General features: G+C 37.6%; 4 protein-coding genes across 24 annotated transcripts; 1 reads left to right on the top strand and 3 right to left on the bottom strand.

Annotated features, from left to right (window-relative positions):
- Window positions 1-580: 580 nt before the first annotated feature.
- On the top strand, window positions 581-63,119 carry LOC306863936 (serine/threonine-protein kinase DCLK1-like; the record flags this gene model as incomplete). Of its 5 annotated transcripts, XM_079407542.1 has the most annotated exons (17): window positions 581-692; window positions 1,557-1,934; window positions 4,211-4,554; window positions 32,045-32,144; window positions 34,888-34,995; window positions 47,557-47,651; window positions 54,465-54,549; window positions 55,377-55,552; window positions 55,657-55,776; window positions 56,790-56,936; window positions 58,619-58,752; window positions 58,943-59,020; window positions 59,376-59,472; window positions 59,655-59,735; window positions 60,452-60,565; window positions 60,802-60,875; window positions 61,914-63,119. In XM_079407542.1, 16 exons carry the CDS (start codon window positions 1,577-1,579, stop codon window positions 61,969-61,971), a joined length of 2,169 nt encoding a protein of 722 aa, XP_079263668.1. In that variant the 3' UTR covers window positions 61,972-63,119. The 5 variants fall into 5 exon arrangements, with proteins under 5 accessions (XP_079263668.1, XP_079263667.1, XP_079263669.1 ...); XM_079407541.1 differs by lacking the exons at window positions 581-692; window positions 60,802-60,875 and having other exon boundaries at window positions 1,577-1,934; window positions 61,914-63,118; XM_079407543.1 differs by lacking the exons at window positions 581-692; window positions 1,557-1,934; window positions 4,211-4,554 and adding an exon at window positions 28,830-29,185 and having other exon boundaries at window positions 61,914-63,118.
- On the bottom strand, window positions 28,159-64,628 carry LOC306863938 (uncharacterized protein). Of its 2 annotated transcripts, XM_079407548.1 has the most exons (5): window positions 64,583-64,628; window positions 63,609-63,768; window positions 63,462-63,507; window positions 49,742-49,936; window positions 28,159-29,173 (listed from the first exon to the last, which is right to left on the bottom strand). In XM_079407548.1, exon 5 carries the CDS (start codon window positions 28,932-28,934, stop codon window positions 28,281-28,283), a length of 654 nt encoding a protein of 217 aa, XP_079263674.1. In that variant the 5' UTR covers window positions 28,935-29,173; window positions 49,742-49,936; window positions 63,462-63,507; window positions 63,609-63,768; window positions 64,583-64,628; the 3' UTR covers window positions 28,159-28,280. The 2 variants fall into 2 exon arrangements, 1 of the variants encoding a protein (XP_079263674.1); XR_013783728.1 differs by lacking the exons at window positions 28,159-29,173; window positions 49,742-49,936; window positions 64,583-64,628 and adding exons at window positions 52,087-55,516; window positions 55,744-55,820 and having other exon boundaries at window positions 63,609-63,951.
- A 2,454-nt stretch (window positions 64,629-67,082) lies between these two features.
- Window positions 67,083-195,659, bottom strand: LOC306863735 (neurobeachin-like; the record flags this gene model as incomplete). 7 transcript variants are annotated; one of them, XM_079407255.1, is made up of 59 exons in its annotated part: window positions 195,078-195,659; window positions 134,368-134,599; window positions 132,396-132,496; window positions 131,877-131,972; window positions 130,762-130,883; window positions 129,030-129,156; window positions 125,293-125,412; window positions 124,708-124,854; window positions 117,883-118,080; window positions 117,035-117,168; window positions 113,487-113,595; window positions 112,085-112,237; window positions 107,345-107,513; window positions 103,952-104,031; window positions 102,015-102,077; window positions 101,513-101,610; window positions 100,886-100,978; window positions 98,646-98,754; window positions 96,520-96,601; window positions 96,268-96,391; window positions 94,634-94,826; window positions 93,309-94,328; window positions 91,861-92,078; window positions 91,425-91,578; window positions 90,815-90,838; window positions 89,968-90,051; window positions 89,051-89,231; window positions 88,131-88,255; window positions 87,794-87,901; window positions 87,539-87,707; window positions 86,085-86,562; window positions 84,644-84,798; window positions 83,166-83,292; window positions 82,550-82,669; window positions 80,869-81,002; window positions 79,510-79,571; window positions 77,137-77,201; window positions 76,798-76,906; window positions 76,525-76,691; window positions 76,298-76,422; window positions 75,519-75,665; window positions 74,428-74,564; window positions 73,710-73,827; window positions 73,523-73,625; window positions 73,261-73,376; window positions 73,029-73,141; window positions 72,474-72,614; window positions 72,214-72,333; window positions 71,975-72,127; window positions 71,562-71,729; window positions 70,490-70,579; window positions 69,718-69,910; window positions 69,524-69,595; window positions 68,887-69,042; window positions 68,591-68,761; window positions 67,968-68,069; window positions 67,662-67,858; window positions 67,422-67,573; window positions 67,083-67,173 (listed from the first exon to the last, which is right to left on the bottom strand). In XM_079407255.1, exons 1-59 carry the CDS (start codon window positions 195,357-195,359, stop codon window positions 67,083-67,085), a joined length of 8,997 nt encoding a protein of 2,998 aa, XP_079263381.1. In that variant the 5' UTR covers window positions 195,360-195,659. The 7 variants fall into 7 exon arrangements, with proteins under 7 accessions (XP_079263381.1, XP_079263382.1, XP_079263384.1 ...); XM_079407256.1 differs by lacking the exon at window positions 89,968-90,051 and having other exon boundaries at window positions 76,280-76,422; XM_079407258.1 differs by lacking the exon at window positions 89,968-90,051.
- Window positions 195,660-206,539: 10,880 nt separating this feature from the next.
- Window positions 206,540-237,382, bottom strand: LOC306864518 (stAR-related lipid transfer protein 13-like). 10 transcript variants are annotated; one of them, XM_079408573.1, is made up of 15 exons: window positions 236,904-237,327; window positions 221,079-221,150; window positions 220,108-220,728; window positions 219,836-219,917; window positions 217,941-218,004; window positions 215,046-216,376; window positions 214,130-214,300; window positions 213,404-213,563; window positions 212,437-212,635; window positions 212,133-212,346; window positions 211,496-211,610; window positions 210,694-210,939; window positions 210,049-210,266; window positions 209,284-209,460; window positions 206,540-208,022 (listed from the first exon to the last, which is right to left on the bottom strand). In XM_079408573.1, exons 5-15 carry the CDS (start codon window positions 217,971-217,973, stop codon window positions 207,905-207,907), a joined length of 2,982 nt encoding a protein of 993 aa, XP_079264699.1. In that variant the 5' UTR covers window positions 217,974-218,004; window positions 219,836-219,917; window positions 220,108-220,728; window positions 221,079-221,150; window positions 236,904-237,327; the 3' UTR covers window positions 206,540-207,904. The 10 variants fall into 10 exon arrangements, with proteins under 10 accessions (XP_079264699.1, XP_079264700.1, XP_079264698.1 ...); XM_079408574.1 differs by lacking the exon at window positions 236,904-237,327 and adding an exon at window positions 233,755-234,131; XM_079408572.1 differs by lacking the exon at window positions 236,904-237,327 and adding an exon at window positions 228,489-228,654.
- Between the last annotated feature and the right edge of the window lie 6,411 nt (window positions 237,383-243,793).

Here is a 243,793-nt window from a genome sequence, read left to right as displayed (position 1 = left end):
AAAAGCGGGACAAAAAGGACATAACTACAACCTTTAAGATAATTACTTTCAGGCATCTGATGCCAGACTATGGTCCAATGGTTTAAAGCTGGCTCACAGCTGCCTCTATTCCTTTGGGTTCTCTGAAATCTGAGGGAAGCAACTCGTTTGGGGGGGCACGGCCCGCGAGTAACCCCCCCTCCCCACCTTGGCGCCGGCCCTGGTGTCACCTTGCTGGGATTTTTATTGCATGCTCCTATGAAGAGTCAAGGTGTATTTTATATAATTATGTATTTAAGACTAATTGATGTAGTTAATGTTATTAGAATGATCATAGCGAATTTGAGCATGTGTACAAACACATGTTCGCACTGAGTCGTGAGGGAGCTTCGAGAAAGAGACTTTGTGGAGCAGCCTCACCGGAGAGGAACGGGGCGGGGTGTGTGAGTGTGTGTGGGGAAGGAGGGATGTGGCTGTGGCAGGTCTGCGGTGCGGAGCTGAATCTAAATGAGAAAGCGGCCAATGTAAATCACTGCAAGACACGGAAGAGAGAGAGAGAGAGAACAGCAGCTGCCGACCGACCGACCAGCCTCCTCTGCGGGACAACAAAGGAGGTGCCGGGCTCACATCACGACTCCTGTCAGCAGCACTCAACATCTGAATCGTGACTATTACGAAGAAACCTTGAATATTCCCTAAATCTACACCTTTAGGCAAGTAGAAAGGTCTGTTTCTTTTCTGTAAGTAGAAATAAAGCAAATAGTTTTAAGCAAATATTAATAGTTCAGCTTCAGTTAGGCTATAAGCTATCACTGTTAAATGGTCAGCGACGTGTCCGGATCTATTAAACTGAAACAAAAATGACGTGATCATGTTTTCAGTTTAAGGATCAAAGTAATTTTCCTATGTTTGCGCGACTGTCAAACTATTATTGTTGGGGAAATGTAGTAGCTTATTCGACATAATCTTTTATTATTTATTTTAAAATATAAATATTTGTGTCAGTGTCACTCTTTTTTTGTGTCAGTAGCCTACATTTGAAAATATTTTATTCATATAGTTTGAGCTTTTTATAAAATGTTTTTCCATGAAATATGTTTTAAAACTTTTTTTTTGAAAACGTATTTTTTACTTGACAGTTAAACCACTTTGAGAGTTTTTAACCTATGCTAGCTGTACAAATTATATAAATATTTTTCAAATATGAAAGCAATATCTCATTCTAAGAACTTGGCACGTTTTGAATTCGGTCAAAGATTTTTAACATCTTATTGGACACTGATCCTGAAACACAAATAACTATCAATCAATTATTAATGTATAGGCTACTAAATAAATTACAGGCTTTTGAGCACGTTTTCAGATGTCAAACGTTAGTATTTGCCATGTCAAAGTGACGCTGTCAACAACAAGATGACAGATGCAGGATTTAATTAGCTCTAAGAAACATGTAAGCTGTCATTAAGGCTATTTTCAGACCAGACATTAATTGACACCCATGTCACAGTGTTGAAGGATTAAACCTACACGGTTAGTTTGGTAACTTCTCTTTTCCACTTTTAATTTTTACGCTTTAGATCTAATCTGATTGGACGACATGGAGGAACACTTTGACGAGAGGGACAAAGTGCATCGCAACAGCCGAAGCGCAGGCCGGGCGAACGGGCTCCTCAGCCCCACTCACAGCGCCCACTGCAGCCTGTACCGGACGCGCACTCTCAAAGCTCTGAGCCAGGAGAAGAAGGCGAAGAAAGTGCGCTTTTACCGCAATGGTGACAAGTACTTCAACGGCATAGTGTACGCCATCTCATCGGACCGGATAAGAACCTTTGACGCTTTGCTGGCCGACCTGACCCGAACCCTCTCTGACAACGTCAACCTGCCCCAAGGGGTGCGAATCATCTACACAATAGATGGTTCCCAAAAAGTCACCAGTATAGATCAGCTAGTGGAAGGTAAGAAGTTGTCTAATGCCGCCCAAACACTATACACGTCAGATTGTTGTTCTTCTCACTACACAGTTGTCATTTTCAGTCAAACACACTTCACGATATGAGTTGGATCGCAGACAGACCAAGATAATTAACCTGCTATATGTACTAGCCTATATATATATATATATATATATATATATATATATATATATATATATATATATATATATATATAAAAATATCTCTCGGGCATTCTTGGATGCGTCTTTTATAATTTAAACATGGCGATCGTCACTCAAATGATAACGCACTGATTTGCCTCCGATTCTTTCTTTTTTTGCCTCCAAAAATAAAATATAAAAAAAGTTTAGACCTTAGAGTGGGCGGAGCGTATGTCGCAAGTGTCGGGTTTAGGGGCGGGGTTAGGTATGGACCTTCCGATTCGAGCGAAAATCAGGGCTAAAATCCTACCCGATCTCATGAATGTGAGTGTAAATAGTACGCCAAATAAAAACGAAAACTCGTGGTATCAATACGCAAAAATGGACTTTGGCTTGTATATGCTACGCGATGGGTAGGGTTCGGGTTATGGGGCAGATGTACACGGAAACTATATGCACGCCAACAAATTTCGTAACGTATGCATGCGAAAACTGCGTATTATATGCACGCCAAACACGCGCTTGTCATATATACGCCAAAGTCCATTTTTGCTATCAATACCACGAGTTTTCGTTTTTATTTTGGCCTGCTATTTATACGCATTTTCATGAGACCAGGCTGCTAAAATCGTGTAGTTTGTGGGCGGTATAAGTAGAACGTATTTTTGTTTCACCGCACTGCTTTTTAATGTTATTTTTTTATGTGAATGTGCTAGACAGACATAATTTTGGCGCTGCATTGCATCTCGCTGCTTTTTCAGCATCTTGCACAAGAACGCAGTGTTTTTATCATGTAACATTCAAAGCATTTTAACTTTTAAAAATGCATCCTGAAATGATCTCATGAGAACAGCAGATTGTACAAAAGCGCACAAATGAGTTTGCGTGAATTTTGTATAAATTCATACAAATAAGGTGACCACTTCACAGGGACAAGTTCTGCCCAGGATTTCTAAATTGCCTAAAATGTCCTGTTTGCACTGTGCCGATCAATCGTTGTATGACATACTTTCGAATCGCTCTCGCGCTCTTGCACAGAGCAAACAACCAAAACCTGGGACATGTTCAAGCTCAGACCGGTGACCAACGTTTTGCTATGGTTTCATAAACTTTTCTGTACTCCTCTGATTATATAATGGAAAATATTACAATATCATAGCACAACAACAGTGATCAGCAATAATGATAAGCCTAATACTCAAAATAAAAATAATAAGGTCATATAGATCATAACACAGTCTCGGAGGTAAGAAGTGGATTATCCTTCACTTGAAATGTTTGTCTTTTCATTCTGAAATGCGAGGCAAATGTTGGATCACAATAATTAGGAACCACAGTTTCCACAAATCTCTTCACACGATGTTCTCTTTTATTCTGGACGGCAAGGGCAGTGATTGTAACATCGAACGTATTAAACATGTATTTATACCGATTTCATCAGGCTCCGAAAATTCTTCAAAAAAACCCCACCAAGAACGGCCTTCTCAGCTGCCATAGTTGCAACTCTTGCGTCATCAGGACAGGGTGTTCAAGGCACCACCGTTTCCGTTTAATAAACGTTTTGCACTGGTTTGTTGGGGCTGAACGCAGCCCTGGTTATTTTAGGCAATATAGAAATCCTGGGCAGAATTGTCCCTGGGAAGTGGCACATCTGGTCACCTTAATACAAATTCTAATTGTAAAATAGTTTCATATTGCCGTGGAAATGCATAGAAAATTACTTTTCTATTTTGTTGTTTGCTGTGTTGCATTAAAAACAGCAACAACAAAGCGCAATGTATTCTGTGTGAACGGCTTTTTAGTCTATCATATGATTTAATTTTAATAGCATATTGTTTTATGAGATGCTCTAAAAATGCCATAGCTTGGTGCCTTGGATGCTTTTGGATTCTCTTTTCAAAATTAGAGCAGTAGAAGTGGCGACAAGGATACAGAATTAGGGCACTCAATGATGAGCATTTAAGTCTGCATGGCTTTACTTTAAATCAATGCATTTTAATAGAGATGACAGCTCAATCGACAGCTCAATCACCAGTCACTGCCTCAGGTCTTTTACCCTAAAATGCACTCATTCTTTTCATAGAAAATGTGTAAAATCTCACACATTTTATGTCACTGTTATCTCTGTAATTTTAGGTGAGAGTTACGTGTGTGGCTCCACCGAAGCCTTTAAAAAAGTTGACTACTCCAACAATGTCAACCCTAACTGGTCTGTGAATGTGAGGGCCTTGGGCTCCAGCAAATGCCCCACGTCTCTAGCCAGCCCGAAATCAGGACCGCAGTTCAGAGAGAGCAAAGACTTCATCAGACCCAAACTGGTCACTGTCATCCGCAGTGGGGTGAAGCCGCGGAAGGCAGTTCGCATCCTGCTCAACAAGAAGACGGCTCACTCCTTTGAGCAAGTCCTTACTGACATTACAGATGCTATAAAGCTTGATTCTGGCATTGTCAAGAGGATCTACACCCTTGAGGGAAAACAGGTAAGACTGCCTGTTTATGAATGGAAATCTTGATACTGCTGCCATAATTTAGCCAATTCTCTGCTGCCATTCCAGAGTCTGAAAGGAGAATCTGTTTTGTGTTGTATCATGATGGAACTTTATGTAAAGTTGATTCATATGATTTTACCTCAGACAACTAATGAATTTCATAATAGCTTTGGTTGTGTAAGCTCACCCTTTGAAATGGCACGGAAAACTTGAAAGCGTACTGAGATTGCACATTGGGAGTCCCGGATAATTGAGTGGTTGTGAAATAGAAATGTTAGAAATGATTCAGTCATCAACAGCAGAATTCCTCTTATGTTATTGTTATCAGTTGACTCTGATACTGTATAGAGCTAAAAGTGTTTCAAATTGTTCTTCTGTTGTAAAACCCACAAGAAATATCCTAGAAGTAGGGGACTCAACATCCAAACAATGTGGCTTTTGTTTTTTAACCTCTGAAATGAATTCATCCCACAAGCCTTGAATTATAAATAATGAAGTCTCATTATTTCAAATGCTACAGCAGAAATCTCCCCCTAACCTGCAGCAAGATTTATGGCTAGATCTAGTGTAGTTTATGAATGGTAATCTGTGTCTTTGCCCACACACACTCAACATGAGAGAACTGGTGGCTCAGAGCATACAGAAATAACTTGGGCTTCTGTTCTCATTTAAATTCCTCCCACCTTTTCGTGCCGCTCTGAAACAGCTGTGCCACCCCACACATGCAGAATGACAGAAGGGCACATGCGTGCATGACGTGCTTTGAAGTACGTTTAAAAAATATTTGATCATTGTAAGACATGCAGTTCAAAAATTGACTTGTGAAAGGGCTTTTTTCATTTTTCTAATTTAATGTACGGTTTTCATAGCATTAAATTATTAGGATAAAAAGTTTAGTGAAAATTGGAATTTAAAAAAATTGCATGTTTATTTACATTCATTTTATATTTTAATTTGGTGTGTCCCCTTTTGCAGTAAAAAAAGGCAGCTGTAAAACTGCATAAACATCTGATCCAAAGAGCATTGTGTGCTTCAGGAAGGAAATTTGACCTTTTGTTACATGACTAATGTTGCAAATTTGCTTAGTAACCTAAGAATCTTAAATATTTCTAAATCATTTTACATAATTGTTTCTTAAAATGTTATGTTTATTTCCAGATTTAATTCTGAATCAATATTTTAGTATTTCAATGAGATACCATGATACTTTTTATTAATATTTTGAATTAGTTTTCTGTTTCCAGTTTAATTTATTGTAAGTTTCAGTATAATTTGTTATTATATTATTATTATTATTATTATTAAATATGTGCATGTGCAGGTTTTTTTTTTTTTTTAAATTTTTTGTTATTTTAATACATAAAGATTAACTAAATGCAAATGAGAAATGCTGCCTTGTCAACTAGGTGAAATAAAATAAGTTAAAGGTTTTTAATTTTATTTTATTTCATTTAACAAAAACATTTTATGGTTTTAGTTTTAGTTACCTATTATAACCCTGTTTTGAATCCAAGAATGTGGACTTTTGAATGTCACTGTACATACTCCTCTTCCAATGTGCCTCGTCTCAGCCAGGTAAAATGTGCAAATAAGCAGACGCCATTTGGCTGAAATTCATTAAACTCTAACTGATCTGTGCACAGACTTCTCTCCATTGATCTCTGTGCTGGTGGCTCTGCCAGTGTCTCAGATCTTCAGACTTGGTCTTTTCTATTTGAAAAGCCCTCTAAATCACCTTGAATGTGGAAAACCGGAGCACTTCATATCATGTGCAGTCGTGCATAAGACTGCCTTTTTAAAGTAGCTATTGAGCAACAAATATGTATTTTGAATGAAATGTGATTCATAAAAGCCTTCCTCCCACTGTGTGGGTCTGATATCAGAGGTTACACAGCACAGCATCAAAGCCCTGGTCACCATCCCGGTAAAGTAAGAGCATTATGGGTAGCGCTAAATTTAGAACAGGGATCGATTGGGCCTGAGGGAGCTGTCTAATGAACAAGCCTGGCCTGCACAGTTACAGCACACCATTTTGTCCTGATAGAATTATGAACAAAAGCATCAGAAACCAGGAAGGCGAGACAGAGAGAGAAAATAAAAGGAGATAATAAAAGAATCTATCTGGGTTAGAGAAAAAAAAACATTTGAACGCATTACTGAAATGAAATGGGAGGTTGAGAAGTTCAGGTGCACAATTAACAAAGCAATAAAAGTACATATTCCTGTTTATTGTCCAGTTTGAATGCAGGATCCAGGTGAGGAAGCAGCTTATGCCAATATTATTGTTGCTGTGCTTGTTTGATGTATTACAAAAGAAAATCTGACTGTGTAGGTGATTAATGGAATTTCTAAAGCAATTTTTAGTTAAGTTCTGTGTTGTTGAGTCATGAGGTAGTTCATTATCTTTTACATAACATGATTGTCTTTTTGGTATTATGTCATTGCAGCCATTTTTCACTAGGCTCCTATTGGTTTTGAAAAGTTTGCAAAAAGAAAAAACTTAAGAAAATCCATGTAAATTCAATTTCATCTGCTGAGAGAGAGTTCAATAAGAGAGCTGAGCCAGGATATTATTCAATAGACCAAAAGTTTTAGCCTTTTTCTGCTACGTTAATGTATGTAAATGAACCTGTCTGTGCCTTATGAAAGAAAAATATGGATTTCTGCTTTGTCAGTGAATAAAATTTCAGTTTATTGCCTGCCTTGGTGGAGTCTAATGTAAAATGTGCTCCAAACAGAAAATGTTTATGGTGTATCACCAGGGCTGGGGTGTAACGAAATACATGTAGCCTAACGGCGTTACGTATTTAAAATATGAGTAACTGTATTTCATTATAATTTTAAATAGGTGTTAATCAAATTACAGTTACATCCGAAAAGTATTTTAGATTACCAAAGTGATTACTTTAAATTTTAATGTAATTTCTGTAAGGTCCACACATTTGGCCCAAAGTAGGTATCCAATGTGGATGAAGGTTTCCTGCGTGTTCGGTCTTTCCAGTGTGCAAAGTTCTTCAATTTAAGTTAAACTCTAATTTGACTCCAATTTATGATTTAATCTGACTCCATTTTATTATGACCTCGTATTTAGCTTGAAATGCAAATTGATTGCTTGTCTATTTCTAATTAGTATTCTTCTGATATTTGATTATTCTAGTTAACTCTTGACTTTATATTTACTCGTTCATTCGGTTGCTCATGTCTTTAACAAGGATACAACGTAATCTACTAGAGTCAATAATAGAGTAAAACAGAATAAGGTCAAATGTAACAATATATTATCAGTCAGGTAAATACTGTATGTATTATGTCAATTACAATTGCCAATTCAAAGAGATCAAATCATATCAATACAAGAATTCTCAAAGATAAATCTACGAGTAAAGGATGCATACCTGACTTTATAGAAATACATAGTGTGAAGTATTGAGACACACCACACACTACGGGCTTCTGGCTACAGAATCGCCCCGATCCTTTTGCAACATTTCCTTAAGTACTTCAGACCAAGATAAACATCCCCCGAAATGGAGACAGGAACTAACAATTGGAATCTGCTTTGATCAAGTCGAGTTAACACCTTTTGGGACAGAAGGTAATTTGCATGAAAGGTACTGGGAACTGACCCACCCTCTACAGTGTGCAATACATCTCTAAACTTTTAGGATCTGTATTATCTTTTAGTTTACTTCTTGTAAGAATGAGACCATTGTACCAGACTCATATTTTGAGTGTTGAATGGTTATCATTACGTTTCATATTTCTAAGAATTTAATTGACAAATGACACCGAATTCTCCTATAATTCACACTTTGCATTCAGTTAACAGATCCATACGAATCACGCATGCAACAAAAGTTTATAAAGTCAAACGATAGCTTCGTGTGCTTTACAGATGAACTTGAAGTCTTTATTCATTAGAAATGTTCAAGAATAGATCATCTTTGGTGCAGTAATGCGAGTGCATGATTCGATTCGTGAACAGATGATTCTTTTGAATCAATCTTTTAAATGAATAATTTATTTCGTTTACTGTAACGAAACCAGTGTGAATGGACTGGTTCACATTAAACTGGATAGATCTGGGTAATGTTTCCCAAAAGCATCGTTAGCGAACTGTGGTTGTTAAATTGCATTAAACTATAACAACATTATACTTGCGACCGTAGTTGCTTTGGGAAACGAGCCCTGTCAATTTTGACTCAGCGATTCTTTTGTGACGATCGCTTCTTCATAGAGAGGATTATGAAGTATACTTAAAGTTTGGTCCATTCATTAAACAAATTGGTTACATAACTTTGAGAACTGTGCCTGTTGTTACACTGTAAAAAAAAATCCGTCAAATTTACGGTAAAAAACTGGCAGCTGTGGTTGCCAGAATTCTACCGTAAAAAATACGGTAGCAACATTTTAGGTTTTACGGTTTTAGCTTAAATTTACATTTAAATACCGTAATGTTTTTAACTGATATAATCTTAATATGCCAACCTATTAAAGTACTGAAATCTGTTTTGTTCCTTTGAAATACATGGATAACCACCAAATGCAGATGATGATGATGAGAAAGTCACATGATGAGCCAAAGCCCATCACAAGCAACTTTTAAACAATAGCATATACAGAAGGTGCACAGTGTCATTCACACAAACACTAAACACCATCATGGTGAGACTCCTTAAAATGAAATATGCTATAAACATTAATTTAACAACATTAGATGTAACATACAACCCTAATAAACATAACTGATAAGAAAAAACTAAGAAGCAACATAGTTATTTCAAAGAAAAAACATCAAATTCAAACAGAATTTGAAATGGAACGCAGGGAATTCTGGGAACGTCAGTTTACGTTTTTTCCCTGTAAATTTTACAGGAACTTTCCGTTAACCATGTAACAGGTTTTTACCGTAGCATTTTCACAGTTTTTTACAGTTAAAATCACGATCATTTTTTACAGTGTAGCCAGTTGGCTACTTTTATGATATGATTGGTTTGTTTGGATTCGTTTTGAAGCTTGGAATGCTGCATGAAATAGAAATGGCACGGAATCCCATTCATTGTATTCAAATTGAATTTATATTGATTTGTAGATTTAAATGACATAACTTTTTTTTTTTTTTTTTCATAGAAATGCTATGGAAAACTGATGTTAAAAACATGCAAAGAAAACAAATCTTATGACTGGAAGATGTCACTTTTATTTAGAGTTGGAAAACATAAAAACAAGACATCGAGTTAATATGTTCCTTTGTGTTACATAGGTTAAATTATTCAAAGTATTATAAAGTATTTAGATTAAGTTACTAAACCTGAGTAATCTAACGAAATACATTACTGATTACTTTTTAAAGCATGTATTTTGTAATCTGTAGTGAAATACATGTTAAAAGTAACCTTCCCAGCCCTGTGTATCACACATTGTATGCATCTTTCAGGGAAAGCAGAGTGAAATTCAGCCAGTTTGTCTATTAGTAAAAAAGCTAATTATAGGGAGATGGATTGCAAACTGATTACTCATAAGGGAGTATGAAAGTGATTATGCCAAGTGTAAATGTATGCTTTTCTTCAAGCTACAGGTCCTGCCAGTTACTTGAGTATCATATGGCTTGGTAGAGATGTGTGTTCCTTCTGTTCATGCGAGGCTGAATTCATACAAGATCAAATGTCTAATGCCACTAAACAGTTGTTTTTGGTGCAAATAATGGTGTATTTCACTCTCCTACACTTGCAAAGCCGACAATGGAACCAACATCTGCCTCTAGCTCTGATGTCTGTAGAACCTGACGTAATTTTAAAAATAGACGTCAGTTGCTAGCATGCATGTGAGATGCATGCAGCCACCGTCTCTGTGTGGAAATGAAATGTGAATGAATCAAAAAGCTCATGATCACAAGAGAGATCTAGGTTTTTGGGTCTTTGCGTGAGTCTCATGGCACCTTTCTGATTACCTGTATAATGAAGTCAGAGACAGTAGATCAAGGCCTTATTCCATCTTCCTATATATCGTGAGGCTTTTTTCTGGAGTGTTACTGTAGGATGTGAAGAATAGATTGTCTAAGGTTTTATGATGGGGAAAAAAAAATATTGTGATGCTGTACTAGAAAAGAACAATTACTACAGCTCTGTATAGATGGGAGTACTGATGCTGAGTTACCAGGCCATTCTTTTTTTTTTTACTGTTTATTGAATTTTATTCTGTGGAACAGTATAACAAAGCAAAAAGCAGCTGTACAAATTTAGAACCCACCTCAACCCATCTCACCCCCTGGACTTAAAAAAAAAAAAAAAAAAAAAAAAAAGTATGAATAATAAAAATATATTAATTAATACTAATAGATAAACAAATAACAATCAAATAATTTTTTACAAAGATTTTAGAAAAGAAGACACAACATTAAAAGCTGAATGCCATGAATTAACAGTTTTCACATTAGATCCATGTATACGAGAAGTAGAGAGTTCCATCGAGATAATGTCCAACACCGTCCAGGTTCGTCTGTCCATTGTGTGAGGAGGATTCCAATGGTTGACCAGCTATTTTTTTTTTTGCTGCTGTGAGAGCAGTTAACAGTTAAGATCTTTGATGGACTGACAAGGGGAAGTCCCAAGAGTCATTCATGAAAAAATGGCGTGGAGTCAAACATATCTCAGTACCCAACAAATATGATCAGTCCAGTGAGAGCTGAGTCCAAAAAGGTGAGAGAGAGGGGCACTCCCAAAAAAAATGCAAAAACATGCCTAAAACTCCTTGGAAACAGAGGTTACACTTAGGAGAAGATGACGACTCCAATTAAACATTTTTATATGAATCTAAGTAAACCCTATGCAGCAATTTCCAATGAATCATTTGGTGATTTAGGGTTTTTAGAAGACAATTTAAACATACCCCATACCTGATCCGAAAATAAAACATGCACATCCTCATTAAGATTCTTAGCCCAAACAGTAGGAATAGATAAAGGTTTGTATGAATGCTCAAGAAGAAAGAGATAGATGGCTGAAGCAGAGGAGGGAGATTCCTCAGAAGGAAGGATCAGTTTGTGCAAAGGGTGAACAGGCAGTTGAGAGTTGCAAGGCACCCCATACGCCCGTAGGGCCGATCTAATGCGCCAATACATAAAAAAGGAGGTGCCTGGCAGTTATATTGAGTTTCAAGATACTGGAAGGATTTTAAACCAAACATATGGTTTATATCACGCTAACGGCGCTAGCAGTGCTAACTGCATGCACGCTGAGGAAGCCGGTGAGGACAACGTATTCACCATCACGGAGCATGACGTGAGGAGGGCATTCAAGAGAGTGAACACCAGGAAGGCAGCAGGACCAGATGGCATCACAGGTCGGGTTCTGAAGGCCTGCGCTGACCAGCTAGCACCGGTGTTCACCGAGATCTTCAACCTCTCCCTGGAACAGTCCATAGTCCCCTCATGCTTTAAGCAGTCCACCATTGTTCCTGTCCCCAAGAAACCGCAGCCCACCTGCCTAAACGACTATCGCCCTGTAGCCCTCACATCAGTGGTGATGAAGTGCTTTGAGAGACTGGTCAGAGACTTCATCATTGCATCACTACCAGATACACTGGATCCACTACAGTTTGCATACAGACATAACCGCTCCACGGAGGATGCCATCTCACACCTCCTCCACACCACAACAAGTCACCTGGACTGCAGAAAAGGGAATTATGTAAAAATGCTGTTTGTGGACTACAGTTCAGCGTTTAACACCATAATTCCCTCCACACTCACCTCCAAGTTGGAGGTCCTTGGTCTCAGCACATCCTTGTGCCAATGGATCTCCAGCTTCCTGAAGGACAGACAGCAAGCCGTACGGATGGGTAAACACACCTCATCCTCCATCACCCTAAGCACCGGAGCCCCTCAAGGTTGTGTTCTGAGCCCCCTGCTGTACTCACTGTACACTTATGACTGTGTGGCCACTTCCAACTCCACCACCATCATCAAGTTTGCTGATGACACTGTTGTGTTGGGCCTGATCTCAGACAACGACGAGACGGCCTACATACAGGAGATTAAGAACCTGGAGAGTTGGTGCCAGGTGAATAGTCTACACCTGAACATCAGCAAAACTAAGGAGCTGATAGTGGACTTCAGTACGAAGCAGGAGCGGTCGTACCAGCCGATCACGATCAGCGGGACTCCAGTGGAGAGAGTGGACAGCTTCAGATACCTGGGTGTTCACATCACGCAGGACTTGACTTGGTCCTGTCATACCAGCACCCTGGTGAAGAAGGCCAGGCAGCGTCTGTACCATCTGAGACGCTTAAAGGACTTTAGACTTCCCTCTCGGGTGCTTAAGACTTTTTACACCTGCACCATCGAGAGCGTCCTGACGGGCAGCATCACTTCCTGGTTCGGGAACTGCACTATGCAGGACAGACGAGCCCTCCAGAGGGTGGTGCGTTCAGCGGAACGTACCATTCACACCGAGCTCCCTAACCTGCAGGACATCTACAGCAAGCGGTGCCTGACCAGGGCCAGGAAGATAGTGAAGGACCTCAGCCATCCCAACAATGGACTCTTTTCTCTGCTGCGTTCAGGGAGACGCTTCCGCTCCATGAAGGCGAACACAGAGAGAATGAGGAGGAGCTTCTTCCCGCAGGCCATTCGGAGTCTAAACCACTCTCCACTCTCTCCACTCTAATCACATCACCCCACACTTCCACTTTGCACATTTTTCAAGTACAATCTGCACTAATTTGTAGAAGGTTACGAAAGGATAAATGAGTGGGACTTACATACCATTTGTCTTTGTCTTTAGTATCCTTTTACTCACTTATACACTTTACTGCACTGCACAGCACAGCACACGGACACTTTATCACTGACATACACTTTACTTTTTATAGAATCTATATAGAATCATATTCTATTTTTTATTCTCATATCTATTTGTTATTTTATTTTATTGCTAGTTTATTCTGTATATATGTTTACTGTACTTTTTCTATTTGTATTTTTGTAAACTTGAGGTTTTTCTAATTTTGTTGGACAATTTGTTGGACAGTCGTACAATACATTTCACTACATGTCGTACTACGTATGTATATGTATGTGACAAATAAAATTTGAATTTGAATTTGAATTTGAAACCACTATCATCCTAGATATCTCCCAGAGTGTTTACTTTACTATGAGTCCATTGCAGACAATGAAACGGAGTACTGCCTGACAAAAGGTTATTATTGTGGAAAATAGGCGTTATCATTAGGAAAAATGCCTATGCCATTTTGTAGCTAGTTGTGAAAGTCTTTCAACATCCCTCCATGTGGAGAGGAGATGGGTTACAATGAGACCAAACCGAGATTTACACTGCCTAAGCGGAACTCCCAAAAAAACAAGATGCATCAATTTATACGGATAAACAATAGATTCCTCAATTGCTCTCCAAGACACAGAAGTGTCAGGATCAAACCAAACTGCTAAAGGGCGGAGGGAAAAGGCTTGAGCATACAGTCTAAAATTAGGGAAAGAAAGACCTCTATGTAATCAACATCGTTGTAAGGTAGTCAGTTTAATACGAGGACGTTTCCCATCCCATATATACCATGAAGCACATGCATCTAGTTTGTTCCAGTAGCCAACCGGTGGAGTGAGAGGAATCATGGAAGAAAAAAAATTGATACGTGGCAGAACATTAATTTTAATCACCGATATACGGGCCTGAAAAGAAGTAGGAAGACGAGACCAATTTTCCAAATCTGAGGATACTTTGGCTAGAATACCATTTTAGTTTTTGAGACGATTTCCTGCAGGGAAGGAACAACATCTATCCTGAAGTACTTAAAGTTTTGAACCAATGGAATAGATATAGAATAGATATATTTTGAACCAATATTATAGATATAAAATGGAATCAATTTTAGAATTGAGGGGAAGTAAACATGACTTACTCCAATCAGTGGCGTAACTTTGCTTTGAAAAGTGGTGGGGACACCGCACAAAACGTTTTGCTATTTGTTTATTTAATAACCGAATTTACTTGGGGACTGAGTTCAGAGTTGGAAATGCACTTAATTTCCACACATGCATCACATTCACAAATATGTCTATAAACATCCAAATAAGCAAAACGTAACATTCACAATGTGGAACAACTTGCTAAAAGGACAACTTGCTAAAAGTAGGTGTGATCAATGCACGCGCTGAACGAAGAATCAACATTACGTCAAGAGTCAAGACAAGCCCACAAAATGTTTCCTCATCCAATCAAATAATTTAACCAATCCTGAACTACGCAAAACCTTGTCTAAAACATGAATGAGAGTTCATTTGTGTTTGAAATAGTTAAACTACCTTTATTAATTAAATAATTAAATAAATGAAATTGTTTTGACGAATCTTTTTTTTATGACGTTTTTATAAAAGCTCTATTTTTTCCTCCCCCACCCCACATGTAAAGGCTAGTTAACGGTAAATGTTGCTACCTATAGCATAAATGTTAAAACATCAACAAAATGTCCAAAAGAAAGTGTGGAAGTGATATAAGAAGCTTTTTAGTGAAGCAGCCACGCACAGTAAAGGCCATTGCACACTGAGTCCGAATTTTTCGTCCGAAATTTTCGCACGTTGAAAAATAAATACGACCTCACGTTGTCAATCACGTTTGCACACTGCCTCCGAAATAGTCGTCCGTCAAAAAAAATCGGATCGGGTTCGATTTTTTGCGTTTTTCGCATCCGTATAAAGCATTTTGAGATGCTTTGAGAAGGTGTTTTGACCATTCAGAGCCACCGTACAAGCGAAAGCCAAAATCCAAAATGGTGTCAGACAAATTAATACACTTCGTCTTGCAGCACAGAGCACTTTATGACAAACAAATTGCGGAATACAAAGATACAGAATATAAAGAACTGCTGTTGCCTATTTTTTTATGCCTGGCGCGCACCTTTCCGATGCCGCAGTTCGGGGGGTGTGTGTGTGTGTGTATGTCTGTGTGTCTGTGGGTGTATCCATACCTCAGACAGTCTCTGTTCAGGATAAATTGGTTCACGGAAATTGGTGGTCTTCTTTTTAATATGTGGATTCAGTATCGCTAGCAAAGTATCAAACTGAGGCACTGACATCCTGAAATAAACTTTGAATCTCTCGGGATAATCCCGCAGCTCTTTGATAAGGAGGTGGAACTCTCCTTCCTCTCTGCGCAATCTAAGGATTGGATGGACCCAATATTTCCTTTTTCTTTTTCTTTTTTTTAAAAAGAGAGAGGACAACAAAATCATCCTCACTGTTTGAAGACGTTTTGTATAGTTTTGCGAATTCTTTCGCAACGGATTAATTAAAACGCATTGGACTGTGTGCAAGGTCTCTGTGCGTGACGAATTTTTAAGATTGCGAATGCGAAAAAACGCATGCGAAAATTTCGGACTCAGTGTGCAGAGACCTTAAGACTAAAATACAGTATTAACATTGTAGACTACAAATAAATTTTAAAAGAGGTACAGGATCTGTAGACTAATTAATTATAGGGAAAGGAAACTACATATCCCATGACGCATATCGCGTATCTCGCGATAGTTTCACAACGAGACTTAATATTCATCTTTGAGGATGTTGAAAAGCTTCTGACCGGCGGAAAAAAATTGTTAAATGAATGAATTAGATTATGAAGAGTGACGATTTGTAGATGGTGCTTTTCCTTTAATACATACCTTACGCAATCTATTTTTCAGTTACTTTTTAAAAGTGGTGGGGACAATATCGAGCCTGGTAAAAAGTGGTGGGGACATGTCCCACCCGTAAATTACGCCTATGACTCCAATTAATTTTAAACCCTGAGAGAGATTCAAAATGGTGAAATAAATTCAGCACATGAGGAATAGAATGTGATTCTCCAAAAACAATAAGATATCATCAGCAAACAAAGAAATATGATGATGAGTATTCCTTATATTTATGGGAGAAATAGTTTCAGATTGTCGGACCGCTTGAGCTAAGGGTTCCAAGGATAGGGCAAATAACAGAGGAGAAAGCGGGCAACCCTGACGAGTACCTCGATGTATAAAGAATGGGTTAGAGTGAACAGCTCCTGTGAGAACAGTGGCTGCTGGATTGGCATACAGAACTTTTATCATATTTATGAAACTCGATCCTAGACCCAGATGCTGTAGAACCGCCCATAAATAGTTCCATTCTAGCTGGTCAAAAGCTTTCATCGTATCTAGAGATAATACTGCACAAGGAGAGGACAAACTATTCTTTGAATTAATAATATATAACCTGCGTAAGTTATCCAAAGCTGAGCGAAATTTAATGAATGCTGTTTGGTCATGATGAACTAGCCTATTCATAAATTTTTCTAGACGGCGCTTTCACTGCAGAAATGGCAGCGCTCGTTTATTTGTTAGTGTTTTAGTTGGTTAGGTTTGTATTTCGTTATGTTTTGCACAGCTTGTTACTGAGGAAACCGATTTGTTTCTGCAGTGAAAGCGCCTCCTGCTGACCAATGACGGAAATTTTACCAAATGCGAAAATTAACCCATGTTTTGACGCTGCAAACACGCAGAGTTGTAAATGTGAACAGTTGGATCGACAAGAAGATAATGCATTATAAAAATCTAAACAAGTAAGACATGCATTACTTTTATATTGTTATTTAATTAATGTAATGATTAATAATAATTGCTTAAATTAATATAATTGACACAACTCAAAGTGATGCTTTTTAAAGTCATTTTACGGTTTAATATGTTACCAGTCATTGCCCTACTACGCTCATATGATATTTTATTTGTGCAGGTCTCAACAAATTTCTTAAGTCTTACATTTAAGCTTAAAAATCTTATACTGAGTTTAAGGTGACTTAAGGGAGCTGTTTTGGTCCCTTAAATTTTGTAGCAACGCTTAAGGGAACACTTAGATAATTAAGGGGAATACTTAATGACAGCCTTAAGGTTCCTTAAGTTGACCCTTAGGATTTTTCTTTCAACCCATGTTCACTAAGGGTTCCCTTAACCTCATAACTAAGGGCTTCAATGCAACCGGGCCCAGCTCTTTTGACTTGATGTTTAGCCAACCATAGTGACTCCTCAGGCCCACAAATCAACACCCTACCAACTATGCAGTGCACCCTAGTATCATAGTGGCAAGTTTTTCATGGCAAAGCACCACTAGTTTTATTGATTTGAAATATCTATATGCAAAGCGCCTGAATCAGAGTTAGAAAAGTTTTCTGTGCCACATCTGATTCAGTTCCCCTCAGATGGCCACTGACCTGGATCCAGTCCCCATGTGATCTCCAGAAATTTCCGGTAATGCTGAGTGCAGGCTTATATTTTTGCTTGTGATGCTGGAGGACACTGCTGACAGATGGGAGCAAAGAGGGCATGCAGCTGAAATTCATAATTAAACGTGCCAGAACTGTCTTAAAACCCAATTAACGTCATCTGCAACCATGCACGGACCCTGGCTTGGAGCTTTCTGTCTGTCTCTGACATTCTGACACATATGTAGAGTATCACAGTAGTGGTTGTCTTTCCTCACAAAGGACAGGACTTTGGACATGAGGTAATTTTATCCATGGTTGTTGCTCCCTCATGATCTCTCCTTCCAAAGAAACTAATCAACCCCCCCCTTTCAACAGTTTCTATGACGATGTGATTCAGTTGCTTAGTAACGGCCTGAGCCTTTGTGGCGTCACCGTGGGCAGTAGTGTGTGTCGGAGTGTGTGGGGAGAGAGAGGTAGACGTACGATAAGTGGTTTAGGCCGCGGACATGGCTCTCTTGTTCTTATCCGTTAAGCCTATATTTACACACACAGACACACACAGGACATAAAGCTACACAAAGACACAGCTTTCAAATAGTTAACACACACACACACACACACACACACACACATAAATAACCAGACAGACGTGTCCTGCATACTGCAACTGATTCTTAATGACCTCTGGCATATGCTTCGGGCCGAGACAGAGACATAGCAGGCGTGTAATCGGCAATCATTCATGTGTTTGCTCTTCTTTGCCGTATGGACATAACTGATTTTCCACCCCATTGCATCCACACACCATGCTTAATTAGCCATGTCTTTCAGTCTCTAACAGTCTTCCATTGTCTGGAGGGCCATTTATCCCCTCTTGAGCTCTCCTCACCTCTCGTTCCCCTCCTGTCCAATAAAATGGCCAGATATTCTGCCTTTGCCATATGGTCACGCTCTCCCCAGATATTGTAGTCAGCAGAATTTCTTTGTTTCCTGGTGAGTTAAATCCATATTAAAATCCAAATCTGGATTAGCAACTCAATCTAAGATTGAAGTTTAATCTGGGTTTCAGTAATGTTTTAATATATTGGATTTAGTGAAAAATAAGGAGGCAAATTGCGCCACTTTTGTACATGGTGATAAAGTGCTGCTGTAGCGCTGTGTTGTATTAAATTAGGGGTGTTTATATCTGTCTTGTTTACGTAAGCACCCCACTTGTAAATAGAACATTACTTTACATGATTGTTTGTTTTCTTTTGTTAAATTTTTCTCTAGATGACTATAAATGATTAAATGATTAAATTAAATAAATGATTTTTTTTTTTTTTTTTTTTAGTTTTACGCAAGAAAACTGATTTGTTTTATTTTACTCTAGATGATTGTTTAGTTTGGTTTTACTCTAGAAAACCTTTTGTTTTACTCTAGATGACTGTTTTGCTTTGTAGTCTTATTCTAGATGAGTTTTTTGTTTCTTTGTTTTACTCTAGATGACTGTTTTGCTTTAGTTTTACTCTGGATGACTTTGTTTTTGTTTTGTTTTTCTCTAGTTGACAGTTTTTTTGTTTTATTCTAGATTACTTTTTTGTTTTGTTTTAGTTTTACTTTAGATTACTTTTTTTGCTCTAGATGATTGTTTTGTTTTCATTTAGTTTGCATTAAGTAAAAAATTAAGGGGCAAATTACCCCACTTTAGTAGGCCTATTTGGTGCTAAATGCATGGCATTAGCGTCGAAAATGAAGTCATTGTCAACACCCTTCTTTTCTATGTAAATTAGACTCATTATAGATTGTGGCAGAACAGCATTGAGTTTTGTGAATAAGCAACAACAAAGAAAAACAGAAACTTTTGTGCATATTTTCTATTGATCATGTAGTAATTCATCAAATAATGATCAAATGACAGATTAAAAATGCGCATATATCCAGAAAAGCCATGCAGTCTTTTAGCATTTAAAAGAGCTGATTCCGATGCCTTTGACTGTAGTGTTTTAAGTCAAAAGGGGCTGTTCACACAGAATGCATTTTTGCATTCTTTTTTCTTTGAGCATTGCATATTGTGTAAGTGTTGCTGCATTAAATATTCTTAGATTATTTTGAAAATGTTCACTTTGAGAAACACATATAATTAATTCATCATCATTATCATACCCATATCGTTTAATGTGTGCTGTAATAATTTGTGGCATCTTGTGCATGACACGCTGTTCTAAAAATGCGACTCTCAGCTGAAAAAAGGCCATCTCTAGACCTTGCTTTTTTTCATTTGAGTGCCCTGCATCTTAGTTCTTAAACATGCACTGTGTGAATGGCCCCTTAGGCTGCTGAGTATTAGAAGGCCATATCATGCACAGAATGCTGCAAAAACATGAGCAAAATGATGAAAAATGTCTGTCTAGCCCATGTTTACATAGAAATGGAAAACCAAAGCAGTGGAATGCAAAAAAAAAAAACATGTTCCGTGGAATACGCTGGTGGTAGTCTGCTGCATTGTCTGGTAACCTTGCACTCAGAACTCACAAGATTGAGAATTGTGTTGAGCAGATTGCTTTCAACACAGATTGCGTGAACATGTTTGCGTTGCCCGATTTGCAAAATTCATTTCATGAACCGGGCACTATAACAAGACAGACAGCACTTGCAAATAAACAGCAGTGAATTTCCATAAAAAAACTGCAGTTGTTCCTTTGCTTTGTATTTTAGCTCATCCATCCTCATTTATTCTGAGTGCGCTGTAGCGTGTTAGACAGCAGGTATCTGGAGATCAGATTTTAGTTAGTCTGCTGCTTTTGCTGAGTCACTCCTACCAGGTGTGTGTGTGTATGAAGGAGTGTGTGTTTGTATGAGAACTTTTGTGTCGACAGCTTGTGTTTGCACATAAAAGCACTGTGTGTGTGTGTGTGCACAGCAAATGAGCTTTCCATGCAAATCACTTTAATTTGCGTCTGCTGCCAAAACCACACACAATGAAAATAAGGGGCATTTATATCTGTCTAGTTAACTGAAGCACCCCTATTTACTTGTAAACATAACACTGCTCTAGATTACTGTTTTTTTTTTTTTTTTTTTTTTGTCTGTTTCAGTTTTTGTTTTGCATTTATCTATTTATCTTTATTTCTCTTCTCATTTTCTTTAAGTGCTACATATTGCGTAAGTGCTGCTGCATTGAATGTTCTTAGATGACTTTGAAAATAATCTGAGAAACACTCATAATTAATTCATCATCATACCCTTATCTTTTAATGTTTGCTGTAATAACGTCCACACTGAACTTTCTAATGAGAGCAGTGTCTGGTGAGATTATCATCAAAGAGAGAGTGAGTGAAATGGAGAGAACAGTCTGAAGCTACATCTTTTCCTGCAGTTTTTTTCTCGAGGGACGTGATTTTTATCGCTCGCTGCAGTTCTGTAATAATAAAATGATTCCTAATCTCCACCCACTTCTGGCATAGAATATGTTTTATGTAATTGAGATCTTATGTAACCGCTCTTGTAGTCTGCACGGCATTTAGCAGGCCTGATTTAGGAGATCAAGATGGCAGCTAATTCATCTGAAGAAGCGCCACATTACAGCAGACAGTGACATTATTAGGTCTCAGTTCCCTTGACTCCTGGTGCTCTTAAAGGGGCAGTGCATCCAAAAAAGAAAATTCTGTCATTATTTTCTTGTCATCCCAAAGATACATGATTTTTTCCCTTCTCTGTGATATTAAGTCAAATGTCTAGGCTGCTCTTTTTTTAAAAACAGCTTCATAAATATACCTCAAAAGATGTCGGTGCAACTTCTTAAGTCATACAACTGCTTTGTATGGGAAACAGACTGAAAATGACACTTTTTTTTTTGTTGGATTCTTTGATGAATGGAAAGCTCTAAGAAACACTATTTGTTTGAAATAGAAATTGTAACATTCTGTAATATTGTAAATGTCTTTTCTTGACAGTTTTGATTAATTTAAGGCATTCCTGCTGAATAAAACTAACAATTTCTTCATAGCGCATCTTAAAGTGTCATATTATTTATGAAATCTGTCATATGAATTCAGCAGTCTTAGAATATAGTTCACAAGTTATATAGACAAGTTTAATGGTGCTTTTATGATGCTATTTTGTCCTTTTTCGAGTATTAAAGGTCACTAAATATTTTCATCAAGTGGAAAAAGTGCAACTTCCTGCCTATAACATCTTTTGTGTTCCTCAGAAAGAAATTCCTGAACCTAAAAGATATTGTTTAAACTTTAACGTACCCCACGATGTCAGCTAATTCAAATTTGACATTATGAAATGTCAGGGCGTCAGAGTTCATCTTGTGTTTCATCTCAACCGAATGCAAAACAAGCTAAAGACAGCAGTTATTTTGAACACTTTGTGCAGAGGCTTGAGGAACACTCAGATGGAGGTGGGCAATAATTCAATCTGTTGTCTGATGGGCTTCTTCTGTTGAAGGACCAGTCTGTTTTGATGAGACATGAGCCTCCCACGATCATAATGCTATCAAACCGCCTCATTTTGTGGGGCCTTATTTTCTTCCCTCACTCCCTCTACGCACATTTACACACACACACACCCACATGAACATGCACATATGGGTGTAGGATGGCTGTATGTGAGCTTGTGGTGTGATGTTCTACAGTTCTACCCCTACAGACTCCCTGCTGTTTTACACACGCATGCATGTGCAGGTCGGTGGGCCGAGGATGAGTGTGAAAGCATGAGCTGGCATTGATGACCTCACCAATGCATTTGTATCTGCCCTCTTGACAGGGACAACTATTCTGGGTCCAATCACCTGATACTAACTAGATTAACCATCAGCCTGGCTACTCAAGACTTGCACTTTGACCCTGTGAATGAGGCCCTTTAGCCTTTGTTTTGGTTTGTTGTCAAAGGCTGCACTTTTTGAGGCACTTGTTATGTCTCTTCACATTTGAGAGAACTGCAAACATAGCTTGTCTCTTGTCAGTGAACACATGGTATAAACATCTTGTGGGAGTATTCTCTTTGGCAATGGGAGAAATGTCTCTGTTGCAGTGCTAGACTCTCAGCACCAAGGACAGCGCCACTCTCTCTGACTTGCTGCAGTGTTTAAAGTTTTCCATGTTTAATACTTTCTACTTTTCCTGGTTTAATATGCAGATCTAACTGACAATAATCTATTTGTAGGTTCCCTGATAAGTAAAATCCCTGGCTCTGTTTGTTTGATCAGCCTGACACAGCAACACTGGCTCAACCAATGGCATGAGTTTGGGGTGGGGCTTTCTATTTGTCCAACCAATGACTGTTTTGCTGCTGCTCTCACAAAAATGTACATATTTCAGCCTCTCACAAACATATACACATTTCAGTTTGAAAATCAAAAAATTATTTTACTGTTCAGGCGATTAATAAATAGTGTTTAAGGTCAACACGACTTAAAAATGCTATTTCTTAATGCATATTCCTGTTCTTAATCTGGACCGATGTTGTTTATTAGTATTATTTATATACTATTATAGTATGTATTCATATTTGAAGTAGATTTTATTTTATTTGCAATTTTAATCTATTTTCAGTTCTCATTGTAATTTTTATTAATTTAGTTAATTTTCTGATTTTTCTAAATATTTCTATATAACTTTTTTTATTTTTAGTCCAGTCTTAGTTTCAGTAATTTTAGTGCTTCTTCATTTTAAACATATTTCATTTCAATTAGTTGCCAGAGCAACATTTTTAATTCTTAATTTTTCATTTAATATTTTATTTAATTTCAGCTTCAATTCAATTAACAAAAACATTTTGAATAGTTTTAGATTTAGTTAACAATAACAACACTGTTGTGGACTAATCAGTGCACTTTATTTTAAAGAAAATATTTTTGATCCAAATGCAACTGGCATGGATATAAAATGACTTAACGTTTTAGAAATGCCCATTTAGGCATTGTATAAAATAAAATTTTATTTTGGCAGTAGGCGATGCAGTAATTCATGTTCATTTTAACTTCATTAATTTAAAATTTTGAGATTACCAAGATTTGTTGTAATACTACTAGTAGTAGCAATAGTTCTATATGTCTCTCTTTTAGTCACCAGTCAGTCACTCACTGAACTCACTGAACTGGGTCACTATAGAGTCTGAGAACAAAGAAACAGACAGGGATGCAGAGTTTGCTATCAGTTCCTCTGGTTCACACTGTCATGCTGTCAGAAACCTAACTTGTTGTTTATGCAACACTTTCCTCCTGAAGCAGGACAAATGCTGTTTTTATCCTCCCTGAGAACAGAGGTGCACAATTTTAACCCTGTTAAGAGGCTCTCTGCATTTGTTCTGGGTCATTATGCACATAAGAGTGCGTTTTGTCACAGAGATGTTAACACATCTGTTCAGACCATGAGATGCTCATACAAAAATAATATAATATGAAATGGAAATGTTGATTTCACAATAGCCTTGTTCAGGGTTAAAGCAAATATTTTTTGTCCTTCATTTTGTCCTCTTTTTTTTTATGACGGCATAGTTTACCTGTGAAGCCATATATAACCCCACTAGCCTCACTTTCTGTTCACATCCTCAAGTAGTTTAAAACATTTTGTACAGACTTCTGTTCCTCTATGAAACTTCCCTGAGAGTTATAAAAATAGCATCTTACAGTTTTTTTCCTTTTCTTGCTGAATTAGCAGAGCCGTGGGTGAGAACAAGATGGAGCATCTGTACTGCAGCAAAACACTGCCTTGAAGAGAGATTTCATTTGTTTAACATAATACAATGAGACAGTTCATTTGTACCAAGAGACCTTTTAGTCCTCCAGGCTTCAAAATATTTGCAAGCAGCACAAAGTATTGCAAAATACAAAATGTAGTTAGATTTATATGCTGGGGTCTAAAAGTATGCAAGTGCATTTTCCTAATCTGTTGCAAATTATATTAGATCAGCATTTTGTGTTTTTGTTGCAAAGAACATCTTAACTTCACATGATTAGAATTTGCTATTTGCTTAGTCAAGTCAAGTCAAGTCACCTTTATTTATATAGCGCTTTTAACAATGTAAATTGTGTCAAAGCAACTGCACAATATCAAACATATCACAATATCAATATCAAACATATCACAATATCAATATCAAACATTGGCCTCTGGCCAACAAACCAGCAGTTCAATTTAACTGCAGCAAAGTCAGATTGTAAGGTCTCAACTAGTTCCAGTGGTCATTTGGTAATTCTGTATGTTGTCTGAGCGTTGGCATCCTCTGAGGGGTTGGCATTATCTTTTCTCAGGTGTTCGGTCATCTCAGATCATTTAGGGGTTGGATCCAGACTGAAGCTTCTGTCATTCCTAATTACCACGGGATGTTAATCCCGTGGCAGAAACAGAGACAAATAGAAACATAATTAGCGTAGCTGCTGTTCCATCCCAAGCTAAAGAATAATAATAATGTACATTTGATCAGATATACTACAGTACAAGATTATAAAATGCATTATGTGAATGCTTGGCTAAAGAGATGTGTCTTTAATCTAGATTTAAACATAGAGAGTGTGTCTGAACCCCGAACGTTATCAGGAAGGCTATTCCAGAGTTTGGGAGCCAAATGTGAAAAAGCTCTACCTCCTTTAGTGGACTTTGCTATCCTAGGTACTACCAAAAGTCCAGAGTTTTGTGACCTTAGGGAGCGGGTTGGATTGTAGCGTGGTAGAAGACAAGTTAGGTACGCAGGAGCTAAACCATTTAGGGCCTTATAGGCAAGTAATAATATTTTGTAAATGATACGGAACTGAATAGGTAGCCAGTGCAGAGACTGTAAAATTGGGGTAATATGATCATATTTTCTTGACCTTGTAAGAACTCTAGCCGCTGCATTTTGGACTATCTGTAGCTTGTTTATTGAAGATGCAGGACAACCAGCTAGCAGTGCATTACAATAGTCCAGTCTAGAGGTCATGAATGCATGAACTAGCTTTTCTGCATCAGAAACAGGTAGCATGTTTCGAAGCTTGGCAATGTTTCTAAGATGGAAGAATGCTGTTTTTGTAACATGGGAAATATGATTTTTAAAGGACAAGTTGCTGTCTAATATAACACCCAGATTTTTGACTTTAGAGGATGTGACAGTGCATCCGTCAAGTTGTAAATTGTAATCCAAGAGATTCTGTGTATTGTTTTTTGGTCCAATAAGTAATATCTCTGTCTTATCTGAATTTAATAGGAGGAAATTATTGGTCATCCAATCTTTTAAATTTTTTACACAATCTATTATCTTAGATAGTTTAGAAGTTTCACCTGGTTTTGTTGAGATATATAGTTGAGTATCATCAGCATAGCAATGAAAACTAATCCCGTATTTTCTAATAATATTACCAAGAGGCAACATGTATATTGAAAATAGAAGAGGACCTAGGACTGATCCTTGTGGTACTCCATACTTTACTGGTGATAATTGTGATGACTCTCCATTTAAATGAACAAAGTGGTAGCGATCGGACAGGTATGATTTAAACCATCTTAAAGCCTGCCCTTGAATACCAATATGGTTTTGTAGTCGATCTATGAGTATATCATGGTCTATAGTGTCAAACGCAGCACTAAGATCAAGTAATACTAGCAATGAGATGCAGCCTTGATCTGAAGCAAGAAGCAAGTCATTTGTAATTTTAACAAGTGCAGTTTCTGTGCTATGGTGAGGCCTGAAACCTGACTGAAATTCCTCATAGAGATCATTTTTTTGCAAGAAGGAGCACAATTGAGCAGACACAACTTTTTCTAAAATTTTTGACATAAACGGAAGATTTGAAATGGGTCTGTAATTTGCCAGTTCATTAGAATCTAGTTGTGGTTTCTTAATAAGAGGCTTAATAACCGCCAGCTTGAATGGTTTTGGGACGTGACCTAAGGCTAACGATGAGTTAATAATATTGAGAAGCGGTTCTTCTGCTACGGGTAACAACTCTTTCAGTAGTTTAGTGGGTACAGGATCTAATAAACACGTTGTTGGTTTAGATGTACTGATAAGTTTGTTTAGCTCTTCCTGTCCTATAGTTGTAAAGCACTGCAGTTTTTCTTTAGGTGCGATGAATGAAGCTGAAATACTAGACGCAGTAGAATCTACATTTGTTATTGTATTTCTGATGTTATCTATTTTATCAGTAAAGAAATTCATAAAATCATTACTATTAAATTGTGAGGGAATATTTAGATCGGGCGGTGTCTGTTTATTTGTTAGTCTAGCCACTGTGCTAAATAAGAACCTTGGATTGTTTTGGTTATTATCTATGAGTTTGCGGATATGCTCTACCCTGGCAGCTTTTAGAGCCTGTCTATAGCTGGACATACTGTTTTTCCACGCAATTCTAAAAACTTCCAAGTTAGTTTTTCTCCATTTGCGCTCAAGAATACGAGTTTCTTTCTTGAGAGAATGGGTATAACTGTTGTACCATGGCGCAGTACATTTTTCTCTAATCTTTTTCAATTTGAGGGGGGCAACAGCTTCTAATGTATTAGAGAAGATAGTGCCCATGTTGCTAGTTATTTCGTCTAGTTCATGTGTATTTATGGGTACACAGAGCAGTTGAGATAAATCAGGCAGGTTATTTGTGAATCTGTCTTTGGTGGCTGGAACAATAGTTCTGCCCAGACGATAACGCGGAGCCATATAATTAATATCAGTAATACGCAGCATGCACGATACAAGGAAATGATCAGTAACATCATCACTTTGAGGTATGATATCTATATCGGTAAGATCAAGTCCATGCGATATAATTAAATCTAGCGTATGATTAAAACGATGAGTGGGCCCGGTGACGTTTTGCTTGACTCCAAAAGAGTTTATTAGGTCAGTAAACGCAAGTCCTAGCACATCATTTGTATTATCAACGTGAATGTTAAAATCTCCGACAATTAGCAGTTTATCAACATTAACCAATAGATCTGAGAGGAAATCTGCAAATTCTTTTAGGAAATCTGTATATGGCCCTGGCGGTCTATACACAGTAGCCAGAGCAAGAGATAAGAGAGATTTATTTTGCATATCTAACAGTGTAACATTAAGCAGAAGTATTTCGAATGACTTAAACCTCCTGTATCCTGTTTTCTGAGTAACATTGAGAATATCACTATATATTGTTGCCACACCGCCGCCACGGCCAGTCTGACGGGGCTCATGTTTATAACAGTAGCTCGGTGGAGTAGACTCATTTAGACCAAAATATTCATTTGGTTTCAGCCAGGTTTCAGTCAGGCAGAGTACATCAAAATTATTATCTGTGATCATTTCATTTACAATAACTGCTTTGGGTGCAAGTGATCTAATATTTAGGAGCCCAAGCTTCAAAAATTGTTTTTGTTCATTTATTTTGTGTTTTTCTGGTTTAATCACGATCAGATTTTTTCTAGATCCTGCATTAAATTTATATTTTGACCTCGCTATTCGGGGGACAGACACAGTCTGTATAGATTGGACAACGCGGGTACTTCTATCATTTAAGTGGGTAGAACAAAAGTCATTTGAGAATTGGCTTACTAGTCAGATGGAGCGTAGCGTCCTGGAGATGTTGTCCGACAGGAGTTCCGCTCCGACTCTGCTGGGGTGCAGGCCATCAGCACGGAAAAGCCTAGGACGCTCCCAGAAAAGATTCCAATTATTTACAAAGAGCAGTTTCTGTTCTTTACACCATGACAATAACCATTCGTTTAAAGCAAACAGTCTACTGAACCTTTCGTGTCCTCGTCGATACGTCGGAAGTGGACCTGACACGATGATCTTCGCCGCGGGCGATGTGCTGCGTACCGTCTCGATCAGGCTCCTGTAGTCCCTCTTCAGTGTCTCCGTCTGCCGCAGCTTGATGTCGTTAGTCCCCACGTGCAGCACGACAGCCCCGATGCTCTCATCGCCCTTCAGGATCGCGGGTATCTGCGCAGAAACATCGAGAACACGAGCACCGGGTAAACAGTGTGTGTGCACTTTACCTTCAGCTAGCGTAGCACGGACGTGCCGGACGATGGAGCTTCCGACGATCACAGCGTCGCGTTCCGTCTCGCGGAGGGGAGCGAAGCGGTTCCGGGTGGAGATCTCGAAGACCGGAGGCGGCGAGGTTGTCCCCCAGGGCCTGGCTCGCGTCTTCCGCTGCTGTTTTTGCACCCAGGGTCCGTGGCGTCCCGGCGCCGGAGTGAAGGACATCTGTGAAGACCGCGTCCTGGGTGCACAGTGTCTGTATAGAGAAACGCACGGAGTAGAGGTGGTGGGAGTGTTAGCAGCGTGCTGTATACTTACCCCGGACTTGTGAGCTTCAGCCCGGGATGTTTCCAGCGCGGCTCTCCTCTCTTTCAGCTGGGCCTGCTTCTCCACCAGGTCGCGGATCTGCTTCTCCACGGCCTCCAGCTCCAGCTGCACCGAATGCAGCTCGAACGTGTCCTCACCTGCACTCAAAGGTAGACACAAATCCGCCATTTAAGCAAATAAGAGTGAGACAAAGGCAATGTGTGTGAATAGAGTATTAGCAGCGTAAGCTAGATTAGCGGCAGGCACGCTGCCTATGCTAACGGGCTATAAGCTAATAGCAAACACGAGAAATCAAAATAAAACTAGTGATAACAAGGCGCTCCGATTGTTTTTGTTTTAGAATGCTATTGTGGATATATTCACACGTTATAAAAACGAAAAAGATAGTGTATAAAATAGTTTTAAGATAAAAAATAGACGATAAAGAATCAACTTGACAGAGCTCAAACTCAAAACACGTAGTCACAAATCAGCGCAAGTTCTGCTTAGTGACCTGGACTTGCACTTACATCTTTATATATATATATATAAATATTGTAACAGAGACAGAAAGAGTGATGGAAAGTATGTGTGGTTTATTGCTGTCATAAGTTCAATCAAGGCATTTCAATTAGATTTTCTTGTAAAAAATATTGCCATTCTTGTTTTCCATATGCTTTGGCTTAGTGCATGTAAACAGCGACACCCAGTGGTTTCATAAATCATTTAGGGAAATATTCTATTAATTCTATTAATATGGTCAAATATGGCAGTGGAAGGAAATTGATATGGATATGAATCTAACCCTTACATATTCGTAGTAAATAATAAACATTTAATGATTTAATTGCTCTACAAATGGACCACATCAACAAGAGAAAGGACAAATCTATCATGCACTGCCCCAGATTTTCCTCTAGATGGCGGAATTGTAGCATCGCTCCACTGGAACTTCCTTTCTAGTCACCTCTGTGGCGTCTGTGCCCATCTAAGACACTACTAATTAACTACTAATTTATTGTTTACGCTGTTCTTTCAGGGAAAACAGAAAAAGGTACAATTTACCTTTTTACTTTAAATCTCAGAATTAAGAATTGTTTTTGTACCCTAAATGTAAAATGTAACTAAACAGATTTAATGTGTTGTCCTTGACTGAATGTTTCTCTGAATGTTTAACTTCTTTATGTAATTATGCAGCTCTTCGCCATCGGCCTCATCTCCATCAAAGCCAGTCTTCAGAAATAATCCATGTTATAAGCATTTAATCTTTGGACAGTTCTGCAGTTTATTTTGCCAGCTTGATCGCTTTGTCTGTTCCACTTACAGAGACAGAGAACTTCTGATCACAGTCTTGCATAACCAAACTTGTTTTTACATTTCATTTTCACATCAAAGCTACTTTTTTGTTCTGGGAGACCGCTATCTCTGTCAGCCTGAGTTTGACGCTTTGCTGCTTTGATTCTCTCTCGCCTCATTTGGTGCATCACCTTCATCCCAGTGGTCTTTTCTAAGCCGTGCCCTTATGTAGAACTGTTTTTCTTTTGTTTTTTAATCGCCGCTTGATGAGAAACATCAGAAATATTCTCATCCTTAAGGCCGGAGCTCCTGGTGTTTTCGACGCAAAGTTCTCAAAACAGAGCCTTTTATCCTCCTCCTCTTCTTTTTCTCGTTACTTAGTACACATGTTGCAGACTGTGCCATGCCAGTTAGCTAATAGTGTTTGTGCCTGAAAATACCATAAGCTGATGCCATCACCATTGTAAGAAATTAGACATACAATTTGTGAAAACTTCCAATAGACTTTGAAAGTGGGATCTGAGCCATATCTAGGGACCAGCGTATATTGTATCTAGGCATTGTTGACGTTCAAACAGCCAGAACATCCCTACAACCACCTAGCAATGCCCTAGTAACCTCCAAAACACCCTAGCAACTGCCTAGTAACATGCTTAAACCATTCACTCACAGCACAGTAACTTCCTAACAACATGCTAAAACCATTCAGAACACCTTAGAAACTGCCTAGCAACATGCTTAAACCATTCCGAACACTTTAGCAACTGCCTACCGATCTACTAAAACACTCGGAACACCTTAACAACTGTCTAGTGATGTGTTAAAACACCCAGAATTGAGAATGCTGGAGCAATTTCCAAGTGATGTGCTTAATTCAGAACACCTTAGCAACTGCCAAGAAATATGCTTAAACCATTCAGAGCAACTGTCTAGTTAAAAAAAACTACTTGACCAACTGAGTAGAAACATGCTTTAACCACTGAGAACACCTTAGCAACTGACAACTTCAGAAAAAGCAAAAATCAAGTTATCATTTATTTCCATTTAAATAATTGTATGATAAATGGAATGCCATAGCAAACAAAAGTGCAATCTCAATGTCAGTTTCCAGCCCCCATGAATAAAATCAAATCAATAAACTTAAATTAAGTTTTTTTTTGCCCTCTCCCTTCATTGCAAAAAATCTCTGTCTGGCTAATGAAAAATCACGCATTCTCTTCATTGGTGCTTTAGGGGGCTAGAAATCATACTTGGTCAAAAAAACAGGAATAATTTCCTGGTTGTTCTCTGAAAAGGTCCTCTGTGTGTTTTGTGCTGTGCTCAAGGCTGATTATACATGCATTTGTTTGCTTGTTGTCCCCTTGATTCATTGTTTGAAATGATCAATTTATAAAAAGGTTCTCAATGCAGCGTCCCCAAAGATGGCCACAGGGCTGATGGGAAATGATGCTTGGCAGGTAGATCTAACTTCTTGATTTTGGGCAATCAACAGTAACGTGGCTGGTGGTTACTCATCTTAAAAAGACATTAGAGATGGGCTCAGTAAAGCCTTCAAAGCCTTCTGGGTGGTGATCACGATCAAACCATCTCATTGGTTTTTTGAAGAAGAGAGGCTGGATCTGCAATTTGGGCTCTTTAATAATGGCTTCAGGATAGAAAACCTAATGATCAAAGAGACGTTCAGATGCTCTAATGGATCTAATGCTGCTGATGTTCTCTCTTTCCAATCGCAGGTCGTGTGCCTTCAAGATTTCTTTGGAGAGGAGGACATCTTCATCGCATGCGGCCCGGAGAAGTTCCGTTACCAGGATGACTTTATGTTGGATGAAAGCGGTAAAGAGCCTTTCGGTAGTTGCCTTTGTATTCATTTGAGTGAAAAAAACACTACTTGTCATGATCTCATCAGCAGAAGGTCAATGTGGATGTCATCTTCCACAGAAATGTTCTCTTTGTCCCGTCTTGAATGAATAACATCCTGTTACAAATTAGTTCATAAGAAGCTTATGAATGAGTCCATTAAAGTTTCATTCCACAAATGTGGAATATAAAATAAAGGCTCATTCCCCCTTAACGCCTACACCAGCCACTTCTCTAATGGGTTTCTGCCTTTGCCACTTGTCCTAGATGGATAGACCTCCTCTCCTCGTCTCTCTCCTCCATGTTGTTCTTGTTGCATTGTTGTTGTCAGGAAATGAGAATCTGTATGTATCTGTGTCTGGTTACCTTTCATTAATGATGTGGAGAGACAAAGGCTGTTTGCCGTTTGGCTCCTCATCTGTGCTGATGTGAGCTCAGTGAAGAGCCGGCGTCCCAGTTTCTGAAGTGTATTTGGAAGAGCTCTTTAATAGAGGAGACTTCTCATCCATCCGTCCGTCCGTCCGTCCGTCTGTCTGTCTGTCTGTCTTCAATTAAATTCACTTCAATTCACGTGAGCTTTATTGGCATGAATTGCACAGTATTGCCAAAGCATTGATCTTTGCATGAATAAAGAAGAAATAATGATTATATAATGCATAAACAAAAGAGGAATAGATGTATAATTCAGCAAGTAGATAATAACATTAAAACATTAAGATATTGTCTTGAAAAAACTCTGTAAAACGTGTAGATGTAAAAAAAAAGATCTTACTGTTTGTCTGTCTATCTATCTTGTATGTATCTATCTATCTGTCTGTCAGTGTGTCTGCCTATTTATCCGTCCATCCGTCCATCCATCCATCCATCCATCCATCCATCGCTCTCTTTCTTCATTCAATTCAAATGAGTTTTATTGGCATGACTTGCACAGTATTGCCAAAGCATTGACTATTGCATGAGCAAAGAACAAATATCATACATAGACAAAACAAGAATAGATCTATAAATCATTAAGTAGATAATTACATGAATATTTTTTTTAATAAATAAGAAAATAGTTAAGATCTCTCTCTCTCTCTCGGTCTGTCTGTCTGACAGATAAACTGATAATTCTTTTGAGTTGTTACCAATGGCTGCACTGTTACAGCTGCACTGTACCGAACACATTTAATGAATGTTGGATGATTTATCACATTGAATTAGAGCGAGAGCAGCCAGCCATGAGTAGTTTAATTACACAGGCACTAGTAGAAGAACACGTGCCGCTCTAATGAGTTCTGATCAGAGCCGAGAGGAACATATGAAGCATGCCGATGGCGAGATGGATGGAGCCAAAATGGCAGCCTTTGACGACAATGATTTCCCTGGAGGATGCATTTTTAATATGAGCAGAATGGTTGCCCATAACAGCACACTGGCTGTGATATGCCATGTAAATTTTCATTTGATACATAATATAAATAGTTATGAAATCGTTGTTGATGAAGATTATGTAAGACTGTTATTAACAATTGTGAGAGAGCATATTTTTAAAACTGGACTGTGTATTATAAAAGACATTGATTTGTTAGTACTGAAGAGTTAAGTGCTGGAACTTGCTCTCTATATGTAACTCCATGGAGATGGAGAGTGGAGTGGCGTCCTGCACTTCAAGAAATCCTGCCTTAATAGACTGTGGCATTTACTGTCATACCTGGTGTCACAGTCTTATTGCTCTCTTAATGCATCATGTACACAGGGTTATTGCAGCAAAAGCAAAAATGTGCTAGATAAACACGGAGCATGCGAGAATCTGAGCAACACTTCATCTGTAGAGAATGTAATTTAATCTTCTTGATCTGTATTTAGGGTTAAGGCCTTTTCCTCACTTGTAGCGATGCCATCTTTTTGATCACGCTTGTAACAAGCAGACTGTTTTTAAAAGAGGATTAATTTAGTTTAAGGATGATCTTCGGGCAAAGTTTGAGTTTTAGAAGATTTTTAAAGAGGATTTGAGATGGCAATCAAACTAGGTAGTCATTTGGTGGTCTCGTATGCAGTAGTAAAACTGTATAAATAATGAAAATTAAGCAATCAGCTTCATATAACATTTACTACTGATGTAAAAAAAATTATTCATTACTCGAGCACAATACGTTTAACATAATATTTAATCACCCATATTTAATGGAAGCACTATTTACTTCATAATCCTGATGTCATTCCAGACTTTTCTTTCTTTCTTTCTTTGGATAGTTCACCTCAAATGAAAATATTTAGTTTTTTATCTTTGAAACACAAGTTAAGACAATGTAATTATTGCTGAGAGCTTTCTGCACCTCCATTAAAAGTTCAGGTAACCAAAACTTAAAAGATCCAAAAAGCTCATAAAAACATCATAAAATAAATCAAACAGTTTGATCCAAATCTTGTGAAGAGATGAGATCACTTTATATGATGAAAAGATTTAATTTAGACTCGTAAACACACATGCATAGAGAGCATCTCATATGGTAAACATCTCATATGGAAGCTCATGTGACATGATAGAACAAATCTCATTTGAGCTTCCATGTTTACCATGCTATGTGCTATGAGTGTGGATCATTGTTTAGATGCAACATACCAAATTCTAAAAATAGTTGAAATGCATTCATTTTTGAACTGCCAAATAGAAGTCATTTCATTAGTGCCTCAGACTTTTGCACCTCACAATCTATCTAATGTGATTTTGGGACAGAGTGCCGAGTGGTGAAATCAACATCCTATGGGAAGATGGGGTCTTTAAACAGAAGCTCTCCCAGAAGTCTCACCCTTTCCAGACGCAGCAAGTCTCCTTCTGGATCAGGTATAACGTTCACACGTGCATGCATGTGTGTGTTTATGCAACAGCAAATGCTACTCTGAATAGTTTCCTGTGTACACGTGAACCCTCTTCTCAAACATTCACTCGCTGTTGACTGAAAAATGGTAATTAACTTTTCGCATTAGATAATAATCAAACTAATAGGAAGTCATGCGTGTGTGACAGCTCTCCGAACAATAAAGCACCCCTCGGTGCCTGTGCCTGGAGCGGAGTGTGTTTGCTGGCTTCTAGGTGCAGTTGTGTTCAGCTGTCTGATTCACAAGGGCGCATCCCGATGGAGAGGAGTCAAAGACGAGAGATACAAGATATTGAGGCATGGGGGAGGGAGGTAGATGGGGTGATGAGAGAGAAAGAGAGAGAGATGGAGGGGGGGTAGTGTGACTCAGTCTTGCAGATCCACATCAACTGTTTTGCAATGAATACAGTTGTGTGTGATCTGAATTATAGGCACTATGCAGACTGCTTTTGTGCCCGTGTGTATTGGTAATACCATGATGCTTTGATATATGCCATTATGACCATACTTATGCCGTACCATGTATGGAATATAAGCATTATGGTAATATATGGATTCAATCCAGAGTCTATATTGTACTATAAACAAGACTGTGCAACTGCTACCTGCTCGTTTAGTTTTTCTAGCTGTACAGATTTGACTGAGTCTGTCTTCTTATGAATAAAAAGTAAAAAGAATGTTCTAAAAACACATGTAGCACTTCCTTGATGGTTTTTTCCTTGTGTGTTATGCCCTAGTTTTCCCACAAAGCCCGCCTTTGCGTCTTCACCTCTTTAAGATGTGTGACACAGACTTCTAGAAGCTGGTGGTTTATATTTTTTCCTCCAGCCTGTCTGCTATATGATTGGTTTAAATCGTACCAGCTGAATTTCTATGAGTAGAGGTTTGGCTGAGAGTTCTATCCGGTCGTCATGGAGACTCCAGCTAAGGGAACTGTGCCTTGGAGACAATAGAGTTGCCCATATATGGGCGTCCCTTCCTGTTTGGCAAGCTTAGCAAAAGCAGGCTCATCACTTGTAGTCAGGCGGCTGCTTCTCAGCAGACGCTCGCAGACGTGGACCATAAAAGTGTGGAAACGGTTTCGCTTCGAGTACTTGGTGTGCCAGTCATTCATTTTCACCATTCAGCCCGTTAATCCTGTAAGAAACCCCACGGTGAGGGAGAATATGCCAGGTTGACTCATGTTTGCAAAGGTTTCTTTGCCCGCTCTGGTTTTAGGATAAATTCACTGCAGTGTGCAAGGATTGATGATGGTTTCGAAATAAAGTTCCAAGAAATTAAAGTTACTGACATTATACTTTCTATGCTGATCTTACAGTTTCCAGGGTTTTCTGTCAAGGGTCCATAAGGGTCCTGGGGAGGATAGGCTGGATAAAACAGAATTTTCTTGAATTTGAATGCCACTTTTAACTATTGTCTATTTTAGTGTGTCAGTTTTAGTTCATTTTCTAAACCTTTTAAAGTCTACTCTATCATATTCTATATGGAAATGCCTCTAAATTATCAATATGAATAACAAAACTTTGCTGAAAATCTATACTCTACTCTAAAACCTTTACTTATTTTTATAAAGTAAATGTAATAATGAATGTTATACTGTAAGAAATACTTCAAGATGGACATGGACTGAAGCAACTGAGGTTTACTAAAAATGATGCTTGGATAATTGTTAGAATTGAGTAACAAATATGATGCATCATTTGTTCATCTCTCAGTCATCATTGCAAACTTTCATCATTTACGCTGCTGCCATTCCAAACCTGCATGAATTTCCTTCTTCTATGGAACACACAATTTTGAAGCATGTTGAAAGATTTTTTTCTTCTTCAAAAGTCTGTGGGCTCCAGTGTTGTTTTGTTCACTCTATTGAACAAAAACAGTTGGAACATTCTTCAAAATAACTTCTTTTATGTTCCAAAGAAGAAAAAGTCATACAGGTTTGGAACGACATGAAGGTGAGAAAATTATGATAGAAAAATAATTTGTAGGTATCTCTCTATTAAACGATCTGTTATTATTTTTTTTATAATTATTCCTATTTTTTATTTCAAATGGAAATGCCAGTTAATGTTCTTCATGGAAATTATTATTAAGTGTGGATGAGAAAAACTTTTTAAAATTATTTAGTTTATTTTTTATTTAATTTAGTCGCCACCTGAACCTAAAGCATACAAACACACGCCTTACATCGTACGTCTTTATTTCTCGCTCTCCTACTAGAAGTCCCACACTGGCGTGGGCAGGTGTGTACATAATGGAGGCGTCCTGTACTTTCTCAGCAAGACACAACTGGTGGATGGAAATGATTGCAATTGCAATTTTGTAGCTGTTGCATTGCATTTTAGTTGTTGCTGCTTCTGGGTTGCAATCAATGCAATTTTATTCACATCTACCGGAAGAGCCAGTGGTCAATTTATATACCATTGAAAGGCTCAAACAGACCAGCTGATAAACAGACATCCGCCTTGTAATCTGTGAGACAGCGTAGGTCAAATGTGCTATATTTCTTGTGATGAATCAGATTAGCGATTTCCAGAAAGGTCTAGCTGTGCTTACTTTAGAGAGCCGATTGATGAAGCCGCTCGCTGTATGAGAGCTGTTTATATAATACACCTTGTCAAGCTAAGTATAGCACATTGATTTCTGGTTGAGAGTGGCCTGCACACCTTTAAACACACATGAACGCACTTTACCTGATGATTTTCTGCACAAATGGCACTGATGTACTGTTTGTGTACAGTTACGAGAAGCCTTTTGTTTTTTAACACAACGAAAAAGCGAAGCCCATGTCATCCTACGGATTATTCACAGTTTGAGCGGCACGATCAAGTGTAGAGCTTGACAACACATTTAGAGGTGCTTTAACAAAGGAGACATAGCAAGACAGACATAAACAGCCTCTCGCTGTCATATTTATCAACAGCTGTGTGGGCCGACGGAGATGGTGCTCATCTGTGCCGTTCACATTACAGACTGTCTCGTTCTCTGCCAGGCCTATTTACTGAAGGCATCCTTCCAATGGATTTCTGATCTATAATCTTAGGTCATTCGCCTCATGAATTTCTGCTAAGCTTTCCTTTGAATTTGCAGATGAGCTTGGCCTCGTAGTGGACTGAATTTTTGCCTGAGCGATTTATCCAGAGAGCAATCTTTAATTAGAGCACCAGAGAGTAATCTCTAATCAGCTCCAAACACCGCTGGCTGACTGTCCTCAGGAAATGCAGAACTGCTCGTGTCACTCAAATCCAGGAACCTTGTTATTATTCTCACTGTGTAATCCGGCCAGTCGCACAGCTCATTACTGACAAACACACAAACAGCTCATTAACCTATTAGCATGTGCCCTACTGCAGGAAAACTGGCTTTTTGTTAATGCGTGTTCCTGGTCTTATTGTGTATGACTCATCTGTGCACGTTATTCCAAAGATAAAAAGTTAGTCATTTTTATATTTTCAATTAGTGAATTAACTTGTTTCACCTTGTTCCAAGATATGACTTAAAGGGGTCATATGATGCTTTTTTTAAAGATAATTATTTTGTGAATTTGGTGTAACAGAATATGTTGGCATGCTTTAATGTTAAGTCCCTCCTTCCGACAAGCGCAGCCTGCTCTGATTGGCCAACTGACACAGTGCATTGTGATTGGCTGAACACCGCAAGCACTAGTCTGAAATTTAACGCCCCTTTCCATAATCGCGAGCTTCATCTTTCAAAATAAATGTAAAGACAGTTAATAATGTCCTTAGTTACCATCATTTCAAGCCCGAAAGGGGAACAGAGTCACATGACAGACACGTTGATGATGCTCGTATGTATTTGCAGTATACAAGCTGCGGTTAAGAAAGCTGACTCCACTGTGATGTGACCCTGTCTCTCTCTCTCTCTCACACACACGTGCACGCACACATACACACACATACACATAACGCGCAAAACTCTGCATTTGAACAGTCAATAGCAAATTCAAAGTCAGAATTACCTCCTCTCCTAGGTTCACGAAACGGTAGTCCATAAAATGCGTTGCTGTTCTGTTGTAAGTAATCTTAATGATTCCTAAATGCATCTACTTTCGGAAGGCCAAATAAAGTGCTTTTGCTTTTGCCTAGAAACACACAGCGTCTCCCTGACACGGCTGCATCATTACTACTGCGGTTACTGAAACCAAGCCTTCTTTCTTTGCTTGAACATTTGGGCGGCATTACGCAAATATTTCCACATTGTGACGTAGACAGGTGGGGCGCGTTTGAATGAGCCGTTTTAGGATGGTGTGGCAGTCTTAACTTTTATAAAGAATATATCTTTGGTTTTGAGACTTTAGTCTTTGCAACTTTAGGGATCTCATCTATGCACAAACAGCTTGTAACACTCCAAAGAGAAAGGAAAACTTGAAATGGCATCATATGACACTGCTGTCTTGTTAGAGCTATTTAGATTTGTCTCATATATGATGAAGTTTGCAGCATTGATTCTGTTATTTTTCTGTGCATTACCGGGAAACTGATTTGAATCAAGCTGTATTGTATAATACATTTATTTGACCCTCTAACTCTAGCACTCTCTATTCCAATTCTATTTTATCTATCTGTCTTCTTTGTATCTATTAGTCGTCTTTATCTTTCTGACCCTCTAACACTAGCTTTCTTTTTTTTCTCAATTCTATCTACTTGTGTTCTTAAAAAAACAATAACAACCTTGCTATGTGTACTGTATTAGGCTAACCGAGACTCATCATAGCACTTGCATATTGTTGCTCTTTTGTTGGTTTTGATTGCTTCTTTTGTCTTCATTTGTAAGTTGCTTTGGATAGAAGCGTCTGCTAAATGACTAAAAGTAAAGTAAAGTATAAAGCACTATGCAAATAAAGGTGACCTGACTTATTTAACAAGCTATAATAAGCTTTATTTAGCTTAATTTAAAAAAAAAGTTAATAAAATAACAACATACTGTGTCATGGGTTTACGAACTATAGTGTATTGATTTTTCATAGGTGTATATGGTTAAAGAAAATGTGCGTAAACTTAAAGGGATAGTTCACCCAAAAATTCTGTCATTAGTTACTCACACGGAAAACTGACACGGAAGAGAAGAAATTGTTGTTTTCTTTGCACACAGTGTTCTCATAGGTTCATAAAATAAAGGTTGAACTGCCGATGTCACATGGACTATTTTAACGATGTCCTTACCACCTTTCTGGGTCTTGAACGTGTCAGTTGCGTTGCTATTTATGCAGGGTCAGAAAGCTCTCGGATTTCATCAAAATATCTTAATTTGTGTTCCGAAGATGAACAGAGGTCTCACGGGTTTGGAACGGCACGAGGGTAAATAATTAATGACAGAATTCTCATTTTTGGGTGAACTATGCCTTTTAACACATTATATCCTGGCAGAAAATTACCAGTACCTTTTCTGTTATTATATGGACTTTTTTCTCAGAGTGTAAATTTCACACTGGTTAACATCTATACTTTTGGCATTTTTTTTTAATTCATAGTGACTAGTATTGAATTCTGCATTGCACACATTTGATCAGTTTATGCATTGCCTGGGAATTAAACCCATGACCTTGGTGTTACTAGCACCATGCACTTCTACAGGAAGATTTCAGGCTACTGTTGTCAGTAATGATTGTTTTTAGTCACAGTACTTAGTACTCTAATTAAATGTTGCTTAGTCAACGTCATCAATTTTATGGGGTAACACCACTGATCTATATATAATGTTCTCCATTATAGATCAGTGGGTAACATCCACTTTTTCAATCCTGTCAATTCCCAATGGATAAAATAAAGTCCCCCCTCACATATTTTGTTTTTCTCAGTGAAGATTGTTTTACTTAAAAATATTTCCTTATGAAATGTGAATGTTTTTTAGACCTGCACTGTCTATATGCACAATATATCAGCAGTATTCTAAACAACCTTTTGAACAATGGGATATTTCTTGGATGTTAAAGGTTCTTTATGAATCAGTGCCAATAAAGAATAGTATATAATGTGAACTCTGATTTTGTAGAAATTTAAATTGTAGATTGGAGCCCACAATGGGAATGCTATTTAAAAAGAAAAAAATCAAAACAGTTTAGATGTGTAATATTGGCCATAATATAAAGATAATTATCAGCTACTGTAGCTGTGTGTATTACTCTTTGCAATAAAAACAGTATGAAAAGTCGTGTTTATTTGTCAGTGATAAAATTAACTTTTCATAGCCCTTATTGCACAGAGACTGATAAAATTCTGTATCCTGGTCCACTTTGTCTGGCTCCTCTCTGAAACCCTGTCGTGCATATCACATAGATGCACCGTAAATAGAAATTCCATTAAAAATTATATCCACTGTGAGGCAGATGTGCTTGCTTGAATGTACTCAGAGCAGGATGCTCTGCTCCCAGAATGGAGCTCTGAGCGCCCAAAAGGACAGGCACAATCACTATCTGGAAGCTTCATATATTTTAATGATGCAGAAGTGTATTTATATATAGTGTATTACGTAATTTGTGTGTAAACCTATAAAGTCTTAGTTTTAATGCCATGCACTGTATATACATTACATATTTAATTCCTGTAATTACAGGTTTATTTTTTATTTGTTTCCACTATAATTAATCATTATCATTACATCAATAATTCATTACATAAATAATCATTATTTTGAACATTTTATAATTGATTTATTGATTTAAAGGAATAATTCACCCAAAATTGAAAATTTACTGAAAATGTACACTCCTCTCAGGCCATCGAAGATTATAGATAGGTTTGTTGCTTCACCACAACAGATCTGGAGAAATTTAACATTACATAGCTCATAAGTGGATCCTCTGCAGTGAATGGGTGCCATCAGAATGAGAGTCCAAACAGCTGATAAAAACATCACAATAATTAATGTCTTGTGATGTGAAAATCTACTTATCTGTGGGAAACAAATCCATCATTAAGGCATTTTTACTGTAAACCGTTGCTTCTGGCCAAAATATGAGCCCATAATCCATAATAATGCTTCCTCCAGTGAAAGAGTCCATCCAAACTCTCACATCAAAATTCACCAACATAATTGTTTAGAACAGTTTAGACTAAATTTACTTGTAAATGGTGCTTGATCTGTGCCTATTTCACCCCTGAAGATGAGATGACTTTTTCACTGAAGAAAGCAATATTATGGATAGAGGACTCGTTTGAAGTAAAAAACGTCTTAATGATGGATTTGTTTATTGCAAAGATGCAGCTTTGCAATGCGATAATTGATGGCATTGTGAAAGAAACTCATCTGCATCTTGGATGTCCTGAGGGTGAGTAAATTGTCAGCAACTTTTTGGAGTGAACTATTTCTTTAAAAAGCATTTTTTGGGGGGAATGTCTATTCATTGATTTCCCCCTCTTTGAATTGTCATTTTACCAAATGACAATTTGGATTTAATTTACCAAAACTTTGATCGATTAACAGCCCTAAAAACATAATCTTCTCTTCTGTGACGGATCATAAGTCATTCATATTCACACATACGTTATTTCTGCTCAGCTGTAGTGGGAGTGTTAGATCAGGGCAAGGGTATATCAGGGGAGGACACTGTGCCTCAGTCTCTTTTGGATCATATCATCGTTTTGAATTAAGGACTAAGGGTCAGATGCAAACAGCGGACCAAACTGCACCTGGTGCGAAAAAGAGAGAAGTAAACAGCAGAGAGAGATAGAGAAAGGAGGAGAGAAGAGAGGTCACATCACTGGATCCATCCTCCCACAGCTGAGCATGTTACACAAGAGCAAACTCAGAGTCATTTCTCTCTTTTTAGTGTCTAAATTTATGTTTGTGTTATAAACCATGCTGAACTCATATCCCATACATAAAATATGGCCATTCTCCCAGCGGTCTCCTGCAGTGCTGTAACATAGTCTATAGCTGCAGTCGTTTATGTTTGTGTATTTATGAAGGGAGTGGGGAATAGATTCAACCTAAGGTTTGGTTCAATCAGGCCTGCAGCTGTGAAAACAGATTTATGTTTGAGCTGTCAAACCTTCTTACGCTTGTCACAAAATCATCCGTTATTGTTCAAGGTGTGATTAATATGAGGAATATTGATAAAAATCTATTATTTTGAAAACTTATACATAGTTCCCAACAGGGTCAAAAATTAACAGGGCTTAGGGCAAAAATGCTTCAAGATAAGGGGGCAAAAAATGCCCCTGCAGAATTAAGCTATTATGACTGTCACAATTTGTCAAATGTGAAATGAATGAAAAGTGTCAATTGCAGCATTAAATTTACAGTAGATTTGCTCATGAGTTCTTGTGAAAGTGCATACCTTACATTAGACTGAAGTCTAATTGGACTGTTACATGTACATGTTTTTCCTCTGCAGTGAATGGGTGCCATCAGAATGAGAGTCCAAACAGCTGATAAAAACATCATAACAATCCACAAGTAATCCATATGACTCCAGTCCATCAATTAATGTCTTGTGATGTGAAAATCTACTTATCTGTGGGAAACAAATCCATCATTAAGGCATTTTTACTGTAAACCGTTGCTTCTGGCCAAAATATGAACAAAAAACATCAACGCCATGTCAGATGCATCTTATGTTCCACCTTTGCACTGTAAAGATAGCTTTTGTTGATTTTGATTGGTAACAGACAGTTTAAAAATATTGTCATTAACTGAAGTAATTGGTTGAACTGAAGTATTTTACAGCTGACATAACAGATACATTTTAAAAAGTAATTATGAAAATTACTCTTACAAAGGTAAAAATGCCCCTCAAAAGCAATTCCAGGGTGCAAATATTGCCCCTATAATAGAAAAGTTCATTTCTGATGCTGCTCCCAATCCAGTTCTGAATAGCCTATTCTGTATCTTTGCTTTAGACATTCTGTGATCTCCCCAAAAGGGGTTTAAGGATATTTGGACGCTTGTGTGAGGGGGTGGCTAAGCTTTTTGCCATTTCTGACAGAGAACTTTGAGAACATGTTGGAGAACTAACCCCAAAATAAAACAGTGATGTGTCTATTTGTGAAGCATCACTCGCATCAAATTAATGAAGCACCACAGATGGTGCTAATGACTGTAGCCTAGGCCTACACCCCCCCCCCCCCCCCCCAGTCTGACACACACACACACATTAGTGAATATATCTCATATTAAAGGCATAGTTCACCCAAAAATGAAAATTCTGTCATCATTTACTCACCCTCAAGTGTATGAACCTGTACAAACCTGTATGAATGTTCTGCTGAACACAAAGGAAGATATTCTGAATAATGTGGGAAACAGCAGTTATGGGGCACCATTGACTTCCATAGTATTTTTTTTTTTCTTACTATGGAAGTCAATGGTGCCCCAAAACAGCCTGGTTACAAACTTTCTTCAAAATATCTTCCTTTGTGTTCGGCAGAACAAAGAAATTCATACAGGTTTGGAACTAATACTTGAGTAAATGATGACAGAATTTTCATTTTTGGGTGACCTATCCCTTTAAGTGGCTTTCATATAGCTGAAAATTTGGCCCTCATACAAACCTCTTGATAGCCTATTTAAAACAAAATCATTTGGATTATTTTGAGGCTTTTAAGTAGTGACAGACCTCTTCAAACATCTTCACATGTCATTTTTAGACACGTTTCACTAGCCTATATGTATGGTGGCCGAGAGAGCTCAACGCGCTGCAACTTCAGAAAACACATGCAAATAGAAAAAGCACCAGCAAATCAAGAAAACATCTTCATCAATTTGACAGCAGGTGCTGCAAATGCTCACAACACAAACAAATAAAGAAATGCACTGCAAATGCTCACAACACAACCAAATAATGAATTTTATTTGCAGTGCGTTTCTTTATTTGTTTGTGTTGTGAGCATTTGCAGCACGTGTGTTGTAAAATTGACTAAAGCCCTATTCGCACGGGATTAGTATTACCTGGTGACCTCCAGTCATTTGTAATAATTGCGGAGGTTGTCTGTGATCTTAATCCCGTGCGGATCGGCCATGTCTGTAATTTGTAAAGTAAAAATTCCCCCGCAAATGACCTACCATATTTCGCCGAACACCGAGGTCCTGTGATAATTTTAGTCCCGTGCGAATCGACATCTCTGTGATTTGGCCAGCATTTGGCGGGTCGTATATCATTTTTTTCCTGTGCGCCTTTTTATCCATCTTTCGCAAAGAATGGAGCTGCAATGGAGTGTTTGATAATATTTTGGGTGCTGTCATATCGCTACACCATACAATTTGCAGAAAGAGAAAGCTGAAAAGGTTTAATGCGTCACAAATAAATCAAGCATAAAGCTTGAGATATTATTTTAACCTGGTGAAATGTAAATGACACTGGGCACAAAACTATATTAGTTTCTTTCTTTTTTTATCCATCTGGACCATAGAACGGAACTCTCAAAGTCTTGATATTCGGGTATTCGGAGATAAGTCAGTAATTTCGAGTAAAATCACAGGCTTCGCTTATCCCGTGCGAATGCACTACACGAAATTCAGATGTGGGGGGTAATTTCAGAATCACACATGGTCCCCAGATAATACTAATCCCGTGCGAATAGGGCTTAAATTGTTTTCTTAATTTGCAGGCGTTGAGATCTCTCGGCCACCGTATATATGTATGAGGAAACTGTTCAAGACTTTAACCTCACAAGTGTATCAAAACCTGTAAACACTCACAAACACCGTCACTCAGCATTTCAAAGGGAACTTGGTGAACTGAAAAACGCCCAAATTGAACTTAGCTTTTTTGTTGTTTTGTTATTGGCAGGGAGCTAGATTTAAATTTAATCACGTTCAATAATAATAAACTGAACTCTAAAAGTATTGACATCAAAAAAGCTATAATTGATCTTTGTCCGTTTCCTGTAAACACCGCATTATCACAGGGTCATGTTGAACTGCTTTTATAGAGAAGCGCTTTTTATAGGCTTTTAAAACGGTTCACCTGCAAGCTAATGGTATTCAGAAACCAAGTAAATGAATGAATAAATAAGGCTACCTGAGATCGAATAACGTTAGAAATCACCTATTTATATTGATCATTAAATATATTTTTTTCAGAGACCTTAGAAATCACTGTCTCGTGTTAAAATACGGTAATGTTTATGTTTATATCTGGCCGTGGTTCGAGTGCCATTAAAGGTCTGTCAGTGGGAAAATTCGCCGCGTTTCCACCATTACCTCAGCCGTCCGCGCCTCCCACTACCGTACCGCACCGGCCGGCCTCGCGTCACAGCTACGCAGGCAGACGGCAAGCCAATGAGCGATCAGCGGCTCACGCTCTGTTCTCCGCTCCGCTCTCTGCTGCTCCATTCATTGGAATCCGCGCTCAGCGAGTGCTGCTGCTTTCTGCCTCCTGGAATAGCACTGTGTCTCAAGATGCTGCAATACGAAGGTAGGAGAGGCGGATTCACTGCTCTTTTGCGGATACACGAGAAACTGGCTTTTACTTTTTTAGGACGGAATTTAATAGTGAGGCTTATTCAGCTGGAATTGACGCCAGAAGGATTTTATTTGATGTGAATTCATATGCGATTCAGTAGGTTTTTCATTCAGTAGGAGAGACCGAGGAGTGTTGTAACACAATTTATGTCTTTATTTTTTTTATTTTGCGCTATGTGTTTTAAACTTTGATATGATATTCACATATTTGTCTGTTACAAAATAAAAGTTTAGAATTCTACAATTTATCACTAGTCTGTGTAAATGAATGAACCAATATGGGTTGTAATACGCTGTGCATTAAATTATTGTGGTAATTGAATTCAATTCTCGGAAAGAATTCTTCTGTCATCCCTCATGTAATATGCATGTTTTTTTTTACAATGGCTTTTGACATAATTAGTTTGGTCTAGTTCATATATGATATCTAATCATTTTATGTATTATACAGATTCAATGCAGTCATGAAACACATTGGTTTATTTCTGTTATAACTTTTCCATTCAGAGCTGCTGCTTTATTCAGTTTCAGAAGTGAATTAAAATGGATATGGTGCAGTTAAAAATATAATGCTTATTTTTGCTGCTTATTTAAATTTTGATGTTCTGTATAAATCACAGTTTTGGCGATGGATGTTTCACTTTTGTTTGTCCTGTAACATATGAGAAAGTGTAAAACTGTCAAGGGATAATTCCTAATCTGTATCAGCAAATAGAGGCAGCCGCCTGTGAATATGAATCAGCCTGGTGTTGACAGAGTTCGGATCTTCTCAGTGGTGTGTTGTGCAGTCCTACCATGACTGATGGGCCTTGGAAGATGAGGTTGTAGAAATGGAGGGATTTGTGCCACTGGGTGTGTGGCGCTCTATCCGAAGAGGATTTGTTTAGGGATGTAAGTGTGGGAAGCAGGAGCAGCTGTGTGGGCGAATATTTTTTTTTTTTTTTTTCTCTTCTTATTCACTGACAGGCTTTTGAAAAGCTCGCTCTTTGAATATAAGAGCACTGGCAGCCTCCTGGGGGCTCTTGAAGTATTTGCTGAGCTTCATTCACAAACTTTGTAAAAAATTTTGTGAACTCAGACATTTTTCCACTTTTTCTTTGTAGTGAATGGGACCCCGGCCAGTCAGCTGTCCACACCCCATTCTGCAAAATCGCCCAGTCCATCTCCCACCAGCCCAGGGAGCTTGAAGAAACGCAGGGTAAGGCAACATTCTCTCCACAATCACCCTAACACACACACACGGTTTATACACTAGCTCATACACCTGCCCAAACATAAACCTCAGATCTTTTACTGTCCACCTGGTTCATTTGATATCATGTATCCTCTAAATCCAATTCTGTTGTGTCAAATAGTGTCCTTTATGTAGTGTTTATCCAGTATATCGTGTGGTTTTAGTGTCCAGATCCTTCTCCACTTAGAACATTCTGTTGCCCTCCTTCGCCATCTTGGGCTCTCTATAACGCGCTCCTTCTATGTTCTCAGGAAATGGACAAGGCCATCATTGACAGCACAGCTTAACTTCCCCACTTCTTCAAAGTGGCACTAAGATCCACTGTCAATCCTTAGTCTGGGCCACTACATTTGGAAACTTTCGGTCTCTAACGTTTCGTTAAATGTGAAAGTCAACTATTGTCAGCCATGGAAAATGACTTCTGCTTGTAGTAGAGCAGCAATCATGAATATACATTGAAATTGGGGTCCAGAATTAACTTTTGCCATTAATCTGCCAATGGCGATAATTTGAGAAAATAAATACCATATTTTTTGTACCTGCCATGAAGCTGTATTTTTCATGATTTGCAAGTTGTGTAATTTGCTGCATCATATATAAGGTGATATATTTTCTATATATATCTATATATATATATATATATATATATATATATATATATATATATATATATATATATATATATACAGTTCGTATAGGTTCACTTACATCAGTGAGGATATGACCGACTATACATATAAATCATGTACTATACTGCAGTTTCTAATAATATTACCTGCCAACGAGGAAATAATGTTTTTTTTATTTACTCACCAAAACCAATTTTTACTCACATTTGGTGCTTGGCCAGTGCTAATTTTGGACCCTGATTGAAGCATTGATTAAGAGAAATGGCATGATACATGCTGTTGAAGGAGCATGCAACTCACCAGGAAGTGTTTATTTATTCACTTTTTTTCTCCAAGAAACACATTACTATTTGGTTTCTGAGGAAAGTTTGTGTACGATTGGTAGGAGTTTGTGCGCTTTTGACCCGGTCAAACTATCTTTAATCCTGCAGTTGATAGACTAACGCAAAGAGGTTTTAACTTCTCCTTTCCAGTCCAGAGTTTCTCTCAGGTTATAATATGAGCCTTAAACCCCAGTGATTACTCTGGCTTCTCTCTCTCTTAAGAGTCAAGAGTCTCTCTGTCTTCCAATCTTTCTGAGTGTCTGTCTATTCCTCTTTCTTAGTTCTCCATGACTAACATGTACTAGAGCATTCAATCACTGAGGATATTGCACTCCATTCCAAATGATCAAAATGTTAAGCTTTTGGGACACATCAAATCCAGCTGCAGGCAGTTAAAGTGCTGTTCTACAGCCAGCGAAATCACGTGCTAATATTGACCCAAAATAGATTAATCAGAAACTGTTGGCCACTACCCAACCGGAGCTTTACTGACCTTAAACCAGTTCATAGTGAAACATCTGGTTTATGTTCTCAATGCCTTTTTATTAGTTAGTCCTTAGTTAGTCCTAAAAGTGCACTCCTATTATTGTTAACCCCTGAAATATTTTTTAAATCATGTACTCCTGCAAAAAAAAAAAAAAAAATTCCCAATCATATCTGAAACCAAGACAATGCTATTAGTATAATAAGTTATTTTACATGGTTTGCCATATGGGGGCCACCATGTATAGATCACATGACTAGCAATTTTTTTTCTTGGTTAATGGTTGACTGAATTAATGGTTGACTGCAAATAAGGCATTTCTTCAATAGCATTGCAACTGAACATTTTTGCTTTTATATGATGTTAAAAGCTAAATGTAATTGACTGCACCTCTGAGAAAAAGTATAGACATGTTCAACTTTTTATATTCTAAATTGATTCAGATTGCATTAGAAGTGGCTAAACTTACTCTTGAGGAAGAGTCTGACTTTTAATGATTGTAGATGCGATTCGGTCGACGTGCCGGCTGAGAGACAGAGATGCCAAGCACTTTGTGTTCGCCCTCCACCCACTAGCAAAGACTCTCAGATTCTCGTCATTCTTTCACTTATCTCTTACCGCAGCCTGAGCTCTTGAAGTTGGATGATCTCTATGCGGTTTGATTCTGTCAGATGGCTTTGCTCTCAGCTCATTGCTGTTGCTGAATGAGAATTTGGGACAGTCAGATCTGCCCAAAGCAGAGACGCATCTCAGCGTCTTTACAACCATCTCCTGCATAAGTGGGTCAGGCTTTGAAAACTCCCCAGTGGAGTTCTGTGAATGAAGGAAGGAGAAAAAAACATTTACATAAATACGATACAAATGCAAAAGAACTGAATGTTCTCTCAAAATGCTTCCAAAGAATCAGGCACTTCTTTATCTGGCTTATGAATTTATATGAGTCTCTGAATGTTGTTATTGCGGCTCTGTGGCTTGGTTAGTCAATTAGTTTGCAGTGTGCGCTAATACATTGCTTAATGTGTGTGATTACAGCAGTACTCCGCTAGGAATACATTCCAATGTATTACTAGCGGAGTACTGCTGTAATATATATATATATATACACACACACTGCCCTCCAAAAGTTTGGAAACACCCCTGGCAAAGTGTGGTTTTGGACGATATCAGCATAAATCCTTATCCTTTTTTGGTTCAAATACATTAAAGTAGCTTGACATTATCATTGAAGACCAGCAATAAAACATAAAAATGGCAATATATATACATGTCAAAGTAAGACATGCCCCTTTGCCAGCTGTGATGCCTGGTTACTGGTTTAAACTTGACCCAGGTTTTTAAAAGATTTTTGGGTCAGCACACTTTAATACTGTAGCTTCAACAATTGATTGTCAATTCAAAGTCAATGTTTGAATAAACTGACAGCTCAGATACCCAGATTATGCAGAGCTGTAATAGCTGCTAATGGTGGATATTCTGATGAATCGAAAATTTTAGTTTTTTCTATGTATAAACTACGGAAGTTCTAAGCGGCCATGCATTATTATAATTTTTCTGTCTTGTTTTCTTGTGATCACGACTTAATTTTCTCGTTATCTCGACATAACGAAAGTTGTTGATCTCAACGTAAAAAACGTTTTCTCACGACGTAATTGTAGCTATCGTGAGAAAATCAGGGTCGCTATATTGTCTTCGATGATAAAGTTGCAGACCCGACAGCCTCCTTCTCCAGTGTCGAACACTTATGTGTAAGTCGTCAATCACTGACAGACACAGAGCTATTTCAGTTTGAGTGAGTCCCTGATCAAAGTAAAAGCGAATACGATCATCCATGATGCTGCTTCTATAGCATTTTCTCATGCCGAATACACAGAGAAAATTAAGTCGTGATAACGACAAAAGACAAATTATAATAATGCATGGCCGCTTAGAACTTCCGTAATAAACTGTTTATGTAATAAAATATGTTTTCGTAGTTTGTGTTGTCCCTTATCAGTGCAAAATTATCACAAATTAAAAAGGCCAATTATTGCCAATATTGTCCAAAACCCCACTTTTCTAGGGCGTTTCCAAACTTTTGGAGGGCAGTGTGTATATATATATATATATATATATATATATATATATATATATATATATATATATATATACTCCTTCCAAGTGAATGAATTAAACACTGATCATTACTACTGACTATTATTAATTAGCTTTACTGCTCAAGCCCGGGCTGTGGATTACATTCAAAGCATGACCCACTTTTAGAAACGAGCTACACAAGAGTGCCGGATCTATACTGGGAATATCTACATGTGTGAGTGTGTGTGTGTGTGTGTGGCCTCTGTGTCCTCAGGCATATCCCCTCCATCATTTCTCTTTCTTTCCACAAGATCTCAGTTCCTCTGGGGAAAAATATGGAACACATACGCATTTAATGCTATGGCGACAAATACATTTTTAATCTGTGTCAAAACATATAAAATAGGGATGTTGTTTCCAAGTCTGCTAATCCACCTCAATCTGGTTTAAACGAGGATGAATAGAGGTAAATGAGGTTACAATTTAAATCGTATCATCGTAGTTGTGAGATTAAATACATTTTTTCAGTCATCTTTTATGGGTGGTTAACTAGCTAGGATGAGTGCTTTGTGTGTTGCATAACATGGAAAGTGAGGCCACCAAGCTCAGCATCACACCTGTCTCTAAAATAGTTGAGTGCTGTTTAGGATTGAACTGAAAATGCACCTGTTCAATTCCTGAGTTTTAGCTGGATTCGAGGTAGCATTACACTTTTGATTTGTTGTTGAGATGGACAAAGTAAATTCTGTGGATGTGTTCAGTTTAATTTAAATTGCATAAAAACACATTCTTTATCATCTCCATTAAATGATGTCCCTCAAACTGTCTGTTGGGTTGTATGCTCTTCACATTTTCCTTTGGCGTTTTTACACCTGTATTTTTTCTTTTATGGTGTTTAAATGACATTGTGTTTGTGTGCATGTGATGTGATGATTCATTTCATGAACATTGATTTAAAAATGAATGGTAGCGTCTTCCAAGTATGATATCATTACACATGGATGTTTAAAAGGAAGTCTGACTTTTGCATGTATTTGTGTTTCTGTTTATTGTAGATGAGCAAAATAATGGCTTTTTTAAAGGGATAGTTCACCCAAAAATTAAAATTCTGTCATCATTTACTCACCTTTGTCATTCCAAACCTAGTCTTTTGTGAAACAGAAAAGGAGTGATTTTGCAAAACGTGCTTGCATGGAGATTTTAATTTTGCTCACTTCATATTCATTCAAAAATAGACACTTTGCATATTGTATGATACCATGTAAAGATCATCACTTTCTGTCTCTTCTCTTTCTGTCTCCGCAGTAGTTTTCAGTCATCTTGTGTTCCATTGGTTTTCATTGTTTTGCTGTTTTCACCTTTTTGTTTTCGACTCTGCTTAGTTATATCGTCCTGTATACCTTTGCTTTCAAGCCATTGTCAATCATGTAGTTATCTTTGTTTTTGTATTAGTGTTGTATCATAATCTCTCATTTTTAGTTGTTTTTATGTGTAGAAAAAAAGACTGCCATTTTCTGGTCTAATGCATTGTCTGTTTGCCACAAAGCATGTCATTAAACATTTTCATCACGTATGTATGATTGAAGATGCTAAATGCATTAAACAGTAAGTCTCTTTATCTAGTAGAAACTCAACGGGGTGTTCTTTACTAAATCTTTTGGGTGCTCTTCTGTTTATATGGGACAGTTTGGCTCAGAGCTCCTTTAATCACATTTTATTTGTCCCAGACTTTGCAGAATTTATTTTGAATTTTTTTACTTCACAATCATTAGCGTTAATGACGGCTATGCATTTCAAAAACAAATTAATGCAGCAAGTCATGGAATAAGATTATTGTGATTATAAGTGACTCTTGTGAGATTTTCTCACATTGGTCTTAATGGAGTTGCAGCTAAGAGGTCTAGCATCTCTACAGCTATTCCCAAAAATCTCTGAGTAATAGCGATCCTGATGAGAACAGTGGGATCCTGTCTGGCCATTGGATTAAATTTCCCCACGGCATCCGCATCTCCACAAAACAAAATCATCTCAGGCATTAAATCAGTCATTCGAGCCATTATGCAATTAGTCTGCAACAAAATTACAAGAGTGACCTTAAAATGCAATAATGCGGCATTGTTATTGATACTGAGCCTGTTAATTGTTTTATTTTTAAAGGATGATTTGATAGTGTTCCAGCGACACTACATTAGGGATCACTGAGGTAAATTTGCGTTATCAGCATCATAATTGCACAGACTGTTATGCAACGGAGTACTTACATTTGCATGTGAACACATGGATTCAACATGATTGATCAGTGGAGAGGCAAATACTTACTGCATGGTTTATTCTGTTTTTTTTCGGTCTTGAGAAAAAGCACAGAAATCCAACTTGTTTGGAGTGATTTGACCTAGCATTCAGCCAGGAAACAGGAATATGCCTTATATGGGCTAGTCTCTGGCTGCTTCCTGTCTGGCAGAGGGAAAATATTATTAGTACACTCCAACAGTTTCCATGGTAACAAGAGTTTTGATAGTGCCAGGACAAACTGTGATCTGAATGAAATAGAAAAAGGATGCGGAAACACACACACACTCTCGAGTGAAAACTGTTTCTGATGACACTTGAACAACCCTACCTTGGCCGTCTCATATGCATCCACTCAAACTGCCATTATCAAACAGTGCGTGTAGGTGTGCTGACCCTCCGTGACCCACCCATCCACTGTTTCGTCTTTGTAGATTTGCGCTTCGTTCTCGCCATTAGCAGCCCCTCTGAGGTGCGTCTGGGGCCGTCGTCGCACGCCACTACCGTCCAATCAAATCCATTCGAGCGCCGGGAGAGCGCAGTGCTCCCGGAGACATCATTCCAATTACTCTCCACGCGAACCTGAAAGGGTCCCTGCACCCTGACTGCCGGTAACCGGGAGCAAAAACCAATTTACAGCACAGCCAGTAACTTCGCTCACACTTGCTGCTGCCATGGCAACCAGCAAAGAAACACCGATCACTGGCTTTATCTTAACGCTGTGCTGTGTTTAAAAGTGAGAATGAGGATTGTGTCCCGAGTGTGCCGACCGTCCTGATGGGAATAGTAACACGGGGCAGCTTGAGGATATCCAGTAAAGGTAGAAAGACAGAATACCCCAGTGATCTGCTTCACTGTGTCCATATATTTGAAGTTATGTGGTTGTCGGTGGTTTTTGGAGTTAAACTTCTCATACACACTGGCCATGTACTACTATGTAGTCGGTTTCTGGTTTAATTGGATCTTTTCTTCCTCACAGGAATCCCAGCACAGCGGTTCCTCTCTGTCTCTGGCCTCTACCAAAGTCTGCAGTATGGATGAGGAGGAAGGGCCCATTCGTGATGGTAAGAAATCAAACATTTTAGGCTGGTTTAGACAGTCTTATTTTAGTATTATTCATATACTGTTATAGGTTTTTTTTTTTTTATTTAAATGGGTTTTTTTGGGGGGGGGTCAGTTTTCATTTTAATTGTAGTTTAGTAATTGTATGTGCTTTTCATTTTATTAGTTATATTATATTTTACTACTTACACTTATTTCAGTTAGTTGCTTTTATATATTTCATCTGAGATTTATATTTTATTTTATTTCAGTTTTATTTCAACAACCAAAACTAATTTTATAGTTTTATAGTAAAACAAAACTGTTTAAGTTTGGCAGTAACTTGACCTTTTCTAAACCCATGCATTATGATTGCATTCAAACATATTGCATTCAGACTTTCTTACAAAGAGCTCTGCAACTCTTTGATCTTATGCAGATATAGGAGGTTTTGAATTTATTAACGAGAAGGCCCTTTATTAATCAAAGAAGCTTTATAGTTGCTCAGTGCCACCAAGTAAAGATGCTTATCTCAAGAGTATGTCTGCAGTGGAGGTCAACAACAAACGCTTCATTTGAAGGCTTTGCGTAGATGTTCATTATACAATCATTTCCACTTCAGTGTACACGCTGTAGCTGACTGTAATGCACTAATGAAAGAATCTGTGAGGTGTGAACCGAATGCAGGGTTATCGTCTTGTTCTCTGAGCTGCATTCAAAGAGATTCTCAGACTAGAAATGTTGGTTGAGAATCAAATTTCTCCACTGCCTACAGAGATTTCAGTCATAAAACAGATTCTGAATGAGGCCCACTCAGTCTTGCTCTAATTTTCTTCCTTACCGTATGCAGCCGAGCCCTTGGAGGAGACGCCGATACCCACAGTCCCGAGCTCCATTTCAGATCGGTACAAAGTGGGCCGAATGATCGGAGATGGGAACTTTGCGGTGGTCCATGAGTGTGTAGAGCACTCGACTGACAGGGCGTACGCTCTGAAGATCATCAACAAAGGCAAATGCAGAGGAAAGGTGAGATGCATTATGATATTGTCAATAAAATGCTTGTATTTTTAATTTTTTTTATGGCAATTTGTACAATATATTTTTATTCTGAATCTCTTTCTCCTGCACAGGAGCATATGATCCAGAATGAGGTGGCTATCCTCAGAAGAGTGAAACATCCAAACATTGTGTTGCTGATTGAGGAAATGGACACTTACAGTGAACTCTACCTGGTCATGGAGCTTGTTAAGGTGTGTACTACAGCAAGCTGTCATTTTAATGCACCTGTTCAAACCTAAGGTGGAAACAAATACAGATCAATAGACATGAAGATTCACAAAAATCCAGTCACAGCTGGTTTATACATCTTGTGGAGATCCAGATGAATTTTAGCGCTTGGTGGGTCCTTGTAATGGCTGCCCTGTGCAGTTGTGCTGGCTCTGTTGAACTGAACGTTATTTTAAGCTGCTGTTCCACTTACTCGACTCTTTGAGGGGATTTCTACCATGTGAACAGCAAACCAGGCCACCATGAACTTTCTGCCTGCTTTGTATAAACAACTTGACCTCAAGAAAACTCTTGTGATGTCGATCAGTTTGTGTACATGCAATTACCAACATGCTTGGAAGCAAAATGCAACAATGTAACCATTCCATTCACACACCTAGCAGTAGTCAAATGTCAAAGATACCTCAGACTAGCTGAGCGGAAGACAATATGAAGCGTCTATCCACAGATTTTTTGTTGTATTTTGTGTATCATGGAATACACAATATTCTGATTTTAACACGATTAAGACAATACTTTGATTAAGAATTTACCATGTAAACAGAGATTTTTGATCACCTTAATCCGGCTAAAGTCATACTCGTAGTAAACACAAATCGAATTAAGACATGTAGAGTATTCCCTTTTTTAGCCACATTATCGAGGTGCAGTATAGACATGTACACAGTTTAATCACACTATTACCTTCGTGTAGGACTTTTCGCTGCATTTTGCGACAGGATACACAGTCAACTGTTTAACGGCAAACAAAAGAGTATGGCTTCAACAACGCCATTGTCTGTTTGCACGTATAGCATGACAAATAATTAACTGCACTTGAAGCTTTCGTAATATGAAAAATGAAACACCCAAAACTGTATATGGCACCATAACGAAGACAAATTGTGTGTTGATACATGAAATTCTGGAGGGGACGTCGGATGGCGTCACGTTCGGATGTAATAATTGTAATTTGGATCTTTGATCTTATTTTTAGGGAGGAGATCTTTTTGATGCTATCACCTCCACAAACAGATACACTGAGCGGGATGCCAGTGGCATGCTGTACAACCTGGCCAATGCTATCAAGTACATACACAGCCTTAACATCGTCCACAGGGACATCAAACCAGAGAACCTTTTGGTAAGTTATCAACACACCATCCTTCCTTCTTTTCCAAAACGCAAGTCATCCATGACATATCTGATACATGTCACAGGTACAAGTGCAACGCTTATCACATCCTAAAGTGGCGCTGTTTGATCACCAGCCTCCACAGCCATGTGTTCCTTTATGTACTTGCCGAGGAAAGGAACGGATGAAACTCATAGGTCTTGTGGGCTGGAACTACATAAGTGTGTTTGGAGAAAGAGAGATGATTGCTGCGAGCTCTTTGACTGAGTCTAGACCAGCCACCTACTGACTGACTGTATACGTGTGATATCACTTCTGCAGCGGAAGAACTGAGATGTGACTCACACATTGACAGTTCAGACTGTACTGTTCTCCAAGGCTGCTCTCGTATGAACCTTTTACCAGACATCATTTATGAATCAATGGCCCCTTCCTCTGCTGATTCAAGACGGAAATGTTGTTTATGAAGCCCTGTTTATGAGCCGGGGGATTTGTCTAGAAATGCTGCAGATCTTCTAATTGAAAATGTGACCTGCTAACAGTGAATAAAACCGTCTGTTTATCAAACGCACTCCAGTGAGCTAGAGAAAAACGTGCCTGGCTCACATATGCTCTTGGTCGCTTTCTGCGTGTCAAAGATAATTGCTTGTGGCTGGAAGCATGCATGTCAAATGCACCTTGCAGTGCAGAATGAGGCTTTTTCAAAACGCATCACTTTACATATTATATAACGCCAAACACAAAGCCAGCCAAGCTTATGCTCCTGTTTCTTTTTAGCATCATTGGATTTTAGGTTAAAGACATTAAATGCACAAATATCTGTTTATTTGAAGCCAGTGCATATTTTTGACACTGATCCGCACATGTTCATCTTGGGAATTGAGAGCCGGATATGTCATTTTCATAGATTGCTTTGAAGAGACGAGGTTGTTTATGGTCAGTGTTGGGGAGTAACTAATTACATGTAACAGAATTACGTAATTTAATTACAAAATAAATGTAATTAATCAGTTACAGTTACTGAGATTTTTTTTTTAATAAATGAGTTACTTTTGAAAATTACGAAGGGGGTTACATCTCCCACATACAGATTTAATTGATTTCTTTCATAAATTGCATTGACTGCTCTAAAATATGAGACTTATATGCTTATTCAGTAACTGTTTTATTTCTTTTTTTTTTTCATTTTATTAATGTATTTGCTTTATTTTTTATGATTAACTTTTTTTTCTAAGCTATTGTTAGATGCCAGTGTTTCCTGTCATAACTATGCAAAGATTTGATTTCAGAAACATTAGCATAGCTATTAAACTATTTTTTGTTATGGTTTTAAATCTTTATTTAACCTCAGAATGATCTCAAAGAAAGTCATATTTTGTAGTGGCTGTGCTTTAAAATTAAATTATTATAATCTTAATCTAAAGTGATGAAGGATTTCGAAAGTCTGACAGTGTTGAGTACTACTGTAAGGTTAACCCTGCCTGGTTTTCATGTTTTAAAAAGATTTAAAAATGACATTAGAAAACATTAGAAAAGTAATGAGTTACATTACTTTAATAAAGTAATTGAAAAGGTACAGTACTTATTACATTTTAAGTAGGATAACTTGTAATCTGTAACCTATTACACTTCCAAGGTAACCTTCCCAACACTGATTATGGTCTAATGTTGTTTTTGGCTTTGATTCACAGGTGTATGAGCATCAAGATGGAAGCAAATCCCTGAAGCTAGGCGACTTTGGCTTGGCGACCGTGGTAGACGGACCTCTGTACACTGTCTGTGGAACACCCACATATGTAGCACCAGAGATTATCGCAGAGACCGGGTGAATATTTTAACACGTTTGCACAAATCTGGGTTATTGAATGTGTGATTTTTTTTTTTTTTTTTTTCCCCATGGACTCGTGTGATGTTAAGCACAGTGCTGTGATTAGTTATGATCATATTAAATGAGTTTAAAGATCAAATCTAATTAAGCCAATAATACTAAAACAACACCTTTTGTTTGCTGTCAGGTATGGCCTTCAGGTAGATATCTGGGCCGCTGGAGTCATCACATTTATTCTCCTCTGTGGCTTTCCTCCATTTCGTGGGTAAGTTCAGTGTTTATAAAAAAAAACATGGCTTATGTCAGAGGATCTTTTTTTTTTTTTTTTTTAGCTTTTTGCATATTGCATTTCAAAAGTAGTTTTAAAAATCCCATAAATACAATCAAAACGATTAATTTATCCAGTAGAAAAATGGTCCACATGTCGAAGATTCATTCTTAAATACATTCTAGCTGTGTATGTAGTGCAGCTTGGAGTAATGTATTGTAATGTAATCAAATCTGCAAGGTTATGTAAGATGTTACTGCGCCGCCCTGTGGCTATTTGTTGTATATCAATGACCGTAGTGAAACGAGCTCCCCCTGTTGATGCATATCTGAAGTTGCATTCTTTATTTCAGGAGCACTGATGATCAAGAAGCTCTGTTTGACCAGATACTGCTGGGACAGTTAGAATTCCCTCTTCCGTACTGGGACAATGTATCAGACTCAGCTAAAGTAAGTGAAATATGTGTGGATCAAATAATAAATATGTGGGATGAAAAAATATAATAAAAAGATTCATGTTAATATCAACATGCTATTATTATTAAACTGTAAGTCATTGTATTGACCAATTTAAGGTCATGATTGGCATTAGGGTTTGGCACTAACTCTCTCTGTCCCGTCTGTCTCCTCAGGAGCTGATAGTGTCTATGCTGCAGGTGGAAGTGGATCAGAGATACACAGCGCTGCAGGTGCTGGAACATCCCTGGGTCACTGTGAGTAATTCAAACTGATACACCAGTGGTTCTCAAACCTGTCCTGGAGTACCCTCAGCCCAGCACATTTTCCCTGCATTCCATTCGGAAGGGCTCATCCCTATGCCCTAATCCCTTCAAAGGGTTTACCCTCCGGAGTGAGAGCTTCGAAGGGTTGAAGGGTGTAGGGGACCAAACAACTGTTTCTTGAAGTGCCCTTCTGCGTCATCATCCCATGGCCACACGGAGGTGCCGTCATCATCCAAAGAATCTGCACAAAGGATCATGGGAGCCCGAAGTGTCCATCAGTTGTACCCTTCGAAATCCTTCTTTCTGAAGGGCCCTTTGAAGTGGCCAGTTTTGAGCACTTCGGTTTGGAACAACCCTTCAATATGGCAGCCATGATTGTTTTCACTCCGAAGTGCCCTTCGGAGAGCGATATATCCTGTTTGGAACGCACCGCCTGTATGTCTCCCTCATCTATCACACCTGATTCAACTCATCAGCTCATTAGTGGAGACTGCAGGATGTGTCAGGGTGTGTCAGATATAGGGAGACATACAAAATGTACAGTGCTGGGGGTACTTCATAGAGAGGTTTGAAAACCACTGCATTACACTATACTATGTACGAATCTCTATTGCTAAATTATAGGATTGACACAGTCTTAATACTTTTTAGTCCTCTTGTTTCATAACTATAGTAACTGACTGGCTTCATTTCAATGGCTGTTTCAGAATGACAGTCTATCAGAAAACGAGCACCAGCTGTCAGTGGCAGGAAAGATCAAGAAGCACTTTAACACTGGGCCCAAGCCCAGCAACAACACCCCGGGAGTGTCTGTGATGACGGTAAGCCCACACTGACTGTCAAAGCCTGAAGTTAAGAATCAGACGCCAAACAAACATTAAAGAGCCAGTGAGTGGAGTACCAGACAACATGTGTGATGGACACTTTTATGCGAGGCCAAAGAGTTCAAACACCATAATACTTTGAAATTATTTTCTTTACTAACAGTTCAAATGGATTTACAGCTGATGATTTCTGAGCATTGTGCACTGAGCTCCACTGATTTCTCTTCGCTTAGCTCGACCATGACTTTTCCATCCAGAGATCAGGGTCGTTGGATTTCTATCAGAACCCGGGCATGTTTTGGATAAGGTAACGCCATGTGTCCACTGAAGCACGCCAGCCCCTGTCTTGTTGAACCCTAATGTGGGCACTAATACCTGCTTATACCATGATCAAAAACTGCTGCTGTGGTCATTCATGTGTGTGAAAGTTTTCAGGTGGAGAGAATGTGCATGATTTGCTTCAGCATCATGGTAACAGGCATATTTTATGTGCTTTTCCGTCAGTGTGCTGCTTGTGTCACTGTCCTGCTTCTAACCAGCTTCTCATGATCTTGAACCTTGTGCAGAAATAAAATGCTCAGCAGTCAGTCCCACTATTGTCCCGAATGTTTGTTTGTTTAATAGAAACTCACTTTTAATAAAGAAACATAGTAAATATATTATTAGCATTAAATATACACTATAAATGACAAGTTTGGGGTCAGTAACGTTTTTTTGGATAAGAATTATTAATTTTTTTTGCAAGGATGCAAATGAATACTGATTTTTTTTTTATAATGGTTTAAAAAATAAAAAAATAGTTTTAAAAAAAAAACATTAATAATAATAACAACAATAATAATAAAAAGGTTCTTAAGCACTAAATCGGCATATTACAATTTCTGAAGGACCCTGTGAAAATGAAGACTGATTAATGTCTGCTGAAAATTACATTTTAAAATGTATTAAAATATAAATTGCCTATTTTAAATCATATTTCATAGTATTATAGTTAGTACTGTTTATTTTATAAAATAAATGCAGCCTTGGTGAGCATAAGACTTCTTTCAAAAACATTAAAAAACTCTTAAGTGACCCCAAACTTTTGAACTATAGTGTATTTACATTTAATTTATTTTAACGATTTTTTTATTAAATAATTTTTTTTTTAATGTATTTATTTGCTATTAGATTATTTTTTTTCATATAATTTTAATAAATATTTAAGAAATAATTGTAATTAAAGGGATAGTTCACCCAAAACTGTATTTTGGCAACTTCTGGGAGTGGCTTTATTTGGAGTATTTTATTTTGCTCTCATGCTCGTGTTCTATCACATGACTAAAATTCCCCCTTCTTCCATCAGACCACCGCTCTTGATAAGGAGAGGCAGATTCTCCGACGAGGATGCCACCAGAATGTGAGCGCAGCTCCCTGGAGCACCCAGCCAACCTGTAGCCTCCACATCCCAGCCTTTACTCCCAGTCTGCACCTCGACCCCATGTCCCAGCCGCCCAATGGACTTCTCGCTCCAGCCCTTATCCCCAGTCCATGTCCCTCTACCACCACCGCCACCACCACGCCCGAGTCTGAAGACTTTTCCGCCTGCTCCACGGAGACCGTTCGCTCCCTCTTCTCCCCTTTCTAGCATCGAAAGGGAAGGGAACGAGTGGAAAGGGCACTAAAAGAGAAGAAGGGTTTATGAGGATTCGGAATGCGGCCGAGTGGACCGATGAACTGAACCATTTTGTAATCTGATCACATAAAGGTGCAGGGAAAATGATGACCGTCAAGAAGGGGGTTTCTTGTTTATTTATGGTCATTATAATAACTTTTATTTATACATAATAAATTTTCTTTTTTATTCAAGTTCAAAAATGTCTTTTTCTGTTGAAGCACCTTAGAAATGTGATGTTTTTATGGGTCCGGTATTGTTCATATGTTTCAGAAGGAAACTGTTAGGACTTTTAGCTAATTTGATTACTGGTAATTAGTACCCTTTGTTCCCAAAAACCTTTCTAAGCAGATAGAAAATGATTTGAATTGCCGATACATCTTCAGAGATAAACTTGTATGCGGATTTTCTTTCTATTGTGGTCGCACAGTGCTTGTTCATATGCGAGATGGGGACCTTTTTTGTAATCAGTGTAAATAATATAATTTCAATTATTTTGATATTGACAATATATTTCTTTATCTTAACTAGAAAATGTAAGTCACATTGAACCATTTTTGCAGTTTTTAGGAATATGGAACATAAGCACAAATGCATTGTGGGAAAGACAAGCAACATTCCTTAATACAGGGTCAGCTCTTGGGACTACAAATGCCTATGGTTCGTTCTGATGAATGCAGGACATTGATTCAGTGGTACCTCTGTGTCATGAGAAGCGCTGCTGTTAGTGTCAGGAGGTCAGACTGGGGTTGAGTGTTTCTGAAGTGCAGTAAGAGGTGTAGTAACTCATAGCCCTGCTTACTGTGTCATTGTATTCTCTCATTAGTGCATGGAATACAGAGCGGCTCTTACATTATCATTTGAGACATTATCTTATTAAAAAATATATTATAACCATTTTATTGTTGCTTATTGATGCTGACTGACCCAGGCTTTCCATTTATCACTTGAGAATGTAATAACCACCAGACCAGCAATCACCAGAAAAAAAAAAAAAGCTATTAGTTAATAGTTTGACAAACACCTCAAAATTGGTAACCTGACAGGAACTTGATAACACAATAATCAGTGATACAAGCGAGGCTTTTCATAATTCTGTTCTCATATCATAGACAAGTTGTAGTCTCAAAACCACAACATATTTTTCTCGAAAAACGTCAAGTCCCAGTCACATGATTACCAAGAGAATGTATGGCCAAACATATATTTTAAACAGTTTAAATTCGCGAAAAAACTCACCGTTTCGAAGCGCTGAAACTCCGTCTGATAAAGCCATGTCAAAACGCTGGAAAAAGTATTCAGTGACATTCTATCAGTAAATGCTATTAAACAGCCTGAGTAAAAAAATAAATAGATAAATGTAGTTTTTCAGACATTTCAACTCACGTTTCGTCCACACGAAACCGGCGTTTTCGAAGAGTGAAACCGATCATTTTTGAAACCGGGTCCCAGGGTGGATAAATTTGAAAACGCCGTTTTCATGTTTTCGTATATTTTCTGAAACGATGATGTCATCAGCCCAAGTCTCGCCCCTAATCAGACACCGCTGCGTCACATAACAGCGACAACAACAACAACAATGTCAGACTACGTGCCTGTGTTCGTGCTGCAGAACCTACTGAGCTCATTAGTTTTATTAAAGCAAAATCTTCTGCTTTGTGTGTTAGTTTGTATTCAGCGCGCAAGGTTTACGCACATGGTCCAAGTCTTCTTCTCTGTTTTTTTGTGTATCTCTGTGACAGAATTACAGCGCCACATATTGGTCTGGCATGTGTACTACATCGTTTTCAGTGATTCCGTGTGGACAGATATTTCCTGAGACTGAGACGACTCCGTGTTTACGGAATTTGAGGCAAAAAAAAAAAGATCGGATACGGAGAAATCTATGGAATTATTTTTGTGTCTTTATTATTCAAACAAAAATTCTGTATTTGAGAGCAAAACTAATTATTTTGCAATTAAAAAAATAAAAGTTTGCAAAAAAGTCTTCTTAAGGTTCAAAATTAAAGTAATTGAACACAAAATAATTTGCAGTGCGTGTAAATCTTTAAAAAATATATATTTTTCTTTGTGCACTTCAAAAACTTTTCATCACTAATCCACAAATGGTGCTCTCTTTCCTGCCTTCTTTTTTTGCGGGTCTAAAACTTTTGTTTGCGAGTTGAAAAGTTTTGCTTGCGAGTCAAGCTGTGTGTCAGTGGGCGGTCTCTACGCACCATGATGAAAGGCCCTTTTCTATTGGCCATCACCAACTACAGACAAGCTTAGCTAACGTTATGTATTTAGGTGGGGGAGCATGAGAAGAGAAACAATTCAGTTCACTAGTCACTGAACTTAAGATGTTAAATTAGTTAACTTACCCAGTAAAGGAGCGGTTGCTGGCCATTGCTGCTCTTCTGTCAGACTGGCGTCAGTGGCGTGAAAGCGTAGTGGGCGTGGTCAACCTGTCACTTCAATCGAGAGTGGCCAATAGAAAAGGGCCTTTCATCCTGGTGCGTAGAGACCGCCCACTGACACACAGCTTGACTCGCAAGCAAAACTTTTCAACTCGCAAACAAAAGTTTTAGACCCGCAAAAAAAGAAGTCAGGAAAGAGAGCAACATTTGTGGATTAGTGATGAAAAGTTTTTGAAGTGCACAAAGAAAAATATATATTTTTTAAAGATTTACACGCACTGCAAATTATTTTTTCTTCAATTACTTTAATTTTGAACCTTAAGAAGACTTTTTTTTTGCAAACTTTTAATTTTTAATTACAAAATAATTAGTTTTGCTCTCAAATACAGAATTTTTGTTTGAATAATAAAGACACAAAAATAATTCCATAGAAATCTGGCTTCGTGTGGACGTAGCCTGAGAAGCGGGTTTAGGACTGCGCATGCGCACTGGCTGGTCTATCCTGGAAAATAAGCGTTTTTAACGCTGAGCAAAATAAACATTTATGGTGCAGTTGTTGTCAGATTTCACTGGTGATTTCAAATATGAAATTTAATCGAACAGATTTGAAGAATTTTGTTTCCGCATTCAAAGAGAAAGCACTTGCATGTCCGAGGGGCGTTTCAAAGATGGCATAGACATTCAGATCTAGTTATTTAAAGAAAAACACACCAGTACTTCAAAAAGATGTTTTGGTTTGTTTTATTGTAAATACGACAAAAAGGAAACAATTTTATTTTACAGTTATTGATCTATATATTGGCATGAATTAATATTTAAACATTTTAAGAGACACCTGTGAGATTCTGGCTTATTCAAGTTGCAGCAAATGCATGAAACAGCAGGTGGGGACTGAATTTAAAAATTACATCTGAATCTAAATAAATCATCCATTATTTCCTTCCTGCCCAAAACTATTCCTCTCCTCTCCACAAACGATGCAGACATATAAAATAAAATAATATGCAATCATCATGATCAGATACACCTTGCAAAATAAATGAACAAAAGATAATTAGCAAATGTACAAATCAAATCAAATATACAGTACTGACCACTCACCTACACAGAGACAGACCTGCACGTTATGTATGCACTGTCTCATGTATAATTCACATCCAATGGCCAATGAAAAGGCAGATCAACAAATTATTTGCATAATTTATTCATGTTTTCATTTCTGAACTCAGTCTTCGCTTTCAGCTGACTAGTAATTACACCTCTGTAGTAAAACGACGATATTCAGTATCAGTGTTGTTGATTGAAAAATATCCTTCTCACTCTTTTCTCTCACACTTTTTAAAGAGGGGGATGAAAAATGTCTCAGTATTCGTGTATGTGGATTTCAAACATCCCAATCCACATATTAAACCTCATTTCTGCAGTCATTCTCGGCTACAAGGATATTGCTTACTGTGGCTGTGGTTGTACAACGTAATCATCACATATGATTATAATATTATTTAAATACAACAAACATCAATGCACAAATTATACAATGGAGAATGGGCCTAAAATGTGGTAGAAGACCAAAAAAAAAAAAAATCCTTATACGCTGATAAATTATGGGTTGTTACCGGTGCAATGTGTCTGATACAAACATCAACATTAATAATTGTTCTTTTTTTTCATAAATAATGAAATGTGTGAGTGAGGGAGGGTTTCTTTTTCTCTTTTTTTTGTTGCTTTTTTCTCCTCTATTATGTTTTTATGGCCCGCTTACATGCCTGGCTTTCCTAACCATCACAATATTTACATATATGACAAAACAATTACCAAATATACAAAGAGGAAAGAGAAGCTTGTTTCCTGTCTGAGCAGTTCACTTCCTCCCTGTGAATCGGCAGGCCTTCATCTATAATCATCCAAATCATCATCATCATTTCGTTGGAACTACACAATATCTTACAGCAAGTCATTAATAAATTAAAGGATTATGGGAGCGAGGGGGAAGTTTGATTTTTATCCCCTTGTAGTGAAGAACTGCACCGTTTCAGTTTGTATTTACAAAGACTAAATTCACCGCTGCGTCTTAATCCCACCCCAGACCCATTCCCTCCCTCCCTCCCTCCCAAAAAATCGGTTTGTTGGTGGTTTATCTCTAAGCCTCTTCTGCTGGGAACTGCGGTACAGTCCATCCAGTCCTGCTGTCCTCCTGGCTTCGATCTTGTACGATGATCTTCGCAGACAAAAGGACATTAGGCAACTCATCATAGTATGTGGGGAGTAAAGGACAACCCTAAAGGTCTAAGTAACGTTAGCGATATGTCTTGTGTTTTCAGCCAGGTTTAACTCCACCCTGAACTTAGAGGGACACCATCATCTGTCAAGCAGGAAATGAACTCCACCTTTCTCACTGCTTCAACTGCGGGCCCTAAACAAGGTCCCTCTCTCTCCTCCTGACTCTGTCTCTCTTTGCTCTGTCTCAGTATCTGTTCTGATGTTCGTAGTGCCATCGATTGAAATCAATGTTAAACGCCACAATGCTGCCTGACGCCATCCCAGTGATCAAAGTCCTGCAAATATATAGAAAAAGTAATAAATGAATAAGAAAAATGTCCATAATATAAATGTTTATATAGTACCAAGTCATGTAACAAATATATACATTTTTTATAATTAAAAGCACGAAATTATGTTAAAATGACTGCCCTAATGCCCATGTGTGTAACTATATATACACATTATAACAAAAATAAAAACATTGTTAAAATGACTGTTCAATGTATATGCATATTATTATTTTTAGGTCAGGTGTGCTAACCTCTGGTCATGGGATAAGTCCATAGCCCTGATGCCTGCATCACAGCCAGGGTAAATATACAGCTGCTTAAAATCACAGGCCTGCCAGACTTCAACAACACCGTTATCACCTCCTGTTACCAAGTTCTGACCGTCGCTGCTCAACAGAATGGCCTGGGGGAAAACAAAAGCAGATTAAATACAGAGATTGTTTGGATTAATGTGTATTTGTTTCTGTTCCAACATGTTTGTCTCGTCTTACACGTGTGGAGTCACTGATCTCCATCTGTGCCAGGAGTTTGCCATTAATGCTGAAGTTACAGAAGTGTCCTCTCTCATAGTAGATGATACAATGGCCCTCACTGGACACAGAGATCAGACGGGGCTGGAGACAGTTCTCGGGGCCCTCCAGGGCCCGCAGTAAATCTCCTGTGATGGTGTGGACCAAACATGGCCCCTCTGTAAAACAAGACAACAGCAAGAACCTCTCAATTCTGTCATTACACAGCAAGCGGAGACATAAGGAAATAATAACAATGAACAATGAAATGCTTCCTCTCAGACTGACCTTTGGCCCCACTGATGACAAGTCCCAGTTCAGCACACACTGACACACACACCACCTCATGGTCATGGCCTGTCAGAACCGCTCTAGGTGCCGGATAATCACCTACAATACAACAGAAGGTCAGCTTCTGGAATCCTAAAAATCTTATTTTTTTGCCACAGAACAAAAACATATTACCACACAAAAGTTTTAATTTTTACGTTTGTGTGGTAATGAGTTTTAGTGAGAAGATATGTTAGGAACGAGGTAAGCAGGCGATAAAAAATTCCTCTATTTTTCTCTTTCTATTCCTCTAAGAATCTTGAAAAAAAAAACGTTTCCACAAAGAATATTAAATAGTACTGATTCAATATTGATAATAATCAGAAATGTTTCTTAAGCACCAAATCAGCATATTGAATGATTTCTGAAGGATCATGTGACACTAAAGACTGGAGTAATGGCTGCTAAAAAAAATAAATTACAATAAAAACAGGTATTTTAAATTATACTAATATTTCACAATATTACTGTTTTACAGAGTTTTGGATTAAATGTATGCAGCCTTGTTGAGCATGGATTTATGTAAATGAAAGCAATACTCGAATGAAACAGGTCATTTGGTTTAAAAATATTGTTCTCACTGTTGTTGGGATTGTCTCCGATGATGTGGTGTCGTCCGCTCCAGTACCACAGCAGAAGGGTTGCATCTCGTGAGCCTGAGACAATGTAGCAATCACCTCCAATGTAGGACTCGGATCGTGCAAGACAGGTCACCACATCCCAGTGACCAAACACGATCTGAGTGAGTTTCCCTGAATGAAGAGAGAGCAGATGAGCATGTGTGCACATAGACGTTTTATTTGTAGTAAAGAAAGAAAGTCTTTTATATGTACAAGTTGGCATACAAATGGCAAAAAACCAAAAAAGACACAAGCACCTGTCTCAGTGGAGTAAACACGGAAACTCTTGTCCCAGAAACCACATGCCAGGATGTAGCGGTTGTCGGCTGTCACCACAAAGCAGTGCGTGTTGATCTGAATGCTTTGATCCACCAAATCTGTGATCTGCCTTTTACTAATGCCAGAGTTATTGGCTGGGAAAGAAAACACAGACCAGGTGTGAATATTGGAAAAATATCCAGTTTGAGTCTGAAGATACAGCCAAGTTTCATCAGACTTTTAAAAGGACAGTCCACACAAAAATGAATATTCTCTCATAATTTACTCACCCTCATGTCGTTCCAAACCTGTGTGCATTTCTTACTTCTGCAGAACATAGAAGATATTTTGAAGAAAGTTGGTAACCAAACAGTTTCGGTTCCCATTGACTTTCATTTAATGGAGCAAAAAATACAATGGAAGACAATGGGCACCGAAACCATTTGGTTACCTACATTCTTCTAAATATCTTCTTCTAATATGTTGAACAGAGGAAAGATATATAGGTTTGGACATGAATGGGAATAAATCATGTCAGAATTCACATTTTTGGGTGAACATCTTTAACTGAAGCGATATCAGCCTTAGTGACAAGCTAATGGCTATACACATGGTCACATGATCTGAGGAACTCACCAATCAGAGAGTCCATCTCAATAGGAAGGTGATGAGACTGTTCTAATGAGTATCCTGGAGCACCTCTGAGACCTAAACAAAACATATCGCTGATATTATAAATAAACTTGCACCAAACATTAAAATTGGTGGCTTGAAAACCTCAGATTTGTTCAACTGTTATGTCTGAGAAAGTTGCAAATGGTACTGCTCACCGACTGTGTTGTGCCAGCGGTTGACGGCAAACAGCCGGCTGCATGTGACCGTGACCGCAGCGGGAATGCTGAGGTGAGGCAGCGTGTTGGCCGCCACGTGCGTGACGGGAGAGTTGGAGGGGAATTTTAGCACCATGATTACATCTTGCTGCATTTGGTCCTTGAACATCAGAGGACTCTGAGGAAGGAAACACTAATGAGCAGAAGAGAGAAAGAGGAGGAGGAAGAGGAAAGGAAGGAAGAAGAGGAACAATTGGGAAGAAAAAGGAGAAAGGAATTAGGAAGGTAAATTACAATGGAGCAAACAAGGTGAAAACCACAGGGTGGGATTCTGGGTAAGGATATAGTTTAGGATGAGTTTTGGGTTGGTTTGGACTGTCAGGATGGGGTAGGCTGGGTGATATGCGTTACATCCAACCATAGACAGCCTTCTAGGTTTTAAATCAGTGTACAAACTAGCTAAATATAAAATTGTATGTACTACCGGACTGTCATTTTGTCGCTTTGTGGCACCACTTTGCATTTAAGATACAGACAAATTAACAAAATTTGGTCCATCACAACTAGTTGCAATTCTGAGCTACATAAAATGAAAGTAATAAAGACAAATCATGATAAAAGATGTAATAAATCAAATAACAAGAGACAATATTGATCTATTTAAAAGAGATCTAATATAGCTAACTGATAAAAAAGAAAAAATGTAATCTAGATCACAATAAGTAGAAATGTTTTGAAAAGACATAATAAAGGAGATATAATAAAGTCTCACCAGGTGCATGGCGGAGCTGCGTGGAGGGTGAGGCTCTATTAGCAGCTGTGATGGAGCCTGTCCAAATGACTGAATCTGAGCCTCCGTAGACTAAAAAAGATGACAAAGAGACAAAACAAGCTGTTAAATCTTTAGCTGACAGACCCCTGAGCTGCCTTCATATCTGACAGAAATTTACAGACGGACAATGCTGAACACTGCTGTCAACATACTGCGCTTAGAAATGAAATAAACATATTCTCTCATTTTGGACAGAGAGAGAACTGACAGGAAACATCATTAAAGATTAAAGATTAAGCTTATCATGTAAGATTTAATTTTTTGACCTTTGGCCACACTCTTGTGTGTTAAACAGGAAACAATGGTGTTTACAGTATTCAATATTTTAATTATAATAATGTCATACTTTAATTAAATTTGTGTAAATTGTTTTTAATTGTTTAATAAATTATTAGACCTTTCGAGATGTAAAAAAATTGGATTAACTATTAAGATATTAAGCGTTTTGTCAATAATATTTACTGCCAATAATAATTCATCCTAATTATGGACATGAAGTATTTTAATATTACTATTATTTATTAAAAACTTTAAATGTTTTGTTGTCTTATTTAATAATTAAGAGTTTTTGAGATGTTACTAAAATGCTTCACATTAAGATGATTAATTATTTAATTAGTTTAAGATTATTATATTGACATTAAGCATTTAGAGATTATTGTTTACATTCTGCGTTTTGAGATTAATTGTTATTATTGCAATGTTGAATATGCAATAATCAATGTTATTAATAACTTTGAATATGTTTTTTTTGTCGTCTTAGTTATTTGAGTAAAAATAAAACAAAATAATGAAGCATTTCATTCTGCATATTTTATTGACACATGTAAAGATGTCAATAAAAAAAATGTATTGAAAAAATCAGTATCATAAAAAAAACAACATTGGTCAATGTCTAATAGAAATTCACCAAAAACACAGCTTAACGTGATTCACACAAGCAGGACAAGTTCCTAGATCGATATCTTCCGCTGAATCAATATTCACTGACCTCTCTGGTGAGGGGTCTTACCTCTCTGAGCTGGGGGTCGGTGATGGTGTCCAAATTCACTGATCCCTCGTAAGACAGGTAATGGAAAACATTGAGAGCCCTAATGGCCTCCGGTCCTCTCTGCTTGTAGCCGAAGATGAGATCGATCCACTGGTGCAACTGACAGGACACAAATTCACTCTCCAGCGCCTGAGACAGGCAGAAGACAACAGGGTTAACACGAGGACCAATCAGGGCTTCAAAAAGAAATTACTAGCCTCGTAAAGGCTGTGTGAGGTTCAAAGTTTATTTCTTTTTTTTCTACGAACTAGAGCTGCTTTTGATTCTTGAAACACTGGGTGAATTGGACTATTAATCCTAATGGCAGCTGAAATTGCGCACTAATGTGGACCGAACAAAGGTGTTTAGACGCACATAATCTTTCCATCCCTCACCATCCTGTTGATGCGAACAAAGTCCTCTGGTTTTTTGGCCCAGACTGGTAGTTCCACATCACACACGGCTGTCCTGTCCTCTCTCACCCCCAGGTCATATCCGCTGCTGTTCATGAACATCTCAGGGAGGTAGTAGAACTCAGGGATCAGCTCCTGTTATACAAACAGACATGTTGATATGTCTGTTTGTGTCTGTTTGTGAGCTACAGAATCGTTTTACCTCACAAAATTTTGCTCACCCTAACATCTGATGTATCCCTTTGGCAACTTCGCCAAGAGCGTGCAATGCCAGAAAACGTCCGATCGGGATGGTCGAACTTGTCGTTATTACAATTCAAGAAAAATGTGGTGAAGGGTTCCTGTGGGATGAAGGAAGTGGCACACAATTTCTGATTAAAAAACTTTCATAAGAGCTTTTCTTAAAAGCAGAATTTTGAGATTTTCAAGTTCTGAGCGATAATACAATATATGGACTATTTGGACTATAGTGAAGACTTACTATCCTGACGAGCCAGAAGAGAGTGGATGCTGCAGTTGAGTACAGTGATGCATAATGATGGGGCGGAGTTCCATCATCTTCCCACGTCTCATAGCGTTCGGCATAGAACACAGCTCGCTTTGGATTCAGGGCTCCGATTGGCTATATTATCAAACAGGAAGGAGAAAAAGGGATTCTGCATATAATACTAACCAAATTAATAAAATACTTACATTTACATTTAGCAGACTCTTTTATCCAAAGCGACTTACAATTGGGGAATACATCAAGCGATTCATCTTAAAGAGGCAAATAGTGCTCGTAATAGCAAGTTTCAAGCATTGTTCAAATAAGTACAAGCTAGACCGGGAAAGATTAAAGAAAAGAGTGGAGTCTTTTTTTAATTTATTTTTTTAGGATAAGTCCTAAATTTAAATGATAAAACCAAACAGTGGGGTCCAAAAAAATAAGACCACATTGAAAATCTGAAATTTAAAAACAGTTATTTTAAAAAATCCAGGATGATTTATGTAGCTCTAAATGGGTAATGGCAAAAGACTTTCAGGACTAGCATACCTTTGAGAGATCCCGGAAATTCCCAGGCAAGGTAAGATCCAAGTCCTCTGACTCATAGTTAGTCAGGACCCAAGGGAAGACAGGATACTGGTTCAGATCATTATAGGTCCTCCCTGTAAACAAATAGCAACAGACAATGTTGTGTGTGAGCATGTAACTTATATCCCAATGTGATTCATTATATCGCTTGTAGTGATAAAACTATTAGTTGCAATCGTAGGAATCATCTTACCTGCAACGGTGTTGAGGAACATGAGGTACTCAAAATTTGAAATCTCCCTCCTCTGCCATCTCTGAGTCATATTAGATGACTTAAAGAGCTGCCTTGGTGTTGCCAGAGAGATCCGTCTATGGAAGGAACAGCACAATAACAAGACAATCGATTAGCTTTGGCTAATAACATATTACATGTTAATTAATGTTTAGTCACATAACAACCGATCTCACATCACAGAACCAGTTCAATATTAAAAAGCCTACACCAAAGACCTTACCTTGCCTGAGGGAGGCCATAGCTGGTGCCAACGCCGACCCGAGGTAAACTGTACACTACCTTCTTTACTGTGGCCTGATCAGGGAAGTTGAACATGACAGATGCTGTAGAGATAATGAAATAGTGCCATTAAAAACCTTGAACTAAACATCAATTTGACATTGTTGTTAAGCATGTTGGTATCTTACTCCTGTTGGCCATGAAGACCTCTAATCCAGTGTTTTGGAGCAGGTAGCGTCTGGAAAAAACTGCTCTGATCTCACTGAACATCCATTTCCCATGCAGACCCTCAGTATATGCCAACACCTGACAAACAAAGCAAAGCATTTAAATACAATCAGAGGAACGGTGGTTAGATGAAGTCAGCAATACCAATGCATGATCCTGTAATTCTGACTGGATGATATTCTCGTTAACTAAACGCATTTTGCAAATAAAGTCCTCCAAACGCATCAAAAAAGTCATGTGACTTTGCGCTATGAGACGGGATAACTTGACTAGCAGCGGACTGATCTCGTTCCACAGCATCTGAAATGTTGTTATGGTCGTTCTGAAATGCCTGAGCAAAGTCTGTCATCAAAGTATTTCTGTATAATTGTCTAACACGACTTGTGTTCCCAAACAGCAGCATCCACCTCTGAAAGCAATGACATTTATTGTGTTTCATCTGCTCGCTCTCAGGCGCAATTAATTGTTCATATATGAAAATTATTATATTCTGTAGCTTATCCTAGTTTTCTATAGGCTATTTAGTGCCAGTTTACCAGGAAGTGACGATTTTGTTCTCTTTGACTCGTTGGACGGAAACGGTGCTCGTTCGCAAATGTTTTATGTGATATTCCAATTTTGCGCTCAAGTTAAATTTGCAACTTTGGTTGGAAACCTGGCTAGTGACACATACAGTACCTTTGAATCAATCTTTTTGAATGTTGGATCATCCTCATCCACCTCAAAATAGATCTCTGTTGTGGTGATCGACAACGTGCCTCTAGCAATGATCACAGGAGCAACAAGCTGGGCCGGTGTGCTCAAAACCACCGGACCTGAAAGAAACCATGCCACAGAATGAGAAACTTAACATTTTATAAGCCCTGAGTCCTGGATTAGTCAAGTGATTATAGTTGGATTTTCCAATAATTTAGGATTTCAAGACCAGTTCTACAGAATTAATTAATCTTTTTGAAAATGTAATATTTAATAAACACAAAATCTACAACGTCTGGTTCTAAAAAAGCATCTTTCACCATTACCAATCCTTAAAAATGAGCATTTTAGTGGTTCCATCAGCTGATTTCTGTTATCAGGATGTTTTTTTTACCAAGGCTCAGTGATTCATCACATAGCATTTATAGCTCATGTTTTTGAAAACTGAAAGCATGATCAAATGATCAAAGACATCAGATTTCAAACCACAAAGAGATGACTAAGAAATTAGTTAGGAAAAAACTAAAATCTGAGGAAATAAGCTAATTAGTTTAATTTAATAATGATTAAATAGCCACAGTATGTTAAATACAGTCAGCGACTCATTAGGATAATGAATAAGTGGCTACTTTGATAAGCGTTAATTAGTTAATTTAGTGATTCAGACATTCAATGTCAAAATCAGATGTAGCACTTAAGCTCATAATCACACTCTTGTGCGGATTCAGCTGAGATTTGCATCAAAAGGCAGAAGGGCTGGATCTTGTTCTGGGCTAAAACACTAATTAGCATACTTGTTTACTGAAGGACCAAACTTGCCTCTTGAGATAAATACCCTCGGACGAAAAGCCACTGGGAATAAAGTACAGTTGCATACATTAGCACATGCATCAACAATACATCAAAGAATCACCACACTAATGGTTCCTATATAAGCAGCTAGAGTGGCGTTGTTGGTGCAGGCTGGCACTTAAGACTAATTTGTTTAATAGTGCCATGGCACCCTTACAATGGGATTTCAGGAGGCTGCTTGTAAATAATAGCCTCCTGAGTGCAGCAGAAACCCTGAATACCTGCAAGGTTGTCGATCTCTTTCTCCTGCAGCAGACTGACGGCGTCATCATCTCCTTCCAGCATCAGTTCCGTCTCAGGGTTCTGATTGACCACCGAATGACTACGGAATGACTTCTTTGACTTCATGCCCTCTTCTTCCTCAGGGCCTGCCCATACAAAAAAAAAATATATTTACAATCATTACTCTAAACAATCCATGCAAAAAATTAAACAAAATATATAAAGAAAGAAAAATTTTAAAAAATGACAATAAAAATAAAATAAATGTATGGAAGCCTGTTTCCGCCACTGAATAAAAAATAAAAAAAGATAATTGTGACTTTTTATCTCACAATTCTGATGTTTTTTTCTCAGAATTGCGTGATATAAACTCTCAATTGCAAGTTAAAAAGTGTGAGATATAAACTCGCAATTCTGAGAACATATTTGAGAACATATCTTTCCTCCCCTCCTCAAAATTGGGACAATTGCAAGTTTATATCACACAATTCTGTGGAAAAATTATGAGATAAAAAAAAATAAAAATAATAATTCGCAATAACCTTTTTTTATTATTATAATTAAGTGGCAGAAACTGGTTTCCATATAAATGAATAAATATAATAAAAATAAATAATATATACATTTTAATTTTGTATTTATTTTTTCCCTGACAAAAATAATGTTCTGTATTTGGATATGTATAATGTCTGGACACACATCACTTTAATATAATGTCTCTGAGACATATTTGGGCACTGTAAATTAGACTGAGTTGTACGGATGTGTTGTGGCTGACCGTATTCCTCTAGAGATTTGAGAGCCACATCCGAGTGGATGGAGCCAAAGGCATTGCGTACAAATCTCCGTCTCCTGCGCAAGTCATCCTCCCAGTAGTCCAAACGCCAGAAATCATGCAGCTGACTGAGGTGGGAAATATATAGAGAGAACGAAGAGCTGATGGCCAGAAAACAAGAAACAGAATTCCAGCAGCAAAGGTTAAGAATAAACTATGAGTTTGTGAACCTCTGTGACATGGTTCCCCATGCTCCATGCTTATTGGTTAAAATGTTGAGGATCTTCTGTTTCAGCTGGTTTGCAGTCACGTGATCTCTGTGCTTGGCGGCACTGATGAGGTGATCACACATCTTTTCCTCTTCTCTCCTGTCTGCAGCGTACTGGGCACAGTTGGACTATGAAAAGAAAGAGCAAAGGACATGATTTTCATATCATACCTTACTTATGATAAGTTTAAACTGTAAACCCATGACAGTGATGCACACTGGCTGGCTGACTGACCTCAAACTCAGCATGTTTGTGCACATCTTCTGCTCTCTGCCTGTTGAGGATGAACTCAGCCTCATTGGCGACACGGACAATGTGATCCTTCATGGCGTGACACAGAAGCCTGAGCATAGCGAAATATGTCAATGACATGAATTGTTTGCATTATAACAGAGTCAATCTGAAATTATTCCTTTTATTTTTGAAAAAAGAAAAGTTCCTTTCTATCTATTGCACCAGATCTCACAAAAACATACGGAGGGAGTGTGAACATCGTTTTTGGTGTGAAATATGACTTTAAAAATCATAACATAATGCCAGCTGATAAGGAATTTTAATGAGTATACAACATACCTCCCCTCATTAATAAGTTCGATGAATGCAAGTCCTGCGTTCTTTTGTATGGAGTTCTGCCACTCCTGAAACCACACATAACAACCATTATGGACCTTATTGAATGTCATAATTAAAACATTTGAATGTGCCAAAGGCAAAAGCATCAATGAAACTATGTATTTGCAAGGAGTAAAATGCAGAAATTTTATTGTTTTCTGCTTATTTTTATAGGGCTGTCAAACGAATAATCGCATCCAAAATTTGTTTGTTTAAATTATATAAATGTGTGTACTGTGTATATTTATTATGTATACAGTTGAATGCGAAAGTTTGGGAACCCCTTGCAGAATCTGTGAAAATGTGAATAATTTTAACAAAATAAGAGAGATCATACAAAATGCACATTCAATTTGTATTTAGTGCTGTCCTGAATAAGATATTTTACATAAAATATGTTTACATTTAGTCCACAAGACAAAAAAATTGCTGAAATTATTAAAATAACCCCATTCAAAAGTTTGGGAACCCTTGGTTCTTAATACTGTGTGTGGTTACCTGGATGATCTACGACTGTTTTTTTGTTTTGTGATGGTTGTTCACGAGTCCCTTGTTTGTTCTGAACAGTTAAACCGAGCACTGTTCTTCAGAAAAATCCTCCAAGTTCTGCAGAATCTTCAGTTTTCTAGCATCTTTTGCATATTTGAACCCTTTCCAGCAGTGACCGTATGATTTTGAGATCCATCTTTTCACACTGAGGACGATTGAGGGACTCAAACACAACAATTAAAAAAAGGTTCAAACATTCACTGATGCTCCAGAAGGAAACGCGATACATTAAGAAAACTTTTGAACAGGATGAAGATGTCCACATTTTTCTTTTGTAGAAATATATATATTTTTTTTTCCATTTAGTACTGCCCTTCGGAAGCAACAGAAGATACTTGCATGTTTCCCGAAAGACAAATTGAGTACAATTTACCTTGATCTTCAAATTCAAAAAGTTTTCACCCCCCCGGCTCTTAATGCATCGTGTTTCCTTCAGGAGCATCAGTGAATGTTTGAACCTTTTTTAATAGATGTGTTTGAGTCCCTCAATTGTCCTCAGTGTGAAAAGATGGATCTGTGTGTAATTATATATACATAATGAATATACACCGTACACACACATTCAAACACAAACTTTTATGTTGGATGCTATTAATCATTTGACAGCCCTATAATAAAAACAATGTTTGTGTCTTGTTTCAGTGTGGATGATTTAGGCGCCTGATGTGGTTGCTAAAGAGACGCACTGATGATCTTTCCTGATTGGCTCTTTGCCACATAAGCGAGAGTGATTATTGAGAAAGAGAGGCAGAATGCACTTAGCATCCACTGCAGATGCTTCTAGAAGGACACATCACAGGCAGCTCCCATTACCTTCTGCTTCCTGCCAATCAATATTTAGGGTACGGTTTCGTCCCCTGAGCCATTAATGGAGGGTCTGGAGCTTCAGTAATACTATATGTGCTGATGGAGGGATGACGGGAAATAGAGGAGGGAGGGGAGAGGAAGATGAGAGGGCATCAAACACTGGATGGGCCACTGCTACACCCCAAAGCTCCTAAACCTGACTCCAACTCCGAAGGCAGAAGGACCCTGCTGAGATGCAGTAGTCTGAAATCTTCAAAGAGGTTCAGTGGGGTTCCTAGTATAAGATACTGACATCCAGATGTAATTGTATGATAATTCTGCTTTGAAATGTTTGATTAGTGGTAAGAAAATACATTTCTTCTCATGTGGCTTGAAGGCAAAGCATATTATGGAGCAGTGATGGATTTTCAATGGAGTGTCTTAAAGGTAAGTGAAAATTCTTCACCTCTAAACAGACACTATTGTTTAATCAATTCTACGTAAGGACTGTGAAAAACAACAGGAATACTTTCAGAATGTGAATATGTAGTTTAGTGGCATTATTGGAAGCAAAAGCCGCATTACTGTAGCTCTCAAACAGTTGAGGCGTAGTGCTAGCAAAGGTCTTGGGTTTGATTCCCTCAGAATGAATGAACTGATAAAATGTGAAAGTATTTTGCTTTGGAAGTTCAGAAGTATGCAGTGCTACTTTGATACCCACACTGGCTTCAGCGTAATGTAGGGTGGGTCTGAAATCGGATCCTGTTTAGGTCAAGCACAAAGCTTCAAAAGAGGCTCAAAAGATTGATGAAATGTTGCCACACTGCAGTACTGTGACCTTTTCCAAGATTTTAAGTGCAGTTTCAATGCAGTTTATGAAGGCTGAAATATGAATGTAACTTGTGCGGTGATAGAAAATACAGAAGCTTAGTGAATTACGAAATAACGTTAAATTGAATTATTCAAAACAAATTATTAGAGAATAAAGAGAAATCTCACCTGTGAGCACAAGAGCATCACAAGCTCCACAACCGATGTGCTGGACTTCATACAAACTAAGCCTGTGGCAGTGCATTGACAGAAAACAGATTTTAGCATGCGCATGTCTAAAAGATGAATATAAACCTCAGTGGTTCCAAAAGACTGACAACACTATTGAAAATCTTCAGAATCTTAAATATGAATTTTAATTTTCTAAGTTTAGTGCATTTCCAGGTTTAACTTACATAAAATTACCTAATGTAATTGGCTCAAAACTTTAAAGTGATACATCCATTTTCTAATGTACACACAGTTCTGCTTTATTTCAAACAACAAAAACAGACAAACATTAAACTGTGAAGAGGTCAAGACAAGGTGAGAGCACAGACATTAAAGCCTGACAGGACAACGGGGAGGGAGGGAGGGAGAGGATTCGATAACGGGGTGAAGAAGAGAGAAAGGAAATATAAGGAGACAAAAGACAGTGGTGGAACAAGAAGCAAAAGTGATTCACTCTAGATCTGGATCTTCAGATTTAGGTTTCTTTTGATTTCTGATGAAATGAAGAGAGGATGTTCTCTCAGGACTCAATAATAAAGATTGTTTGATAGGCCGGGCCCAGTGTGAGCAAGTTTTGGGCCAGTTGATGGAACTGTCACTTGCCATACCAGCTATTATCACAAATTAAAAAACTCATTGTTTGTATGTGTTTATTTGTTTCATACATTTTTTTTCTTTCTTTCTGGTAAAGATTTTATATATAAATCAGAAAGTTTATATATAAATATATATAAAAAGTGCTGAACTTCTTAACTGGTAAAACATGTATGTGTTGAATCACCCAATAATAAAATGTGACATTCTGTATTTTTGTCTCATATTCATCTTTTAATCATATTTGTAAATGTCTTGACTCCACAGCCAACAGAGCAATTTTATCTTTACTGTTCCAATACTTTTGGAGGAGACTGTATAAGTTATTTATGCATATTTTAATTAAAAAAATTATTCTGGCAAATTAATGAAATATATATATATATATATATATATATATATATATATATATATATATATATATATATATATATATATTTTTTTTTTTTTTTTTTTTTTTTTTTTTGACATCCTTAGGCATCTCTTAAATCACTTCATCAAAGTTTAGCATGCAATTTGTCCCTCAGTTCCTTCAGGTGTAGTAAATCTAAATTTTTTTGAACATCCTTTCATCCTAAACAGTTCCGTTTTTCTCATACCTGCTCTGGGTCCATGCACTCGCACAATTGTGTGTATGAGGCAGCCAGTGGACACACACACAGCAGACAGTGAGGGACTCCACAGAGACACCAGGTAGAGAGGAAAAGGAGCACTATACAGCACCTGTACCTTCTATGAGCAACTCCTGCCCATGACTGCCCAGCAGAGTCCGCGAAAGGAAGGGGGCGAAATCCACAAAGATCTCCCTCAGCAAGGGGGCCACTTTCTCTAAGGCGCGCTCCAATTTAGTCGTGATACTACGGGTGGAAAATGAAAGACAGAGATAGAGAGAAATACTCCAGTTAGCTCCAAAATACAGAGACCAGTTCAAAAATCACACTTCCTTTTAATTCCAGCTGATTAGTATGTGACAAATTCTATGGCGTTACTGCTGGGTTAAAGCCAGCCAACAGGAATTCAACCACAGGGAGGCAGAAAGAGCAAATGCTTAACGCTTAATCACCCTGTTATATTGCACACATCACCCTTAAGTGCCATTGAGCTTAGCACAAGCGGAGTTAACCTGCGCTAAGACTACAACTTCAGCGCCAGGGATGCAAATGACGTCAGACTAGGGTGAGTGTGAAAGAAAAAGAAATAAGGACATCCAGTGTGGTGCAAACAAGGAATGACTTGATATGATTAATGACAATGTCTCTACTGAAACGGTGAGCTAGCAGGGTTGATTCTGTCAAGTTCTTTGTAAACATTACTGCTGATTAGGAGTGTATATGCTTTTTATGGACTATCAATGTGTTTGTTAGGCATTTCGCAGCATTTCAGTAACAAACACTAGCTCAAGTCACTGAGACTAAATCCTAACCAGGTGTGATGCAAAAACTGGAAATTACAGCCAATCAGATCATATTTGATGTCTATGCTGCATTCACATCACATTTGCGTATTAAGTTGGCGGCTAGTAAAAAAACGTTCACTTTGTTGAAATTGTCATGTAAAAACAACGAAAATGGCAGCAGCTTCATCAGTTAAGGGCAGTTAAGTAGCAACCTACTTTGATATACCATTTTATTACAGCCATTCTTATGTGGCGCGCTTTCTTTGGTCAGTTTATATGCTGTCGGGCTGTCTGTAAACAACAAATATATTTGTGTTAAACACTGCACCAAAGAAACAAATGACTTGATCTGTGCCTGAGAAAAGCTCAAAAGTAGAATCTCTTGTCATCTTGTAATTACAGTAAATAAACATGATGTGAAGGCAGCATAAAAATACAGATAAGACAGTGGGCGGGGCTACCCAGAATAATGAAATGGAAATAGAAACCACTAAAACAAACTATTAAAAAGATTATGTTGGTAACTAAAATAAAGCTAAAATTACTAAAACTGAAATAAAAATAAAGTGAAATAGAAATATATATATAAAAAACAACAACTAATAAACATGAAAAAAAAAAAAATGACAAAAACGTACACAAATTAAAATACAAATTAAAAAATACAGAAAGTTAATAAAAAAAAATGATAAAATAACACTGGCACTCTTTAATTTTTTTTTAACAAATTAAAATCAAAGAGATGTGATTTTTATGCTTAAACCTTTATGGCGTCATACCTTGTTTACACAATGTAAATAATGTGAAAAAGAGACAGAATCAAATCTAGCAGAACCGTTACAAATCAAAGCAACAGCGGTGGTGTAGCTGGCCAGCTTGAAAACTCACAACCACCAGGAAAAAAAGAGGCAGAAAAAGAGAGAAAAAAAGACAGAGAGAAAGAAGGGAAGGAAAGGGAATGTTAAGCTGGTAGCACTGGGTAAGGGGGGCCAGTTCAAGCTTCCTTGCCTAAGAAACTGTCCTGCATCTCTGGGGGCTGTTTGGAATCCTGTCAGCGAACTAAAGGATTTGAGTTCAGGAGGCGTCAGCCTGGTTCGCAGTGGACACTGGTCCACTTCACAAAAGGCACTGCAATACAAATGGGCACAAACAGACAGTAATGACTGTACAGGCATTCACTGCAGCTCTCAGTCTAATGTGTGACGTAATCCCTGTGTGTGGATCTGTGCCAAATCAAAGGATGATTGAGCCTCAAAGCTTCCGTGTCGTACATGCAAAGAGACAAAAATGAAGAAAATCAATTCTGTTGCATTCAAATTAGAACAGATGTACCCAACCATGTTTGGCAGGAAATACATTTCGGACTATCAGTACCTCAAAGTGCATTTTTAAAAATGCACAGAGACCTCAGTATGTGTCTGTGAGGGAATCTGTGGCTACAAAGATACACGGATAGGAAGTGTAGAGAGGAGACAGATGTAAAGTAAAGAAACTAATGGATTATGGGAATCATAGGAAGAAGTAAGACTGCCAAAAAAAGAGGATGAGCACAGGAAGTGAGAATGCATGATTTAAGGTCTTAAGCGTGTGGATAACTGGATAAAGTGAGTGTGTGTGTGTGTACCTCATGTTTTCCACTGTGTCTTCAGGCATGGGTGCAACGGTTTGCACCGCTGGGAGGTTTTTACTTGTGGCACCGTTCACAAAACTTGATGAAGAAGAGGATGAGGAAGAGGCAGAGTCAGTAGCACCTGTGAGACATAATGGACGAGATGGATTAAGCACAAGGAAAGCTGACTATCCTAAAGAAAAAAAGGTTTGTTTATAGAGCTACAAAGGATGCTTAAATGTCTAAAACGGTCACTATGGTATTAGGGCTTACACTTTTCTAACCGTAGTAGGGCTGGGCGATATATCGCATGCAATTGTAATGCGCATCTCGTCAGTAAAGCCGGTTTAGTGATTAGCTCTAAATCTCCATCACCTGTTTTCAAATGGAGAGGCATTTAATACACAAGCTAAGCAATATCGTGTTCATTATCGCCTTCGATAATGAACACGATATTTTGTAGCTTGTCAGTGATCTACGGCTCTGTGTAGTAAATGCCGCTCCATTTGAAAGCAGGTGATGGAGATTTACCGCTAATCACGGAACCGGCTTTACTGACGAGATGCGCATGATCATCGCGTTCAATATATCGCCCAGCCCTACTACGGTTAGAAAAGTATCTAAACTTATGAAACAAAATGTATATGAAGAGTTTGTTTGCAAAAACCGATAACTTTTTCAGAAATCACGTTTTTTTATTGCGCATTCCAAGCAATATCAATCAAACTGCAGTTGGGTTGTTTTGATTAAGTAATAATCAAAATACAGGCAATTTACAAAATTAAAGTTCATTGAAAGTATGTTTTTTTTCATATTAAAAGTTTGTTTTATAGCAAAAGCAGATAACTCTACATTTCATGTTTTAGAGTAAAAAAAAAAAAACACTCGTTTAATCTTTGTAATCTCCTCAGATGACAATGTAGATGCCTGACAAACGTTGCTGTTGTTGTGATCATAGATTTATGGATGTGATTACACGCAATACACAGAGTTTTTCCCTCATCATTGCAACGCACTGCTTTTTCAAGGTTCCATGAAAACGTTTCAGCTTTTATTTTCCTTTTTACGCCCTGAAGAAGATATTACAGGCTCATCAAGTTCATCGAAATTATCCATCCTCGATCACTTTTAGTCAGCTTTGACGAAACTCCTCTCAGCTAGCACGTCTTTTCAAAGTGAAAGTAGCCTTGTCACCTGACCTGAATACAGTGTGCTGATTCGCTAAAATGGAGTTATCGGCTTCTGGTCAAAAACAACAAGGGCGCTTGTCGGCTTCTGCAGTAAAACGTGAACTCGCGATGCCTTGAAAGTGGACAATACAAGCTTTTTTGACAAAATGTGTTTATAGGGTTCAGATCGCACTATATGTGGAGAATAATGCGCGGCAATCAGCTATTTTTTTTTTTTTAAAGTGGCGTTTATCGGTTTTTGCAAATTAACTCTTCATATGTTCATGGGACTGTAAGATAATGGAAATATTCAGGACGACTCGCCTGTTGTGTTGATCATGCTTTTAGGTGTTGCTGTGGCAGCAGCAAAGATATTGGGCGTACTTCCTGAAGAGGGCACTCCACTGGTGGTGGGTGTTCCTACTGTGTTCACAGCCAGGCTTCCTGGAGGGGGCTTCTTAACAGGCACCACCACGCTCCTGAGAGTGTACACACAATAAATATAAACTTAATAAATATAGAAATAATAAATAAATTCAATAAAATAAATATTATTTAATTTGATTAAAAAATATTTTAAAAACAAAAGGAACATTTTTTTTTGTGAAATATTATTACAATTTAAAATAACACTTTCTGTTAGATATATCAAAATATTATTTATTCCTGTGATTTCAAATCTGAATTTTCAGCATCATTACTCCAGTCTTCAGTGTGATATGATCCTTCAGAAATCATTCTAATATGCTGATTTGGTGCTAAGTAAAATAAAATGAACAAAAAAACATTTCATCCCACCCCATGGTGAAAAAAGAGTGTATGATAAAATATTCACCCGACCTGATGAATTATTAACATTCAAGAAGCCTGTGAATGATTAACAGCATAACCTTATGTATAATTTATTCATCAGGTTTTCTTAATTGGGAAGAACAAAGAGGATTGATGTTCAGAGGGGCTTTAGTTTGTATTGTAGAGTATCAATGGATCCCACGCACTAAGCCAGTCAGTCTCTTGAGCCCTGAGCACACTATTGCACAGAGCCACTGGCATTTCTGCAGACGCCTGTGCAGTAATGAGAAGCTAGACACAGAGAAATGGACTGCATTAAAAATGAGGGGAAGTCCTTGCGCTTGCATATGCGTAATTAAGGTGTTCTTTACTTCATTTGTTCTCCAAAAGTCTTGACAGACCACATGTAAGTGTAACTGCATTGATTCATGAATGATTTATTGGTTCAATCGCTCCGTTTCAAAATCCATTTTAAGACAACAAAAGTGCACGCCCAAAGCAAAAGCTGTTCCAAAAGGCAGGCAGCATAAGATATTTCATTTTGCTTAACTTAACTTTATATAATTAACTTAACAAATATATGTATGATTAAACTATATAACATTATATTAGATTACATTGATTTTTATTTTTTGTATTATTTTTAAAATGAAATAGAAATTACATTGACATCGATTGTTTTTTAGAGAAGCATATCATTGTTTATTAACCTCAGTGTATTGTGAGTCTGTACTGAAAGGTTGATATTATTAAATGTTAACCTAAGTGAAATATGTCTATATTTTAAGTATTAAATGTTAAAATATAATATTAGAATTTACTATATTATATACTTAAGCTCGATGTGTTCAGCTCTCTGGGTCTTGGGTTTAATACTTTTAATTTTTAACAATTATTTTAATAATATTGCCTGTTAATAAGGTTGGTCTGAACCATAACAGCACATATATATTAAGTGTTATTTATTGCCCACCTGTCAAATGAGTGGAACTGCATGGGCAGCATAGCAGCAGCTTCCCTCTTCAGGGCAGGGTCGGGGTGGTACGGCTGGGGCTCGGGCCCTGCCTCCGCCAGCTCCACCGGTGCTGCCACTAAACTCTTCAGGATCTCCTTCACATTGATTCCTTTTCTGGCCTGGCTGATGCTGGAGATCGACGCAGCTGGTTTCAGAACCTCCACGCCAGGAGGCGACTCCAGCAGGGACTCGCGGGACTTCCTCACCTCGGATGACAGTGTGCACAGCAACTCGCTCATGGCATCCGGGCCTCCAGAGCTCACACCAAATCCGCTGGAGTCTGCGCCCAGCTCGGAGCCATTGAAAGCACTGGTGACCTGCTCCTCCCCGATGCCGGAGTCAGTGTGAGGCAGTGAGCCCTCCAGGGGAAGATCATCCAGAGAGGTGACGGCTTGGCGGTCTCCACGTACACCATCCGAGTAGGAGGATGGGTTTTCTGAAATTTGCACACATAAATTAGTGGTCAAAAGTTTTGAATAATTATGTTTTTTTATGTCTTTGAAATAAGTCTATTGTGTTCACCAAGCCTGCATTTATTTGACAAAAAAATACAGTAAAACCAGTAATATTCTAAAATATAATTATAATAAAAAATTTATGTTTTCTGATTTGATATATTTTAAAATGCAATTTATTCATGCAATGGCAAAATAGATTTTTCAGCATCATTACTACAGCCTTCAGTGTCACATGATCCTTCAGAAACTATTCTTATATGTGACCAGGTATTATATTGAGGTTTCCACAAAATATTAAGCAGCAAAAACTTTTTTTTCACATTTATATTAATAAGAAATGTTTCTTGAGCATCAAATCAGCATATCAGAATGATTCCTGAAGGATCAAGTGACACTGAAAACTGGAGTAATGGCTGTATAAAATTCAGCTTTGTCATCACAGGAATAAATTACATTTTAAAATATATCAAAATAAAAAAACTTATTTTAAATTGTAATAATTGTCCACAATATTACTATTTTAACTTTATTATTTAACAAATAGATGCAATCTTGGTGAACATAAGAGTCAGAGATAAGAGCAGAGATTCAGTCATTAAAGAAGCATTTCAGAGCTGCTTCTGTAATAGATACAGTTTGTGTAGTTCACGGCAACCTATGCCAAGCAGTTCTTTTCCACCTTTTTTTATTAATTCAATATTGCACTCAGATAAAGCTTTGCAATAATGCCTTGCACACTTAAGTTGATGAAATCCTCCCTGCGGGGAGTAACTAAATGACTATATAGCAGAGATGATCAGAGACAGTTAAGAAATGTCGGAGTGGAAGGTGTCTGAGTGCCTTTAAACACTTAGCATTTGTGGGGTGTTTAAGTGGTAAATGACTAGAGATACACATCTATTGAGTAAAATCAAGGTCACGTGCTCATAATGACACTGCAGATGCCAAGTTCACCTGTGCTGGTGGGTGAATTAATCTCTTGTCGGATGCTTCTCCCTGATATGCTGCTGGACCTGCCGATCTCCCGTTGTGGCTCCAGGATGTCCCGGTATTTGGACACCATAAGGACAGAGATGAAGTAGACCACAGCCAGAGCCAGGAACTGAGCCTGTTTACTGTCATCCTGTTGAACAAAGAGTATGATTAACAATCATTCCGTTCATGTTAACATACACACTTTGCTCCAGCACAGGTAAGTGAGTGTCTCACCACGTCTCTGAAAACGACAGCTCGGAGACGATTGATGTCCACATCCTGCAGCAGTCTGTCTGGGTCTTTGATGGGAGAAAGGTTACGCGGGACGTTCTGTATGACAGTCTGCGGTAAAGAGGATGAAAGAATCATACATTAAACCACAGAACACACACACACATGGACATACACTGCTTTAATTATGTAAACAATTTTATAGTAAAAATCTATTGATTTTTGTTCTGATTCTGTGTTTCTAATGTGCATTTGATGAGTTTTCAGAGACACTTTATTATGTGTTTGTGTGCATAGGTGTCTGTTCTCTTGTATTTGTGCAGGTGTGTGAGTGTATAACCTTGCTGGCGGACGCTGCAGTCTGTAGGTTCTCCTGGGTCTTGCTGATTGGCAGCGAGGTTTTGCTTCCTCTGTCTCTCTGCCTTTGCCTGCATTCCAGACAGTTCCTCACTGCTACACAACATACTGAAAAGAGACAAACAGTTTACTAGAACATCTGGCTTGATATTCACATCACACCACACAGACACACAGCTACACTACTGTTCAAAAGTGGGTCGGTAAGATTTTTTAACTTTTATGAAATAAGTCTCTTATGCTCATCAAAGCTGCATTTATTTGATCAAAAATACAATAAAAACAGTAATATTGTAAAAATAAAAAAAATAAAAAAAAATTAAATTTTTTTCTATTTTAATATATTTTAAAATGTTTGCCTGTGATGGCAAAGCTGAATTTTCAGAAATCATTCTAATATGATTTTTGTGGAAGCGGTGATAGCGTGTTTTCAAAATTCTCTGATGAATAGAAAGCTAAAAAAAAATAATAATAATGTAAAAGTCTTTCATGTTACTTGTGATTTATTTAATGCCTCCTTCCTAAATAAAAATATAATTTTCTTTTTTATATAATATAAAAAGTCCTTTTGAATGGTAGTGTACATACATAGCTGCACATTATAGCTATTTACTTGTGGTTCAAACCCCTTTTAAGGGTGAAATGTGTATTTTATTAATGTCTAAATACTTTCTTCTATCCCATATTAATAATGGGGAGAGAAGTGAGTCATTTGAGGAATGTAAACACTGCGGGTCTTGTTTGATTGGCCTCATATATTAACTTTTTAACCAGTGGTTTTGTTGCCACATAAATTAAATACAGTACTTCACCAAGGTACAAAAACCTTATATATTTAGTCAAAGACCATGCAGTATACAAAAAAATGACGTATTTGAAATTGGTAAGATACATCACACATACCTAATCGTAGACACTGGCGCATTAGTCCCCCTGACGACATGTTCTTTTCAGCCTCAATCTCGCTGAAATTGAGAGAACTGGCAAACACGAGCACATCCACCATGGCCATCAGCCGGCTCAGAAATGTGACCGCTGTTTCTGATGACATGCCCTGGGTCGCCTCCACATTCTCAAGCTCCGTCTGGGAGGACACACATACATATAACCAAAGACCAGAAGTTTAGAAATACATCCTGATACGTTTTGAAAAAAAACACGCACACACGCACGCACGCACATGCACGCGCACGCACGCACACACACACACAGAGTAATGCTCACATCAATACAGGATCATACTACTGACAATGTGCTGACAAACAAACAAATGTGTGATAGCAGCAAATCAATAACACCAGGCCAACTTCACATGAAACATGCCTCTCGAAAACATTTGGTTGGGGGGGGGTTTGGGTGCTTGGAAAACCTCACACCACTAGAAGGAAGTGTGTTCAAACCAGTGTGACACCCATTTGAGTGTGAACAGGCAGTGCTGCAGTGCCGTGTGTGCTTAATCTTTGCGATGGTCAGGAAACACGGCACCATTTTGCAACAACAATTTCAAAAGTTCAATGTAATTACATGGTGTTCTACAAAAAACAAACCTTTTTGCAAAGCAAAATAAATAAAAAGACCCACTGTGGAGTCTTTCAAGCAGAGGCAGAAATACTTTTAAATTCTTTTTAAAGCCTCTTGTGAAAAATATGGGGTGATGGAGATATGAACCGCTATTTTAAAACCCACAGCTGAGTGCTGAAAATAACAATTGATGTTGAAAACTGGGAACATGCTTGTTGCTAGGAGACATAATAGTGGCGAATAAGAGGTCACGCAGTGGTGCATTGTGGGTATGTACAGGGGCGATAGCTCGGACCCACCTCTGCCCCTGTGCCAGAGCTTCCTGGCAGGCTATTAACTTCATTGCTTTTTGTCCCTTTCTGTAAGCAAGAACCTCCTCGTGTCTTTATGACCAACACAGAGGGGAACAAGTGAAGGTGACATTTAATAAAGACCCTTATAAATGGACCAATAGAGCCGGGGGGCTCATCACTGCACCATGGTGTGCACCAATTTATTTAAAGCAATTTAATATCAGTATCTGTCTGTTTGAAGGTTTTCCATGAACCACAGACGATTATGATGAAGGTCTGATAAGATACTTCATCAGATACAACCACTTAAACTGATCATATAACAGAATAATACTGGTAAGTTTGCATTTTAATACATCCATAATTCTCATATTTAAAGGTGCACTCAGTTTGTTTTACTAATTAAAAGAGTTCTATGCATGAAGAAAAAAAATATACTTCTGAAAATATAAAATCATGTTCACTTACTTTTTACATGGGGAAGGCTGCCTTGTGGGGGCTGCCATTTCAAAATCATACATCAGCCAGATACTACTCACTACTTACTGGACACTTTTACATAGATAATAAATTTAGCATGATGCACTTATACCAAATCCAAGACGGCTGGAACATTGTTCAGCTTAAGATGAACATGAATTACTGAGTGCAACTTTGGCGTGCAATACATAAATCTTTTATGAATAAATTGAATGAATGTACACATAGTCTGAGGCTGAAAGGACAGAAAAGATGGAAATGATCTGAAATGGATCATATATTCTGAACTGTGGCATTAATGATATTAAAATATAACGTTAAAAAATAAACTAAACTGTGAATGTTAGAGAAGAATAAATAAATTGGAACTTACAGGGTTTGCACTAACCTTAGAACTCTGTACATGCAAAAGAAACAAAAAAAGAAAAAAAAGAAGAAGAGAGAAACAGGGAAGGGGAAGAAGGAATTAGAGGCAATACGGACAACAAAAGGATACAAAGGCACAAAAAAGCTGGTTAATAAACAGTCAGTCAGAAAAAAATTCAGAAAAAGCTGTAAGAATGTTTGCCAGAAATAAAAAGGTTAAAATGTCAAAAAACAAAGGAGAAGAGAGAGGCAAAATTAGAGATTGTGTTCATATTTAAGATCTCAGGGTAAAAGCACTGACAGAGGATGAAATTTGACATCAGTAGCACTCAAGGATGTTTATGTGTGTACGCAAAAAATACTGATCTGGATTCAGCACTCTTATTCTTGAAATCTGTATAAGATCAGACATGTTTTGTCGCCATTCAGTGCCAATATAACATTCAGTGATATTCGGGAAATAGAAACAGGAACGTTTTTCTTCTATAAGATTCTAAATAATTCCATTACAGCCCTTCCAAACAAAAAAACAGCCACTAGATTAGAAAGTGGTTTTATAATTCAAGGATGCTGTATTGATGTGAATATCCACTAGGGGCCACTCAAGAGCCACTTACAGATGGGGAGGTGGCAGCAGAGAGCAGGGGAAGGATCCCGCCACACGCTATAATGATGTTATCAACCATCTGAGAAATGAGGTGGATGGTGTTGTGGACAAATATAATGTTCTCGTTACTGTTTACAAAGTCCATGACCGATTTCGTAGAGTGGCTGAGAGAAAGAGAAAAAAAGAAGACAGTAGTGAAGCAAGACCATGTAAAAGCATAACATGTTCATCTTTTCAGAGTTTTACTGTCAAGTAACACAAAAGAAGTTAAAGAAAACTAGAGTATAACATCCTTGTTGGTCCTAGAACAACCAATCTGACTTTACAGAAGAGTAAGGCTAGGGTTGGGGATCAGAGGGTCAGAAAAGCTGTTCCAGGACAACAGAAGACGTTCATCCGAGTAGATGTCTTAGCTGGTAATTTCTGAAGGCCAAAAACTCTCATACCTCCTCCACATGTGTACGTCACTTTCCAGAGCGAACAACAGGTCAGTGAGAAGGCGCTGATGCATGGGTGACCATTTGAATTCTGGGATACGGAACATGGTAGTTCGAGGGCCGGGGCTAAACTGCCGGCGCTGTTCCTCTGTCATCGGCATGCCCCTGAAGCCCAGATCCACACGGAGGTCCCTCTCCATCTGACCCGACATACGACCATGAAGAGCCTGCAGAAAAGCACCAATTTAATAATTTGTCCAAGCCATCAGATTTGATTGCTTGCTAGTTCATTACAGCATTCATTTATTTAATTTTCCTGATTCAAAACCAGACTGAGACTGAGTGGCAACTCATAAAGGTCTATCCTTGGTCGAACACAAAAGGAGATGCTTTATAGAATGCAAGTTATTTCATAACTACTTTGTTACTTCCTTGAAACATTGTCCTCAGCCAGAGATTTTAAATCTCATTTGTGTCAATGAATATTCCAGTGTTGTCCAATCCTGCTCCTAGAGGGCCACCTTCCAGCAGAGTTTAGCTCCAGCCCCAGTTAAACACACCTGAACCAGCTAATCAAGGTCTTCAGACTCACTAGAAACTTCCAGGCAGGTGTGTTGGAGCTAAACTGGTGGTCCTTAAAAAGAGCAGGATTGGACAACCCTGATATATTCAAAAATACCACAGTAAGACACGTTAAGAAGAGTTTGACAACAATGATGCCTAAGGACAAATTCTCAGATGCCTCTTAACCAAATGCAATGCACCAGTTTTGAAAAGTAATTTAAATGTAAATTTTAATAAAAGTTTCAGAAAACTGATGAGAAAAGTCATATGGACAACTTTACTCTTTTTTGGAGCTTAACAGCATCTGTCCCCATTCTCTTTCATCTATGGAAAAGGGCAGCATAAAGATTCTTCCAAACAACTATTTTTGTATTTCACAGAAGAAAATATGCCCTGTTTAGACTAGTGCATTTTCGTTTCGTTTTTCCTGCGTTTCAGAAACAATCTCCGTTCACACTACACAACCAAAAACACCTCATATGACCATTCATGCACACTGGGCATGTGTTAAAAGTGTAAACAGAAAGTTGGTTGCTATTCACTGGCAGGTGGGCATGATGTTATTTACACGGCCGTTAAGATATGCAGAACGAATGTAGGCAGCCACGCCATCATTTTCAAAAGTCTCAGATTTGGCTTGTTTACACTGAAACGCAACCCTGGACTTTTCAAACTAAAACAAGGTCTGCAACATTTTCGGAAGGGTCAAAAACGCTGGAGTAGTGTAAATGACAGGCGTAACCTTTCGTAAACGAAAATGCACTAGTGTAAACAGCCCAGGTCATACAGGTTTGGCACAACATGAGGATGAGTAAACATTTCCGACAGTTACCATCAGTGGGCAAACGCAACAAATAATAAATCAAATCAATGACAGAATGAGTGATTCGCACCTGCGTGGTGGCTGTAGTCTGAATCTTCTTCATTTCCTTGTCCTTTCCATCGTCGGATCTCTCTGTGTCTGAAGTGGTGCTGGCTGCATCGCCTCCGCTCTTTCCTGCCCTGGCCTCCCCAACCTCTTGCTCCAAACACTCTGCTGTCCTGGCTGCAGCCTGGGCCTCGGCTTCTGCCAGTGTGCTGATGTCCGCCAAGGAGCTCTGCAACTTAAATCCATCATCTTCTGTTAGGCCACTTGGGGTTTGAACCAGATCTGAACCACAAGAAGTCATGTGGGCTAGCAGGCTGAGGTCGTCACTGGCGCTTGAAGTGTGTGGAGTTGTTGGACAAGGGGGCTGTTCAGGGCTGGGCAGCACCAGGGGTTCCGTCGAAGCCAATGAGGGAAGCAGCTTCTCATCCACCTTGGGGAATAGGAAGCCATTGTTGCTGGGAACACTGTCCTTCTCATCTGCGAGTGTGATTAGAGGACCCATGTTCCCATCATCTTCAGTCAAACCCACCACAACGCTCTCCTCCTCTTTGGGGACAAGGCTCCCATTGAGCTTGTGAACTGCTGCACAGTAGGCGCTGTCCAACAACGAGTCTACTTCCACCAAGGGACCATTCTCCATGCCACCTCCTCCTCCAAGAACCTCCGGGGACAGATCCAGATCATCTAATTTAACCTCTGTAGCCTCCACCTTCTCGGCTTTGATGTCTACCAGCAAGTCATGGACTTCCACACGAACCCCTGCGGCCGACCGTTCGGCTTCGCCCTCTGGACCTTTGGTCTCAGCCAGCAGATTCCGTGAGTCTGCGTTTTCTCCATAGTCTGCCTCGCTCTCTGGTGTCTGCGTCTGAGATGTGTCATCGATCTCACGGATCTCCAGGTTTCCGTTGACAGTGGTGGGTTGGGCAGAAAGACCAGATATTGTGCTGACGGAACCTTTCTTTCCTTTCTTGATGTTCTCTTCCTCTTGTCGTTGGTACTCCTCGTACATCTTTGCCAAGTACTCTTTGTGCGCCTCGTAGGTCACCTAAAGAGGTGGGTAGCAGTGTTGTGAGTCTACTTTCCATGTAGATTTTTATTTTATCATCTCCACCATTAGATGGATTCAATTGGATCATTGCAACGCTTATCCAATTAGGAAAAAAAGACTTAGTCAAATACTATTACTGTTAGCATGACCAAAAGACAAGGCCAAAGAGTGGAGATGGTAAAAATAAAAACTCTTTCATCCATCACTGACATAAGGAATGCATTAAAAATCATGAAATGTGATATTACGAAACTAAATATATCAAGAAAAGCGCTAAGAGCTGCAGATCGGCTTGCTCTAACCTTGGAGTGGGCGATGGAGAGTGTGTCCACCCACACGCGCCAGCCTCCCCACTCATACTTGATGGCATGGTAAAGCAGGATACGGAATATGTTGTAGACCATTTCGGTGATCTTCTGCTCCTCTGGGTTCTTTGGGTTAATGTAGCCCAGAGAGAACATCCAGTCCTGCCACACTGAACACTGCAGCAGACACCTACACACATTACAATGACACCATGATGCCAATTTAGATAGAATGGACTAATTATTCACTCAAGCAGAATGTTTGCTGATTAATTAAAAGCTCTGGTGCTAAATTTCACGCCACCTGTTTTTAACAGTGACTCTATGCTAGCTTTCAAAAGATACTGAAATGTGCATACTCATTTCCTCCATTTTTGCATCCTTTAAGTCATCTAATGCTCATTTGAAGTTAATCTTCCAAAACCCTATAACTTTAATAACACTGTTACATGTAATCTTTTGTATACTTAAAAATAAATATCCATGTCAATTTTTCATATTCAACATTAATGTTGTGATTTTATTTTGTACTGTATTTCTATTTTTTAATAGTTAAATAATAACAGTAGTAAGCTATATTATAGTCGCATGACCTAATTATTACCCCATGTTTAATTCGTTCCAGTAATGGAAACCTAGAAACCTTTACTCACCATAATCAGAACTAAATCAAATCTAAACTTAGAGAATCACTCTGTAAACAAAGGCTGAACGTAACAGAACCACATACAAACAAACAGCCTACGCAAAGTACTAAGGAGGGAGCGCTTTATGATTGCTGGAACCTGCTGGAAATACTCCTTCACTCTTGTCATCTTAGATTCCAGACACGTTTGCTCACTTCAGAATGCCGGGCTTGTTATGGAATACAGAAACAAGCAGTCCACTTCACCACTGCTAAAACATGCATTGTGATTTTGGTATGCAGTTGTAACCATGGCAGCAGCTGACTGAGTGGGCCTGGGTGCATGGTGCACCGTGGGCTTGTTTAGGATAGAAGTGTGCAGACACACACACACACACACACACACACACACTCAATGTACCTAATCTCACTAATGAGCATATAAAGCAAACCTGAATCCAACAGGTGACAGTCAGGCTTAGCCTCCGCAGGAGCCCACGAAACGGAACAATGCACTTCAAATCTTCATTCCTCAATGCATTAATTATGACGCTAATTGATTTAATAGGAGGGGAGCATCTTTCCAACTGAGAGGGAGACACTAAATGCTTCTGATGTTTGCATACATCTTGCATGCATTCAATTATTGTAGTGTCTGCATATGTCCTGATTTCTGTGTGCATGTTTGTATGTAAGAGGGGATTTGTATGGTTGTTTGATTCATCTTGTAAAATAATTTTCTATGTTTATCTATAAATATTAAGGATTGTTTGTATGCGTGTCAGGTGTTTTCTCAGAGAAGGTTAGAGAGGAAATGCCTTTTTACTCAACAGTAAAAAGCTATGAATTGCTTATGAATTTGCCTACTGATATTATAAAGCTAAATTGTTTTCAATTGGCCATAACATGAAACAAGTGTGTATATCAAATGGAAAAAGAATTTACTTTAGACAAGAAACCCAAACACAGATTTAGTATTCACCACTAGTGTGTACAAACAGCTTACCGTCTGTTCTCTCTGCTGTTGCTGAAGAGTTTGATCATGTCGGACAGGAAGAGGCGTCGTACTTCCATCAGCTCAGCGCTGGGGGAGGAACTTTTAAGCAGCGTAGCCACAACCTTCAGAATCACTGAGAAAAATCAAAAAGAAAAAAGAGAGAGAAATGGAAAAAGGAATGAGAGCTTAGACATTGATCTGGTGTGTGTTGAAACTGATCTGATAAAATAACTAGAAATGAAATGAATAAAAGACACTTACTTGGGTTTTGGATCTTGACTGTAGAATCGGGTTCTGGGTGAGGCTTGTGCACCACCTGAGTGCAGACCTGTTCTGTTAAGATCTACATTAGACAAAATTCAGTTTGATTAGACCAGAAATCTGTTTTATTTACATGTTATTCAAATAAACAATCATCATTCTTATAAATATATTAAAGATAAGATTTCAGAGAGAACACTTTCTATGAAGCATTCTATATAATGTGGTATAAAAATATATACAGTCCCCTCCATAAGTATTGGAACAGTAAAGACAAAATTGCTCTGTTGGCTGTGGAGTCAAGACATTTGCAAATATGATTAAAAGATGAATATGAGATAAAACTACAGAAGGTCACATTTTATTATTAGTCATTTCAACACATACATGTTTTACCAAATAAAAAGAACAGCACTTTTAGAGTTCATCTCACTCATTGATGTGAGCATAAGTATTGGGACAGTTGAACATAAGGCAGATATAAAAGATTAAAAGCTATTATTTAGTTGCAGATCCCTTGCGCATAATCCCAGCAGTGAGTCTGTGACCCATAGACATCACCAGACTCTTGGTCTCATCCTTTGAAATACTTTTCCCAGCCTTTAATGCAGCCAATTCCAATTGTTGCTTGTTTTGGGAAGTTTCTGCCTTTACTCTCCTCTCCAGCTGGTGAAATTCATGTTCAATCAGATTTAAATCTGGAGATTGACTTGGGCAATCTAAGACTTTCCATTTCTTTGCCCTTATAAATTCCTTGACTGAACTGGCAGGGTGTTTTGGGTCATTGTCCTGATGCAATATGAAGCACTTCCCAATGAATCTGGTGGCATTTTCTTGAATATTGGTAGGCAAGATGGTTTTGTACCCTTCCAAATTCATTCTGCTACTGTCATCATACATTAAGTCATCAGTAAAGTTGAGAGGGCCTGTTACAGAGGCAGCCATGCATGCCCATGCCATGACACCACCTCCACCATGCTTTACAGATGAGGCTGTATGCTTGGGATCATTGCAGTTCCCTTTTTTCTCCACATTTTTGCTTTCCCATCACTTAAATAAAGGTTCATCTTTGTCTCATCGATCCATAAACACTGTTCCAAAACTCTTCTGGCTCACCTTTGTGCTTTTTTGCAAACTCTAATCTTGCCTTTCTATTTTTGGTGCTGGTCAGAGGTTTGCATCTTGCTGTGTAGCATCTGTAATTCTGTGTCAAAGTCTCCGGAGGACAGTAAATTGTCAGAGCATCACCCCAGCTTTCTGGAAGTTGTTGGTGATTTTACAGACATGTCTTTTAGGATTCATTTTCACAGCTTTTATGATTTGTCTGTCATCAACTACTGTTGTTTTCTCAGCTGATCGGGTCTTTGTTGGTTGCTGGTGGTTTCCAAACTCTTGATTTCTCCATGCCCTTTGTTTTTGCTAGAGCTCTAACTGACTTCTTTATTTTTAGCATCCAAATTGTTTGCTTTTCTCTCAAAGTCAGCTCCCTCATCTTCATCCCGGTTTGTGTGTGTCATCATCGAATGCAAGATTCAGAATGCAGAAGTAATGGATATAACTGATACGACACATTCCCTGCATTTAATATCTGAAGAATTAATGCAACAGGACACAGCTGATCACTTAGAAAGACCTGTGAGGCAACTGTTCCAATACTTATGCTCACATCAGATAGAGGGATGAAACTCTAAAAGTGCTGAACTTCTTAGCTGGTAAAACATCTATGTGTTGAATCACCCAATAATAAAATGTGACATTCTGTAGTTTTGTCTCATATTCATCTTTTGATCATATTTGTAAATGTCTTGACTCCACAGCCAACAGAGCAATTTTTTTCTTTACTGTTCCAATACTTATGGAGGGGACTGTATGAAAATAAGTAATTAATACTTTTGCTAACACATTATTTAATATATTCTATTTTAATACAGCAGTTTCCTAAATTGCCTGGAACTTGGATATTATCATTTAATTAATAAATATTTATGAATAGATAAATGATTACAATGGTTATAATAAGCAAAACATACTGTGTGGACCTTTAGAAATACCTTTATAATGCATTACTGTATACTGTATATAGAAAGTGTTTAACCTAGAACCGTTATGTGTAGACGAGTGGATACCTCATAGAGTGTGTTGTAGGTGGTGATGGTCACAGTGCTGGTGTGCATCATTAGTCGCTCTCCGAGCAACGTGAAGAGGCTGTGTGTGTGCATGATCTCCACCTTCCTCCTGTACACACACACACAGACAGAGGGAAGTGAGATAAGAGGCGCACGTGTCATGTTGTTTACGGTGACATTGACAATGCAAAGGCAGGTATAAACTCACTCACTCACTGGTTCAATTTTACCCCACAACCTTTCACACCATTAAGATCAATGAGGAGACGCATGCTACTGGCAAACTGATGCGATTAGAAGTGACACCGCACTCCTCAAGGGCACACACACACATACACAAACACACAGCTGTCAGTGGCCCTCTTACAGCCTTTTGGAGACATCAGTGTTCCCGAGCACGTCAGTCAGGGGGAGGGGACGTGACAGCACAAAGTCTAGCGGTCAAATGCATTTAATTCACCTCTCAGACAAAGCTAAAGATGCGTATGACAAATTAATATGCAACTTAATGACACTCACAGTTCTGCAATTCTAACATAAATCTACATTTCCAAAATATCTGTAATAACTGAAATATGAAAATCGGGCTACACTTTATTTTAAGGTGTCCTAGTTACAGTGTAATTATACATTTAAGTACTGAGTAATATTAATTAACTACATGTACTCACTATATGGTTAGGTTTAGGATTAGGGTTTGGCTTAGGTTTACTTGCATGCAATTATGCATAATTTATTGTTATTATAATAGTAAGTACATGTAACGCGTAACAAGGACAGTAAACTAAAGTGTTACCCAAAACTGATGCTTTCTTCTTTATTTCATTCTTTCTTTCTTTTTTATTTAACCCTTTATGCACTTACATTTTTGGCTTTTTGCCCGTTTTACTCCAAGAACAGTTGACAAAACAGGAAAAATTGGAGGAAAACAACTTTGGAAAATAACACACTAACACTAACCAGATTTTATTTTATATTCTATTTGAAGATTTTTATTTTTTTTTAATCTGATTTTATTTTTAAGCAGGAAAGTGATGGATGTCTGAATAATGATGGATAACATTAATACTAATGATGGATAACATTAATACTAATAATTGATATTTACTAGTAATTTCTGAGTGAAAATTGATTTTAAATCGAATTGTTTTCTTTGTAGCATCTTGTCTAAAGCTCTGCCTTGCCGGACACATGAACTGTCAGAACAATTATTCCAGCAGTAGCCCATGCGTTTAACACTTCCTGTCAGCTACAGAACACTCATTCTCTAAATGTGCTCTCTTCCCTTGCTGAAAGGGCAGGTACACGTAGCCGGGTCATTTCTCTCTATGCTGTACCTTTTGAACTCCTAAAATGTTGTAATCAAAGAGACTATTTTTATAACGACTTTCATAAATACGCACTGCATAAGCTCAAGAAATTGCAATTAAAAAAACTTAACATGACAATTAAAGGCTGGGACACACCAAGCCGACTTCAAAGAACTAGCGGCGACGTAAGCCGACGGGTGTTGTCGCCTCGCGTCGGACACACCGCACAGACTACAGCCGATGGAAAACTAACATGTGTGTTCTGCGCATGCGTGAGATGAATTAATTGTCTATATCAGCAGCTATCAATAGTATATATTTGTCATTCAAAAGGAGAAACTGAAACAAAGATATACAAGATAAACTCAGATATACGAAAGGTAAACAAAGCAGCGCTTGCTTACCATTCTGAATATCAGTAACGTTGATAAATTTAATAATTTTAAGCGGCTCATGTTGTTATGAAAACATTCGCATATTAGAATGATTGGGCGGACTGGCCATCTGGATGTTCTGGAGAAGTCCAGAACGGCCGTCCATCCAGCGGCCGTTGGCCATTTAAACAGCCTTCTGTCTGTGCCGCCTTCATTTACGTGCGTTTTCATCACTTTCGCTGTAATTCTCAGGCACCGACTCATTCGCAAAACTGAACATCCAATCAGAGTTCTCCCTCTCGCTGGCGGTCCCGACGCCGATTCAACGCAAACTGCCGCCGATGAGAGCCGACGAGTGCAACACACCAAACAAACTAGCTCGACCGTCGCTCGCCATCAGGCCGGCGTTGGCCGACCATCGGCTTGGTGTGTCCCGGCCTTAACCGCACAGTAGGAATGACCCAGCCAAGGTTTCTTTGCGTGCCAACATACCAAATACAACTTTGTATTCTCATATACTGGTTTTCACACAAATGTTTTGATTATTAACACTCACTTGTGTCCCAGATGTTTCAGGAAGTAGCCGAGAACTTTAAGAGCTTGGACTCGTATACTCTCGCTTTTGGAGGCAAGGAGCTTGTAGATGACTCTGAAAAGTAATGGAGACACATAAATTGTGGGAAAAGTGGTTACATTATTGAATAACTGCAGATTTATATTCTGTGTTTACACTTGCTGTGCAGTTTGAGAAATATAGAGGGTTTTTCAACCCACCCTCATATCATTTCAAACCTTATAAAATTTTTTTTTTTTTTTTCACAAAACTTTTTTTTGAGGAATAAGAAAATATTTCTAGTTCTCATTGACTTCCATTGTATTTTTTGTCCATACAATGTAAGTCTACAGGAATCAAAGTTGTTTTTGTCTTCTACTGAAGAAAAAGGTAATTTAGAACAACAATGTTGACTATATATTTGAATTGATTGACAGCCCTAATAATAAAATATCATAAAGATACCCAGAGGGTGTGAATTCATGGGGAGGGCAGTTCAAACAAGCACTTAAGTCACTTGTGATGGGTTGTGAGGCGAGAGGGAATGTGATTGATGCAGCTGTGACAGCCCAAATCTATTTCAGTTATGTAACCGGACTACGCAAGAGCCGTTTGTCCCCGAAGCCTCACCGTATTCCATTCCTCTGGTCGAAGGCAGGGATCATGGAGGCGGGGTGCTCAGACATGAGCGCGACCAAGAGCTGGAGCACATCATGGATGTTTTCATCCTACAGGAGAGAAAAATGAACAAACAGACATTGAACCGCACAACAGTAGACTGTAATGATCCACCAGATACCCTTAAAATGTCTGGGTGTTATATAAGGCTGCACTTAACTAGCAGTTTTCAGGATTCATTTGGTGTTTTCAATCAAATGGCTGCAGAGATGGTGCATTACTGCAATTTCATGGGACTCAATCAAAGCATTAATGCAGCTTTCAGGATAATACTAGTGCCTTCTTGATGGACTCAAATACTTCTGCCCTTCTGACACCTGAGGTGAATATTTCAGCCTTGAAGACAGATTTAAGCTGCTTGTTTTTCATTAAGAACACGGAACAAAGTTTGTTTAATAAAGGCTAAAGAAAATTAGACCACAAGACATTTGCTCCGTTTATTGGTCAGTTTTACCTCATGCATGGTTAGCAGGTAGTTTAATATGCTCTGCAACTCATCTTCCTTCACTCCTCGGTCCTAAAAGGAAAAGGAGAGCACACAATATAAACAGGCTTACATTGTAATTTTTCTAGCTCTAATTTTTACACAGATTTATAATTACTTTTGATAAAAACTGTACTTTAAATGTGGTCAATATGAGTTTATTTTTTATGTTCATTTAATTCAGACTAAAATGGCATAAAAAACACAAATGTAACAGACAAAAACAAAGATTTCAATCTGCAACAGAATAAATTTGAAGCAAAATTTCAAAATGTTAAAAGAAATGGAAACGTGTATCAACATAAAAAATAAACATAAAATACAAAAAAAACAGGAGTTCTGTTGTGAATTATTAATAATTTAAAGATGTCTATTAATTATGAAATTAATAATAATAATAATAAATTACAATAATAAAATTCAAATTTTTCTAATGCTTGATGCTTGAGTTAAAGGTTTTAAAGGCACCTGATTCTGAGGTCTTGCAATGTATTTTTTGCATGTTATGGATATTGGTTTTAAAACGTTTTGACTGAGGAAATACTTTGGGACTTACAAAACTGATGCTTAATTGATACTTAAGTTGGGTATTTCAAGGTTCTGAATGAAAAGGGTAGCATTTGATGTTGCGGGTAGCTGCTTTACATTGTGTAAGTGTGAATGAGTTTCATTGCTTGTTTGGTGAAGTGAAGGGCATTTATGATGGATTGGGGCCACTATTACAAGCCGTTCACAATGCTAATAACTGCACGAAAAGCGAGGAAATGCGGAAAGGGGGCAGAACATAACAGGAATGAAACAAAAAGGCAGTGGCTAAATGAAAAAACGTGCTGCTTGGCAACCACATCATGCTTCACTGTGCAGTGTGTACGTAACACACATTGCTTTGCGTCAAGCGATGATACTTAATGCAATTTTCTCTGTGTTGGCCCCATCAAGCCGTCTGTATTGTTTTTAAATAAAAGCAAATAAACAAATTTCTGCACGACTGCCTTTCAAACTGGATAAAATTTCAGAGAAAAATGTGGATAAATTATGTTATTTTAAAGCAGACGCGTCTTCTCGCTGTCACTGCTTAGGAACTAATGCATTTTATTCAGGCTGCCCGAATCATTGCAATGACATGTCAAATAAAATCAGTTTTGAAAAACAAAGTGCTGATGCATATAACAAGGCAGAGCAGAAATAACATGGAATATGTTACCACATGTGACAAAGATGTTTTATTATAAAGTCTACTTTTGATATTTTTTTCTTTCTGATATAGTCTTTGATCAATGGATCAATCACATTTGAAATAAATGTATATATATATATATATATATATATACATATATATATATATACATACATATACACACACATACACAGGACACTATAGTTAATTTATGTAAGTGAGGATAGCTAAATAAAGTAAACTGTGACATATTATACCCAAAACTTCTTCATACAGTGGACTACCAGTAGAATTTGATAAAAGTTTGGGACCAAAAATAATTCAAGACACTGACCTGACCATGTTTTGCTTAAGTGTTGTTCTTTAATTGCTAAAGCGACCTTTTTACACCACAGACTGAGCAGAATTACGCATTGCTTGGTAATCGGTTGACCTAAATTGCTATTATCTAATTGTGTACTTAAATTTAACAGCTGACAGCTTTTCAACCTAATTCATTACATACCTTTCTATCAAAGTGATCTGACATTATCAAGATGAATTTGTTCTGACACAGTTTAAAATATGTTCTTGTTATATTTTATTACCATTTTCTAAACTATAGTGAATAAATTGTGATAATGTGAGAAATTTTGAAGGTGTCTGAATAAATTTTGGTTTGACTGTATATACACACACACACACACACACAGATATATTTAACAACTATAATGATTTTGTACTGCCTCACCTTGAGAATGAGTTGTTTGAGGAAAAGAAGCATGAACGCCCGCAGGGATATAATCTCCTTCTGAGAGGGCCGTGGACCATCTGTAAGAAAACACAGTGATTTACAACGATTACATGGGTTGCACACATCTAAACTCTTAATAAACACCTGCGTATGGCAATTAAATATATGAGAGATCCTTAATATATGCTATTAATCATCATCAATGAACCGAAAAATTAACATAATGCCTTATGCCATTTTGATTTTGTTTAATCTAATGTTGGAAAAACAGATTTAGCAGGCTATATCACTCTCTTTGAATATTTGACAAAACTAACAGCTAAAAATCACAGTGATTTTCATCTAACCCAGCTATTAATGAACAAACTAAAAATAAAAAATAAACATTTCAGGGACGAGGGAAAAGCTGCAGCTCAAAGCTGCAGGTTTCTTGCGATGGGTTCCAATAGAATTCAATACAGCGACACAAAACACAAGAAAAACAAAAACAGCACTTAAGACACAGCTTAGGGAATACAAACCCCTAAACGACACACCAACCCCATTTCTCTCTCTCTTGCCATCTCCTTTTTACAATCCCAAACTATCTTTCTCAAATAGACACACATGCATACTCCTCATCTTTTATTGAATGCACAGCGCCCAGACATTACAAAGCTGCCATGAAAAATTCAAATCACTTTCTGTATGGTAAGCCCAAGTGTAACGGAAAGCTCAGTGGACGTGTGTGATGTAATGAAGCAGGTCAGCGTTTTCCCCATCTCCAGCCATGTTCATCCAAACATCAGTTGTGTGACGCCATTGCCCTGAGGTTCAGCAGTCTGTGTGTAGTTACACACACACAAGCGCTCTGCCGCGTACTGCATTTGTACGCTATGAACGTGGTCAAGGTATATTTGTAGCCATGTACATCCCTTGACCTTTCCCAGCTGCAATGATTTGGTGCAGTGAGAGAACTGATGAGCGGGTGTAGACTGAGATCTGGAGGAAGAGATTTGTCTTGGATCAGTGCATGTGCGTCTCGTAGTGTTAAGCATCACAAGGGTCAAAACAAAGCCAGGTGAGATGATCAATCAATGCCTGTTATCATCACAGATCCGTTGCATATGCAAAAATATAACAAAATATTTGTCATCGGCTCGTGTAAGACAAAATGTACTTACAGAAATGCAAATGAATGCTTTGTGAAATGCAATTAGAATTAGTTTAATGCTGTTTTTGTTGGCCAAAAGTTTGTTAATTTACATATTTAAATCATTTGACTTTAAATCCAATTAAGAGTAAACATAAATTAAAGGAAGTCTAAACTAACACTACGTTACACTGGAAACAAACACACCCGTTCTACAATGTGACAGACCCATGCAGCATCATGGGAAGGGCAACAGGGTTGCTATGGTGACACGAGCTCTGCATCTAACAGAGATAAGCAGGCAGGAGTCGCAGTGTTATCTGAAGTACACAGAGACGGGAAGATGAAATGCAGGCTTGTGTAACGGACAAGTACATCCACTATAGAATATAATTGACAACATACAAAAACTGTAGCACATGCACAGCTTTTACGACCCAGCAGATCAAAGAAAATGTGCACATTCATATCCTGTTTTTAAATGACCTATTATATCTTATGTTCACTTAAAGTACATCTTTAAACAATCTAAATGTAATCATTGGTAATTCTCCAAATTAATATATTCTCATACTGTACTTTATAACGTTGCATAAATTCACTTGTAGCATTTACAAAATGCATTTTATTAATTATTTATAGTGTTTTGCTTTTTAATTTAATATACTAGGCAAAATTGGCCAGAAGTTCCTTTTTTAATTTAACTATTTAATTAACTAAGAAGAAAGCACACAAATGATGAAATAGTGACAGGAAAGACTTTCAAATAGTTACAATTACAAATTTCAATGTTACAAAATTCTATTTCAAATGAATCATGTTCCTTTGAACTCTCTCTTCAACAAACCTTTCAACATTGATAAAAATGATAACAATTAGAAATGTTCCTTAAGCACCAAATCAGCATATTAGAATGATTTCTGAAGGGTAATGTGACACTGAAGACTGTAGTAATTCAGCTTTGCCATGAGAGAAATAAATAACCTTTTAAAATATATTGAAATAGAAATTGTAATAATCATTCACAATTTTACTGGTTTGCTGTATTTCTGATCAAATAAATGCAGCCTTCCATGTCAAATTTTGAACAGTAGTGTACCTTTGCTGTCATAATGTGATGGCTAAATTTAATTGCAGCATTTAGCTGATTTTATTGATACTGTATAATATATATATATAACAGTATTAATTTAATATTTACCATTTATTCAGAATCAGCGAGAACATTTGTATTGGCCAGAATTAAATAAATGCATTTTATATATATATATATATATATATATATATATATATATATATATATATATATATATATATATATATATATATATATATATATATATATATATATATATATATATATATATATATATATATATATATATATATATATATATATATATATATATATATATTAGCTATGCTGGTTTTCTAAATATATTTAAAACATTCTTTATTTAAATTTCACATGTAAACTGGGGCTAATGAGCAATGTTTATAAGCATGTCAGATCATTACTGCTCACAGCCGACTCCGTGAAACACATCATGAGGCTGTTATAGATGTTGGATGCTACAAACATTCACTTCAGACTTTAAAGCATCACTATAGCATCTATCTAACGCAGAGACTCACCTCTGGGAATGACAGGCCAGGATGGAGAAAAAGAGAGATGGCAAACAGATGGAAGAGCTGACAGATTTTGCATGTGGCATTTGGGAAAACAGCAAGAAGGAAGGAGAAACGCATGAAAGAAGAACTACAGCGGGCAAGAGAATGAGAAAAATAAATACGAATAATAAAATGGGGAAGGGCGAGGAAACTGGAAAACACTGAAGAGCCAGACAGAGAGAAAGTCATCTTGAGAGGAAACCAGGTTTAGAATGAAGATGAGCACCAAGAGAGAACAAAAGTCTGAGGAACAAAAGTGCACAGGATACAAAAATAGGCCGAGACAGAGGGGGGAAAAGAGCAGGCAGTGTTTCAAGATTCATTCATGCTTAATATTGCTGGCTGTCTTTATCTAGACACACACTCCACCCTAACACGACAAGGATAGCGTGTGTGAGGACTTCTGAACCGCTCAGCTGTTCCCAGAACATGTTTATTTGAGATCTCACTGTCTAGGGATTTCATTTAGGCAAATTTCACTACCTGATTCTGTCAACAATGTGCAATTATTCAGCACAGTTTGATGTGAAGGTAAAAGATTCTTGTGAGGTGGTAAATTCTACCAACAGACATTTTTGAAGACTCACCCAGGCCTTTAGGGGTGATACTGCTACTTTCCAGGGGGTTGCTGGCCCAGTAGTAGTACTTGAGGGTGTGCATGAGCTGCAGGACGGTGCCCACTCGACGGATGGTGCTGTAGATGGTGGCGGTGCCAATGAATTCTGCTGACAGGTATGTGTAGAGGGAAAGCTGAACCTGAGAAATGGGAAACACACAGTGGATTACATGATTCTGGTCCTAGTGAAGTGACATTCAGCCAAGTATGGTGACCCATACTCGGAATTCGTGCTCTGCATTTAACCCATCCAACGTGCACACACACAGCAGTGAACACACACACACAGCAGTGAACACACACACACCGTGAACATACACCCGGAGCAGTGGGCAGCCATTTTATGCTGCAGCGCCCGGGGAGCAGTTGGGGGTTCGGTGCCTTGCTCAAGGGCACCTCAGTCGTGGTATTGAGGGTGGAGAGAGCGCTGGACATTCACTCCCCCCACCTACAATTCCTGCCGGCCGGGGACTCGAACCCGCAACCTTTGGATTACAAGTCCGACTCTCTAACCATTAGGCCACGACTTCCCCAAAGTAGATTCTGATTGGCCAATATAGACTCGATGCCATGCTTATATACATAGTACAGTTAGTTTACATGTCAAGGAATTCTATTTATTCTATTTATAACATTTTAAAATGTAATTTATTCCTGTTATGTATTAAGCTGAATTTTCAGTAGCCATTATTCCAGTCTTCAGTCTAAAATGGTCCTTCAATCATTCTACACTGAACAAAATTATAAACGCAACACTTTTGTTTTTGCCCCCATTTTTCATGAGCTGAACTCAAAGATCTAAGACTTTTTATATGTACAAAAAAGGCCTATTTCTCTCAAATATTGTTCACAAATCTGTCTAAATCTGTGTTAGTGAGCACTTCTCCTTTGCCGAGATAATCCATCCACCTCACAGGTGTGGCATAACAACATGCTGATTAGACAGCATGATTATTGCACAGGTGTGCCTTAAGCTGGCCACAATAAAAGGCCACTCTAAAATGTGCAGTTTTATCACACAGCACAATGCCACAGATGACGCAAGTTTTGAGGGAGCGTGCAGTTGGCATGCTGACTGCAGGAATATCCACCAGAGCTGTTGCCCGTGAATTGAATGTTCATCTCTCTACCATAAGCCGTCTCCAAAGGCATTTCAGAGAATTTGGCAGTACATCCAACCGGCCTCACAACCGCAGACCACGTGTAACCACACCAACCGAGGACCTCCACATCCAGCATCTTCACCTCCAAGATCGTCTGAGACCAGCCACCCGGACAGCTGCTGCAACAATCGGTTTGCATAACCAAAGAATTTCTGCACAAACTGTCAGAAACCGTCTCAGGGAAGCTCGTGGCGTTGTGTGGGTAAGCGGTTTTCTGATGTCAACGTTGTGGATCGAGTGGCCCATGGTGGGACTGGGGTTATGGTATGGGCAGGAGTATGTTATGGACAACGAACACAGGTGCATTTTATAGATGACATTTTGAATGCACAGAAATACCGTGACGAGATCCTGAGGCCCATTGTTGTGCCATTCATCCACGACCATCGCCTCGTGTTGCAGCATGATAATGCACGGCCCCATGTTGCAAGGATCTGTACACAATTCCTGGAAGCTGAAAACATCCCAGTTCTTACACGGCCAGCATACTCATCGGACATGTCACCCATTGAGCATGTTTTGAATGCTCTGGATCAGCGTATACGACAGCGTGTTCCAGTTCCTGCCAATATCCAGCAACTTCGCACAGCCATTGGAGAGGTGTGGACAACCTGATCAACTCTATGCGAAGGAGATGTGTTGCACTGCGTGATGAAAATGGTGGTCACACCAGATAATGACTGGTTTTCAGACCCCCCCGGACCCCCAATACAGTAAAACTGCACATTTTAGAGTGGCCTTTTATTGTGGCCAGCCTAAGGCACACCTGTGCAATAATCATGCTGTCTAATCAGAATCTTGATATGCCACACCTGTGAGGTGGATGGATTATCTTGGCAAAGGAGAAGTGCTCACTAACACAGATTTAGACAGATTTGTGAACAATATTTGAGAGAAATAGGCCTTTTGTTTACATATAAAAAGTCTTAGATCTTTGAGTTCAGCTCATGAAAAATGGGGGCAAAAACAAAAGTGCTGCGTTTATAATTTTGTTCAGTGTAATATGCTGATTTGGTCCTCAATAAATATTTATTATTATTGACAGATAAAAACAGTTGTGCTGCTTAATATTTTTGTGGAAACCACAATGAATTTTTTTAATTATTCTAAAAAAGTTGCCTTTTTTTGTAACACTATGAATGTCTTTACTGTCACTTGATCAAATAAAGACTTTCTTGGTAAATAAAAATAATTTATAAAAAAATCTCTGACCTCAAACTTCTAAATGTTAGTGCATATTATGCTACTGTTCCTTCAGCTGAAGCAACTGACAAACCTTTCACAAGCCAATGAATAAATAAATATGAAAAACACAGCACATCTGAGATATATTTTTCCCTTTTACAAAGTTTTCCTGTGAAAAAAACGTTCCTGTGTTTCTGTATAAAAAGCCATTTTTCTGAAGCCGTCCCTGTGGGACCCTCACACATACACACAGACATGTGTATTCCACATTTACACACAGCCATTTCTTACGCTGATCAACATGGACATGCTAATTAGGCTCAGGCTTAATGAGGCTGCTTTGGAAACCAAGTTTTATCAGTGCATTTAATCTCTTGTTTGACCCAGCTTGCTGATTCAGGTCAATATCATGGGGACATTTCCCCCCTAAACAAATTACAGCTTTATACGCAAGCAGGTCAAAGATAAAGCAAGAAAACCAGGACCTCACAATGACGAGTTGAATCCACTAAGCTTTTTAAATTTTCTTATGAAAATGTAAGCAGTGCCTGAGCAAATCTCACTGCCATGTGTTTGCTAAGGTGTTATGAGTGCTTTTTTAAGGAAGGAAGAACACTGAAAAATGTTATTTCACATATCTGCTTCCTGTACTCAAGCCTTCACTTCATCTCTCTTTTTCATTCCCTCTGGATGTTTCTTCATTCTCTCTATCATAAAGGGCTGTGGTCGCTGCAGGGATATTCACTCCTCTGCGTCGACGGGCGAGGGAACAAAAGCAGGCGATCGTTTCTTCCTGCAGTCATGTTTCCTAGGTCATTATCCAATAATTGAGCCTCACTGCTTTTGTAGAGGAATAGCACTTTTTCCCAAATTTGTGGATCAAGTGCCTTTGGATGCAAAGCTCACTCACACACTTCACACCTCGTAAACTTGACGGATAAAAATATCTAGAAGCATATGCTTTGTGCAATCAAGTACACAAGTTCTGCATGCATAATATAAGCTGACCTGCTTGGGTTACATTTACATTTATGCATTTAGCAGACGCTTTTATCCAAAGCGACTTACATTGCATTCAAGTTACAGTTTTTACATTTTTATCAGCTCTTGCTTTCCCTGGGAATCGAACCCATGATCTTGGCGTTCCTAGTGCCATGCTCTACTATTTGAGCTACAGGAAAGTTAGAATTTTAGGGTTAGGGTTAGAATTTCATTAACACTTATACTCCTTTGGTGGTGGTTTCATGGGGTACGGTACAGTACGGTATCAAGACTACACTGTAAAAAATGACCGTGATTTTAACGATAAAAAACTGTGAAAATGCTACAGTAAAAACCTGTTAAATGGATAACGGTAAGTTCCTGTAAAATTTACCGGGAAAAACCCATAAACTGACGCATTTCAAATTTTGTTTGAATTTGATGTTTTTTCTTTGAAATAACTATGTTTCTTCTTAGTTTTTTCTTATCAGTTATGTTTATTAGGGTTGTATGTTACATCTAATGTTCTAATAAATGTTTATTGCATATTTCAGTTTAATGAGTCTCACCATGAAGGTGTTTAGTGCTTGTGTGAATAACACTGTGCACCTTCTATATATGTTATTATTTAAAAGCTGCTTGTGATGGGCTTTAGTTCATCATGTGACTTTGTCATCACCACCTGCATTTGGTGGTTATCAGGGTATTTCAAAGGTACAAAGCAGATTTCGGTACTTTAATAGGTTGGTATATTAACATTATATCAATTAACAAAATTATGAAATTAATTATTTAACTGTAAATTTAAGTTAAAACCGTAAAACCAAAAATGTAGTAACCGTAAAAAGATTTAGATTTCAAATAAATATTTTTCCATTCAAAGAATTCCGTAAAATGTATCAGTTTCCACAAAATTATTAAGCAGCACAACATTGATAATAAGAAATGTTTTTTTGAGCACCAAATCAGCATATTAGTATGATTTCTCAAGGATCACGTGCCACTGAAGTAATGATTCTCAAAATTCAGCTTTGCCATCACAGGAATAAATTTAATTTTAAAAAATATATTAAAGCAGAAAACAGTTTATTTTAAATTGCAATGATATTTCACAATATGACCAAATAAATGCAGCTTTGGTGAGCGTAAGAGATATTTCAAAAACATGGAAAAATCGTACTGACTTTTGAAAGTTATTGTAAAACACTAATACTTAGAAATGTTATTTCAAAATCACATTATTATATTTTGAAATTACATTATCATTATCTAGTATTACATAAAATAACAATAACAGCTAAGGACACTGAAACATTTAACAACAGTGGACAGATGTGAAATGTGACTTTTATTTTGACCTTTAGCATGTGGGACGAACTCACCTTAGCTGGTGTATGGATCCAGATGGCAGCATTAAACAAAACGTGATCACACAGCTGCTTCAGTAAAGGAGCTCCATGAGTCAACCCATCTAGATACTTGGCAAATGACAGAAACTGTTCCAAAACTGCCCTGGTGATGTGTACCCGAGAAGACTAATGACGAGAGAGAGAGAGACAGGTGTCAGAAAGACAAAGTGAGAGAGACAGTATAGAGCGAGTTTCAGGTTTTTGACAATTTTTATTAACAGAAACTCTACATGAAAGCTGGATTCAATCCTGCATCTCCTGAGCAAGTGTTGTATCAGTGTGTCTAGAGCATGTGTGTTACCCAATAAACCATGAAAATGTACAAAATGCTGTCACTGGGGGTGGTATCTTTTCAAAAGGTATACCTCTGTACCTTATTTACCCCTAAAAGTTGCATATTAGTACCTCAAGTGCACATATTAGTATCTTAAAGGGATAGTTCACACAAAAATTTTAAATCTGTGATTAATTACTCACCCTCATGTTGTTACAAAACCATAAGACCTTCGATCATCTTCGGAACACAAATTAAGACATTTTTCACGAAATTTGAGACAGGAAAGGTCCTACCACGATCAAGGTCCAGAAAGGTAGTAAGGACAACATAAAAATAGTCCATGTGACATCAGGGGTTCAACCGTAATTTTATAATGCTACGAGAATACTTTTTTGTGTGCATAGAAAATAAAAATAACGACTTTATTCAACAATTTCTTCTCTTCCGTGTCAGTCGCCTTGTTTACAAGCAGAAGACGACGCACGCTGTACATAAAACAGTCTAAGTAAACATGTCTGAAAATTTTGACAGAGGATGACTTGCAAATTTTTTGCCCAGCCTTACTTTTTAGAACCAGAACAGGCGATAAACTAAGAGAGATCGACATTCTACATCAGAAGACCTATGTCGTGATACTCTTGTGAATGCGCATCGAAGGCTGACACGGAAAAGAAATTGTTGAATAAAGTCATTATTTTTGTTTTGTTTGCGCACAAAAATATTCTGGTTGCTTCATAAAATAAAGGTTGAACCACTGATGTCACATGGACTATTTTAACGATGTCCTTACTACCTTTCTGGGCCTTGAACGTGGTAGTTGCGTTGCTGTCTATGGAGGGTCAGAAAGCTCTCGGATTTCATCAAAAATATCTTAATTTGTGTTCTGAAAATAAACAAAGGTCGTACGGGTTTGGAACAACATGAGGGGCATTTTTGGGTGAATTACTCCCTTTATTTCAATTCAGATAATTAAAATGATAGTCATCGTCTGCAACTTCTGCGAATCTGACACTATGTATCTATTTTACAATTATAATTTATAATAAACTGATTTTTATCACCGGTAATTAGAAAAATAATAATGAATATCTGTCTTACCTTCTCAAGTAAATATCCAATAACCAAGAAGCCTTTTCCGCCCAACATCTGCTCTTGCATGGCTACTGAACTCTTCAACAACTCCACTAGGAAAGCTAGGAGAGTGGCACTGCAAGCAGAAATGAAAAAATACATTTAAATATGTAGCATTTGTGAGAGAACAGGATCAGGATACAATGCATAAGGGGTTTGACCTGCATTTCTAACATGAGCACCAAGGCTCAACATATTTGCAGGACATTGTCCAACCACTAAACCACAACTCCAACATTGAATACACTCTTAAAAGCAAAGGTTTCAAATGAAGGTTGCAGATCAGTTCTTCAAAGAACCATTTTTTCTTAGTGTGAAGAACATTTTAAAATTTAAAGAATGGTTTTTCCAAGGTTCTATTGATGTTAAAGGTTCTTCTTGGAAACATCAATGCCAAAAAAGAGCCTTTATTTTTAAAAGTGCACATTTCTTACGGTATCTCAATGAGCAGTATAAATTGAAAAATGTACACACACATGCACATAATGATGGCTTCCCTTCCTAGAAGCAATATCATCATTCCAGCAAATACGAATTATGTCTTAGCTTCTTAAATGACGTAGTTGAGGCAGTGAGATTGCAGATGAAATCCTCAGAGTGTCTCTTTCTCTTTCTAAAGTGCCATAAGTCGACGGATGGGCCAGTGACCTCACCCATCTCCCCACAGACAGTAAACCCCAGTGGGGAACATTACCACTGATCGATACCTCACAGATCTCTGCTCCGCTGATTATGCCTGCCAGCTCACTGCTGATCTCTAATCTACTCGCCATGCCTGCAAGCTCACCATGCAGAACCAAGCAATGACCTGAGAAATGAGGGTATGACCATACCAGCCTCTCATCCCTCTTTGAGCTAGCCTCTCAATCTCATTCCTAGTGTCTATGTGAACATGAATGGCACGAATCCCTCAAAATCCCACGCTCTCTCCGTCATGCTCTATTTCTATCCGAGAATGACAGATTCCATATATAATTCATGGCAGACGTCCCTGACAGTGACTGACTTGAGTTTTAGTCTACATTATGGCAGCAACTTATTATTATCAAATACAAAACTAGGACTTGGGGCCTAGGGAGGTCCATGCAGACACTACTTTGACATTTACTAAAAAGATAACTACTGTTTTCAAACAGGTATCTCAAAAACTCAGAGTCTCACATTGGTTGGATAAACAGATAGCAGTGCGAAGTCCGTCCAAATTCACGCAATTGGTTGATCCAGTGTTGCCATGTCTGTGTGGTTTAGGTGCTCAAAATTAAAAAAATTAATAAATACCCAAAACAAACAAACAATTTTAAAAAATGGTTTACTTCTATGTTTACACTACCATTCAAAAGTGTTTTTATGTTTTCGAAAGAAATCTCTTATGCTCATCAAGGTTGCATTTATTTGATTAAAAATACAGTATTCAGTAATATTGTGAGATATCATTTCAACTTAAAATAACCATTTTCTATTTTAATATATTTTAAAATGTAATTTATTCCTGTGATTGAAAGCTGAATTTTTAGCATCATTACTCCAGTCTTCAGTGTCAATTGATCCTTCAGAAATTGTTATAACATGCTGATTTGATGATTAACAAACATTTCTTATTACTCTCAATGTTAAAAAACAGTTGTGCTGCTTAATGTTTTTGTGGAAACCGTGATGTATATGTTTTTCATGATTCTTTGATGAACACAAAGTTAAAAAAAGAATAGCATTCAAACTAGGGGTGTGCGATATGACGATTTTTGATCGTGGACGATAAAAATGTCTCCACGATCTGCTTTTTAAGAAATATCGTAGTATCGTGCTACAGCGCACATTGTGTCAAATACAGTTCTGGCGCCTCTATATACTGTACAACACGACATACAGCAGTAGAGTTGGGGTGGTGATGGCGCAGTGGATAAGACACATGCCTTTGGTGTGAGAGACCCGGGTTCGAATCCACTGTGAGACACCAATGTGTCCCTGAGCAAGACACTTAACCCCTAGTTGCTCCAGAGGCGTGCGACCTCTGACATATATAGCAATGTAAGTCGCTTTGGATAAAAGCGTCAGCTAAATGAATAAATGTAAATGTAGAGTTACTCTGACAGGACACTGCACTTATTCGCGATCGCAAAAGTACATTATTTGCATACAAGCCTTGCTGGTTAAATGTTTAATTCGCACGCTGGTCTGACGTGCGTTTTTTCTGAGCGCATGCACCTGAAGCACGCGCACTAAAAGCCTGCCTAACGGCGCCTGATTACTCAACTAACTTATTTTTTTGCGCTAATACTGTCAAAACACACAAGGTTTACATACAGACTCAGTTGGTTATCTCTAAAATGAAAGTAAATAGTTAAGAGAGAAACAGATGCGTGCCTGTATATTAGATGCGTGCAGCTCTTAAAGGGACAGGACACTAAACATGCTGTCGACTGTCATTAAAGGGATAGTTCACCCTAAAATTTTATTTCTGTCATTATTTACTCACTCACATGTTGTCCCAAACCTCTATTAATTTCTTGTGCTGAACCCAAAATAAGATATTTTGAAGAACGAGGGTAACCAAACAGCTGCTGGTCCACATTGACTTTGATAGTAGGAAAGAACAATCCTGTGGAAGTCACCGAGGACCAGCAACTGTTTGGTTTTCCACCTTCTTCAAAATAGCATTTATGTTCAGCAGAAGAAAGAAACTCATTCAGGTTTAAAACAACTTTTGACTAAATGATGGTATAAAAATAAAACATTATGACAGAATTAACAGACAGATGACAGAATATATATTTTTGAGGGAACTATTCATTTAACGTTAACAAAACGCAATGAGAAAAATCACTCACTATTCTTGACTGAAAAACTTTAATACAGTTGCTTTAGGAATCAGTCTGTCTAGTGTTTTATTTTTATATTTGTTCATTCATTTCATTGAATGCTCTGCTAAATACACCTATTGTACCTGAAAATAAAGCACTGTTTGTTTTATTTGTATATTATGTGTATTTGTAATGTGTATCTTTGTTCTTATTTTTTAATAAGAAAAATAAAATAATGACAAAGATTTTTTTTATCTTTGCCCACTTTGGCCTAAATATCTGCCATGCATCTTTGCCTTTCTAGTTTGGCTGTAATGCTCAGACAACTTGTAAAACCAAAATAGTAAAACTATCATGACAAAGAATCATGATAAAATCGTGAATCGTGATATTTCTAAAAAAAATCGTGATATGATATTTTTCCCATATCGCCCACCCCTAATTCAAACTGAAATCTTTTGTAACATTATAAATAGCTTTACTGTTACTGAATAAAAGCTTTGATTCCTTTAAAAAATAAAATACCCCAAACTTTTGAATGGTGGTAGTTTCTGTATGTTAACTTGGGATAGAAAAGAGCAGTGTAGCAAACATAAAGGTAGAATATTCTCTTATAAATGGCATATGATAATTTAAAATTGAAGATTTAATGAACCCTGAGAGTTGCAATAGTAAATTTAGCTCTGTGGATCTGCAGTCTGTATGGTCAATACTCACCAGACGGTCGTCTCCACAGGGCTGTCGTTGGGTTGCCTGTAGTCCAGCTGTGAGAAGAGCGGGAAGAGAACTTGGATTCCTCCAATAGAGTGGATGGCGCTGTGGATGGAGTGAGTGACGATGGCCTTCACATCCTGTATACACAAGCAAAAATGCACACTTGCTTGAAAACTGGGTAGGAAACTGTCATAGGTCATAATGCAATATATATGGGTAGTTGACAAATAAAAATTGGACTGTGTCCTATGGTGTGACATAGCAAAAATGTTGAAAAAAAACTTAACATACAAATAACATGAGAAAAATGTATCTTAATTCTTAGAGTTACAAATAGCATGAGAGAGGTTTATCTTCGAAGTTTTTTTTTTTACATTTTTCCGTCACACCATAGGACACATTGATACGGCAACTACCCGTATACAGTATACGATCAGTTGTATGATGATAATAAGCTGCATGTTGTGCTTTCAGCTTCATAATGTGTGCTTATATTTTCTGTTACATCCATGATATGTCAACGTCATCCCCCTTATTATGAAGATATTAGCTGGGATTTTTTGATAAGTTGCCTTATTTTAAGTAGGTAATGAAAAAAATTCTAATTCATTTAATACATGTATGATTAAAACAGAATATGGTTCTTTCTACATCAAAACACACTTTTCACATTTAAAAAAAAATTACCGTAAGCTAAATTGAAACTTAACTATTTAATCAAAAACATTTCCTCTCAACATATTATTATTTTCTTTTCAGTTTTGTAGCCTGTTTTTTCCCCCCAGCACTCAAGAATCAGTAAAAAAAATCAGAGATAAACATATGTTGTGTGTGTGAGAGTAAAAACTGACCTGCAGCATCAGGGCATGTGGCGAGTGCACAAATATGGAGGGGTTTTCCCTGGGCGAGGACTCCAGGCACAGCTGTGCGTCGGTGGCTTTAGCGTTGTAGGTGAAGGCTATGCTGCTAGCCAACTTCCCATCATACAGAACCTGCTTATGGTGCTCGGCCAGGTGGATGTCGCTTTCCGACTTGAACTTAAATGTGCTCTGTGAAGACAGAGAAATACATAAATCAGTAACATACTTCAAATGAAGTTCTCTCACATTTTATTTCTCTCTTGGCAGCAGACTTGTGGAAAGCACCAGGGACTGGGCCGCATCCCAGAGGACTGATAATGGTAATAATAATAATAATAATAAAAAGCTTTAATTTCTGAGGCACAGAGCAGCCACACACACAGGTGTACATTATCTTAATGAAGCTCTGGCTGCAGAAATGTGCCATTTCACTAATGGCTCTTAACGTAAGTGTGAGTCTGTATGAGAATATGTGTGTGAATATGTATGTATCTGCAAAATCTCTCTCATGTAAAGCACTTTGTGCCACTAGTCATCTACTCAACTGAGGGAGTGAATGAGAGACTTACATAAGATCATGCAGAATTTCCTCACCGTGCATGACAGGACTTTCAACTCCAGATTTTATATATTTATATATTTAGATAGATGACCAATTTAAAGACATATAACATAACATCAAATTCGACCCTATTTACTTTCATAAGTATTTTTTTTTTTGTATTTTTACATATTTTTATGAATAAATAAATGGATAAATAAATAAAATAAAATTACAATAATAAATGCACAATAAATAAAATAGAAAGTAATAAATAAATAAATATAATTAATTAATAAATACACAAATTAAATATATTTATTTATTTAGTCATTTAGAAGATGCTTTTATCCAAAGCGACTTACAAATGAGGACATAAGAAGCATATTTTATAAACTTATAAACTTATTTTATTTATAAACTTGTAAATAAATAAATTCATATATAAATAATTACCTACATTACACTGCTGGTTATACTCTGTATAATTGTGTATGTGACAAATAAAACTCTTGAATCTTGAAATAAGTAAATTTCATCTTTTCTTTGCTGATGAAGTAACTAAGGTCAAGTAAGAAGGAAAAAATATTAACCAGTAATATAAATCTAAAATGCCTCTCCTTCCACTTGTCATCCAAAAACCAATCTAATCCCAATGTATAAAAATCCCATCCCATCCCCCTTTATGTCTCTCAGAATATTCTGTTTTATTTTGCCTTAATAACCTGTATTTAGATTTGATTAAATATTGTGTTTAAAATACATTGAAAACCACAGTATAAAAGTATACAGGACTGAATATTATGCATAATTGGTATGCACATAATCAATAAAATCTTCAACATCTAACTGCCTCATGAAGTCTACAGCAGCACATCTAAACAGAAAGGAGAGATGCATTAGTAATGAGAGAAGCATAAACACAGTCACACTCAATGAGCAATTCTTCAAAAAACAGTACGATGCAAATAAGCCCTTGCACTGGCACTGTGATTCACTGCAGTATCCCCAGGCCTGCTGCCAATGTGTCCACTTAGCAACACACTGACTGGCACTGAACGCAGCATCAAAACTTATCTACCAGACTCTGTTCACACACCCTGCCTCACACCCGACCAATGCTCCATAATAAACTAAGAAATAAATTTACATTTTGCAGCATTTTTTATCCAAAAGCAAGTCAAAGAGTCAACAATATTCAAAAGCTAATTCATAATGCCAGGTTTATTAGACAACTAGATTATAAATAAATAAATAAATAAATAAATAACAATAACTATAAAAACTAATAATACAACTATAATAAAACTGAACAAATACGTTGACGTTTTTCTCAAATACAACTTTCTTTGCTGATGATGAAACCAAGGCCAGGTAAGAGGGGAAAATATTAACCAATAATCAATATTATTATTATTATTTGGCCTTTTTCATGCTTTTTCGTGACCAGAGGTACAGTTGCACTGTATGTCTGTGTGCTAACCACTAGGCTATCAGCACCGACACCAATAATTCATATTAATCTAAAATAATAACCAAGTATGCTGTTAGCATACAAAATAAAGCATCAAAACTAAAACAAGTTTTTAATTCAGATTTAATGAATAAATGCATCTCTCTAGATAATATATAATATAAAAAACTAAAACTAAGCACACAATAAATAAACAAACAGTATATAAATATACAGTAGTCAATTGACTAGCCGGTTGTTTTATGACCATCAAATCCACCAACATGACTCATCTCTATTTTAACCACTTTTCCCTGAGAACATCCTAAAAAGGAAGTTCTATCAGATTCATCTAACTTCTGCAGACATACTGCATAAAACTTGTACCAAAAATGCAGTTCAGAATCTCAAACACTTTGTAAAAGAGAAAGAGACCATTAATAGGATCACGCAGTCAGTCGGCGTGAGCACAATATGTAATCTGGCCCAGTGTTTCGGCACGTTCACATGGCATTCATCTTCTCCGTCACGCAGGGCACAGGAGCACCGGCAAACTCAAGCAGCTGTCTGGGAATCGGGTCACTGCTTCAACACACCCTATGGCTGATAGCCCATGCTGCAAAGCTAGCACGCGTTTTCCTTACAGCCTCTCTCTCTCTCTTTTGCTCCTCACAATCCCATGAGAGGACAGCTGCACCAGCAGCAGCGACAAAGACTAACAGCACTGGAATTAAGCAGAGCCATCATACACTCTGATGATCTATATAGCTTACAAACACACACACACAAAGTCGCCGGTCCAGACAGCTCTCTTTGCGACAATGCCAAGTGCCCCATACCTCACATGCTAATTACCACGGCAATGCACAGCCAGAGAGCAGCTTGTTGGCTGTCACATGCTGACCAGACATCTGGACTTCCTCTGGTATTAGGGACCACATCAACCGGCTGCAGCAGCAACAACACACACTCACATCCAGACTCTCACAGACAAACTGACAGATAAGGACACAAATGAGCAACAGATATATGAGCACACACACATACTAGCCTCCAATTTCCAGATAAATTATGTTACAGTATATGCATATTATAATCGGCTTCATATGACTGCATGACATGCTATCATTCTATTAATGCTAGCTTTGTATTATGCATGTGTACTATGCAGAACCTGGGCATTTTATGTATGCATGAACGCCCTGCTACAATTGCAAAAATGTGCAATATATATGCAGCAAACAGAGCATACTCTACACTAAATCCCAGAATGCAATGCACTGTACTTCCTTTGACCTTTATTTCAAGAGTGACCAATCAATAATTCCTACTATCCCTCACACATTATTTGATCAGATTTCCAAAAGTTGACATTTTCTCATTAAATTCAATTGACAATGCAAGATGGTGTTTGTCCCATCATGCAATCTACTGAGGTCATGTGACAACAGTGTTGCATACTACTTCTTGAAATTTCATCTTTGCATAATTCATACGGTTTCATACACAAGAGGTTAGCCTGAACATACAATGAGGTCATGTGACAGTAATATTGCATATTACTTCTAGTATCTATGACCTTTATTGCTATATGTTGCATATACTTTCTTTTTTCCCCCCAAGACGTTAATACTTTTATTCAGCAAGGATGCATTAAATTGATCCAAAGTGACAGTAAAGACATTTATAATCTCCAAATATGCATATTAGAATGATTTCTGAAGGATCATGTGACACTGAAAACTGGAGTAATGATGCAAAAAATTCAGCTTTGCCATCACAGGAATAAATTACATATTAAAATATATTAAAACAGTTATTTGAAATTCTAACTATATTTTATAATAATAATGTTTTAGTGTATTTTAATCAAATAAATGCAGCCTAGGTGAGCTTAATAATGTTTTTTTCTATCAAACATTTTTTGTACCCCTCGTTGATGATCTGGGCCTGTGTTGGCTAACTGTGAATCACATGACTTCATTTGCATGTTTTCAATATAGTGACAGCAGAAGGCTGATTCTACACAGACATAAGGTAACTTGTCCTAGTGGACTAGTAAAAATAAAGCAGTGACCTGTAAAAAGATGCTTGCATTAAAATATCAATAATGTAAAACATTCATTGCATACATCAGGTCTCTTAAGGCATCTTCATGATAGATCGTCAAAGTGTCACACACACACACACACACACACACACAGCCCATGAATAATCCACACTCTCTGTTCTCTTGATTTTTCTTCTATAGTTGGAGTGAGCTGCAATCAGGCGCCGAGGAACTTTTAGCCACGTGGGTACAAGGATTAATAATTAAAAATTCCTCAATAATCCAGATGCAGAGACAGAGAGGGAGAGTATGACATGCTTTCATTTTTAATTCTCCGATTTACTGAAGAGACTTTCTGTCTTATCCTGGTTTAACTTGACACTAAACAGTGCCTAATGAACTCAGGTTACATGTAACAGGTTCATAATCTCTCTTTAACACAACCTGCTGGTTGGGCTAATAATCACAATCTTGTTCACACCCTGACGATCCTAAAAGGCTGAATGACTGGATGATAAATATTTTAAAAGAATCTAAATATTTTGCTGTTTTATTTGATGATTATATTCAATATATTTAGATACATTTTAAACAATTTTACATAAAATTAATCAACAAGCACATTGCAATATATACCATGTGGCTTAATTTTATAATCATTGTGAATATTTAATCGCTCAGTCTTACAAAGCAGCAGCCTAAATAAGCTGTGCTTTGCCTGATGCAAAAAACAATGCCGAGATCAGCACTGAGAGATGTGGTTAATCATGTCCATTTAGCAGAAATGTACAACAACATCATCTGACCTCAAGTAAACAAAAGCTGCTTATAATCGTCAGATCATCTGACCCGGGTAAACAAGCCCTGTCCGCATGCTTCCGAAGAGCTTTAGCTTAAATTAGGGAGTCTCGTGCTTGGCTGGAGAGAAAGATTCTGTGAGAAAAATCTAACTTGACAGCCTGGATTTCCCCTCAATGCTCTTCTCTGAAACAGCTATTAATTGGTCAACCAGAAAGACAAGCCAGCGGTTAACATTACTCATCTATCCTCTCCTCTTCGTTTCTGTACTGAGAAGAGATTTTTTTTAAGAGTTCATCTATGTCAAGTGCTGCTTTGGCTTACACACTTCAGCCGATGAAGCAGAAGCAGCTATCAGCTCCCACATGCGTACAGACCCAAGAGACAAGCCTGTCTGAGAGGTGAGAGTCCGGTTAATGAACGAGAAAGAGAGAAGAGAGAACATCAGGTGTTATTAACAGACCTGCCAGGGAAATGTAGAGCCGGTGTAATGAGAAAGTACTTTAGCACGGCCCATGTTTCAGGAAGGGTTGTCTCAGTCTAACACGCTCCGTTCACTGAACTACTCACAAAAAACTGGAATGCAACACAACTACCAGGGTGTACAGCTTTTTATCAATCAACCAAGCTCTAGCTCATGACAGCTTTTCTAAAAGTTTGGCAAAAGATAACAATCACAAAGAATAATTTCTAGTCAAAAACATGAGTATAACTAGAAATGACCTCACATTTTTGAGCTTATCCTAGTGGAAAAAAAACAACCTTAAAATGTATTGTAACTACAAATACATTTACATATTTAGGAGCTTAATAAATATACCCTGCAATTATTATACTTTTGGTATACTAAACTAGTATACTTAAATTAGAAAAACTAATTTGGGGCTTAATGCACTTTAATTTAATTGAAGTCCAACTAAAGATATTCTTATGTATATTTGATTGTGCTAAAGTGGAACTATAGCAAGTTTACTTCAGCTACACTTATATCATACAATCCTTATTAATAGTGATATTAAAACACATTTTAGGCATAATATTAACAAATGTGCATTGTGCAATAAAGAAATACTCCAAATAAAGTTTAATTATAATTTTATATCAGTAAGTCTTTATATGTCAATAAATATGTTAATGGCTTTGAAGTATAATTAGTATGAAATAAATGTATTTTATATAAATTATGGCACAGGATTTTTTTTTATTACTGTATGAAATCCTGAAATCAGCACTGCATGTATCCTTTGCAGATAAAGCAGTCCCAGAATGCACTGCGTTAAACAAATGAACCTTTATACTGCTTTCAATACTGACAAGTAACAGTATATGATAGCTCCATCAATTTATTTTTATTTATTTAAATGCATAATTAGTCTAGCAATATGGGCACATGCCAAACTCTAATGAAACATCCCAGTATTATTTTAGCATTATTACTATTTAGTAATATATTTAATTAGCTTTTATTTTTAGTTTTTTATTTTATTTTTAGTAATTTTGTTATGTGCTTTGTGAAACAAGTGTTTCAACTAGTAGTTATGATTTATTTTATTTCAGCTTTACTTCAGTTAACAAAACCGATTTTAATCGTTTTAGCTGTAGTTAATAAAAACAACACTAAATCAGACTCATCTGAGATGCCACATTCAAGTGGCGTGTGTGTGACTATTGCTGCCCATGTAGATCATTTCAAATTTAATTTTAGCACATACACTACTGCAGAGAATAAGTGTCTGTTTAGATGGCAGACAGTGAGGTTGAGTTTAGGAAAAGAGCTTTTATGTTACACCGCCTGTCAGTTTCAGAACTAATCCATCTGAATGTTCTCAGCACAGAGTTTAATTACGGCACTAAATATTCAGTCAAACACAAAACGCCCACTTTGTACTGCAACAATCGAGCAGCAAAGAGTATCCCACAGCTGCACAGCTGCACAGCACCCTGCTCTCTCAAAAGTGATCTTGGGGTTTATACCTTATACCCGGGTCCGAGCTGATGAATGGCAAAGATCTGTGCAGGGTTCAGCGCCTCACTGAAGACGTAAATGGCTCCGAGCTGCCCACAGAACACCCGGTTAGCATCCGCAGTCTCTGAAGAGCCCAGGAAACATTTATCATAACTCTGCAGGAAGGGAGAGAGGAAGAGGAGATAATCAAGATAAAGGAATAATAAAACAAAAAACAATAAGAAAGATACCAAAAGTGGAAAACTGCTTTTTATCAGTTCGACGGCTTGACAGTTTTCAGAAAAGTCCTTCTGGAGCTGTTTACTTGCAATCTTCTGGTCATCTTGTTCTCAATTACTTCAGCTAGTCTATACGTAATATACTATAAAGATTTGCCTAAGGGAAAAAGGTGTATGGATAATCTATATCCCTTTGATCCAAAGAGACAACCGCTTATCTAATCAAATGTCATTTGGACCCTATAGGTGCAATATTTTCCAAAGCAGAAGAAATAGAAGTTGATTTTGGCAATGCTGAGATGTTTATGTGCTTCTTGAGGCTGTGTATGAAAAAGAATGAGAATGTAAAAGCACTGGAAAAGCACAAACACTTACATCATTGGTGTTAACGTGCCATGCCATGTCGCCGTAGGAAACCAGCTGGCCGTTGACATAGCAACGGATCTCACTATTCCTCCAACGGTTGTAGATGTGGACTATGCTGATCATGTACCACTGTAGGAAGTAAAATTATAAGTATTCAATATTCACACAGCTCACTCAGCCAAGCATATGTAAAAGGTACAGTAGTAAACACAGTGTTCTTTATGGAAGCCCCTTTTCCACCACAGAAGAAAAAAAAAATCCAAAAAGGTAATTGCGACTTTTTATCACACAATTCTAACTCTATTTCTTATGATTCTGAGTTTATATCTTGCAGATCTGACTTTATTTCTTGTAATTATAAGTCTCTATCTCCCCATCTCAAACATTTTCCTCAAAATTGCAAATTCTTATCACACAATTCTGACTTTATTTCTCATAATTACAAGTTTATATCTTGGAAATTTGAGTTAACATCACGCAATTCAGATTTATCTCAGAATTGCTCATTTTTAGCACATAATTCTGACTTTATTTCTCACAATTACGATTCAACAGCTCACAGTTTTTAATTATCATGTCATAATTGCAGGTTAATATCTTGCAATTTTGACTTTCTCAGAACTGCAAATTTATAGCACACAATTCTCATGTTATTTCTCATAATTATGAGTTTATATCTCACAATTTTGAATAAACATCTCACAATTTAGACATTTTTTCCTCTGAATTTCATGGATGAAAGGATCGATCTGTATCATGAAATACTCCTGTTTTGTTACATTTAATTTTGTATGCATATAAATTCATAAATCATGCATTTCATGATCCAGACAGACCATTTCGTCCACAAAATTATGAAGGCCACTAGGTTCGGACTGGTTATCAGAGCACTTGGAGAAATCCCATTGGATTAGCTACTCATTTGACCTTTTGGCCCACTTATTTTCATTTATTTATTTACTTATTTATTATTATATTATATTATTGCCTGTCCAATGCAACTAAGTGATTTCTAAATTCGGCATTCAATATTAAATTGATAATAAATAATGTACTAGTCTTGACAGCATCAATTACCACAAAATTGTATTATTTGCAAAAACATGCAAATTAAATAGAAAACACTTTAACAAAAGAAAAACCCTCAGTAATGCCTTGTCTCACTGCCGTCCACTACTGTTAACGCAATGGAACGAGGGAATTTATTTTCTGTGGTAACTGATGGCATGCTACATATAGAGCTTAAATTATACTGAACCAATCTTTCAAGCTTTGGACCACGAAAATTCTGCGGAAATGACCCGCCCCCAAAATTAAAATGGTTCAATTTTTAGATCAAGCACATAAAACATCATCTCATTACATGCTTCTAAACCGAGAGCTAAATTTACTGAAACAGACTCATTCTGTTTGATGGTAGCAATGCTAAAAGCTGTTTTGGCATATGAATTAAAGATCAGAGCCCTGACATTTGAAAGCGCTCCAGTGAGGAATGCGACAACATGGATCACGCAAAAGTGTCAACCATATATCTGTAATTCAAACAAAAAACTGAGCTCTTGTAGGGTGGAGTCCATATGGATGAGCTCTGGAAATTAGAGTGGCCCGTCAGAAATTGGGAGATTTAGTGCAAACTTCCTCAAAAGACCTAATTTCCCAAATATCCTCTCCACCTTCCTAGCATCTTATGAAAACGTAAGGCGATATTAGCTGGGGTGACAGCGGGGAAAAAAGGATAAGCTAAAATCTGCTAGACCAAAAATCCATCCCGTAACTGAGATTTCAAAGCTTTTAATGCCAGTTAAGATTTTACATAAAACACATGAAAGGGTCATCTTCGTCTAGACGGGGCTTTGGATTTCCCAAAAACACAGCCCTAGAGTAGTCCTCCATTTCCAAACTTTTCTTCTGAGCTGCTGGTCTCCATTGACCAATAACAATTACACCATTTAAGTTCTGGATAGATCTTTTAGCTCAGTTCAATTCAATTACTTTTCTTATTGTTCACATCTCCAATCCTCCCTGATCCCCTGTTTTGATCTATTCTTTCCCTCTTTAATATCCAAGGAAGTTTAATATAAATCTAAGTCACTAACAAAGTAGTTGATTAAAATCCAGCCCCTTTGTCCCACCACACACAGTTTCAATAGCAGAACAGAGTGCTGACTAATTGGGTGAGCTGTGAGGTTCATTGTTAGGCCGAGTACACATTTTCTCACACTAGCGAGTGTGTATCTGGGCGAAGGGGTATAGCTTGAATTCTAATTGGCACACCACCCTCCCTTGTCGTCCTCTTCTGTGAGCAGACAGGATGAGGTATCATATTCAAACATCCCTTGCCAAACTTATTTTCATTTGTCGTTTAACAACACGTGCGACTGAGCCGAATCCATCCCACTGGGACAATAAAAGGAGCCAAGTTATCAAAAACCAGATGTTGCTGTATCAGCCCATTCTGAGTGAGAGGAAAAAAAAAAAGAAAAACTGAAAGAAAGAGCGCTAAATAGACAGATCCTGAGTACTAAAAAGGAATAAGGTGTTTTGGGAATAAATCCCCCTGGAATTCCCTTTGTTTCTTTTGTGCACAAGCTAACAATTTAGAAGGGCTTCGAGTAGGGCTGACTCGGTGGAGACATCAAATTTGTGCAAAGATAAAGACAGAGAGAGACAGACAGGTGAAAGTCTGTCGTTTCCCTAGAAGAACGAGTTATGGTATTTTTATTTTTTTTATTTTAATTACAAGGTCAATAATTTTTTTTTTTCTTTTTTAAACTTATGCAAGAGTGAATCGTTTGCAATAAGATCAATATTGCTTCAAAATAGTGTGAACTTCCATTTTATGGCATCATAAATGGGTATGCACTATTAAAATGACACAATTGTCCAAGAAAAGATATCTAGATTTCTATGCAGTTGCTAAGGTTTTCAAGTGTTATTCATGCATAGCTATGTGGCTGCTAGGTTTACTGGCATCTACTCAACAAAATTTGTTTTTGAAAAGATCTTCAAAAACAAAGTTAGTTCAAAATCAAACCCCCTAAAAAAATAAAATAAATAAAAAAACTGTCATTTTGATGTCACCAATAAAGGCAAAGACCATATATTAAAGGAGTCATATGACAGGATCTCATGTTTTCTTTTGTCTTTGGAGTGTTAAAAGCTGTTTGTGCATATATATAAGATCCATAAGTCACAAAGATGTCTCAAACCCAAAGATATATTCTTTCTTAAAGTTAAAACTCATCCACACCTTCCTAAAATGTCTCATTCAAACACGCCCCCACAAATCTACATCACTTTGTTGGAAGATTTGCATAACACTGCCTAAATGTATACACAAAGAAAGGCATAACTTTTATTCTTGCTGTAGTATTGTTACCGTTGCCGCCATGTCATGGAGACGCTGTGTGTTTCCAAATATGGTAAGGGGCGTAACATTTCCGTCACATGCTTGAAATATTTGGCCAGTCACAATGCACTGGATAGGAGGCCAATCAGAGCACACCGTGCTTTACAGAACGATGAGCTTAGTAAAAAAACAACGTGTTTCAGAAATGCGGGGCAGAGAGGAGCAACAATAATGTACGGAAGGTGGAAAATAATGAACCTTAAACTGCGTAAACATTGCATTACACCAAATAATGTTCTTTTTAGCAATGTCATATGACCCCTTTAACTCTGTTCAACCTTCCACTGTACTCTAGTTACTCTAGTCTACTCGTATGTGTAGACAGGTTGAAACTCACCTTCCTAGGCTGGAAGTCGTACTTCACGCAGTGTTGAAAGCCTTTCCCCTTTGACTTCAGTGATGTCACAATTAAACAGTTCCCCACAAAGTGTGCTGAGTAGCCAATTCCTTTGCTGGTTCGAAAACTAGGGGACAAAAAAAAAAAAAGAGAAAGAACTGATTTTATGAAACAAAAGAGAAAGAATGCAAAAACTGGCTATATGAAACAATATTTTAACATTTTAATGCCAACTTGCCCACTCAACAGGCTTTCTTTTAATATGAGTCAACAAAAGCCACCCCATCCTCTATTTTCAATCTTATTTCATCTTCTATTTGCCCTGCCTCAAGCAACTCAAACACTTTATTATTCAGACCATGCTACAGAACAATCTGATTTCAACACGTTTTCCACGTTTCAGATGTGAAAACATGGAGGGAGAATGTCAGGCTTTATTCTTGGTGGGAAAACAAACATGGCTGACAGAGTCACTGGCAGCAGAGATTGCTGGGAGCGCTGGCTGCTGTCGATAAGGTGACTGGCTATCAGTCGGACCTCAAAGCGGTGCTGTTTCTCTCGCTCTGTGCCTACACGGCTACATAATTCTATGCTAAGCTCACCACGGTAACATAGAAACAGGATTACATGCTGATTTAAGCGAGGTCAGTGGCCCTCAGACTTCTGAAGTGGTAATCTGTACCTTCAGTGTCTCTTCCTTCAATAGTGTGCAAACGCTGCTACCCCAACATAGAGGATATACTTTATTAGCAGTTACAAATATTCAAAAAGGCCTCCTGGTGATACAAGTGATGTTGTAGAACCATGTGTGTGAAAATTCATTTCTTTTGAAGAACTGTTGCTAGAGCCATGCGGTTATTCATTTTAATCGTATTACATGTAATTATTCAGGGCATCCTTAAAGCCAATATATTCAGGGTATTCAAGTCAATTCAAATACATTTACAGTATGTCTCTTTCCTGGGAATCAAACTCGTGACCTTGGCAAAGTTGAGCTACAGGAAATTTGCATGTAAAATTAAATTACATCTATGTATACTAATAACTCATTTTGCTGGACTTGTCTGCAACCTTCAACACAGTAAACCAACAGATCATCCTATCTGTTCCCTTGACAGCAAGCATAACTGCACTCCACAAGTACTGTAGGTCCTTGGGGGTCTGTTAAAGGGGATTACGAGTGTTTTTTTGCATGAAACCCTGACTAACATCAAAACCAGACCAAAGAATGAAATGCTACAGAAGTGTAAAATACGGCATTAAAGTGTAGCACTGACATTCAATTAAAGGTCAAAACTAACAAGGCATCTCCAGTTTACGACGCTGGTTTATTTTCAAAAACAACCAGAGGTTCTTTAGAGAATCTCCTATGACATTTAGGAATTTTGTGAATTTATCTAGTTTGCCCTCTGGTACGGCAGGCTTTTTTGGTAACTGGAAAATAGGGCAGGGCTCATCACTCCTAAATTAGCAGTCTCTTCTTGTGGGCCAGCCCTGTAGAGACATTTACCACTTCAAACAGAAATGGTAATATAATATTTCATATGCACAGATCTCCCATGTTTCCACCACGCTGAGAGGCTTGAGGCTCACAGGTGTTGGTCTAGGTCGCTCAGAGCTTCTGCTCTGAAATCAGTCCTGGCATTTATATTTTAATGACTGGCGACTGGTCAGCATTAAGCTGTACCATTACCTCTGCACAACCTTAATGTGTCACATACATTATACTCACCAGTATAAGTATGGTTTATCCTTGTCTACATTGATATTATTGAGTGGGTCCATTCGGAACCATGTGTTGAGAGTGAATCCGTTCTGGTAAGGCCACTTAGCAATGGGCGGCAAAGCAATGGCCTGCGGGGGCAAAACACAAGGAAATTAGAAGATGCAAATTTGCACAATCATAGGAACAATGAAAATCACATTTGCAGAATAAGCTGATATATATAATCAACTGACCATTTTGTACAAATTCGACCTTGGTATAGTGGTTAATACTCTGGGTTAAATACAATTTGCGCTCTAATAACAGCATTTGTGGCATAGCGTTGATTATATTTTCAGATAATTTGAGATAATAACTCTCTCAGTTTGTACAAAACAAAAACATTTATGGCCTTGCAGTGAAAGGCTACGGGAAACCATGCGGATGGTAGAGGGCAGAAATGTGAGGCATGTATTGTAACATGAATTATTCAGTAAAAATTATGTATAAATATAAATGATACACTACTTTTTAAAAAGCCTGTTAGGATCTTTTAATGTTTTTGAAAAGCAAGACTGCATTTATTTGATCAAAACTGTGTACTATTTTAATATATTTTAAAATGTAATTTATTAATATGACAGCAAAGCTGAATTTTCAGCATCATTACTCATGTCTTTAGTGTCACATGATCCTTCAGAAATCTTATCTTATATGCTAATTTGGTGCTTAAGAAACATTTCTTATTATTAATGTTGAAATCAGGAGTGCTGCTTAATATTTTTGTGATTTTTTTTTACAGGATACTATTATGAATAGAATGTTCAAAATAACAACATTTATTTGAAATAGAAATCTTTTGTAACAAACATCTTTACTGTCACTTTTGATCAATTGAATGCGGCCTTTGCTGAATAAAAGTACTAATTTCCTTAAATTCTTGCATGCAAAATGCATATTAACCTGACAAAGTGTAGCAAAAAAGTAGAATATTTAGAATACTCTCTTTGAGATATAAATGCCATATGATAAGTGATTATTATTGTTGTTGGAGTTCTATAATTCTGAAACGAGTCTCATGCTCATACCTATAAAGCCTGGAATGCATACGTTTTATAGTAAAATGTGTGGGAGATTCTCACCGCCGCACTGCGTCCTGGGAAGTTGAAGAAGGTGTCAGGGCCGTGCCGCTGAGGCATCTGATTCAGCACAGATAGGAGCTTAATGGCGTGTCTTGGCTATAGGCACAGGACACATGGAGGAAGGGAACAATTAAGAGAGGACATTGTAATTAGTGAGAGAGAGGGATGAAAGGAAACGTGTTATAATGAGAGAAGACAGAGAAAAAGATACAGAAGTCAAAAATTAATTATTTTAATAGTAACCATTATCAACGACCCAACAAAACAACCACTACTTGAGCCAATCAATAACCTGTCCATCAGCCTTAACCACGGCAGCACAGCTGAAATCGATACACGGCCATGGGGAGGACTGGCAGACAGGAGATCATTGGCTGGGCTTGCTGGAGGTCTAGCTAATGATCTGCAGATTTTATGAGCTTCAAAACATATTTTAGCATTCAAAGTAGCTCCTTGTTTTTAACAGCCACCGAAGCCACAGCATCCAGGGGCAAGAGTCTGTGGTGCAAGAAAACTCACCCACACGCCTCCGTCGCCCCTCAGCATGCTGAACAACAGCTTCAGTTCCTTGACTGTGATACTATAGCTGGCCAAAACCCCCAGCATGTCCACTAAGAGATCTGAGGAAGACAGAAAGAAGAGAACAAAATGACTCAGCATTATCGGTGCACTGGACTGCCGACTCATGAGGATGATGTCACTTGGGGCAAGAAGCCAATCGTTATCTTTCGGCTGGAACATTATCTACCGCATGTTCTCCTGAGGCTCCTTTAGTCATCAGATCACATGGAAACGAAAGTCTATTCATTCACATATTGGCCGTAATGGCTCGGTGTCAAAGCGTCTGCTGATGTAATTTGCGAAACATCTGCGTTATGAATTTAGAAGCTCTTTAAAGTGCTGTGCGAGACATGAAATAATCTAATTTCGAGAAAAATAACAACCCCCTCAGCAGTGATGTTTGTCGTGGCATAATATCATTGTAATTTGATTTTGAAAATAAACCAGTTATACGCCGTTCACTCAAAGGCCACAAATTTGGTCAAAAATGGACAGAAGCTGGAAGCGTATGAGAACTAATAGTCTGATTAGCAGCGGCATTTTCTAACACGCGGATCTGTCTAAAGAACGGTAAGAGAGGAGCTTTCTCCCAAATGTGCTCACAGAGCCAATTTTACACATTACCCCTGCAATAAACGACGGCCATGGTCCACTGATCGTAATTACACAGAAATATTGGACACAGAATGCACAATGAGGGGTTTAGCGAGACAGTGAAACCTATTTTTCTGAAACGTAACGGAGCCAAATCATAGAGGATTGGAACATATGGACGGGAATGTGATACAACAAAGATTACCACAGAAATTACTGATTCTTTTCTCTTTGGTGAATTGGATTTTTATTTGACTGAATAATTTGAACTGAAAGCATTGGTGTAAACAGTAGACGTGTTCAGAACCAAAGTGCCTTGAAATCAGGGGTCCCAGGACTAAATGTGGGGTCTTTGCACTGCAACAAAAAGTGCCTTAGAATAGGCATATACTGTATACTATGAAAAGGCTTATATACAAAGACGTGGCATAAACACTATAAGACAGGGAGCAGAATTGTGGAAAACAATAAACTTCAAATCACTGCACACCTAAAACATAATTATTAATTGTGACGCACAAACTGACAGAAAATAAATCAAACACTGGCTGACAAAGGCAGAGTTTAAGACTTAAGCCAAAACCACCAAAATATACTAAAATACTGTAAAAATGCTATTATTATATTTATTATAAATATGATTTATTTTTCAGAATAATGTGTATCATTAATAGCATAATAATAATAATAATAATAGATATCTTCTGTAATATTTATATTTATATTTATCATATTTACTGTTTTTATAATAATAATAATATAAAAGAATGTTTATTAATAATAATAACAACAATAAATTAAAAACTATAAAAAATTATATTGTAATTACATTGTATATTTTATTGTAACAGTTATACTATTCATAATTGTACTATTTAATATTCTTTAAAATAGTTTTGAAAATAGATTAATTATTATTGCTAATATTAAAAATACTACTGCTAATACAAAAATATTATAATAATATATATCTTCTGTAATATTTACTTTTTATTTTTTAATAATAATAAAATATTGTTTATTATTATTATTATTATAATAATAGCCTTATATAAATGTAAATATTTTCAAAATATATGATGTATGTGTGTGTCTTTATATATACACATAATAAATATACACAGTACACAAACAAAACTTTTTTTTTTCACTATTCACTGTTCCCAGGACAATGTTCCTGGTTCCAGGTTATCCTATCTGTTGAGGGCCCTGGGCAGATATTCTTTTTATTTATAACAGTTTATTTGAATTTACAATTTATTATTATTTGACTTTTCACAGGATCCATGTTTGGATTCTGTGAAAGCATCTCGCGACGCTTTACTTTAGAGCTCACCTGCAATCATGTCGTCGACAGAGCTCATCTTCTGCAGCACCTGCTGGATGAGCCCCACCTCGGTGCTGGTTTGTAGGTTGCGAACGCTCTTCCGCAGGATTGCAGTGAACATGCTCCAGATCTCTGCCTGGCAGGTGACGTCACAGTGCTCCAGCAGCTCCACCATGCAGGCAATGCTTTCCGCATCCTGGATGATAAAGTTCATCTCCAGGTCGAACTCTCCGCCCACCAGCTGAGAAAGAAAGACAGAGCTAGTATTAGTCACAAATGAAGTTACTGAGGAAAATGTTTACACTGACGAACGGTATATTTTCAATCAACCATAATGAAAAAGAAAAACACAAATCATGGTGATGCAAATAAATAAATGGTAAATAATTAGATGGATGGATGGGAATAGGTCAAGTTTATTTACAGAGCATTTTATACAATACAGATAAAACAGATAAAAATAGCTTTATGGTAATAAACAGGAAAAAAGCATCAGTGACACGAAATTCAAACAGGAATAAAATCATTTCAGTTATAATTACAATTAATTTTCGACTGTACAGCAGCTCTACAGAAGACAAAACGGTGTCATTAATCACCACAATTTAATTCAATTATTCAGTCATCTTATTCAATAGGCATGGGGGAGATTGACGTAGGACACAAGGTGGATGAGATGAACAGACCAAGGTAATAAGGACATAAAAAATTATGAAATTATAGAATAAGTTAATTTGAACAGAAAAGCCAATTGGAAAGGTCTTGTGAGTGCAGTAAATGTGGGAAGAAGAGCAAAGGAAATAATACAGAGAGAATTATTAAAGGAGTAGTTTTTGAGGTTGCTTCCGTAGAGAGCAGCACTCTCAGCCTGACAAACAATGACTGCGATTTGAGAGGGTCATTTAATGTCAGGGTAAAAAGAACATAATGACCTCACACACATTAATGTACCCTCTACCTCTCAAACAACACACTTGAGAGGAAAGGAAAGGAAAGGAGAAACCAATCAGAGCTTGTTCCTGCTCTGCAGCAAACAATAATCAATGGCATCGGTCTTGGAGTTCAACAGGCATGAAATTGGCCAGCTCCTAGCCATGCAAATGCCAAACCCCTAAGTAAATAAGCAGGTGATTTGGAAAATAAAGGCTGAAATGCCTGTAAACTACATTTCGGTGTGAAGCCGAGGTGCAGAACTTCCTTAAGGGTGCAGTGGGAGAACTATTGATTTTCACACTTCATCCAATACAGTCAGATTGGGAACGCTCTGGCGCTTTAGAACCTTTTGTAATTGGGCCGTCGATAACCTTAGCACATGTAATTGCCCCATGCCACTCACCTTAACCGAACATTCACCTTGATTATTTCTATTACCCATGTGAGGACCTTACACATGACTTTACCATTATCGAGTAAAGCAGGGGTCTTTTTTTTATTCAGACCATCAAGATCACATTGTGAGATCCACTACTGCTTTTATTCACCATAAACTAGCCTTAAAAAGTCTTCTCTGCAAGCATGTGAATGCTTCTGGCGATGCAAATTTGATTTCATGCGTCACTGTGTTCAAACGTGTCAGAATGCATTAATTGTGCTCTCAGTGCCGCAGGGTTCGTCAGCATTAGCATAAACTGTCTTCTATGGTCATTTTTCTCCTTTAGGTCAACAACTGTCATTATGGAGAAACAGAAACTTGCTAGTTAACTTTAGTTCACAATGTGTTGGGCGATATGCTCCATATCATCCTATTGTTAGCCCGTGAAATCGCCAATACACAATATTATCATGCTAATTTATTTAATTATTTACTTGTTTTATATCTGGAGAGTGAACCAACTCCAGGGTAAGGCTAAAAGCAGCTTAATGTTAGTGTAATTTATTCATTGACAGATCAGAGCAATCTTTTATTTACTAATTCAACATGAAATCGTCAAATTGCTACTCGATATCAATCGCATACAACGAAAACACAGAATAATTCGAAAAATAATTTACGCACAATAAATAACAGAGCGTCATATCTATACACATTTTCCCAGAACTGTCTTGTGACCCGGTAGAAATTCTTCCACGGCCCGGTAGTGGGTCGCAACCCGGTGTTTGGGGACCTCTGGTTTAGATTAATCGAAATAAAAAGTCGTTAATGGCAGCCCTACTTTGGAATGCAGCGAAATGTGAAAATTTTCGCATAAGCATGCGTTTCCGGTCTGACGCATTTGTGTGCGTATGAATGGAAGTACGGAAAAACAGGCCGCTGTAATGCTGAGCACTTTTTTTTTGCTTTTACCTGTTAAAAAGGGAAGTCGTGGCCTAATGGTTAGAGAGTCGGACTCGTAATCCAAAGGTTGCGGGTTCGAGTCTCGGGCCGGCAGGGATTGTAGGTGGGGGGAGTGAATGTCCAGCGCTCTCTCCACCCTCAATACCATGACTGAGGTGCCCTTGAGCAAGGCACCGAACCCCCAACTGCTCCCCGGGCGCCGCAGCATAAAAATGGCTGGGTGTGTGTTCACGGTGTGTGTGTGTGTTCACTGCTGTGTGTGTGCACGTTGGATGGGTTAAATGCAGAGCACGAATTCCGAGTATGGGTCACCATACTTGGCAGTATGTCACTTCACTATCACTATTAAATGCACTTTGATATTTTTCATACTTTTTTTTTTAACTCAGTCTTTTAAGTGGTCATTTTGTAGCCAAAGAAATGTAAAAAAAATCATTTTTTGGCATATTTGCCTTAGTGATTGCAGTTGACGAGTGGGAAGGGAATAAAATGGCGCTGAAAAAATAGCCCAGGGCTCAACGCTAAGGATTTTTTTCAGTGGTTCAAATTATTACTTGCCCTGTTAGTATTTTCACTAGCCTTGCCACAAGAAAACTAAAATAAATAAATAAAATAAAATAGTTGCTGTTATCAATTTTGTTTTATCTATGTTACCTTGTATTCTAATAAATAAACTTATGATGCCAATATTTTAGATACCTGTCACTAATCCTATCCATGCACTTCTGTTTGCTCACCACCAGAGATCACCCGCTCACTACTATAAACTCTTGCACCACACTTGCATCAACTGTTGCACTTCACCCCGGACTACATTTCCCATCATCCATTGCACTGATTACACCAACAGCTGTAACCAATCACACACACTCTACATAAGCCATGGACGACTTATTTCTCACTGCCAAGTATTGTTTAGCGTTTATCACAGTATTAGCACTTATCCCTATTGATAGCTACTCTACAGAGCCTTTCCTAATTTTCTAAGTCAGTCTAGTCCTTTTCATTCCCCGTTACCTGATCATTGGTCTGTCATGGATTTTCCCTTTGTCTTGCCGTTTTGGCAAGTTTTGTTTGTACCTTGCCTGGACTCTCGCTTGTTATTCAATTGCCCCTCTTGTCAAGCCCTCTGATTGAAGACCCACGCTTGCTCTAGGAATACTCTTGTGTCTTCTCCTCAACATATCTGTTTGCTGGTGTTCGACCCTGCCTGTTTTTCACCATGTCTATGAATAAAGCTTCGCATTTGGATCCGCTCGCCTCACATCTCGTTCACTCCGGGCCTGTTGTGGCCTAATGACCTAATGGTTAGAGATTTGGCTCGTAATCCGAAGGTTGCGGGTTCGAGTCTCGGGCTGGCAGGGATTGTAGGTGTGGGGGGGGTAAGGCCCAGCGCTCTCTCCACCCTCAAAACCACGACTGATGCCCTTGAGCAAAGCACCGAACCCCCAACTGCTCCCCGGGCGCTGCAGCATAAATGGAGTATTCAGAGTATATGGGTCACCATACTTGGCCATACTTGATGTCACGTCACTTTCATAGATTTAGCACAAGTAAGGTAATGCGTATTTGACGTGATGTGTGGGGTATAATGTAGTGTAATGTAGAGCTCCTCCTACTTCCTATCGATTGCTTCAGTCTGTCCCTGTCTGTTGTGCTGCTGAGAGGTTTGCGTTTTCCTATTATATTGAATCTTTACTTTACTTTCACTCTCTGTTGTTTAAAGTGATAATATATAACTTAATTCCCACCATATTTCTGGTATTATCTATCAAACTAATCTAACTAATTTGATTGTTCGCTTTTTAAAACCGGGAGTGCAGCGCATCAGCTGGTTAGCTTGTTATTCGCGTTTCCATTCGCGTTTCTATTCGCGCCTATTATTGTTTTCTTTTTTCTCGCTCCGTTTTCATTTCTCTCTCGCTCCGTTTTTCATGAGTTCATCAAACAACAGTGGTAAATGGTAAGTTAAGTTGGTATCATTCATCAGTCACAGTGAGTAATGGCTTCTTCTCCTGCTATTGTTGTTTGCACTTCATGTCACATGTATAGTTTATCTCTCTCTGTCGGCGACGAGGGATTCACATGTGATAAATGCAGGGAAATAGTTAGGCTGACAGAGAAGGTTTCAGAATTAGAGACACGCATCCAAACTTTAGTTGAGGATAGTAAGAGTGTGAGGGCTGTAGATACTGCTTTGGATGCGACCAGCTCAGGGAGTCCTGTACATTGTTCGGTTGCGGTTGAGCCCGTGCAGCAGGGCAGCTGGGTGACTGTGAGGCGGCCTAGTCGCGGGTCAAAACACCGCTCTTCCGTTCCGATCAGAACATCAAACAGGTTCTCCCCACTCAGTGACGCACCCACTGAGAAACCTGATGAAAGTGCTCTAGTTATTGGCGATTCTATTGTACGGAACGTGAAAATAGAGACACCAGCCACCATAGTCCAATGTTTACCGGGAGCCAGAGCGCCTGCCATCTTGGCAAATTTAAAAGTGCTGGCTAATGCTAAACGTAAATTCAGTAAGATTGTTATCCACGTCGGCGCTAATGATGTTCGACAGAGCAAGTGCGCGCTCTTCACACAGAACACACGAGCACTGAATGGAGTTGACAAACAAAAATCCCTGATATTCCATGACTTGGACAAAAAAAACAAACAAAAAAATTCCCTGACTTTCGATGTCTGGAATAGACCTTTTAAAATTCCATGATATTCCAGAAATTCCATGATCCGTGGGAACCCTGTTTCGTCAAAGGCATCAGCCATAGGCGATATCTTGTTGAGGAGATTAAGATGGTACGATCGGTTTTACCAGACAGTTGAGACAGGAATTGTTCGCAAATGTTTCCACGGTATCATACCATTCAACTATTTACAATCCATATAGTGCACACAGAAGGACAGCAGGGATGACAATCCTATTGATTTGTCATGGTTCATCACTCCCTGAGGCCTTTAGAGAATAGATGATTAATTACGAGATGTTTACTCATCAATAATTGCCTTTGAAACCCAGAGATATCATGGGTAGTGTAGTGAGCAACAAAAAACGCAATTAAGCTTTCAAGGGAACAGGGAAACAAAATAAACACTTTTGGGGGGTGGGGGGGGGGGGGGGTGGGGGGGTTGGTGTTCACAAAGTTAGATAACCCAAAATAAAGTCTTCAACTCCATACTCTAAAATTTTGTACATAATCAGTACTCTTCACACGAGGATGCAGTATAAAAAGAATAGACTTGTTTGCCTCCTACACATGACGCTTATGAGATCAAACAGACCAGTTTCTTTTTGACCCTTGAACACAGACAGAGGTGTCAAACACTATTTTTAAGCAACAGCAGAATGCAGGAGCTGTAAGAAAGAGATCAGACAGAGAGCGGTACAGCCTCCAGCACATTAGCTCACAATCTCCTCACCACTTCGGTCATGTTTTATTACAGTGGGAACAGACTTTATCTGTTTAAGTTAATCATGGCAGATATGGCGGATGGGATCGGAAAACAATCCGAGCCAGATGCGCTACACGCCAGGCCACATCTCTGACCGATGTGTCGATTTTATCTGGAAAATTGCATTTTTAGAACATTTGCTCATCCGCAATACAGCGCCGAGGCATTCCCTGTCTGATGTTAAAACATCATTCAGCAGATGCTCTGAGACATTTATGATTTCACATGTTTCTCTCAATTTGCTGTTTAAAAAAAATGTTTATACATTAATATAAAAAATATTAAATAATAATAATAAAAAAAGAAATGAATGTTAGCTGTAAGAGCACCCAAGAAAAAAACATGCACTTAAGCATTAAAATAAAGCAAAGAAACGTTCAAACAAACAGAGCAATGCAGCAGGGAATATTTGAGGGGAAAACTATGAATGACTGACTTAAAGTACTTGAATACTTATAGTTGTCTCTGCACATTAAACATAAAAAATAAAATACAAAACACTTCAGCATTAAAATCAATAAAATGAGCATTTAAATCCAGCATAAAAAAGAGCGATGTAGCAAGGAAGATTTGTGTTGGAAAAATGGCTATAAATGACCTTAAAGTATATTAACAGTTGCCTTTGCACATTGAAAAATAAAATATAATACAATAAATCTAAAAAACAAACAAATAAATAAATAAATTTAGCTTAACAATATACAAATAAACAATATAATATATAAAAAATGTTAAAATATTAAAATTAACATAGAATTTTAAAAGGAAAATTGGGAAAATTAATGCCTGATTTACTGTTGTTTCTGTTTGTACATTTGTTTCTGCATATCAAGTCTCTATGGTACACAATATGATATTAATGAGGAAAAAAATTACTTGATGTTTTTCCTGCTTAAAATCGTACACTATAACAATACCAATAAACATTTTAATTCATTTAAAATATATTTATTTATTAAAAGTTTAATAAATACATGGACAAACTGAACTATTTGGCCTTTTCATGCAGAAAAAATTTAATATATTTAATGAAAATATGCATTTCTTTAACCAAACATATTTACAGTATTATATATAATAATATTTATTACAACATGTTTTAGATAACACACTGTCTCACAGTCATCCCAAAACGTACACGATGTGCTAACAGGGAAAGGCTGATTTTCAGCCCCCAGAGCTTTAGCTCTATGCTAATATATGACATGCTAACTCATTGTCAGATTACATTCCGTGCAGCACTAAAGCAGTTAGCAACACATTATTTTTCCACAGGGCGCCTTCCTCTACTCCCACCCACTCAAAATAATCAATTACTATCCAGACAGACAGTTGTGTTTGGAAGCAAGCTAATTCATCTCGAAACGAAACAAGCCACAAGCCCAATAATGAAAGGGGGGAATGTGATTTGCACAAGGTTTTTTTTTCCAAGCTGAAAAACAACTGTGGGCAAATGAACCAAATCACAAGTGTTCTTAAGTGCTAAATTACTCAACAGATAAAGCGATGAATGTAGTAAACCGCATGCCAGCGACAGATGAATGTCTCCGGGTTGGTGGTTAATCAATTGATTGATTTTTCTTCAGGTTGGGGGACGGTTTTTGTACTTAATTTGGTATAGATCAAATTATTCAAAAAAACGACACGTTTGAAAGTGAACTAATCTTTGCTTGCCCACATATTCACACAAAGGCAGGGCCAGTTCATGAGCATCGATCGCCGCCATACAGAATCCATTAGCCGAAATTAGGCCAAAGCCTTAAGGTAGCAAGAATTAATTCTCCTTCTATTGAATTTCTCTTTCCCATCGAGGATCCCAATTAGAGCACAGGACACCTTACGAGCGAATATTTCAACGTCTTCATTTCTCCTGGTGTATCTGAGGAAGATGAGACCATTTCAAATCACTGTATTAAAAACTACCGACACACTCTTTAATTAGGCACTGTGATTACACGCTGACAAATACAATCATAGAAGGGGCAACTGTGAGCGACTGAAAATAACTGATGCTACAAAGCCTAACATATCAGGTTGCCTGGCAACCATCTATTCTACAATTCACCATGACGTCCAAGTCCATTTTGAGAATGTGAGTGCCACGCTAAACATACGACATGGCAGCAAGAAAGGAGAGCAGGTACAGATCAAGACTGAAGAACAGAGCGCTCACTGTATACAACTGGAGAAATCTGCTGTAGGAGATACGTGGGTCTTGAGCTAGTGCAAGAATGTTTAACCGTGACACTGGATATGACGCAAACACACAGCAATCTGACGAGAGGGAGACAGAGAGGGGAGAACATTTCTAAGATTTCTGTACACAAAGAAATATTGCTAAGCCGCCCCACAACCAGCCCTCCACTATTTTTTGACACAAAGCCTGTATGTTCTCACATAAGGGACACTGGCATTGTTTTTCAATCCAAACTGCTCTACTCTGAAGAAGACCAAGATCTATAATCCTGAAAAAAGTCACTCAGTACAGAGGCATGAATGTATATTTTGGGATAAGCCAACTACAAAAGTGTGGAAGGACTAGTTCACTTACAAAAAATAAAAAATAAAAACAACTTCTTGAAAATTTACTCACCCATATCATCCAAGATGTTCATATCTTTCTTTCCTCAGTCGAAAAGAAATTATGGCTTTTGAGGAAAACATTCCAGGATTTTTCTCTATATTGTGGACACTAACAGAGACAAATGAGCATTTGTGGTTAAAAAGTATATAAATCTGTATTTTCTTTGAAAATAGCAGATCGTTTCACTAGATAAGACCCTTATCCTCGGCTGGGATCATGTAGAGCCCTTTGGAGCGGCATTGAAACTGCAATTTGGACCTTCAGCCCGTCAGCTCTCATTTGAAGTCCACTATATGGAGAAAAATCCTGGATTTTCCTCAAAAACCTTAATTTCTTTTCGACTGAAGAAAGAAAGATATGAACATTTTAGATGACATGGGAGTGAGTAAATTATTAGGAAATTGAAAACTGAAAGTGAACTAATTCTTTAAAATAGATATTATGGATATTATTATTATGTATATAATTATTATGGATATAAACTAATGTTCAAAAGTTTGGGGTTAGTAAGGTGTTTACTTATTTGTTTTATTTGTTTTTATAGAAATTAATACTTTTATTCAGGAACAACATTAATCTTATCAAAAAGTGACAGCAAAAATTAATGGTGTTCTTTTGAACTTTCTATTCAAAGAAACCTGAAAAATTATGAAAAAAAAAAAAAAAATCCCAAAAATACTAGGCAGCACAACTGTTTGCAACTTTGATATCAATAAATAAATAAATAATGTATATAAATAAATAAGTATATACTGTATAAGAGTAATGTCTGCTGAACATTCCGCTTTGCCATCACATGAATTAATTACATTTTAAAACATTACATTAACATTAAAATTAAAGTTACAATAAAAAAATTATTTAAATTTGAATTAATATTTCACAATGTTACTGTTGTTACCGTATTTTTGATCATATAAGCTTTGGTGAGAATCAGACTTCTTTCAGAAAAAAATAAATAACTTACGACCCCTAACTTTTGAACAATAGTGTTTCTACTTAAATACTAAAAACCTGTATCATGAAAAAAAAAAATATTATTATTAATAAAAGAACCCTATTCAACACAATAATATTAACATTAATAATAAAACACCAAATGAAATTAAAAGTACTTGAATATGACTACGGCATCTTAATTTTGGATGAGGGACTGCTGTAGTAATCTTTAATCCTGTTTTTCTAAATACACACCGTGTACACAGGAAGGTAATTGGTTTTGTGACATGACATGTGACATGTGACATCCGGATGACTTGCACATATCATGTAGCAAACAGCAGGAGATCTTCATCTGCCATGTAACTACCACACTTGAGTCACTCTTGCACTTTTACCACAAGCATTTCAACACCACATGGAAAAAAAAATTGGTAAATGCATGTACCATACTGCCGTATCTAATTGGATTTAAGAATCTTCTGATATATTGTTGAAGAATGCATGAAGCTCCTAATTACAGCATAGCTTCTAACTTAACTTTTAACTCTCTCTTGCTTGCTATGAATGTTTTGAGAGATTTGCAAATCTTACGGACACTATTTGTGCAGCCATCTGCTTTCTTGAGGCAGGACTGTCCCTGCTCACACCCAGCACACACAACCGCTGCAATTAGCACTGCGGTCTGTGGAAGAGAGGCATAAACTGCCCGCGGCACTGGCAGGGACAGCCTCACTTCACAGCTGGCCAGGCTGTTGAGCACACTCTGCTTTCTTCTGACAGTGAATGATGTTCACAGAGCTAACAGCACCACGCTTCCCTCGAGTGCATAAGGCAAGCCTCACTATTACAATCGCTCAAAATTAAGGACAAATTTCATCATATAACTCAACCCAGTCAAATTTACATTGGAGGGATCCAAGCCATATCTAGGGATCAGAGCATGAGACGGAGCATGCAATCAAATCCTAATATTTATATTCTTAAATATTCCATATTTACAACTGAACATCTTTAGATGGAGCAATTAAGAATCTCTGACAAGAAAAAAAATGGAACAGGGAGTTATGTAAGTGTATTGCATCCTGATGACTCCTGGAGTTTAATTGACTGCCATACTCAGAAAAGATACTTCATTTGGTGAAAGCGAATGAAGGTGTGAGGAAACCTGTTCCAATAGACCACTGAGCAAGTAATTATGCACTTGCTAGCCTAGCAATCCTCTCACAAAGGCCTGAGCCAAAAGAGGCGAAGGCGGCAATTGGCAAGGGCTTCTCTAGGTTTTGGCACAAAGTTCTGCGTTGGCGTAATCGCTGGAACGCTGCAGTCTCCCGCCATTAGACTGAACAAGGATAGGGATTCTGTGACCTTACTGAGAAAACGCTACCTCTGACATTCGCTTAGGTCATTTCTGAATTTACTCAGGGTTATGTTAGTATCACTGAGATACTATTATAGTTTATAATAATATTTGTAATATTTAATAAATATTGTTAATTAATCTTTATTTTTACATATTACTTTTGTGTTTTTGCTATTTTTATTAGTTTTTTTTATATGTCTATGTGTGTGCTTTTGTTAATTTTTTCTTCAATTTTAGTTTTAGTAGATCAAGTTACACTAAATGAATATATAAATACTGCCTTGGCAACTAACAGAAACAATACATTTAAGTTTTTATATTTGATTTCATTTCAGTTAAACTTTATCTCATTTTTTGAACTTTTTTTTATGTTTTTAGATTTTATTAACTATAATAACCCTGGTTCTTACATAACTGCTCAATTACATAATCGCTCAAATGAGAACATTTTATTTCAGTTAAATGAGTACTGTAGTTCATCCAAAAACCTAAATCGTTTGACGTTTCTGTAATTGTTTTCTTCTGCAGAACACAAAAGATGATATTTTGAATAATGTTTCAACTGTTTTTGTCCACACAAGGAAAGACCTTCAGTTTATGGCCAAAAAATAACATGGAGACATTTTTCAAAAACATGAGGGTCAGTAAACAGTGACAGAATTGTCATTTTTAGGTGAGCTATCTCTTTATGAAAAAATGACAAAGATGTGCCACTTAATAATAAGATGTGGCATGTTTATTTCAGCATGGTAAACCGAGGGACTTTCTAGTCTCAGAAACATACTATAATCCTCCCATTAATATTCTTAAATTGCCATTTTTCATTTGGTGGCTCCAGCCAAGGCGCAAGTTCAAACAAATATTCCTAAAGTAGGAAAAGCAAAAATAATGAGGCTGTAAACATTACAGATCAGAGTGATTTATCTTCTGCTAGTCTGGAGGTCTTATCTGAGTTTGTTTACTTGCGCTGTGGCTGAGCGATATCCTTCAGTAGAGCAGCCACCACGAGGCCACTCATTTTCAGATTCAGTTTTCTCATTGCGTTTTTCAATTGCTTGCACTTGAGATCTTAGAAGGATTACTGCGGCCTTACCATCTGTTGTGCAGTGCAGCCGTTTTGGTTTTACACTCTCTCCCTCTTGGCCACTCGCAGAATGCATTCGTTATTTTATATAATGCGCTGTTCGAGATTGTGGCTTCCCTGCCATGGCCCCATCGTGCCAGGTCAGCCTCTCTTTATCACAGCCCGCCACAAAGGTTACCAATCGATTCCTCTGGGTTAGGCGTTAAATGTAAATTATCCAAGGCTGGTCCTGATAGGTGGCACACACGGTTTTGGAGAATGGGAAGAGAATTTCTATAGAGATGAATGTGTGATATCTATGTTCGGAAGGCTGGGACAGAGTGATGAGAGAGAGTCGAGAGTGGAAACGGTGACTTGGAGTCAGTAGAATGCACTCTGCGGAAAGAATATGTAATTTCAGCTCAGCAGGACGGAGGACTTCAGAGATAAAAAGATGCCAGAGCAAGGTGATTTAATGAAGCATTCTGAATGAATAAACTTGAACGTTGATAAATCATCGGAGAGGGAGGAATACAGAATTTGTGTGTAAACAAGAAATCCCATGCTGAGAGGACAGCTGTCAGTGGAGTGACAGCTTTAATAATAAACAAACACGCTTGTCTTCAGACTAACTTCCTGCAGAAGCACCACGAATGACAATGAGGGACAACAGACATATGGGAAAGAGTCATATGTTCCATGCATTTACAATGGCCTTCCCTTCCACATTCAAGAATGCTTAAGAGTTCAAAATAAATAAATATAAAATGTTATTTATATAAAATATAATTATAAATAAAAGGTTCGAGAGCCGGGACTCGAACTTGGGACATCCAAAGTGCAACAGCACTATATGTCAGCACGCTGTCCACAAAGCTATTGGCAACAGCAACTAAAATTTAAAGAACCAGTGAACAAAACAAAATTACAACAAAACTAAAATAACCAAACGGAAAATGAACATTAAAAATAAAAATACATGTAGAGACAAAGAACCTGTAAACTAAAAATAAAATTTTTAATTTAAAAGAAATTAAAACAAACCAAAATGCCAAAAATACATATGAAATACTTATTTAGAGGCAAACATGTAAACCAAACAAAAAACACCAAATTAAATATAAAAAATAAGCATTATATAGATACACACATTAATATTACATAAAATTTAAAAAAGGACACAAAAACAAAACTTAAAAAAAAAAACTAAGTAAAAATGCAAAAAAAAAAAACCTTGAAAAACCTTAAACACAAACCAAAAAATAATGAAATGCAAAATAAACATAACAAATAAACAGTTTTTTAGAGGCAGAAAATATGTGAGCAAAACAAAAAAGAAATACTGAATACTTAAAAACAAACAAGAAAAAAACCCTAAAAAACGGACAAAGACAAACAAAACTGAATATAAAAAATAAATTACATAAAATACAAATAAAATATTTGAAAATATTTCTTTAGACGCAAAAAAACTGTAAACAAAAGGGACCAAAAAACTGTATGTAAAACTATAATGTAGCGGGCCATGCTGATTATAATGTTCTAGTCTTTGCTAAAATCTGTGAATACCTGTTGTGTTAACTCAGTTCAAGTGATCCAGTAAGTGTGGGCATTCAGAGATGAGAGGACACCAGTATACGGCTGGTTAGCCATTAGCAAGCATTAGCCTGTGGATGGGACAAAGGCCCATTGAAGGGCTGCATTATTAATCTAGGCCTTCAAAGGCCCGAGCAGCTGAGTGTCAAGGTAGAGTGGGCTAATTTCGTATTCGTTTGCCTGGGGTAATTTGCACCCATTGTGCTGTTCAGGCTGAATCAAGACATGAGATCACAGATTAAACACTTAACGCCACAGAGGAGAAGAGCTGTTCAGAGCCGTGGTGCAGGAGGAGGAGGAAAACCAGACAGGGTGAGAAAGTATGAGGGGTTATGAGTGCTTCAGATGAATAATAAAGACTTTATTTGGTTTGGTCCAACTATATTGCACATCAAGGTTTTTTATTGGTGTTTGAGGTCTGCACTGAGACTAGACACATCATTTTTCTTCAAGAAAATCAGAGAGTTGCCATTAAAAAGTCATGAAGCATGGGTGTTGTGGGTGGCTGCAAGGGCACTGCTACACAACTGGCTTTTCCGTATCAATTGGAAAAAAGAACTACAGGGTCTGAGCAGACGGCGCTCAGACAGACCAGAGGTTAAAGGATGACTAGAAGGCCAAGATACCATATGGCTAGTGATGGACTGAAATTAATATTTTACAAATACACAGAAACCAAAATGGAAGTTTTCATTTAGCCAAAAAGTAAAACTGAAAATAAGGCAATTTCTTCATCAATTTATATCAACTTTATCAACTTTTAATGCTATAACTATCTTTTTACAACAATTCCATGTTAAAATACAAACATTTAAATAGTGGCTATGATAAAAAAATAAATAAAAAAAACTATATACTATACTACTATAACTTGTAGTAAACTGGAAGAGATGATCGGTTCAAGTGCGCTCCATCACAGCTGTCTGTTGTACCACGTTAGAAAGCGGCAAAATGATATTTATTGTTAGAATTTTGTGATAAAATTTACACAAGTTGAATGCAGAGACTTTGGTTCTTAACAAAAGTAACAAAGCACAAAGCTTATTGCGATTAATGAATGGCAAGCACACTATTACATTTATCAAAGTTTTGTTTTGTGTTCAATAGAAAACAGTGAAGACTAAAAGATCAATCTTGGGATTCAAGAATCAATACCAGTTCATCAAAATGAAGACTGAGAAATTGACAAATCGATATTGTCAACCCAGTCCTAGCGTCTGCACAACTGACATGTTTACTTGGTACGCAACTTATGTTGTGCACATAAAATAGACGTTGACACGGTCAAAACTAATTAAACGTCACTGTTTGGAAAATGATTCAACTCTACAAATGTTTTTTTTTTTGCTTTTTCAGCCAAGTATTATTGAAATTTCTGAGTCTCACTACATATGGCTCAATCATTTGTCATGTATCTCTGAAAACCGCCATGTAGGACACAAGCATGAGAGCAGACAATTCATGGTTAATGATACATAACCTAATTTCCTGTTCTTTTTTGTGCGTGTGTTTGTACTGGACTAACTCTGTTTGCCTGGCTGATCGTACGTCCCTCGCCATATCTTCCAGTAAGACATCTTTTCCCTTCTCTGCCAGTGCAAATCCATCTCTTTGCGCTCTTCACAGCTGCCCAGCCCAACAGATAACCTCTTGGCCTGTCACAGGGGGACGGCGTATTTCTGTCTGAACCATTCCCTGGCTCTCCATTTGGTCCCTTGGCACCTCCTGCAAACGCAGAGTGTCAACACGCGCAAGCCGTCAGAGGCCGAGGACAAACAGAGGAGCCAATCTCCTGCTGTCAGGGCAACACACACATGTGCACAGACACAAACGCTCTGATCAATGAGAAAGGTGTCTTTGTTATATGTGATTAGATTTTCATGAGCAGAAGCCGCATCCTGTCTGGATGACCATCTGGTCATTTAATCGCTCTCAAAGCGCCCTGGGAAATGCAGTCCTTGCACCCTTTCTGCTTCGCTTTCAAGTATAGCCGCAGTCAATCAATATGCCACAGTTGATCATCGTCATCATGTGAGTGAAGGAGAGTGGGCAGCTAAATCTAGGAATGAGCATTTTTCATTCACAAACAAACCTGGAAATGACCAGTCAGGTACAATATTTTGGTTTTTAGAGGAGTAATCATGACTTAGGTATTACTACTGCAAATATATAAGGTTACTTAATTATTTACTCACCCTCATGTAGGTTGCAAACCTGAATACAGTATAATTTTAGTATTATTTATAGTTTTTATTAATATTTGGAATACTTTTGGAATACTTTGTTCATTTTTAGTAATTTTATGTGCTTTTGTAATTTTTAGATTTAAATCTGCTTTTGTCAGATTGAGATTTATTTCAATTTTAGTTGAATTTCCAGACGGTAATTCTAGTCTTTTAACTTTAAACATTTTACACAGTTGACAAGGCAGCATTTATATTTTTCGTTTAGTTTAAGTTTTTCATCTAACATTTGTATTTTTTTTTTCTGCTTCATTTCAATTGACTTAATGTTTTTAATCATTTTAGTTTTTCATAACGATGCCCGAGTAATTTTAGTTTTTGATAAAGTGCCTTTCATTTTTCTTGGAATATATTCTGACGAATGTGTTTTTTTAAGTATATATTTATTTATTTGTACAATGAAAGTCAAAGAGGTCAAATGTTGTTTGGGTCCCAACATTCTTCAAAAAAAATGTTCTTTTGTGTTTCACAGAAGAAAGAAATGCATACAGATTTAGAAAGGAGTATTTGATGACAATTTTTAACTCCCTTACCCTAAGCATATCTTTAAATTGTAACTTTAAAAATCCCACACATATCTAACTACATTAGCATCGTGGCCATGTTATTTTTTCTCTTTTACATGACGGGCAAGTTTTGTGCAGGCTAACGCAACTCGTACAAATTCAGAATTTTAATTTAAAAACCTACTTGAAGACAAACTAAAAACAATACATTGTACCCAGCCCAAAAAAGGGAAAAATGCCAAAACTCAGCAGGCAAGCTATCCTTGTTATACCCCTGTTAGTTTGCTTTCAATGTAATAGAAACCACTCTCACCTCAAACCTCAAGTAGAGTGTGCCCCAACATAAAGGTTAATTACCTCAGTCTCTAACGCTCTGCTTTTGAGGTTTTATGAGTGTCTGCCCTGCACCTTCATCTGCTCTGTATTAACAAAATTATGAGAAGGCCTAGAAGCAAACAAACATACAATGCTTCTGCTGCTGCGTCAACGTTTCTCAGATTAAGAGGAAAGAATATCCTTCCTGATCGCTGAATACCGCAGTAATATATCAGCAGGGGACAGGAAGAAATCACTGAGAAGGAAAGACAGAGAGAGGAATCCCCAATAGAAATGTGTTTATGAGACTGCAGTATTCAGTTACAGAGAATGCTGCATATGAGCCTGCAAGCATTTATTATAAAATCCAGCTTGGTTTAATCAGCATGCAAAATTTCACAAGCAAAAAATGTCCATTGTTCATTGTCAGCAGTGTAGCGATGTATGAAGCAGAGCTCACAGTGAAGTCACTTTCAAACCTGTCAATCCTGCAATCCATGTGACCAACTTGAACTAGTTGGGAAATCTACATTGGGTAATTTTTCACCCCCCAAAAAAGTTCCTGATTGCAGGGATTCTATTGAAATGACTGGATTTTGCGTGCAAGTGTTTGTCAAACAATGCTAATGGGGCCAATTCTCACTGTACTCACAGTTTCTTTAGTACACGATAGCCAAAAGATATCAACATTATGAGTGTGTAAAGAAAGAAATATTGAAGTTCTTACAGAAGTATGAACATAAGTGCTTATGTAAGATTATAAGATACACATTTCTGTTAATAAATCCTCCAAAGGTTGGCCCAACTGACTTCTAATGAAAGTGCCTCAAGATTTTTGCGTTAACAACTTTTTTATTAAATTTTCTTCCTGAAACCGCAGTACCAAGCAAAAAACAACTGTGCAAATTCAGAACCTACCCCAACCCACAGTAAAATAATGTTCACATGGATTCCAGAAAAGATGACATCAAACGCTGAATGGCACAAACTTATAGTTTCCACATTAGATCCATGTTCCATCGAGACAATGTCCAACAAACACACAGTCCAGGTTCGTCCGTCCATTGTGTGAGGAGGACTCCAACGGTTGACTAGCAGTTTTTTGCTGCTGTGAGAGCAGCTAACAGTAAACATCTTTGTTGGACGGACAAGGTGAAGTCCCAAAAGTCAATCATGAAAAAAAAACACTATATCAATCTTTCTTCTTCGCAAAAGATCCAGAAAACCTGTATGTTTGTGAGGGCCATTTAGCCCATTAATATTACAACTCAGAGTATTAAGGTCAGCCATAGGTATCAAACAGAATTACTGCATAATAAGACAAAATACAAGTTTGAAAATAAAACCAGTTGAGTCTACCATTAAACCCCCCCCCCCCCACCCTTCCCATCACTATTAAAAAATTATATAAATACATTTCCATGAACTATGGCAGATCAAACCAAGAACAAACCTTGATCTGCCAGCACCCCTTAATATGGTCCGTGGCGTCAACAAAACCCTGCTCATTACTGTAGCACCAACATTTGGCCCCATAGTCACATATTGACTCTTCATTTTTTCTTTTTTTTTTTTTTTTCTTTTTTTAAGAAAACCTGAAATCATAATTTTTTTGTGGTAATCAACACAAAGGCCACAAAGGTTATCCAGTACTATATAATCGACTCTAGCAACAGTGATGAAACACATTTCTGCAAAAACAGATACTCAAGCTGTTTGTAGACAGAAGCAGGTGATATTCTCTCTCTCTCTCTCTGTAATTGGTCTTCTGAGTTTCCCAGAGGCGGGTCATGTATATTAAGCACACTTGTTCATTACATCTGCAGTGGGGCTGTTGAGTTCAGCATGCAGAATAAGAACACATTGCACCCATCGCACAGTAATTACTGAATATTCACGCAGCATGGCCCACACGCTTCAGCATGAACACCAATACATGTGCACACATTTTTCTGTCAGGTGTACAGACATCCTTACACAAAGACTCTTCCAGTGTTATTCCAAACAACCAAAAGGTGTCAGTCTAATATTCTTCAAATAAAAGGGTGACATCACAGTTGAGTGGCATTATAGAGCTCATCTCACATCATATTATTCTAAAGCTAGATGCTTCAGAAGGAAAACCGATGCATTAAGAGCCGGGGGGTGTAAACTGTTTGAGCTCAGGGTAAATTCAACAAATTGTGTCTTCTGGGAAACATGTAAGTATCTTCTGTAGCTTCTGAAGTAGCTTCACTAGCTTCACAGTAGTAAATGAAAAAAATTTTGATATTTAGGCAAAATAAGAAAAATATACACATCTCCATTCTGTTCAAATGTTTTCACCCCCTGGCTCTTAATGCATGGTTTTTCCTTCTGGAGAATCTCAAAAATCATACAGTCATTGTTGGAAAGAGTTCAAATACACAAAAATGCAGGAAAAATCAAATAATTTGTGGGACCTGAAGGATTTTTCTGAAGAACAGCAGGAAGTTTAACTTTTCAGGACAAACAAGGGACTCATGAACAACTATCACTAAACAAAATAAAAACACAGCTGTGGATCATTCAGGTAGCAACACAGTATTAGGAATCAAGTGTATGTAAACTTTTGAACGGGGTCATTTTTATAAATTTGTCTATTATTTTCTCTTGTGGACTATATGTTAAATTTTTTTATGTGAAATATCTTATTCAGGTCAGTACTAAATAAACAATAACATGAATTTTGTATGATCCCTCTTATTTTGATAAAATAATTAACATTATTCTGCAAGGCATATTTAAACTTTTGACTTCAACTGTATATTATACTGAAAATATTTTAATATATTAGATTATTTTATTATTCGATAGTTTTTAAATGATGGAGTCCAAAGTAACACTAAAATCATTTTTAATGTTATTTTCTTAATAAAATAAAATATATTTCACAAATATTAAAAATAATTATTTTAATAATGATAATTTACAATAATAGTAATAATAATATTATAATATTTTTTTTATAATTTGATAGTTTTTTAATAATAATAGTGTTGTTGATTTTTGGACATAGCACTGTTAGTTTGTTTAAGTGGTCTACAAGCTGAAGAAAGCAGAAATAGTTCTTTATTGCACATTTCACATAACGGCATCAATAACTTACATACTGACTTTTGTGATGTATTTACAATGCTGGCGGAAATCTTCAAAGGAGAATTCTCTGCACAAGCACACATTCGCTCACCCACAAACACATATCTATAAATCCTTTTTGAAGAGGAAAGCATGAAATAACAGTAGATACGTTGGACAGAAAACAGAGGAATGCATGAGGATGACACACTAAGATGAAGAAGAAGAAGAGAAGGAGAGAAAGAGAGAGAGACGGAGAGAAAAGGCCAAGAGGATCTACCCACACACTCTTTTATCACCAGCAGGCAAAGCCACTACCGGCCCCAATCAGGCCTGATTACACACCGAGCACAGGGCGTCTGCTCTCCAGGCATGAGAACACACCTGTCAATCAAACCCGAGACCCCAAACCGAGCCAGGCATGCAGAACTGAACACAGATCTACATGGAGATAGAGAGAGAAGGTTTACTGCACAGCTCCTACACAATTTACAGAATTTTATATAATTAAGAGGGGTCAAAAAATCCTTTTAGTTCTTCTGTAACGAAGCTATTACACAAAACAATATGTTACATACATTCCATGTATCCAGTGCAAAAGTTACATAACCCTTCTCTGATGTGGTACAGTAAGTTCCCAGCATACTGTCCTCATCTGAGGTCTTCCCCAGAGTGACTATGAGATTTTGAGATATAAACTGCAATAGAGATCCTGTAACTTGCAATTGCAAGTTTATAAGAATTGTGAGATTTAAACTCAGAATTCAGTGGAAAAGTCAGAATTGTGAAAAGTAAACTCAGAAAGGGTTTATATCTCTTCGGACTTTTTTTCCCGTCAAAATTTAGTTTTCTCACTATTTTTTTCTTAGAATCGCAAGATTTTTTTTTTTTTATTGTCTTTTTTCATTTTTTAATTCCGTGGCAAAAAGAGGCGTCCATAAAACACTGGTAGTAAGGAGGCAACAAATAACATTAGGAAGCAAGAGTATGTACTGTAAACTTTTTAAAAGATTATCTGTCTTTGGAATATATTTAAATATATAACATGTCTTGTGGAATATACTTAAAAATCCATTATGCAGCTTCTTCGGTGGAGTTAAAAAATAAAATAAAAAATACATTTAAATGCTAAACATCTCAGATTCTCCAAGGGGTATGTAAACTTATGACCATTGTATATAAAAATGGATGTGACTGTATTTGTGGATGTGTACGCATACTTAAAAGACCTGCAGACAAGACACTTGATTGTGTATATACTGTACTGTATGTGTGTGTTTATCCATTATGCAAAGAAATGGCATTCTAGATTAAGAACATCACACTGAGCTGCATAACCTTCATACTATGGTAATTTTATTTGAGGATGTGGGCCTGGTGAGAAAAAAAAATAGGAGAGAAAAAGATGAGGCAAGAGAGAGGGGGCGATAGAATGAAAGAAAGAGAGGGGAATGTGTACCTTGATGCATTGTATAAATTTCCATTCATTAAGGCCCCAAACCGCAAGCTCCAGTCATTCCTTTAATGCACCACAGTAATCGGAACCCTCACCCTAAAACTACCCACAAACCTCTTTTAATAAAGTGCGAGATATAGAAATTGTGATGCAGATCAAAAACATAATAAAATTAAATGTAATATAATTGTATAAAATAAACACCCTGCTCTCAAATAAATCAGCATTAGGCATCCAAAAATTTAAAATAAAAATAAAATATTTGGTCAACCAGAAGAGTTTTTAAGTGATAGACACAATTGCTGTGTGGGTTTTTCTTTTACTCTAAACCAGTAATGTCAGGGTTGTCAACCTCTCTCAGGTTATGACAAATGGCAGAAAACATGGGTATTGTGGTGTACGTGGTCGTAGAGTGAGACAAATCACCTGCTAAATGTTTAGGTGAAGGACAAGGGGGGAAAAGTCTTCCAAAATGTCAAACAGTTTGTAAGGACACAATCCAAAGTCTCAATCTTTGGTTTCATATTCTATCACTGTGCTTAACAGACATTATTAGCAAGTTAGCCAGAATAGGATATACCTTCATTTTGACTTTATTTGATAGACACGACTGTTGTGAAATATGGTTGTCAATCACCGAATGTGCGAATTTAGCCAGTTTGATGTCAATCTGTCAGCATGTAACCTTTTCAAGACATCAAAGAAAGTGCACATCCTCCAGCCAATTAGAACAGACTATGGCTAAAAGATTAAGAAATAATAACTCACTTCCTGTAAATACGTGCTACTAAAGCCCCGCCTATATACCCGTAGTCTCCATGCTTAGGTGTCTGTGCAACGTGCAGCTGGATCTATTTGGAGACATAATTAAACCGTAAATTGCTCGTTATCACCCAGTGGGGCTAGCAGGTCGCTTGCCGCAGAAGGTCGATTGCGATGCTCTCCTTTTTTCCCCGATTACATGCATTATTGAGCTTCCTCTGAGACTGCAGCGAAGCAGCGTCTCTCTCTCTCACCCACACACACAACTCTTACTTTTACACATCTGTCAGTCCCAATTCTCTCTTCCAAACAAAATTCTAGCTTCTTCTCTTCCTCTCCTTTGGGTCCTGAGGCTGTTTGCTCTGTCGCCTGGATGTGATCTCTCAGTGTGTCAGCAGGAACACACGGAGCGACAGAACACAGGTGAAACCACATCACATCAGCTGCAGCGGTGGAACACCGGTCTCGCTGAAACACACCCACACAAGGAAAGCAAAGCTGGTCTTTTCGCACAGCTCCTTCTGTACGGTAGGGCTTTTAGGCACTGGCGAGCTCTTTCAAGCTCTGGATCAAAGGTGCTCCAAAAAAAGCAAGCTCCTGAGATGTGGTAAAACATCAAAGGAGTCTTGTAGGGCTGTGAATGGACTATAAGAGGGACGTGGGAAGATTCTGGATGGAGCTTCCGCTGCTCGTCGTCTTGATACTCGACTGGGGCCTCAGCTGTGGAAACAACTAATGGCTTGGGGCAATTTACTGCAGAGAAATTGCACAATTAGTAAATTATGAATTTTTGGAGGCTTTAATGAATGTATGAGTGTTGTTAACTATTAAAAATAATTTTTTAATTGAAATAAAATAATAAAAAAGTAATAAAATAAAATTTAAATATATGAACAACTAGAAATAGATGAAATGTTGCCTTGGTAATAAAATGATTATATAATAAATTAATTCTAAGTATTATATCTAAGTAGCTAAACGGAAATATTAAACAAACTAATAAAAATGACAATCACATAACAGAAATAATAAATTAAAATTAAAACAAAAAGAAAAGTTCATTCAAAATATTAATATATACAATCATGGTATATAAATGTACAGACACTAAATAAACTATAATGAAATATGCTTGTCGACCAATATAGGTTCCTCAGTATTATCTATTCTAGAGTGTTAATATGGCCATTGTATTAGGAAATGACTTGGAAACACAATAACGGCTCTCTTTTTGAACCTCAAAACATAAGTTCAATAATGCACACCCACATGCCAAAAAGGGGCTTGATTTTTAATACTTTGATTAGTTCAACTGTGGTTTTCAGTGGTACATTGTGGTCCAATTTTATCAGAGAGCAATTTGTACTGACACTGAATACAGTGACTTTCAATCCAAGTAAGTGACAGCACTCAACACTCAAAAGCGGATTATACAGCATTCAGACAGGACGTCACCTTCCTTACAAGAACAGGTACATGGAGCGTAACTGAATAGAACAGAACACAGGGGTCTACAGAAGTGTTTTAAAAGAACTATTTCAACCTGACAATGTACCATGAATGGCTGAGACTGCAGGCATTTGGCAAAACTCATGGAGTGATGCACAGTACAATGGCGTAGATCAATAAATTAACAAAGAGAAGAAATTGCTCCCCTTAAATTGGATAAAATAATCTCTAATTGTAATTACTGTGTAAATTAATTTTTGGTGGTGTAATTCATATAATACAAGAGCCAAAGTCGGAGTCAGAGTTTTACAGCCATTAGAGCTTAGCTGATATAAGGATGCTGCATAGATGCTTTAAATATAAAATAAATATAAATATAAAACATAAAAATGAAATGAAATAAAAATACTACATTTATTTCTACATTTAAAATAATAATAATTATAATAATCCTCAATCAAATCATAAAAATGTTCTCTCTCTCTCTCTCTGTGTGTATATATATATATATATATATATATATATATGTATATATATATATATATATATATATATATATATATATATATATATATATATATATATATATAAAAAAATAAAAATAAACAAACATAAACATATATATACATATATTTTTTAAAATTATATATATATATACACACACACATTGTAATACACACATGTATTTTTGAGTTATATTGATATATGGCCTCTCTCTCGCTCTCGAGACACACACACACACACAAAATTAAAGTGCCTGCGATTGGCTGTTGTTTACAGAGATCTTTTTTTTTGCAACCCTTTTTTATTGTGTTAGCCACAATCAAATCATGAGCATCTAAAGAGCGAGTGGAATTAGCACAAATGACGCAACCGCCTGTAGAAAGCCTCCTCCAGTTCTTAACCCCCGTCCCCCTCCACCCCATCTAGCTCAGAGCCGCCGCTGTAACCATGGTGACAGGGCAGTGAAGGGCTAGAAGAAGTTTCAAGGTGAGCTAGTGTGCAGCAGTGAACTGTGGAGAGATGGATGGCGGTGACTCCAGCGTGTTTACGTGCCTGGGAACACATGCAGGTGCACAGACACTAGACATGGCGGAGAGTACAGCAGGTGGAGTGATGGGGCTTCAGATGTGGAGCAGCTTCCCAAATCCCTGCTGTTGGGTTGTGACAGGAAGCTGATTACTGTGATTCCAGCTCCTGCCTCGGGACAGAGGAGCCTAGTAAAACCACGTCCTTTATAACAGAGCGAGGCAGTAAAACGGAGTACGGAGCGCTCGCTCGTTTTACGGTTTCTGAGGCAGGGAACGGTAATTTTCTCTCTCATAAGGGAGTTCTAGAATTTCAAACTGTGTAAAGGTTAGTTAATGCTCGCTTCCTCTTCATGTTCATGTACTAAAAAGACCTGTTCTGCTACATTGCACAGTGCAATACGGAACCCGTCTCTTTTCTATGCTTTAATTATTTTTATGAAGACAAAACATTACCTTATAGCGTCCTTGAGCATCGTACACACTGCTGCAGGCAAATAATGTGACAAAACGTGAATTACTGACTGATTACAGAGGCATTGCCCTGAATACAAAACGCTACTGCGTGGTTGTTAAATGACCCTATAATTAAACCTCACATACCTTGCTTACACCTGAGGGGGGAATGTCTAGGAACTACAACTAATTACCCAAGCAAACAATAAATAAATGAATTTGCGATAAGGATAAGGTTCCAGGTGAAAGCGAATGCCATGATGGGAGTTGGCTATAAACAAGTGCCTTGCGATTTTTAGGCTGGTTTGGTCATTCTCGTCCTGAGCAAAAGCCACTGTTAATTTAAAAAATACAAAAAACTTTTCATTTCAAATATGGTGGCAGTTGCCAAATAAAAAAATAAATAATAATGAAATAAAAATTACACCCATACAGTCTGAAATAATTTTCTTTCTTTCTTTATGAAGTCATTATTCATTAAATAATAATAAAAAAAACACTTTTTTAAATCAAATATTGTGTCATTTGTCAAAACTAAAAAAGTTCTACTCATAAGGTCTGGATTTTTTTTATTTTACCGTAATATAAACTTGTTTAAAAATGAGAAGCTAAACGGTCATGTGATAGCTCTGCATAAATAAAATAAAATACATTTTCTATTCATTTCTATTCATTGTGTTTGAAAGAAGCTTTTTTACCTACATTTGCACTTGTTGAAAAATTAGATGTTAAATGGCCAAGTTGCACACACACAAGCACAAGCACACAGAGTATCTCGACACCCACGCTTCCATCTTGTGCCCTTTATAAAACCATGAAGGGCAAGCAGAAAATCCATCTTGCTATTTTAGCATTGAAAATGTTGAAGGAAGCCAATGAAATTTATGGGAGCCAACAAAACAGCCGATTGCCACTTGTCGTCTCCATTAGACAGTAAACGAGGTCCGTGTATCCTTGAGCAGAGACGTGGCAGTGAAGCCGACATCTGCTGAGAAACCAAAAATATATTTCAGCCATTTAAAACTCGTTCAAACGAATACCTGGCCACTATATCAAAACAACGCCGCAGTACATCACTAAGTGGCTTGTCATTTTCTTACAAATAAAAAAAAATAACAAAAAGTCTGGTACAATTACAACAGAGAGAAAGACCTCAAGGCAAGCTCTTTAAAATGTCAAGCTGTCTGTCTACAACCTACAGTGATAGTAATCTGGTAAGAAAGGGTTTTATAAGATCTTAGCATCTATCATCATTAAAGCTTCAGGCCTAAATGCCAATTTAGATCATATTTAATTGACTTCTATAAGTACGGCAGGTTAATAAATAGTGATAAGAGTGCTGCCTCAGGCTGACAGTGCACAGGACTGAAGATCACCTTGTGAAGGGAGTTTGATCCCGAAGCCCTTCTTATATTGTTATTAAATTTGCATTCATTATTGCGCTCATTGTAGGGTGTCCACCTTTCCACTAAAGCTCTTTGGGGGATTTGTCATTGGCGTCAGTGATGCACTGTAAAGCAGCAACACAATGTGAACTGATGGGTGCTATAAATCAATGCAGTTCTATTTCTATGCAGCTGATTCTAATGCGGCCTACTTTATCCACGTTAAAAATAGATGGAGTGATATAAATGGCTTCAAACAAACCGTGATGAAAGCAATGTAGCATAATTGTGCCAGTTAAGAAAAATAAAAACAACAGTATACTAATAATAGAATAGTCTTTAAAAAGACTGAGACTGAGATCCAGACTGAGAGGAAAAAACAAAATTACCATCCAGACAGGTTTCTCTGAAAGATTGCATAACTTGGACTTGACGTGCATAAATAGGGCATCCCATAAAAAGTTTTGTTTGTCTTAAAAATGTAAATAAAATTTAGACAAACTAACATTTTGAAATTACTTATTTCAAAAAGACCACCTAATTACCAAAACCAGGATCATTCAAGGAGAGAGAGAGTGGTAAACCAAATAATAACTGCTGTAAAAAATTAAATTAAATAAAAATCATTATTAATTTACTTATTTTAGTTTTCAAATTTTTTGAATTTTCAAATCATAATAAAAATTTCAATCATAATTCAAACACCCATTTTAAATTAAATTATTAAATTAAATGTATTATAAATTGCTGAATATGAATAAATATTATCTATATAAAGTCTGCTTTCTTAGAACCACAACAGCTCCACTCAAGCTGCATGACTTGAGGTCTAATTCATATTCTGCACAAACAATGCAGAATAAGTTACGCTCCAAAGTTAAACACAGTAAATGGGGTTATTTAAACTCTTAACCCTAATTATGAGCACTAATAATAGAGAACAGCATAACAGCAACACTAAAAGTGATGCTTGCCTTAGCAACAACTACTAATGATTAAACCTTTGCCACCTTGTGGTTAGAGAGCAATTTACATAAGAAAAAGAAAGAGAGACAGAGAGAGACCATGATGATAATAAGAAGTTTGTTATTCATTATTATTTACTTCAGGTATAACTACAGTTTCTATTCAGGAAAAACACACATGTTTGCTCCAGGCATTTGCTCAAGGCACCAACCCACATGACTCAGAGACTTGTAAAAAAGCAGAAAGAGGTAAACAACCTCTTCAAAGACTCTATAGCTAGTTGCCTAATCATTATAGAGATGTAAAAAAACAAAGCAGCTAAAGAGGCCCCAAGACTCTCAACCGACAGATCTGAACTTTTTCAAAAAGAGAAAAAAAACGACAAAAAAATCAACATGATCCAGAGGCCAGCCTTGGTTTCAGGACCTTGGAGAGCGCACAGTCCATATCCCCCCCTTTCCAAAAAAATAGTGTCTGTAAACATGTCTGCTCAGTTCAAATGATGTATGGATTTGGGGGGAAACAATGACATATCTAGAGCACTTAGTCTTCAGGGGCCCTTTTCCCCCTTCCTGTGGTCCCGTACTCCACCTCTCTTTGGATTTACCTGTGCGTATTCCAGCCACAGTGGAAATTAGAGGCACGTGTGGTGGTGTTCCTCATTCAGTGATATGTGATTATGGGCAGAGCAGTGGCTTCAGCCAATCAAATTACAGCAGAACAAGGAGAGGAACAAAGGAGCTTGTGTTCTAAACTCTAAATGCACTTCAAAGCCGCCAAGCCCGCCATGCAGGACAGACCCCAGCACTGTCAGAAAGGGGGATGGTGAGTGGAAAAAGACCGATTGAGATGAAAAGAACAAAGGAAGCTCTTGAGGCAGCGGAGAGATAACGGATAGATGGAGAATGGAACAGAGACATAGCGGTCTAATCATCTGCAAGCATTAAAAAAAAGAAGTCGATAACAGCCTTATTACAGACCATTGACGGGTATATCCTCTGTGATAAAACTGGAGCTCTTCTGGAGAGATCAGATTGGGCCTTAATTAAGACTAAAAGCAGTGCTAAGTCTAAAAGCTCAAACCAACATCACAGACTCATGCTTTTAGCAGTAGACTCTAAATGGCTCTGGGCAGCTACTGGGTATATGGGTTGTACAGCTAAAAGTATATGAACCTGTCAACCAGTTAATTAATGTATAGTTCACCCAAAAATGAAAGTTTGCTAAAAAAAAATGCACTCATCTACATTTTTGCATTACTTCACTCGTGAATGGGTACCATCAGAATGAGAGCTGATAAAACATTACAATAACCCACAAGCATGGGCGACATTAGGGGCAGGGGGGGTGGGGGGTGGGGGTAATTGCCCCCTGTATCGTCAGTCATGGAATCCCTGATGTCAGCCCAGGTCCGGTTGTACGGGGGTACTGGGCGGTGCCAAATACCCTCAAACAAAGGCAAAAGCACTTAAAAGATCTAGCAAACTATCCAACGTGTTTTTGCAGAGTTGAGCAATTTAGCCAATCAAAGACATATGTTGATTTCAACGCAATGGCCAATCAGAAACGTTGCAGTTTTTCAGAATTCACTCACCGCTGAAAGCGCCGGAGTTTTTCATGCTCGTGAATCATCTTATAAGTGCAGACTTTATGTATATAAGAGATTCATTGTGTAGTGTAGAGAGCTTGATTATAATGGAACTTTGTGAGATCGCGATGAACTTTGATGAGTGATGCTTATAGTGATAATAAAGGGAGCGCGCTTTGTGTGTTTTCTAGGCTATAATCCATTCAGAATTTGAATGATGCTTCGGACATGTACATGCTGCAAAGTATCAGAAATAATTCTGGATTCATTCTCGAGATATCAGTGATAAGCAATGGACGGGACAAAAATGCCTCAGTGATTTATTCTGGAACCGGTCCTGACCAAACTTCCACACAGACAGCGCGAGTTCTGAGCGAGATCCAGTTACCGGACTTAAAGTGTGTGTAAAAAGATCAGTACATATCAACCAGTAATTTCATATCCAGTAACGGACGGTAGAAAGTTCAGAAATGAATGGTATGCCATTTATGACAGAATAGTCCCACAATTGATCGTTAATTTTTTCCTCACGTGTCTCACCACAATGATTCAAAACGGGCACATTTCAAGTGACACAGGAAAAAGACACGGAAAACTTAAGTGAACATCAGAAAAGCAGCGCGTACATTTCTGGTTAAAAAATTTTTTGTTTGTTTTTTGTAAGGCTCAATCTCTCCAAATATGTTCCCATGAAGAAACAATTTTTTTTTTTATTCCTTTAAATAACTTGGTTTGTAAAGTACTTCTTTAAAGTAATGGTTTGACAGTAAGACTAGGCCAGAATGCAGGATAAAGGGAAAGATTGATCAAGATGAAGGATTCTAACATGGGACACATACCTGTAGGTCTACTCTATCTAACTAGACAACGAAAGGAAGGTGATGTAATACACAGCAAGCCTTAGTCATACTCACAAATTCACAGCACATTCTGGAGAGCCAAGTCCCAGCCTCAAACCCCAAATCCAATTCAAGACACACATCAAAAATAGTCTACTATTAGTGTGGGATATTTTTCCTATACATAGATTTCCTATATTGATGATAACAATACTTTCATTTAAAAAGGATGCATTAAATTGATCATTTATGATCAAGTGACTAACGACATTTACAGTACAATATGGCAAAAGATTCCTTTGAACTTTCTATTCATCAAATAATCACGGTTTCCACAAAAATATTACGTAGCACACCAAAACCAGCATATTAGAATGATTTCTAGAAGTACATTTGTCACTGAAGCCTGGAGTAATGGCTGCTGAAATAGCCGATGGCATTTTACCAGATAGTCTCAAAGAGTTAACGTCTCAAGAATGGACCATAAGCCCAATCACATGCCTTGTAGCCAACAAATGAAATAAACTGTTTCTCTCTCTCTTCTGCCCCCTCCAGACACATGACTAGGCTTTTCTCTCTGCTGCACTGCGAGACTCAAACTCTCTCGAGATTCCTGCCCCCTCTGCAGTGGAAAACAAAACAGTTGCCATCTCAGACCAATGAATAATGAACACATATACACAAAACCTCAAAAAATATCACAAAAGGTTATAATTAATTGATGCATTTTACAAAGCTCTGGCCTTTTTTTAACCAAGCAACATGGCTCTTTAAAGGGATAGCTCACCCAAAACACCACTATGAGAAAGAGCCGCCTGAACATGCTGCTTAATAATATAGGTTTGGAATAATATGGGAGTTAGCTTTCATTTTTGGGTGAACTATCCCTTTAAATGAGGTTAACTTCAGAGCCATTAAAACATCTAGAGAGTTGTAGGGGAAACCCAATTTATGCCGCCACCAAAAAAGGAAGAAAGGAAAACTTCACAAATGGAAGACCACCGTGTCTTCCAACAGCTGTGAGATGTGACTGTGGCTCATGAAACGATACAATACAAATACCGTATGAGGAATATGATCCCGCAAATAAACTCATGTAAAAGGTTTGTTTGTTTGTCTATGTATCCTTTGAGGTACGGTCGGAGCTGCAAGGAGCTGAGATAACGATCTGTTCGAGCTTGTTAAACTGAATGCCATTGTCTCCGCTCAGCCTGCAGCTTGCTCTAGGTCATAACCAATGACCTCTGATTTAAATGAGGGTTTTATTCTGCAGCTAAATTTAAGCTTCATTAAAAGGAGAAGGACTCATGCCACAAAAACACACAAGTCAAATGAACACCAACAAGTCGCATTTGTGGATTTCATGTCAATGAGATTGATCAGCGTCAAATACTTTTTATGGAATTAAAATTTTGCTCATTTGTGGAATTCATAAAGCTCATTGACTCATATCCTTATCCTTGTTTTAAACACATCACAGGTCTGCCAACAATATTAAAAATGACACCTACGTTTTTATTTGATGTTCCAATCTTTGTAGTAGAAACTAACTGAAACTGCCAAAAATGTCTAGGTAAAATAAATATTATATCATTAAATAATTTTAATAAAATTCAGTTTTTTTAATCTTAATTTTAAAATGTTATATTAAATAAATGCACATACACAATGTAACAAATGTATGTGTGTGTGTGTATATACACAAACATATATACATACACACACACACACATACACACAAATGCACAAAAATGTTAGATATTGAAATTACCAAAAACATCTAGGCAAACCAAATATTGTTAACATTAAGATAAATAAACAATTTTAATAAATTCTCAATTTTTACACAAATTTAATGCATTTGTGATCTATCAAAGGTTTAATAAATGTAACATTAACATATACAATCATTTATATCTATGCAAATGTAAACACACACACACTATTTATAAGTATAAAATCTTATGTAAATCTATGCAAATATAAAGAAATGTCACACACACACATACATATACATATACATATATACACATATACATATATATATACATATATACATATATACATATATACATATATATATATATATATATATATTTGATAAAAAAAACAAAAAAAAAACATAAATTTTAATTTTCCAGCTATATTTCAACTACCCTATTCAAGTGCCCATTATTTAGAGTAAATAAGAGAGAGAGTGAGAGAGAGACTCATTCAAATGTGAAATCTCCATCAGTCTCTGAATCAGACACAAAGGAAATAAAGGCATGGTACATTAAATGAGACTCAGAATCAGACACCCACCAGACACAGCTAAATATACACACACACACACACACGTGCTGCACACGTACAGACACACACAGTCATCAGTAATGAATGCATCTTAGAGCTGCGCTTTCCTGTGTGAGTCTGAGAGTACACGCAGAGCTTCAATTGTCTTCTCTCAGCGTCAGCAGAACTCTTGTACCACGCGTCTCTGTAATCCTCCCCCTGATTTTCTCTTTCTCTGTATTTCACTCCAGTACGCAGACCTACAGCAGAGAACTAAGATGGAACCTTTCCTGCCTGATCTCCACAGAGACAGAAATACTCCCCAAAACCGCTGGGGTCCAAGCACACCGAGGGGAAGAAAGAATATGTCACTGGACTGACAACTAAGCTAGATTCTAGTAGGAAATGATTCACAGGTTCTTTTACACATCTCATAATGTATTTCTGCATTTTATTCTTGCATGTACCAGTGCCGTTAGATCCCAAAACAATTCTAAACTATAAATAATCAGTTAAGCAGGAGTATTGGTATGAACCACAGTCAAGTAAAGACTCTATTACTCATATTAAATATTAAATGTAATTAATATTTCTTTAAGCCAAAAAAAAAAAAAGGTTTAATACTTTTATCTTTGATCCTCACTGTTTTTGAGGTAGATAAATACTGCTGCGATTTTTTTAAAGGTAAATTGTGTGCATTCTGTGCATGCTGCATTGAAGACACAATTTCAACAATATCAATGTCCTAAAACGTCTGCCATTGGTCAGCCAGTCAAATAGCCACGCCCCCAAACAGTTAATAAGGCTCGTCAGAATGCTGAAATAAACAGTTAAACAAATTTATGCAGTTTTTATGCAAATGGCTGAGAGTTGTGTTTTCATATTTAACTGGATTAACAGAAAATGTAAAATGAATAATAAAAAAAACTTGATAAATATATCTGTATATTCTACACTCTAAAAAATGCTGGGTTAAATACAACCCAATACTGGGTAAATAGAGGACAGAACAAATGCTGGTTTGTTTTCAACCAACAGTTGGGTTAAATGTTTAACCCAACCATCTGGGCAGTAACCCAACCGCTGGGTCTAAACAACCCAATCGCTGGGTTCGTCCATATTTTGCCCAGCGCTGGGTTGTATTTAACCCAGCATTTTTTTTTTTTTTGAGTGTATACAGTGGGGAAAAAAATTATTTGATCCCCTGCTGATTTTGTACGTTTGCCCACTGACAAAGAAATGATCAGTCTATAATTTTAATGGTAGGTTTATTTGAACAGTGAGAGACAGAATAACCAGAAAAAATCCAGAAAAACTGTTAGAAATTGATTTGCATTATAATGAGTGAAATAAGTATTTGATCACCTATCAATCAGCAAGATTTCTGGCTCCCAGGTGTCTTTTATACAGGTAAAGAGCTGAGATTAGGAGCACTCTCTTAAAGGGACTGCTCCTAATCTCATCTTGTTACCTGTGTAAAAGACACCTGTCCACAGAAGCAATCAATCAGTCAGATTCCAAACTCTCCACCATGGCCAAGACCAAAGAGCTGTCCAAGGATGTCAGGGACAAGAATGTAGACCTACACAAGGCTGGACTGGGCTACAAGACCATCGCCAAGCAGCTTGGTGAGAAGGTGACAACAGTTCGTGTGATTATTCGCAAATGGAAGAAACACAAAATAACTGTCAATCTCAATCGGACAGGGGGTCCATGCAAGATCTCACCTCGTGGAGTTTCAATGATCATGAGAATGGTGAGGAATCAGCCCAGAACTACACGGGAGGATCTTGTCAATGATCTCAAGGCAGCTGGGATCATAGTCACCAAGAAAACAATTGGTAACACACTACGCCATGAAGGACTGAAATCCTGCAGCGCCCGCAATGTCCCCTGCTCAAGGAATGTACAGGCCCGTCTGAAGTTTGCCAATGAACATCTGAATGATTCAGAGGAGAACTGGGTGAAAGTGTTGTGGTCAGATGAGATCAAAATCCAGCTCTTTGGCATCAACTCAATTCGCCGTGTTTGGTGGAGGAGGAATGTTGCCTATGACCACAAGAACACCATCCCCACCGTCAAACATGGAGGTGGAAACATTATGCTTTGGGGGTTTTTTTGTGGGTTTTTCTGCTAAGGGGACTGGACAACTGCACCGCATCAAAGGGACGATGGACGGGGCCATGTACCGTCAGGGCCAGGGCATTGAAAATGGGTCGTGGATGGGTCTTCCAGCATGACAATGACCCAAAACACACAGCCAAGGCAACAAAGAAGAAGCACATTAAGATCCTGGAGTGGCCTAGCCAGTCTCCAGACCTTAATCCCATAGAAAATCTGTGGAGGGAGCTGAAGGTTCGAGTTGCCAAACATCAGCCTCAAAACCTTAATGACTTGGAGAAGATCTGCAAAGAGGAGTGGGACAAAAACCCTGCAAACCTGGTGGCCAACTACAAGAAACGTCTGACCTCTGTGATTGCCAACAAGGGTTTTGCCATCAAGTACTAAGTTGCAAAGTCATGTTTTGCAAAGGGGTCAAATACTTATTTGACTCATTAAAATGCAAATCAATTTATAACTTTTTTTAAAATGTGTTTTTCTGGATTTTTGTTGTTGTTATTCTGTCTCTCAGTGATCAAACAAACTTACCATTAAAATTATAGACTGATAATTTCTTTGTCAGTGGGCAAACGTACAAAATCAGCAGGAGATCAAATAATTTTTTCCCCCACTGTATATAACTTTCTATAAATCTATTGATTAATAAAATAAAATAATAAAAACTTTCAATTACTTATATAATCTGAAAGTCACATAATTAAAATATTTATTATAAACTACAAAAACATACAAATAAAAATATTGCTAAAAACTACAATAAAATGCAATAAAACATGAAATAAAATATAATAAAATAAAAACACACTTTACCTTTAAATTAATTTTATAATTTGAGTCATAATTAAAATATTTTTTTATAAAATAAAATACAAAAAATAGAATAAAAATAAAATAAAACTTTATGAAATAAAATGCAATAAAATAAATCTTAATTATTTATATATTTATTTAATAAATTTTAATTAACACTGTGAGTATATAATGAGGATTCATTCCCTGCTTCTAAAACCAAGCCTACAGTTTCAAGCCTACAGATGTGACAAAATTAATGAAGACCTGTCATTACAGATGCAACAGTGTGGGCTGCTAAAGTGCATCCCATTCGGCTCACTGAATTAGCAGAGAACGTCTAACCCTTTATGCAACAGTGCATGTGTCAATACATGGAGCACCACTCAGGAAAAATGTGCCTGTGGAAATAGTGAATCCTGTCGGACGCTAATGAGCATTGCTAAGGGCTAACGAGACCGTGTGAGATAAAAACACCTACACGCTGGAACAAACACTCCAGCACGCTACAAATCCTGTGCCTGGGGAAACAGAACTGTACTGTTCTCTGTTGTTGAACGTCTAAGAGCGAAAGCGGTAACAATTACTTTCTAAAAATAGTGAAAAAGAGCTCAGTTTCACGAAAGGAGAAAAACAGCAACACCAGTGGACTTCATCAAGGATAGGCCCATTTGAAATGTGTAAACAAAGACACACTTTGTGACCAAGCACACACACACACAGCAAACAAGCTGAGGATGGTGTGACAGGAACTTGGCAATGAAGAGAATGGAGTGGCAGAAGTTTGACAATTTTCCATCTGTGGCGATCCATCTGCGGAATTAAGCGTCCATTACCGTTCCCTTAAACACAAACTACAAGCAGCATCATGGAAATTTCTGTAACCCCGGGAACGGTGACTCGTAAATAAGCAATTATGGCTGAAGTTGATGAAGATTTCCACAGCTAGTTTCTAAAATAGTGACAAACTGATCTATCAGGACCTGAAATTACATAGAAAATCTTTGTGGACTGGGCATGGCACTTTCTTGCACACAGCTTGACCAGCTCCAGCGGGTATGGCCTGTTTTTGGGGGGTTTTTTCAGCCGGGTGCACATTATCTGAACACAACTGGCATCATATGGTGTTTGTGGCAGTGACAGGGATGATGAGGCCCATTTTCAACTGTGCACTTTCTTTCCACGATAACAAAGAAAAAGACGACAACGGTTCATCAGACTAGCAAAGCTGACGCTTCAAATGTCAGGGTGCAGCTGTGAACCTCCAGTCTCTGTTGACTCATCTGCAGTTGCTACGGTGAGTAATATAACTGAGATCCGTCAAAAGACATAACACAGCCAACACTAACGGCTTGAGGATGTTTTCTATTCAAAAGAACTTCATGTAGCTTCTGTAAACATAAACAGACCCAGACAAAACGTTCTTTGTGCAGGTGTGTATAAACAAATGCATAAATAAATTATAAATTTGATAAGATATTAAACTTTTTTTTATATATAACTATTTTATATATAAAAAATAAACAGCCTTTTAAAAGTTGTTTGTAAATCTCCCATTATGCTATATTATCCTCAATTCTTGGATTCAATCATATTTGTCAACCTGTTTTCTTTTAATTACTACAAGTTTTGTATTTCTTTTTGGAACTGACTGGTCGTAGGCCTCATTGATCTGAGCTTATACACCAAAAATGCTCATCAAGGCTGCATTTTTTTTAATCAAAAATACAGAAAAAAAAAATGATATTGTGAAATATTTTTATTTAAAAAATTATATTTTAATGTACTGTAAAATATTATTTATTCCAGTGTTGTAATGCTGAATTTTCAGAATCATTACTACAGTCTTCAATGCCACATGATCTTTTATAAATCATTCTAATATGCTGATTTATTATTGATAGGTAACTGATCCAACTTAATTTATTGTCAACAATTACATCTTACATTATAATGAAGCAGTGATGACGCCAAACGATGCCTTTTTCACTCCAGAACTGAAGTGCCTACGACCAATCACTTCCGAAATAAAAGCCATTTTCAAAAGGCCAGTCATTTTTGACCCGGAAAGTTTTTTTTTAGCACTGCACTAAGGGGTTAATATTAGGGGTGTGCGATATTGAAAAAAAAAGATCTCTCGATATTTTTGGGGATTTTTTTCGATAACGATAATTAGACAATATTTTGCAGAGTGTGTTATTGTGCTGATATTTGACTACCGTGGACAGCTGCAATTTTTGATTTTCTTCATATTCTGTGTGGTCAGTTCACATCAGTGATTAATTAATCTTTTCATTTAAGTTTAAATAGATTTTTACCTTTAATAAAGCTATTTTTTTCTAAAAGTGTACATCTTTTGAGTCAAATTGTTACATTTAATCAGATAATACACATTTAGGCACAAATAAAACCAGTATCATCAAAATGAATCTTTGCAGAAGTTGCATCTGAAGTGGATTGTAAAACCTGTTATTTTATAAACATGCATTCTAAGCATGTTTATAAAAATGACTTAAATGTCCTAATTGAACTATGGTCTAATCCTGGTTTAGTCTAAGCCCTGTCTGTTAAACCGGGCCTTAAACTACTTTTCTTACGTTATCACAAACTTACCATTGACCGAAACATACTTTAATTATATGCATTTATGGTGTTATTACTACATTTTCGTGTCAATCCATGTTACTGCAAACAATGAGCTGTTACGCCTGTTTCACACATGCCCCGTCTGCAGTGCGTATGCAGTCCGTGTGCGTTACTTATGCGGTGCAGAAGCAGCACAGACTCATTGTGCTTTCACACAGAACGCGTTTGCAGTCCGCTCCTGATCCGTGGCTGTTTACCACAAACACAACATTTATCTATTATTTTCATCCAAACATTGTTAGCCTATACTGAAAGTGCTTTTTCAGTATTGTGATCCTCTTTTATCACAGTAGGCTACAGTTACGCAATCTATCATAGACATATTCACATTTAAACTCAATTAATATAAACAACGTATTAAATGCATTTGGCTATAGATTTGTATATTAAGATGCTAAAGCAAGTGAAAACACATTTAAACACAGCATATATCCCACATTGTGTGAGGCTATCACAAATATTTTAAATTAAAACTTACCACTGACAGAAACAGTCGGCTCTTGTGCCTTTTACATTTAAATCTTTATTACAAACAGTCCCGCGGGTCTTAAAGAACTTTGTTTTTCTACCTCCACAAGACAAGTGCATATGTTGCCTTCTTCATCTAAAAGTGCACTTTTCTTTGTTTTAAACCTAGCCAAAAAGCCTGTGAAACACAGTAGACTTTAATTATATCGATTTATTGTGAAATTACTACATTTTGGTGTCAATCCATGTTCATTTTTACCGCGAACAAAGAGCTGTCACTTTAATTCAGCGCGTGCAGCACAGCAAAAATAGACGATCGCTATAACGCTATAACGAATACGTATCAACTCGCACACTTGCAGAGTAATTACAATGCAGCAGTATTTTCTGTCACAATGGATTTTAAGGAACACTTAATAAAAAGGACTCTAGGAAGCGAAGTCCATCCCGCTTTTTAATTCAAGTGGCTCGCTGATTGGCAGAGGCCTGTAACACAGACTGTGGTGAGCAGTTGCTGTTTCCCTAATTTAGTTTTTTCTATTTAAAAGATACCTATTATGCCCCTTTTTACAACATGTAATATGCATCCATCTCAGTTGTTCCCAGAATGAAGATTCAGCTCAAATGACCCCACAGACCATTTTTTATATAACTTTGAAAATGCCTATTTTGAATGGAAGCAGAAACATGCTGTTTTCGTGCATGTATCTTTAAATGCAAATGAGCTGCTGCTCTCCACCCCCTTTTCCAGAATAGCTCGTTTATAGCTCATACCTCAGATACTCTGCTAAAAAACATCTGTTTGGTTTTGATTATGTTTATCACGCTGAAATCGTGCGCTTTAAAGCCATATCAGTTTAAACGTCTGATATACAGTTTTCTGTGTGCACACATCCAAAGCAAACGCTTTGGAAAAAGTGGCTGTCACATGGCATCTGAATACTAAACTAAGCTCTCTTTTATGTCTTATTGCGCTTAAACTGTCAAATACACACAAGTTTATGTTAAAAACGCATGAGTTAAAAAAACAGTCAGTTTTGTAGTCTGGTATTGTTTTTATGTAGCACTGTGGTACAGCAGGAAAATTGCTTTGTTTTACTGTGTAGCTACATGCTGTATATCGTTGAAATGACAATAAAGCCACTCTGATTTTGAGCAGCAAGAACGAGTCCCTACTGGCTGAGCCGAAGGACCTCAAGGGCACAGCCACACAGCTCTGGATCAATGAAAAACACACTGGCATCAGTCCAGCCATGACTCTGGGACTTCAAAAGCTGTAGGACCCAAAATCAAGGTTCTTTTTTCCTTTGCTTGTTGTGTCACGAGCACACACACATGTAATATAGGAATACACACAGTTATTAACATTACTGCCCTGACCTTGAGACTCAAGTAATATTTGTATGACAGCAGTATAAGCCAACCAACATCAGAGCCTCAGAAACCACAGTAAATGAAGGTTATTGCACAGTGGGAGGTCATCTCCGGGTTCCTATGGAAACAGGTGAGCGGGCTATCAGGCTATTAAAGCTGAAGCGCAGGTACATTAGCTCAAATGAGTCAAGAGCTTTGTAATGCTGCTTCCTGTCATTTCAAAGGGAAGTTTTGTTAGGGAGCACAAAAAAAGCATATCAAAACAATTTCATTCAGCATGGAAAAAGAAATTAGGAGGACATAAACAACACCCAAACAGCATCTGTAAATATTCCCCTCTGAAGATGACTACGATGGACAGAGAAAGAGGAAATGCTGGTGAATGCATGTCTGTGAAGCATCTCTGCTACTGCACCAGTAATTTATTTCTAAATCAAGATAAACATTTTTAGGTCAAGTAAATCTAATACATAATAAAGTTTGCAATTACTTATATTAAAATGCATGTAAAATCTGTATCCATTTGAAATGAATTTTTTAATTAACAAATGTTACATTACAAAAGGTTTTAAAAAACAACCTAAACATTTCTTTTGAATAATAATAATTATTATTAATATTATTATTATTATTGATATTGATAATAATCATAAAAACTTCAAATGTAAATAATAATAAAAATAATAATTATTATTATTAATGTATTAATAAACCTTCACATTTAAAAAAAGTAAAAATAAATTTAATTAAATACTAATATTAAATAATGTTAAATTACATTTTTTAACAATGATTTTATTAATGCAATTTTTTCTAAAAGAACACCCACCCACACATATCAATATATATATACAATTTTATTTATGTCTGTGATGTAAAGCTGAATTTTCAGTATCATTACTCCAGTCTTCAGTATCACATGATCTTTCAGAAATCATGCTGATATATTATTAACAGGTAATTCATACAATTTGTTTTTAAATTGACAATTATGTCTTATATTATGATGGTTGAAGCAGTGAAAGAGTGAGCAGAGAAGCTTTATTCTTCTTCAGCTTCTCGAAAATAAGAAATATGCTCTGCCATCACAGAGGTCACAGGGACACATTGATACCGGTCTGATAAACTACCATGTTTCTCATAGTGCTTTGCTAGAATCTCACCCGCTGGGATGCATTACTCTAACAAGAACCAAATAGACCAATAAGAACTGAAATACTGCCACACTCGGATGCAGCTGACAGCACACACAATCATCTCTCAACACCTCAAAGTCACATAATCCACACCGGCACACCAGCAATTATCACGCATTCAGATGTAACGGTGAAAAGGGATTCAGTAGGAAAGTATCTCTCATTGGTGCATACAGCAGGCAAAGCCACAAAGGAAAATCTATTTGCGTATTTTAAATAGTGTTTTCACCAGTACATCCGTACTACACACCTCAATGCTCTCAAAACTCTCACGTTGTCTTTATTGTGTCAAGGTCGACCTTAAGCCTCTTCTACCTTCCTGACCTTTTATTTATTTTCTTCTAACTTCCGTTCCCCAGCGCAGTGCCTTGAGCACATGGCCTGACAAACAATACCCACTTGTGTTACCGAGAAAAACAACAATCGGGTAAGCTGGAGCAATCCAGCATCACAAGACTGCTAAGGCTGCATGATGCAAGGGCTTGACCTTTGACCCTGGATCCTGCACACCGCATGCCGTAACCCATTCAGAAAGCCAAACCATCAGAATCACTCAATTCACCTTAAATGTCAGTGTATCTACTTCAGTATAAAGCTAAATGATGTGTATATTCATAACGACACATGTAAAGTACGAATGATTCATAGGAGTGGCCTTTGAAAATACATTTATGGCATTATGTCATATTAAACACAAATTAAAGAACAATATAATATTAATTAATGCCAGAAAAGCCATTAGCTTCCACTAATGAGGTGAGCTGGATCACGCTGTGCCCATTGTGTTAACCATCAATTAAAAACAGACACCAGTAACCGCCACACAAAGGACGTTACACAACTTTAAAAAGGGCACTTGAGGGCTCTGAAAGGCTCTTAGCCTCTCTCACATACACAAAGACTGGAGTGCTCAAGCAAGAACTTTGTCCTATCGACCTTCGCCAGGGTAGACGGCATATTTATCTGCACACAAAACATCTATAATACATAAAAAAACTCCAGACCTTCAGAGTCAGCATCAACAATATACAGGAAATGTCTTTGGGTCACAATACACCAGTTGAGAAAGTTATATACCACTCATAAATACTGCACCATATTAGCCTTTCATAACTTAAATAGACTTTTAGTGTTAAATCTGCGTCTCTAAACCAGTGTTTCCCAACCGTTTTCTGTCGCAGCCACTGTGCATTAAAAAAAAAAAAAAAGATAGAAATGGATTAATAAATGCAGTTAATCGCATTACGTTTTCATAAAGTTTATTGTAGCTATATGGGTGCTCAGTTTCTCTTGTTCTTTATTTACCCTTAAATTGTGAAAAAGAAGATGTCTGCCTTCAAACTGGGGTTATGAGGTTTAACTGACAATTTGAGGATCCAATGGTGTTACGAGGTTTAGTCACAAGCTCTTTTGAGTGCTTTTCATTGGTGAAATATTTGTAAAAACCCACAAACAGACACAACGATGACCAATAACACTGATTTAAAATAATAACGAAATATAATAGAGATAAGGAAGTTTTTGATAATTTTACACTGCACATCCGACAACCTAGTGTGCCGCGGCACAGTGGTTGGGAAACACTGCTCTAAACCAATGTTTCCTGGAGCAAGCAACATGCGTTTTTCCACTTTTCACTGACCAGTGGCATGAGATAAACATGGGTTTAAATTTAGAATATAAACAAATAGATGTTTTGCTGTTTAAATAAACAGCTTTGGCAACCGTATAAATAGGTCTTGTTTGGACATGCAAAATAACATCTAAACAGTGTTATTATTTATGAACCATTATAGCTTTTTAATATTTAAATGAGCTGTTATTTTTATATTTTTCATAATTTTAGTTTAGGTTTTAGTAATTTTCTTGCTGTAAAATTGATTTATTGCGATTAATCACATCCAAAAAAAAAAGTTTCTGCTTACATAATACATGTGTGTGTATACTGTGTATATTTAAGTACACATAAATATGTACACATATATTCATATTTATATATGATTTGTTATATATGAATATAAATATATATTACATATATCTGTTATATATATATATACACATGTTTGAGTTGCTGTTACTTTGGATGCAATTAATCACAATTAATCAATTTGACAGCACTTTTTCTATTTTTTATTAAGCTAATAATTCAGACTGAAAACCAGTCTTATATTTTACATTATATTTTTTATGTGAAAAGCATGAAATAATGCATTATATATTTTTTTCTCGTTCATTACAGTTCTAGTGGTTATTTATTAATTGAGTTATCTGCAGTCTGTAACTTTTGCCTCTTTGTCGCCATCTGTTTGAAAACCTGGAATTGCAGTTTCTTGCTGAATTATCATCCGGTGTTCCGGCACGGCTCCAGAGCGGATGAATCTAATGTTTTGAGGTGAATGTATAGTTGTCAGTAGAGATTGACCGATATATCGGTTTACCGATATTTTCCCAATATTTAAGCATTTTCCATAATCGGATATCGGTTTTGTAGTATCGGATTCACCAATAAATGCCGCCATCTTGTGGGTGTTTTGAGAATTGCGCGCAGGATCGCAATTGCAGCGCATCTGAGGGGAGACGAGACAAGAACAACGGCGTGCAGGTACTTGATTTGCTGTAGTTAGTAAACTATTTAATATTACAGTCATTAATGCACAAATTAGATGTATTACATAAATGCCTGATATGTAGTTTATGCAACTTGGCTCTAAGAAATATGATAAATAAGAAACTCTGTCAAGCCCTGTCCCTATAAAGATATAACTTTGCCTGAAATAACACAGCCATGAATGAGCGCATGTTGGAAATAAAAGCGCTGAATTTAATTCTCTCTCTGTGGTCTATTAGTCTCGTGAAGTCGGAGTCACGTAGATAATCCGTCAAGTCCTCTCCCAATAAAGACGTAATTTTGCATGAATTAACAGCTATGAATGATTGCATGTTGGAAATAAAAGCATTGAATTTAATTCTCTCTCTGTTGTCTATATGCTCATCATTAGTTTCGTGAAGACGATTGCAGTTCACTCAGTGGGTTGATGCTCAAGAAATGCTCAGCACGGCCACTGCATGTAACTTTTAACAAGATTCACTTTTTTGAAGCACCCTAAATTGTATTAACACTTACAATATAACCATTATTTAGTTTATAAACATCTAAATTAATACAACTCTATGGAAATTAATTATTTATTATCTCTGCAATCGATCGCAGTTTGAGTAGCCTATAGTTCTGTGTAAAGGCATATAAACCGCGCTGTCAGCAGCATAATTTAGAGCATGCCAGTTGAGAAATGCAATAAAATACAATGCTTGTTATATTCCAATATTCCAGAGAATATTATTCCGTGAATTAACATTATAAATAAATAAATAAATAAATAAATAAATAAATAAATAAATAAATAAATAAATATATATATATTTTTTTTTTTTTTTTTTTTTACTGCACATTTACATTTTTCACCTAAATAAATTCTGGTAAATAATATTTCTGGTAAATACTCCTTTAAAAAGTGTTTTTTGATTATAATTTTATTATTAGTAGACTAGAACACGTGGCTATGTTGTCATTCTTACACTATAATACTGAACTTTGATTTCAGTGATTTGGACTATTAGATAGATACTTGCTTCTTGCACTCTATGTTGCACTTTACTTTTGCTTTAAAAAAAGGATTTCATAGAAATTTAGATTTCATTTGGTTTAATAAAATATTCTTAAGTAAAATTGTGCAGGAAATTAATCGTCTAGATTAATCGATTAATCAATAAATTAGTCGATAGATTAATCGAAATAAAAATAGTGGTTAGTGGCAGCCCTAGTAATATACTCTGTATATAAGACAGCATGTGATGTGTCTTATGCCATGCCTCGTCTTATTCGTTTTTGTTGATAAATGTTATGTAAGCTAGTTTGTCATTGTCAACGTACTGTTTTATTGTTGTTGTGCTTTTTAATTAAGAATAACTATGAATCCATCTTTTGTTTTAGTCTTAAAAAGTGAAAGGTGTAGATATAAGCAAAACAGACAATTACCTTTTCTTGTAAAATGTGACACCAAGATGCAAATTTGAAAGTGAAAGTGCACGAAAAAAGGAATTCCTGTTCACTAAATTTAAATCACAAATAATACCGATGAAAAAGAACGAGTTGAATGTTGAACACATTCATTACCATATAACTATAAACTATGATAAAAGTTCATCAGCATGCATTGGTTAATCAAATGCTATTTGATTGTAGCTAAAACAAAAAAAGTTTGTAGCTAAAACAAAAAAACAAACAAACAAATTGTACCCAAATTATGTTCTCGTGCGACCAACTGAGAAAGTTAGTCGCAAAAGTGAGATCAGTGGGAAGAATGAGTCTAGAACCCTGCATGAAAGACTGCTAATTCTCAAAACATTTTTTGTTAAGATGACTGAAAGGAGGAAAAACCAAAGTGAAGTATGGACTTACTTCACGCAGTCATTTATTTACTTTATAACAGTAAATAAATATCGGTTCGATTCTAGCCTATGAATATATAACCCAAATAAGAATTTTCACCATATATTGCCATCTGATCAAGTAAGCAACAAGTCTGCCACGTTTGTTCTGACCAACTGAGGAAAAAAGCATTACAATAAATCGCGCTACCAATGGTGATTTAATCTAAAGATCAGTTAGCTCATATCACATCAAACTGTGCAAAGTATTATCATTGTTATACTTTGTTCTCAAATTATTCATGTTAAAAACATCAGCATTACGTGACTATGGGTATAGTGTGTATTAGCGTGTAGATTTCAATTTCTGTACAGTCTAATCTAATTGTCATACCATTCAAATTTTATAATTTAATTTAAAATATTATTTTAACCCAAAAAGCAAATTATGCTCCCTTCGAACTGTTTTACTTTAAAATACAAATCTTGTGTAACGCCAGGCTATCTGTAATCAGAAGCACATTTAAAAGTGGAATATAATTTAATTTCATTCACATGTGTTTCATAAACACATAATCTTTCTGGATTACTATCCACCATCAAAATGATACATTTGATTATTCTAGCTGCTGAACGATAGGCTAAACGATCTGGCACCTGCAGGATCCTCACATGCGATAGCCTACTAGCCGGGACAACTTCTTTATGTTTACAGACGTGACGTAATGATGCAGTGCCATGCTCGAACCTCCCGCAAAAACCTACCCATACCACTCAAATTAGAAAACATTATTATAAGCTAACCGTTGTGAATCGGGTTAAAGTAAGGTGATAGATTTGAACACTGGCTGGTGATTTACTTGCTCAAATATTGATTTTGGATCATTTTTAACCAAAAAAAAGTTACGGACTGCAACTTTAAGTTTTAGTAATTTTTTGCAGTCTAACTGAAAGAATTGTGCTTTTGTAATTTTAAATTTATTTGTTTTTTCTATTTCCATTTGGCTATTACTATTAATTTATTATTATTATTATTCATTATTAGATTTAATAAATCGAATACTTAAATTAAAATTAGAAATGTTGCCTTTGCAACTAGCTGAAAATAAGTTCAAGTTATTTATACACATTTTTCAGCTTTATTTCAATTAACAAACAGTTTTCACTTATTTCAGTTTTAGCTAACAATAATTTAATTTTAAATTAATAATTTTAGCCCACAACACTGTGCTCTAAGTGACCTTGATATCCAATCTGCATGTTAAAAAAAAGAAATACCATTAACTGCATGTTTGACATTAGGCCAGATTTTCAGGCATATCTTTGTGTTTTACATACTAATCTTGGAATGAAAAACTAAACACTAAGAGACACAAAGTCAGACATTGTGCTTCCGCCAAATGTGTTTGCCAGAAATCGTCCTTCTTGGGAGCCACACTGGAATGTTTGAAGATCTGCAATATGGGCTCGATGTGAGCCCTACACATTTTCTGAACAAGAAAACAAGCTGAACATAACATTTTTCTGTAATACACTTACCCAAGACTATAGATCAGATACCCGTGGTATCTGTGGCAACAACACTTTTTACCCTTAATCGATGTGGAATTAAACGCTAGGTTGGTTTGTAGTGAGTGAAGACAGGAAGCCAGAATAAATTTGAGGTGAATCAAAGAACATGACTGATGAAAATCTGCACTAGAGGACATTCACCACTGTTGACGGCGAATAATTCAAACCGAAAACCAGTCTTGCGTTAATGTCAAAGGCATAAAAATGATCACGCATTTTCTCTCTCTCTTCTATAACAGTTCTAATGGTTAATAATGCAGTTATCAAAGAGGCTAAGCACCTGGGTGCTCTGAGACACTGTTGTTTAGTCAAGCAACAGAGGTTCAAATCTATCTAAAACCTACAGTGGTAAAAATACCAAAATAAAGCTTGTGCTAGGAACTGACTCAACAAATCTACTTTTTTTGTGAATCGTCCATTCAATGGGGTGAAAACATGACCACAAATCCCCAGCAAATGTAGCGACACTTCAAATGTAACAAGTGATAATGAGTCAAAGATCAGCATTCCAGCCCACAAAGCCGACTCAAATCCTCTTGTGTGGCTTATCTTTCCCTTCCAACCCACAGGCCTGTGCTCTCCACACCAGAACCAACATAATGTGGGTCCTAAGTAACCCTCTTGATCTGTTTATTCCCCCAGCATGCAGCACAATGGCACTGTGGTGCTGGAAACAAGAGTCTGAAAGCTTTTCCTCTTCTCCGCTGCCTCTGTTCTTCACTCTTGTTCTCTCTCCTAAACCCTCCCCTTTCTGTGTCTCTCTACTGCCCTCCCTTTTTCAATCTAACGCCAGACGAAGAGTGAGTCAGAGCGCCGAATACGCCAGAGGGCATGTTGGAGGACAGACTCTTCACCAGGCCAGACTGAGCTGGAGCCCACTGCGAGACCTTGTGGCGGTCAAAGGGGATTTGCATGAACTCTGAAGGGGAATTTAGCGGGTTGGTCCAACTTCCCCCAACTGAAGGGGGGAGAATTACAAAAAAGAAACACCGCATGTGGCCAAAAAGGGGGAAACAAAAGAGGGAAAGACAGATTCATGATGTATTTTTGTAGGCCAACCCGGAAGTTAGCATCACTTTGGTTCTCTCCACAAAAAGCCAATAGGATTTTCCATTAATCTTTGGATTATTACAGAAAATAAACTCTGTAACCAGAAGAACTCTATGATTCTTAAAGGTTTTCATCATCAAGACAATCTTCACAAATTAACATAACTTTTATGAATAGTGAAGATGAATGCATTGAGATGTAAAAACTAAAGTTAGGCCATCTACACTATGGTCACCATCGCTAAGCTTCCAAAACTCTTTTAATCTTTAAAATTTACACGTTGGAAAGTTTAAGTTTGCAAGAGTGGGAGTATAAACATACTTACAGTCACTTGTTAGCAACCACTTTGATGCTTAAAAGCGTAAAAAATAAAATCACAAGTTGGTTATTACTGATGGTTTTATGTTGTAAAATGTTTTATTTTGTTAACCGTAGACCTTAATTCAGGCATTTAACAAAAACCTACTCAAAATATCCATAAACTTCAGGATGAAGTGCAATGTGAACCAAAAATACTACATTTCTAACTCATTTCCTGCAGCAATTCATAAAAAATATACAGATTGTTCCATATTATAATGTGTTTTTTAAGTATCACATAACACAACAGAACAGCAGAAATCACACAGAATTTTTATTTTATTTCTAAATACCTGCTATGCAAACTGCTGGTGCTATCTTGTATCTTTACAAATTCAAATATTCAAAAGATTCAATTGTGATTGTGTCATGATAATATTGGTCTTATAAAGTTATTACACAGCCTTTACCAACTGCAGAGCTAAAAATAATCCCTGCCCAAAAAACTACATAAAATGATGTAAAAAGATGACCAATTTCCTGCAATTTCCAAATCCTGTCAATAAGCACTGTAGATCACTTATCTTAGATATTACCCCAAAAGTATTGCGGGTTAAATTCTTGCAAGATCCACTAAATTGCACCTCAGAAAAGAATATAAGCTGCATTGTACTGTATTGGATGACTATTTACCTCAAGTTTGAAAGACCTAGATAATACACTACCCTCTTATCGAACCACTTTATAAAACAGATCGATTCCATCTGCAGAAAGCATTTATATTTTTTCTAACATAACAATATTTTTCAGGCTAACACAGTCACATAGACCCCCATAAACCAGTCTTTAGATGAAAACAAAACTGCCAGCCGAGGTGAAACGTCATTGGAGCCTGTTTAATTCTGTCCACATAGCATACCATGCTGCTTTTAGCGGGTGCAGGCAGCGGGCAGGCAAAAAACTAGGCCAACATGAATTTCATATGACTCTCACCAAGTACAAGAAAGATGTACTGTGTGTGTGTGTGTGTGTGTGTGTGTGTGTGCGGTGGGGGGTTGGGGCGGGTGGAGCGAAAAATCGGCAAATCTGACATCACATGCAGTGTGGTGGAGAATGCAGTTGGCTGTCTGCAGCATAAAAAGGCAGTGTGTGTTTGTGTGTGTGTGTGTGTGTGTGTGTGTGTGTGTCCGACCCAGACTCTAGTATCAGTGAAACTCTTTGCAGGAGAAAGACAGAGCGTGTGCATGATCAGAGCAGGCATGTTACCGCCCCTCACCCTGGTCTCGTTCCCAAACAGAGACACATATTAGCGTCTACATACGTGTGCAGATCACACAATGAACCCGAGCGCCTGGCTTCTCTCTCCGATAGCATCTCCCTACACACACGCTTGTCATTTATTGTGTACATGTGCCACTGGTTAGGCGTGTAACAGAAAAATCACTCTACCAGCAGCGCAAGCATCTATTCTAGACACATGAATGTGAGCTCTTTTCTTTGAGCAGTTTGACAGAGGGACCTAAAAACATATTTTTTCCTTGCTGCCCTTTTCAATAATAGATCTGGTTACTGTCTGGAACAGGCTGATGGAGAAACAAACCTCTTTTTTTGAAAAGAACAGAATTAAAGAAATATGACCTTTTAGCAATGCTTCTGAGGAGATGGACATCTAGTCGTGCCTGTGCTGATGTGTTTTGATATTACACAAACTACACAGACACTCACAAGAGATAGAAAAACGAGACAATTTGCATCAAATGCCTTTGTGTTAATGTAATAAGAGAGGTAGATGTGTGTATCCTAGAGGCGTTTGTTGTTTTGGTGGGGTGTCTGAAAAGGAGGGTGTGGTATGTTAAGATGCTGTAAAGCTCTGAGATTAGAGTTGGGTAAAAATATACATTTTATGACTAAATGTGATTAATTTTAACAATCTTGAAACCAATAATTAAAATCACAAAATGTTCAGAGTGGCATGAAGTGTTGAAGCGTGTTCAATTCACAAGCTAGTGTAGTCTGACTCATGAACAAATGACTTTTTGATACAGTCCTTTTAATAATTCATTCAAAAAGACACCTTTGAATTCACCGATTAGTTAGAAGGTCCCTTTATAATTTACAGCAATAGCTGAAAGAGAATTTATTTCATATATAAGCAATCCTAAATGATAAGCTAAGATTTTTTTTTTTAAATAATACTTTTATTCGGCAGGATGCATTAAATTGATCAAGTGACAGTAAAGACTACTGACTTTTAAAAAATAATATTAATTAAATGCTGTTCTTATCAACTTTCTACTCAAAGAATCCTGAAATATGTATCATGTTTCCACAAAAAAAAAAAAAAAAAAAAAAAAGAACAACTGTTTTTATCATAATTATAAGTAATTAAAAATGTTTCTTGAGCAAATCAGCATATTATAATTATTTCTGAAGGATCTTGTGACACTGAAGACTGGAGTAAAAATTCAGCTTTGCCATGACAGGAATAAATGACATTTTAAAATAGATTATATATAGAAAATACAATTAAAATGCATCAATATTCACAATATTTTTTTTATAAAAAACAAAAAACAGCAGCTTTGAGCATAAAGCTGCAATTTTGAGAGTTGTTTACAGCTATATGAAGTGTATTTTGAGCTCTGATTTTCTTCTCAAGAACATCTCATTTGGTGCAGAACAGTTTATCCGACTCATACCTGCTGATCACAGCTTCCAAGAGGCTTGTAATGTGTGGAAGTACATGATATTCCTGCCAAATCTGGATGTCTGAGCTAAATAGTGACAACTTTGTTCACTATCTGGGACAAGAAAGAGTTTTATCCAACTTATCTGGAGATTTGATTGTGACATTGCAGTTTCGCATTCCCACATTCAAAAAATAACAACCAAACACTGTTATGTTTCTTTCACAGCGCAACAGCAGTTAATTCAAAAATGAAAACGTGAACAGCTACAACAATGAACACACTACAATATAAGCATTTCTATTTGTTTTTCCTATTATTGTTCCCAAACTAAACTGATTTGCCGCTGAAAACCATCAAATCTATTTTCAATTTCAATCATTTCAGCAGAAGCAGGAGTTTATCATATTTTCAGAGAAATGGCATGACAAAGACTGTCTACTCAATCATTCCATTCTATTCAGTTTATCATTTTATTTTTTGATTGTTTTTTTTAAAGCTTACTCCAAACATTTGTGCCTTGTGTCTAGCCAAAAAGAGATTCTGATTATTCACAAAGAAATTGGGCGCCAAGTGGTACACAGAGTACATATCTAACCCATTACATTGCCTTTAGTAAAAAATAGTTCAACTACAAAAAGGTTCAAACAGGTCTGTTCTTTACCATCATATTGTCTGGCCTCTGAATCTGTTCTGACCTTGCAGCAAACACTCCCAGGGGAACCACATGAAGAAACACCTTTCCTGATCTATAGCTTACAGTCCAAATATAATATATAGATTGCAATACATAACTTCCACAGACAGAAAAACTTTCGGATTTATTCACCTTTGATTTGGGTGCTAAACCTCAAACACCTCATCAAACCAGTAAAGGAAGGCTAAATAACTACCAATGGAGTTGTAGATTAATTTGACTAACTTTATTTTCCAATGGACAGCTGTCAGCGACAAAGAAGCGTGGAATGATTCAGTTGAAATACGCTCTATATGGTACATGTTTCACTTACGCCGAGGTTAGAGTTCTGCTGCCTTCAAACACAAGCAAATTTATGATCGCCTCCAACTCAAAAATCTAACTCCAGTGTCAGATTCTAAATAATGGCACACAATCCAGAAAGATTGGGGATTCTGGAGAGAATCGTTCCCAGTGTGGAGAAGCTTGACGATAGACAATACCAACTTATCTGTTTTGAAATAGCATACAGATTAAATTCATAGAGACTCTCATTAGCAGAAAGAAGAGTCGCGCCAATGAAGCTTCGTAAAGAACACTGAAGCACCGCCTGAACCACGTCACAATGGGACACTGGCTCCAAAATTGGCAGGGAAATGATAGACTGGCCCGATCTAGAATCACGCTAGAGTTCTCTTCTTAAACCCTCTTCTTTCATAACAGCCTCTCAATATGAAAAGCTCTTATGAAAGGGGGTACTGCCCAAGTTGCCACCTTATCAAGTGGAATATGGCAGCCATTTGAAATCCAAACAAAAGGTCAAGATGAAATCCGTGGGAAAGGAGTAAGGATGATGTTTGTGTATCTAGCCCAGACCGAGGAGAAATCTGCTGACATTTTTAGCATTTTCTGCACTGAAATCTGAGACTAGCCCAAAGGCACATTCACACTAAGAACGATAACTGCATTCACATCCACACCAATTATAAGCGAGCTATTTAAGATCAGATGGATGCTTCTTTCACTGATTTTATCATTCATCAGCTGGAAAAAAATATTCTGAAAGTGATTCCAATGTTATCATACCACAGTTTCGTTGTCGGTATAGTTATGGTGTGGACTTGAATTAGAATGATTATTAAAACTTTGTGGTTATAGTTATCATCCTTGGTGAATCACCCTTAACATAACGTCATATCCAGGCACAATGTGACAAAAAATGATAAATCCCATCTGTTCCATATTAATATGGGAACAAGGCAAAAAACAAGGCACAGCAAAATCTCGAAATAGCACACATTTGGCAAAAACATTACAGTGCAGAGCTGTGACACCACTAATAGTTCAGCTTTTGAGAAAACGTTGGATGCAAATGTCAGCGACCATGGTGTCGACAGGAAGTGCTAAAAGCCCCCAGTCGTGCTCACCATGGGCGGCTAACAGGACATTGCTTTAACAGGAAACATGTCAAAATAAGCATGATGGTGGTGAGGTTTTGAGGGAAAACAGTTCATATAAAAACAGTTCATAACAGAAAGTGTTCATATAAAATATATATACCACATATATCACACCTAAAGGAAAATGGGATCGTGGGAAGTACATACAACAGTCTTTTGAACTACAATCAATAAAAATGTTATAGCTCAAGGTAATAAATATTGTAGTAAACCTGCGCATCAGGCATCGTCATGTAGTGCAACGTGATTTTTATCAATGCCTGTGTCCTTGCTTTATGTCCATCTGCCCGAGGATAAAATATGGACACAGCAAGCTGTGAGACCCGTCGATGCTCAGCCATCGTCCTTCCCAACAAATCAGATGCATACTGAGTGATGCTATGCATATCTTTACAGACAGAAACCATGACTTTGTGTGTGTTCCTAAACAAACTTTTTGTGAATGCATTTTAATGCTGATTATAGTATAGGGGTTACCACACATACTTCAGACATGTTGAGCTCTGATATTTATTTAGGTAATCCCAAATAAATTTCTATCTAGCAATGCACTGGCGATAAAAAGCAATCCTTCTGCTTGTACTTGGACTGATCAATTTTACATCAAAACAGTACTGATTATCTGACTTACTGCATACATAAAATTCTTTACAGAACTGCCAAGTGATGAATTGTGTGCCTGAATACGATTTATAAAGCACTTCTGTTCAAGAAAAGAGTGGCGCTTGCACCTTGTTATGAATGCAATCTATCATTATACATAGCTCACAAAGCATTCTTCATGTCAGACTGAAAGTATGGATCATTTCCATCTACATAACTAATGATTGAAGTCAATGATGACGAATGCCAGGAGCTAAACCCTGCCTGTATGCACTTTGGCTCTAATGAAACCGCCAGGTTTAATTAAATTCCTGTCTCAAGGTCTTTACAAAGACAGATGTTACAATTCAAACTTAAGCAATTTGCATTTAAACAGTAAATTTGGGCATACTCAATGACAATTTTTTTTTGTTACAGCAATAGCTTCTAGTTACGCCATAGCGATTTTAAAAGTCTTCTCATTCCAGGACGCATCTGATTGGACAAAACTCTTTGTAGTGCAAGATGAGCCAACGATATTTTTGATGCAGTTTTCTGAAGACATTTAAATGCATGCACAGCTGTTCAAATGTTTGCTTGTTGGTTGTTTTTTTAAAGAAATTAATATTTTATTCAGCAAAGAGATAAGTTAAATTGACAGTGACAGTAATTATATTTATAATGTTACAAAATATTTTATTTCAAATAGCTTTTTTTTACTTTCCTGAAAAAAAGGTATCATGGTTTCCATAAAAATATTCATCAGCATAACCATTTTCAACACTGATAATACTAAAAGACGTAAGCCATAAGCACCAAATCAGCATATTACAATAATTTCTGAAGGATCATGTGACACTGAAAACTGGAGTAATGATGCTGAAAATTCAGCTTTGCATTGGATGAACAAATTACATTCTAAAAAAAATATTAAAATAGAAACCGTTTTTTTAAATTGCACTGATTTTTAACAAGTTTTTTCTGTATTTTTGGTCAAATAAATGCAGCCTTGTTCAGCATAAGAGACTTCTTTCAAAAACATCCCACAATTTTAAGTGGTGTAGTGTACATCTCTTAAAAGTGTATTTTCTCAATGTTTCAGGGAATACTAGCACACACACAACCTCAAAGCTACTATGCATGCACTAAAAGCCACAAACTACAATTTACATTTTGCAAGGCCTTTAACTCAACTAGCAGAAGCAGAGAGCACACATCTCCTGCTCTCTGAAAGCTTTCAGCGTTGAACGATGACGCAGCACTGTCACAGGTTAATGCAGGCACTTTCATTAAAGCAAGAGATCAGTCTTACAGTAGGAGGTAAAGAAGATTATCACGGCTTTGTTCACATATTCATTAGCTACTGTCACATCTGCTGGATCTCTGAAATATAAATGTACTGTAAACGATCAATTAATTGATTATGCAGCTTATCCGATTGTGAGGGCCTGATTTTATATCCACTTCTATATTGTTGTTTAGTTCTGTAGACAAACAAAGTGATCCTATAAGCTACCTGCGCTGTGCCATTTCACGCTCCCCTGTGCTCTTCTGACCTTAGAGATTACAGATCCTGTGGAAGAAAGGTTTGCATGCTTATTGTGTTACGCTGTGCTATATCATACCGTTCTGTGCATGGCTACGTCCTGAATGAGCGATATAGAACTGTGCTGCCATCTCTGTGGCCAACAAGGACTGTTTGTGCTGACTGCGCACAGCATCCTGACCTTGGAGATTCTGCAGAGTGGATGTGAATAATGAGATGATCCTTTTGGATGGACAACAGCTCAGCCACAAGAGAGCGAAAGAGAAAGACAGAGAGAGCGAGAGATGCTCCTAATGTGTATTTAAGGTACAAAGAGACACCTCAAAGCGGTGCCACAATTGTTATAACATTTAGCATCAGGTCTTGTAAAAAACATGTAGAAAAGAAAAGAAGAAAAATCACATTCCAACCATAAGATCTCTTTAGTTAAAGGTGACATATCATGAACATTTGACTTTTTCTGTGTTTAAGTGCTATAATCGGATCCATCTACCAACCCAGAAAACGTGAAAAAGAACAACCCAGTAAATTTCTTTTGGTAAACCTTTCTCTGCAAGCTTGTGAAAAAAATGAGCCACTAAGATTTCACTCCCCCCATGATATAGAAAGGGGATCTTATATTACCGCCCCTTAATCTGCAAGTTTCCACCCACAGTGTTTTCGCAAGTGACAACGGTTCTAACACCGTGGCAAAAGTTTGAGCAAAGCATGCTAACTGTTCTGTCTTTGGCTGCACTGATGAGCACAGAACACTATTTAGAGTCCCAACCTCAGAGGAGACAAGTGGATTTATTGATTTATTTACTGTATATAACGCTGCTGCCACATAGAACTAATATAAACATGCGATCTTTCCCAGCTGTTTACCTTCACACTGTTTTTGTAACTGTTTTTATCAAAAACTTGTGTGTATTTGATAGTTTAAGTGCAATAAGACATGAAAGAGCACTTAGTTTAGTTCTCAGAGTGTTTAGTGCTCAGAAAACCGTCAATCAGGAGTTTAAACTAATACAGTTTAAAACACTTGATTTTAGCACAATAGATATGATAATCAAAACCAAACAGATGTTTCTTAGCAGAGTTACGAGCTGTAAAGGCACAGTCCTATTCTGACATGCACGAAAACAGCATGTTTCTGCTTCCACTCAAAATAAGCATTTTCAAAATGATTTAATAAATGATCTGTGGAGTATTTTGAGCTGAAACTTCACAGACACATTATGGGGACACCTGAGACTTATATTACATATTACATTGTAAAAGGGGGCATAATAGGTCTCCTTTAAAAAATCCTGCTACTAATACTCTACCTGTCAAATGTTAGAGGTCAATAGGATTTTTTTTTTAGTAATGAATACTTTTGAGCAAGGATGCATTATATTGATCAAAATTGACATTTTAATCTTAGCATGCATTTAGATTTCAAATCAATGATGTTCTTTTGAACTTTCTATTCATCAAGGAATCCTGAAAAATCTATGATAGTTTCCACAAGAATAATGAATAGTTCTGTTTTTAATATGAGATTAATGCAAAATCTTTCTTGAAAATTAAATCACCATATTAGACTAATTTCAGAATGATCATGACACTTGGTGGCTGCTGAAATTCAGCTTTGCCACAAAAGGAATAACTTCATTTTAAATTGTAATAGTACTTCAAAATATTACTGCTTTTGATAGTAAAATTCTTACAACCCAAAACTTTTAAACAGAACTGTAACGGTGTAATAAACAAAAATATATATAGTATTACACAGCATTTTCATTTTGGACAGACAAAGATGAATTTTAATGCACTAATTTGTTTGGTTTAAAACATTTACTACTTTTACACACCAGTAGCTTTAGTGTCAAACAAACTACTGTGTAAATTCTCCTGTCCAGATCACAAAGCTGATACAGTTGGCTGGGAAGAGATGATAACAGTTGGTATGGTGGGAAGCAAGCAGCAAAATCCCATGGTGCCGTTTCCATGGCAACTATGATGCTTTGCTAATGGCAAGGGAGTCTAAACGCCAGGCCCTCTGTGGCAGTCTGTGCATGTGTGTTACGTGAGGAGAGAGAAAGAAAAGGAGAGGGGGAAAAAACGACAGACAGTGAGCAGATTGGCTCAGTGTGCCTCTCACAGGAGAAACTGAATGGCGGGAGGTGAAGGACGACCACGCATCAAAGAAAGGCAAATAAAATTACCATATCATAAACAACATTGCAACACCCTCGCCGTGCACCCAAATTGCCACTAATATTATAATTGCAGCCTACATACTTCCAGTAACCATGTAAAGTAAACTGGAATTAATGTAATACAGTAGAAGCAGCAAAAAGACAAAGCCCATTTCCTGATTTATCTGAGGGTGAACTCCGCAAGATTGCAGCTGTGACTACAATAGTAACTATGTCAGTTCCACAGGGAGCTGTGAGCTCTGCATACAGTCAGGGAAGTCTTCGTGTGATCCACGCTAAATAAAAGACGCTCTGACCCTACATACATAAACAGAAGGGCTTTGAAAATAGACCAGCAGTAGGATTACTGTAAGAAATTGGGACTTAAAATACATCTGGTAGCTAGGCTGCTTGTAATATTCTAGAGCATGTGTGTTTTAAAGCACATTTGCATGCTAGCGTGTTGTCTGGCACATTAGCCACAACTGCAGAAACTGCCCTCATGAAGAGGGTCACACACTCTTAAAAATAAAGGTTGTTTATTGGCATCTACGGTTCCATGAAGAACCTTTAACATTCATAGAATCTTTCCATTGTACTTAATTATTTTTCACACTAAGAAAAAATGGTACTGTTCACTGAAAGGTCTTTTGGGGAACCCAAAATGACTCTTCTGATGCATCCCTGTTAAAACGCTCTTTTGAAACCTTTATTTTTAATAGTGCAGGACGCTCTTTCATCCCTCCGCCAGATCAAGACCAGTCATCTCTTTTCCAACACCTCCTGCGTGTGTCATTTGTTCTGAAGCCGGGTGGTGGGATGTCTGGCATAGCACTGTAAGGCCACGAGGTTGAGGACGAGTCTAATTACATTCAGGGTCTAACAGCAGTGCTCCACAACATGTGTTCTCTGGTCTGAATTTCTATTGCAAGTAGAGACAGACGGTGAAAAAAAATCGGCTTTCGAATCTAGCACACTTAAATTAGGCCTCAGCGTTGAGAAACTGCCAGGAACGAGGCCTACAGAAACAATCCATCATATGCAAACTCTTCAAATGCTTTCAAAAGGAGAGCAACCAAACCAAAGGCGAATCTTTTTTCCTGAAACGAATGAGATCTCTCCCAAGACCTTTTGTGGAATCGCCAATTAATTAAGGTGATCGGTACATCTGCTCTGCTAAATGGCATTCAGCATCAATCGATATTGGCTGTACTCTGGCACAAGCCGTGGTTTCAGACGAAGCTGAATAATACATAGGCTCTACCACACCTACAGCTGTGTATCGGCATTGTGCCAAACGCCATGCAATCCTTCTCTAGTGAACAATGTTATATGCTTTATGAGAAGCATTCTCTCTTACAAAACTACTTTTTTGCATCAAATTAATAGAATTAAGAATTTCCCTTTAGTGATTATTAATGACTGATGGATTATGGTGACTTGCAGTATAACAATAATCTTAGTCACTATAGTATTTTGAAACTATTGCTGTGCATTTCACAAAGAAATCTCCATTTAGACTGAAGCAGTCAATATGTGGTCCACAAAGAACATCATCAAAATCAATCCATTCCTCCCCACTTATGCAAATCAATTTGTTGCAGTACACCATGTTTAGGAGAGTACTGTGGTGTTTTTGTTGAGTTAGTGTTTCACGATAAAAGTAGTTACATCCAAAGGGCCTTTAGCCCCATTGTACTCCATCAGAACTTTATTTGGTTCAAATTTGATTAATGGAATAATGTTAAAATGATAATAGGCCTACTGAAAGGCCAGAATTTGTTATACACAAACTGGTCTAATAAAGAACACAAATATTAGATTTTTAAAAAGATCTATTTCGTTATAAATAATAAAAAAAATGTTCCATTGCGATTACTTTGGATTTAAGACAATGTCACAAAGGCCCCAAACACATAAATGCCCATTTCTATACTTAAAATGAGTGTCCAAAACAACAAAAGAGTTGAATGGCTGGTAATAGACCCGTTTAAAATTTTCAGCGTCCATTCATTTTCATGTTCTCTAAAGAGAAGCATAGCATACAGTAAAATTCGCGTTAGTATTTCATACCGAACTAAAACACCTAACTCTATGGAGTCACGTGACCGGCAGCATCTCCAGCCGGGGAGAGATGGAAGCGGCTCTCCGCTGTGCTGCTGCGCTACTCTCTCCAGTTTAAATCGCGTTGGCTCGAGGTTTCAGAGCACATCACCACTGCAGCAACCCCCACCCTCCTCCTCCACCACCTGCTTCCACATGCACGGCTACAGGAACTCTGCATCCCTGCGCATAGAGCAACTGCTGCAGCATCCCTACAGCAGACTCGCCACCGGCATGTTTTAAACACCCAGCACTCTAAATTAATGATCCACTGGTAACTCCACGACCGACGTCTTCTATTACAGAGTAAACGACCTTATCGCTGCAGTAAACACTGATTGTGACCGTAAATCGAACGCTTACGGTCTCTATAGTGCATATAATTACCAAGCAAGCGATGTAAACACGTTTTGCCAAGTCGTGGAACGGTTGCGATAACATTTAATCCTACGACAAATGTAGATATGCTTAACGTAATAAATAAGTTTTCACAACGCCGCACAAACATTGGTTGCTAGCAAGTGCTCTTCCGCGGTTTTAGGGGCAGATACTATATATACCTTCTTAAAAATGTTAGCTTACACCTAAATGTCCTCAAGACATTATTCTCACGAGGTATTTTCAAAACTTTTCAGACATCCTGAGGTAAAGCGTTACCTCAGAAAACCTGTCCTCCTGACAAACTCTCTGTGCGTTCGCAGCTCTTGTCTGTTTAACGTTTCCTTTTCAACCATTCAAACATCCATTCTTCCATTCACAAAGACGAAACGATATCAATAAACACGGTGAAATGTTTGTCATTTTTTCACACATAGCACTGAACTAAGCCAGTTTGTAGGCTAAACTGAAAAAAAGACGTTCCGCGTTCTGACGTCTCATTGAAATGTAAAGATTAAAACATTCCATTTTGGATTTTTCATAGTAAAGAACCCACATTGACGTTCTAATACTCGAGGTGTGGTTTCTTGGACTTTTCTTCAGTGTGGCGTTACCTGACTGCAACGTTGTGACATGTAAAAACGTTTGGTGCTTGCTGGCAACCTGCTTCCCTTAGTAGCGCTTTAAGAAGGCCTGGCTCAGCCAATTGTAATTATTGATAAGGACGTCGGTCAAAAAAACCTCTCCGTCCCTTCCTTCAAAACAACGGTCCTCCCAGCATCCCATGCAGCACGCATTACTGAATCTGTGTTAATACGATTTCTAAGCCGTTTCATAACAAGAATTCAGTTAAAACCCCCTTTAATCCACCTCGCTCACCAGCCTGTGGCCTCCATGAGCAAAAACAGCAGCCATATCTAACATATACCAACACAGACGAGGATATAACAGGTGCCAAAACACAAACAGCATACCATTACAGCTTAGAAATAACGAGTATCACAGACTGCACGTTAACGCGCTCTGAATATTAATTACACCCACACTGCTGTACATCTATGGGAATTAATCCATGTACGACTGCGTCGCGTAACATCTACCCACCAGTCATATTTACATATCAAAACCCGAAGCAATATTGGGAAATAGCGTTTAATAACACAAGACTTGTGTTTAGTACGTCGTCTAGGCGAGAATTCTGAATCTAACAGCATGTTCCGCTAGGAGAAAAGATGCATTCCCTTATTTGGCGAGTCATTGTTGCAGGCCGGCGTGTTGATACACTGCAAATAAACGCAGCGACCACTGTGTAATAGTACGCTGGGAAAATTAATTCTGACGTTATGTGTGCGATGTTTTGTCACCCTAAACCGAAGCTGGTAGGGATGCACTGACTGGGATGTCAACAAAAGACAGGGTGACATTCCTCCAGGCAATATCTCTGACTTTAGTGCATTTAATCAAGAAATCAATTCTCATATGACATCATCTTATGCGCGCTAAATAAAACATGCGTTCAATACACTCTATGCAGATGCTTACCAGATTTAAAACTGTCTCCACGATATCTCTGTTGCTGACCTCCCCGACCTGGATCAAACCGATGAGCACGGCGAATTTCATCTTGATATTCCGGATCGGAACCGAGGGGTTTATCACCCCGGCCGGTAGAACCACGGCGCCCGATCCAGACACCATCATGTCCCCGGTAACGGAGCCCGTTACGACTTGCTGCCCCGAACCCGCTGCTGCTGGTGGTGTGGGGGCTTCTCGGTCCGTGAGCGAGGCGGAACCCGGTGCCAAAACCGGTTTCTCGCTCGACATTTCCGACCCGAATCCCAAAAAGGAGCGGTCGCCTCGGTCTCACCTGCTTTTGTATCACCGAGCACTGAGTAGCAGCATCAAACACAGATGAAAAAGGAAAATTCTCGATCAGGTGTCCTCCTCCGCCGAGATCTGCACATCCAAACCCGATGCTCGCGGCCGTTCAGAGGGATGCACAGGACGAAACCACGTCTTGCGTTTGGTGAAACGGTCCCTCTCTCCTCCCGATGTCAGCCGAAGATCGGTGCGGTGTCGGGCTGTGTTGTCTTTCTCAGGACGCCATGTTGACGCCCCCTGTCTGCGGGAGCGCTCACCACGCCTGCGTGCTGCCGCCCGCCTGTCAATCAAAAGCTGGGAACCAAGCAGGAGCACGTGCGTGAGTCCCGTTGATAGGTGTCCCAACATTAGGCAAATCAGATTAATAATTGTAGACTATAAAAAATATAGTGGGATTATTACAGTTGTAAATAATACCTTTGTCCAATGATGTAATCAGAATGTGACGTGCTCTCTGACTCTTTCACATAACTTATTAATATTTCTCAGGGTTTATTTTTTAAATCCATATTCCATATAGACGCATGCATTAAAGTATTGGCTGCCATGAAACAACTGTAACTGCCCATGAAAAAAAGGAGAAAAAAAATTGAACACACCTTTTGTTGAAATATACGTTATACAAAATAATTAGGCTATATATGTGGCCCTGGACCACAAAAAAAATTGGCCAAAAACGTAAACAAAATTTTTATACATAATCTGAAAACTGAATAAATAAGCTTTCCATTGATGTATGGTTTGTTAGGACAATATTTGGCCAAGATACAACTATTTAAAAATCTAGAATCTGAGGGTGCAAAAAAATCGAAATATTGAGAAAATTGCCTTTAAATTGTCCAAATTAAGTTCTTAAAAATGCATATTACTAATCAAAAATTTTAATTTATATATATCTACGGTAGAAAATTTACAAAATATCTTCATGGAACATGATCTTTACTTATATATTCTAATTATTTTGGGCATAAAAGAAAAATCGATAATTTTGACTTAATTTTAGCACTGCAGCAGAAAGCTGTGAACGGGGACGTGAGTCCTGCCTCATTTTGGCACGAGCCTGGATAGCAGTTTAAAGTCAGGCTGAATGAAAGTGAGCTTTGGCTAAGCCCTCTCTTCCTCCCCCTGTCCCTTTCTTCTCTTTTCTTCGTTCTTTTTTCTCTTTTCTCTCTGTCCCTTCCTTTCTCACTCACCCATCCGCTTGCATCCCATTCTCTCAAAATAGAACGGATATTTAACAACAAGCTATGCTGACATACAAAATTCTTATATAAGGATTTGCTATTGGAGACAAATCCTAAAACAGCAAAACTAAGAGATATTCCTCGCTAGAGCTCACACTTCCCATTCAGCTTCTCATTTATAATTCTACAATAACACTTTAAGAACCTGATTTGCAGATCTATAGACCATTCATGGGTATATAAAGAATTTTAAGATGTTTTGAAGGTTTGATGTGAAGTTTTATTTGACTTTCTCTTGCTGATCTTACAGTAATTTCCTAATTTCCATAAGTCCCTTTTCTATCTCTCTTTACCAGCAATCTCAGCACATGCAAGCAGGATAAATGTACAGAGAGATACAATTCCTTTTTAGTGGTGGGGAGATGAATATATGGAGTGAGGGAGAGGAGGAGGGGTGGAGAGGGGGATGGGCTCTGCTCAGAGGAGGATGGGAACAGAAGGGACCAGCAGCTGGATAGTGAGGAAGAGTCTTCAGCCAAATCAATGGCTGACAGGAGGCTGAGTGTGCATTTACAGCTTTACGTCCAGTCACCAGACTGGAAACTTGCTAAACTCAGAAGACAAAACCAGCCGTTAAATTGCTTCTAGGAAAAATACACACGTACGCCTATACCAGGAAAAATGCACTCTAAAGACAGTGCAAGACAATAAAACTAATAAATATGATTTTTATTCAAACATTTATTTGGAGAAGCATTGTATAATTTAATAAACTTGAATAAACACAGTAGCAAATATAATGATTCTAAACAGGGTCCCTGGACACTCCAGAACATCTGCCATCATTTGGAGGGATTGTTTAAACCAGAAAAGTCACTTACAGCTAAAATGAAGCATTGTTTACAACCCCTTCTAAAGCATTTCTGAAACAAACGGCTGGGCTTTATTCATTGGCAATTGATTGGATTGTGAATAGTTGCCGTTACGTACAGAAAGGAGACAGGTGTTTAAAGAGAAAAGGTTGAAAAGTGAGAGCGATTTGTGACGTCAGCTGTAAAGGAAAGTCATTTTAAAGGCGGAGCAAATGATTAAAAGATAAGTCATGTGTGTTTTGTAGCATGCCAACCTTGGTTACCACTTTTATTATATGGATAAAAGTTAAATGCAAATAAAGTGAATAAGGTTTTTGCGTTTTGTGTACCATGGAAGACAGACAGTCATACAGGTTTGGAAAAACATGAGGGTGAATAAGTGATGACAGAATTTTCATTTAAGGGAGAAAACTATCTAAAGAGTGAAGCAGAACTACTTTCCTGTTGAGGAAAAGTTTGAGACTTGGCCTGTAAGTACGAATGTACTGGTTGACTGAGAGAATGTCATAAATGCATAAACATACAGCACTACTCTGCTCCACATCTTCTGTCACAGGAGAGGAAAAGCTCCTTTATGTCCATATCAGGGATGAAAGAAGACTTCAGAAAGGAGGAGAGAGCTTTTACGTTTAAAATAGCAGCGCCGTTCACCACTCGCCCACATCTCCCTGTTCCCATAGAGCGCGTGGGTTTGACAGACAGGTCTGTTCTCTGCTGGACTCAGAGCACAACAGGGGAAAACACAAGAGCTGCTAAAGTCCATGAATTACACATTCAAATCTAAGAGAATTCTCTTACCGTTTTAAAGTACCAGAAAGTTATTGGCATCTATGGGTCCATGAAGAACGCCGGAACAGGTTCTTCGTGGGATAAAAAGTTTGTTTAGAATTTTTTTAAATGATCATAAGACAAAAAAATGGTTCTTCAAGATTGTTTCGGGAACTAAAAGAGGTTGTCCTCTGGCATAACTGCGAAAACACTTTTTTTAAAGAATGATTATTAACCTGTTTTTTACATTTAGAGGTTGCTAGAACATTGGTAGATTGCTTACTGGCCCTACAGTCAAAACTCCCTTCCGTAGTCTCCATGACAAGCTATTATTTTCCTTGCATGGCAATGAAAATGCACTGATAATATAGCTGTGGTGCAATTAAGTAGAATGAATCATCAGGGCATCTTTTGGTGCTTGTTTTTAATTTGGTCCAGAGTTCAACACATTCTAGTACAGTAAATCATGCATATGCCCAGAGATTGTAAAACAAGAAATATAGGCATCAAGGGCTTTTAAACTGGCCAAATTTATTTCCAGAAAATTAAGAATCTGTAAGAACAAACAACAAACCACTAAGCTAATGTAAACAGCATCTCACAAGCAAATTCTTAATGAAGATCCAAATCAAACCTCTTAATGAAGTAATTTTAACATTTAATATGTGCATAATTGTCAGGATAATTTTATGTGCGTCTATTTATTTGTTACAAAACGAAACCTGACATATTACAGTAAGGCAACAAAATGTAGTTTACTTATCTATCATACGTTTGTTTTGGTATCATGAACAGCTGTTGGTTATCATGGGTCAGCAATGTCCCAGTGGGCATAGAACTAATGTGTGTGTGTGTGTGTGTGTGTGTTATACACCACGTGAACAGCAGGGTCCCAGCTGCTGTTGTACATTTTCATTCCGTATGTGAATAGGAAATTAATTGGCTTGTGAAGACACAGACGCAAATCATATATTTTTGTATGCTGCATTACGACAAGAAGATGGAATCTGCAGGTTTGGTGGAGAGAAGTTCATAAAAAACTACAAGAAATAGAAGCAGCTTTCTTCAATGCTAACAGCCTGTCAGCATCACACACCTCAGCTCTGCAAACAGAGAAAACAGATGAGAAAATGCACAGTGACCAAGGAGATGTTCTTTTCCTAAGGGAGAAAGAGAGAGAAACGCAGGCAGACAGGGGCGGAGAAAAAGAGAGGGAAAAAGGACAAATGACAACACAAGAAAGAGTAGAGAGAGGGAGAGGACGGAGCGCTGTCACATCGCTGTTTCACCCTGTCTCTATGTGTGAGATGCTCAACACTGGCAGAAGAAATGAACAGGCATGTTAGATTAAAGTGACGTCTGCCACACACACACATTTGTTTCACTTCATTTCTGAGGGCATCACATTGACTTCTATTTTTTGTAATTTAAAGTCAACATAAAAACCAGTTAATCTATTATCTATATATATTATATACATCTGTTATATATAATTGTATCTAACTTTTTTTTTTTTTTTACATTATTATGCAATAATAAAAATGCACTTATGTTCATACAATTTTATTAACATTTGGCCTATCTATAAACGTTTTTTTACCTGTGTAATTTTATTTGTGTATAATTATTATATTATAAAATACATAGTCTAACATATATTCTCTGTCACACATGCACACACATACACAGATGCACAGACATTTGTTTCAACACAAAAGACTTCAACATTGTCACTTTCACATCTTATCTGCTTTCTGTATGAACTCTTTCATTCCCTTTTGGTTCTCTCTTTAGAACTGAGATGGAAGACTTAAAGGAAGTAAAGACTAAATGTTTAGCCAATATGTTCCTCACATAATGCTGTCATATGACTTACAGAATACTTTTATAATGCCTTTTTTGTTTGGTTATTTTAGAGCTGGACAGTAAAGTCCTCATTTACTTTTATTATATGAAACAGCCAAGATATTCTTCAAAAACTCACCAGAAGAAAGAAACCCATATTAGAAGAGGGGAATCACTAGACCCTATTTTCCGGGTCATGAGCCCAGTAAAATATTACTGATAAATCCTTATGCGTCAATGGAGATTACAGTATAACAACACAAGCATATTTTTTCCTGACAATATTTCAGCAGTCATGTCTTGTGGTTTCTATCAGCTGTTAAGAACTGCATGAGGCCAGATTCAAGAATAAATCACTCTTGTGATCTAATCGCTCAAATGGGTTTGCAAAAAGGTCTGAAATTGTTTGTGATTCAGTTTGATTCATTCTGACAGTTAACTCATGCACTGAATCATTTGGAGCGGATGAGGTTAATATTTACCTACAATACATTTTAGGAAACAAAATCTCTTCTGTCGTTTGTCCGCAATGAAACAGGTCTTCGTTGTGCATGCAGTTTGAGGCGGGAGTGCCGTAAAGCAGAACGTAAATGGAAATCAGATAGGTTACAAGTCTCCAAGGAGATTTGCCTGTCAGCCTATCAGTGCGCTGTTAAAACTGCTAAAATTTTATATTTTTTTTAGATTTAATATCTAAAAACTCACATGATCCAAAAGTGTTGTTTTATACCTTTGATAAAGTGGTTAATCCCAAGAAATCAACAAAGTTTTTAGACTTTTTTTTGGGAGTAAAATTTAGGTTTTATATGCATCTATTCTGAGTATTAACTCCGAATCTTCCAACAATTCGTCTCATCCGCGTCACCGTAGCGCCATTTTGGAGAGCATCCGCTGGACGCAAACTGTATGCTGTTCTGTGTGTTCTGTCTCCGTGAGGTGCGGCTGACATAGAACAGCATACGCAGTTAGGTGACGCAGATGAGACGCGGAGGAGATGAACTGTTGAGTAAAGTCGTAATTTTTATTTTCTTTGCATACAAAAAGTATCCTCGTTGCTTCATAACATTCAAATTGAACCACTGATGTCAGATGGACTATTTTGAAGATGTCTTTACTTTTCTAGGCCTTGACAGTGTTATTTACTTGGCAGTCAATGGGACAGTCACAAGCCTCCCGGTTTTCATCCAAAATGTCTTAAATTGTGTTCCGAAGACGAACAAAGCTTTTACGGGTTTGGAGCAACATGGGGGTAAGTGATTAATGACAACATTTTCATTTTGGGGTGGAGTAACCCTTTAAGGTTAATAGCTAAGATTAAACCAATGCTCTCATCTAAAAATTTGGAGACAATCATCCATGTTTTATATAATCTAGATTATTTTAATGTTGTGTATGTACTCAGTCATTGGTAAATCGATTACAGCTTGTCCAAAATGCCGCTGCTAGACTATTGACTGGTAGGAGAAAGAGGGATAGAATAACTCCAATTTTAGCGTCCTTGCAATGGTTACCTGTTAGATATCAGATCGATTTTAAGGTCCTAGTATTAATTTTTACAATTTTAAACGGTCTCGCACCTTCATATTTGTCAGATCTTGTTGCTTTACATAAACCTGTTATGAACTTGAGATCTGCTGATAAACTATATAAACTCCAGGTACCGCGGTCCCAATTTAAGCGAAAAGGTGATCGGGCTTTTTCGATCGCCGGTCCTCAGCTACGGAATAATCTACCACTAGCCATTCGCTCTGCCCCCTCTGTCTTCGCTTTTAAAACCGCTTTGAAACGCTTATATAATGGCGTTTGAGTCTGATTTAGAAGAGACGTAATATATGTTTCCTATTTTAAGATGTTGTGTTTGTTATTGTCTTTGTTTGGTTTTCTTGAATGCATTGTACAGCACTTTGGGCTGCTCTTGAGGCACATAAGAAACTAGAACTAAACTAAACTTGTGAACATCTATACCGCAGGTAAAAACAATCCATATCCCTATATTCATAACAGTAACAAGAAAAGGAGTGTCAAAATATGGGAACCAGTAATGATGAAGGATAGAAACGCACTGGGTTAAAAATTACATGAGATAATCAATTCTAATGTATTTTGGTAAATGACATTAATTTGAAATGGTTGTCAAGGGTTCAGACCTTACTAACAAAAATGCACCAAAAGTACTATGGTTACACCAAGGTAATTTTAGAAGCACAAAGTAAATACCATATGCATATGGGACACATTCAATACCCTTTGGATTCCATCACTGTATGTCACATTAATTTTTTATGAGGAACATAACAAGCACATCTTCTCTGAGCAGTCATGACAGCTGCACACATCCCAACACACAGAGACTGAAATTGACATACATACACACAGAATGTATTTGAACCCTATGAAGTGAAATACCTGCTATCACAGAAACTCACAGATGAGGCTCGGCCGGCAGTGTAAAATGTTCTGCTGATGAGAGCTCTAGTAATTGGTCACATCCTGAAGTGGATGTGATTCACAGGATGTGCGTGTGTGCCCGAGTGAAAGGCAGTCATCAGAAAAACCAGGCATAAGATGAAAAATATTTAGAACGGATGGACTGTTTCTAAAAACATGGTGATTTCCAAGAAGACATGTCCTATTATTCCAAAACTGAAATATTTGCATGACATACATTTGGAACAACAATGAGATTCAGTCTCCATACGGTTTCCCAGGAATAACTGGATGTAGCAAAGCTTTTTAAAACGATTTTAAAACAAGTCTCCCATAACTGCACATCAGCTCTAAAGCTTGTATTACAATCAGCAAATAGTTTCCTAGAAAATGATTTAATATGCTACTTGCGTCATTGACAGCATACAGCCACAGTGTGAGAGACGACGTGACTGTTTTTATACGAAAGAGAAAAGTGTGTTCACACATACGCACACAAGCTGAATGTGTGTGTTGTCTGTTGAAGAGAAGCATCAGATGGAGAAAAGGAGATAGGACAATGAGTCATAGGGCAGCAGATGAGATGAATCCTGAATTCAATACAATCAAAACCATGTACTATCCAGTCATGACTGCAGACCGTGATAGGCTGACTCGCACACAGGTTGTATCTCATTGGTTCACAATCCCATTCATTTTCAATTACGGCAATGCGCAGCAACACAATGTGATCCGCCACCTGATGCAACTGGATATTGCAGTTGAATAGAAACAACTATTACTAACTAACTGAAACTTGAGGACTTAAAATCGAAGTCTGCAATGTTGTGATTCACCTCATAGCTGGCTGATTTGGTTCAAGGTTTATAATGCTTTAATGAAGGCTTTTTAAAAATCCTAATGGGAGTAATACTTCTAGAACCAAGGCCGCTGAAATAGTGCATAAGCACTGTTGCACACTATTGCTTCTTTTTGCTGGTTATGGAAAAAAAACACAGATTTAACTGACTTTTTCAGACTTGCCTTATTATTAAATTAAAGTGACAATCCAACTCAAAACTGAAAATTCTGACATCATTGACTCTCATGTCATTCCAGACCTGTTTGACTTTCCTTCTTCAGTGGAACACAAAAGAAGATATTTAGATGAATGCTGGTAACCAAAAAGTTTTGGTTCCCATTGACTTCCATGGCATGGACAAAAAAATACAATGGAAGTCTCAGAATATTTTGGTTATCAAAATATGTTCTTTTGTGTTCCACAGAAGAAAAATATTCATACAGGTTTGGAATGTCATATTCCTTTGCAAATGAGCAACTGAAAAACAAAACATATATAAGCTGTATAAAACAATAAATAACTGTAAATAAGGACAACTAAACAACAAGAGAAGCTGTGTGGTTAAGGATAGAAAAGGGAAAATGATAACAATAGACTGATAAAGAAAAATAAAATGATTCTGTGCATGGTGAGGATGTTGAGCTCCCCTGCAATCCTGTCATCCAGATACCCTGTGCATTGTGTGGGAAATGGAAGGAGAAACAAAAGAAAAGAAGAAAAGACGACGGAGAGTGCTATAGAGGGGCCAGGAGATAGTGAGGAAGTCAGTGACATGAACAAAATGGTAGCCAAGGCAACTGTATTTCTCTCTTTTTCGTCTGTCTGTCTCTCTGGGGCTGTACGTAAATGTAGTTTTTTTTCTCTCTATGTATGTGTCTTTGATTTTGTCTTTCTCTCTCTGCATATACATAGACATTATGGTCATATCCAGCCACTAAATTGACACTCTGCCAACTCTAAAGAGACTGGAAATAAACAGGAGAGGAGGGGAAAGTGAGGTCATGCTTTATAAGGCAGTTTTCTTTACTCCAAATAAAGTGATACTGAATTTTTTAAATCCTTTTTTTAAATCCTTTGCTTTGCTTGCAGGGGCATATGACAGAAAGCTGGACAGTAATTAGTTGAAGGTTGTTGCTGCACGTTGCTAATTGGTGTCATTTCTAAAATCTGTGTTCCCGGGAGAATTATGTCTAATCAATCCATCTGATTTAAGCTATATATCTGTTTATGAAATGTTTTGCTTTGTTGAAAGGCCAGACTAGACCTTATCTGGCCAAAGTGCAAAAACACCCATAGTCTCTCTTTCTTTCTCGCTCACACACACACACACACTCAGACATAAACATCAATAATTCATCTATTTGATCTTTTATTTACTAATGACCTTATTGCTGTGCTTGAATTTGTCAGAGCTATAGAAGGGGTTTTTGTGGGGGTGGGGGGAATCACCTTTGGAATTCAATCTACTAAGCTTTCTCTGAGGCTATGTGTATATCTGCACATTATCTTTGGAATAAAGTGAAAGATTTAGTCAGATGTCAATTAAAAATAACTAAAAAAGCCAAGACAGCAAGGTGTCAGAAAATGATGATACGGTCACCATATCCATGTCTGTGTTTTCAGATGCACCTACCCGCCGTGTCATGCCTGCAGAGCAGTAGACGATTAATATGGGTTTTTAAATGGCTGATACCAATGCAGACATATAGAGAGCAGTGTGGGTCATGGCTGATATATCTATGATATTATAGTAATTAATAATGACAAGTCAGACTTGAACAAATAGGCTCTAATTAAATGAACATTTTATAATGTACTTAATCAAAATTCACTCACAATAATGGAAAATTCTGTCCTTTGAAACACAAATTACTGTTCAAAATTTGTGATCTGTAAGATAATGTTTCTTTTGCTCACAAAGGCTGCATTTAGTTGATAAAAAATACAGTAAAACTGTAATATTGTGAAAATATTAGATATTAGTTTTTTTTAGTACATTTTTTAAATGTATTCCTGTGGTGGCAAAGCTTAAGTTTCAGCATTATTATTACTCCAGTCTTCAGTGTCACATGATCCTTTAAAAATCATTCTAATATGCTGATTTGGTCCTCAAGAATAATTTAATATTATTATCAAAACAGTTTTCTTTTATATATAAAAAAAGCAACAACAAAAAAAAAAACCTTGTGTGTACTTAGGCTAACCGAGACCTGTCATAGCACTTGCATGTTGTTGCTGTTGGTTTTGACAATGACTAAATGTAAAACAGTTGTGCTTTTTAATGTTTCTGTGGAAACCGACACATTTTTTGAGTATTATTTGAATAAATTCATAATTTTTGGGAAATGGAAACAAAATGGAAATGGTCTTTACGATCACTTTTGGTCAATTTAATGCATTCTTGTTGAATAATATATTTAAAGAAAGAGAGAAAAATAACTTACCCAAAAACTCTGAAGTGTGTATTCTTTGTACTATGACATACAAACCATGAAAATTTCGCATTCTACGATTTTAACATACTCCTTTTTGTATATTGTGTGTAGTAGATTAAAAATACACAAACAAAATGTGTTCTGAAACGGTCAAATTAAGGGCAGAACTAATTGTAGAAAATAAACAGATAAAAACACAGCATCATCGAAGATAACCCTTCATAAGTGAAAAGCACAGACTAGGATAGCTCATGGTCGACAGTATGTTTATAAAATCTGACCTTCTTTGAAATAAAGACATGCCACTACTTTTTGCTCCCTAATGATGATGTATGGCCCGCAGTCTGCCTCATACTTCTGCGTATAAAGACGTGTTATTCAAATGGCGAGGATCAATAATTCCCTTGGGCCTCTCTGGGGTTCTGCAGACCCAGGAGAAAACACGATCACTTTTAATTACTGGCCATGTTATGAACAGTTCTATGACCTCTAAATTGCTATCCAAGTTTGTTGTTTGCTAGTAAACGCACCTGTAGTCCTCAGGCGACATCAAACATCCCACGCTCCTGTGGTGAATCCATACTGCCATCTGGTGGTAAAATATTAAATAATAATCTTTTCCAGTACAACGTTTTATATGTAGCGTTATATTTGCTCCCGAACATGGTACAGACTTCAGTTTTTGGTTCAGACTCAAAACCATTTCCAGTGCGAACCGAACATGACAAAAACACATCCCACACACAACAAATGCCGAAAACAGTAAAACGTACTGCATTGGAGTTTTTATTTTCCATATTTCCAAATGACTGGAACTTGAATCACCCTGTTTACTGTTCAAAAACTATTTGGAGCCACCACATATCCCCTTCCTCTGGGCACTGAGCTCAAGTCAAACCCAAATACACTGTTCCCATCTAAACAGCACTCAACAAGCCAGCTGATTAAACCAGCTTGCAATGATATTTCAAGCAAAATATTGATATGAAGGGGGAAAACTGAGCATAAAAGCAGATAACCCTGCCAATAAGCCTCATTTATGTACAAAATATACAACCTGATTTGTATCTACACATTTACACACAAACACACGAATGTACAGCTTTGTGAATAGAATAGACATGCTTCTCAGAAGCAGTGAAATGAATTCATGTCCTAGACATTATAGAGTGGCACAGCAACATATAATAATGACAATAATAATAATTAATAATAATAATGCATATTTGCAACAACCATTGGCATTTTCTATATTTTTTACAATATTGTTTTTACAATTTTTAATCTTAACTCATTCATTTTGCATTGTTAGAAGAGCACAATACTGTACCATTCATCATGAGAATACATTATTGCTTATGTGGGACAATGAAATTAAGGAATAACAGAATTTAGAAATAATATGAGCTTGTAAATACTTCACATCAATACGTCACCAGGGTACAACCTTACAGTCACTGTAACACTAGCTCAAATGAGGATACAACACCTAAATACAGAGATTTAAATAATGTAGACAATAACGTACCTATATTTGGTTTGAGAATGCAGTACTTTAGCTTGAAGTGCTCGGTAAAACGAAACCAGACCTGCTGTTTTTAGATTAGCGTGAGGTGGCTTGTCTTTCACATCTGTTTGTTGTAAGCGAAGCTCTAAAGGTGCTAGTTAAAGCTGTCTGCTGCGGTAAAGACTGGACAACAGGAAGCAGCGTTACGACTTTTTTACAGGCATGGCTTCATAGCTACGGTGGAGTCTTTCTCTGTCACTTTTTCCTCCTCTCTCATCATATGCCCCAAAACACACAACAAAAGCCATTTCAAAATTGGCAGTTTTGAACAGCTGCATAAATTGATATGAAATAAACTGACTTAAATCAAATGCCCTATAAGGGGTAAAACACTCTAAAACGAATCCCAATGATCCACGGTCTATTAAACCAACAGGACATGGCAGTTTGTTGTAGTTTAGGGACTAAAAACAATAAAAACGTTCCATTTGCTCTTTTCCTCTCTCTTGAATCCCTCCTTTTCCTCACCAAAGTTAATTTTCTGTGACCATCTGCCCTGACGTTGAACTACATGCCAGTTCCCTCGTGCCTGACTCCATGTAGCCCCGTTCAGATTTTGGTCTCTGGGCCCTCGGGATCCAGAGACAGGAAGGAGTTGCGGATGCAGGAGGCCTCGCTTGCACAGAGATGGCCGAAAGCTTTGTTGTACCACTCTGGAGACTTTCCTCTGGAACAGTAAGCAAATATACAGCATTTAGTGAAGCATTAAGAGTTATCTACTGCATTCATTACACATGCTTTGAGGAAGCACTTGACAAAAAGGAATTTTTAATTAACCAGAAGAATATTTGTGCTTTAATAAAACACCAAACAATTTAAAGACTATTACAACCATATCCGGCATACTAAAGAACTGTAAACAATAATAATAAATAGTATATAAAATTATATACTGTGGATTCAGAAAGTATTCAGAACCCTTTTTTTTTTTTACATTTAGTTATGTTGTAGCCTTTTACTAAAATACTTTAAAATATTTTTTCACAATAACACCGGCCACAATAGTGACCATACCGAAGGTTTTCATTTATAAAGCTCTAAAAATATTCCTGACTGGTGTTTTAGTGCATTTTTTGCAAATATGGGAATAATAAAGGGTCTAAATTAAATATGTGCAGTTTCACATGGTTAGTGCAATTTGTCACATGACCAGAGCAGTTTATTTCCTGTTTGCACCATGAGAAGATACAAAAAAACAAAAAGTTAGTTAAGTATGTTAACAAAGATATGACAATTTGTTTTTGTTACACATCATCTTTAAGGTGTCTAGTATTAATATATGAATTCACATATATTCAGTTTTGTTGAGTGTGGACATAGAATGAGTAAACATGTTGATGGTCACAATTGTTACCAGTGGGATAATAATTATTTTTGTTTTTTATCTTAGTATACTTATTCAGTGTTGTTTAAGGGTTTTATGTATAATAATAACCATAGAATGTGATGAAACAGTTTAAAATGGCCTAATAACTCGGCTGAGATATATTAAGAATTTTGATGACTGCAGAAATAATTTAATTTCAGTACACACATTATCCCACCGGTCACAATTGTGACCAACCATAAAACACACACTTTTCCATAAAAATGTCAAAAATAGTTATTGATTATTTCAAGGGGTTACTAATAACACATCATTTTGATCTATCTATCTATCTGTCTGTCTATCTGACTATCTGTCAATCAAAAACACAGTAAAATCTATATACTTCAAAATAATTATTTTTATTTTAATATAAAGAAAAAAGTAATTTATTACTGTGATAGCATAGCTGAATTTTTTTTCAAGTTCAAAATAATTAATGTGAAAGAGAATGCATTCTTGTTGAGTAAAACTATTATTTCTTAAAAATAAAATCAATCTTACTGATCCCAAACATTTGAACAGTAGTGCATACTTTAAGAGATGCCTTTAATGCACTTACTTCAGATCAGCTCTGCATATATGTGTGAGTCTGGACTTCCCAGAGCCACACGGTTCCAGCAGATACTGTGATTCCAGAATTATTCCTCTCACTCCAGCCAGCTGCGGGCTTTCCTCATGATCGATTGACACTGACACCAGCACACACACACCTTTTGGCATATCTGTCCTCCACGTCCTAAACAGAAAAAAACACCACCAATATAAATCACAGTAAACACTCATAGTGCATCTGCCATCCTCTACACAGACGCAAGAGATGTAAGTGTCAGTCTGCCAAGTGCAAATTTGATTAATTATCAAATAACATGCAATATTTCAGCCGAATGTTTTCCTTCGATCAGATTACTGTTTGCACCTCACAGCTGCGTATTTGTCAAGTGATGTAAAACTGTAGTCTTACAGTGATATTTTGGGCATGACCTGGGTGGTCTAATTTGCTTAGCTGAAAGTATTTTATCTAGAAGTAACACAGACGTGTGTTCAGAGCGCTTGATGAATGTCGTTCAGTAATACTCCATGAATGCCCAGCTGTTCAGCAGGGGTATGCGGGACCTTTTTACGACCTTGGTGTTCAGAGAATCACAAAAATTGAATGACGCACAAAAAGCCCTTGCTACAGATGCTCAAATGAAGCACATGTTTTTGTTACAGCCATAATGGTGTAATCAGTTCATTTGGATATTTGCTAATGGCATCAAACATGGGCTATCCAGAGTACAAAGATCAAACAGTACACACAATCAGATCACATTGTTGTACTCGCCTGAGCACCACAAAATCTCTGTTGGGGTGAGGAGCCATGCAGTTCAGCTCATACTGATACACCTCCGTCTGTTTGTCCAGAGTTTCCAGAACCTTCCACTGCAGCAGGTTACTGTCCCACAGGTGGCGCTCTCGCAGTATCCGGTTTAGCACCACAGATGGAGGAGCCTCCACCTCTACAGACACACGCCAGCGTCTCAACGGGGTCCCGTCTCCCACCTGTGAGAGACAGCAGACTTTTCTCAGACTTTTATATATTTTATAGGCTTTTAGTGTATTATTGGATAGGACAGTCAAAGCAGACAGGAAACTGGGGGTGGGAAATGACACAAGCCGGATTCGAACTTAGGTTGTCAATAAATGTGACCATGCACTTCCCAAACTGTGTCTCCATTTATTCGCATTATTTGTCCAAACTCATTTGCTTATACTTTCATGAACAATTCACTGAATGTAAAATCGAGATGTTAAAAAATGGATTTAATAAATCAATTAAAAAGAAAAAAAAAAGAATAGAATAAATAAATATTATATAAATAATAAATATAAAAATAATTCTAAATAACTAATACTGTGTATTATAATAGACCATATATTCCATGTAACATGAATTAATTAATGAATGGATGAATAACTTTATCATTACCTTTTTGAATGATATCTCTGTATTGTCAATATTTGATCTGGTCACCCATCCCTTGGTCTTGTCTTTGGTCTCCTTCATCAGATTCTGTATCAAGCTCTCCAGATAAGAGCGGTACATGCTTTCCTCCTCTTCTTCATCTTCCTCGTCCGGTTGTGGCTGTTTTTTACAGAGCTCGTCTAAAGAGGGCGCCAGCAGCTCAGCTTCCATGTATGAGTTCCTGGACTGAGAGGCCATCTCCTGAGAAATCTGCACAAACCACATGAAAAAGATTTCAACAAAAGTCTCCTCTTGTCCTCTAACACTGACATTTTTAAAAGTAATGATCCAGCTGAATATTTACTCTACTATTCAAATGTTTGGGGTCAGTGAGATTTTTTTTTTAAAAGTCTCTCATGCTCACCAAGGCTGCATTTATTTGATGAAAAATATAGTACAACAGTAGTACTGTGAAATATTTAAACCGGTTCCTATTCTAATGTTTTAAAATGTAATTTATTCCAGTGATGCAAAGCTGAATGTCTCACATGATCCTTCAGAAATCATTGTAAAATTCAGATTTGGTAATATTTCTTACTATTGATTATATAGTGTATGTAGTGTTCTATAGACACATTTTTTAAAGATTTTTATTTTTTTTCAAAAGAACAGCATTGAAATTGAAATGTTTTGTAGAAGTCTTAAGTGATTACAATAATCAGCTGAAACTTTTGTACTTGTTTTGCACACAATCTTATGTAAACAACCACGATTTCTCAATGCACACACATCTCATGCCAAACATGACAGAAAATGCGTCTTGTACCTCAAATAGGTGATTGCACTCAGCAATCATGTGCGCAAGCCCCTGAGTGGCCGCAAGGTTCTCATTCAGGTCCTTTTGGTCTGGCCGCCCAGTGGCATACTTCCTCTGAATTGACCTAAATGCAATAAAAGACATTATATGCATGAGCTTCCATATGATCCATAATATTTTTAAAAAATTTGTAGGTGCAAATGTATAAAAAAACAACAACTAATAAACCAATGAAAACCATCTATCACAGCACATTCTACACATTTATATAAAGATCCAAAACATCTAATAAGTATCACTATGCCCCCACCCCCTTCAGCCCAGTCTGGGTAAGTTTAAGCTAAACTACCCATTTCTTTTAAACTACCCCTCACTTTTTCCACACCTCCTCCTGTCTCTGGCCCTCAGGCCAGGTGTCTGCTCAGTGTATATTAATGCTCCCTAATGAACACAATGATGGGGGAGTTGTCTGTATGTTGAGTTAATAAAACACTTCACGCCTTCTCACGACACCTCAAGGCCTTGGAGACCTAATAACAAAGCACACATACTATCCTATATCTCCTATGCAATAATGAAACACTCGTTTCAGCCTTTCTAAGTAGAGCACATATGTTTGAAATGTGCAAAAACGGAACTCCATTACCTAGGTGACAAATTATCATTCTTCATGATGTTGAGGTGGAAGAGAGAAGGAGCGAGGCACACCGCCAGGTTCATTGGGGTCATCTGGTTCTCCTCAACAGAGGAAGTGACATCATTTAGGAAGCACAGCAGCGTCTGCAGGACCTCACGGTTTTCATCGGCCATTAACATGATAGATGCCTGCACAGCCTGTAAGCGCTGTTCTTGAGGGACATCTGGGTAGACACAGGGTGTGTTAGCTATTTGAATGTACTGTAAGAAGTATTTGTGCAGAAAAGCTCATAACAGACAGAAAACGCTCTTACACTGGTATATGTGGAGGAAGGTCTCGCCCATTTTGTTCGTGAGGAGAGGCTCAGGCAAGTCTCTGAAGAACTGTTTGACCATATCTGCCACGTCATACGCTGACTGATCCTCGTAGTTCACATTTTCTGGGGAAGTTTCACACATTTGGCGCAGAGCCTGAATACGAGACTTTACCCCAGATTTACGGAAAAGACCCACCTGAAACACAAGGAGAAAAACAAATATTTTTTTTTCACATAAAATTGCGATTCTAGGTTGTTGAGTTTGGAAGCCTGGGTGCACAACACGTGCAAAAATGTTTCTCAATAAGATTTCACTCGTGTTCAAGTTGGTCACGCATGCTGAAGTATTTGAAAGTGACCTCTGTATGAGTGGCTTTTGTGCATCGCAACACTATCAACAATAGACCTTTTTTTGTACATTAAATTTTGCTAATGTGACCGGAGACTTGCTGAGCCAAGTCAAAATATCCCACCTCAAAGTCTTCATGATAATCTGGTCTATGGCTCAGGTCCCTCTTTCTATTTAAGTTTATGGGCTTTTTTCAGTCATTTTTTTCTTCTGCCAGACCAAAATCGTGTGTCTGATCACTTAGAAAAGACACAGAACTTCTCTACTCTACAAGCCACACTATTTGAGGTATCAAATACCACAACCCAAACATAACCGCAACCCAAACATTTGTTTCAAACATAACCCTAAACATGAGCAATAGTAATAAGGATTCAAGTATCATTAAAACAAAATGAAGCAAATACATTTGATATTGAATTACTAAGACATCAACACACAGGGAAGAAAAACAGAAAAACAAACACTATTTGGGTTTGTGTGGCTTATCAGTCTTTAGAAATGGAGCAGTGGCTGGATATCAAGTTTTTTAATGAGTTTGGAATAATTTTGACTCTGACCTAACTCAGAATGAACCTTATAATCAGTCTTGCAAATGTGAACTAAACTGTGTACCTGGTCCAAACACTGGCTCCTTAAAAAGCGCAGGGCGAGCTGTAAGCTAATGGGCAGAGGGTGTCCGTACCGCTGGACATGGACAATCAGAGGAACACCAAATACCGTCTTATCCTTGTAGTCTGGTCCCTTCATTCTCTTCATAAATTTTGGCACTGACCTAAGAACATACACAGTATTAAAAAGAGGAGATCAGTTTATGGCCATGAAGGAACTGTACTGTATGTAGGATCTGCTATAAGAATCTTGATTATCTATAATGCAAGAAGGAGTGTGAATGCAAGAGTGCACATTGTTTGAAGACAGAACTGTGATGTAGATGGCAGGATGAGATTGTTCCACAAGCTCTGGAGTTTTAACACAAGACTCACTTAATGGAGGAGACACTTTGATCAGTGTGTCATTCAACAAGAGCAAAGAACTGACAAGAAATCCCCCAATCAGATCCCACAGGGACTTTCCATGACTGATTCATCTAGTTGCTTCAACATGAATTTATATACCATAGGGGCAGTAAGATTTGAATACTTTTATTAAGCAAGGATACATTAAGTTGATCAAAAGTGACAAGAAAGACATTTATAATGTTAGAAAAGATTTATATTGCAAATAAATACTGTTCTTTCAAACTTTCTATTCATCAAATAATCCTAACAAATGTATCACGGCTTGTACAACCGTTTTCGACATTGATAATAAATGTTATCAGCATATTAGGTAACTTACCAAGTCCACCCATGCTTGTTGGACATGGAGTATTTCTCCATGATAGCAGTGAGACGCAATAAAGAGAACTTCTGCAGCAAGCTAAGCTGGCCCACTGATTGGCTGGATATCTGTAGCGAGATTCCTGATTGGCTGAGGAGGTTTGACATCCTGAAGCTGGGCCATCTAAGGCTAGAAATACAACAACACATGAATATTCATGATAATCTAATTATGAAAAGCTCATTTAATGCTCTCTAAAGTAAAAATAAAAATTCAAGTTAGCAGAAAGACATATGTGATTATTTTAGTCTCACTAATAAGCAGTGTTGGGGGTAACGCATTGCAAGTAACGCGAGTTACGTAATCAGATTACTTTTTTCAAGTAACTAGTAAAGTAACGCATTACTTTATAATTTACAAGAAAATATCTGAGTTACCTTTTCAAAAAAGTAATGCCAGTTACTTTGTTTTCCCATTTATTGACTGACAAGTCTCCTGTACCCATACTGGGAGAAATCCGAAGTACAGAGGCGTTGTGTGCACTGTGTGAACATGATGTTATTGTAGTTCTAGACTAAATGTGAATGTGCATTAATTTATCCCACTCTCCTTCGTTCTACTGTACAGACGTGAATTTACTTTTCCTTCAGCCTGAGGTTTATTCATTACACTTTTTGGTGTGAAAGGGCTTTTACATTTGCTATAAATAGAACTTCTTGTATTAAAAACAATCAAGCCCTGGTCATATTTAAAAAGTAACGCGAAAGTAATGCAAAAGTAACGTAATGCATTACTTTCCATAAAAAGTAACTAAGTAATGCAATTAGTTACTTTTTTAGGGGGTAACGCAATATTGTAATGCATTACTTTTAAAAGTAACTTCCCCCAACACTGGTAATAAGCGCCTTTCAGTATATCCATCCTGAAGTCTCACCGTGGTCGTGTTAGAGAAGCCCCCACCCCCGAGTCCCTCCTCTCTCTGGTGCTGGAGGTGTCCGTTTCATTTAATGAAACCCCGTCCTTGTTGCCGTCACTCGGTGTGGTCAACCCTTCAATTACAGAAGTCTCCTCAAAGTCCAGTGTGATCTGACTGGAAGACTGGCCATCAATAATGCTCTGATCCTGCCCTCTGCCACCATCCCCCTCCCCTTCACTTTCCGGCAAGACGTTTTTTGACCAATGGTCCACGATCTGCTGCAGGCCATTCACATGCTGCAGAATGTCATCCAAATGTGGGAATATATCCTCCTTCTCAAGGTCCAGTAAATCCCCCGTGCTTGCGTACAGGTGTGAGCCCGGTACGTTATCGTACACACTGATCCTGCTGCCTCGTGGGCAGCAGCGCGTCACGGGCCGGAGTTCCCTTCCGCCAACTTTCCTGGACTTGAAGGGCTGCGGCTCTGAATCCAGAAGCTTCCAGTTTCCATGTTCCTTACTGGATGGCGTCAGACTCTCGATTGATAGCGCTTTAGGGAAGGTGCCAGGTTTGTGATCTTTTGGGATGTGCACCAATAGCTCGTCATAGGAGCGAAACTCATTTTTGCGTCTCTGCTCAACTGGTCTCCTCCTTTGGGGAGCGCCGGCGAGAACATCAATGTCCTCTAGGTAGACGCCTGCACGTTTACCAGGAGGATACAACTTTGAGACACATCCCTTCATGTTCGGTGTGCTTTCGGCACTACCGCTGGTTTCTGATTGGCTGCTAGGCTCACTGCTGGCCAGCGAATTTAGGCAGTTGTTAGCAGGTGGCATGTTTTCAGCATTTAGAGGCACGCCGTTTAAAATCTGAACACATCGTAGAGTCTTTAGCACCTCTGGCTCACTTTGCAGAACTGGGCCGCTGATAACCAAAGAGCGCCGCTCTGAACGACCCATCGATGGCCCCCACGTCCGACCCAGCGTTTCCATCCTCCTCAAGAAGTCTTTGGCGCGTCTGTGTCCACGTCGCCTGCTCTTGGCTGGAAGTGAACCGTAATGAGGCAGCTCCCTGGGTAAGTGCAGTGGGGTAAGCGAGGCAGAGTCAGGCATGGCGGCCAAGGAGTCTTCGCTGTGCAGGGAGCAGATCTCCGGCTCGCTGAGGTCTGTCAGAATGCTCTCACTGCTCACGGTGGTCCGCAGACTCTCACCCACTTCAGAGGGGCTCCGCTCCTCCGCTCTACCCAGGAGGTAATCGATGTCTTGCAGACGTGACCAGCGCCGACTGCTCCACTCAAACGTCCATCTGTTACTGATGGCCAACAGGTCCTCCTCATCAGAGTCCTCACTCTGCATGCACCAAAAATGCACAGGATTACAATTAGTTTGACATGATTTTGGGATTGTTTCAGCTCCCAAATTAAAGGCATATAGAATATAGTCCTTATTTTAAAGTATAACTAAAAACTTGTAATTAAGTAATGGGTGAATGATCCCATAGAGAGATATCATTAAGATTTGGGGAAGGGCTCTTTTGACTAGAGCCAGTATGCAACCACACATCAACACTGTGGCAAACTTTTTTCCCAGTTAATATAAAAATCAAATTTTTTAATAATCTCTCTTTCTCTATTATATATATTAATGGAAATCAGCATTTTTGGTGTGTGTGATTAATGTGATGATGGAAACTATGGGACATTAAGGCTTCTTTGTACAGATGTTAACAGTATGTTTAACAGTTAGTAAAGCCCAGGCACGTGAGCTCACACAGCCAGCACAGGAAAGAGCTGTAAAGGGCTCTGACAGCCTCTTAACATTGTATATACCTTCACAACCAATTTCCTATTTAAAATAACACAGACCTCAACTTTAAATTGAGTAACAGTGATGATGTCAAAAGAGGATCATGGTATTTGAAAAATGTCAGGAGATCATTTCAAAAACATCCCCTAAGTCATACTAGCTGGTTTGGGGAATTTTCAAATATCATCCAAACAAGAGGACTTGAACATAACAGGTATCAAATCACCATCTGGTTGTGTTAAAGACAGCAACACCCAAACACCCCATTCACATGCCTGAGACATCAGAAAAAGCAAAAGCGTCAGAAATGACCTACTGAACGAGATCCACAGCTTACAATCATAATCAGGCTGAAATACAACCCCTGAGTAAACCGTCAATAGTCTCAATTGAAGATTAAACTGACACTTCTATGCTGAAAGCCAACATCAATTCCAATGACTGCTCTTTTTATTTAATCTGCTATGTTATAAACCAAATATGCCAAATAATTCATATTAAAAACCCAGACATACAGATTTACTCTACAGACAGATTTTTATTTCACAGATATACTTAAAAAATATATATATGCACTATAAACCAGAGCCATTATAATAATAATAAAAACATTATAATTGTATAGACTATTTAATAGATCAGATATTTAATTTCATTTCGCATTTAAAATAAATATGTGAATCTTGTGAAGAATTTGTTTCAGAATTTAAACATTTATTTTTGCATAAAGACACCATTAGAATTTTTGCATTGTGACATCATTTTAATGACAATGAAGGACATTTTCTCCAAAATTCTCAATACTGAAATGTGAAAAAAAGGAATGTTTTCAAAATACAGTAAGTAATGTCATTTTTTTTCTGTTTAAAATCTTCACTACTTAAAATCATCATTCATATACATTACTTTTAAAAAGCTTGGGGGTCAGTAAAACAAAACAAAAAAATGATCACAATATATATAATAATATATAAATAATTAATTAATATTTTACTTTTATTTAGCAAGTAAAGACATTTCTAATGTTACAAAAGGTTTTCAAATGATTCGCTCAAATCCCTTTCAGGATTGAATGTTTTGAAGAAAAAAAAAAAGACTGGCCACTTACTTTCTTCTTGGGGAGGCTCACGTCCAGTTTCATGGAGGCACACTTGTTCAGAGTGTTGAGTCGACTGGAAGAGAGAAGACATGGTCACTGGTGCATCCGTCACTCTCATCTCCACCACAAAGAAACCATACAGCCACAGAGAGCGAGAGAGAGAGAGGCAATCCTCTGTAGATCCTACACTCGTCTAACCTCTGTTTGCCTCTCTACGTGCAGGTACAGATTTCAAGAAACTCTCACTATCTGTGTCCTGATTGGCTGATGGAAAGAGTGACAGGACCGCTTGGCAGACGTAGGTTCTAATCTCTTTCACGACATGGCCATGAATGAATGAGACTCTGACGGGACTGCAGAAGGAAAAACAGAGGGATAAAGAGAACGAGAGAGTGGGCAATCCACCTCCTCTTTGATCTAACCCTGCAGTGCCCTTTAATGTTCTCATCAGACTGATCTTCACCCCTGAAGAGTTTTTCTCCACCCCTTTTTACAAACACACATCTTCTTTACTCTACAAGAGACTGCAGACCCCTCACTTTATACCCATTCCAGACACAAACAAGCTATTATTTCACCTATAAAACCAGACCTGTTGTTTTTGACATGTTAAAATGTTCCATCGTGACATCAGCGTGGTTAATCAGCTGTCTGCCGACCGACACAATTTTTCAATCAAGATTCTCTAATTAAACATCCCGGGTCCAGATGGCCACATGAATGTGTGTAAATATAATGTCTGTGGCGTGATAATGAAAAGCCATTATCATGCCATAAGACAGCGTCCTTAAGAGCAGTGTGTGTATTCTCTGACAAGTAAAGCTGTCAGATCTCACTAACGCTGTCATTAGAGATATTAGACAGGGAGACAACCTGCTAGAAACCCTCAACGCCTCAAACCCCAGGCCTCGTTTCACACAAACACACACAACCATCTGTTAGTAGCCTATACTGGCAGCCCCAAACCCCCCTCAGGCCTTTGAGAGGGACATCAGAGCAGACTCCATGGGGGCTGCATTAGGGATCAAAGCGACGGGGAAGGGCACAGACTTTATGGAGGACATGGGTCAGACAGCTACAGAGGTGGGGTCGCCACTGGGCCAGCGCCACTGAGTTTTCTCGTACTTGCACATGCAGGTTGGGGGGGGGGGGGGGGGGGGGCAGTTTTCTGAAGCACATTTGCTCATTAATAGAAAAAAGCTTTTTTTTTATAAAAGTTTTTTATAATTAAAAAAAAAAGTATGTTTATATATAAATATAGATTTTCACATAAATCACATAATTAATACATAAAATAAAATAAAATGTTTTTAATGGATTTTATAAATAAAGATGAATACTGCCTAACAAAAAACTATAGTAGTATTAAATGACAGAAAACAAAAAATAAATAAATAAATTGAAATAAATAAATTAATCCCAGACATAAAATAATATAATGACCCTATACAAATGAATACAAATAGCCTCTCTCTCACTTGTTCACGTTCTGTTGTGACAAAAAGCTCATGAGAAAAAAAATTTATACTTTTTTCTCTCAAAAATGACAACAAATTGACATGTGGCATTGTGAAAGAAGAGTTACTTTAGAGGCATAAAGAGCTATTGCATCAATGTGACATATGCATAATAAGACCAGCAAAATTAAATACAAAAGTAAATAGGAAAAATTGTATTTCATATTGTACTTAATGTTTTCATATCGTTCAGCATTATGCAATATAAATAAACAGAACTAAATGGCCTTCAGAGTACGAGTGGTTGACAGTAAGGCCTTTGATTTTCACAGCTGTCATTTTAAGTAAAGACGGTGTATCAAGTTCCATCCTGTAGACTGCAAGACTCTCAATCTAAAGAATCTCAACATATTGAGATAATCCTAATCTAGAAATTTGGAAATTTACCGGCAAAGAGGCTCCACAAGGTCTTTGTCGAGAAAGTCATGGTCCCTCTTGACGGAAGATATTTCAATGGGAAACTGGGAATCTGTAGACAGAGACAGAAAACAGATCACTCCTCTATCAAGTTCAAAAAGTTTAATGTAACCAATATATTCAGAGTGAGTGATCAGGAAAGTTCACATATCGATCAAGTGCAAAGTTATTTATTGATATTTTCATACAAAGACATATAAAGCTAATCAAAAACACAAATTAAAATGGAAAGTGATTAATACCAAACAGAGAGACAACTGGATAAAACTCTCTCAATTCATCTATCCAGACATCTGTGGAGGTTCTGCAGAGGATCACACAGACCCACAGCAGCTGTGGCGTAATTCTTATAAATCAAACGGAATCTCTGGCAGACGCTCCTTCACTGATTACATTATACACAGCAGACTGGCTCTGAAACTGAACCAGAGGTTATCGCAGAACTCCCTCGATTCGACTCAAACAAATGCAAATAATTAGCAAAAAGAAGGATAAACTGATAAATATGTGCATTAAGGTGTTTTCCCATTGGAATCTGGGAGTTCTCTATTTATGTCATAATGGCATAATGACCTCACAAACCAGAGCTTCTTCCACTTTATGATTTTCTCATGAGAGCCAAGCTCTGAATTTACACGGAATTAAATATAGAATTGTTGACATTTTATCGCTCATTGACGTAAAGTATCATAAGGAGGAGTCAGGGGAACAGAGAGAGAGCAGCAGAGAGAATAGTATCCTCTCGACCCCTCTGCTGGCCTGTATTTTCCCGGCAGTGATAATGAAGACTTTTTCCCATGACCTCTTCCTCCCTTTGGATAGAAACTCTTGCCTGCAAATAGCTCGCCACGGCCCTAAAATGACTAGAAAAGATAAAGAGAGGGAGGAAAAAAATGTGCTGACAAATGGAGCACACAGCTGTATAAATGCATCTTTTATTCTATATGTCTGAAACGGAAAATCAAGAATAATTCAGCTGATCACTGCTTGGCTTCGGTCCGCCCAGCTGAGGTGGGATGGGATAGGTGGGATCTCAAGCTCAAAGCAACAGACAACTCTCCTCTCCCTCTCGTCCTGCCGCATTCCTGATTTTTTACCGTCACTTAACCTCACAGCTGCAGCCACATTGCAGATGTTTGTCGAGGCCAACGAATCAACGAGCGATTCTTTGACATCTGTGTGTATGTTTATAGATATGAATCCCATTTCTTACCCTCATAAATTTGGGCATACTGTGGGAATCCCGCCGCCCTCAGCCAGTCACATGCCTCCTTTGCCTCGATTTCTGAAAATAAACAATGACATGATTCTTCAAAAGTTTATTAATTAATTTCAACCTGATCACACACACGTTCATGTTCAGATTTATTCATAATTATAACTAGCTTTTGGCCTCAATAAAGCAAAAACATGTATTGCAATGTAACTGCAATATTGAAAATGAAAAAGAAAAATGAAGAATGGGATTCCTTATGTGTGTGGGGTTCTATTGTCTCTTTTTCTGTTTTGTCTGGATCCTTTTACACCACATTTTATTGAGCAAGATCCACAAGAGATGAAAAAAGAGAGTAAATACAAAGTGACTCTCAAAATAAGCCATCATAAAAGCGGATGGGTCAGGAAATGACCTCACCACAATCTGACAATTATATCCTTTTCTTACAGCATTCTCCACATACTTGTGCTAAATTACACATTTGCTGAACAGAAACCACTCACTCACAGTCTGCAGAAATCTCCCTCTGAACACAACACTGAACATTTAACGTTTGCTACATACAGCGCTCTCAAACTAATCTCAAGAAAAAGTCTAACAGTGGTTCTTACACTTACTGGTCGTTCTCATCACTTCATCATGAAGAAGAAACATGTGTGTCCCTCAGATCTGAGCATCCCTTTTTCTCCAAGGTCTCTAAAAATCCCAAATCTGGTTCAATCAGCATACGGTCCAGTTGTGTCCACAGCTGCCTCAGATAGCTGCCTGCTCCTCCTCTGCCCTGTCCCTTTCTTCTGTCCTCTCTCTCTTGCTCTAGTCTAGAACATCCTCCCTCTGACTGATGTGCTCATCAGAGGTGGGACCAAGTCATTGTTTTGCAAGTCACAAGTAAGTCTCAAGATTTTGCATTCAAGTCTCGAGTCAAGTCCTAAGTCAAGACAGACAAGTCCCAAGTCAAGTCCCGAGTCAATGCAGGCAAGTCCAAGTCGAGTTGCAAGTCCTCAACTTTAAGTTTCAAGGCCCAAACAAGTCATTAGTGCTATTTGCCCAAACGAGTGTCTATGTATAAATTACTACAGTAAATTTAAAGTTATTAATACTAATTATAAAGATATAATAATTAGTGGTGTTTCATTGAGTAATGATTCAATGTTTGTAAACAAATATAGGCTTAGTTAAGTGAATTAATAATTTATTTTAAGTCCACTTTCATATGTTAATGGTTTTAATGAATCAACTGAGTCAAATATTTAATAACTTGCTAATATGTTATATAGACGCTGATTTATCGCCATCTACTGACATACAGTGCCCTCCAAAAGTATTGTAACAGTGAGGCCAATTCCTTTATTTTTGCTGTAGACTGAAAACATTTGGGTTTGACATCAACAGATGAATATGAGATGAGAGATTAACATTTCAGTTTTTATTTACAGGTATTTTCATCTGGATCTGATACACAACTTAGAAGATAGCACATTTTGTTTGAACCCACCCATTTTTCATGTTACCAAAAGTATTGGAACATGTGACTGACAGGTGTGTTTTGTTGCCCTGGTGTGTCCTATTAATTGATTATTCAAACAATAAATAGCACTGAATGTCTGCACTCAGTTTCAGATCCATGCAGACTGCATTTATAGTTAGTTAGACGTGTAACCAACATGAAAACCAGAGAGGTGTCTATGGGTGAAAAACAAGCAATTGTGAAGCTGAGAGAAGATGAAAAATCAATCAAACCACTACACAAACACTGGCAATAGCAAGTACAACCATTTGGAATCTCCTGAGGAAGAAAGAAACCACTGGTGTACTAAATAACACACCTCAAACGGGTAGATCAAGGAAAACATCTGCAGTTGATGACAGAAACATTGTGACAGCTGTAAAGAAAGACCCAAAAAACAACTGTTAGTGACATCAGCAACAACCTCCAGAGGGCAGGAGTGAAGGTATCACAATCTACTGTTCGCAGAAGACTTCATGAACAAAAGTACAGAGGCTACACCAAAATATGCAAACCACTCATTAGCAAGAATAGGAGACGAGCCTCAAAAATTCTGGGACAAGGTTTTATGGACTGATTATTTTGACTGATTTTATGGACCAAAGTGATGGAAAGGCTAAAGTTTGGAGAAAGAAAGGATCTGCTCACGATCCCAAACATACAAGCTCATCTGAAACACAGTGTACACAGGTGTACATTATAGTACACATTACACAGGTAATATAATGGTTTGGGCTTTCATCGCTTCTTCTGGGACAGGCTCATTAATCTTCATTAATGATGTAACACATGATGGCAGCAGCAAAATTAACTCAGAAGTTAGGCAATAAGCAAACACCACTCACACTTTCTTCAAAACATCTTTATACAGAGAGGAATGAATGAACTCACATGGAGCCACGGTTCCAACTTCTATGAAATATTTGAAGTGGTCAATAAGGGGAATTGGAAAGCTCATAATTCTCCCTCTGTGTGTTCCTTCATTCAGCTGAGATGATAGAAGATGCTGTCTACGTGTATTATTGAGTACAGCTGGTAGATAATGGCAAATTTAACTGACAGAAGCTGTTATGCTACAAAAACTAGGCACAAAATCTGTTTTGAAACATGTGGATGTGTCATCAAATACATTTGTAGAAGAACAATATGTCAATACCTAAATCCCTTTCTGGTGTTTTTTTTATTCTTTTTGTTTCCGATCTGACATTGTCATTCCTCAGTTTGGCCCGTTCCTGGCGGCAGGACAGGAATTCCTCACACTTTGGTCTGCAGCACAATCCCCAGTGATTAGCTCTCCCCTGAGGGGTATGAATTACTGATTTACAAGAATACCACTGACAAACACAAAGTCCAAGTCTGCGAAACACAAATTCCCTTCACAGCACACTCATGTGTCATATAAATGTCATTTCCTCTGCTACTCTAAAGTATGCACTAAAGGGACACATTATGGAAAATAAGACTGTTCTTGCTCTTTGAACAGTTAATCCTATGTAAACATATGCTAACTTTCACAAAGCATAGCTCATTTGTAAAACAGCTCATTCAGAATCAGTACAGTTATGTCACAACTTTGAGCAGATTCACATACAAATGCCCACATAAAGTAACACATCAACTACTATTCAACAACTTACAACATAGGTGTATAAAAATAGCATCTTTACCATTTAATGCATCTCTAATGAAAGTCACAACAACGAAATACTTGTATGTTACCACCCAAAAACTGTTCAATACTAGTTCTGCATGTTTAGCGTTCAGAATCACACTCACACATGGAAGCAATTAGAGAAAGACACGATGGGGCCTTTTACAGTGCAAACACTGCTATCAAGAAACAGCGCTCAGTGGGGGCAGCCAAGCATGCGGTCACAGGCAGGAAAAGCCCCCCGTGTCACTGCTGTAGATGTTTGTTCAGTTTTAATGGTTTGTTTGTTTATTTCATTGACAGTTAAATAAAGCTTTGTGCTTTCGGATCGCACAAGGAGTCGATTATCAAACGACAGGTTCAGGCAAGCGACGGAGGAATGTAATGCTGTCTAATTATGGGCATTAGCGTGCATAAAACATGACATTACATGAGATTTTATGAGCATTTGTGATGGTCTTAAACATCTACTGAAGTGTGATTTAAAAAAAAAAAAAGTTAATCGTGATGTCATATTGCTGATTTTTTTTTAAATACATGTCTCTTGTAATATTTATAAAAATTAATCAGTATACTATATACACTATCGAAAAAATGTCATCTTAAATAAAAATATAATATCTTGCATGTTGTGGCGGGAGGAGCCAACGACAGACACAGTGGGCGTGGCGTCAAGCCTCGGAGAGGTTTTTATTAAACAAAATATTAAAATAAAGTGTCCAAAGGGGGAAAAGTGTCCAAAATAAACAGGGATCTGGTGTCCTCGTTGTGCTGCGGGGCTCGTGAAGGAGGGCAGTGTTCAGGAGGGAAGGGTCCAGGTAAGGGGCGGAGTCCGGCGGCCGCACGCGCTCCCGTCTGGAGGTCCCGGGGCGCGGGTGACGGCGGCTTCTGTGGCGGCTTCGTCCAACTCCTTAATCCCCGGGTGCTCGACGGGATTCCACGGCCCGGCGTCCTGGCCCGACGGCCGTATCACGGGTGCGGTATCGGCCGGACTGCGGGTCCGGCCGCTCGCGTCTCTGGCGGCGGCGGGTAGTTCCCTCTACGCTCCCTTTCCTGGACCCACGAGGACACCAGCGTGCATGCACGGGGAAGAGACCGGTCTCTCGAGAAGAGGCGCGCTCGGCATTTAACGGCGGCGGTGATGAGGCTCTATTCACATCAGGTGCGCCTCATCACACGCCGCCAGCCCTGGCTGTTTCAGTGTCCCTCCTCTCTCACACACCCACTCCCGTCGGGAGCCTGGTGAAGGGCGGCGAATACGGGACGGGGTGGTGATGATGGACAGGGGGGAGGCAGCCGACTCGTCACAATGTCCAAAACTGACTTTTGTTTTTAGCTGGCATCATAAATCCTTCTTATTTGTTTGATCTGTTTTACACTAAAATATACAACTGTTTAAAAGTTTGGGGGTACTTTTAGAAAGAAATGAATGCTTTTATTCTGTAAAAATAATCAATAAAAGTAAAGACTTTTACATTGTTACAAAACAACTCAAAAATATTAAGTAGCACAACTGTTTTCAACTTTGATAATAAGAAATGTTTCTTGAGAAGCATATTAGAATGATTTCTGAAGGATCCTTTGACACTAAAGCCTGGAGTAATGGCTGATAAAAATTCAGCTTTGCCATCACAGGAATAAATTACATTTTAATATACATTAACATAGAAAACAGTTATTTTAAATGGTAATATTTCTCAACATACTACTGTTTTTAACTCTACACTCTACTTTTATACAGTTTAAGTGAGCATAAGAGACTTGAAAACGTATGCATGTTAGTGTATGTCCAATTGTAGATGGAAAATAAACATTTGATTTTGATTTTAAACATCATTTATATTAAAAACATGACTATTTTTTTAATATTTATTTACAATTGGTTAACCTTAACTTCCTGCTCGCCTTCAAAATATATATATACTTGCACTGTTCTCAGATCAGTAGTAAAACAACATCTAATGAAGCCCTCAAAAAAAGCCCAACCACTGGGCTTGTTTTGCAGAACATTAAAGAGACTCTGGGACCTTCTAAAGCTCAGAGGGGATTCTGGGTAGGCCTGAATCCAAGGCATGGGAATAAAGAACTGCTGTGAAGTCATGAGTTTAATTAACACATTCCGCTAATATCTAATGTCCCCCGCCAACAACCAAAGGACCAAACCAACACAAAAGGTCCCCAAAACAATAAACCTCAACATAACCTAAAGCAAAGCAGCATGCAGAACATGAGTCAGCCAAAGTCACACACTCAACACAAACAACCTGATAAAAAAAGTCACACAAACAAACACACAGCGATCACCTCTGCATAGCGTTACGCTGCTATGGCATCTAATCCCAGCAGTCAGGACACGCAGCCCCTCATGACCCAGGCATTCCTGATCACCTCGACGTGACAACAGGCAGTGCGCCATGAGAGAGAGCAGCAGGCACGGATGCCACGCAGAGCCTGGAGGGCGCGGGGCACAATCAAAGGCATTCTTGTTTTGATTGAGCAGACAAGACCTCTGATTATATAAGAACACAGCTCCTGTGTCCTTAAAAGTCACCTCAGCCCACAAATGACTCTCTCAGGTTTTTACATTCTTTCAGTTTATTCCTCTGCTCCCACTTACTACTTTAGTTCTGGTTATTCCTGCTTTAAAAGGAGACTCGTTTCCATGCATTTTCTTTTTAAAGTAACCAAGCAACTATGTTGCAAAAACTGTTGTTTTATTGTATTGAAAGTGAAAAGGTGGAAAATGGAAGCAGGTTTTGTAAGGGAGGGTGACCAATGTGACATTTGTAACAATACCATAATTCTGTGGTTGATATCAGTTTCACAATTTCAATGCCACAGTGAAACTAGCATGCTATTGAAAACAATTCTGTATTTAAAAAGTTATTAATATTGAATATCAGTGCTAACAAAATCAATCAAGTAAAACATGTAGCCTTAAGGCCCATTCACACCAGGGATGTTAACTATAAAGTTTTAATAATCGTTACAATTGTATAGTCCACACCACAACTATAACAATAACGACACAGAGGAAATAATACAGTTGGAATTATTTTTTTCAGCTGATGAATAATAAAAACACTGACAGCTAATCAGAATATACCCAACATACTTTATCAAAGCAACAAAATATCATTTCTGCAAATATTTAGCTACATGCTACATTCACATTGTACTTAAGAGCTCCGAAATACCCACACCTGTACAGCACAGACATCAGTCCACACTGCCTTTGGAAAAACACTTACATTATACTCTCACACTAACGAACAATTAATGAATTCATTCAAATGTTCAATCATAATCCACACCAGACAGTTAAACCAATAACTCTAGTGCCATTTAATTTACAGTCATGGTGAATTACAACACATTTTACTTCCATAATGTAATGTATTCCTCAATTCCTCTTGAGGAAAAAAAAAATTATGTTACTGCCCTATGGAAACTATCGGTTGTGTCATTGAGCAGCTAGTTGTGTTTACATATGCTTTGGTGTCTATGAGAGTGTGTAAATAGTGTGAACTCTCAGACCACCAAGGCAGTAAAACTATGATTCTTTTTGAGCTTTGTAATGCACACTCTCCCACAAACATTCAGCCTCTGTCTACTCTTCATCTCAGCTATTTCTAACACAACACACACATCTCTCCCATGGGTTTTCTCCAGTCAGTTCCTGTATTGCTCATCAGAGCATGCAGATTTAATACAAACACACACACACATGCACACCAATACTTATGGACCAGTGCCATTTTCCCACACATGCTAAAGTGATTTGACATCCATCCACTGGGATCATAAGGAAGCTTCTTGTTTAACTAAACATGACTTAAATTCCTTCAGTATGGACCATGTCCTCCATACTCAAACTCAGTCATAAGAAATAAAAATAACAAAGTCCTTAAACATCTAATTTTTTTTCTAGGCAGCAATAAGTTCAGATGGTGAGCAAATGTATACTTTTGCTTAAGTATCAGAAAACCAAGTGATTTTAGGAGAAACATCAGAGACAATGCATAAAGCATAAAACATAAGTAACACATAAGAGCATGATTTCCTCCAAAAACAAAACAGAGTAAAAAAAAAAAAAACTAAACAAAACATATGTTTAACTAAATATATATTTATTTTTTTATAACTTTAATTTTAAGCTTTTTAAAATGACCAAATGGCATGCTGTATATCATAAAGTTAAAAAAGAGCCTTTGTAATTTGAGTAATTTGAAGATGCAGATTCTGGTACCTCTAGGTATCGGCAGACGACTGTGTGTTATGGGTAATATCTTAAAACCATTGTGGAGTTTTCCGTCAAACATTCAGCATGATTTATTCTGTCCGTCTTTTAGAAGAGCCTGTTCCAGCACCGCTCCTCTTCGCTACTGAGTTCAGCTGTATGTTTCTCTTTCTCTACACTTCACCTCCTGACTGTAACACTTATGTGCCAGTCCCTCTTCCGCCCTCCCCTTCAGACTCTAAACAGCTGGAGTATGTACAGTCTTCAGCCCCCCGTCCCCCTCCTAACCTGTGAGCATGTGAGAAAATGAGCATGTGCTGCTACCTTCAGGGCGCCATTGATCATATGCACACACACACACGCAGCTGGAGATGCAACCTGTCGGAATGCCTGTTCCCAGACAATAACAAAATTTGGTCAACTGCTAGGACAAATCTCTCTCTATATATAATACTATATAAAACAATGTATAATTATTATAGTGATACATTAAAATCCAAATGTAATACATTTCTGAAACTACCCAACATGTGCCAATCCAATCATATACAGAAGCATAAATTAGCATTTTAATTAATTTGGACCAAACATTCGATACAAATAAATTGGAATGTTTTGAATTGATAATAATATTTTATTCATTCTTTTTGACTTTAGTACTGTACAAATGACAATTTAAATTAAGTACCTAAATAAATAAAAATGTACCTAATTTAAGATCTGTTGCTACTTCTGTTTCATCACAACTCACATGCACTTTAAAATATATAGCTGTCTTTATATTTTAGAAATTCCTTCACAAGGGCATGATGATATTTGAGGATCCTTGGCATCAAAAAGTTTGAGAACACCCACTTTAAGGAACTGTTTTATAGTTTGTTATTGTCTTTTTCTCTCTTTCTTGTGCAGTCGAGCGGTGAAACGATAGGAGGAGGAATAACACTGGAGAAGAATGGTTCACAAAAGAATAACAACGAAGGAGAAAGAGAGACTGCTGTGTGTGAGAGAGAGAGATACCAGAGGGTCAAGTGTGGGCTAAGTGGCTCTGGGCACACTCCCCAGAGTCTTCACACATTCCCTTCTGGGAACAAGACGAGGCTGCTCGTGTGAGGCTGTGTGTGTGTGTGTGTGTGTGTGTGTGTGTGTGTGTGAGATGGGAAAAAAGACAGCAGTGGCAGACAGAGGAATGCAGGAATCATATGGCATGAGAGAACTGAAAGAATAACAATCCATTAAACAGCAAGCTACTTTTCATTGGGCAACTGCTAAAATTTAGGCTGATAGATTTTATGCTTTTGTGAAAATTTGTAAGCAATGCAAAACATGCAACATCAAAATTTGAAGGCTTTCATGTCTCTATGACACTCTGGTATCTAGTAACTTAATGGTCAGTGAAAATCACCTGTCCAATTGAATAAGATACACGATTTCATATATCAGTCGTATCTGTTGAACCAATGCTAAGAACAAGTGATGTGTCAAATTATAATACTCGTGTGTTAGTTCAAACAGTTTGGGTAATACTAATGCGGATCCTAGCCTTAATAAATACCACTAGAAATAAATACTGTTCTCTGTGATTCACATGTATGACCATACCTCTTTTAAGCAACAGAGGGCAACCAAGAGCAAGGGAAAAAAACAAAAAGCAAAGGCAAAAAATCAACACACCAAACGAAATGCAAAGTTCAAGGTTCTTTGAACAAACATTAATTCAATAAGGTGACAACAAAAACTTAAGTGCGCAAACAAAAAAAGTGACTGCGCGCACACACACACACACACACACACACACAAAAGCAAACGTTTCAGTCCTTGCTGAACTATCTTCAGCTTAGTATCACCCTATCTTTTTAAAACAAATGCAAATATCAGTGAAGATCCACACAAATAGTACACACAAAAAAAGGTATAAAAGCTGTCACTGGGGCAATGCCCTTTCCAAAGGTACTAATACTCTGTTGAAAAAAAAAACATCATATGCTGGTAATGTATGTTTTGAAGCATGGCAGCTGGTTTAAGCTGGTCCTTAGTTGGTCATGAGCTGTTTTAAGCTGGCCCTGAGCGATACTAATAGGTCTATGTGCACCTGAGGTATTAATATGCATCTTTTTCAGGTAAAAGGTGTACCTTTTGAAAAGATACTGCCCCCAGTGACTTTTTCTGAGTGCGGAACCACCATAGTGTTTGATTATGATTAGTCTTCATGATGCTTTTCACACAATTACTCAATTTACTGAACAGAAGTTATGTCTTAATTTTTCATCTGTCTAGAGCTTGCAAAGCATGCACTACATTTAAATCCCTAACATACAGCTTTTTTTATATAGTTTTTTTTTTCTTTCCTGCTAGATACTCAGTCCAAACCAGCATCTATTCTGACTTTGCTTTATGATAAAATGTACGCTTTAAAAAAAAATCATGATTCAAGTTTTAAAATCTCCTTTGACTTACAGTACATTAATAGAATGTTCAGCATTCAAAATCAGTTTGCCAGTGCTGACGTTGTACAATACGATGATGCCATAATGGCCTGGATCCATTCTCCTCTGACTTTCTTCTCCTTCTTTGAGTCATTTTACTACAATATGCTGCCTTGCAACTTATTGCAATACTTTCAGGAAATTCCATTCAAATCTAGTTCAAAGTACCACCACCCTCTCGACCACCGTATGCTATTCCAAAAAATAGCATAGATAGTTCCGCTTTTAGTGTGTCATTGTTTTGATAAATGCTTAGCTGTATGGACAGGAGATGACTGTTGGCTGAACTGAATCACTGGCCCACTGAAGCCTAACCCTACCGCTCTGACTGCTGTTGAGCAACTGCACACATGCCTCAGCAGCTCATGATATGACAAACGTACATATTCAGCATCCAGGAATCCACCCTGCATACTAAACGAGAGTTAGATAAGGATACTCATCATGACCCATTTCAAACATATCTGTATAAATCTAAAATAAATATTTGCTTATATTTTCTACAGCGTCTTAGAAATGAAGCAAAAAATGTATTGTGTAATAATAGTTAGGTCTAATATTTCATTATGTATTTGGTGGATTTCCTTATAAAGACACAACCTACGTGCAGTCAGGAATCTGGTATGCTGTACGGGGGTGAAGACTGCTTTTAGGTGAAAAGTATTTTTCTTTCCGATACAAAAATAATATGAAAGTACTTGGCAGGCTTGCACATAACTGTCACAGCTGTGAACCACAAATTAAATGAACAATTCACTGAAAAATTACAATTCTGCCATAGTTTACTCATTGTTGTTCCAGACCTCCGTAGAATACAAAAGACAATATTGATTGTGAGATGACGCTTATGTGCTAGTTCTTTTTGATGAATTAAAAATGAACTCTTTTGAGCTGTTTTTTAAAAAAAAATGAATAGTTCAAAAAGACTCAAAAAGAAGGTTGAATCAGTCTGAAACACTGCCCTGTATAATTTACAGCACAAGCAGAGAAAGCTAATTTAACATTCTAACTAAAATATAACATGTGAATCAGAATCAAATTGAATCAACTCAAATTGAGAGCTTGTGAATAAGAATAGATTGTGATTGAGAACCAGAATCAAACCAGATTTAAATCAAATAGACAGCATGTGAACTGAAATCAAATCAAATAGAGAGCTTGTGAAGTGGAATTAAATCAAATTGAGAGCTAGCTGAAAAAAAAATCAAGAGCTTGTGAATCGTATTCAAATCAAGAGCTTGTAAAACAGATTCAAATCAAACAGAGAGCTTGTGAATCAGAATTGAAACGGATATATTTTGACCTCCCTGACAAAAGACCCCTCCAAAAGCATATTTATGATGGACTGAAGAAAGTGCAAGACATATAATTAAATGGGCTCAAATTAAGAAGCTCATATTTCAGTCTTATGGCACTGCCTTCAGTCCACATTTAGCTCAAACCATTTCACAGTGGCAGACCTGCTTTAATAAAGTGCTGCGGATGACAGGCACCAGGCCCAGTTTTTGATGGAATGAGGTATTCTTGGACCCGCTCATGGTACAGATGCTAACACTTAGTCTGCAGTCAGGAAAAAGAAGGTCAGTTTAAGATTTGAGACACAGTCTGAGAGAATCTACCTCTCAAAAGTTGAATTTTATTTTAAAAAAAGTCAAAATCTCCCAGTAGCCTCAGTGCACTGGGGTCAAACGACCTTATTAAGTGTGGGATATAAATCATTTTAAATGAATGATCTTGTCTCCACAGATGCAGGTGAAAATATCCTTCAGCATGATATGTATCCACATGCCACAGAGTCATGACTGGACAAGCCTGTGATTTCATCAGAGCTTCACAGCCATCCAGACCTCCACGAGCCAAATGACAGAATAACCGGCATGCAGTCCAAACATTCCTGCTGCCGCGTGAGGGAGAGAAAGTGTGTGTGTACGCAAGCAGATTCCAACCAAAACTAAAGCTGCCACACACTGCATTTCTATTGACCTCTAAAGTATTTCACTGTCAAAACAAAGCTAAACATCAGTAGTATTATTACAAACATATTTAACAAATCATATATATGCTTCTCAGTAATACTTCTTGTTAATGAGCAGACAAACCAAAACGAACCACCTAGCTAGACCTCCAAGAAAACAAAACACTGGTGTTGTTAACATTTTGAAACAAACACTGCACAGGGCACACACAGACATACACTTGTCATGTGTTGTGCTACCATACGGTTGAAGCATAAAAGGGTTATTCATTAATAATACTGTTGATTTGTGAATAATGCTTTGGATTAGGACAGGCTGTTCTCTAGTGCCAGAAACACAAAGACTCTTTACATCTAGAAAACACAAGAAAACTTTGTCTTGTAGCCAGTATTACCATTGAAAACAGAAGATCGGCTTAACACCTCAAAGCTGAGAGCAAAGTGCTTCATATTCACGTAAAAAAGACACATCTTTTGGAACACTTAATAACATCTCTGCATTATGTTTGGCATGAAGGTATCATAAAGTTCACAAACATGGAATGTATAGCATCATATGGAATCACTTTAATATCTCAGTTTCTTTTACTAGACAGCAATGACACTAAACGGACAGCAAATGGACCCAACAAGACCCTAATAAAGAAATGTGAGTTTCAGAAAACTGCTCAGATTTGTTGATATACCAACATATGCAATCAAAAGTCAACCAGATTCAATATGAACACCTAAGACAAAGTACTGCTGATATAGACAGAAATAATAATGTAAATCCAAAAAAATGAGTCCGAAATGTTACCCAAAGCACCTCTCATACCTTCGGATATCTTCTTCAGCAGCTGTTGCCTAGCTATGATACGGGCCAGGCGTAGTCCAGAACGCCTGCAGTGGCTGTCCAGTCTGAGGTATATATCTTGAGTCTCTGGAGTCATGCTTCCCAAACACTCACTGTCCATGGATTCATCTAAGAGGTCAGTGAACATTGCGTCCATCTCTCCACTGTCCACAGGTACAGAGGCACTCAGAAGCGCTTCCTCGAACATATTACTTATCCCTCCCTTAACTTTCACGCACACAGTTGAATATGCACTGCAAAACACTACAAAGCGTGCTTCTTTTGTAATTTACTCACTGAACACTGGCAAGTACACAGACTCAAACACATCTAAGCATAAAGTCAGTTCTGATCTGAGTGCACACTTTCATCTGCACCACCCACTTTATGGTCGTGTGACCACGAGAGGAGCCAATAGGGTTGGGAGGGTAGAAAGCACTGTGCGGCCAACTGAACGTCAGACAAAAACCTGCTTCAGTGTGATTTTAGAGTGTGTTTCTCAAGTACAGTGTGTGTGTGTGTGTGTGTGTGTGTGTGGATGTATCAGCCAAAGAAAAGAAAAATGAATGGTACACCTGGGGAAAAACACCATCCGACATACCATAAGCTAGAAAAGAAATCTTAAAAGTGAATTGCAGTGGGAAAGAGAGAGATATTACAGCTGTCAGAAAGAACAGCAATATCCCCAGAGATCTCAAAGACATCTGCTAAATATTTCACATCAAAATCGTCTAGAATAATATATACAGCAGACAGAAAGAAACACTACAGATTATGATAGTAAGCATGATAACTGTTCTCAAAAACAAGGTTGAAGTCAAGACACCAAGATGTTTGGCCACCAGGACCGCTCACATTTAATTGGTCTTGGGTGTTAGGGAAATCTTGGTGCATCAATTAAATAAAGACTCTAATAAAGACTCTTGAATCTTGAATCTAAAGAATAAAAAAAACAATACTTTGGACACCAATGTTGTATCAAAAAGACCAAATTGTATTAAGATTTTTGACAACTGTAATAATTTAAATATTTTTTTTGTAGCCAATTTAAAACAAATAATTCTGCAAAACAAACTGTAAAAAAGGTGAAAAGTATAAAATAAAAAAAAACTGTAAAATAGAAATTATGCAGGATAGGATTATTTCTGAATATGCACAGATCTGATGAAAAACAACACAAGCTTGAAAGTTAAAACTCATTATGTTCTGTAATTGTTGTTCATAAATCACAGACAAAAATAATTAACAGTTTAAGTTGAAATAATAAGGTGTATCCCATTAATTAGGCAAAAAAAAAAAGAAAAACTGCATTTCAAATATATTTTGTTAAATGTAAATGTAAAAAAATATATATTGTTCAAAGATACCGAATCAATATCTGCAATTCTGGCCTCAGAAAATACCTTATTGCCATGAGCTCCACAGAAAACAGTATCATGTGGAGCTGAAACCGACAGTTCCAGACCTGGCCAAGCATTTCTACTGAACTGTTAAAATTATATATATATAAAAAAATTTAAAAAAATAAAAAACTTGAATATTTGAAGCATGCATTGACAAGCCTGGAAAGATGCTGAAGCATGCTGAGGAGAATCTGACAATGACTGCCATCTGGTGTTCATGGAATGCAATTAGTTTTGTAAAAGCCATTCATAATTCACTCAGTTCAGCTGAGGACTTCCTTCAGGCTGCATAACCGCGACAGAATTCAAGACACCCACATAAGGGCTGTGCCAAAATTACTTAAACATGAACTTGATCCATGAAAACAAACCCGTGTCATTACGGACATTCACTTATGAGCTAAATCCAGCACGGGTCAAACAGAGGTGAGTTGTTCATGGTCTAAATCAGGGGCACACTGCTTACAGTAATCCCACGTTATATCAGAGAGTCCACAAATTCTATATCCACTAAAATCCACACAACTACAAATTGTGATTTTAATATATTCATCCTTAAAAGCAATGTTTACCCAAAGGATAAAAGTTCTGAGTGTTGGAGCAGAAATGAACCCTCGGGATGAAAAGAGAAGAATGAGGTTAGTGGGTTGAAGGAGAGTCTGTAAAGCGCTCAGTGAGTCCAGATTGCTTTTAAATGAACTTTCCCTGTCATTTCCTCACTTAAAGCCACAAAGGAGTGAGCAGAGCCTTGCCATTCATGTTCTAATTGACTAAAATTACATTATTCCCAAAGGCATTCGAAGAAAGATTCTCCAGCTCAATATAGGTCACTGAAATACTGTAATGTACTATTCACATGCCCCCTCAGACTTCTTAACCAAGTGGATTTTAAATGCAAAAAGGTACCCATGACTGCTGTTTAAAAAAAAAGAAAAAAAGGGTTTTTGACAGAAATCACTCATGTCATTTACAATCCAACAATCATAATCTTTCTCATCACCCTGAACAAATTACATTACACTGTTTGATTTGCAAAAAGCTCAGGTACAAAGACAATCTTAAATACTGAAATTCCCTACATGATAGAGCTGATGAAAGACTGTGGAGGACAATAGCATAGGTTTAAAGTGAGAAGAAAAAAAACGTTTTTGAGCTTGTATGAAAACTATAGGCCACTTTGTAACATACACAAATGTTAAAATGGATGAGAACTATATTATACTACAAACGTATTCAACTAATATTCTATCACGTTAGAATACAAACTGAAGCATTTAAAAATCCTAAAATACACTAGAAATAACCATAATACTCCACAATATACCACTTTTGACAGTGTGAAGAACATTTAAAATAGGTAAAAAAAACCTGAGACGGATCGAGTGTTAGTTTGAGTGTTAGCCCTGATTAGTTTTTGTGCAGGAATGCAGCGCATTTAATCGAGTTGAGAGCCAGCAGACATCAGCTAATGACATTACGCGCAACTGCGGCTTTACGCGCACAACAGACCGATGGAGCGCAATGTCAATGTTGATTTTAATTATTTATAGACTACGCGAGCATTCATCACATGCAAGCTTATTAAAATCCATCCCAGTTAAGAGGGCACATAATGACCATGACCTAAAAACCTGACCTTCCCCAGGCCCGTATGGCAGTAGGTATATGATTAAATGGACGATGCCTTGTTGTTTATTTGTAAAAGTTGATTCGTGTCCTGCCACTGACCTGCCAGTCGCTTCTCCCGTATGTTTCTCCACAGTAAATCCCAGGCTTTCGACGTGGAGTCGCGCAGCTGCTCGCTGATTGACCGCCGAAGCTGCAGTTTGTTGGACTTTCGCCTCGTTGTCATCGTGAACGGTGACACATATCAGCGCCGTGCCCGGGTTTCATCGGAGAGGACCGTTATCCGTCGCTCGGACTCGCTCCGGTGCCGCAGTTGTCACTCCACCTGATACGCGGCGCTGCGTCACCTTGCAGCAGGAGAACAGCGAAGCGTGTTTATATTCCGCTCCGACACGAGGCTGCATCGGACGCAGAATCCACTCGGATGGGTCTCATGCTCTCTGAGGTTTTCTCGCGTCTCTAATCAGCGCAATATGACAGCGAGGACAGCTGTGTGAACTTTCCAGCAGTAATGCAATGCAGAGGCGCACGGTACCCTCACTACAACACTACTCTCTCTCTCTCTCTCTCTCTCTCTCTCTGTTCCAAGTTCATAGAGGAAATACTGACACTGGATATATATATATATATATATAGTTTTTCTATTTGTATAAAAAACATATAACTTGGCAACAGAAAGAAAGAAAGAAAGAAAGAAAGAAAGAAAGGGAAAACTGAACCTTTCCACTTTTAATGGCCAGGAAACACGTTGACCTTTAGTGGGGCATGTTGTCACAGTGGAAAACAGCTTATTAACAGCTTATAACGATTAACTAATTTAAAAAAATATAAAACAATTATAAATTGTATGGATTTGTAGCAGTTAAAACAAGCGACAGCATAACAACTTTGCCCTGACCTAATATTTATGAAAAATGTGTGAAAAATGTGTCTCTTATGCCCACCAAGGCTGCATTTATTTCATCAAAAGAACAGTAAAATATTGTGAAATATTATTACAATTTACAATAATTGTTATTTTAATATATTTTCAAATGTAATTTATTCCTGCGATGGCAAAGCTGTATTTTTAGCAGCTATAACTCCAGTCTTCAGTGGCACATGATCCTTCAGAAATCCTTCCGATGTGCTGATTTAGTGCTCAAGAAACTTTTCTTATTATAAAAAAAAATTGAAAACGATTGTGCTGAATATTTCTGTGAAACACTGTTTTAATTAAACAGGATTCTTTGATGAACAGAAAAATCAAAAGAACAGCATTTATTTGAAATAGAAATGTCAATTTTGATCAGTTTAATATATCCTTGCTGAAAAAAAAAAACTAAAAAAAACTTACCGTCTGCAAACTTTTGAATGGTGTAGCATATGTCTTTCAATTAAAGTGAGAAAAGTTACTTGCAAAAGTGTAATTTTTAGGGTTAAGGGCAACGTATGGTTGCTAAGGCTGTGAAAATATTATTTAATGTAATATTTTTAAATTGCAGCATGTCATATTGCATGACACTACTTACACACACTTATATCAACTATCCAGTTACACATGAAGTCCTGTCTTTCTTTAGTGTGCAGTGCACATACACATATACATTCTCCCTCTTACACTTACACACACACACACATTCCAGTGTCTGTGGGTGTCAGGCATTACACTGGCTCAGCTCCCTCTCAGAGGGGGGTGTTTCAGAGGGAAGTTTAACGTTGGAGATTTATGTCAGTAGGTTACATTGGTGACATGACTGGCGCGAGGTGTGGAGAGAAAGGGAAAGCCATGAACACAGGGTTAAAGCAGCCAGTCTGATCCACACTTCCATCCTAGGTGGGTCACAGTTAAACCGGATACGGCACTGCAACAGAGACTGAACCTCGTCAGCACACAAACTGAGAGGAAAAGATTGTTACCGCAACTCAAACCTCAAAATAAAACTCTGGAGTAACTCTACCCGGTAAACAGTGGCGCTGGAGCCAGTCTGGTGCTGAAAGGGTCTCAGCGCCACTGAGGTCTCACACTTCAAGAAGAAGTGTTAACATTTCTATATACATCCTGGTGATTTATGTTTTACACATTTTAGAAGGACAGGGCTGTGAAGAAATTAAATAAACGCCTGTATTAATCATAAACAACAAAGATAATTTGACCTCACTATGCAACCAAGAATAAGTACAAAATAATTGAAATAAAAAATATAATAAAAGTAATAAAATAACTTATCTGCCACTATATGGCCAGTAAAAATTCAAGCGCAAAGTTGTATGAATGTGTAACCTGTGCGTGGCCCCAAACGTCACTCCGTGTTAGTGTGGTTATCACACAGCTAACTGCTCATCTGTGTGAAAGAGCGAATTCATATTGAGTCACCGGGGCCCCTCAGGAGACCCTAATGAATATTCATATCAGAGACCCGTGGGCGTCAGAGGGAGTCACTGGCCTTTGGCATCTTGTACTACTTTCTTAAAATCGTCCCGATTACAAGAACGCATCGCAAAATGTTGTAGAAATATGTCCTTCACTTGTCCCATCAAAATCAGGACAAATCAAGCCCCAAATGTCTTACAGAGAGCAGCCAATCACAACAGGAGACCTGTTTTTGTGAGCAAACATGCCACTGAGCACGGGCGTGTAATGGGATAGAATTAGGACAGACGGACGTTCACAGAATCAATGGGAAACAGGGACTTAAGAATGGCACAATTCTCAGTTTCTGTATAAGGCTAAGGATTTTCCCTCCTTTAAAAAAAAAAAAATACTCGTAATTTACACACTTAAAATTTAGTCACATTATATAACTTTAATGTTGTGTAAAAGATTAACATAACTGCAAATCATACTTGAAAGTAATACATTAAAAATAAAATAAAATAAATTTACCCCATATAAGGTTCACAGATTTCAGGGGGCAAAAGGTAAATTTTCCATTATCAAAGGTGTAGTGATGTATAAAGCACAATTTACACAGAGGTCACTTTTAAACCAAATATCTTTCTATTGGTCAGCATGGCGAATCGGTGTGACCAACTTAAACCTGCATCTTTCAAACTCAATCTTTTGCCCTCCATGAAATTCCAAATTATGTGGATTCCTATCGAAACGACTGGATTTTGCCCATGAAAATTGTATCGTTTGACGCTGCTGAGGAGAAAGCTGTGCATGTGTGTGGATTTTAGTTTGGGTAAATAATTACAGGGTCGTGGTCGTTCAGTGACGGCCGAGGAATGCAGGGCCGCAAGGTCAGATGGACACAGTCACTGATCAGTATAGGGGCTTCTCCGCACATCAAGGCTCATCTCTGTCAAAACATGATCTAGACGGAAATCCCCTTCAAGTTTCCAGTAAATACAACACTATTTCCTTCCCATCTTTTAGATGTCTCTTGGACAAAAATTCGTCCTCAGACTTTCCCCTAATTCCAAACATGCCCAATATCCTACAACTGACGTTTCCCTGCTGTTTCCGAACTTTTGTAGACCCCCTGTTGCTCTGGAATCATTTCCCTCACCACAGTTTAAAAACGAGGAACGTCAAGATTAGGAAGAAGCTGTCTGCCAGATGGTGCTGTTTTCATTGACCTTATTTGTGGGTTTGTGGCTGCTTTTCCTGTGGGGAGTGTTTTAATCTGGGGCCTGATTCATCCGAGTTTCTGAGAGGTGATGAAAATCATGAAAAACCTGGCCTGTTTTCAAAATGTCTCTGGTTTGAGGTGTTCGAGGTTGTAAATTCAAAAGTAAAATTCTGACATGATATTCTAATGGTTTAAAACTTTGATTTTGTTTTCTTTCATGAGGGCTTTGACTTCTAATGTTTTTTTTTTTTTTTATAAATAAATCTGCCAAAAAATTTTCCACCCTCTCTCTGACCCTGAATGAACAAGCCATGTTTTGTTGCTGTGCCTTTGGGACTTCTATGTAAACATCCTCTTTTTGCATATGAAATAAGAAAAAACAAGGGCTATTTATATCAACACCTTGTACAGCAAACAACCATCATTAACCATTTTGTTGTGCTAAACCCAAATTTTCCAGTAATGCATCCTAGAACAGGAATGATCAGCTTCTTTTAGGGTTTTCTTATAAAAAGACACATCAGCAACAAGTCTAATGGCATCAGTCTCATCAGCAGCATTTCAGCATGGGTAACCTCAACAGAGAGCCAAAAAGCCTGTAAAATGGGTCAGAGGCTGTCTGGAGCTTCGGTCGAGTCCTGCCCTGCCCTGGGTGTCCCATCTTTGGATCTCTCTTCCACAACATAAACACACCAGTACATTGTTTCCATCCCTGGAGTTGTTTTAATCATTTCCTAAAGTACTTAACAAGGATGCAAGATTATTATCATAGAGGCGAGGAATACTGGGGCTGAGGGGATGGGCTGGGGCCAAACAATGGCTAATGGACACAGAGGAAGTGTGTTTATGTGTATGTAAGAGTTTCTACTATCCAGAAGAACCCAGTGTTTGTGTTGGCCACCCAGAGCAACTGTTTTCTCCTGAGGCTCAGAGGGACAAAATATCCTGCTGGATCACAAACCCCCTTCTTCTCAAAATCAGCCCCCTCTGGCCTTTTCAACTGTCATTGGTGGATTTCACAGATGCAGATATATCTATGTATGTATGGGTATTTAGACATCTTTTTTTCTCTGTCTCTGTTATTCCATAATCAGGTCACCCTGATTAAGATAAATGTTTCTCAGTACAGTGCACTACAAAGAGCTCATTTAGGCCCATGCTGCACGCACACATACACACACACACACACACACACACAAACATACACACAATGTACACATAATCCATTAGAGAATATTGCAGCGCCCATTTAAGCATTTACTACACTATGAGGTAAAGAGGACATTTAAGCTAGGTCTGCATTTCTAAAGAGGGTTTACTGATGTCAGAACTATAAATAGACAAGACAGTCTAGTACAGACCACAACCACAAACACAGCATCAACTACAAAACTCTCAGCAAGGGGCAAAGGCAGATAGAAGAGTGTGTGTTCTGTAAGTGTAAACTCTTGTAGATTTCTGGCAAGACATAAACTCAGTGCCTTTGCGTGGACCAGAAAGTACAAAGAATTACAGAAATTGTACAGTATTATAAGCCACATTATTAACCAAATAGCAAAATAACAAACGAATAACCCATAGCTTACCTAGAAATGTGTGACATTATTAGGATTAAATAAATATAAAAATATTTTTTTTGCTAATTTATTGAATTCAACTACAGAATGTCACATTTTATTATTGGGTGATTCAACACATACATGTTTTACCAGCTAAGACGTTCAGCACTTTTAGAGTTTCATCCCCCTATCTGATGTGAGACATACTGCTGCTGCACAAATAGCATATAAAATAACCCCCATAGCAGATCTATACAGGTGGAGCTGGGGAAGGTGGAGGGCTTCAGAGAACTCTGAAAGTGTGCTGCAGGAATCTCAAGTGAATACTAGCCAGCCATATAAACGCAAAGCAGTAAGCTCATTGGCTGCATATGCAGCATGAACCAATCAGCGTGTGCCAAGTCGTTTAACTCTTTGAATATCATCAGTTACGTTAACAACCCGTCAGCTTGCGCCATCTAGATTTTCATGACTGGACTATTTATTAGAGCAAGCTAGAGTAAGAGGCCTTTTGTATAATAAATAAAAAGAAAACAAATAGAATACAAAAAGATTATAAAAGCTAGTGTGTGTTTTTTTTTAGTTTTTTAGTTTTTTGTCGTTGTTGTTTTTTAGAATAGAAGTAGAATAGAGAGTGCTAGAGTTAGAGGGCCAAATAAAGATGGAAGAGATGTGTTTTTAGAAGATGATTAAGGACTCAGCTGCTCGGATTGAATATTTATTTATATTTATTATGTATATATAAATACAAACGCATGCATGAAAAACTATATTGAAAAAATATGTTATGGTTATATATTAAATATATTTATATATAAAATCTAAGAATATGAATATATGAATATATAAATGTATAAACGTACATATTTTATACTGTATGTGTGTGCATTTATACATAATAAATATACACAGTATAAAAAGGGTAATTAAAGGTATGATAATGGTAAAATAATAAACATAATAATAATAATAATAATAATAATAATAAATAACAACAACAACAACAACAACAATAATAATAATAATTATTATTGTTATTATTATTATTATAAACACCATAACACATTAGACTAAAACATCCAGAACAAATGCTGCCAGATGTGTTCACTGAAGTGCTCTAAGGAGTTTGAAACCCCTCAAATGACCATCCAGGAGTGGGGGGCCGGGAATCTCAGTGCCACCCAAGTGGGCAAGAGTGAGTGCCACAGTCGACTGGAAAACACACCCTGATGCCAACAATTCCATGGGAGGGTTGAGGGTTGTGTGTGCGGTTTGTTGTAGGAACAGAGTAGGCTGTTTGCCAAAGCTCAGAGTGCTGAATTAGCAGTCCAATTAAATGTGCTCAACACTTGCACAGCAGGCTAATTAAGCGACCTTCGTTTAGAAACAAACTAAATTGACATCGTACTGCAGTGGAATCTCTGAGACTCTCAAAACTCTCTCCAGTTATTACAAACATCCAACAGTTTTACACTATGAATCTCTTATAGCGTCTTACTGAACAGTGCCGTGTGGTTTTAAATGCGATGCGCTGTTAACTGCTGAGCCAAGAGCTTTCTTTTTTACTGCCTGCAAAATATGCCGTCCCACACAACTCTTTTTATTGAGCGTTATTTTTTAATCGGATCTAAATACCACACAAGATGAGTCTAATTGGACTTGCGCAAGCATTAACGCACGTATGCGGCAGCATACACTGTGGCACTTTTCTATATTCATATTTATACATATTAATATGACAAATCATGCATATGGTTGTATGTCCCCTGCCTGTGCTCAGATTAGCCTCAGTGAGTTTTCCAAGGAGAACACATGCCTGAAGTGCCAGAGAGTTTGGAAATATCACTCTGTGTTCTGTCAGGTCCTGTACTGATAG

Source organism: Barbus barbus (genome assembly GCF_936440315.1).
Source record: "Barbus barbus genome assembly, chromosome: 45".
Lineage (NCBI taxonomy): Eukaryota > Metazoa > Chordata > Actinopteri > Cypriniformes > Cyprinidae > Barbus > Barbus barbus.
Note: the sequence above shows the minus strand (reverse complement) of the source record. Positions and strands in the feature narration are given on the sequence as shown.

What these genes read in the sequence shown, in the direction of transcription:
- LOC306863938 (XM_079407548.1), bottom strand. Translation starts at nt 28,934, where the DNA reads ATGTCCTTCACTCCGGCGCCGGGACGCCACGGACCCTGGGTGCAAAAA.
- LOC306864518 (XM_079408568.1), bottom strand. Translation starts at nt 233,929, where the DNA reads ATGGACGCAATGTTCACTGACCTCTTAGATGAATCCATGGACAGTGAG. An exon ending in CTTCCTCCACATATACCAGT is followed by an intron (nt 212,347 to 212,436) that starts GTAAGAGCGTTT and finishes GTGTCTACCCAG; the next exon opens with ATGTCCCTCAAGAACAGCGC. An exon ending in ATATGCAGAGCTGATCTGAA is followed by an intron (nt 208,023 to 209,283) that starts GTAAGTGCATTA and finishes TTACTGTTCCAG; the next exon opens with AGGAAAGTCTCCAGAGTGGT.